Below are 288,358 nucleotides of genomic sequence, written 5' to 3'. Positions count from 1 at the left end.
GCTAGAAGGAGGAAACAACACAAGAGACAACAAAAGGCATATCAAAGAAAGAAAAAATTGACCTCTATCTTCTTCCTTCTTCTTCTGTCTAAATTAATTTTTCAAGTTCAGTAAATGATGCGCAATTGCTCTATTAGAAATTCACAATTGCTTAGTCAGAAATTCGCAATTGCTCAGTAGTTGATTCACAATTGCTGGGAAAAATCAAAATGTTTCTGCTATGCTTTCTCTGGTTTTTTTGTCAGTAATTAGTTATGTTTCTGTAAACAGAGAGGTCAAATATGTAACCAACTTAGTCCAACTTTGAAAAGTCATAAATTTTCACTCCAAACTCAAAACTGCAAACCGCTTACACCATTGGAAAGATCTCCAAAGTTCGAGGCTAAAAATGGTCTGAGGACCTTCAAAAATGTCGTTTACTAACATGTAGAAAATACTGAAAATTATACTTTTGATATTTTTAAAATTAGTTTCTGATCATTTAATATTTTTGTTTTTCTTCATTCTCTGTCATTAAAGTGTTTTGTATCCATAGGCAAAGAAGGCAAATCTATAACCGAAGCAAAGGATTAGGCTGGAGAGCTCACCATGTGCTAACAATTCTTGTGTTTTCTTGCAAGGATAGCTGGAGTTATTTTAGCTATTTTTTCTTTTGGTGCTCTTAAAAAGAAGAACACAAATCTCATCATTTCTATGATGATTAAAATAAATCCCATGTATTTTGGAGCAACATCTCCAATAGTTTAGAAAGCATTGCAATGAAGGTTTAAAAAGAACCCTTGTTCTTCATGTCTTCAAGGTGATAGGTATATGCTCTCCCCTTTTCTAGGTGATCGAAAATTTAAACCAACCTTTTCATTCTTTATTTCATTTTCTGCATTAGGATAACACCTTTAGAAGGTTTGCCTCCCAAGTAGCCCATAAGGCCAAGTGAGAGGGAATGACCTAAGTGGAAACGGCTAAAGCCAAGTAATCCAAGCCACTATAAACAAATGTGTATGTGATGAAAATCATATGCGACATGTGTTACATGTTGTCACAATGGTGTTATGTCTCCCTCAATGCCTATACGGTATGTTAAAATCTGTGGAGTGTAACCTCTACAAACTAGGAGACCTCCCTTAACGGAGTGTAAAACGTTGTTGATTGTGACCACTCGAACAAAACCCTTTCTAAATACCTTAGAAATTAGAAGCCCAACTGAGTCAATAACCAAACACTCATATTATGACAGTTACAAGGGTGGGGAAGAATCTGCCCCCAAGACATTCAGCGTATATCTCATAGGATAATGAGCCAATTGAGGAGTGATCCTTTTTGGTTTAATTTTTGTACAATGGAAAAAAATGGGCACACCTAGGGTGTGATAGGGCTGTTTTAGTTGACGGAGTATCAAGATGTGGGTTGTGGTAATATTTGTGACGTTTTGACCCTAGGAGAGTCTTCTTGATGTGCTATCGAATGACCAAAATTTTATCGAAAACAAAATGAGGTTTTGAAAAAGATCTCAACATCCACAAGGGTTTGAAAAAATCCTTTAAATAGTGCTCTCTTTTGGTTATGTCAAGTTGTTTTCCATTGCTTTGTTGATGTGTCTTTGCTACATGATCAAACATTACAAGGAGGAATATCAACCAAGTTTTGTTAAAAACATCAACAAGAATCTCAAAAACTCAAAGAAAACTCCAAGTATCAACACCAACATCAACATCAAAATCAAAATCAAAATTGCCACTTTAGAGAAATGGAGAAAACATCTTACATGTTGTGATCTTAGGTCCAAACCAATCAAGCAAACATCATGGAATGGCATTATGCATTTTGTAGGGAAGGTGAATAATTCATCCCTTCCATCCTATTCCATCATCATCCATAGAAATTTTGGCTCAACAAATTAAGACTTTACAACAACAAATTAGAGACATGACTAGTCCTAACAACCATTGCAATTGGTTAGAAAAAATGATGAGAGAAGTGATAATCAAAAGAGAATCATTATCATACCAACATTTCTTCTCTTGTGAGACCATTCAAACATGTCAACCTTCATTCTCCAAAAAAATTGCTCCTACTTCAATTCAACCAACATTAGAGTCATGTCAACCTTCTTTTTCTTTCAATCCAACATTCAAACCCCTTTCAACCAAAATCGAAACCCATTCAACCAAAGTCCGAATCAATCATATCTATCCACCATTTCATCATCCCCTGAAGTCACACAAGACCAATCCACGCCATCTCTATCCAATAACACAATCTCCAAAAGGCTATCCATCATACAAATCTAATCTAATACAAGTCATGATGCTACTCATTTCTATGCTTCAGAAATTCAAGATCCAGTGCCATCATATATTCTATTTCCAAGAAAACCCACTTCAGAGAGTTTGATTCAAAATTCTTTCTCATCAGGACAAAGTGTTGAAACCTTCCAAAAATCTTCCATGTGTATCCAAACTCCTTCCCCGTGTCAAGAGAATAATCCAAAATTAGAAGAAATCAATCATGAAACAACTCAAAATCAAGAGTAAACCCTTCCATCTCGTTGGATCTCAAATCAACAGATTGGATACGTTCTAAGGAAATGCCAACTCCTATGATCAAAACCTCCAATTGACTTGGCCAACTTATAGAGTGAACCTATTTGGTTACTAACTCCCTCACTTTAGGCTCTGCAAGACCTAGGCGGGTGTACCTATTCACTAGTCACTTTTGATGATTAATTCCTTTTATAGCAGATTGAGTATCTTGATCTAAATTTTTCCCTATCTCAGAATGGCATAGGTTCCTAGGATAGGTGGCTTTTTGATGAGTTCAAGATTGTTGTTGTGAAAGATATTTGATCTTTGTGCTTGAAATTTATATGTATACACTACTGCTAATTGATTCTATATATCCTACTCAACTATACCTATTACTTTAAAGTAAAAGTAATTGATATGGTAAAAATTTGTTGTTTATGAATGATCAGTGCCTTTCCTCTTTTTTGGGCCACAGAGTCCATTACTTCAACAGGACGTAATGTATGCTTCTATGAGATAATTTTTAAATCACCCCTAGGTAGATCTGTTAGTCACCTTTCCTCAAAAAGATTTGTTTTAATAGTCTTATGCTATAATTTGCTTGAATGAATTCAACCCTTACTTTAAGAGATCATTCAAGGAAGACTTACAAGGAACAGTTACAATCCACAAGTAGGCCTTTTATTCAAATTAATAGCAGCAGAAAAATAAACTTCACTAGGAAGATACAAGAAACCTTACCTTCTATGAGACAATATCACAGAACAACTACCAATTGAAATAAACAACTCACAACACATATGTAAAGGAAAAAACAACTGATTATATTGATAGAGTTTTGAAAGTTACAAAAAATTACCAAAGTATATTGTACATCTATTTCTTAATGTCTTTTGTTTTACAAGAAATGTCTCATATATATGAGAACAAAAAATATCTTTACGAAGAGTCGTGTCTCTTCCCAACATCAACAACCAAGTTGTATGTTCTTTTCAAATTTAAATAAAAATATATTAAGCATTCCCAAGTGGTTTATGTAATCATCCTCTTTGTAGCCTTTGACATCAACGTTTTGCTTCTTCATCTCTGCCTGCAATGAAATGTACTCAAATGTTATCTGGTTGACACAAGGGTGCAAATATTTATCCCAATCCAATCCTTTGCTCCTTGATGCTAGCAAGCTCATTCTACCATTATTACAATGATATCAACTCCCCTTCCTTGTATATTGTTGGCATTCATGAAGTGCTCCCATCTTCCATCGCTTGGAGGTCTTTGTGCAATGTATCTGCATATCTGTCATGTTTCTCCAAGTATGTTGTCCCTTCTTCTCTCTCTTTAGGTGTCATGGTATCAACATTGTTCATCACCTCTTGTAGTCGTTTCTTTAATCTTTCATGCTCCCTTAGAGCCTTGACGGTCCCAGTGTACACTTTCTAGTACTGATCTGCATGTGTTAGCATGGTCCTAAATCTATGTTCAATGATATCATTAACCAGTTTATCCATTTTCCATCGAGCACTTTCTACTTGTTTAATTAACTTCTCACTCTTAGTATTCTAGTAGATAGTATATGTCAAAGCATCTATAACCTTTCGGTCAGTTTCAAGTGCCATACCTAGATCATCAATGCTTGGAGCAGGGTTTTGCTGTAGTAATCTTTCATGTAGCCGTTGCACTTCCTCGCAGGCCTTTTCATACAAACCTTTGTAGGTGCAATTCTCCTTGACTAAGAATTCAACTTGATCTTGATTTAGTCTTGCCACATCCAAATTCAATTTGGCAGTGACCCTAGGGTCAGTTTTCCCAACTTGTTGAACCATTAAATGTCCAAAGGCCTCGTCAATGTTGATAAGTAATGGCCTTTTCTCCTTAGGGTACAGAGCCCAACACATAAGATATTTCTGATTAGGATCATATCTGATCCCATGAAAATCATATCTATTACATCTGGCATAATTTGTTTGTCGGGCCCTTGTTTCTTTAGAAAAATGTCAAACAACATAGTAGATCTCATATCCCATCCTGAGTATACTAATATCCCAGCATCTTTAAGTAATAGCCTTCCCCTTTTAGGCATCATTTCCTTCATGGCTTGGTCTATTTCCTCCTGCAATATTTTGAGCTTCTCTTCCTCAGTTTTCCCTTCTGTATTAGCTCTAACTAATGTCCCTTTGTACTAGCACAAAAACATGTTAAATTCTTTGGTATGAATAAAGTCATTGTCTGAAATGAATTTTTCATGCTCCAGTAACCTGACATCATTGATCTCTTGTACATCATATTGGCCAATTGTCAGATTCATCTGCATGTCACGTTCATATCTAGGTGGATAATCTTCTCTTGGTGAATCAACAAGCATAAACTCAGAAATAAACCGGGGAGACATGTGTGCCAAAGGCTCTGTATCCTTGACATCTTGTTTCGTGTCCCTGAAAACATACATAGGGACACCATCTAGAATCTCCAATTCATCTCCCATAAGTTTATTAGCTTTAGCTAAGGGGTCATCTATCCCCTGCATAATATCCTCATTAATTTTTCCTCTACTAAGCTTTCATTCGTAGGCTCTAGATATTCTGTCATATTTCGTTCTTCTCTCTATATCTTCTTGCCTTTCCACATTTCTAATGAAATCATCAGGCATCAATGGAACATGCTCTCCAGCCCTTAGCTTCTGTGATGCTTTTGCTTCTCTCATATAGCCTTTGGGGTCGAAGTTTGATCTAGGATCACCTTCGACCATCTTATAATAACCCAATTTATTCTGCAATAAACCATAGCTTTTTGAACTTTTAACAATAAAGACTGAAAAAATCAATAACCCAGGCACTATGGATTGCTTCCCATGATCTGTCAAGTGTTTAGCACTTGCAATCAATAATTGTTTGATAATCTCAAGGCAAGCTACTCTATTAGGCAATGTAATAGGCAGAAAATAAGGCTTTCCTTCAAACCCATACACCCTTATCCGAGTATAATCTAGAAAATAATACCAATCCCCCCAATTATGTGTAATTGGAGTGTCTTCACATGACTCTTTTGGCCTCAGAAATCTCTGAATTTTTGGAGATATAGAATGATCACACGGATAACCTAGCAATCTATACAGTGTTTTAACGAAGAATTCTTCAAAATGCCAATACTGACTATTGTTGTATCTCTGGTCCCATGAAGATAGCCATAACTACACATGCTTCCTCACTCCAGCTTTATCATAAGCCCTGACACATAACCCATCCGGCCATAATCCTTTATCTTGTCCACTACAGAGTAATATATGCATGAGAAAAGAATAATATTTGAAATGAACATTCACCATGTCTCCTTTCAACTTCTCCAAACCATGATTCATGGCTTCAGATAAATAAGCAGCAAAATCAAATGCTCTAGGGTCCTTTGATTGCAAATCCTCACACATTATCATAGCCCATCAAGGGGGAGGGGGGGGCTCTATTCCTAAGACCTGGGCTACACAATAATATGTGTACTTGAAATAGGGGTAGAAAAGGTTAACATCAAAGGGATCTTTATCTCCTTCACCGAATGGCATTGTCGATCCTGCAATTTTTGGTCTGTGAATAGGGATTCTCCACCTCTTATATATATGTTCCATATTCAAATACTCATGAGTAAGTTTGTTAGTATCTATCTTTTCTTCAAATCCCCAATCTAAGTCAAATACACTTTCAATAACCTCTTTAGTGATGGACACTATTGGTTTCCCCATATAATCATATATGGTTTTCATCCTGGGGTCATAATTGTTGGCTAAATATTTCAATAAGTTTTAACGTTTACAAAAATATTGGGTATTGCCAATTTCCCCAGGTTCAATCTCCACAAATTATTTACAGGCTCTAGAGCATTTCTTTGCACATATCCAAAGATGAACAATTCATGCCCTCTGATCTCTATCCAAATGTCTCCCAAATTTTTAAACCTATCCTCCAAGCCCTCGTCATCTGTTTTAATCTTTTTGGACCAATGGCTCAAGGCAAGGAACTGGTCTAGTAAGTCTTGGTCTAATGGGCGACCTTCCTTCTTCTGCCTTTTTGGTTTCTCCTCTACAGACTGGGTTTCCCTAGGTTTCCTAGCTCTGGTTTTCTTAGACGAAGAGACTTCCATTATAATGACAAAGTTCTGAAATAGGGAACTTACTTGGAGTTCTGGACCTTCTGATTTTGGACAACTCTCTATGAATTCTTCTAACCAACGCTGCCTGAATTGTCCTCTTCCTTGTCGTTTTTATTACAATTTTACAATAGTTTCATCAGTTATATCCACCTATTATGTAACGGTCATGAACTCACTTGTTTTGGATTTATGACGATGGGAATTCATTTAATTCGGGAATGATTTTGCGGCAGAAAGTAATTACTTCTTCTAATAGTTCCTTTTCTCTTTCTTCGATACTCATTTACGACATGATTTTACCATTTACTTCAATGAAACCGCATTCTTCGGCAATGTTCCTTTCTTTTTTATCAAAAGGTCTCCTTTCATTGAACTTACTTTTATTTCGATGAAAGTATCGTTATCGCTATTGTGCTTTAGGTCTTCATCGAATCATTATTTTTCATTGAAATGGATCCCATTCATTTTTATTTCAAGGGATCAACTTCGATGCAAACCTTTGTCGTTTCATCGAAACTTTGTTTTTCGATGAAATCCATCCCATCATTATACCTTGAAATAGTTTATCCGATGCCCGAGTTCTATCGATGACAAGTCATCGATGAGTGACCTCCATGTCTTACTTGATATTAGCGCGTCGATGAAACTTTTCATTTCGTCAATAGTCAAAAGCCCTCCTTTGATGATTGGCTTCCATCGATGACATTTTACTTTATTGATAAGACTTTAGATGTCAGCCTAATGCTTTATTGGTTCTTCGAAACTCACATCTCTTTGAAATAATATCGTCGATGGCACTTCAATACATTTTTCGATAGAAACAATGACTTCGGTGAGTCCCTTTTGAGTCTTATCGCGGCCAAAATCCCTTCGATGGTTCATATTATCGAGGAAACATTTATCAACCTCTTCGATACAAGAGATATATATTTTAGGTGAGACTGAGATTTTTGGTGAGAGTTTATTTTTCTCACTCGATGGTCGAATTTGGCTAATAAGAGTTGTGAACCTAATGTTGATGAAAATTCAAAGGTTTCTATAGAAATTCTTAAGGGTATACTTAGTCATCATTTTTTTTAAAGAAAACTTATGCAGCTTCAACATGAAATCAGGGATTATTATGATTATAAATATAATGCTCAACAATGGCTCTGACTGGGGATGGAGGTATGCTATAGGTGCCTTCAAGAATTCAGAATATCTGGTGTAAGGAAAACATACTAATGAAAGGCTATGGTATCTAGAATGGAAAAACGGGTCATAATCTACTGTACATGGAAGAATATCTTGTCATCAAGAAAATAAATTCTTCAGGAACTTTCCATGTACTAGCAATTCCTGAATTTCTCCTATAGCACTCTGTAAGAAATAGGAATCCTCTCTTGCTTTGTCCATAATTATATACGGTCCCAGCCACAAGGCTTCAAATTTTTTGTGCTTGCCCTTTTCTTGATTTCTCGCATCCCACATCAGGACCCAATCACTTATTTCAAATTTTCTGTTTGTTTCTCTTCTATCATATAATCTCTTCATCTAATTTTGTGCTTTGATATTTTGTCTCTGAGCTTCTATCCTGATTTCATCCAGTTCTATCAATTGAACAAGCCTTTCTTGCAGAGGATCCACAACATCAATTTCTTCTTGTACTATAAATTTATGAATAGGCAAGAGATTGTCAAGGGGGAGTCTAGTCTTTTTACCATAGACCAATTCAAATGGGGACATTCCTTTGGATTTCTTTACTATTATCCCGTTTGCCCAAAGTGCCAAATTCAGTTTTGAATCCCAAGCCTTTTTATTCTGGCCCAACACTCTTTTGATGATTTTGATAATATTCTTATTTCTAGATTTAGCCTGTCCATTACCTTGAGGATGGTAAGGGGATGAATGTGATATCTTAATGCCATATTCCTCACAGAAAATATCAAATTCTTTAGATCTGAAGCACATAACGTTGTCAATAATGATTCTTGCAGGGACACCAAACCTGGTAATAATATTCTCCATCATGAACTTGATCACCACTTTACTAGTAGCTTGTCTAGTAGGGATTTCTTCTACCCATTTAGTAAGGTAATCAGTAGCTACCAATATCCATCTATGTCCTCCACTTGACCTATCAGATATCTCCCCTATAAAATCCAATCCCCATTGTTGGAAGGGTTCTTCCACTTGCATGGGCCTCAATGGGAGTGCTCCTTGGTACTTTATTTTTCTTGAAAACTTTTGGCAGAATTCACACTTCCTGACATACTTATAAGAATCATTGAACACATGTGGCCAGTAATATCCAACCCTTAGTATTTTATGGGTTGTAGTCTTGGTAGAGAAATGACCACCACACACCCCACTATGCATTTCCTGCAAGATTTTTTATGCTTGATATTCATCTAAGCAAAGTAGCAATATTCCATCTCTATTCTTCCAATATAAATCACCATTAACTATCACATACTTTGAAGATTGCAATTTTAAAGTCCTCTTTTAATTTTCAGTCACGCCATTTGGGCACTTCATATGTTTGAGGTAATACATAACGTCTTTGTACCATGTTTTATGTTCAATACTGAAATTAGCTTCTTCCAACCTAATTTCATTTATTTGTGACTTCTCAATATCTGCTTCAGCCATGAGTTTGGCTAATCCCTGTCCTTTTATGACTTGTGAAATCTTAAGCTCAATGTCGAACTCTTGAATTTGGTCTATCCATTTGCATCGTTTCCCTGTGACCTCAGTTTGTCTAAATATATTTTTGACCGCTGCATTGGGGACATAAGCTATCACCTTTGCCCCCACCAGATATGGTCTGAAGTGTTTGACTTATTTTACAAGGGCATAGGCTTGCTTCTCATTTATCTCATACTTCATTTCAGTAGGGCTCAAAGATTTGTTGAAGTATGCAATTGGTTGTTCATAACCATCTTTATTCTTTTGTAATAGTACCATTGCTATTGTGTGACAAGAAGCACAAGAGAATATCAAGAATGGCTTACTGAAATCTGGTGACATCAACATAGGTGCTTCAGTTATTGCTCGCTTGATGGCTATAAATGCATCCAATGTTTCAGCAGTCTAGTCTATTTTAGCTTCCTTTCGTAACATCCACACTATAGGTTTTACAATATCTACAAAGTTCAAGATAAATCTTCTGACAAAGTTTATCTGTCCTAGGAATGACTGAATTTCCTTAACTGTTTTCAGGATAGGGACTCCATTAATTGCAGCCACCCTCTCTAGACACTATATGTCCTAAAAGCTTTCCTTCTTCAACCCCAAAATGATATTTCTTCAGGTTAAGTGATATCCCATATTCCAAACCCTTTTAAAGATTTTTTTCAAGTGGTTGCAATGGTCCTCTGCCTTCTTTGAGTAGGCCATCAAGTCATCCTGATATATCACCATGATCACATCTATCAGTTCTGTGAATGCTACATCCATTGCTCTCTGGAAAGTTGCTCCTGCATTAGTCAATCTGAATGGCATCCTAGCATACACGTAAGTGCCCAATGTTGTTGTGAAAGTTGTTTTATATTGTTCTGCTTCCTTGACTTTTACCTGATTATAACAGAAAAATCCATCCATCATGGATAGCAGCTCACATCCGGTTACCTTTTGCAACATGGTATCCATATTTGGTAGAGGGTAATTATCCTTCAATGATGATATGTTCAAATTTCTGAAGTCCACACATAGTCTTATGTCTCCATTCTTTTTTCTAACAGGTACTAAATTTGAAACCCAAGTAGAATACCTCCATGGTTTAATTATTCCTGCATCTTTCATTTTAATTATTTCTTCTCTCATTTTGGGTAACAATGTAGGATTTATAGGCCTTTGTTTCTATCTGAATGGTTTGGCATCTAGTTTGAGTGGTATCTCATGTTGTAATAAGTCCTCCTTGTAGGCTTTAAGATCATCATACGACCAAGAAAACACATGTCTGTATTTCCTGAGTAGAATCACCATTTCTTGCTTCATTTTAGGGGTTAACCTCCTCCCAATGTACACGTCTTGGGGATTCTTCATTGCCCAAATTAACCTGCTCAACATCACTTTCTTTGGCCGGAGTTACTTTTGTTTCCATCTTCTCTTGTGCATTAAAATTCATTTCTAAAGCCACTAAACCTTTTGGTAATTTATTAGATTTCAATTGTATGATTTCTTGACCAAACAAAGTTTCTTTCCCATCAATCTTTTCCACAAAGTCGTTAAAGTTAATGGTTTGCACACTTGGTAGTGATTCACACATTGCAGGAAGTTTAGTAAATCAACATCATCTTGGAAATTCTGCCAATTATATAGATTGTCAGGAATAGAGGGTCTGACTTTTATCTCCACTTCTAATACTCCATTCAGTGTCACATCATTTTCTTTTAATGCAATATTTGCTGGGAAATCAGCCATTATTTTTTTTGACCTATCAATCCAACTGATTTGGAAAGCATCGAATAACTCAATTGTATCCCATACCACATTTCTGTATTGTTTCAACCTGAGATGTTTGGAAGCATATTTTTCTTTGACCTGTGACACTATCAATTCTGAATCCCCTAACACACTAAGCATCTTGATCCCATGCTTAATTGATAAATTTAGTCTGGTGAGCAAGGCCTCATACTCAACAATATTGTTTGTACATTCAAATATTAATTTAAAAGAGTATTTGAATGTCTCTCCATTTGGTGCAATGAATAGAATTTTGACCCCACTTCCTTCCTTGCTACATGACCCATCAAAGTACATGCACCATAATTTATCTTCATTTTCTTGGACACGGGATTTAATTGGGGTCAACTCTTCCATTTTTGGCTTTATTAGTTGCACCTTAAAATTATCCATATCTGATTGGATGAAGCATATTTGCTCAACAAGTTCGATATCCTCAATAATATGAGAAGAACGAGGCTCTCTTTCATTTTTTACTTCGTTTTCATTTATTGGTATGATGGCATATGACAAATCTAATTGGACATGTCCACCTATCAGATTTGACCATTGTCTAGATAACAACATCCCATGATTTGGGGGAACATCTACTACTGTGATATCCATCTTGTAAGAGGTGTTAGGGCATGTTGCCAACTTGAATTCTACATCTCTCATGACACCCACTACTAGAATGGATCTGTTATCCATAGAATAGCAGTTACCAAATGTAGTATCTATACCCATTCCAAGTTCTCTCATAACTCCAATAGGCATAACATTTATTGTTGCCCCTAAATCTATCATGCAATTCTTAATCCTCTTGTTATTGATTTCCAAAGTTAAATAAAAAGGGTCCACTTGAGTAGGATTTTTTGTTATTGTAGATCCCAAATATATAATTGGGGTTGGATCTACCTCACTGCTTTTGTTCTTATCATCACATTTGTGCTCTTTTGTTTTCTCCTCTGGGATATCTGTAATCATCTTCAAAGTTTTTTCTCTATATTCAAAGAACTTCATCATTTCAAGTAGAGGAACATAAAACTTTATTTGTTTCTGAACATTAGCAATGTCAAATGATGTGGTGGTAGGTACCATTGGGACTTTAATCACTTCATCATTTTCACCCCCTCGAAATTTTGTATCTTTTGGGTCCTTCTCTTTAGTTTTTCCTAGATCTTCTTCTTGGATCTTGTTTGGCTTAGTTGTTTTCTTGGGTACTTTGTTGTTCTCTTTCATGAGCATGCCAGAGGGCTTTCCTTATTCAGGATTTATAGTTCTATTTCTTAGACTGTAAGTCCTCCTGGCTTGTTGAACTACACCTGTTGTAATTCTTTCTCTTTCCTCTTTAGTAGGGATCCCGAGCTTGACTTCATCTTCTTCATCTGAAAATATCTATTATACACAATACTGTTGAGTGATTCGTTTGGAATTTATATCATATTCCCCTTCCTCTTCTGATGAGTTGTATTCTTCAAATGATAACATATTTATAGTTTGATCATCTACATACCCTTCATAACTTTCTTCTTCTTGTAACTTCTTTGCTACTATACATTGAGAAGGAGAATGAGGCATGTCACAAGCAAAACACCATATTCTATCATCTATCATATGATTCATGGATCTCTTCAGAGGATTTGGGGGCTGCATAATGTTTGTCTGATGCTTTTCCACTGGTTTTCCATCCTTCCATGTAGTATTGTAAAGCATATCATGTAATCTGGATCTATCACGATGGAAGAACTGTTGCTTTTTTGTTTTGTTTACCTTCATAGATAAATCTTTTAAATCACTCAATACTTTATGCATCTTGTCTTCGTCCTTAGTCTGCTTGGGAGCTCTTGGATTAAATAATTTGGAATCATCTCTCTTCCCAACCCTTACAACAACTTTCCTGTTATTCTCTATGGTTATAGCGGCCTTCATTACCTCTTGAAGAGTTGTAGGGTTTTTTGTTCTGAGTTCATAATTTGTTTTGCTATCAAAAGCATTTATGTAATAAAGGATACTTACTTCAGGTACTGGTTTTATCCTATTAGGAATTCTGCTCATAACTTTGTTAAATTTTTTGTTTAATTCAACCACTATCTCATTTTGTTCCTTCTTGGTACTTATGATCTCGTGTAATGAAAACTCGGGGCTATTGTGATCCCCATACTGTTAAGAAAAAGCCTTTAAAATTATGCAAGGTTGCTTATCGAAGCATCAGGTAGTGTTCTAAACCAATCCCTTGCATCTTCTATCAGTGATTGCATGAACAACTTCATTTTGACGTCTTCATAAGAAAGGCAAAAATCCTCCATGATTGTATCAAAGGCTTTGCAGTGCGCTTCTCTAGTGATAGCATTGTTGCCTGTGAATTTTGGAATTGAATTTCTGACTTCATTTGGAATGGGGTGAGGATAGACCATCATTCTCAAGAAATCAAATTGTCTGATATGTTCAGTATTAACCAATCTAAAGCCTCCTTGGAAGTAATTCCCATGGTTTTGGTTTGCATTGTTATATGGATAAGTAAAAGAGGAAAATTGATTATGGGGTTAATATTGATTTTGATAGGTGAAGTTGTTAAAATGATTATACTATTGTTCATAAGGTATGATATTATTAACATGTGCAAAATTGTTCATCCTTTGGCTATGTGTATAATACAAGGGATTGTCATGTGTTTTGAAATTTTCACCCCTTGTATTTTCTTCACCTCTGGGATTTTTCTCTTGTTTCACCCCTTGGGTTGTATTAGTATTTGTAAATGTCCTTTGTGTTTATTTAAATCATTATCAATGTCGTCTTCATCAATTTTGATGCCTAATTTAGCACACAATTCCACAGCTTCTCGTGACCTCCCATTATTTTTCATTTCCTCAGCCACCTCATAAAGTTGTTTCAAAATTCCTATAAAAAGTTTTGGTGCATCTATTCCCCTTGAGCTAGATGAACTTGTTGAGTTTGTTCTTGAGTTTGAGTGATGGTTTTCAAAACCAGGAGGAACATTATTTTTTCCTTTTCGTACTTTGTTCACAACTTCTAGATCTTCACTTCCTTGGTACGTAGGGATTGTATTGTTTTGTTTATTCCCAGATGAATGTGGATTAGTTTTGGAGTAATATTGGTTATATCTCGTATACATGAAATCATCCATTGATCTGTTTAGTGATCCTTTCTTTTGATTGTTTTGGTTTCTTTTCTTGTTGAATTCCAACTGCACAATAGGATGGCCTTGTGTTAATGACCTCCTTCCGTACAAAAAATCTTATTTCAGAGTTGCCACCTTTCTTCTTGATAGGAAATTGTATTTGTTGTATGAGTTCTTTCCCACAGTAGAGTCTTTCTTTAAATGATTTTTTTTCCCCAGCAGAGTCACCAATCTGTTGGATCTCAAATCAACATATTGGATAGGTTCTAAGGAAATTCCAGATCCTATGATCAAAACCTCCAATTGACTTGGCCAACTTATAGAGTGAACCTATTTGGTTACTAACTCCCTCACTTTAGGCTCTGCAAGACCTAGGCGGGTGTACCTATTCACTAGTCACTTTTGATGACTAATGCCTTTTATAGAATATTGAGTATCTTGATCTAAATTTTTCCCTATCTCAGAATGGCATAGGTTCCTAGGATAGGTGGCTTTTAGATGAGTTCAAGATTGTTGTTGTGAAAGCTATTCAATCTTTGTGCTTGAAATTTATATGTATACACTACTGCTAATTGATTCTATATATCCTACTCAACTATCCCTATTGCTTTAAAGTAAAGGTAATTGATATGGTAAAAAGTTGTTCTTTATGAATGATCAGTGGCTTTCCTCTTGTTTGGGCCACAAAGTCTATTACTTCAACAAGACTTAATATATGCTTTTATGAGATAATTTTTAAATCACCCCCCAGGTAGATATGTCAGCCACCTTTCCTCAAAAACATTTATTTTAATAGTCTTATGCTATAATTTGCTTGAATGAATTCAACCCCTACTTTAAGAGACCATTCAAGGAAGACTTACAAGGAACAATTACAATCCACAAGTACGCCTTTTATTTAAATTAATAGCAGCATGAAAATAAACTTCACTGGGAAGATACAAGCAACCTTATCTTCTATGAGACAACATCATAGAACAACTGCCAATTGAATTAAACAACTCACAACACATATGTAAAGGAAAAAGCAGTTGATTATATTGATAGAGTTTTGAAAGTTACAAAAAATTGTCAGAGCATATTGTACATCTATTTCTTAATGTCTTTTGTTTTACAAGAAACCTCTCATATATATGAGAACAAAAACTATCTTTACGAAGAGTCATGTATCTTCCCAACATCAACAATCAGGTTGTATGTTCTTAACAAATTTAAATAAAAATATATTAAGCATGACCAAGTGGTGTATGTAATCATCCCCTCCGTAGCCTTTGACATCAATGTTTTGCTTTGCCTGCAATGAAATGTACTCAAAGATTATCCGGTTGACACAAGGGGCCAAATATTTATCCCGATCCAATACTATGGTGGTTCACTCCTTGATGCTAGAAAGCTCATTTTGCCATTGTTCCAGTGATATCAACTCCCCCTACTTGTAGATTGTTGGCATTCATGAATTGCTCCATCTTCCATCGCTTTGAGGTCTTTGTTCAATGTATCTGCATATCTGTCATGTTTCTCCAAGTACGTTGTCCCTTCTTCTCTCTCTTCAGGTCTCATGGTATCAATGTTGTTCATCACCTCTTGCAATCATTTCTTTAATCTTTCATGATCCCTCATAGACTTAACAGTCCCAGTGTACACTTTCCAATATTGATCTGCATGTGTTAGCATGGTTCTAAATATATGTTCAATGATATCATTAACCAGTTTATCCATTTTCCGTCGAGCACTTTCTACTTGTTTAATTAACTTCTCACTCTTAGTCTTCCAGTAGATAGTATATGTCAAAGCATCTATAACCTTTCTGTTAGTTTCAAGTGTCATACCTAGATCATCAATGTCTGGAGAAGGGTTTTGCAGTAGTAATCTTTCTTGTAACTGTTGCACTTCCTCATTGGCCTTTTCATACAACCTTTATAGGTGCAATTCTCCCTGACTAAGAATTCAACTTGATCTTGATTTAGTCTTGCCACATCCAAATTCAATTTGGCAATGACCCTGGGGTCAGTTTTCCCAACTTGTTGAACCATTAAATGTCCAAAGGCCTCATCAATGTCGACAAGTAATGGCATTTTCTCCTTAGGGTACAAAGCCCACAACATAAGAGCTTTCTGATCTAGATCATATCCTGATCCCATGAAAATCTTATCTATTACATCTGGCATAATTTTTTTGTCGGGTCCCTATTTCTTTAGAAAACTGTCAAACAACAAAGCAGATCTCATATCCCATCCTGAGTATACTAATATCCCAGCATCTATAAGTAATAGCCTTCCCCTTCTAGGCATCATTTCTTTCATGGCTTGGTCTATTTCCTCCTGCAATATTTTGAGCTTCTCTTCCTCGGTTTTCCCTTCTGTACTGGCTCTGACTAATGTCCCTTTGTATTGGTACAGAAATGTGTTAAATTCTTTGGTATGAATAAAGTCATTGTCTGAAATGAATTCTTCATGCTCCAGTAACCTGACATCATTGATCTCCTATACATCATATTGGCCAGTTGCCAGATTCATCTGCATGTCGCGTTCATATCTAGGGGGATACTCTTCTCTTGGTGAATCAATAGGCATAAACTCACAAATAGAAAGGGGAGACATGTGTGCCAAAGGCTCTGTATCCCTGACATCTAGTTTGTTGTCCCTGAAAACATACATAGGGACACCATCTAGAATCTACAATTCATGTTCCATAAGTTTATTAGCTTTAGCTAAGGGGTCATCTATCCCCTGCATAATATCCTCATTAATTTTTCCTCTACTAATCTTCCATTCGTGGGCTCTGGATATTCTGTCATATTTTGTTCTTCTCTCTATAGCTTCTTGCCTTTACACATTTCTGATGAAATCATCAAGCATCAATGGAACATGCTCTCCAACCCTTAGCTTTTGTGATGATTTTGCTTCTCTCATATAGCCTTCGGGGTCGAAGTTTGATCTAGGATCACCTTTGACCATCTTATAATAACCCAATTTATTCTACAATAAACCATATCTTTTTTAACTTTTAACAATAAAGTCTGAAAAAACCAGTAACCCAGGCACTATGGATTGCTTCCTGTAGATCAGGAAATTGAAAAGCATCAAAGCAATAGCAATTAGGACAACCACAAAACCTAAAGTTGCTATGAAAGCAATCGCAATCCAATCAATGAAGACATAAAGACAAGATATTCAAATCAAATGAAATCGAAGCAAACCGACGCAGATATCTCCTTCATGTGGCTCCTTTGTTCTTCTTTCACCTTCAAATTTGATGTGGATCTCACCTACAAGTGCAAAATGCAAGTGGAAAGCAAGTTGTTAATGAAATTCGCAGTATAAGGTTACTTGAAAATGTGATTGATCTCTTTTCATTGAAGAAAATCATCCAATTTATAGACAAATTGGAGAGAGGACAAGATTAGCATGAAGAGATTTGAAAGGAAATTCAAATCAAGAATGGCAAAATTATGACAAATGTATGACAATTTTTATGCAAGGTGTATGACAAATTATGCACAAATTATGGCAAGTTGCTATGCAAGATGTATGACAAATTATGACAAATTATGACAAGATTGAAATAGAAATTAGCAAATTAGAAAATTGAGGAAAAAGATGAAATAGAAATTAGGTGAATTAATTAATAGGTTTTCATCCATTAATTAATTCATGAAAGAGACCTAGGACTAAATAAATAGATTTATTTAACCCACAAAGAAGAAGAAAAGGATTAAATGAACAAATCATAAAACCCTAGAAATAAGAGGACAAGGAATTAGGTCAAGACAATAAGAAATTAATGTAGGTTCTTTCATGATTCTGATTGACAGAGGACCAATGTTGATAAATGATTGAGATTGGTTGACAAAAATCAATGACAAATTGACCAAGATTGACAAGGAGATCAAATTGATAGGCGCCAATTGACAAGGAACAATGACTAATCGATCCAAATTGACATGATTGAAAAGGACAGGGATCGATGACAAATTGATCACAAAATGACAAGATTGACAAGGACAAGGATCAATGACGAATCGATCGCAAAATGACAAGATTGACAAGTTGATAATTGCAAATGATTACTAACAAGCTAAAGATGATTGAAAGATTGACAAGAGGACAAAACCCTAATTCTATCATCGATTAGGATTGACGATGTCCAAAATGATGATAAATGAGCATGCACCATGATGCGACAGAATAAGATCGACCAAAATCATGACTGAAGATTGCTATCGACAAGACCTAATTCGAAAGCGATGAAAATGAGGAATGCAGAAGAAGGACTCGATGCTCGCAAATGATAAAGACCAAGTGTGCAACATAGAAGAACTGTTAATGCGATGCAAGAACCCTAAAATAAGGCAATGCGCAAATGTTAAAGTATGACTCCACAAGCGTTGACCATTTTTAGACGTCTACACTTCCCATGATTTGTCAAGTGTTTAGCACTGGCTATCGATAATTGTTTGATAATGTCAAGGTAAGCTACTCTATTAGGCACTGTAATAGGCAGCAAATAAGGCTTTCCTTCAAACCCATACACCCTTATCTAAGTATAATCCAGAAAATAATACCAATCCCCCCAGTTATGTGCAATTGGAGTGTCTTCACATAACTCTTTTGGCCTGAGAAATCTCTGAATTTCTGGAGATATAGAATGATCACACGGATAACCTAGCAATCTATACAGTGTCTTAACAAAGAATTCTTCAAAATGCCAATACTAACTATTGTTGTATCTCTGGTCCCATGATGATAACCATAATTGCATAGGCTTCCTCACTCCATCTTTATCATAAGCCCTGACACATAACCCATCCGGCCATAATCCTTTATCATGTCCACTACAGAGTAATATATGCATGAGAAAAGAATAATATTTAAAATGAACATTCACCATGCCTCCTTTCAACTTCTCCAAACTAGATTCACGGCTTCAGATAAATAAGCAGCAAATCAAATGCCCTAGGGTCCTTTGATTGCAAATCCGCACACATTATCATAGCCTTTATATCCATCATGGGGGGAGGCTCTATTCCTAAGACATGGGCTACATGATAATATGTGTACTTGAAGTAGGGGTAGAAAAGATTAACATCAAAGGGAGCTTTATCTCCTTCACCGAATGGCATTGTCGATCCTGCAATTTTTGGTCTGTGGATAGGGAGTCTCCACCTCTTATATATATTCCATATTAAAATACTCCTGAGTAAGTTTTCTACTATATATCTTTTCTTCAAATCCCCAATCTAAGTCAAATACACTTTCTATAACCTCTTTAGTGATGGACACTATTTGTTTCCCCATATAATCATATATGGTTTTCGTCATGGGGTCATAATTGTTGGATAAATATTTCATAAGTTCAACGTTTACAAAAACATTGGGTACTGCCAATTTCCCCAGGTTCAACCTCCACATATTATTTACAGGCTCTGGAGCATTTCTTTGCACATATCCAAAGATGAACAATCCATGCCCTCTTATCTATGTCCAAATGTCTCCCAAATTTTTAAATCTATCCTCCAAGCCCTCATCATCTGTTTTAATCTTTTTAGACCGATGGCTCGATGTAGGGAACTTTTCTAGTAAGTCTTGGTCTAATGGGTGACCTTCCTTCTTTTGCCTTTTTGGTTTCTACTCTACAGATTGGGTTTCCCTAGGTTTCCTTGCTCTGGTTTTCTTAGACGAAGAGACTTCCATTATAATGACAAAGTTCTGAAATAGGGAACTTACTTGGAGTTATGGACCTTCTGATTTTTGAAAACTCTATGTGAATTCTTCTAACCAACGTTGCCTGAATTATCCTCTTCCTTGTCGTTTTTATTACAATTTTAGAGTAGTTTCATCAGTTATATCCACCTGTTATGTAACGGTCATGAAATCACTTGTTTTAAATTTATGACGATGGGACTTCATTTAATTATAGAATGATTTCGTGGTAGAAAGTAATTACTTCTTCTAACAGTTCCTTTTCTCTTTCTTTGATACTCACTTACAGTATGATTTTACCGTTTACTTCAATGAAACCACGTTCTTCGGGAGTGTTCCTTTCTTTCTTATCGAAAGGTCTCCTTTCATCAAACTTACTTTTGTTTCGATGAAAGTATTGTTATCACTATTGTGCTTTAGGTCTTCATCGAATCGTTGTTTTTAATTGAAATGGATCCAATTCTTTTTTATTCCGAGCGATCAACTTCGATGTGAACCTTTGTCGTTTCATCAAAACTTTGTTTTTCAACGAAATCCATTCCATCGTTATACCTTAAAATAGTTTATCCAATGCCCGAGTTCTATTGATGACAAGTCATCGATGAGTGACCTTTGTGTCTTACTCGATATTACCGCGTCGATGAAACTTTTCATTTCGTCAAGAGCCAAAAACCCTCCTTTGATGACTAGCTTCCATTGATGACATTTCACTTTATCGATAAGACTTTAGATGTCGGCCTAATGATTTATTGGTTCTTCGAAACTCACATCTCTTTAAAATAGTATCGTCGATGGCACTTCAATACATTTTTTGATAGAAACAATGACTTCGATGAGTCCCTTTTGAGTCTTATCGCGGCCAGAATCCCTTTGATGGTTCATATTATCGAGGAAACATTTATAAACCTCTTCAATACAAGAGATATGTCTTTTCGGTTAGACTAAGATTTTCGGTGAGAGTTTATTCTGCTCACTCGATGGTTGAATTTGGCTGATAAGAGCTGTAAACTTAATGTCGATGAAAATTCAAAGGTTTCTATAGAAATTCTTAAGGGTATACTTAGTCATCATTTTTTTTAAGAAAACTTTTGTAGCTTCAACATGAAATCAAGGATTATTATGATTATAAATATAATGCTCAACACATCCTACCCAATTTTTTATCAAGATCTTGCCGACCAAGAATCCTATGATGATCCCCTCATTATTTTCTATTCCACTCATAATGATACCCTTTCATCTCAAGAACAAAGTATCCGTCCAAGTCCCATCCAACATCCTCCTCCTAAGAAAGATCGGAACATCTCGTCCATCCTTCTTAACAATCCCTTTCGAAGTCGAGATCAAAGCATCCCTTCACCTTCATGTCTTAAACAAGATCCCATTATTTATCAAGATCCTTATCAAGATCCCTCTTTCCCTTCATCCCCATGTCATAATCCTCCATGTTCCTCACAATATTCTCTCTCAAATGAACTTATCATTTCTTCTAGTCTCCCTCATGATCCCAATCCCTCTGCACAAGTTGTTCATGAACCCCTTATCAACGAAATCACCAATCCAGATCATACTACACAGGGCAACTTGTCAACAATTGTATGTGCGCCATCATCAAATGCCAATGTAGTGACAAAAACAAGCATAAAACCAACTAATAAGATCAGCACCTGGTTGGTTTCATCATCCTCTTCAAGTGCATCAATAAAAACAAACATAACACCCGCTCATGTCACAACTTCGGAACTAGAATCTATTTGCCTCATATACCTGCACTTGAAAGACTAGGGGCAAGAAGATCTATCACAGTTGAATTGGTTTAAAAATGATGAGGCTATAGCTCAATTCATGGCTACTAGAGCTAGATTTCCCTTTGATGACCCACAAAATCCAAAAACTGAGAAAATCAACATTGGAGATGTCGAACATGTACACCCAACTGAGTCCTTATGTCCTATTGGAAAAGATAGATTTATCCGACTATCTACATAAAATTCATATCAATCCCATTAACAACATGCACCTAAAAAAATATTACATCTAAGGGTTGGGTTAATTTAGCATTTACTTTTTGTATTTGCATATCATTTTCCTTAACGCACTGCATGTCATATAGTTTCTTTTCTAAATGCATCGCATTCAAAAATCTTCATAGCATATAATCTTTCCTTGTACATATAGTTGCATCAATAAAACAAGGAGATTGTCTAAGTCATTCACCTGTTTGCACTGAAGGGGGAGAAGGTGGTCTCATTTCCTAGACACTTGTTCATGAAGTTTTTAGGAGGTCTTTACTCATTCATCTTCAATGTCACCTTGTGATTGATCTTTATCCATGGTTGTGTATAGGTTTCACTATTGAGCCTTGTTACCCAAAATCTATCGATTGCTATATCTCACACATTAATCAATAGCTCTAAGTCATTGTATATACCTAGTTGGTCACGTGGCTAGTGAAAAATCCAATATTATGCTTTGGTGTCATTGTAATTGTCATACCCAAGTAGGTTTCATTACTTACAAGTCAAGGCAAGAAAAGAAAAAGAAAAAGTGTTATGCCAAAATCAATATCACAATATCATGGCAAAAAGAGAAAAGATATATAACTGAAATATCATGAAAAAATATGCAAACAAAGCTTGGCTAAGGGAACATGTAAATAACTCCATCGGGGCGTTATGCAAATAACTCCATCAGGGCTATGGACGCCCACTGGCAATGGAGCAATATTTGAGAGATTGCGGTGTATAACCTCATTAGAGCCCTAAAAGCTTGTTGGCAACGAGGCTCTATCCAGGATGCTTTTGAAGTCAGAATAACTCACATAGCTAGCCACATAGGATTCCAAGGGTCTATATATAATGGTTATAAAGGTAGGAATAAACTCAAGTGCACACACATGGGCAAAAGAAGATCAAAGTTTCAAGAATTGATGGAGAAGTTTTCCGCGCCTCCATTCATAAATCTTGGTTACATAATGTGTTAGGTTGGATGGTCTAAAGTTTTTTGAGAACGGATTGAACTCCTATCTCTGAAACGTTTTGCACCTTTAATCCACTTAGTGCATTTCAGAATAAAAGATGCACACAATCATCCTTGTTCAAATAAGAATTACATCTTCATCATGCATCTTGCATTAGCACAACTCATATCAAAAATTCATTGTCTCCATATGCATCACCTAGATCATCATGTCATAATAAGTCTACATACTGGGGGCATAGCTGCAAAAAATCTTTAAAATTAGATAATGTCCTAAAAAAATCATATAAACTTAAAAAAAAAATCCCTAAAAATATAAAAAATCACAAAAATTCAAAAACTTAAAATCAAATCAAATCAACAATAGATAAAATCTCAAAGTTTGCAATCAAACTGATTACATGTCTTGTTAATCAATCTATCGATCAAACTCTATCAAACATCAACATGTCTTATATAGGGAAGGGTACACTCGAAACCAGACAGATCGGTCTTACACGAGTCGGTATGGCTGCTAGATTTTGTCCTAGTTAGTCTTATCTTTATTAATTGATAGAAGGTCACGTTTCATCAAATTCAAAATATTAAAATACTAAAAACATTCAAAAAATGATCCTAAAAAAAGCACAAAAACATCATAAAACAACAAAATCAAACAAAAACATCAAAAAATCCAAAAATCAACCAAAAAAATTGAAATATCTGACAAAATCAAACAAAAACATTCAAATATGATACCAAAAACATCAAAAAACTCTAAAATAAACTAAAAATAAAAAAACAACATCAAAAACTTGCAATAAAATGTCTTGCAAGAATCAAACACCCTAGCAGATATCCAACAAACACTTCGCACGAATTTCGCAAGGGATTAAACTATCTAATCAAAATTTGCAACCAAGTTGATCAAACTGTCTTATCAATCGTCAATATCCATATCAAGTGATCATTATCTTGTCTTAAATAGAACAGGATATACTTGAAACCAGACATGTCAGTCTTAAATGGGGTCCGCAACTTTCTGAAACTAGACATTATCGGCCATCACATCAAGCAATGAAAATGAAGACATAGATCAGTATGGCTACTGGATTTTGTCCTAATTAATTTTTATCTTTTTATCAATTGGTGATCAATCATGTTACTATGCTACTCAAGGATGTCCACAAGTGACTAGAGGAGCCATGATGAGCATGATCTTTTTATTTGTTTGTTGTTTGTGGTGTGAACCAATGAAGTTATGGGCAATAGTTTCAGTGGGTGTCTGTGATTGGTACGTTCATTTGGCAAGTATCCTATGAAAAAATAAAAGTCAGTGATATCTATGCTTGTGACTACCACACATAAATTGACCCCTGGTGTTATTCCTAGAATGGAGGGTTCACTCCTTCTCTGCTACGTGTTTGTTTCTTGCAATGAGTTATCTATACATCCCGGTTCCTTATACCCTGGTGTACTAAGATTCATTGTTACGCAATAAGGCTCAATGATGTTAATGTATTGCACTATGAATAAAGGAAAAGAAGAGTATTCGTCACCATCATTCACTATCATCATCAATCATATCATTACAGTCTCTCATATCATCATGTTGATTCTATCTCAAAGATCATTTTCTCATTTAACATATTCTACTCTCAATGATTTCATTTCAATTTCTACTCATTTCCTCATATCAACTATTTGATCTATCAGTCAATTATTCCTCACCTTCATCATATTTCATTATTCATCCAATTTTGATCTATCATTTGTCTTATGTAGGATTAGTCCTTCTTGAAACTAGACACGATCATCTATCATTTGTCTTATACAAGATGTATCTTTCCTGAAACCAGACGTTTTGATCATTTTTGTCTTATACAAGATGTGTCCTTCCTGAAACCAGACTTTTTCTTTATCTTATAAATCCTATCAATCAAATAAATGTGATCAATTTTATCAATCCAATCGATCAATCAATCAATCTACAAATCATTCTAACCATTTCTTCTATCCAATCAAACTCATTCATGTCATCAAGTTAACCATTCTTCCATCTTTCATATAACATTCTTTTTCTTTTGAGAGATCATTCATGCCTTCAATGCACAAACAATCTCTCAAGGGGGCATCCTACCTCCATTACTGGGGCATACTAGGGCAAATGTAGACACCTAAAAATGTCTCATCAATTGCATACTAATTATTCGTCTAAATTAATTAAGTAATTCTTTAATTATTTAATTAAGCTAATTATTCTTCTAAACTGACACTATCATCACCCTTCAAAATTATTAATTATTCAATTTTTATTCTTTAATTAATTAATCAATTAACCCTCCTAAATATTAATTAAATATTATTTATTTAATTAATTACAATTAATTCCCTTAATTAAATAATCTTTATTATTTAAATTATTCTATTTCTAATGTTTAAATAACTTCATTTAAATCATTTAAATTTATTTATTTACTCCTCCAATTCCCCAAATTCGAATTTCAAATAATTCCATCTAATTTCGTTTCTCTCGAATTTACAATTCCCCAAATGTGAATTTCAATTAAATTCATCTAATTCCAAATCATCAAATTAACATTTCACCAAATCTGAAAATCAATGAATTTTAATAAATTTCATCATTTGAAAATCCAAATTCAAATCCAAATTGAAAATTAAAATCAAATTCAACTTCAAAATCCTATAGCACATGTTGAAATCATAATTGATTCATCAAATCAGTTGAATAATCAGTTAACTCAATTAACTCTCCAATCACCCCTTTTCACTCCAAATCACCTTTTCTGACTCATTAATCAATTCACTTATCTCTCCAATCCATTTAGTCATCTGGTCAATCAATCTAGTCAACTGAGCAATCTATTTAGTTCACTATTCAATATATTCAGTTGACTACTCAATCAAATGAGTTAACAAGTCAATCAATCTGAGTTAACAAATCAATCAAGTATGTTAACTGATCAATCTAAATTAGTTCACTCCCAATCAACACTTCAATTCAAAATCCCTCCCCATCTCTCATGAAAAGCTTAATAAACAACATTATTTTCTCAATTCAAGATAGATCACACTCTTCAAAGCAATTGCCAATCTATGCAGGAATTTCAGTGCAATACCTGAGAGCCACCCACGCAATTTCGAAGAAGAACAATGGAAGCACAAATCAGAAATAGGGAGTTTTACTTAGTTTAAAGCTTTCATTTCTTTCAATTTGATATTCTATTGTATTGTGTTTTATTATATTTGATTAGTTAAAGATTTCTGATCGTCTTTACGCTCTAATCAGATCTAATTTTATGATATTCAAGCATGAAACAAATCATACCTATAGTGTGAACAACATAATATTCAAGAGGTAAAATTCTATATGAATTGAAAGTAGAATTTCCAAATAATTCCTTGCTTGTGGGATATCTGATTCATAATGTCAAATGGAAATGTGAGTATATGGATGTGACCAAAATGGCAAAATTATAAAAAAGGCAAGTTGTTGGAAAGTATACTTGTTTTGTGCACAACATATTAATTAGTAGAAGGTGAGATTTTGAACATAGTGATTGTATAATTTCCAAGTAGTTCCTCACTTGTGTGCTACTTGATTTAAAATGTGAAAAGCATATTTAAGTATATGGATGTGACTACAATGCGTAAATCTATAACACAATCGTTTGTGAATGTAATTGATTAAGAAAGCAAAGAGTTTTAAGAGGAAATTAATATGAATGGAAAAGATTGTTGAGTTCCTTACCTAAAATATAGGTGATTGACTAATTTCCAAATAGCTATTTACATATGCCATACTTGGGCATGTATGTGAAAAGCATTTGTAACTATATGCATGTGACAACCAAGGCAAAATTTAATTTAAACACTTAGTTTGTGGATATAATTGATTTAAAAATAAACCATGCCTACACTGGCCTTTTCAAGAATCAAATCTTATTGGGGAAGAAAATATATAAAATTTTAAGCTATAGAGCTATAATTATTACCACTTGTGTGAACAACATACAAAAATAGCAGTCGATTGAGATTTTTGGCTCACAAATTGTATATGGATGTGATTAGAATGACTAAATCTAAAATAGAAAAGTGTGTAGATAGAATTGATTATGAAGGAAGGGTCATTTAAAGGCAAATTAGAACAAGTGGGAAAGTGTGGACAATTCATTACCTATGCTATTGTTGATTGTCAATGGTGGATGCATATGTGTGGGTGTGTATCTCACCATAATAGATAAGACTATAAGCTTGAACTTTTTGTATATGCACATAGTATATTAGGTTTCAAAACTCATTGGGAAAGAAAATATATTAAATTCTAAGTTGCAGTGCTAGAATTTGGAAATGTAAACAATTCAATTCTAGGGGATAGCAATAGAAAGCGTACATGTTGTGTGAACAACATAATAATCGACAGGAGACAAAATTCTATATCCATTGGCTGAATAATCTCCAAATAATTCCTTGCTTGTGGGATATCTGACTCAAAGTCTCAAGTGGACATGTGAGTACATGGATGTGATAAAAAAAGGCAAAATATCAAATAGGGAAGTTGGTAGGAAACATATTTGTTCTGTGCACAACATATTAAGAAGCACAAGGTGAGATTTTCAGCCTAGTGATTGTATAATTTGGAAGTAGTTGCTTACTTGTGTGATACTTGTTTCAGAATGTCAAAAACATATCTAAATATATAGATGTGCCCACAATGAGTAAATCTATAATAGACACGTCTATGAATACAATTAATTAAGTAAAGAGTTTTAAAAGCAAATTAATATGAATGGAAAAGAGTGTTGAGTTTCTTACCTAAAATATAGTGTTGAGTTTCTTACCTAAAATATAGTCGATTGTGAATCTTGAATGCATTTTTGGGTATTTGTATAATAACAAAAAGACCCATTAAAATATATGAAAACCCTTTAATTTGAAAATGAAAATTACCTGTCATTTGTTAAGAGTTGATAATGGTGTTTGTTTGGAGCAGGCTAAAGAGCCACAATACAAATAAAAATAGTAGTCAAGTTGTATAATGGATTCATTTAAGAAACATAAATCAAAATAGCATCTAGGTTTAGAAATCCATTTTCCAACTCACAACAACTCTCTTTTCATTATGTATAAATTTTAATGGAGACATGTAGTATATTTATTAGTTAGTTCGAGGTTGTTGGAGGTAGCAATCTCTTGGTACAATTTACCTACCTACCAATAAACATTGCGCCACAAATGCAAGTTGGTTGCAACATTAGAGTTATATACTTTTTCTTTAAAAAAAATCACTTGCAATCTTATACACTATTTTTGAGGCTAAAAAATTCCAAAGGTTGCTAATAAATGTTCTACTTGTTCTATGCACAATATAGTAATGAGCATTGAAATAAAAAACCGCAAGATGATGCCAAAAAAAAATACTAATGAGCGATGAAACTAAAGAAACAAAACAAAATAATGAGTGTTTATATCCAACTATTTGAATAATGTTTACCTTGTTGTAGATAGCAACTAGAGGAGATGATATCAATTGTAAATGTTAGGATATTGAAATGCAATGCAGTGGCAGAAAGCAAGAAATGTTGTAGGGATCTTGAATGTCTAGAAAATTTTCGTTGAAACAAAACAAAATAAATGCAAAAAAAACTGCATACCACATAATGTAGAGAACTGAGGGAGGGCACCTTTGAGTTGGAATTGTCATATCTAGTGCAGGCTCAATAAGGCTTGGTTAAACATTTCGTGGATGTACATTTTTGCTTGCATAGTGTGTTGGTTGGGTAGACAAGAGCTCTAAATGAGCTTCTTCTTTTTTCCTGATGGAAGTGTAAGCATTATTTTATATTTTGGAATATCTTTCAAAAGAGAATGGTGGGTCAATGAGTAGACCTTCAATTGTCCTAACTCGTGAAAGAGCTATAAATGTTAGCCCTTGTCTTTCATTTTTACCAATGTCAATTGTATCTCTATTTAATGTAAGCCCTTGAGATTTGTGTAATGTAATAGCCCATGCCATAGTTAATGGAAGTTGTGTTCGATTGTCCCGTGTTATGGGAGAAATTGGAGTGTTTTTTGGGTTTTTTGTATCCCATGTTGGTCCAATGTACTTGTAAAACTCAACCACAATATAGATTGGCAGATCTGGTGGTTTGGAATTGTTTTTATTGAAAGGAAAATAACATAAAGTACCAAGAAAGAACTAATCAATGAGAAATTGTTTGAAGGTAGAGTATAACCATAAAAATGAGAATCCAAAACCATGAGCAAGCACACCATAATCCAAGGAGACACAAGATCTATAAGGGGGAAAATAAAAGAAAAAACCCCTATGATTATGAAGATGGCATAAAGCCTACAAAAATACAATGAGAGAAAGAAAGAGTAAGCTTAGTATAGAAATGCTTCTATAAGAAGAAATGAGAGAAGCACCTCAAATATATAGAGGTGAGAGAGGAGTTGCAAATATAACTCCCGAGTCTAAGGATGTCATCTATCATCCTATGTGTGTGTAAAGTGTCACAATCCTCATAAGGAGCAAATCTAATATTCCATGTATTTGGAATAAATAAAATGAGTTGTGAGAACTCAAATAAGACAAATGACTTGTAGGGATTCCTTAAGAATATTCCTACAAGTAATAAGGAAAAGGTCATTAACTTTACCAGGTAAAGATTAATTACTAACACCCCGATCCCCCCCCTTTATTTGGGGAGTTTACATCAAACCCTTCAATGGGTTACAATCCAAGAATATTACAAAAAACGTTTATTGAGAATATCTGCAACTTGATATTCACCTTTACAATATAGAAAATAAATACGATTGTCTTAAATTTGATCTATAATGAAGTGATGTCAAAGAGCAATGAGGTCACCCCAAGTCTTCCAGGAATCCTCTTAGTTATAGGGCCTCTTTTGATGAATTTGTACATCTTTTATATTTAGCTTTGGTAGATCCAAGAGAAGTAGATTGACGTTACTTACTATTCCATGAGATTGCACCTGATCCAACAAAGAAACAATAGGCACAAGTAGATCTCCCATCATTGGGATCTCCCCCTAGATTTGAAGTAGTATATCTTTAAAAGAAAAAATCACAATTTACATCATAAAATAGACCATCATTATAATACCTTTAACAAAATTTAGAAATCTCTTTGTCACTTAAATTGAGATTCATGAGGTTTAGAGAGGACTCTATAAAGTAAACCAAAACAATATGCTTCATTTCTGCTACACCATTTTGTTGATATGTATAGAGAATGGATAACTCATGATTAACACCAAATGATTTTAAAGAACCATTGAAAGTAGTATTGGCATATGTCTTATCATAATCAGCTCTAAGAATTATGAGTTTAAAACCAAATTATCTTTCAATAGATATAAGAAATTTAGCAAAAAATTTCAATAGCTTGATCCTTACTATGAAGAAAAGAGATCCAAGTTCATAATCATCACCAAATGTAAGTGCATACCATGCTCTAGATGGAGGTATTCTCCATGGGTCCCAAAAAGGTTACAATGAATGAGGTGCAACTGAAGTGCCATCATGGTTAACCTTGAAAAAAGGGCTCCCTACACATCTTACCAAAAAAAAGCATCTATGTGCATACAATTAAATGGATAATACCATATTAGAAATTTTGCAACAAGGCAAAATTGTTAGCATTTCATGCTAATCATTGAAATCAATAATAATGCTCATCGAGGCAATATTGTGATAAAACTCATAAAACTTGAATAAATTATAATTTAGCACAAATGACACATATATAAAATTTAATTTAAAATTGACATTATTACAAAAATTTTGAACAATAGGGTAGATTTGGGGGAAAAAATTATCCCTTTTGGTTAATAAGTTTGAAAATTTTGTGAAAAGGTGAAAATTATACACCTAGTTGTTTTAAAAAAGCATTAATAATGTCAACAATTTGAACATTTTAAGCAATATAAAAAAATATTTTATTTGGAAAACTTTATTTTTATAGTTGAATAATAACTAACAAATTTTATTTAAATAACTTGGGAAAAACTTTAAATTAAAACTTGCTATTAAAAAAAATGAATAAACTTTATGTGAAACAAATTAACATTGTGTTTTTAAAACTTTGAAAGAATAATAACAAAATATTGTTGGGTTTATATATATATATATATATATATATATATATATATATATATATATATATATATATATATATATATATATATATATATATATATATATATATATATATATTGTAGTCACATAAATCTGTCCACTTAATTAAATGAATACTTAGTATTTATTTGATTATTTAACCATCAATTAATAATTAATTAAATTAATATTTAATTAATTCATCTTAACCCTCTTCTCCTATTAATTAAATAAATTATTCAATTTATTTGATTTAATTCACTTAACCAAATTCAGACCATTAATTAAATAAATAAATCATATTTGTTTAATTAAATCTTCTCTCACATTTAAATAAATTAATATTTATTTAAATCCCCCAAAATCCCACCTCTCACATTTAAATAAATTAACATTTATTTAAATCACCTTTATCCTCTACCCACTTGTATTTTCCTACAAAAGCAAGTTGCACAATTATTTTAAATAAATAATTTATTTAAATCACCTTTATCCTCCACCCACTTGTATTTTCCTACAAAAGCAAGTTGCACAACTATTTTAAATAAATTATTTATTTAAAATCCTATTTATCCTCACCCACTTGAAACCTTTAATGGTTTCCCTTAAAGTATTCAAACTTGATGGCTTTAAAGTCTTCAAACTTGATGGCTTCCTTCTATAGTCTTCTTAAGACTTTAATGGTTTTCCTTAAAGTCTTCAAGCCTTTAATGGTTTCCCTCAAAGTCTTCAAGCATTTTTATGCTTTATCTTCATTTTTTTCATTTAAATAAATTAATATTTATTTGAATATTTATCCAAATACAACTTGCACACATTTATTGAAATAAATGAATTTTTATTTTAATAAAATCCTATTTTCCCTCACCCACCAAATCCACTTGCAAAATCTAATCCCCTTCTAGATTCTTCTAACCCCTTCCTAAATAACCTAACCCCTTCTCTAAACTTTGTCACATTCCTAAGCAAAATGGAGTCACTTCTCAAAGCCTAAAAGTCTTTGATAACCATTAAAGGCTTCCAACCTTCAACCACTATATGTCTCAAAGTCTTGGATAACCTTTGAAAGCTTCCAACCTTCAACCACTTAATCCACAAAGTCTTCAAAAACCATTAATGGTTACCTCAAACCCTCCCACATGGTTAAAACATTTGTTTTGACTCAACCTCTACCCAACCCAAGGGTCTCATCAAGCCTTTAATGCTTTGACCATGATTATCTCTTAATCATTTGCACAAAGGTTTATCCTTGCATTAACTCCTAATCCAGTGGGTAATCCTAATTTAGGCTTGACCCTTACCTTCTAGATAACCATGAGGTCTCCTCGGGCATTTAATGCCTCCAACCTCTTCTCTCAACCCAATCTTATGTTGACACTTGTCACCATTTCATTGGTGCAAATTGTGCACATGGATCCCCAACTTTCAAGCTTGACCCTTGATTAAACCTTTCAATCCTGGCCATCCATTGCTCCATTTTTCCTATAAATAGAGCCCATTCCTTCATAATCCAGATCCTGAAAACTTGTATGCATTTAGGCTATAGACATTTTTAGAGAGCATTTAGCATAGCATAACTAAAATCTTGTCTTTTTGGTCAAAATCAATCATTTTAGCATCAATAGCATAGTATTTAGCTTTTCATTTCATATTTGAAGCTTAATATTAAATCTCAATCCTCCATAAGCATCCATAGTGCAAAAAGCTGCTGAGAGCTACACTCATTTGGGACTTGGAGAGGAGAGGAACAAGGGAGGAGCAACTATGAGCATCTTGATTAGCTATTTTATTCTATGTTTATATGCTTTCTATTTCATGCTTAATATCTCTCTTGATATGCCTGTTTAGGATAATCTTTTGTTGCTAACACTAACGTTTGTTTCTTGTGCTCTTGTGTGTGTTGCCATCAAACAGATTTTCTAATCCTTTTTGCAGAGCATCATATATATATAATGTTCTTAAATTTTTTTAAGAAATTTAAATACACAAAGACAAGGATCAAATACAAAGGAAAGCACAAAATGGGTGAATTAATGCGTAATTGCATAGTAGAGAGGCGACATGACTAACAAAGTTGCATATTTGACAACTAAAAATAGTTGCTGGAAACAATGTAGAGCTAAAAGACTTATTATTGAAAAAATTTAATAAAATGAAATTCTGTAGTATTAACTTCAATAAACAAACAAAGATATTGATTTAAGTTTCTTTTTTATTTAAAGATTGAAACGTTACAAAGCATCTCACTAATTTAAGCTTCTATCTCTCCTACCTTCATCCCATTTATGCATATCACTGCAATCTCTATTGACGGAGAAAGATAAAAGTGCAAGTGAGAAATGATTGAGTACAAGTGAAATAAATAAATCAAGTTGCAAAGGTTGTGAGTAGATTGGCACAACAAGAAAATGATTAAAATTGAGCTACAACAAAGGAATATAAGAGTACTCACTGCAATACGAACTCATAGAGTAGATACGTTATTATTGAAAATGCACAGAGAAAACTATTTTTGGCACTAAAAAATGCTAAACAAACAAGTAAAGCATATAAAGATAGTGAGCCACTGGAACAATAATGTGAAGTTTTACTTATTATGCAAGCTAAAATGATGAAATGAAACGACATGCAAGGTCAGGGAAGAAACACAACTATGAAATTGCATGTTTAAATGACAGGTCTAGAAGAATAATGAAAAGCGGGAAGGAAACTACAAGAGATAGGTAAAAGGCAACAAAAAATGCCAAAGGAAATTGCAATCAAGCATTGACACGTAGGGTAGAAAGAATAAAATTGAAGGTCTGCAAGCCAAGGTTTTGGAAATGAAATGTAGAAACCAAAGGCAGTTATATATGTCAGCATTTGGCATAACTGATGTGGAATGAGATGATGCAGTTGAAGATTGATGACTGCACCAGTAGAGGATAGAAGAATATTTGTGATGAAGAGATTAAGAATTTATGATTAGATGACTTGGTTAGTTATTTGTGTTGTCATTGATGGCAACTGATGTCAAATGATGATTATTGATGTTCCTGATGTTTTGTTTTTTCATCTAAGTGATTTGGTTTACCAGAAGACAGGGTTACTGGCAATGAACTGAAGTCTGTGAAATAGGACTTTAACCGGTAAAGCAGAGATGTTTTGGTTGAATTGGATGATCGATGATGCTTGGTGATTTGCAGTTTGGAATGTGAGCTTGTATCATGGAAAAGAGTATCTCACCGAAACTGGAACTTGTGGAGACTACCAGAAGGATTGTTTCAAATTTCTGATGAATTTTTGCCAAGATTTTAGTAGGGTTTAAGGACCGGTGAAGAAATCATCAAACCAGTAATAATTTTTTTTATGGCGGTGATCGACGACAAGTCTCCATGAAGTTGGTAACATGGCACAACCCGTGTGATATGTTTGATTGATGTTTTGGCATGATTCAAGGAAGAATTTCTTGGGAAACAGCGAAATGCTTAGTGGAGTGTTTTGAGGTTTTGACTTTGGTACAGATCGGATTTTCGTGATGGGTTTCAATCAACCAATGGTTGATATTGCATTTTAATTTGATGAATGATCTATATATTGATCTCTTATGATTTGTATTGTAATTTCATGATGTAATTAGGGTTTAGTGGCCAACCTAGTTGAAATGGCTATTTAGGATGACACTGTTGATGTTTATTGTGTCAGTGGTCTTAAGAGACTGTGTTGAGTCATCGAAGAGAAGTGTGAGATCTTCCTGAGAGTTGCAGAGTGTTGAGCATAACTGGATCTAATCTAGCAAGCAGAGAAGTGCAAGTAATAGATCACTTTTTCACTGTTGTTCCCTAAAAATTACAATAGGTTAAATCCTTAACCGGGTAGGTCCTAACAAGCCTTAAGCATTTAAGTCCCCTAACAGCGCAACTCTCACAAGGTTGATCCTAATAGATCATCAAGCTCCTAACCGGGCTGCTAGGCAAATCCCTTAACCGAGTGACTCCTAACATGGTCTGCTCCTAACAGGGCGTACTTCAAAAGAGTACAAATATTTGTGGGTGCCAACTCCCACTATCGTTTTTTTCCCTATTTGGGTTTCCACGTCAAAAAATTATGGTGTTCATGTGTGGAATGCTTTCCATGTGATGTTCTTGTTTATGTTACATTTCATGCACTATTTCTGAGTACACCGGTTATGATGTTTTATCAAGGGTTTATCAAACGTTACCGGTATTGATAAGAGTTGGTAGAGAAAGTGTTTGAACTAATAAATGAGGATAATGAGTTGGTAAATGATTGGATTTATATGACTTCTTAAGTGGTGAAAAAATTGATAGATGTGGTAAATGATTTGATTAATGTGTTAGCAAATTTGATAAAGAGGTTGTTAGATCTAATAAAAGAAATTGATATATTTGATAAATGATTTCAGATCTGATATAAGTTTGATTTTGGCTTAATCTTGTAAATTGGTATTAATACTGATTCACCCCCCCTCTTAGTATTAACCAGATCCTCATAGGATTAACAATATAGGTAGCGATCATCAAGCAACTAACCGGGCTGCTAGGCGAATCCCTTAACCAGGTGACTCCTAATAGGGTCTGCTCCTAACATGGCGTATTGTAAGCTCCTAACAGGATATACTTCAAAAGAGTACAAATATTTGTGGGTGCCAACTCCCATCGTGGGTTTTTTCCTTTTTCGGTTTCCCCGTCAAAAAATTATGGTGTTCATGTGTGGAATGATTTTCATGTGATGTTCTTGTTTATGTTACATTTCATGCACTATTTCTGAGTACACCAGTTGTGATGTTTTATCAGAGGTTTATCAAAGGTTACCGGTACTGATAAGAGTTGGTAGAGAAAGTGTTTGATCTGATAGATGAGGATAATGAGTTGTAAATGATCAAATTTATATGACTGCTTAAGTGGTGAAAAATTTGATAGATGTGGTAAATGATTTGATTAATGAGTTAGCAAATTTGATAAAGAGGTTGTTAGATCTGATAAAAGAAGTTGAGATATTTGATAAATGATTTTAGATCCGATATAAGTTTGATTTTGGCTTAATCTTGTAAATTGGTATTAATACTGATTTACCCCCCCTGTCAATATTAATCGGATCGTCATAGGATTAACAATTGGTATCAGAGCATTCATCCTCTGTGTGCATAAAGCCTAACCACTTGAGGGAGATATTCTGAGGAAGTCAAGATGATGAAGAAAGAGGGTCCTAAGTTCAACATGGATAACTACAAGATCTAGAAAGACAGAATGAAGATCTACATCAAAGGTCTCGGTGCACAATATTGGAAGCAAGTTGAAACAAAATATGTTGCTCCTACTACTACTCCCTTGACACCGGATGAACTCAAAGAGTAGCAAGATAACATGCAAGCCTTAGAAGCTATTGTAAGTACTTTATCTGATTCTGAATATATTGATGTTCAAGGATTGGAAATTGCAGGTGAGGTTTGGGAAAATTTAGATATAATCTATGGAGGAGATGAGCATGTTCAAAGAGCCAAAGAGGAAAGCTTGAGAGAAAGTTCGATGACATGAGAATGCTTGAAGGAGAAAATATTGCACAGTATGGTCGAAGAATCAAAGAAGTTGTTGGCAGCATAAAGAGTGTTGGAGGTAAAATGGATGATGACGCAGTAGTAAGTAAAATGCTTAGAACTCTTCAACCTCGGTATGCTATAAGAGTATCTGCAATCCAAGAACTTAGATCTATTTCAAAGGATAAGGTAACTATTGATTCGTTTATTGGTAAGTTTACAACTTTTGAGTTAAATAGTTTTGACAATAGTGTGACAAAATCTACTGAATTTGCCTTTAAAGCTATTGTTACCGGTTCTTTTGCTAAAAAAGGAAAAGATATATGTCAAAATCATGAGTGCGGGTCAAGTCATGGAAGTAACCGAGGAAATGAAGACAATGAAGATCAAGTGATGGAACTTGAGGCATTGTTAGCAAAAAGATTTCCAAGAGGCACCGGTAAGTATAAAGGAAAGCTACCTTTGAAGTGTTTCTCTTGTAGTAAAATTGGTCATATTTCTACTAATTGCCCTAACACTAATAAGAAAGAGAAGTTTAGGAGATTCAAAGGAAAGGGCAAGAAACATTGTTAATTTGCAGTAGATGAAGGTGTGACCGATGAGGAGTCTGAAGATGAAGATGACAATGAGGAAATTGTGTTTGTAGCCATGAAGGAGGAACTGACAGATGAAAAGGCTCTGGTATCTCAAATGGAGAACAGTGATGAATGGATTATAGACAGTGGCTACTCACACCACATGATCGGAGACAAAAGTAAGTTCATAACCCTTGATGAATTTGATGGAGGTGTTGTTAGATTTTGAAATAACTCTCCCTGCATGGTGAAAGGTAAAGGTTCAATTTCTCCATATGGGAAGAGTAATTTTGATGATGTGTTTTGGGTTGATGGTCTAAAGCACAATCTTTTAAGTGTTGGTCAACTCAATGATAAAGGTTATTTGCTTGAGTTTAAAAGTGGAGTCTATAGATTTATTGGAGGTAATGGTTGACTGATTGCTACCGGGAAGCAGACTAGAGGTAACTTATTCCATTTGAATAGTAATATTAATAATTGTCTGGTTGCGAGAATGGAAGACAGTTGGTTATGGCATAAAAGATGTTGTAATGTTAATTTTGATAATTTGGTTAAGATAAGCAAGTCAAGTGTTGTAAGAGGATTTCCACAAATTGTCAAACCGGATAGTGTGATATGCAAAGATTGTCAAATCGGTAAGATGAACTCTATTTCTTTCAAGAGAAAGAATTGTACTTATGAGAATATTTTAGATTTGGTACATACTGATCTCTATGGCCCTACGAGAACAAAGAGTTATTATGGTGATAAGTATTTCATGATTTTTACTGATGACTATTCTAAAATGATGTGGGTGACATTTTTTAAGGAGAAATCATAAGCATTTAGTAAATTTAAATCATTTAAAGCTCTGGTTGAGAATGAAACCAGTAAGAACTTGAAGTGTTTAAGATCAGACTGGGGAGGTGAATTCACATCTGATGAATTTGTTAAGTATTGTGATGAACAGGGTATCAAGAGACAGATGTCTACTCTGAGGACACCACAACAGAATGACATAGCAGAGAGGATGAACAAAACAATAGTTGAAGCTACTTTAACCATGCTATTACAGGGTGATGTATCCAAAATGTTTTGGAGACAAGCGGTCAGTACTGATGTATACACTTTAAACCGGGTAATAGTAAAGAGAAGTAACAATAAGACACCCTATGAGCTATGGTATGGAAAAACACCTTGTGTAAGTTATTTATAAAAAAAAATGGAAGTCAATGTTTTATTAAGAGAGATAACTACACTTAGAAATTTGATGCAAAATTTGATGAAGGAATTTTTCTTGGTTACTCTTCTAAGAGTAATGCATATAAATGTTACAATAAGAGAACTAAGAAAAATTTTGAAAGTGCTAATGTAAAAGTTGATGATCTATCTGATAAGTCTAAAGTTACAAGCATATCAGAACCTGAAAAGGATGATAATGAAGAAAAACTTGTGATCATTGAACTGGAGGCAAAGAATAATGAAGAACTGGCAATGCATAATTAGATGCTCAACCGGTAAGCGATGACAGTGAGGAAGAAAATGAAGAACCTAATGCAGAAGATGTAGAACCAGCACAAGTAATACCTAGATATGTCAAATTGAACCATTCATAAGAGAAGATAATTGGTGATAAGAATGCAAGTGTGCAAACCAGGAGAAAGATCTGAGAGAACTCATGTTTTATTTCTACAATATAACCCAAGACAGTTAAGGAAGCACTAAAAGATGATGACTAGGTGAATGCAATGAATGAAGAATTAGATCAAATTGAGAAGAATCAGACATGGTCACTTGTTCCTAGACCCGAGGATAAGAATGTAATTGAAACAAAATGGGTCTTTAGGAATAAATTGGATGAAGAAGGAAAAATTGTAAGAAACAAGTCGAGGTTAGTCTGCAAAGGGTATGCTCAAGAAGAAGGTGAGGCTTATGGTGAAATATTTGCACCGGTTGATAGATTAGGAGTAAGGATGTTGTTGGCATTTGGTGAAAGTAAGGGATTGAAATTCTATCAAATGGATGTCAAATCAGCCTTTCTGAATGGAATTCTACAAGAAGAAGTAAATATTGAACAACCAGATGGATTTTCCTTGACTGATGATAAGGACATGGTATGTAAATTACATAAATCTTTGTATGGTCTAAAGCAGGCACCGAGAGCATGGTATGAGAGATTACATGCACATTTGATCAAAATTGGATTGCAACGTACCGGTGAGGACAACAACATTTATTTCAAGACTCATGGAGACAAGATGCTGACAACATAAGTGTTTGTAGATGACATAACTTCTGGTGGAAATGATGATATGTGTATGGATTTTGCTGATATAAAGAAAAACGAATTTCAAATGTCTCTAATCGGTGAAATAAAGTTCTTTATTGGCTTACAAGTCCAACAACTGGATGGTAGTATTTTTATTGTTCAGACCAAGTATATCAAAGAGGTACTAAAGACTTTTGGTATGGAAGACTACAAACCGGTAGGAACGCCGATGGTAACAAGCTGCAAGTTATCAAAGCAAGACGATTTCCCTATTGTTAGTGAAAAAGAGTACAGATCTTGTTTGCATTTTGCATATAGATTGCATTAATGATATGTTGTCATTGATTTCAATTGAATCGGTGAATGATATTCATGATATTGTTGATGTTATTGTTGTTATTGTTATTTTCTTGTAATTGGTATGATAAATTTTGAGGAAGATGTAGTAAACTGGTATATGGTAGTTTGTAAATTGAACCGGTGTAAAGGGTTAAACCTTTCTATGTTATGTACCCGATAAACCCTACCATTCATTTTCTGTTAAACCCTAACCGATCAAGTTTGTTGGTTTAAGATCTAATGTTGAGCGGTAATGATGGAGACACATGTGATCATTGAATGAGGATGAGTTCAGATTGATTTAGCGTGTTTGTTATCTTGGAAAGGAGAAAGTGGATTGCATCTAATGCATAGTGCGTGATAAGTTCCAAAGTCCGATAAAGCAGTGATCATGGAGCGGTTGGAATTTTCTTGATTAATGTGAAGAGATTGTTATGATTTCTTACGGTTAAGATTGTACTGACTTGTTTGTAATATCGATGATGAGAATTAGGTTTTTGTTGTGTTACCGACCTAGTTGATTTGTATTTAAGGTCAATGATATTGTTTTGTTAAGTGATGGCAAAGATGACAAGATTAGCAGAAACCAGTTGAGTGTGTGGTTGCCTAACCGGTGGATGGATCTGCAGTTTTAGTAAAGGCAAATTGAAGCTTAAGAAGGATCTAATCAAGCAGATGTAGTGCTATTCAGACAAATCAAGAAAACCTATTGTTTTCTAACAATTACAGCAAAAATTGAAATCCCCTTACTGGGTAAGCTCTAACAAGCTTGGTTACTTTATAAATCCTCTAACAAGGTGGTCCATTAGTTTGGATTCTCAAATTCTCCAGCGAGGTTACTCCTAACAGGGTATTGTGCTTTTCATCAAGGCATATTTGTAAATCCCTTAACCGGGTGATTCCTAACCGGAATTAGTTCTTAACAAGACTTATTGTATAAGCTTTAATAGTCTTGGCTCCTAACAGGGCGAACTTGAGAAGAGTTCAGATAGTTATTCTTGTGAGTCTCATCTCACTGTGGTTTTTACCTATTTGGGTTTTCCACGTATAAATATTTGTGTCAAGTGGTGAATGCTTTTGTGGTTATGATCTTATTTGTTGATTTGATTAACTGCTTAAGTATTCTGATAAGGCATGATAATTGGAAGAATTGAGAGATGAATATGTTGACATATGATTAAGCATTTTTTATGTTTACAATATTGAAGTTGTTTACTGTTAAAGTTGTCATAACAGTTAAACTGGTTGATGTTGGTTGATGTTGGTAATCTTTGAGATATTATCTTGACTGAGTTACTTGTTGATAAGTTTATTTTTGAGTTTGGGAGTTTGTATCAATTTTTTAATATACTGATTCACCCCCTCCCTCTTAGTATTCTACCGGATACTTATTCTTTCATCATACCATCAGATCTATGATTGGAAAGCTACAATATGTTGTTCATAGCAGATCATGCATTGCTCATGTTGTTGGATTAGTGGCTAGATTTTTAAAATAGCCTAAGGAGAGTCACATGGTGGTTGTGAAGAGAATTTTCCGGTTTCTCAAAGGCACAATAGACTATGGTTTATGGTATCCCTATAAAGGAGATTTTACTTTGGATGTCTTTACTAATGTTGATTGGGCAAGTAATGTGGATGATCGAAGAAGCACAACAGGTGAAACTTTTCTACTTGGTGGAAGATTAGTGGCATGGATGAGCAAGAAACAAACATGTGTTTCTCAATCTATAGCTAAAGCTGAGTATGTAGCTACATCCATGAATTGCACGCAGGAAACATGGATGAGACATGTGCTATAAGGATTCAAGATAGATTTGTCTGAACCAATGACTATCTATTGTGATAATACAAGTGCAATAAATATTTCTAAGAATCTTGTACTTCATGCTAGAACCAAACACACTGAATTGAAGTATCATTTCCTAAGGGAAAGAGTTCAAGAAAAATAGGTGAAAATGGAATATGTGAAGAGTAAAGATCAGTTAGCTGATATCTTTACTAAGCCCTTACCGAAGGCTACCTTTGAGTTTCTTAGAGGTAAACTAGGGGTTAGACCCCTACACCAGAAGAACTAGAATGATGGAGATGCATCAATCCTATGGATTTCATATTTATCTTTCACTAAGGATTGATGAAGGTGCAGGCTACTCCTTTGGGGAGCAAGTCTGATGTAAATCTCTGATATAATTTTTCTTATTTGATTAACAGAGATGATGGAAGAGGCAGCAATAGAATTGAAGACAAGTGATGCATTTACACCTTTGGCATTGTTCTCAAAGGGGGAGAAGAAAATAAATCAGATATGGGAGAATTTGAAGATCAGATTGAGAGAAGCATTGGTTAAGGGGGAGAAGACAAAAGGAGGAGAATCATCAGATGATGTGATATCGGCAAGCAAGTTGCAAATGATGATGTTACTATGATTGTATATCTAATTGGTGTTGTCATCAATGCCAAATGGGGAGAATGTTGGCATTTGGCATAACTAATGCAGAATGAGATGATTCAGGTGATGCAGTTGAAGACTGATGACTGCATTGGTAGAGGATAGAAGACTATTTGTGATGAAGAGATTGAGATTTTATGATTAGATGACTTGATCAGTTATTTGTGTTGTCATTGATGGAAACTGATGTCAAATGATGATTACTGATTTTCCTGATGTTTTGTTTTGTCATCTAAGTGATTTGGTTTACTGGAAGATAGGGTTTACCGACAATGAACTAAAGTCTATGAAATAGGACTTTAACCGATAAAGCAGAGTGTTTTGGTTGAATTGGGCGATCGGTGATGATTGGTGATTTGCGGTTTGGAATGTGAGCTTATATCATGGAAAGGAGTATCTGACTGGAACTGGAACTTGTGGAGACTAACGGAAGGATTGTTTCAAAATTTTGATGAAGTTTTGCTAAGGTTTTAGTAGGGTTTAAGGACTGGTGAAGAAATCATCAAACCGGTAATGATTTTTGTTATGGCAGTGATCGACGACAAGTCTACATGAAGGTGGTATCACGACACAACTCACGTGATATGTTTGATTATTGTTTTGGCGTGATTCAAGGAAGAATTTCTTGAGAAATAGTGAAACGCTTAGTGGAGTGTTTTGAGGTTTTGACTTTGGTACAAATCAAATTTTTCGTGATGGGTTTCAATCAACCAACGGTTGATATTGCATTGCAATTTGATGAATGGTCTGTATATTGATCTGTGATGATCTCTTATGATTTGTATTATAATTTCATGATGTAATTAGGGTTTAGTGGCCGACCTAGTTGAGATGGCTATTTAGGATGGCACAGTTGATGTTTATTGTGTCGATGGTCTTAAGAGAATGTGTTGAGTCATCCAAGAGAAGTGTGAGATCTTCTTGAGAGTTGAAAAGTGTTGAGCATAACTGGATATGATCTAGCAAGCTGAGAAGGGCAAGTAACATATCACTTTTTCACTGTTGTTCCCTAATAGTTGCAACAAGTTAAATCCCTTAACCAGGTAGGTCCTAATAGGCCTTAAGCATTGAAGTCCCCTAACAGGGCAACTCTCAAAAAGAGTGGTAAATCCTATCACGAGGTTGATCCTAACAAATCATCAAGCTCCCAACCAGGCTATTATGCAAATCCCTAAACCGAGTGACTCCTAACAGGGTATGCTCCTAACGGGGCATACTTCAAAAGAGTACAAATATTTGTGGGTACCAACTCCCACCATGGTTTTTTCCCTATTTGGGTTTCCACGTCAAAAAATTATGGTGTTCATGTGTGGAATGCTTTTCATTTGATGTTCTTGTTTATGTTACATTTCATGCACTATTTCTAAGTACACCGGTTATGATGTTTTATCAGAGGTTTATCAAAGGTTACCTGTACTGATAAGAGTTGGTAGAGAAAGTGTTTGATCTAATAGATGAGGATAATGAGTTGGTAAATGATCAAATTTATTTGACTTCTTAAGTGGTGAAAAAATTGATAGATGTGGTAAATGATTTTATTAATGTGTTAGCAAATCTGATAAAGAGGTTGTTAGATCTGATAAAAGAAGTTGATATATTTGATAAATAATTTCAGATCTTATATAAGTTTGATTTTTGGCTTAATCTTGTAAATTGGTATTAATATTGATTCACCCCCCTCTCAGTATTAACCGGAACCTCATAGGATTAACAATATAGGTAGTGATAAGGAAGAAAAGTACAAGAGACACGTTAGAAATTGAAAGGTGCTCACTTGCTTATAGTGTAGGGTGAGAAGTTGAATAAAGCAACACAAGGAAAACTAATATTTTTTTTTAACAAGATTAGCATTACCCTCAAATATATTTTGAACAAGTATTATATTAAAATGAATGTTTTGAATTTTGTGAAGCATGAAGATGATCTATCTGAGGAAATATTTTGAAAGCTTCACTAAAAAGTGGAGGAAATCAATAATAAAGTGATTTATTACAAATACAATTTGATTTTGAAATTAGACTAAAAGAAATAGAATAGAATATAGTTAAAGAAGAAACCAACAAACTCAACTAATTTACGAGAAGAAAATTTAGCAAAAATGAGCCAAGGTTGGAGATATAGAACATAAATGAATGTAAATCATAACAGATATATAACTTGAAAAATAATTTATTTTTATTTTTTAAATTAGAGAGTATAAATAAATTTAGATTTGCATGCAAATAAGTAGCAGTAAAAGAAACTATAATAGCTTTCTTCAATCGATTATTTTCTAAAATATAAACCTTGTTGATCATTGAAAATAGGTTATCTTTAAAACTAAAAAAACTTGTTAGCAAGTTTTTCTATTATATAGTCTAGCCAAATCATTAGTTGCAAATAGATGGATTGAGTTGTCAAAAAAAATTCTTCAGTGGTTAAGTGCAAGTTTTTTGGTTCATAGGTATTTACCAATCACACTAAAAGGGTTGAGCATCTCTTATGTTTTGAGGAAAAGTTTGAAATCTTTGTTGAGTTTCAGTTTGTCCTTATTGATGAAAAATGGTGTCCAATGATATTATTGTTGTGAAATTTTGCCACAAGATCAATGATGTTGAGTATGATACATATATAGGTTTATCCAAGATTGGTGGTAGTTGGCCAAGGTCACCAACAAGAATAATAGAGACATTATTTGTTAGGGAATGCCTCACACAAATTCCTATCTATTTTAAGCAATAATTTTGGCCCCAAAAAGCTCATTTCATCTATTATAATGTATTTGGCATGTTTGGATTGTTCCTAGAATGTTCGCAAAGATTTTCCCTATAAAGGATGCATTTCTTTTATAGAAATTGGAAGGGATGTATAGATTGTTGTTGCCCGTATTTTATAGGTAGCAACACCTATGTGTTCAAGAACAACCAATGGGCTTTCCTTTGTAGAACTAGATGCATTTATACTTCTCCTAATACAATATATTAGAAATGATTTGCTAGTACCAATTGTTCCTTTAATAAGCATTCTTAGGGGTTTCATTTGAAAAGGGGTTGCATGATGTTGGGTGATAATATCCAACACAAGCTATTGCTTGGGCACCAACTGAAAATTTTCTATGCCCATAGTTGATTACTGGTAGCCAATTCCATCACTTTGTAATTTAGCAACAAATTTAAATTGTATAGCAATGCCATGCAGCTCCTCACAAACATTGATTTCATTCCATGTGTAGTTCACATCAGAGTCTCATCTCCCTAACATTTGTAACTCATCTATTGTAAAATTATTGGTTACACCCATTTGGGAGAGAAACTCCCATTCATATAGGTTTGTATGATTTTAATGTTGTAGATTGTTGTCATCACTATCATATCCACTTTTAGGTGTAGAATTGTTTGTTATATTTTATCAATGTGTCAAGGGAAGTAATTCGTTGCTCTGAGAAACGTCCGATTTCTTATTATTATCTCTTTTGTGACTCCTATGTCAATTAATATATTGTAGAAGGGGACTTTGTATAGGAGGAGTTCACTCCAACCAAATATTTCAAAGTTTTCATTGTCTTCATTTGGAGGTTCCGTAAAGCAAGGGTGCACATAAACAATTACTTATAATTAGAGGTCTCATGCATCCAAAAGTGTAACACAAAGAAATAGTAGAAACAATAAGCTTAAAATAATTTTTTTCTAGTTACAAAAGTAGAAAAGTATCAAAATTTACCAAAATTAAATTTATAATCCTAGGAAAGTTAGATTAGATTCTTCACTACATGATGATGATAAGTAGATAATAATTTCGTAAGAATGAAATGTTTAATGTATCAAGTTATTATTGAATTCCTTCTATAATAATAGTATATTTCTTTCAATTTCCAATAAGCTTAGTAAAATGATTGCACGTTACTAGGCAAATAGTTATTAGAGAACATGTTAAGCAAGTAAACAAGGTCGATACATTATTAATTACTATTACAAATTTGTAATAAAGTTAATAATATATATATATATATATATATCAATTACTTTGATGGATTTCTCCAATATTTACATTTCAAACTCAACTCTTTAAGTTAAACTTACTTCACATATGTGTGTGTGTGTGTGTGTGTGTGTGTGTGTGTGTGTGTGTGTGTGTGTGTGTGTGTGTGTAGATACATACATACATACATATATACACGCATACACACATATATACATATAAAATATTGCATACCTATCAAATGTGTCTATAGGTATCCAAAACAACAATCAAGTTGAGTCTTCCATTGTTGGTCAACCATATGAAATTAACAAGTTGTCATGTCATTTGAAATCAACTTGTACTAAAACCCATCAAGTCCAAACATGTTGTCATTATGGACGTCGCAAGCATATCTCTCGTGATTGTTTTGATCTTCATCCGTGTCTGATATGCGATCAACACACATTCCAAAAAAGCAATGTTATGGAAAAGATTTTTCTACAAAATCAATGAGATGTATGCATTTTGGATGGATAGATCATTCCAAATGCCAAATTGAGACTCACCTTTTGTCAAAATCCTATAAGAGAGTCCAATCCACCATTTCAAATGATGGGTCATCTACTCCTGATGTATATGTTGTCGATGCTCCTAATTTGGATAATGTTGTCAACCCAATTGATGATTAACTCAACATAGCAAATGTTGTTGAGCAAGGGTGCAAACCCTATTGAGCTTGTCTACACTTGATGCAAATGTTGTTATCAATCCAATTAAGCTAAGCATTTCAAATACAAATACTGATAGTTGTACTATTGAGTGCCAACCTACTAATAAAATTGTAGAGTTGCACTCGATTCCCACATAGGATAATTATGCTCTCGATCCCTTTGGTGTTGATAGGAGCAATGACTTTTTGTACCTATGATTTCCCATTGGAATATTGATAATTAGCACATTTAAATTGCCAGATATGCAACTCAATACAAATTGTGAATATTGCATCTTGTTGATCATACTTTTGCACTTAAGTTTTAAGTTGAAAACCTGAAAGGGCAACTTTTGAACTTTTCCCCTTAAGTTGAAGGGTGCTTAACAGAGACAGTAATGTCCCCTTGTTGAAATAGGATTTATTAATAAATAATAATATAAATTAAAATATCTAGCTACTATATTGTGGTTTGGAGAGAGTAAGCCAATTGCTAATTTAGTGTTTATTTGGAATTTGACCTTCATGCTTGAGCAAGAGTTTGGATTCTATTTCAACATGAATATTTCAAGCACAAAGAACCACAACCATAGTAACTACAATTATATAATTGTTACTTGTAGTGGACAACTGCATTGGCAAGTAAACTAACAAATTTTGTAATTAGAAAAGCGTAGAATTAAATTTCATAAAATCAATAAATAAAAGAAATATCTACCTAGATCTGATTACATGAGTCAAGTATTTAGTGTATATGCAAAACCTCTCAATCCTTGCAAAACTAACACTAATTCTACAACTCTATGCTCTCCTTTAGCATTAAGCTTAAGTTCAAAAAATCATATGAAATTTTGAAGTTTAATTTGAAAGATGTCATTACTTTTTAATATTAAATGAATTGTTGTTACTATGTTGCGAAGTGTTATTGCCAAATTATCTACGTTGTATCTGCATCTAATCAATACAAATTTATTAATTTTATTAATTGATGCACTAGCCAAAGAACATTGTTAAACATTCAACTAATAATATGTTAAATAAATGATATTTTTAAATACCATACATTTTTTATCTCTTACCATCGACCAAAAGAAAATAAATATTTCTTATTAATACAATATAACCAGAAATAATAATAACAACAAAGATAAATAATACACACACACACACACATATATATATATATATTCTAAAAACATTTAAATTCTAAGAATTTCAGAGGCTCTACCAATGTCACTCCCACAACTTGCCACCCTTCGAAGTCCTCCGGATTACACAAATACTTAGGTGTGTACCACTGCTCTTCCTCCTACCTTGCATTGCACAGCTCTCCTTCGTGGTCTGAGTGAAAATAAATTTTGGACACAAGTTTTTCCTGCGGTGACAAGAAGTTTCTTGTGCCCTAACCAAAAATTTGGTTTTGTTTTGCCTCTTGTTCTATGCCCTAAGTCAATGCCTGAGCACTGCTTCGCGGCTATGGTTTCTAGGAAGATGGGTTGCCTCCTTTGCATGGTGTTGCAACGTCTGCATACGAGGAAACAAAAACCCCTTTAAGATTGTGCTTAAGGATGAAGTCTTTGAAAGTGAAGCCTTTTTTGCTTCTCAAGGGTTGATTAACCAGTCTGTGGCCCGTGCTTCCCACCTTACACAAATGGGTCACCATGCTCGGAAGCCATTTATGAAAGGTAATTTATTAATCTATCCTAGTGCTTGAGGTTTATTTATAGCTATTTTGAGCAGATCACAACTTCATTCTCGATGAAAAAACATTGGATTTGACGCCAAAATGTGTTTATGCTCAAACCATGGCATCCCGATTTTAACCCTTCCACTCTGTCTTTCAACATAAAGCTTGTTTGGATCCATCTTGCAAACTCTCCACTATAGTTTTGATTCAATGTCTATTTTAAGGCAATTGGCAACACTCTTGCCAAATTCTTGGCTATGGATCATGACACTACAGATTTCAAAGTTACAACCTATGCTTGAATTCTTGTGGATCTCGATACTTCCAAGGCCTTGCGTGGTGACATTACTTTTAAAATTGTTGATTGGATCTTGTCTTAGAATTTAGACTATGGCTGCTCTTTCATTGCCAAAGTTGTTTTGGTACTAGTCACATTGACGCTAATTGCCACATCTTTAGGCCTCATCGAAGAAAACATGCTACTTGGTGGGAGGATGCTTGTCCCCAAAATTGCACTCTCTCCACTTTAGATCATGAGTTAAAAATGAAAAGAAAACATGCCTGTAGACTCAAGGGGTCTCCATAAATTCCACCTCTAGCTGATAGAATAGCAAAAGGTAAGAACTCATAACTAAAAGAATATATTTCGAATCATGTGGCAGATGGAGGGACGATAATGCAGGCTTCTCTTTTCTCCGTTAGGTCTCCTTTGTGAGAAAGCGAGGCAAGATTCTCTCTTTGGAGAATTTGCCTTGCTTTCTCACAAGAACTCTGATATTTCCACTTTGTCTCTCGCGACCACATGCAACATGGTTGGTGTGTACACCTCCATCTAAACCACAACACCAAACGGCATTGAGATCTTCAAGGGAGATAATGAACAACCTCTAATGTTGTTGCACACCCAATTGGCTTGATGCTAGATCTGAATTTTTTATTTGGCATAGATATGAGAGTGGACCCTAGCTGGTCCACAATTTGCTCACACACTAGTGCAGGAGCACCTAATAGGCCTCTGTATCTTAATGAGGCCATGATGCAATATCTTAAGGGTTTTGAGTTCACTTTATGAAATAAGGTCAATCATGACCACTCTTGGTGTAATAAGTGTCTTTGAGGTCCTTAGATAGGGTTCTAAGTCATAATGAGGTCATATTGACAAGATTGTCAAAAATTGTCAAGATATCACAAATGTGTGTCAATAAGTCATGTAAGGTATTTTATGATGTATAAGGGTATTTTTTATGTAATTGGACCTATTTGAATCACTATGGATTCATGGAAGTCATAGATTAGGTGTTCATTTTAAGCAAAAAATTGTCAAAGTTGACAAAAAAAAGTTGTCATGCACTTTTTTAGTTTGTTAGGGGTAATTAGACATGGTTTGTCCCAAATAAATTATGAGGGTGGTTGTAACCGTATGAAGGCTTGGAAGGCATTATAAAAGCCTTGTAAACGTTTGGAGGTGGTTGTTGTTCAATGTGTTGAAGAAGAATATCAATAAAATTTGTGATTTCCTACACTTTCCTATGTGTTTCAGATGTAACGATCTGATATTTACTGCTTTTCTTGTAAAAATTGATTTGTTTGCATTGGACACTCCTTGGGAATGAAAGAGGACTGAATCCTCTCTAGTTTGGTTCTTGTTTCATTTATTTTGGTTGATTTTTGTGAGAGATCTAATAAATTTTGTAAAACACTGTCAAAACCCTACTAGGGTAAACAGTGATAAAATAAAATGTATTACACCTCCATTCCACGTTGATCAAAGGCCTAATCTTGGTGGATTGGAGGGAACTTGTATGGATTTTGTTTTACTTTGCTTGCAGGAAATCATGAATGATTTTGGCACATGCTACAGGAGTTGGAAGGTCTGATTTTGGGTGTCTCAATCTACCTGGATAGAGGTTTGATGGAAAGTTGGATTAATAATTGCAAAGGTCATGGTTTGAAAGGTTGATGAAAGGTATAGAAGGGTGTGAGGAGGTGTTACCAACTTATCCCAAGTGGCTAATAACCATTAGAACCAATTAGGCCTTGACTGTCTCGAAGAATGGGCCTTGACTAACAAAATTTGACAATTAGTTGAATTAATGCAATTTAGCAAGGTTGGGATGAGTTTGGAATTGAAGCTTGGTGTTGGTAGGAGGTGTAAGGAGGTTCACTGTCATCTGCATTAATTTCTAAGAGTATTGAGGGGAAGGAGTGGCTTATGAAGAATGACTATCCAAAACAAGACATGATTGTCCCTACATGGAGTTAGGTTGTCCTAAAGACAGTAAATCTGCAATAAATGTTGTTGAATCCCTTAGGGTGGATCGGGGGGTTTAGAAAGGTGATTTGGTCAAGGAAGAAGAGACTTCAAGGGTTCCATGAAGTACTTGGTTTGGGGTGCTATTACAAGTTGTCAGTTGGCATTAGAGGAAGAGTGGAAGTCCTATTTGGGGGCAATCCTAGTTGAGTGATTAGTAAGGAGTTTGAAGGTGTTTGAGAGTTGTGAAGCATGGTTTGAGGTTCAAGATGGTTGAATATGTATGGAAGAATGTGTGTGAGAAGTTGGTTAGGGGATTGAGAGGCTTGGATGTGTTTGGGATATTGTAGCCTTGTGAGTGGATTTGTGAAGTCATTGAAAAGTTATACCTATTGGATAGGTGAGTTGGGAGAAAGAAATCTCCCCAAGATGGTTTTGGTGAGGATGCTTTAAATCACACGCACACACATCTCTCTCTATATACACACACACTAAAGAATTATCTTCCTTCTTAGATAGGAAAAATATTGTATTATACCCTATTGAATAGTTAAATATATTCTTAGTTATAACTTTTAGTTAAGAATATGAAAAGGGAATATTAACTCTAATGAACGTTTTCTTATTTTTGAAGTTAATAGAAAGGTTACCTAATTTTTTTATTGTAATAGTGAAAAATTAGGGTTTTACCATTACATGTGATAAAACCACCATTTTTTGCTTAATTACCATCACATTAGGGAAAGATGAGAATTTGATAGATCTAAGCCTAATAGACCTAGATTCTTATCTAATTCCAAGCCTCCTAAGTGGGTCTCTTATTTCCCATGGAGTTGAATTGAATTTTAATTAATTAAAGATTAGGGTACAATGGTGGATTATTGAAGCAATTATGCATAAATAGTGAGCTACAGTCATCAAACAAAGCCACAAACCTAGATCTAAGCAGTAGATGAAGGTTTGGATCTACTCCTCAAAATTTGGCTTGAATTGTCGAGACCGTGGTGGTGGTCGCCTTGGTCCTTTGAAATTTTCTTCATCCAAAGGAGAACTTATTCGTCTCTATGAATACTATCAATCCACCAAAACACAGCTTTGTACCTATTCTTGTACGTAGTGAAAAGGGGAAAATTATTGGGAATAGGGGTTTGCCTTAGGTCAAACCTTGGTTTTGGAATTAGCCATGAAATAGAATTGAGATGTAAATGAAGTACTGCAGTAAAAATGTTTTCCTTTTGAGGGAAAGGTTGAAAATATATGAAACACTAATGATATACCTTTAATGAAGTTTTGTTTGTCTCCACCAAGGAATTAAGGTTTCATGTAGATAGTCTTCATAAAACATACAACATGAATGTCATCTCCAATACTTGAATCTTGACTCCACCTCTACTTCAATGCTTGATAGAAGACCGATTGCTTGCTCACTTGATTTTGCTAGAGTGTAATTAAGAATCTTGAATTTCCAGATTAGGCTCTTGCTTCTTGGGTTTAAAATGAGAGGTGTAGACCTCCTTTTATACTTGTTGGGCAAAGACATTAAATTTTCAACATAGGTTGACATGGGATCTAGGTTCCCACTCAAACTAAGTGATCATATGAGGTCCCAAAATGGGCCCTTTTTTAGAGTACCATGGTGATGGGCACCCTAGTCCTTGAGTACCATGGTGTTGGGTGCCCTAGTCTTGGACATCAAGGTCCCAATATTAAGGGCAGATAATGAAAATTTGAGTTTGATGATTGGTGTGAGTAGAATCAAAGCTTCAATCAGGTTTTAGAGGATGAACAAGAAAGTGTGGCCTAAGCGAGGACAAAATTGTAGGTGAGTACAATTTAGGACACTACATTTATAAACTTGTGAGTTTATATAAGTGTGACTCCAAAATATCAATAAGAACTATTGTGTCAAGAATTTAAAAGATTGGCATGTCTAGTCATTAGCTATTTATAGCTATGTATGCTATCTCTTGAGTAGAGGTCTTAACAATATTTGAAATAGGGTTTTAATCAAAATATGTATGGTCTCCCATATTAGTATTTTCCTCGAGGCACTTATCAATTACTTTTGATGTTATGCGTTAGTAGATTTGGGGTAGCCTAGTTCATCGAGAAAGAATAGTACAAGAGTATAGATTCATGATAGAAAGGTTATATGGGTTAGGCATCAAACATAAAATTGAGCATGATTTATCCTGTTCTTTTTTAACATTAAGTTAGATTGATATCATATGCCCATACGTATGTATGATAAGTCATTTAAAGATTTTTTACCTTAATAGTCAATAGAGGGTTGGAATTAAAATGTCAAATTATTCGTCTACTTTGGTTGTGTTGAAGAAATGGCATATTGATAAGTGAATACAAGCACTGTGAAAACATCAATTGTGTTAAATTGTCAAACTATTAGATATTATTATTAATTTGGCATTTCTTGAGTGTTATAAGAACTTCTCTTCTTATATTATCTTATGTGGAAATCTTATGGAGTAGGGCAATAATTATTAAACTTCTTAGATATTCTTATAGGCTCATCTACTTAATTTTGTTGAGTAGCTATTTATTATCACTAGTTGATATTCACCACAAAGTCACATCTAGTAAAGTTTATTTAAAATGCTAGGATGGAATTCTCATTTTATCATAGATTATTTTTTTGTGGCAAGAGTGAATCATGAAATTTATCTTTCAAGACCTATAAAAATGGCCAATTAACATATTGATATAGTTTCTATATTCTTGGATGTATTGGGTAATGTGTAGTTGTCATTTGCTTCTCAAGTTGATGCAGGAGCATCCCTAGTTCTTGGCAATCTTGCATTAACCAAAAACATTTATTTTTAGTTTGTTTTCCTACTTTACAACTTCTGCATTTCTTTTTGCATTTTCTTGCATTTGCTCACTGAATCTTGTGGAGCTATATTGGTCAAGGACATAATCATCTACCTTATTCCTAAACCACGAAACGTTTGGATCTTTTTCTGGCAAGATATCGATTCTAGATTCCAAGACAATTTGCTTGCAAAGCCTCAGTTCGTTGTTCCAACATTCCTTTTGATCCGCACTTCTTTCTATGGATTTTTTAGAGGATTCTCATGGGTGGAGGCCGACTTGGTGGTTTTACACGTTTCATTATGTTCATCATTGTTTGATTTGTCTTAGGCCGACCTGGATCCCTCTAGACCATATAAATTAATGTAATTTACCTTGTAGTAAGGAGTTTTTGGAACCGGGAAGATATATCTTGAGGTTAAGTGGTCTGGTGTTGACCGAGACTGTAATGAGCATGTATGTATCGTTCTAGTGAGCCGAATCTTGTAGCCGCGTGTTGTTGGCAGATTGTAAACAGTTTTCATGATATAATCAATATGATCTGTATTGCCTCTATTATCTTGTCTTGCTTTCATTGTGTTTTACTCTTGCTGCATGGTGCAGATAGATCTCATTGAGGTCCATCTTCACCATGATTGCACCACATGGTATTAGAGCAATATTTCATTCTGGAGATTGTGTTGTCTTGAAGATTTTTATTGTGGGGTGGTGGATTGTGGATCTGACCTGCAGCTGTAGAGGACTGGCGAGAAGATGGTGCGAAGAGGAAATAGGAATGGTGGAGCACGTGGAAATGCAGACCCTATTGTGATGGAAATGTTGAGAGGGATTGTAGCCCATTGGAAGTTGTTGAAACGGCCCAGAGAAGAGGTCGACATATTGAAGATGTGAGCAAAGATGAGGAAGAAGAAGCATTGGCAGAACAAGTAGCAAATCCACCAGCGATCGATCCGGATGAAGAAAGGTTCTTGAGGGTTTTGAGTAGGGAGAAATATTTTACCCCACCGGAGTATGATGGAAGTTGGATTCAGATGAATTAATGGATTGGATCTCAAAGATGGAGAAGTATTTTGATTTTGAGAATATTGCGGGAGAAAGAAAAGTGAAATATACCTGTACTAGGTCGAAAGGTCATCCATCTCTTTGGTGGGAACACTTGCAGGTTGATAAACAGAGAAGAGGTAAAGAGAAGATCAAATCATGGGAGCAGATGGTTGCCAAGTTAAGATCAAAGTTTATGGTAGTTGATTACCAAATAAATTTGTTATGGAAGTTACAGAACTTGAAGCAGAAAGAATCAAGTGTGAAGGAGTACAGCGAAGCATTTTACAAGTTGAATATCAAATCCAGACATGTCGATGATGAGGTTGAACAATTTGCGAGATATTTGAATGGGTTGCGGATGTCTATACAAGACGAACTTAGTTTGATCAAGTTGCAGAGTGTTGAGGAAGCTTACCAATATGTGTTGAAAGCATAAGAGAACTTAAACAAAAGACATGAGCAAAGACAGAGAGGTAGAGGTGGAATCTTTTTTGGAGGAAGATTTCAAGGAGGAAGAGGATATTTTGGGGGAAGAGGAACCTGTATAGATCAGAACAAGGACAAGGAAGTAATCAAGGATGGTAGTTCATACCAGAAGGATGACAAAATTTCTACCAGAGAAGAGAACCTGATGGTTACCAAAATTAGGGTTTTGGAAAAGATGAGAGAAGACAAGAAAATGGAGTATTTAAAGGAACTTTATTTAAGTGCGGAGGAGAAGAACATCATGCATTTGAATGTAGAAAGATGGATAACACTAGGAGAACAACATTGGTAGAAGAAGACCCTATTGGATCAACTAACAAACCAAAAGATGGAGAATTGTTGATGATGAGGAGATCTTTGTATCATACTGGAGAGAATGAGGAGTCGTTGCAGAGGAGAAATTTGTTCAAGACCAAGGTATCTGATAAGTGTTGTAAAGTCATTATTGATAGTGGTAGTTTGAAGAATCTTGTTTCTAAGGAGATGGTGAATAAGTTGAAGTTGGAAAGATTGAAACACCCTAAGCCTTGTTGTGAATGAGATGAAGCAAACCTTGTTACCCTTGGAGGAACCCCTGAAGAGTGAAGTTTGTACGAATGCTAGAATCAGTTTGGTGGATGGAATGAGACATGAGAATGTGTGTTTTGCCTTAGTTCCTAAAAAGACTGAGAACCTGGAGGATGAAAAACAATCGGAGGAGATAAAGGAGTTGCTGACAGAGTATGAAGACATCATCTAACATAATGTACCTAATGGATTACCACCTGTAAAGAGTATCAGTCATTGCATGGACCTAATTCCTAGAGCTAGTTTGCCTAACATAGCTACATATTGAATGACATCGACAAAGAATGAAGAATTGAACAAGAAAGTGTAGGAGTTATTGAGGAAGGGTCTGATCCAAGAAAGTTTAAGTCCTTGTGCAGTTCCAGTAGTGTTAGCACCTAAGAAGAATGGATAATGGAGGATGTGTACCAATTCTAGAGAAATAAACAAGATCATAGTGAAGTACCAGTTTCCTTTGCCTAGGATGGATGACATAATGAATTGTTTGAGTGGAGCCAAATACTACACAAAGATACATTTAAAGAGTGGATATTATCAAATCGGAATCATAGAAGGAGATGAGTGGAAGATGACATTCAAGACAAATGAAGGTTTGTATGAATGGTTGGTAATGCCTTTTGGGTTGACTAATGCACCGAGTACTTTCATGAGATTGATGAATGAGGTATTGAATAAGTTATTGGGTAAGTTTGTTATTGTATATTTGGATGACATTCTGATTTTCAATAAGACAAAGGAGGAGCATTTGTTGCATTTGAGACAAGTTTTGTAGAGATTGAGAGAAGAAAAGTTGTTGATAAATTTGAAGAAATATAGTTTCATTAAGGAAGAATTAGTCTATTTGAGATTTGTGATATTTGCAGATGGATTGAAGATGGACTTTGATAATGTTAGAGCAATTATTGAATGGCCTACACCAGATAGCATTTGAGAGGTAAGATCATTTCATGGATTGGCTAGTTTTTACCAGAAGTTTATAAGAAATTTTACTTCAGTTTGTAGCCCTATGACTGAGACAATGAGAGGAGATAGGAAAGAATTCAAGTGGACAACCAGAGAAAATAAGAGTTTTGTATTGTTGAAGCATAAGGTGACTGAGTAGCCTATGTTAGCTTTACTGAATTTCAACAAAGTATTTCCAATAGACTGTGATGCAAGTGGGAATGTGATTGGAGCTATGTTAAGTCAGGAAGGGAGAGAAGTAGCTTATTTTAGTGAAAAGTTGAATGATTCCAGGAGGATATATTTAGTGTATGATCATGAACTTTATGCCATAGTTCAAGCCTTGAAGAAGTGGAGACACTACCTGTTGCCTAAGGAGTTTGTGTTGTATACCGATCATCAAGCCTTGTAGTATTTGAACAGTCGTGGTAAGTTGAATCGGAGACACATGAGATGGGTATAATTCCTGCAAAGTTACACCTTTGTGTTGAAGCATAGAAGTGGAAAGTCAAACAAATTTGTTGATGCATTGAGTATAAGGAGGAATTTGTTGATAGAGATGAGAGTGACAGTGTTAGGATTCGAGGAGTTGAAGACCTTGTACGCTAATGACCCGAATTTTGCAAAACCTTGGAAAGCATGTAGAGAACCTGTTATGGTGGATAGAAGTCAGTGGCTGGATTATTCTATTCAGGATGAGATGATATTCAAAGGAGTTCGGTTGTGTGTGCCTAAGAGTTCCATGAGGGAGAATTTGATAAAAGAAAAACATGATGGAGGTTTAGACTGACACTTTGGTGTTGACAAAATAGTTGCATTGGTGAGTGAACATTACTTTTGGCCTCAAATTCATAAGGATGTCAGAAAATTTGTGCAGAGTTGTAGAGTTTGTCAGGTTGTAAAAGGTAGTAGTTAGAATGTGGGATTGTATAAGCCTTTAATAGTACCAGAGAGACCTTGGGAGGACATAAGCATGGATTTCATACTTGGATTGCCTAAGACACAGAGAGGGAATGATTCTATAATTTTAGTGGTGGATATATTCTCAAAGATGGCTCATTTTACACCATGTAAGAAGACATTAGATGCAGTACATGTGGCTGACTTATTTTTCAAAGAGGTAGTGAGATTACATGGATCACCTAAAACCATAGTTTCAGACAAAGACACTAGGTTTGTTGGTTATTTTTGGAGGACACATCGGAAGAATATGAAGACATGTTTGAAATTCAGTTCTACTTTTCATCCTTAGACTGATGGACAGATAGAAGTAGTAAACCGGAGCTTGGGAAACTTGTTGAGATTCTTATTTGGAGAGAAGACCGAAAGTTGGGATTTGATTCTTGCACAAGCTGAGTTTTCCTACGATAATTTAGTGAATATGAGTACCATAAGGACACCTTTTGAGATTGTTACCGGAGTACACCCTAGAGGTATATAGGGATTGAGGGATATCAGTAATGAAGACAAGAGGAGTGCAAAAGCAGAAGAATTTGTAGATCATATGAAGGTCTTACATGTTCAGGTTAACCAACAATTGGAGGATATGAACAACAACTACAAGGAGCAAGCAGATGCGAAGAGAAAACATAAGGAATTTGAAGTTGTTGATGAAGTGCTGGTGTACCTAAAAAAGAAATATTTCCAATTGGAACCTATAAAAAGTTGCAGATGAGAAAGTTTGGACCTTGTCAGATTTTGAGGAAATATAGTTCCAGAAATGCATATGAAGTGGAGTTACCAAATAGTTTGGCTATTTCACCTATATTCAACATTGTAGACCTCCATTAGTATCATGAATGAGAATTCAATGAAGACAGTATTGTAGACTTGGAGAAGCAGATGCCCCAAAAGGAACTAGATCAGATTGAAGACATTTTGGATAGTAGGATTGGGTGCAACACCCGGAGCAACCATACAGAGAGTATCTTGTGAAGTGGAAGAACAAACCAGTGGAAGATTCATCTTGGATTTCTCAAGCAAAGGTAGACTAACTTGGTTTTCCTCTAACCCCAAAAAAATGAGGGACTCACTTTTTCATTAACCCCAGATGTCTGATGCAGGAGCATCCCTGGTTCTTGGCAATCTTGCATCAACCAAAAACATTTCTTTTTAGTTTGTTTTCTACTTTACAACTTCAACATTTCTTTCTACGTTTTCTTGCATTTTCTCACCAGATCCTGCGGAGCTATGTTTTGGTTAATAACATAATCATCTACCTTATTCTTGAACCGCGGAACATTTGGATATTTTTCCGACAAGATATCAATTCTGGATTTTGAGACAGTTTTCTGGCTTAGAACCCTGGAACCGCCTAGACCTATCTTGCTATTGGTGAGCCTTGTGGATCCTTTATGTTACTTGCAAAGCCTTAGTTCGTTGTTCCAACATTCCTTAGTGTGTGGATGACCTTCCTTTTGATCCACACTTCTTCCTATGGATTTTCCAAAGGATTCTCATGGGCGGAGGCCAACTTGGTGGTTTTACACGTTTCATTATGTTCATCATTGTTTGATTCTTCTTAGGCCGACCCGAATCCCTCTAGACCATATAAATCAATGTAATTTAGCTTGTAGTAAGGAGTTTTCAGAATCGGGAAGATCTATCTTGAGGTTAAGTGGTTCAGAGTTGACAGAGACTGTAATTGAGCATGTCTGTATCAGGCCAGTGAACTGAATCTTGTTTTTGCATGTTGTCAGTAGATTGTAAACAGTTTTCATGATATAATCAATCCAATATACATCACCTACATCATCTCTTCTTTCTTTCATTATGTTTTACTCTTGATGCACGGTCCGGATAGATCTCATTGAGATTCATCTTCACCGTGATTGCACCACAAGTTTACATGTACTAAATGATTTTGTTTTATGGATATCTTTTGATTAGTTATGTTTGATTTTGTTTTCAAATATTGAATGGTTAACCTATAGACATTATTTCATGGCTCACTTCCTTAGGGTTGTAATAGATCATGAACATTGTGAGTTTGACTTCAACTTGTCTTGAATTAAATATGCTAGATATATGCATGTGTATATGATCGTGTTGTTTCATGTTTCCACATGACTATTAAGTAGTTTTTTTTGTAGCTTCTATATTTTAATGCATGCATAGATGTATTCTTATGTTTTTAATGATTTTTTTATGTGATGGCGATCAAGTGTTGCATATGGAGAAAAGAGGAGGGTAAGTTCTAGAAATGGGAAGTCTCTACTTATCTACTGATATTTTTCCCAAAAAGGTACTTTGGCCAACGCTTATTTGATCTCTTAGTACAAGCTTTCTATTTGGTCATTATATCTAAAATTCTCTTCCATTTCATGATCTCATTACATTATCATTTAGAATGTAAATAGATTATGTTGCACAGACTCCATTACTCCATCCAATTTCATATTTTTAAGCATCCTTGTGTAGTTTTAGGTATTCTTCATGTATACTGAAGGTTTTTAGTGAAGTGCAAAGCTCATGATTGGTGGAAAAGCACTTCAATAGTGTTCTCTCCCATGGTGTGCTCAAGAGTGATCATTTTTTTAGAGTGCCTATCAAGGTTATCATCAAATTGTACTTATCTACTCATTATATTTGATCTTATCCTCTCTTGTAAAGGAAATAGTTTCCTTATGTTTTGTGTAATCTTTAGCTTATGTATTCAGAATTATGCCTTATTCTAACAATATGTCTCTATAATTCAATATCTTTGGGTATGTCTCTTTATTTCAAACTTAATTATGTGTAAATGTTGTATTATATTAATATAATAATATGGAGTTCCTCACATAAATTCTATGGCTAACTTATGACACATAAGATTTAATGTAAGAGCATGTTGTAAGAATTGAATGCCCAATACTAGCACGTGGACTTATTTTCTTGGGAGTTACATTCTATTGTGCGACATGCATTAGTGAGATGGAATTTGGGCTATGGACTTGGGCACCCAAATTGGGATCATAGCTTTGGTGTATGCTATTGGAAATGATTGGTGGTTTCTAGATTTGTCATTTTCTTATATATTGAATTATTAGGATGGAGACATTGTAAAATTTTATTTAAAAATGCTTATGCTAGTAAATTTTCTCCAAACATGGGTCAAAGGTTGCTATTGAATGTTTTTCTACTCATATAATTTTGTAATCTTGGCATTGAAGATAATGCATTGAGTGCTGCTTTGATGTTGGATTTTATTGAGAATGTTTTAATACGGTATATCTTGCCTTATGTGATCTTTTTTTATGTTATATATTTCTCACTTGTTATGAAAGTGTTAGATATGTTCCTATTAAGAAATGTTTATGTCGTTAGGGTAAGAGAGGAATTTCCATAGCTTTACCTTAGATATCCCTTTCATTTGGATCGAAAGTTATATTCCACTAGGAAGATATTTGTATGTGGTGTATCATTCTTATTTTACATTTATTAATATATATTTATCATTTATTAGTTCCAAAAATGTAGTTGTCCTCTTTTATCATCACAAAATGGATTTTGGAATATTGGCATTATGCATACTCTCATCTTCATCTAGCGTAACAACATATCCCTATGTCATGCATCGTGATGATTTTGAACTACGAAGACTTAGAATATCAATTGTGTGCCCTTATATCAATTCAATCTAAAGAAAAATAGGTTTTTCTATGAGAAATTTACCATTAAGTATCATATTCTTTGAAACATGTGATATGAGTTTGCTTAATGCAAGGATAAAAATTAATTTATTTACTTAGTTAGTGTATACGGTGAAATTGTGAATTCAAAATATTGTAAAATCAAATAAGATTCAACCACATAAAACCTTAGTTCTACAATGAAATACACCATACACCAATGAAGAACCTAAAAAACATGTAAAGAAATAAATATGAAAGATTATACCATCACATGCTCATTAGGGTTTGATCTCATTTGTTTCCTATCTCCATTGATCTTGCTTGATATTATGGATGCTCTCAGATTTTGTATTGTGCACAAGAACTCAACAAAGAACGAGTTGTGGTTGTGTAGTCACTTAAGTGATTGATCGCTTATTAGGGATGGATAGGAAAAATGATCCTCTTTTTTAGAGAACACCCCAAAACTGGAGGGCTAGGATTAAGAGGTGGAGGGCTAAATGGTCGGCTCAAATTAGAGGGTAGTTATAGAAAATGGGAAAATATTAGAGAGGTGGTTAAAGGTAAATTAAGAGATGAATGACAAGTATCATGGAGGGAAAGGATAATTTATTTAATTTAGGGAAAGGATAATTTAAATATATTAAAATATTTATTTAAATAGGGAAAGGCTAGAAAAGATTAGTAAATTAATTAAATAAATAGAAGGCTTAGGACAAAATAATTAAATAAATTTAAAAATATTTATTTAATTATTAGGCTATGACAATTTTAGGTGTCTACATTTTGCCCCTCTTTGAGACAATGCAACTTGCCTCGTCGTTCCAACGAAAAATAAAGCACCAATACAATAAGTTTCCCCTAGTTGGGAAGACGACATGCCCCCTCAAGAGATTGGGTGCAATGTTTATGAAAGAAAGGTTAGAAAAAGGCTAACCAGGATGAAAAAGAAGATGAAAAGGCTGAAGATGGGAAAAAATGGGGTCTTGTGGGGATCACAATGGCCACAGGGAGTCACCACAAGTAGCTAGGGTTAGCACTCCTATAAATGGGAGCTAGGAAGAGGAACCACCTCATTTGCATCCAACATGTTCATTATTCACGACGCAGAGGGAAGGAGAGCTAAAGAGCATGATAGAAAAGCTATGGTGGGGAGGTTTCATAGACTCGAGTGTTTTTTATAGCATGAGCAACCTAAGGAGTATGGTGAGTCAGTATGTACCCTATCGTACTTGTCATTTTGTGCATTTAATGCATCATAAATAGGGCTAAAATGCATTTTGCCAAAAATGCAACAATTAGGAATATGTTGAAATCACATATAGATCTCATATTAGTGCATCTAGGGTGCATCTTAAGAGCATGTCTAGGGTTTGAATGTATATGGTCAAGATAATTGTGTTTAGGGTATGCAAAAGTGCATTTATGAAAAAGCACGTTTAGGGTCAATGATAGCGTGTCTATGACAAATAGTAGCGCATATAGGTTAAAAGTGTGTTTATGGTGCAAATAAGTGCATCTATGGTTTCTTGGTGTATCATTGATAAACATAAGCGTGTTTAGGGCAGAAGTGCATTTTTGCACCGCAAATTGCGTATAGGGATTTTAGTGTGTCTGTGATAAATATAAGCACATTTCTTGTCCCAGTAAAGGAAAAATAGGCTATCATTGTGATAAACAACAATGACCAATTGGATAAGCCATCAGATTAATGAAATATAGTGAGTGCCCTAGCAGGATAGGTTGCAAAGCAACTATTGAAGCTGATAAAGTTGATGAAGTCACGAGATAGAGCTAATAAAGCTCATGCAAGACTAATAAGATTGTGATGTTGATGTAATTACACTTGTGGTTGTAGGTTGATTTGGCTCGTCTAGATTCTCGAGAGATGTTTTCGAGGACGCAACGATTGACACCGCAGTTGATGAAGGATGACCATCTAATACTGGGAGTGCTAGGACTATGGCACACATCCTTAATGCCTGAGATTCAGATAAATCTCAATTTTCTATCTATGTTGGCCAAGCGGTGGTACAATGAACACTGCACATTCCACTTGTTGACTAGAGAGATGTTTGTGACACTAGAGGAAGTCTATTGGATTCTATGAATCCCTGTCCACGAGAAGATGGTGATCTATGATTGGGAGGGAGGAGATGTGGAGGCTTTATGTCGAGAGTTCAACTATCAGGACCTGGAGATCTACTACAGTCATATAAATTGAGATGAGATGTACAAGATGGGCTTGTTGAGGTCATCTCAGGCAGTTGTTGTCGACAGGGTGATCAGTGGTTGCATCTACCCAGACCACATGACTCATGATATGTCTATTGGTTGGGATCAATCTATGGACATGATGTTATCACATGGGACTCGGTTCACTTTGGGTTCATGCATGTTGGCTCACCTGTATCATGATCTACATCAATTTGTCTACTTGGGTGGCTACGGGATATCATTTGAAGTGACACTTCTTCAAATATGGGCTTACGATCATATTGCTATGACTAGGTCAATTTTATAGAGGACGTGGGGCAAGACAACCCTATGTTCATATGTATAGCATGATTGTCTCCCAACCTCAATTCAAGAAGATGGAGTACTAAAGGTGTGTGGTCGATGACATTGATACTATGATCTAGCAACCTTATCTTGATTGCAAGCCTTGGGAGGAGGATGAGATAGAGCTCCTCTATTGTTATCAGACCAGGTGTATTGCATTGGGAGGATAGTGTATATCATTAAGAGACATCTACGAGATAGGGTGTCTAGATAGTTTGGCTGAGTACATGCCCAACCATTAGGTTCTGCAGAGTTTGCACAGATGAGGTGAGAGACTCCACAATGGAGACCATTTATGTCCTATGAGGTTGTTGTAGCAGAGTCCCAAGAATTGACTCTAATGGTTTGGGACCTGAGGTTAGATGTTGTAGATGAAGAATGACTCTAGAATATGAGGCATACTTCCAAGCACACCCCTTTTTGCGGTTGACATGACCCGAGGAGCCAATTCCTAGGCTTGAGGATGACATTGATGGAGAGAGACCATCCCACTAACGGAGGAGGAGAGGGAGATGCAATGGCTAAGAGGGGGATGATGAGGTAGATGGAGGGAGGGGTGGACAACCGCCTAGGCCACACTGAGGGAGAGGAGGTAGGTTACAAGTTCCCAGAGCATAGATGCCACCAGTGTAGGTGTAGAGACAATGATAGGGACAAGGACAACATGCCCCTCGCTAGGGAGAGGGAGAGGATATATAGGGAATTGGACAGGCAAGTGGACAGGGATGGGCGTGGAAGGGCATATATGAACAACCCAGGGGTGGAGATGGTCGAGACGATCTAGCCGATTTTGGGGCTATGAGAACCTGAGTATGGATATTGAAGGACTAGATATAGGTCAAAGTTGGACATATTGCATCACTCTAAGAGAAGGTCCAAACAATGAAAGTAGAGAGAGATGCAACTACAGAGTAGTATGGTTGAGTGGATGCTGCTATTGAGAGCGCCTAGGCAACAGGTTGAGGCAATGTTGCCTTTGGTATGGATTATGGGTATAGGGTTGCAACGCAGGAGATTTTTTAATGGAAAAACCTATATGAGTTCGTCATGCCAATGAGCCATAGTGCAAGCAGTTTTGAAATGATGTCTGAGGCTAGGACTCGAGGACGATGATAGAGGTTAGACAATGCAAGGGTAATGGGGCTACCAAGAGTAGGGATAGGTACAGGGTCAGCTAGGGTAGGTCCTTCTGGAGCTCAAAGGCCACATAGACCATCAGGGTCAGAGGGTAGAAGTTCATCATGTAACACCTTCCAGATCTATTTTGTATTAATATTGTCATTTTTGTATGATAATGTAGACACCTACGGGTGATTTTGTAGCCATTTTTTAGATGTTGACATCATTGTATCATGACACTGTTTATTTTATACACACACATATATACATATAGATATGTATGTATATACAAGTGTATATATATACATATAGATATGTATGTATATACAAGTGTGTATATATACATATACATATACATATACATGTATGTATATACATACACATATACATGTATATATATATATACATATACATATACATATACATATACATATACATATATACATATACATATATATATACGTATATGTATATACATATATATACATATACATATACAAATGTATATACATATGTATATGTATATGTATATACATATAGATATACATATACATATACATATACATATAGATGTTTTTAAGTGATGTCTGAGGCTAGGAGTTGAGGACGATGACAAAGTTTAGACAATGCAGGGCTGATGGGGCCACCAAGAGTAGGGACAGGTACAGGGTCAATTGGGATAGGTCCTTCTAGAGCTCAAAGGCCACATAGATCATCAGGGTCAGAGGGTAGCAGTTCATCATAGCACCTTCCAGATCTAGTTTATATGTGTGTGTGTGTGTGTGTGTGTGTGTGTGTGTGTGTGTGTGTGTGTGTGTGTGTGTGTGTGTGTGTATGTGTGTGTGTGTGTGTGTGTGTGTGTGTGTGTGTGTGTGTGTGTGTGTGTATGTCTGTATATATATGTATGTATATATATACATATATGTATATATATATGTATATGTATATATATGTATATGTATATATATGTATATGTATATCTGTATGTATATGTATATCTATATGTATATCTATATCTATATATGTATATGTATATGTATGTATATATGTATGTATATGTACATATATAATATGTATGCATATATGTATGTATATGTATATATATATACACACACACACATATATATATAGATGTCTATGTATATTTGTGTGTGTGTGTGTGTGAGAGAGAGAGAGAGAGAGACCTATTACTTACTGCTACATGCTTATGTGATGATGCATGATAATTATGATGTTTATTTATGATGGCGATGCTATACATGTTATGATTATATTATGTATGTGATGATGATGATGCTTTGCTTTTACACGATGCTATATATGTTTATATGATGCAGATATGATGTATGCTTATAAAAGCATGATTCAATTATGACCTATGTGATGATGTTTATATGATGCAGTTTACTTATGATGATTTACATGATCCTAACATGATTATGTATTTACGATGCTTATGTGCTAATGCAAGATGCATTCATGATAATGATATTATGATGATATGCAAGACTAACTATGTGGTGATGCAGGATGTGTACATGATTTTATTTTTGGCGTGGCTACATATGACAAAGGGATATGATAGGATTGAACAACGGAAGGTAGAAGATATAGAGGTAAAATGAGCTTCTCATGCATTTATCATCATTGAGCTTATTATGACAAATGTATTATGACCATATAGATATAGGCTCAACCTAGATAGTCATTGTATCATTTGCATGGAGATCAAATAGTTGCAAACAAGGAATACCCCTATTCACACTAGACCCATAGTGTCTTCATATCTTTGGACAAGTTATAATGTTACTAAGAGACTATTCACAAACAACAAAATAGGATATCATGCCCCATCCCGACCACTCTAGTCCATAAACATCCATGAGAAGCATAGGAAACATGACACCACAAAAGATCAATAAAAAAAAATCAAAGAATTGACACCAACATAAACTAGAATCCTCAAGTTATAATTATATCTTGCCACATATATTAACATGCTTAATCTAGTCACAATGTTGTCATCCCGATAAAGGACAGATAATGTTGAAAAGCCCTATTGTAGTCAAAGTCTTCCAAAAGATTGATTTGTTGAAAACTCATTGTTGCTTGTGTCTCATCTAAAACTAACTTACTCCATGAAACCGATACTACGAAAACTCTATTGCAGATTGGTGATGCAAGCGATTGTTTATTGTGAATTATGCATGGAAAGAAGGAAGGAATAAAAAGATGATCCACTTCCATCTTTAGGTTTAGGATATGCCCCTAGTTATAGATAGGACCTGATTTATAATGGGTGAAAGGTAAGGCTGGAAAGAGTTTATTATGGATGGAAAACTAATCTTAGGTAGATCAATAGCACGCCATAATGGGAATGGACAAGTTTAGTATGGAATGATAGGTTGTGAGTGTGTACAAAGTGAAAAGGTGAAATTGAATCATGAAGGAGGGAGGAGCAAAAGTCCCTACACATGGCACTGATAACCCAAGTTTCACCATGGTTCTTGCCCAGGGCGCCACTAAAGTGGTTTTCACCGTTGGACGATTTTTTTTCTCTTTACTTTTTTCAATTTTTTATTTTTATTTTTATTTTTTTGTCACAAGGCACTTGTTTGCCAGGTTTTCACCAAAGTAATGATTTTTTTAATTTATTTTTTAATTTTTTTAATATATATTTTTCAAAAGGATTCCCTGAAAAGCTATGTGTAGAACCTACAAATATGCATGTTTTTGATAGGGTCGTCCAATGATTCTCCTTCTGGTGTTGATAACTGATATGCACCTAAGCCAAAAATTATTGTGATGATGAAAGGCCCAAGCAAATTTAGTTCGAATTTGCCTCTTTTCTCTCTATCCTACTGATTTTTAGGGTTTTCTCTTAGGACCAAGTCACCCACCTCAAATGTGTGAGGTTTTACTCTATGATTATAAATATGACTCATGCATTATTGATATGCTTTCAAGTGATTGAATGCATTTTATCTGTGCTCATCTGGCAATTCCAAATCTTGCAAGCTGGAGACCCTATAGTCTTTGTCATTGATAAGATCACATAAAGAAACTTGTAAAGATGCTAACTCAACCTCAATAGGCAAGATGGCTTTAGCACCATAGATAAGTGAACACTGGGTAGCTCCAGTAGTTGCATGGACACTTGTGTGATGGGTGCATAATGTAGGATTAAGTTGGGTGTGCCAGTTGTGGCCAATGTCATTGATTTTCTTTTTAAGGATTTTGAGAATTGTTTTGTTCGACACCTCGGCTTGGTCGTTACCTTGGGGATAGTATGGAGTGGAAAAGTGATGGTTGATGTGGAATCGATCACAAAGCTCTGGAACATGATTTTTGAAGGGACGTCCATTGTCTATGATGATGGAAAAGGGAACACTGTATCTACAAATGATGTAATTAAGGATGAAAGTTGCAATCTTCTTACCGATGATTTGGATGAAAGAGAAGACCTCAATCCACTTTGTGAAATACTTAGTGGTTGTGATAATGAATTTATGGTTGTTGGATGATGGAGGGTGGATCTTTCCCACGAGATCAACTCCACACTGACAAAAGGGCCATGGAGTAGCAATTGGTTTAAGTTCTTGTGTTGATGTATGAATTAGGTTTCCATGAGCCTAGCATTGCTTACATTTCTTGACAAACTGGCTTTTCCATTGTAGGCCAGTAGTAACCAATGCTCATAAGATTCTTAGCTATGGTTGGACCACTAGAGTGAGTCCCACACATACCTTTGTGGACATCACACAATGCTATTTGAGCTTCCTCACTCTATAAAAATCTAAGAAGAGTACCATCAAGACCCCATCAGTAAAGTGTGTAAGCTATGATGACGTAGCAGGAGGTTTTGTGGATGAAGGTACATCATTGGTTATTAGAAAGGTCGGGTGGAAGGGCTTTATTGTGGAGGTAAGTGAAAATGTCACTGTTCCAAGGGGAATCAGGACCAATAACACATATTAATTTAGATGGAGTGATCTCATATGCAAGGACCAAAAGATTATCCATCAAGATCTCATAGTCGGTCATATTTTGTGGTATGTCAATCAAAGAGGCAATAATAGCCATGTCATCTGTAGCTCGATTGTTCTATCTTGGTATCTACTCAAAGATTATCTCTATGAAATATTTCTTGAAGTTTTCCACCATTTTCTTGTAAGACATTAGTTTCTCATATTTGGTTTTATGCTCATCATTTATCTAATGAATCACAAGTTGAGAGTCACCAAAAACATGTTGAAGTTCTTGGATTCTCCATGGTAGTACAATTCATAGACCTGTTGTCAATGCCTCGTATTCTGCAATATTGTTTATATAAGGGAAGCATAGTTTATATGATTTTGGAATACAATCCCCTTGAGGTGTGTTGAATAGTATGCATGATCTTACTCCATGTTGTGTAAAGGATCCATTGAAATATAGTTGTCATAATCTTGATTTGGTCACTATGAAGATGGATTCATTTGAAAATTCTGATACAAGAGGAGAATCGTCAATCATTGGTGCATTTGTGAGTTGGTTTGCAATGACTTGTCCTTTAATAGCTTTTTTGTCAACATACTCAATGTTGAATTCGCTTAACATCATTACCCACTTAGTCAGATTGCATGTGGGAGTTGCTTTATTGAGTAGATACTTTAGTGGATCAATTTTTGCCATGAGCTTTGTTTTGTGAGTTAGCATGTAATGACACAATTTCTACAAAGCAAAAACTGCGGCAAGACACTCACACTCAATTGGAGTATAATTAAGCTCATATCCTACCAATGTATAGTTGATATAGTAGATGGCTCATTCTTTTCCTTCATGATCCTCTTGTGCCAAAAGTGCCCCCAGTGATGTCCTTTGTTGGTGATATGTAGAGTAATAATGGTTTCCTTGAATTAGTGGCATAAGTACAAGTGGTTTCAAGAGATAGTCCTTAAGCAATTAAAAAGTTTATTGGAATTTGTCATCCCACTTAAACTTGATGTTCTTGTGAAGCAAATGTTGAAACGGATGACACTTATCTCAGAGTTGCACTATGAATCTGCGAATTGATTGGAGATTTCCTTGCAATGATTTGAGTTGACTGATATTCTTAAGAGGAGGATTCTCTAAAATTATTCTGACTTTTTCTATATCTATCTCAATACCTCGTTGTGAAACTATGTATCCTAGGAGCTTCTCAGAGGTTTATTCGAAAGACACATTTCTTGGGATTCAACCTAACTTTATACTTCTACAAGTGATCAAAAACCACCAATAAAACATCCAAATGTTCTTCCCTTGTTATTGAATTTTCTATAAGATCAACAACATAATCCTCCATTGTAAGATGCACGATGTCATGAAAGATTGTTGTCGTGGCTCTCTGATATGTGGCACCCGTGTTCTTCAATCCAAAGGGCATAACATTCTAAAAAATGGTACCCCGCGAACATGTGAATGTTGTCTTGTGTTGATCTTTAGGTGCTATCTTAATCTAATTGTATCCAAAGAATCTATCCATAAGGGATAACATTGCATGGCCTATTGTGAGATCGACGATCAAATCAATATTTGGTAATGGGAACTCATCTTTGAGAAAAGCCTTGTTTATGTCTTTGAAATTGGTACATATCCTTATGTTGCCATCTGGTTTGTTGACGGGTACAAGATTGGAAATCCATTTGGGATAATCGATTGGTCTAATGAAGTCAAAATCATGTTGTCCTCGTTTTTGGCTGTCATAAAAACATTATAACCCTTACAAATTTTATCCAATTTGTAGTCCATGTGCTCCAAGCACACTTTTTGAGGTAATATTTATTCTCCCTCATTGGTGATTTAGGACCCTTGATTCTTGATTCAAAGGTTCTATTCCTTTTTTGGGTCTTTTTAAGTTAGTTTTTCTGTTTTGGTATAAATCGGGTTCACTAGCCCGAATTACCCCTCTTCTATGCACACAAGTGTAAATTGGGGTTACAAACCCGAATTACACTTCCCTTCAAAATTTTATAGTTTGGTGCAAATCAGGTTTGTAACCTCGATTTACACCACTTCATAGCCATTTAAAACTCATGTTAGGTGTAGGTCGGGTTTATAAACCCAAACTACACCTAAGGCCTAAAAATCTAAGTCACACCTATTTTTGGTGTAAGGCAGGGTTACGACTGTGACTTACACCAAGTCCTTCCCTTTGGGTGTAAGTCTGGGTCATAACACCACCTTAAAACAATGTCAAAAAATAAGAAAAACAATGTATATCAGGGTTACAACCTCGATCTACACCAAGTATCCCCTTCACGGTGTATGTCAGGTTTATAACCCCGACCCACGACATTTTCTTTTGCAATTTTTCCAAAGTGATTTCACATGGTGTATGTCAGGGGTATAACCCTGTCATATATTATGGTTCCTGTATATGGTGAAAATGGATACAACAATATTGAAAGACTACATGAATTCAACCACAAAACCCTAGCCTAACAAGAACAAAGATCCACCATAACATATGAAGATTACCTAAGACAATGCAAATCAAATGAAATCACAAAGATTATACCATCACATGTCCAATAGGGTTTGAATCTCCATTCTTCCTATCTCCATTGATCTTGCTTGATATATTTGCTCTCAGATTTTATGTGTGCACAAGAGCTCAACAAAGAATGGAAATGTGGTTGCAAGTAGGATCGCATATGAAAAGCGTAGTGTAGTCAAGTAGTCAATTGATCAAGTAGTTAGTTAGGGTTTGATAATGAAGGAAGTATCTCCTTATATAGAATACACCATAAGAAATGGAGGGATAAGATTGAGAGGTGTAAAAAGAGGTCGGCTATGATTAGAGGGTAGGTAAAAGAAATAATAAAATAATGAAAGGGGTAGGTAGTGTAGGAATTAAGAGATGAATGACATGTGTCATGGGTAGAAAAGGTTAATGAATTAATTAAATAAATAAAGATTTATTTAATTAATAGAGGAAGTGAGATCAATTAAATAAATAAGATATTTATTTAATTTAGGAGAAGGATAATTTAAATAAATAAATGTATTTATTTAAATGAGAAATAAGGCTAGAAGAGGATAAATAAATTAATTAAATAAATAAAGATTTATTTAATTAATAGAAGAATTAGGCTTAGATAATTAAATAAATAAATAAATTATTTAATTAGACATGACAATTTTAGGTGTCTACATTTTGCCCCTCTATGAGACAATGCGGCTTGTCGCGTTGTTTCAAAGAAGATAATATGAACTGATACAAAGTTGCCCCAAGATGGGAATGATATGCCCCCTCGAGAGATTGGATGAAAAATGTCTAAAAAAGATTGCAGACAATCTCTCGATAAGAAAGAAAGGCTAGAATGGACTGACCAGATAGAGTGACAGAGTCACGGGATAAAGAAGACTGACTTGGGAGACGAGGGCTAGGGTAGTCTATAAGATAGACCATGAGGGGAAAACATCCTCATTGTCATCCACACATCCAAGAAATCAGAGTGCAGAGTGAGATAGAGTAGCAGCAGTCAGCAGCGATGACATTGGTTCACAAATTCGATCGCGTTCGCCGATTTCAAAGGCCAGCAGAGGCAGGAGAGCCGGTGAGTACCACAAAACCTCCTTGTACTTTGTTGTATTAATTGTTGTCATTAATGCATGTCAAGTAGAGCAATAAATGTGGTTTAGGATAATGTCAAAAAGTGTCAAAAACGTTGAGGCACGTCTGTGCTGGTGCCAGGCGCGTCTAGGTTGGCTAGGCATGTCTGCGTTTGTGCCAGGCGCGTCTATGCCGGCAAAGGCGTCTGTGCAGGATGCAATCGCGTCTGCGTTGTGCAGACACATTTGTGTCTTTCAGGCACGTCTATATCTTTCAGGCGCTTCTGTGTAGAGAAGACGCGTTTGTGCAGTCTTTAAGCGCGTTTATGCAATGAAAGTGCGTTCATGTCTTCAAGGTCAAATCGGCAGTTCTGTGATGAACATACGTTGTCGATTGGATAAGCTGCTGAGAGGATTCACTCAAGCAGGTCCTCTAGGGAAGATTTAGGATAGGTCGAGGCACTTTGTGATGAACAGTGAGTACCAAGACAGAGTACTTTGTGATGAACAGGGAGTACCAATATGAGCAGCACTTTGTGATGAACAGTGAGTGCAAATGTGAGCAGCACTTTGTGATGAACAGGGAGTACCACTAGGACAGAAGCAACACTTTGTGATGAATAGTGAGTGTCACTAGACATAGTACTTTGTGATGAACATGGAGTACCACTAGGATAGAAGCAACACTTTGTGATGAATAGTGAGTGTCACTAGACGTAGTACTTTGTGATGGATAGGGAGTACCACTAGGATAGAAGCAACACTTTGTGATGAACAGTGAGTGTCACTATAACTGACATGATCGATTTGCTTGACTACAGGAGGATCTACCTATGCTAGAGTCATGGGAGAGATTCCCATTGACTCAAAGGTTACGACCGGACCTGACATTTGGGGACCGAGTTGCCATTGAGGTTATGGGTCTGCGATTTATTATGTATGTACTTGAGTTTCGGGCAAACATGGGGTTTGCTGACTGCGCTAGCTGAGAGATGACACTCAGAGACTTGTACTTTCCATTTGTCGATGGGTGAGATGACAGTCACCTTAGAGGATGTATACAGGATTTTGAGGATATCGATCGATGGGGAGTTAGTTCCTTACGATCGAGATAGAGACAGGGATGCACTGAGATGAGTGTTCCAAGAGTCGGGACTGGAGATGAGGCCTGGACACATGGCATGGGACATGATGACACATACAAGATTGGTGCTAGTGGCGGTGCTGGTAGGAGTGATTAGTGGGTTCCTCTGTCCGGATAGGGTGACATCAGGATTGGTTGTGGCCATATGTATTTTGACATCATTGTATCATGACACTTATGATTATATATATGAGATGATACATCTTTGTAGCAACTATATGCATGTGTACCTATGTGATGCTTATGTTCCTTTGATGTATGTTTCGATGTGATGGTTATGATATGGATGCAAATATGTACATGATGGAATGCAATATTTTTTTTCTTTTATGTTTTATATGTTATGCGTATGCAAATGTGAATGTATGAAATGTCGATGAATATGATAATGCAAATAATTATTTACATGATGAAAATGTAAAATGTGCTAACATGTGTTGTGTGCAGGATGTGATGCAATTGTGATAGCTATATGTATGTATGAAATGCTTAATATGTGGTAATGCAGGTGCAACTACATGAAATGCAAATGTTTTTGGTGTGTCATTATATTCAGTCATGTGATAGCAGGCTACATGGACTCAAGAAGGACGATGGAAGTCAATCAAGAAATGGGGATGGAAGATAGAAGATATGGAAGTGAAAGAGATTCTTGTGCATTATCATCATTGAGCTTTATTATGGCAAGTAGGTTATGAAAATCGAGGCATATGTTTGACCCAGAAAGTCATTGTACCTGTTTGCATGGAGATAAGACAGTTACAAACAAGGAATGCCCCAGTTCACACTAGACACATAGTGTCCTCATATCCTTGGACAAGTCATAGCATTACTAAGAGACAATCCATAGACAGCAAAAGAAAAATAGGTGACGATACCCCATCCTCGCCTTTCTAGTCAAAGATATCCTGGAGATAAAATCTCTAGTCAGAGACATCCTGAAAAAGCTAAAAGACATGTCATCAAAAGATAAAATCAAAAGAAAACCAAGACTCGACACCAACATCCACTATAGTCCTCAAGTTTAGTGTCTCTTGTCACTTGTATACGTTTATTTGATTGTGGTCACAATGTTTACTTTCACAAAAAGGATAGATAGCACTGAACCATATGTTGTCTGAGTCTGTTGAAAGATTTGATTTTGTTGAAGCCCATTGTTGTTGTGTCTCATCTGAAACTAACTGAATCCATGAAACTGATACTTTATTGCAGAGAAGACAAAACTTTATTGCGGATTGGCGATGCAAATGTTGTTTTATTGCGGATTGTGCGCGGATAGACTAAATAAAATTGGAAGAAACTGTACTCCTCAAAACATGTGATGTTCTCAGTTCCACACCCATCACTAGACGTAGGATTTGCCTTAGCCACAGATAGGAGCTGATTTATTATGGATGGAAAAAGGGGTGAAAAGGAATGTTTATTATGAATGGCTAACCAATCTTAGGTAGATCAATAACAAGCCATGATGGGAATGGGTAAGTTTATTATGGATGAATAGGCTATGAGTGTGTGCAAAGTGAAGGATGAAATGGAATCTTGAAGAAGGGAGGAGTAATGTCTCTACGCATGGCGTTGGTGACCCAATTTTCACCATGGTACTTGCCTAGAGCGCCACCGAAGTGGTTTTCACCGTTGGACGAAATGTTTTTCTATTTTTCAACTTTTTTTTTGTGTTACAAGGCACCTGTTTGCCAGGTTTTCACCAAGTAACGATTTTTTATTTTTTATGATTTTTTTGTATTTTTGATTTTTTTTTTGATTTTTTTTGTCTTTTTGAATTAGGATACTCTGAAGAGCTATGTGTAAAACCTGCGAAGGTGCATGTTGTTGATATGATCCTCTAAAGGTTCACCCTCTGTAGTTGAGAGCTGATATGCACCAGATCCATATGCTGTTGTAATGATGTAAAGGCCAAGCCAATTTGGTTCGAACTTGCCTTTCTTCTCTCTGTCTTGCTGATTTTTAGGATTTTCTTTGAGAACCAAGTCACCTACCTCAAATGTGCGAGTCTTGACTTTATGATTGTAACTGCAACATTCCTTGACTGAATGATGTGTAGCTCGAGTGACAATCTTCCTTGATAAAGGAATTGAGATAGAATTACTAGTGTGTGGACTACACAGGCCCGTATGTGTGTCACCTAAAGAAGTTTGGGCATCCCTGATAACAAAGTCCCTTGAGGAAGCTCTGTTAAAGGTCCATGATGTATCGCCAGAAGGAAAAGGATATGTGGAACAAGTGGATGAGTTATGAAGGCTTATGATTGCGAAAAGAAGTGGAAGTAGGATAGCATGATGGAGTAGGATCAACAAATATGCTTTTTGTCTTGAAATTTTAGAAATTTTGCCTTTAGTTATTTTGATATTAGGGGAGATCAACTCTTGTTCTTTTTCTTTCATAGGATTTTTATCCTTGACTTTGATTTTTGCAGAGTCCAATAGCTTTTGATTTTGATTTGGACAAAAGTACTTCTCTTTATTTTTTACTTTTAGATTTTTCTTTTCAAAGCTTGATTTTTGATCCCCAATGAGTAAGGGCTTTTGTAATTCTTGTTGATCCAAGTATGGGAGAGGAGTGGAAATGGAACGAGTGGATGAAATGTTAAGGCTATGTGAGTTCTCAAGAGGGCTGGTGATATATTCAATAAATTCTTTGTTGAAACCACTCTTAGGACTATTGATATCAAGAGATGCTTGCACCACTAGAGGAGATTTGCATTCAGACTTAGTAGCCACAACACTAGGTGCTTCGTACCCAATTCCTTGCAAATTATTTATAGACTGCTCTTGTTGATTGAATACCTTAGGAGATAGTGGGAGTTGATCAACATGAAAAATATACTCACCACATCCCAGGTCTTTAATCTTGAAATTTTCTTTGATCTCTGCTTGTTTTGATGTAGAAGCTTGCAAGGATTCTGGATCCACATATGTTGATGAAGGAATAGCCTCTCGATTGGCTGGAATTGTTATTTCTGATCTAGGTCGCAAATTGTTGCAATATATGAATGGATTTGGATCCTCTTTGATGGTCACTTCAACTCCATTATGTGGAAACTTGATACATTGATGATATGTAGATGGTACTGCACTCATCTCATGAATCCAAGGACGTCCCAAGAGTATGTTGTATGTGAGGTCAAGGTCTAGGACTTGACAAATCACATCTTTTGTAACTGGTCCAACTCTGATAGGTAAGGTGACTGTGCCTTTGGATGAACTCTCTTCATCATCATATGCCTTGATGGTAATTTTGTTTGTAGAATTCACAACTTTATTTGAATATCCCAATTGTTTAATAGTGCTCAATGTACAAATGTTTAGACCTGCTCCTCCATCTATCAGGACTCGTTTTATTCAATGTTTGTGTATGAAGGCTTCAATGTGTAAAGGTGCATTATGTGGCTGACTTACGGAGGCGTCGTTAGCTTCTGTGAATGTAAGGGAGTATGGAATGGAAAGGTATCCACCATGGCTTGAAACTGGTCCATGTTCAGATCAGTGGGGATGGAAGTGTCTCTCAAAGTTTTGTCAAGAATGGCTTTATGTGAAGGGGATATGCGTAAAATATCAAGGATGGAAATAAGTGCGGGTGTCTTCCCTAACTGTTCCACAAGGTCATACTCAGGCTTGGTTGATGAGGAAGCAGTGTTTTTAGCTGGATCACCTTGCAAAGTGAATTTACCTCGGTGAGTTGTAACATTACATTCAAAGGTAGGTTCGGAAGAAGATCCAATGCCTTTTAGGACAATCTTGGGTCTTTGGGTAGAATTCTTAGGCGTTTTGTCCTTGATGATAATGGTAGAGACATAATTGTCCATTGAAATGTGATTGATAGTTGAATCATAGTTATAAGATGCTCTGGTATAGTTGGTTTGGTCATCTGTGGCTGCAACTTTTCCCTTGTCATGTTTTGGGAATGGTTCCTTAAACATCTCATGTTCTTGATTGGATGAATGCCCTTCAATCTCAATGTCACCTCTATCAATAAGATCTTGTATGATGTTCTTCAGCCAATGACAATTTCTTGTCTTATGACCCTTGCTTTTATGAAATTCACAATACTCATCATCATTCCACCAATTTGGTTTAACCTTTGGCTCATATGGAGGAAAATCAGGATTTGTGATTATCTTGTTTGCCACTAGCTTTTTGAAAGTGGACTCAAGTGGTTCTCCCAATGGAGTGTACTTCCTTCGTGACTTTGAAGTTGTTTGAGTATTCACTTTATTGTTTGTAGAGCTTGATCCAGAAAAAAATGATTTTGGGTCGTACTGTATTGGCATCAACAACACCATCATTGACTATGTTCTTGTTTTTATTCCAAAATCTTGGCTTATCTTTTCCTTTAAAGTCATCTTTGTTTTCCTTGAATATCTTAATGACTCCTTGTTCAATTAGGACCTTTTCTGTCACTAAGCCTGTTTCAATGACATCCTTGAAGGTGGACAAACAAGCTTTCCTTAGATCATAGCCAATGTCTTTGTTAACATTTTGGGTGAACATTTCTACCATTTGTTTTTGTGGAATTTCATAAGAGCATCTACTAGCTAGATTCCTCCATCTTTGTAAAAATGATGAAAAAGACTCTCCATCTTTTTGTTTGGTGTTGCACAAAGTAGTGACTGATATGTTTGTCTCTATGTTGTAGGAGAAATGTTGGATAAATGCCTCTGCTAAGTCACCCCCATGACTTAATTCCGGGTGGAAGTTGGGAGAACCATTCCATAGCTTGATCACCTAAGCTTTGTGGGAATAATCTCATCAAATATGTCTCTTCTGAAGCTACCTCAATGCAAGCTATGAAAAACTATCTTATGTGTGCCTTAGGATCTCCTTTTCCTCTATACTTATCAAACTTAGGTGTCACAAAGTGTGTAGGAAAAGGAGGCATTGGAATGCTCTTGTCAAATGGATAAGGACATATGTCTCTCATTGTGTATGTTGGCTTCGGTGTATTTATGTCCTCCATTTTCTTTTGTAAGTCCCTGATTTGTTGTTCCAAATTGCTCTTAGGTGGAGATCGACTTCTTGGACCATACCCCATGCCTAAACCACTGGGTGGAGGAGGAGCATGTTGCATATACAAATGATATTGATCATGCACATGTTCATATGGAGGAGGTCTATAGTGATACTGTGTATATGGACCACTTGGTATAGAGTCATGGTGGGGAATGGAATATCTGCTTTGTCCATGTATACCATACTCTATAGGAATGTCATGAGTTTGTTCTAGTGTGTTGCTCCCAAATTTGACACAGGGTTTCCTTGTGTCCAAAATTTGAGCATGCCTTTGAATATCCAATTGCTTTGGTGGTTGGTCCTTAGCATTGGTATGTGATTGAGCATATTTTTCTACATAAGACTTCCATAATGGTCTGCAAAGATGAGTATCATATGCTTGACCATGTGTGTATGGGACCTTTGGTTTTTGAAACAAAGATGATGGTGATTCAGGTACCATATGTGGTCCTCTATTGCCTCCACTATTAGGCCTCCTTTGATCCATGTTGGAGTGAGATTGTTGCAAAGGTCTATGTTCCATTATTTGAGACATGTCAAAATCATGAGGGATCTTGGCTCCACTTTGTGCCATCATTTGTAAGAAGTATTGTCTATCTCTCCTCATTATTTCCTCAACCAATCGATTGAAATGGGGATTCATAATGGTGTCTTCCACTTCTGCTGAATGTACTGAAATGTTGACCATATTGTCATTGTGTGTATCATTGTTGTTTGTAGTGTCCATGTGCTCAACATTTGGAATGTCTCTATAGGCATCCATGTCAGGTAATGTAGTATGATCAGAATTGAAAAAGATATCATTGTCATACTCATAGGAGCTCATGTTTGCAGACTCTTGAGTCTCTTTAGCTTCTCTCCTAGATTTTTGAAGATGGATTTCAACCATGAACTAGGTATTGACCAAGATGTGTGAGACTAAATGAAAATGGAAAGAGTATGGAAGACCAAGAGTTGGATGGAATGTAAATGAATCTGAGGTTTACTTGCAATGACCAAAGTATAAGACCAAGTATGGATGTAGTAGAGTAGGTGTGGCTTCCAAAGAGAGGATAGTTTCTCTTGATGAGGTATTTGACCTTGACTCTAAGTAAGACCAAATGAGACCCAAAGGTGATAGACCTTGATGAGGGACCACTTAGCAAAATGTTGTTGTATGTAGTGTGTTGACAAAGTATGATGAGGACAAGCAAGTGACCTTTTGACTCAAGTTTAGACAAATATGAATGTAATGTAAGGTGTAAAGCAATGATGGACTTTGTAAGATCCAAAGACAGGTTGAATGCTAGATGAAACCCTGGAGAAATAACCTAGGAAGCTTAAGAATTCTGAAACTGACTATGTTTGTTTGCTGGACTATAAAAGTTTTTCAATTCTGAACACAAACGTGCCTGTATATTGTACATACGTGATTTCCTGACACAGACGCGAGTCTGTGATTTTGTAAATGCAATGTTGATTCTGAGAACACAGACACATTTCTGCCCTTCACAGGCGCGGTTATACGACACAGACGCTATTATGTCAGACACAGACGCGTTTCTGCAAAATTTGTGCAATTTTTTCCAATCCGTGAAGTTGCTTAGTTGTGACCAAATCTAAATGTTTGATTGTTTTTTTGTGACAAGATAACACAGTGTTGATGAGGACTCAATGTTTACAAGTGTCTAGACAAAAATGACTCAAAGAAAAGTGCGTTGTTTGATGTAAAATTGTTTTGCATACACTTGAAGACACAAAAGACACAATATTTTGATGTTTGGTTTTGAATGTTTGAATGTTTAAAATAAGTCAAGCACAATTCTTATGGTTGGCCAAGACAATAGTTGTTGATCCCACATGGGGTTTTACCCCCGAGGATACGCTATTCAGAGCAAATACTTAGATGCTTGACCCCACTGGCTCTACCCTCGGCACTCACTTCTCGGGGCAGCCAAGCATTAGTCCCCACAAAAACTCCTTGTGACAAACTTTGTATCTCTACTAAGAACCGTATGTGTGTGGGCCGCTACCAGAGGTCTGACCTCCTGCCCCAACAACTAGAAGGATTTGGGCTTCTAAAATAAAAAGGTGCTAGTAAGGGCATCCGCTCGTGTGTCCATACATGTGACACTTTTAGCTTTGTAAATACAGAATGCTCCCAGCCGGTAGGGGTTATGCCCTACAAATGATCAAATAAATTTGATCAAATGGGTTTATGAGGAGACATAGTGTCGGTATGAACTAATCAGCACACGTTATTCATAGTTTTCACCATGAATATAGTTATTTATAGTGGTTTGGAAGAAGATGGCTTTTCTTTTGCTACCACTTGAGTCATTCTCTCCTCACTAGTAGTCCTAATGACCACACGAGGAGACAGACCCTCTAAAGATGAAACAAAAAGAGCCTATTGCTCAAGACACAAAGGACACTAGTTCAATTTTAGTGCACCAATTGAAGTGTTTGATAATCTATGAAAACAAGGCACACAATAAAAATAAAAAAAGAATCCTTGTCAAGGTCCTACAACAAATATTTTTTAGTAGTTTGGATTGTTTCAAATGATCACCCCTTCCTGCAAGCACACAAGTTAGGTAAATTTTAGATCCAAAAGACTTTGTGAAATAGGGGCCTTCAACAATGCATTTTGTTGACCAATTCAAAGATCTGATTCATCATAAAAAAAGACCACCTGTAAAATTTTAAGAGATTTCCAGAAATGTAAGAAAATCCAAAAAATTTGCTAATTTGCTCCAAAAATTAATTTTTTATGAAAAATCATAAAAAATTCTTATAAAATGCAAAATCAATCCAAAAAATTTGAAATTTTTAATGGATAGTCCCGATGGTCTTTCAAACCTGCATAAAAAAATTTATGCAACAAATCCAAGCAGTTTGTGAGATATGAGTAAAATAATGCAAAACCCTAATTTTCAAAGATCCGATTTTTGAGGAATGATTTTGCATTAAATTTAAAATCACAAAGAACAAATCCTATGTATAATTCTGATAGATTTCCAAAAATGTAATAAAATCCAAAAAATTCGCTAATTTTCTCTCAAAATTAATTTTTTATGAAAAATCATAAAAAATTCATAGAAAATGAAAATTTGATCCAAAAAATTTGAAATTTTTACTGAATCCTTCTGATACTTTTCCTGACTTGCACAAAAAAGTTGATGCCAAAATTCAAAGCCGTTCGTGAGATCTGATCAAAATAAGGAAAAACCCTAATTTTTAAAGATATGATTTTTAGGGAAATATTTTGCATCAAAATTAAAATGACAAAGAACAGATCCTGTGTATAATTATGAGATATTTCCAAAAATGTAAGAAAATTCAAAAAATTCTCTCATTTGCTTTCAAAATTATTTTTTTATGAAAAATCATAAAAAATTCATAGAAAATTAAAATATGCTCCAATAGATCTGAATTTTTTTTTAGAGCTCCTGATACTGTCTTAAACCTGCAAAAAAAATTTGGTGCAAAATTTCCAAGCCGTTTGTGAGATATGATCAAATCTCTCCAAGATCTTGATTTTGTGTCCAAAACCCTAGCTGCACAAGGTTATTCTCCAAATTGTTTTATAAAACAGCAATATAGGGTTAGAAAAACCTGCAAAAAACATAGATCTAACAAAAATCCATGTCCCACAGGGCATGCCAAAATGTATATGGTGAAAATGGATACAACAATATTGAAAGACTACATGAATTCAACCACGAAACCCTAGCCTAACAACAACAAAGATCCACCATAACATATGAAGATTACCTAAGATAATGCAAATCAAATGAAATCACAAAGATTATACCATCACATGTCCAATAGGGTTTGGATCTCCATTCTTCCTATCTCCATTGATCTTGTTTGATATATTTGCTCTCAGATTTTATGTGTGCACAAGAGCTCAACAAAGAACGGAAATGTGGTTGCAAGTAGGATCGCATATGAAAAGCGTAGTGTAGTCAAGTAGTCAATTAATCAAGTAGTTAGTTAGGGTTTGATAATGAAGGAAGCATCTCCTTATATAGAAGACACAATATGAAATGGAGGGATAAGATTGAGAGGTGTAAAAGGAGGTCGGCTATGATTAGAGGGTAGGTAAAAGAAATAATAAAATAGTGAAAGGGGTAGGTAGTGTAGGAATTAAGAGATGGATGACATGTGTCATGGGTAGAAAAGGTTAATGAATGAATGAATTAAATAAATAAAGATTTATTTAATTAATAGAGGAAGTGGGATCAATTAAATAAATAAGATATTTATTTAATTTAGGAAAAGGATAATTTAAATAAATAAATGTATTTATTTAAATGAGAAATAAGGCTAGAAGAGGATAAATGAATTAATTAAATAAATAAAGATTTATTTAATTAATAGAAGAATTAGGCTTAGATAATTAAATAAATAAAATATTTATTTAATTAGACATGACAATTTTAGGTGTCTACAGTTCCTGTCCATGGTGTATGTTGGGGGTATAACCTCGACATACACCAAATTACAACTTTTTCTTTGCTTTGAGCAAGGTGTAAATCAAGCTTATAAGCTCGATTGCCACCATTTAGTATTGTTTGATCTTCCCAAGGTGAAAACTGGACTTATAAGTTTGATTTACACCATTTTATATTTTTTGTGTCTCTCAAGTCCAAATTGGACTGATAAGTCCAAAATGCACTTCTTAAACCCCAATTGGCAATTTTGGGTATTTTTTGTCTAACTTCAGGAATTCTTCAAACCCATTCCTACAACTCCATTTTAGGCATCACAAGCCATACCAAACAAGGATATGAAGACTTCATTGGTGAATAATATCGGAAATAAGACAAGGCTCCAGACACTTAGTCATTCTCGTGATAAAATCTTGTAGTGATCAAATAAAAGCATTGTGTTGGGAAAATATTAAAGATTAGAATAAGTGTTGGTTTGTAAACTTTGTGTTACATTTCAGCTCTTGTTAAATAGAATCGGTAATTAGTGCAAGAGGTAACAATTTGAAGACTTTGAGCTTCATATTGTTATTTTGAAATAAAGTTAGTTGAATTGTAATAAGATGGCATTTCAAAGACTTTGTGTTTTGCTTTGTTATCTTGATAAGGACATGGCGATTTGAAGACTTTGAGATTCATTTTATTATTTTCAAGAAATGATTATCAAAATTGTAACAAGATATCAAGATAGAGACTTTGTGCTTTCCTTTGTTATCTTAGTGCATACCATGGGTTACAAAAGTATTTGTTGAAAGGTTGATAGGATTGTAGTGATTACAAGACTTTGAGCTTGAACACTACTTTCTTGTCCCAAAAAAGCAACGGAGGACTTTGAGCCTTCACGAAAACTTTGCTTCTTTATTTGTATTTTCCTTCACATACTTTAAGTTATTTCTTTGTAACTTTGAAGTTTTATTAATCATTGCTGATCTGCATTGTAGAGTCTTTCCTGAAAAAAGAGAGGAGAGAATAACATCTATTCTAAAGAGAGAATAGGATGATGTACCACCCAAGTTTAGAATATGATTCATGGTTAAATATGTGATTCAAATAGAGTAGTAAGAAAGGGGGAGCCTTCCCTTACAATTAGGAGAGATTCAATCTCACACACCGTGTCTACCACAATTTTGTGAACTTCCCCAGTTTACAAAATTTTCACCCAAGACATCCAACAACTTTTCAAGCTCATCTTTCACTAATAATGCCACCCGTGGATGCATCTTTCACAATTTATGTTTAACTAGTTTCGTGCCTAAAGTAATGGTCAAGTGATGAATAACCAAGTCAAGATCTAGCCCAGGAATATCTGCGTATGACCATGCAAAAATGATCTTGCTTTCTATGAAGAAATTTGTGAACCTTGGCTTTTCGAATTATGTCAATGATTGTGCAAGGAAGATGTAATGTGGTACCTCTTCTATCCCTTTTTTTTGTTTTTACAATCTCTTCAATCAACATGGATGACTCCTCTTGATATCATGTCACGGGGAGAGTGTCAAACCTTCCATCCTCTAGTGCCTCGGAGAGGTTTTCACCATCATATGAATCCTTTCTTTTTACTTTTTTGGGCTCAGAAAGCATCGCAGTGCATTTTTCACTAAAAGACCCGCTATTTGTTTTTATTTTGATATTTTTGCAATGGGAAGGTTTGGCACCCTCTCCAAAGAATGCCACATTGTTGAGTTCAATGGTGTATCCTACTATATGGTCCCAAAGAGGAAGATCATTTATTATTCCAAGGTAATTAATGAAGGCCTCGTCATTTTGGAATGTGTCTGGTTGTGAAGGTCCTTGTTGATCTCAATCAATGAGTTGGGGGTGAATGAGGGGAAGGCCATCGGTATGTTCAAAGTCGACATGTGTAAGGGTAAAGACACATGAATCTTTGGGTATGTCAATAAAGTCATCGGGATCATTGTTAGTACTCTCCTAATCAGTCTCGATCATAAGAGATTTTAAATTGACATCACTAGAAGGACACTCAGCAACAAGAGTTCTCACTTTTCATGGTCTTTGCCTAGAGCCTTGAGAAGTAGAGGGTTTGGGATCCCAAAAGGTCTTTATGCATGCTTAACCCCTATCTTTCTTATCTTGGGATGTAGAATTTGATGATGCTTGACCAACTTTGAATAGTTCTCTAATTTTTTCTTCCACTATAGGTTCACCCCTTTGAAAGTTTTTGCAAGCTCATAATCACTAGATGATTTGTCGGAACCCCATTCCCATTCATTAGAATATGTAGAATAACATCTTTATTTTTGTTGGTTATTTATAGAATCAAGATAAGTGATTTGCAATGTTGCTTGAGAATCAAGATCACACAACCTCAATGGTGCGAAACCAAGTCCCTTAGTTGTTTGTTCCTTTGGTACTAACGCAGATTGTAGTTGTTCCACAATACCTTTCTTGTGTAGGCCAAGAGGACCTTTTCCATCATATCCCATCTTTTGCAAAAACATGAAGCCTTTTCCATGGTTTTCAATTGGTATTGTGATGTGGTCTTGATTAGGTTGTTCTTTTGGTTCTTTATAAAACATCTTGTAGATATCTTCTTCTTCTTCCATGTCACCCCATCTTTTGAAAGTTGCGGGATCCCATTTGATAATGATTGTTGATATCTGATTTGAAGGATGCGGTCTACCATAAGTCTTGGGAGAGTCCATTAATTGCCTCAGATACATGGTTTGATTTAGATTGTATTCTCCCATGCCTTTGTATTTGAATTTCCCTTTGAGTTCTACTTGCTTTGAAGTGGAAGCTTTTAGTGATTCGGTATCAATAAATGTTGAAGATGGACTAGCTTCTCAATTAATTGGGACTATTGTTTCAAGTCTTGGTCGAAGATTGTTGCAATACACGTATGGATTTGGGTCACCTTTAATTGTGACTTCAATTTCAATGTGTGGGAACTTGATGCACTGATGGAAAGTTGAAGGCACTACTTTCATTGCATATATCCAAGCTCATCCCAAAAGTATATTGCATTGTGTGGTTATTGTGGAGACACATCATTTGATTTAGTGAAGTAAGGAAATGAGGGGTAGAAAGATGTCCCACCATAGCTTGAAACTAGTCCACATTTAGATCTGTAGGAATAGATGTCTCTTGCAAGATTTTGTCGAAAATGGTTTTGTGCGAAGGTGAAATATGCAAAATCTCAAGGATCGAAATAAGAGTGAGTGTCTTTCCCAATTGATCTACAAGGTCATATTAGCTATTGGACAATGAAGTCATTTAAGATGTAGTACCTAGTACGATAACTTTACCCCTTTGAGTAATGAGATTGCATATGGGGGCTTTGCCTTTTATGATTATGGTAGACACATGGTTGTTCAATTCGGTAATATGGTTGACGGTATAATCATAGGCCACATTAGTGTAATTGGCATTATTGTCTGTCTTAGGGGCTTTTCCCTTATCATTTTTTAGAAATGGTTCCTTAAACATCGTATGCTCTTCATTGGAAGTATGACCATCAACTTCTATTGCACCATTGTCAATAAGATCTTGAATGAGATTCTTCCATTTATGACAATTACTAGTCTTATGGTCATTTCTCTTGTGATATTCGCAAAATTTATTATCATTCCACCATGAAGGTTTTACCCTTGGCTCAAATGGTCGATTGTTTGATAATGTAATGAGCTCATTGGCAATCGATTTCTTCAATGCGCTTTCAATTGGTTCTCCCAAAGGTGTGTACTTCCTTGGAGGTCTTAATGCCCTTTGAGTATTTACTTGATTATTAGATGAACTAGCATCGAGAAAACGTATCATTGGTTTTACTAAATTAGAATACCCATCATTGACAGTATTCTTGTTCTTATTCCAAAATTGGAGTTTGACTTTTCCATTTCCTTTATCTTTGTTTTCTTTAAAAAAAATTATAGTGCCTTGCTCAATGAGGACCTTCTCAATAGATAAACCCTTTTCAATAACTTCTTTAAATGTAGACAAACATGCTTTATGAAGTTCATATCCAATGTCTTTGTTCACATTATGGGTAAACATGTCAACTATTTTCTTTTGTAAAATTTGACAAGGACATCGACTAGCCAAACTTCTCCATTGTTCTAAACATGACGCAAAAGGTTCTCCATTTTTCTACTTTGTGTTGCATAAAGTGGTCATTGATACTTTGCATTCAATGTTGCATGAGAAATGTTGTATAAAGGCTTCTACCAATTCACCCCATGACTTGATCCCAGACAGTAATTGCGAAAACCATTCTATGGCTTGTCCACCTAGATTTTGTGGAAATAATCTCATTAAGTAAGAGTCTTCTCTTGCCAACTCTATGCAAGTTGTAAAATATTCTCTAATGTGTGCCTTAGGATCTCCATTTCCTTTATACTTATCAAACTTGGGTACCATGAAATGCAGAGTAAAAGGAGGCATTGGTATGCTTCTATCAAACAGATAAGGACACATGTCATGAATCATGTAGTCCTTTGTTGGTATTTGCATGCTTTCTATTTGTTGTTGCAATTCCTTAATATGTTGTTGCAAATCACTACTAGGTGGTGCTTTATATCTTTGACATATTCCCATGCCTAAGCCAACAAGAGGAGGAGGAGGAGGGATGTATTGCATGTAAGGATGATATTGGTCATATATGTGTTTAGGTGGTGGAGGAATGTAGTTATTGTATAAGTCACTTGGTATGGTATTATGATGAGGTACACTAGGCCTAGGGCAAGTGTATGTGTCGTGATGATGTGCATAATTGGTATTCTAAGTATGATCTTGAGTATTCTCTTGTTGTTGAGTATAGCTTGTGTTGGTATTCCTTCGACCTTGGAAAGTATGTGCACAAGGTTGTTCATGAGTTTGTCTAGCATCATTAGTATAAGCATGAGTATTGGTCACTTCGGGTTTTTGAAATAAGGAGGGTGACTTAGGCATGATAGGCTCATGTCTATATTTGCCATCATTACCATTAGCTTGATTGGGATCATCTTCCAAAATTTGTGTCGCATCAAAGTCATGGGGTAATCTTGTACCATCTTGGATTAAAATGTGTAAAAATCTTTGGCGATCTCTTCTCAAAATAGTTTCAAAAAGTCTATTGAATCTTTCATCGGACATATGATCTTGAATCTTTGTAGTTGTGAAAGACTCATTGTCAAATTCTTGTGTGTTACTACAATTTTCAAATGTTTGTGTGTTGTAAAATTCTTCCTCATCAAACTCATATGTGCCCAAATTTAGAGATCTTTAAGCTTCTTCGGCTTGTCTTCTAGACCTTGCTAAAATGGAGTATGGGGAAATTTGAAGACTACGAAAGATAAGGTAGTTATGAACATGGATAATAAATCTAGGGTTGTCTTGCAATGTCCCAAATTTTATTCCTAGATAGATGTGATGATCTAAGCAAGGTGTCGATTCCTAGGAGACGAAAAATTCCTATAGGTAAGTTGACCTTAACTTGAGATGTCCATATGGTACCCAAGATGATAAATCTGATGCGGGAACCACATAAAGATGTATGTGATGTGTTTGCAAGATAAGATAAGGACTAACAAACAACCATTTGACTCTAGTTGAAAAGTGTGAATGAAAGTTTTGAAAATAATGTCAGAAAATATCTGAAAGTGAATGAAAAGCCATGAAAAGCCGATGGTTGGCTAAATGGAATTCTATTGAATCAATCATAGAAGCTCTTAGAATCTCATATCCATAGACGCAATATGAATCCACAAATGCATCAACATTTCTCAAATATGCAGTTTCAAAGTCCAAAAATGTAGTTTCATAGTTGTAGTATAAGTCCCAGTTTATCCGAATATACAATATAATGTTCCAGAAACATGCTAAAAAGTTGCACAAATGCAAGAAGAGAGTCAAAAATGTGTTTTCTTAGTTGATAATATTTTTCTCAATTCTATCTGTAAATGCAACAAAAAGTTGCACATATGTGACAAGATGAATCAAAACGTGCTGGAAATGAACACATATGCGACCAGAGTAATCACATACGTGCTCGAAGTGAACACAAACACATTTCTGGAAAAATCAAGCAATTTTGTCCAAATTTTGAAGTTGTTGAAAAGTGGCCAGATCTCAATGTTGATGTTTTGTGGCAAGAAAACACAACAAACAAGAAGATAAAATATTTGAATGTGTTGTTGTCAAAATATGAGTACAATGTGTATGTTCAATAGACCGAATATGTCAATTTCCATAGGTCTTATCACAATCGAATACACTTCAAACACTTCTTAGCCTAAGGTCAAGGTCTCATGGCAATAAATTTAGCCCGCATCTTGGAATCTCGTTGACTCAAATGTAGGGACACCTTAATGGGTGTATACATTATTTTGTCTTTGCATGAGAGGATGGGTAGGGGCCTCCAGGACTAGAAGGATGACTCAATCACCCTCTCCCAAGATCGCTACAAGTAGCTTATGCTAAGCCAAGGATTTTTGTCTCATCTCAAGGGAGTCTTATGGTGAGTATCTTGGGGATAAAACTAGCTATCCCCTTGCACTGAAGCTATCATGATGTTTAGACAAAAATAGGGTGGGCCACTACTTAAGGTTTTTAGTCACAATCTGGGGTATACTAGTGTCTATACATGGAACAATTTACTCAATTAAGTGGCTTCATAGTCCTTAGAACAAGAGCTTTTACGAATCACACAGATACTGAACGAAACTTTCATCGGTATAGAACAACGACACCAAGTGGATGATGAATTTCGTCACACCCACATTATTTGTATGTCAGACCAGAGGAAAGTACTGCTTGGGTCATGCCTCTCACAAACCGGGAGGCAAACCATTTATAAAAAAAGATGCTTAATGATTTATCTTACACCCAAGACCTGTGAAGGCGAGGGGAGAGGATACTTTCATTAAACACCTAGGGTTCTACAATAAATTGGGCAAGTGCCCCAAACACTTCAAACAATTGAACATTATTTTTAATGTACCAATGGAAGTGTTTTCTAATCTAGTAAAAAACAAGCACACTCCTAAATTACCCTTACAAGCACAAATGTATTAATAGTGTCAAAATTACCCCAACTTGCAACCACAAGGATTCAATCACAAAATGAAATCAAAAGGGGCCTTCTACAAACAATTTTGAAATCTTCAATCTTCAATCTTCAACCAACCTGTAGGACAAAAAGGTGACAAAACACACCAAAAATGCGCTAAGAGTTAGCAAAAATGCAACAATATCTAAACGCTAGATGCGACAGGACAAGCCACAGATATGATTGAAAATAACAAAAATGCAATAAGATCCTACAAAACAAAAAAAACTGTCAACAAAAAACACAACAAGATTAGCCACATACATAATATCAATAACCAAAAACAACATAGTATCAATAGTTACATATGTGACATAATCAAATAATGCATAAAGGCTTAGAAAGCATAAATGCGACAAGGTGGAACAAAACGTGGTAAGAATATCCAAAAACGCAATAAGGACAACTACAAACGTGTTAGGATCTAAACCTATAAAAACCCAAAATCTTGCAAAAACAAAAATGCCACAAAAAACCGAAAACACAAATGGATGAAACGTAGACGCAACAAGAATGAAAATCATCGCAAATATCATATCTGCAAATCTGAAAACACTAAAGAATACTAAAATATTAGAAAACTAGGGACTAGGTCCCATCGGGCGTGCCAAAGTGTATTTGATGGAATTGAGAATTCAAAGTTATTATAAAACAAAATAAGATTCAACCACATAAAACCCTAGTAGTTCTACAATGAAATCCACCATACACCAATGAAGAACCTAAAAACATGCAAAGAAACAAATATGAAAGATTATACTATCACATGCTCATTTGGGTTTGATCTCCATTATTTCCTATCTCCATTGATCTTGCTTGATATTATGGTTGCTCTCAAATTTCGTATTGTGCACAAGAGTTCAATAAAGAACGAATTGTGGTTATGTAGTCACTCATGTGATTGATCGCTTGTTAGGGATAGATAGGGACAAGGATCATCTTTTATAGGTAACACCCTAGAAATGGAGGGTTAGGATTATGAGGTGGAGAGATAAATGGTCGACTCAAATTAGAGGGTAGGTATAGAAAATGAGAAAATATTAGAGAGGTGGTTAAAAATAAATCAAGAGATGAATGACAAGTGTCATGGAGGGAAAAAAATAATGAATTAATTAGCTAAATAAAGATTTATTTAATTAATAGAAGAGGTGGGGCCAATTTAATAAATATAGTTATTTAATTTAGGGAAAGGATAATTTAAATAAATAAAAAATATTTATTTAATTAGGTTAGGACAATTTTAGGTAACGACATTTATTATCCCTATTCTCAACTTTCATTTTTTGTAGAGGGGTTTCCTTTACTAGTCCAAAAAAGGTGGGCTCACAAATATTCTTCATAAATCGTCTTGTTCAATTTGGTGCATTCTCTTGAACTAGATGAAAATTTCTTAAATGTATATGGTTTATTCACCTTAGTTTTTCTTGATGTCTTGTTCACCTCAATTTTTTTAATTTTGGTTTATTACCTTTGTAGATCAAAATAGTTTATGTTGTAGATAAGGACTTTTGTATGGAACAACAACAATACCTAAACATCTAGCTAGTTGAAGATAGATGATCCCTACTAATTCTCCTTAGTTTTAGGTGTTAGTAACACATTTTTTCTCATTTTAATCTTAAAACTTTTGCCCACTAGGTATTGTGCCTTAAATAAGATTATTTTATTAAAGTAACAATCTACACACTATTCACACATGTATGGTGAGTCATAAGAGTGTTAATCCTAGTCCTTTAAAACCACATATCACAACTCACACTCTAGTTCTGTGAGAAAATAGCTATGTTTCATAAGATTTTCATCTAGAATTTTCTTTTGACTACAACATTAAAGTGATCAGGTGTTTATTTTAAGTGGGTTAGTATGTTGCATATGTGATTTTGCACATTTTTTATAATTCCATGTTCTTAGAATGGTTTGAGTTTGACTAAGAATCGACATAATGAATATGCATTGATCTAATAAATTATAATAAATTTGACAATTTAACAAGTCAAATGCAATCAACAACTAATTGACATTTTGGTATTCTTTTTTATTTTTTACATGTATAAAATATCTTGCATATATCATACAAATTGTTATCCATGTTTGCATGTTTGATAGTTCTTCTTAGTGTGTCAACCATTATCATGATTAAGAAATAAGAAGGGAACAATGGATCCCTTGTCATAGATCTTGTGATATCTCAAAAAATCCTTCAAGGGGGTCATTGATGAGTACTCAGTATCTTAAGTTGTCTATACAACTAAAAATACGATCTATCCAAGTTTTGTGAAAGCCAAATGCCTCTAAGACTTTGAATAGAAATCTCCAATCCATATCATCATATGCATTTTTTTTTATATCTAGCTTCACTAATACATGCTACCTCCCTAATTTTTGGATTGAATGAATAGCCTCTTGAGCAATGATGGCTCCATCCAATATTGACCTTCCCAAGATGAAGCTGGTTTGCTCACCTAATATGATATGTAGGAGAATTCATTTCAATGTATTGGCCACTATTTTTGCTAATATCTTGTAGATTGTATTGCGTAAGGAGATAGGGCGATATCCATCTAATGAGAGAGCGTGCTATTTTATGGAATTAGTGCTATGAAGTTATTGTTTATTTATCTTAACAACTTTCCCTTCTTGCAGGAGTCGTCTAGGGTGTCAGCTACATCCTTCCCAATGTTATGCTAGTATTTGTGATCATGGCCTGCAGATTTGTCCAGGTAGAGTTGCCTCACAACCACTTTAATGTCATCCTCTGAAAACACCTCTACTAGTATCTTGTTTTTCTCTTTAGAGACCAGTCTAGGAATGTGCCCTACTATTTGATTATGTGATTCTGTGTTTGACCCCTCTTAATTTTTTAGGAGATTTTGGAAGTAGCTCACTATTTGCATTTTTATCGAGTTAGGGTCCTCAATAATTGATCCATTAGACACCCTAATCTCGTTGATTCTATTTTTGTCCTCTCAAGCAATGGTGATTCCATCTAATATTGACCTTCCCGATATGAAGATAACTCACTTGATATGAATCTAGGTGAATTCGTTTCAATGTATTGGCCACTATTTTTGCTAATATCTTGTAGATTATATTGATAGGAGATAGGTTGATACACATCCTATGAGAGGGCGTGCTATTTTTTAGAATTAGTGCTATGAAGTTATTTTTTATTTATCTTAACAACTTTCCCTTCTTGTGGGAGCCTTCTAGGCTAGCTGGGAAGCCATCAAGGCTTGTGGATTTGTCCGAGTAGAGTTGCCTCACAACCATTTTGATGTCTTCCTCTAAAAATGCCTCTACTAGCATCATGTTTTACTCGTTAGAGAGCAGTCTACGAATGTGCCCTAGTATTTGATTATGTGACTTTAAGTTTGATTCCTCTTAATTATTTAGGAGATTTTGGAAGTATCCCTCTATATTGCATTTTTATTGAGTTAGGGTCCTCAATAATTAATCCATTAGACACCTTAATCTCGATGATTCTATTTTGGTCCCTTCAAAATTTGGTGGAATTATATAAATATCTAGAGTTTATGCCTCCTTTACTTATCCATGTTTCTCTTGACTTTTGCCTCCATAACACTTCCTCCTTTACCAAGACATTTACATAATATTTCATAAGTTATTTTTTCATTAGAAATTTACCTTGGGCCATACCAAATAGAAAGATCTCATTATTTTCTTGCATTCTCTCTTCTATTTCTTTCTCTATGTTGAAAATAATTTTGAAATGGTTCCTATTCCAATTCTTTAACTATTGTTTCACATATTTTAATTTGGCCATGAAGTAGAACATTTTGATTCCAGGTTGGTAATCTTCCTCCTACCATTTCTTAATTAGATTAAGGAATCTTGAGTCTTTCTTCCATGTGTTCTCATATTTGAATTGACATCCAACCAAACTTTTTTCCTTGACAATGCTAAGTTGTATTGGGTAATTATTAGATCTTGAAAAGGGCATGATGTTACATTCAAAGAAGAAACAAAATGCACTTAGATCTCCTTTGCACACAAATATATCCAATTTATCAGCTATATTACTAAAATCAAGCCTTCAATTGGTCCATGTATGAGTTCCATTCTTCATTTTTATTTCCACTAGATGGTTCCTCTCAACAAAATCCATGAAATCCACTTGGGATTGATATATTTTTGGATACTTGCCTATTTGTCTTCGCTATGAAATATAGCATTAAAGTCCCCACCTAGGATATGGAAGATATCTGGATATGTGGCTAAGAATTGATATATCTTAGTCCACATGTCTATTTTTTCTTTATGCCCAAATTGTTGTCCAATCATAAACATTTGTCAAAATGAATAGGAGGTTTAGAGAAAGACTTCTTACCTTACAACTTAGCTAGTGTTTGTTTTCTACAATTTTTTCTATGATAATTGATTGGGGTATCTAAAATGTGGTGATTCCTCTAGAGGCCCCCTAAAATTGCACCATATCAACATTTTAAAAGTTTAGTTTTTTTTTTTGAATAGCTTAGCCTCTTTGTTCGCCAATTTAGTTTCATGGATCATGTATATATCTGCATTTGGTCCAGTTCCATCTAGCGCTTGACCAAGCACTTCTTGTTAGGGGAATTTAAGCCCCTAAAATTCCATTTGGAGATATTCATTGTTACTTAGGAAGGGGAAAACCCCACCTAGATTTCATCACTCTAGTTATTTTCACTTGTCCTGCCACATCCCCATCTTGGCTCCACTTCTCTTGAGCCATTTTCCTACCTTTCCTCTTCCCTTCTTTGTAGTTAGGGGAAGATTTAACCCACTCTATTTGGTTGATTCCTAGTTGTCAAAAGTAGACAATCACCTTTTCCTTATCTAATTTCCCCACCCTCTAAACATCAAGTTTTCTCTAGTGCAATATACTCCAATCATTTCCTTGTACCTAAATTAATTTTGGGTTCTAATTCAAGCCCATCCTTATTTGTTACTCCAAACAAATTACATGCGACTCTTAGTGATGCATTTTTCATCTATTATGTAGTCATCTATACCTTGCATAGTTGCATTGATTAATAATGCCTCCTTCTTCATAGGATCCACCCTTGCACTTTCAAACCTCCTTTGAAAGAAGCCCTTGGTTCCTTAGGCGATGACTCTTTCTGGTCACTTATCTGCGCTTCCTCCTTTGCTCTTGTGATGGCATGCATGACTTTGAAACAATTTGCCCTTAAATGACCTCTCACTGAGCATTTTTTTGCACATAATTTAGGAAATGCCCAATTCTACCCTTTTCTTCCATCTTCCCGTTTATTATTATTTCTAGTTCTTCCCAACGAGTTGAATTCAGATATATTTTGACTCATATTCTAACATAAAATTCCAAAATTTCCATTAAGAAAGTTTTCATCCACTTTGATAAAAGTCTGGAATGTGTCTATGATTAGTTTGAGGGATTCTCTATTGTAGTATTTACATGGTAAATTATAGAGCCTTACCCATACACGGGTTTTGTCATTTTAATGCATCAATGAGTTAAAGTTGGGAACCCACTCCTTTATGTAAAACCTTAAATTGTCCATCATTAATGGGCCTTTTTTAAAAATCCCTTCTCTCATCTTTACTGATTTTCATTCAATCATGTGAAGGAATTGTTAGGTAATGATTTGATCTTCACTTTTAATCCCCACTTTTTTGTTCACCACCTCAAAACTCTAGCCCTTACCAACCACTTTCTTTCCCATTTTTCAAAGAAGACAATCTCCTTCAAAAACTTTGTGGAACTTTGCAATGCCTTTGAATTTATGTTGATTACCTAATTGTTATCTTGAGTCTAACCGAATTTTTTCTCCTTTGGTTCCATTTTTAGGTATAGGGTTGTTCTTTTCCTTTTCCTAGGGACTTTTGCCATTGGATAGATTTTTTTTTCCTTTCTTAGTTGCATGATCCTTCTTTTCCCACGATCTCAACCTAATGGGATGTTGAACTAGCTTGTGGCTATTGCATCATTCTTCTTCTTGTTGGCAAAATGATTAATGCTCCCCTTAGGATTCGTGACAAGGGACTAATTGCCTCCCGTGCGATCCATATCTCCACAATTTGTATCGGGTGTTGATAGATCGATCTTTTGACGCATCAACAAACTGGGCCAACAAATTGTATTAGAGCATTGGGTCACAGGTTCGAATTCCTTCGGGTAACATTGAGGGATAGATTGTTGGCAAAATGGTCAACGCTCACCTCGAGATTCGTGACAAGGGACTAACCGCCTCTCGTGCGATCCATATCTCTACAGCTTGTATCGAGCGTTGATAGATCGGTCTTTTGATGCATCAACAAACTGGGCCAACACTTCCAACTACTCCAATCTTTAGATTCTCCTTCTTTTTGATGGCTCCTTTTAGATCCTTAGCCAAAGTCTTCCCTCCCCTCTTCTACTTTGCTCCTAAGGATAATGTTTTGGTTGTGAGCCATTTTTCCTACATATTAAATTAAATATTACATATTACATATTACATATTACACATTAGGTTATAATTTAAAAATTATTTACTTTATAATTAAAAAAACTAAAATAATATATCACTACAAAAACCATACTACAGTCTTATGCAAACTCCTTTCTAAATACAAATCAAATATTTAATATCGAGTAGCAATTACAAACTTTAGCTATTTCTTATTCTACTATTTTCCGCTAGATTTCCATGTAAGTTTTATTTAAATTACTAATTACAAATAACTAAACATTTAATTATGCTACTTCACTTCTAATACAATACAAAAAAGGCAAGTACTTGCCATTATGTGACACTTGTTTGATTTTGTGAATACGAAGTTTTAAACCCCATTGCTCTAAGTGGCAAATGCCTTTTGATGTAATAATTATATTTCTTTTACACTATTATAGAGGCCAAGATCTCTTGGAGGTCAAATATTCTCATTGACCTAAAGACTTATGTGGTTGAGAAGTTTTGCAAGGTAATGTGGACTAAGGCGGTTAGAGAAAGAAGAAGTATTGCCTTGAAGAATTTAACCCCAACATGGACCATCAACAAAAGGCCTTTATAGAGGCCAAGATCCCTCGAAGGTCAAAGATTGTCATTGTTTAGTTGAGGACTAACTCACATTGTATTCGATGTGAAACACGAAGGTGGAGAATGCTACAAGTTTGGGATTAGATGGTTTGTATCTTCTGTTGCAAGGACTGTGAAAACTAATAAACACTTGATTTTAGATTGAAAAGCTTATAGTGACATTAGAGACAACTACCTAAATGATTTAACAATAGCCTCTTTTCAAAATTTATTTAGCGAAGAATAGGTGGAGACATTAGAAGAGCTCATTATCAAGCTAAACTACAAAAGATCAACACTTCACAATGCAAATATAATAAGGTCTATTATCTGTATTCACATATTTTTTAATATGCTAAATTACACTTCTAAATAAATTTTCAGTTCACTTCCAAAATCAATTTATATTTTGTAAGCATGTTTGAAGTTAACAAAGATTGTAAAACATAATAGGGGAGAGGACCTAGTAGTTGTGCACCCTAACTTCACACTTCTCAAAATCTTGCATGGAAATTTCAAATCAATTCCAAATTTTTAGAACTTACTTGACAAGTCCCTTGCTTCTAACTAAGGTTTTAGGGCCACATCAGCAAATATGATGCCACATCAACATGCTTTTTGCCAAGGTGTTCAAAACAATCCAAACAAAAGTGAGACCAATAGTCGTGCAAAAGGGGCCCCCAAGGTGTCCAAAACAGTCCAAAAAAAAGTGAGACCAATAGTCGTGCAAAAGGGGCCCCCATACTTGTACAGTTGATGTAGCATCACATGATTGGTTGCTTTTTACAACTAGGGGAGAGGACCCAATAGTTGTGCACCCTAATTTCGCGTTTCTCAAAATCTTATGTGAAAATTTCAAATCACTCCCAATTTTTTTACAACAACTTACTTGGCAAGTCCCCTGCTTATAACTAAGGTTTTAGGACCACATCAACATGCTTTTTATCAAGCGTCCAAAACAACCCCCAAAAAAGTGAGACTAATAGGCGTGCAAAAGGGGCCCCAATACTTGTGCAACTAATGTGGCATCACAGGATTGGTTGCTTTTTACAACATATGATATATTACATTCAATTATTGGTACTCATCATCACAATAACAACTTTAAAGTCACAACTATTGGTGCAATGTTGTACACAAATTGGACATTAAATCAACAAGTATGGGGGTATTAAATCAATGACTTCTATCGCAAAAATTAGTACACGCTCAACTAATGGATCCTTTCCCTAAGGGTATATTTTATTCAATTATGAGTAATCATCACCAATCACAACTTTAAAGTCACAACTATTGATACAATATTATCAAAAAAATAAAATAAAAATTAGACATTAAATCAATAAATATGAATATTAAATCAACAACTGCTATCACAACAATATAACAATTGAAATATGTTCATCGAGTATATCTTCTCCCCCAAAGTATTTCTTTAATCCCGGCCCTCTTACAGGAAATGGAGGGTTCAACTTCGCTAATATAAGCAATATAACCGCCAAAATTCGAAATCTCGAGCAGCTCTGCTCCATATACTCTCGATATTTCTTTCTGTCGAAGAGCAGTCTTGAAGAATTTATTTTCCGTTAATTGGTGGATCCCATGGCAGAAGAGGAAGAAAAACCTCAAGTTCAGCCTTGGCAGTCTTTTCACACCGTCTACACTAACGCCAAAGCTGGTAATTATATATTTATATATCGACGATAGGGTTGTTTTTGGTTATATAGTTATTAATTAGCTAGCTTTCAGTAGGGAAATGTATGCTAGATCGAAGAAATCCGAGTCTCCTCAAAGTTCAATCGAAACAGAGAATTTCTTGAAATGACTTCCCATTTGAACGCCGTGTATGGTGAGGTTATGGGTTGATTTGGTGCAGTGTAGGCAAAACTTGAACCGTTATCATGCTTTTATTTGTGCCCTCAATTACCATTGCACCATAAACCCTGATTTCTTTTTGTAGTCGGTTCACTCCAGAAAAAAATATTAGTCACCTTCTTTGGGTGGTAAAAAGAAACACAAATTGATGAGATAGCAAATTTACATTATTTCTTCCTTATAAAAGTTTTCGTACTTGTAGAGTTCACGAGACTATAAGCCTTTAGATCTTTCCTATCGAGGTTGATTATTCGCATCGTCAGAGAGGGTTAGCATGGCACAAATATCAGTCCAAGTTTGCACAGATAAATTTCAACATACAATAAGGATTTACATCAATTAATTCATCTAATAGGTTACTTATTTGACAAAGACTTATAGTTGTTGGTATATATTTTTTCATGAATTGCGAAACAATATTCACTGTTGAGTAATTTGTTGTTAGCTCCCAAACAACACCAACAGATTTACCATAATTTATTGTTTGTATCTAATTAAAATTTTTTTTTGAATTGATGATAAGCACAATTGCAACAACAAGAGGCATCCGAATATATTCTGCAACTGTGCACACAATTAGAGGTGTTTGCAACAATGAGATGCACGCAAATAAGTTCTGCAACCACAGGTGTACAAGCTTTATGTTATTGCTTGGTAGGAAATAGTTAAGGTGAATGAATGAATATAAGATTGGAGGAAAGACATTACAATATAGCAAGCAAGGATAATATATTCATGGATCTGAAGATGAATATTGCAAGGGCTTAAGCTCTATAAATTTGGGAGAAACTTGTATTGTGGTGATGAATGACGATATGAGATAGCTAGCTTGGAGTCTCATGGACACCTTAAACCAACTTGTAGTGTGCAATGGCCTATTACAATGGAAAATGGAAGACTGAGTTTTTGAAATGTGAATGTGCTTATATTCAATCGAACACTGTTGAAATGTGAGAGTTGACTCTGACATTCAACATCAGAGAACAAAAATAACCAAGTATGGACTAACCACATCGTCTTTCGAGTACTCACTCCAAATTGTAGAATATAACTCTATTATGCTAGAACCACTAATCACTTGTCTGATATGTGTCGAAATTTTGAGAGATTTCACAATGTCCATGGCAGGCACCATTGTTTTATACGCTGCAATATAAACAACACTGGTTCTCTCCGTTGTTTTCTATCTAGTATTTCAATTTTTTTTATACAGATTCACATTTTGGCTCCTCTAGTTTGCAGAATACCCTTGACCTTCCACAGTTTTCCTAGCATCCAAACAACTTGTGGTGGGAAAAAAAGACAGTCAATGAAAGATTCAAACATTCTTGCACTCATGCGCATAGCCAAACCCATGCTGCCTGAATACATTCAGAATGATGTGCCATACCTCTGCCAATCTAGGAAACCACAACCTCCATATATGAGATCACAGCCTTGCCAAAAATCAGATTGCTGCACTTAAACCTAAACCTGGGTGGATGAATTAAGAGGGCAGCGATTCATTTTAGGAGGTCGATTAAGTTTGAAACTAAGAATATCATTAAACAGCGATTCTTTAAGGATTCAATTAAAGAATGCATTAAAGAATATCTAGGACAGCTGATTCCTAGAATAAAAGGATATTTAATTAAATTTGAATTAAGAATCCAGTGTTGTTTTTTAATCGCTTGTATTCTCCAATTCATTTAATTCACAAATGAAGGAGAATCGCCTTAATATGTAGACAAAACGTGGTGCCTTTCTAAGGATAGACGACCTCAAGAGAGACGTCTTTTCAACCACGAACCGAGGTGACTTTTCCCTCAAGTCGGCAATCAATCATTTAATTAACATAATTACATGGAGGCATCACACACACTTGTGGCGGCCTCATGCACAATGGGTATTATTTGAAAAGAGAGATATGCAAAGAATCTCCCGCCGCTACTGTAACATCAACACTACTTCTTAGCTAGGGAGATATATTTTCAGATATTCATGTCATGGAGTCACTCAACATGACTTCCATCATGATTACACTCATGTATGGAAAGAAACATGTGCACAAGTGCCCATCACGGAGTCACTCAACGTGATGTCATCATGGAGTCTCTCAACATGATGCCCACCATGGCTACTCCCATGTGTGGAAAAACACAAGTACAAAGAATTCATCATGAAGTCTCTCAACGTGATGTTGTCATGGAGTCTCTCAACATGACATCCACCATGGCTACTCCCAAAGGGTGGAAAGAACCACATCTCCGTCTTAGAGATGGACAAGGGCTTTCACCTCAAATTTCTCCGTCTTAGAGAAAAATGCATTAACAAGGGCTTTCACCTCAAATTTCTCCATCTCAAAGAAAAACTGTGTTAACAAGGGCTTTCACCTCAAATTTCTCCGTCTCAGAGAAAAAATGCATTAACAAATGATAATGTGACTCCCTCAGAAGCTCCAAGTTCTTGCATCAACCTCCTGACCTCCTTGTCCAAGGTTGCCTTTGTTGGTTTGTCAGACTCCCTCTGAATGTTAATTCCTCCTCTTTGAAGAAACTGATCACAATGACAATCTAAATAGGTTCTTCCTCTTTGAGAGATGTCTCCAGTTATGTGCCACCAACTCAGTCCCATGGCAGCAAGCTGTGTCTCCATTCTTCAGCCTGTGTGACTTCCTCACAGGATGCATCAAGCTCTTCCTCCCTTGAATGTGATCTCTCATCATCCTTTTGCTCCTCGATCCGTCCTGGAAGCATTTTAGAGAGATTACTAATAGTTTATAGAATTAAACTATCCGAAGAGAAGAAACAGACCAATGCTGGAAGCATACATGATTCACTATTACCAATGTTATTGCATGAATTTTATGACTCATAAAATTCATGATCATTAGTGAATGGTATAAACAAGAAATTTATCTCTTTATTGTTGGTACATTCTACAGATGCAGTCAAAGGCTTGTCTTGCAGTTTCTTCTCAGCTGTTAAGTGATTTCTCCTTATATGCTGCACTTAGCCCATGCTCTACCTCATTTCAGACTTGTAAACACTTCAAAAATACACTGATTTTATTAATCTGATTGTTCACTTGAATCAAATTGCCTCCTTTCGAATGGATATGCTTGTCCAATCAATTGCTGGTGTTGTCGGATATAAATTCAATGATCTTTTCCCAGAGTTCGCTTGATTCAATATGTTGAATACCCTTGGATCAATCTTAAGCCGAAATCGCATTCCCTTAAGAGCTGAATTCGCTGAAGTTCTCAATTGATGATAATGACCATGTCTGATCGAAGTTAAGATTTGCTAAGCTTGCTGTAAAAGATGATTGATTTGCTATAACAATTTCGCCTCACAAAATATCCCTGCTGTAATCTCAATCAAAGTCGAACTTATTCAAGCACAGGGTTTGCTGTAACTTCATAATCAGGATCGCTCTTCACTGTGTGAGAATTCGGTATGACCAGCAGTGGTAAATTTGAATCACTGAGTCTAGGATAGACTTTGCTGTATTCGATAATCAATTCGCCTCACACCATAGGCCTGCCACAACTCCAATCAAGGTCACACTCAGTCATTGACCAAGTTGTTTGTGCAACAAAATCGCTCTGAATTGTCTTTGCCTTTGTGACGGTGGAGATCGCTATCATTCACTTCAAACTATTATTAGACACTGAATGCTTTGACCTAATATCTGTTGTAGAAAACTTGAGGAGGATCTGACTTCAGCTCAGCTCCATGCTGGTTCTAATGCCATCTTTGGATGGTGTTTCAATGCTCCTACTGGTTCGCACGATAATGACGCCTTGAAGTGACGAAGCACCAATTGCTGCCAAATCTGAGTAACCATCAGCTTGATCCACAAGATGCTGCTACCAACAAGGTGAAGGGCAGATGAAATATAACACACAATCTGCTTGTGACAATGTTGACTCTAAGCCAAAATGAATAACAGTCGACCAGATCAGATGTGGCCGATCTGATGAAAAAATGACGACGATGCTATGAATACACTTGCCTGATCTGATGTAGGTGAAGCTATTTATGCAAATATCGACATCAATTTGATGCGACACAAGCTGTACAACAATGTCAATCTTGTCATTGATCATATAACAAAAGGACCGCATACATTCACTTTATGCATCGTGAGAGGGTTGTGGATTGTCTGCGCCATTGTTGGCAACCACGTGATGTATTGCGCCTTGAGTGAGGTGGCCGCTGAAGTAATGGCCTGGATAATATAGACATGTCTTCTACGCCGTGATAGAATGGACCAGATAAGCGCCAAGAAAGGATGTGAAGGTCAATTCTCAAGCCGAGCCACACACAAAAATGTGAGCGAATAAAAACAGCGTCAATAGCCAATATACAAATATACAAATGAAGATTCACCGCCAATCTTAGATTTAGCTCATTAACACTAAATTGTAGGCACAAAATCGAGTATGCTCTGATACCATGTTGTTTTTAATCACTGGTATTCTCCAATTCATTCAATTCACAAATGAAGGAGAATCGCCTAATATGTAGACAAAATGTGGTGCCTTTCCAAGGATAAACGGCCTCAAGAGAGACGTCTTTTTAACCATGAACTGAGTTGACTTTTCCCTCAAGTCGGCGATCAATCATTTAATTAACAGTTAATTACATGGAGGTGTCACACACACTTATGGTGGCCTCATGCACAATGCATATCAACATCCAGGCCACCCATTAAGATGAATGGTTGTCTCTTTTTCACAAGGCAGAGATGGTGAAAAGATGTGTCTCCCTCAAATGTTTGGGATTTGAAAAAATAAATCAGAAAAATAAGTTTAAAAACAGAAATAAATATATATTATTGTGATAAAATAGATTGGAAAATAAGCCTATGAATAGAATTAAACTTTGCAAAAATTGAATATTGGATCATTGTAGTAACTATTTGTTTCTTTATAAATATGTGATAATATATTCGTATAATAATCTATTTTGAATTTAAAGAGATGGATTGCAAATAGGAAGGATGGTGAGCCTTCTAGGTTCACGAGAGGTGAAGGAAGACCGGCCTTCCATGCTCTTGGTATGGAAGGGCGACCCACTTTCCATGCTTTTGCAATACAAGGGCGGCCAACCTTGAGACTGCGGTTTGCAAATGTTTCAATGAATTCGTGATGAGATTATTGTAGGAATTCACATTGGAATGGCTATTGCCTTACTTATATTTTAATATGAGTAATTCAATGATGCATAGTGATGATTAATCAAATTAGATGTTATCTTGGCTTATGATTTAATGTCAATTTCCAGTGAATAATATTGTGTGCAGGACTTAAACCGAGAATTCTCTTAAAAGGGCATTTTAATTGGTAAATTTATCTTCTAAATGTATTACACTTCTTATTTTTAATTGAAATTGTGGTCTTAGGACAAAATTTATGAATATCCCAAAAGGGTACATTACTTGATGCTAGATGGACTGGCCTAAACCTTTTCAACAAACCATCTGGTGTTCCCTGCCTGCTGCTTAAGGCACGTAACAACTATCCTTTCTTGAATTTACAACACAAAAGAATCTTTTAAAAATATACTTTTTGTGAGCTCTGATGGTAAAGAGCAAGAGAACTAGGCAATATTTCACCAAGGAAAGATATTACATTTTTAGTGCCCAGTAGAGCGAAGAAAGATGCAGGGGCAGCAAATTCCATATTGTACTCACAATTGTGAAATTGTGACTTTGAGATCTTTCACACAAAGCACCAATGGAATTTTCTTGGGCAGAGCTGATAAGAATGAGAGTAGTATTCTTATCTTGAGATTTAGATTTTGATCAAGCCCAAGGATCCATATGTATTAGAATCATGCAGATTTTTCCTTCATCTGAATTGCACTATTTGGAAGTGGTGAAGGCAAGGGCTTTCATATAGGTTGCATGGAACATCAAGGTTGACAGCACAAAATATTTCTTGAACAATTTTAGACCCAAATTTGACATTGAGTGACATTACTGATTGGCCAGACATCATTCTTTTTAAATCCAATACATGTTATAACTTTTTTTAGCACTTGCAATGGCATGGTGCTCAAGGCTGCTCACCCAGTTCACAATGAAGTGCTTAATTTTGTACGAGCTTATTTGTGCTTATACGTAAAGGAGAAAACTAGCTTGCTAAGCAAGTATCTTGTAATCTACCAGAATTCAAGGATGTATATTATATACTAAGAAATGAACCTTTGTGGGAAACTTGAGAGGTGTGGATAACTTCAAGTTGTCATTGGCATGGTCATCCTTGGCAAGACAAAGTTTGTTAAGAGTGAGAGCTCTTTAAGTAGTGCACAAGTACAATAGATCCCTGAGGGTGATTCTAGCATAGAGGGATGACAAATCCCTGACTTTGTAATAATGTTGGAGTGATGCATATGCTGCTATGTTCCATCAGAAATTAGCATGAATTTTGGGATATGTTGCTCTAATGGGTTGTCTAGGTTGAAGCAATCTTGTTCTACCGATATCTATAGTTGGGTCAATAACATGACTTGAGTGGGTCTTAGCATTATTGTAATATACTCCACATGGACTGAAAAAAAGAGCTTAACATTTCAAGAGTTTGACACTTCAGAAGAGTTGGTAAATATGAAAGAGGAAGAGAATTAAGAACATGATTATCTCTTCATTCTCTTTCCTTGCTTCTTTTTGTTCTTTTTAGAATTATTGCTATGCTTTTGCAAGTTCTTTTTAAACACGTCGAACTTGCAAGTTGAAAGTTCTGAAAAAAACAAACATCTTTGTTTTGTTTAGCCAGGCAATTTTGAGCTATGCACTTTGTGGTAGAGTCACACTACATGGGTCTAGTTGTAAATATTTTACAACTTGAAGTCTAGCTTATCTTGTAAATGTCCCCTTTTTGGGAATGCCCTAATGTTTGCCCTTATATCATATCTGCTCTTATTAGCTGCACTAATTTGCCTTAAAAATCAGAATGATATTGCATGAATTGATGATGAAATGATCCTCATTAATCTTCTATTTAGATACCTCCAAAAGGCCCCTTAATACAATGGACATATCTCTTCAACAAGGTCGGCCAAGCTTATTTTTTAATTAATTTTATTTTTCCTTGGTTTAGTCTGCCCTAACCATTATTATTATTATTTCTATTTCTGACCTTAGCAAAATGCATTTAAATTAAACACCAACAGGTTGGCTATCAGCATAGCATAATTTTAATTTGTTTTAAATGCCAAACAGGTCATCCTTGATATATATTTTATTGCCTAAATTTATTTATTAAAGTTACCCTAGGTTGGCCCTAATTTTCTTCTACCCTAGTCGCCCAGTTTTAGGTATTGATACTATTGCAATTGGTTTATTGAGGTCTTAATGGTGGGGGCATGACAGTCTGCCCTTCCCAAAATTGCTTGTCCTCGAGCAATATTTAAATTGGGATGATTAAGTTGATTTTGATCTTTGCAACTTTCTTTCAATGAAAATTGATCACATAAATCACTTCCCTTGCTCTTCTCTGATTATCACAAGTTGTTAATATGAATAGCTTAACCAAGGTGTTGAGGATTTGCAATTCTTGTAATTTTGAGACAAGTTTTCTCTCATCTTCCAGAGAGAAGGATTAAAGCCAACTCATATTTTAAAAAACTGATTAGGTTGGCCACATGTTTTCTCATTTGGATATCTTTGTGAGTCGAAGCGAGGGTGAGTCTTTCCGCATATCAAAATGAAAATTAGAAGCATGGTACACAACTATGACGCGAAATAAATTCATATCTTTTGGTTCTCTTGTTATTCTCATATTGTAGATCAACCAAAAATAGGAATCTTTACGATGATATGAATATGCTCATAGTAATCATAGATATTCAAGGAGTAGACATTCCAAACACGAAGCATACATATAAAATCACAAAGCATACACATGAAAACACAAAGCATAGACATGAATATATGTAGACATAGTGAATAGGTAGATTACAATAGTGATTCCTTTCCTTTGTATCTCTCAATGTGAGGGAGAGGTCACATCTTTTCATCATGTATGCCCTTTGGCAAGTGACACACCCTTTCACCATTAGCACCCTTCGAAAGAGTGCAACTCTTCATTATTTCTACCCTTTGAAAGGGACACAACCTTTCACAATCAGATCTGCACTTCTGATTCGCAAATTATCCCCTTGTCAAATGAGGTTCTCTTCTCCCTTTTATATCTCATGTTTGAGGGAGTCACGACTTTTCATTCCATGTCTTTTGACCATTCATTAACTTAATTAAATTTTAATTATATTTAATCATACTCTTTTATATTTTAATTTTAATTCTTTTGCATTTTAATTTTATTATTATTATTTACCACTAAATTCTATTTCAAAGTGGGGACATTATATTAGCCCACAAGAGGTAGGGACGTTCAACCAGGACTAGATTCATCTCTTGGGTTAATCAATTCATCACTTAGCCCACAAGAGGTAGGATCGTCCAACCTTGTAGATCCATCTGTTGGGGTAACCAGTTCATCACTTAGCCCACAAGAGGCAAGAACGTCAAACCAGGACTAGGTCCATCTCTTGGGTTAATCCATCACTTAGCACACAGGAGGTAGGAAAATCCAACTAGGACTAGATCCATCCCTTGGGGTTTTCAATTCATAACTTGGCCCACAAGAGGCAGGAACATCCAACTAGGACCATATCCATCTCTTGAGTTAGTCAATTCATCGCTTAGCCCACAAGAGGTAGGAATGTCCAACCAGGACCAGATCCATCCCTTGGGGTAATTAACTTGCTTCTTATCACTTGGACCAGGACTAGATCCATTCCTTGGGATAATCAATTCATCACTTGGCCCACAAGAGGCAGGAACGTCCAACCAGGACCAGATCTATCCCTTGGGGTAATCAACTTGCTTCTTATTTCAGCCATAAGACTCTCACTTCTCATTACCCTTTCATGTAGGGTTAATTCTCAAAAACCTTTGTCCCTCTTGTGTCCTCTTCTTGGTTTAGAAAGTCATAAATGTTTATTTTTGGACTGTCATACCTTCATCCATGCAACACAGGGTTGGCTTTTCTCTATCACATTCTATGGACTGTCATCTTATCTTTCAACTCTGCCTTTGATATAAGTCTGCAACTATGCTCTTGAAGTTTTCCATTTTGACGAAATCCTTGGATTGTTTCAACAATTTTAGATTGTGCTAATGATCTTTATTCCTTGTAATGACTGATACGTCTCCTGTATAATTGTCATTGCAGTATGAGCTCATGTTTAAAATTGTCATTCTATGCTTTTACTACTGTCACCGTCTTTGAGCATTAACCCCACCCTATGACCATCATATCTTTTTGACATATGTCACTTGTTAACTTTACCATTACCTTGCTACTTTGGAACATTGTGACTGTCCTATGCTTGTTCTTATTATGATAGTATGTTTTGCTTTTGCATGATTCAGTTTCCTTCTAATAGGCTGATCATGCTTTCATTTATTGATAAATCCCCCTTGTGGGGTAGCCTTTCACTTTGAGACACCATGATCTGAAAGGTACCTCTTGCAGTAAAGTTACCAGAAATTTTCATGTGGCCTTGTGCATTTTAGCCTATTTTCAGTTTTATTTCCTTCAAGTTTCTAATTATTTTCTCTTAATGTGGGTGGTTATGTACAATATGTACTCATTGCAACACTTGAGGGACAAGACTCAGACTCGGCAAGCTGATTTTTGACTCGGACTCGGACTCGGCGTGCAGACTCGGCAAAAACTTGGCAAAGACTCAACAAATAGAAAAACCCAAGAAATTCAAAATTTTTTAAAGATTTTAAACTTGTTTCATGTATTTTTTAAAAAATAAACCTCAAACACACAATAATCTCATCGAATAGAAGCTACTTTGAACACATACACAAGTTTACATTCATCACATAAGTATAAATGCAAATTTTAGGCTTGAGCTGAAGGAAATAAGCTAAACTAAATAACACATCAGAAATATAGATAGTGTCAAATGTCTACAAAATCCATGTCATCAAAAGTTCAAAATATATATCAACATAAAAGCTAGAGCCTAGAAGTCTAAGGCTCAGAGAAGCCAATATCAGTGATCGCTCAACTCCGCAATTCGAGGCCCAATGCTCACATTCACACTACCACAAACCACTACTTCCAGATCTAGGAAATGGAGGTCGAGGATTTGAAGAACCCTCTCCACCAATGGCTGCCATTTCTTCCATTTGCTTCCTTTTTAATTCGTTTTTCTTTTTTAAATTCCTATAATTGAGCTTGCACTTCACATATAACCTCAAGGGGTGCTTTTTTGCATGGGTTTGCATCATGGCATTCTATTTGTGCAATGTGATATTTTGACTGGTTAATGCCTCCCCTATTATATTTTGTTTTGCAATAAATACATGTTACTTCTCCTTTTTTTTGATCCGGGGATGCCATGTTTCCAAGCCTTATCCTGTCTGACTTGGGCACCACTTCCACTACCGGTAGGCTGAGACATTATGCTGCTTTCTTTGGAGATCTGGAATTCGAGACTTTTGACTCGCTCATAGAGAGAGTAGTTCCTTCGCTACTGGGGATTGAATGACCAAGGAAGGGCATTCGGTCAGCTTCCTCGCGCTGCGGCCCTACTATCTATAGGGCTGCGAAATAGAGATGTGTCCAGCGATGGAGCATGATGCTGCCTGCAAAAAACTCTGGAATGGACCAGTTTTCGGCTCTAGTTTCCAACTAAAAAGCTAGTGGATATTCCGCCGGGTCTGGGGCTGGCCATTTTATAAATGAAAAAAATCAGCATAATGTCTCTTATTCTAATTAAGTTAAATTTAAAAATAAATAATAGAAAGAAAAAACAAAACTAGGGTTTCAAGTTCAACTTTCATATTTTATCCATCAATATAAAATAAAACAAAAACAAAACAAATGTACAAAAAAATGGAAAATATGAAAGTTAGAAAATAACAAAAAATGGTACTTGCCTCTATAAATTTGCTAGAAACCTCTTCCAAATCCTTCTTTAACACCTTTAAATGCTTGAATGCAAGCTACAAACTTGCACAAACAATCAACAATCCTTATCCCCTCTTCAATCTATCTGTTGGTTTGCTCTTCAATGCCTTTATTTGTTTGCTCAAAACCCTCTTTTTCTCTCCTCCTCGTGTTTGCAAACAACAAAAATGACTTTTTAGGGTGGGAGACAAAACATATTAACCTTTTGTTTTATTTAAAACAAAGTTTTTTTTTTTTTCACTTTTTACATGCTGACTTGGGCGGCTGAGTCTAGCCCACCGGACTCGGCGAGTCTGCCAAAACTCGGCCAAACTCGGTCGAGTCCGAGTCTAGAGGCCATTGGCCTTGGCGAGGGCGACCTGCCTCCGGACTCGGTGAGTCTGGGTTACAGAGTCTTGTAACACTGGTTTTGGGTTTAAGCCCCATTTTGCCCATTTTGCCCATTTTGATCTCTTTGTATTGATAGATAAAATGTGGTTTTGATTAGCTGTGAATATCTTTGAAGGCTATTATTCCTCTGATAATTTGATTCAATTCAATCTTTTTCTGGAGATCAGATTCAATCTCCTGACTTTTATATATTAGGAACTATATTAGGTGCAACTTCACTTTTCAAATTTTCATCTATTTTTAATCATCTGCTGTTTCATTTTGATTTTGGCAATAACTTGTAATTTTTGGTAGCACTGATAGCTCTTAGTCTACAGCAGCTGGGCATATTTCCAATTCCAATCTCTGTTCTTTTCTAACAGATATCTTATTCCTTTCAGTATGTAGCATAAATATAATTACTTTCAACCCATTGGTCGTATTGTGAGGTTTTGGGTCTTGGCTCTACATTGCCAAATGAGTTTTCTTGAAGTTTCTAATGTCTGTTCAACAAATTCAATCTGCTCTAATCTGCCTTAAAAATCAGAATGATATTGCATGAATTGATGATGAAATGGTCCTCATTAATCTTCTATTTATACATCTTCAATAGGCCCCTTCATCCAATGGACATATCTCTTCAACAAGGCCGGCCAAGCTTATTTTTTAATTAATTTTACTTTTCCTTGGCTTAGTTGGTCCTAACCATTATTATTATTTCTATTTCTGACCTAAGCAAAATACATTTAAATTGAACACGAACAGGCCGGCTATCACCACAGCATAATTTTAGTTTGTTTTAAATGCCAAACAGGTTGGCTCTCATATATATTTTATTGCCTAAATTTATTTATTAAAGTTACCCTAGGTTGGTCCTAATTTTCTTCTGTCTGAGTCGCCCAGTTTTAGGTATTGATACTGTTGCAATTGGTTTATTGAGGTCTTATTGGTGGGGTTATGCTTGTGGGGTTTCTTCTTATCCTTCTTTCCCATAGGAGAGTTAGACAAATCATCACTAGTTGCGTTTTGATTGTGATAAAGTTGTCTAGACACATTTAAGAAGACCTATTTTGAACTGAAAGCAGCTTAAGATTATCTTGGATTCCAAATGCTTGTAACTTATGTTGGGCTTCTAAAACATCTCCATTATAGAAAGGTTCTTGCCTAAGGAATTTAAGGTGACCTTCACACCTCAAGACACAAGAAAACATATTAAAGAGTTGCGTGTTGTTGAATCTCTCTTACGAGTATAGAGAATGAGAGGCCAATGCTACATGTACTCAAAATTAAACTTAGTTTGACCTTGTTTCGTTGTTGTAGGTGATTGAATTTATAGATTGGTTCAGTTGAAAGGAAGTTCTTGGGATTCCTCTTGCAAGGATAAGGCGAATATCTTAAAAAAGAGCTTATTATCATGCTCCCAAACCATGTATGCCATCATGAAGGAATTAGTATGTTTGGACATATTTACATTTGTTCTAATGAATTTAGCAAGTTTAGGAAGTGGGGTAGGTGTAAGGTGAGTTCTTAGTTTAGGAGCTAAAGGGTTCCAATGGATATCCTCCTTGGATTAACCATGGCAAGGCGAGATCAATAATCAACATCAATGGTAGCGCTTGCCACTCACTTGGAACTAGTTGTCACCAAAAGGAGCCATTGAGGTGATCATCTATGCATTCAACAAGTTCATCTTTAGGATGGAGGTTCTCATTTGGTGGATGCCTAGATCTTTAGGTACCTAGATGATTCATTGATATAACTTCTATGTTTTGTAGGAAGGTGTTCTCTACAAACTCTAGGAAAAGGTATTCTTTTGAGCTTTGAAAGGTCCTTCAAAGGGTGATGGCCTTGGCGATAAGGGTCATTTTGGTGCCTATGATAATGATAGTGATTTTCATAGTTATTGATTAAAATTGAATGTAATATGGGGAGGACATAGATCCCTACAACAATAGTCATGACATGGAGAGGACCATACATAGATCCCTACAACAATAGTCATGACATGGAGAGGACCATCCTTTATAATCTTAAGCCTTGGATTGGTCTCTAGTTGACATAACCCTTCTGTGGTGTCTAGGAGAAGGAGAATGTCTTCAATACTTGCCTAATAGGTGGAGAAGGGTATGCATGTGGCAACTCATAATCTCAATGAGATGGGAAAGGGATACTTTGAATGGATTCGAGATTAGAATTTTATCTAACAAGAGAATCCCTACACTCTTTCCTATCACGATTTGATAATATATGGGCTAACTTCAATATAGCTTCCTATAAATGAGCCATGACCTCTTGATAGATCTCCATAATCAAGACTTTGACCTCTTTGTAGCTTTTAAGATAGGAGAAGAATGGCATGAGAGAGATGGTTCCCTTTCATTTTTGGGGTAGAGTGGAGCTTGTCTCTGTTTACCTTGAGGATGGTAGCTTCGAAAAGTGAAGCATGATCTTCAATTTCACCATGATCATAATTTTCTAAGTTCTTACACTTCTCAACTTCGGTTTGATCTAGGGAGGAAATCTCTTGTGTTAGTTACATTTTGAACTTCTTCATTACTAATCTTAGGTGCTTTTTTCATAAAAAGTTATAAGTTCTTATATATATTACAATACAAACAGAGTACATTGCTAATCATACAAAAATGGTTCACATAATTACACCCCCAAGAGGGCAAATGCCATATTAGACTTGTAGTTTGAGAAAGATCAACGATGATATAATTCATCATCATAAGTGATGGAAAATAAAGCATTTTTTCAACAATTAATATAACATTATGATACCTAAATTCTTAGAGGCCATGGGGTGTCATAAATTAAAAAATTGTGACATGACAAAACTTAGTAGGTCCAAATTTGACTCAAACTTGGCAACTTAGCAAATTCTTGCCAAGACTCAACAAAATTTCTAAACAAATTTTTTTTTGGAATCAACTCAATCACTAAAAATTTGTTCAAATCACTTGAAAGTGCAAGGAATGCTGTTAATGTGTCAATGAGTGTGAGCTAGAATAATGAAAGTGTGAATTAATTTTTTTTTTAACTTAATTGCTAGTGACTGATGTTTTGCACTGGTTGGGGAGTTTTTAGAGGTAGTGGTGTAGCTATCTAATAGTAGTGGGATTTGGTGTATTAGGTAATGGTTCCCACTTGGTTGAATTACATGTTTTTCTTTTCTCTTCCACTTCTTGGGCTAGTGAGATGGCTAGAGCCATGTCTAGGAGATTTATCTTGTTCTAGAATAATGTAATGTCCACACTTTGAAATAGGATTTAATAGTAAATAATAATAATAAATTTAAAATACAAAAGAATAAAAATAACAATTAAATTAAAATATAAAATTAAATATAAGTAAAATTTAATTAAGTTAATGAATGGTCAAAAGGCATGAAGTGAAAAGTTGTGACTCCCTCGAACATGAGATACAAAAGGGAGAAGAGAACCTCATTTGAGAGGGGAGAGGGAGGAGAAAAGAAAGAAGGAAGCATGTGAATGAAGAGTCAATGGAAGAAGGAAGGAATGGGAAGTAAATAAGGAAGTGTCTATTCCAAAGGAGGGCAGAAATTATGAAAGGTTGTGACTCTTTCGAAGGGCAGGAATGTTGAAGGGGTGTGACTTCTTCCTCACAATGGAAGATATAAAGGGAAGAAGGTCTCATTTGAGGAGGGGGGGGAGAGGAAGAAACATCAGAACTCGGGTATCCAACATGAAGGACATTAACCCTTGCAATTTGGTATGAATAGATGAAAACAATATAATAATACACACTTATAATATCCATGCACTTGTAATGTTTATGCATTTATAAACTACTTTCTTGGAATAATCTAATATCCATGCACTTCATATCTTTGCAAACATGCTCTATGTATATCGATAATAAAGATAATGCTGCATGATGTTTGTGTATTGTGATGTATAATTTGTATGTTATTGATGTCTCCAATTGTGGTGGAGGGATGAGGGACACAATAGGGGGAATGGTGAAAGATTCCTCACTAGGTATGGCACCTCGTAAAGATGGTCAAGGACCATTGGTTAAGGACCGCAAGACCACCTCATGATGATGGTTAAGGACCACATGAGGCCTATGAGGACAAGGTCCTAACCTTGGGCCTAGGGTTGAGTCAAGGGCACCCTATTGCAATCTTCTCTCCAAACCCTATAGGGGTTAGTTATCGATGTAGACAAGAAAGGGGATCCTCAATTATAAGGGGAGAGAAGGATAGCATGATGGAGGGGAATGTATGCCACTTCATGAGCATGGTTAAGGACCACATGGGGCCAAAACGAACATGGTTTTCTCTCTTGGGCCTAGGGCCAAAGATATTTAGGGCACCTCATCATGACCATCCTATCTCCATCCTCGTTATGGTTGAGCCTATGAGATCATTTGGATTTATGTGCAATAAGTGTGTTTCTACTTTAACTCTAGAGATGGATATATTATATGTATTATGTCTACATTATTTTCTAACTTGGTTGTAGGTTTCCAAGATAGACTTACCTCATTCTATTTTTAGGTAAGGATTTTCTCTCTAAGTAAGTTATGTTCCTTGTTTCATTTGGATTTTGTGAATTTAGGGCAAATTACAAGGTAATCCAAGAAAGGGACATATCAAACAATGCAACCATTATGTTTTGCACCATCCACACCACTAGCAACATGTTGGGAGGATTTATTGAATGTGGCGAAAAAGTAGGACTATGAGAGTGCCTTCTTTGCCTTTATTGGCCTTGGCCTTGGCCTTGGCCTTTACCACATGGAGGGGACCAATGATGAGGGGAATTAGGAGGCATATGGCTGATTGCACATGAGGCATTCTCCTAGTGCCCAATAAGAGTCTAGAGGTGCTCAACCTCCACACACACATTTTCTACCTACAATTATATTTGTAGCATAACATTATAAATAATCATAGGATCAATGTGCATTATCTTTGTCTTACCATAGCTGAAAAAAGTATTTGTATGAAAAATATGCCAACTATGTCTATGTATGCAAGTAACATAATTAAATACCCTAATAAAATCCATAAATGGTTTTTGCTTTGGAGAGAGAAGGTAGTAACTAATTTGGGGTTTGTATTGGTGAAGAGGTGCATCCATATGCCATCCCCTTTTTTTACACTAGGTCAAAGATGCTTGGACATCAATTTTGTGATTGAACTCATCAAGAACAACGATTTGAAGCTTAGTAATGAATTCACATTCCTCTTTGTTGAGGTGGAATTCAGACTAAGTTACCGATTAGGGTATGGGTACAGACACGAAAATGAATTCGGGTACATGGGTACGACAATTTTTTCCCCTTGGATATGGGTACGGGTACATCCGTATTATATACACACATACACACATACATACATACATAAACACACACACACACACACACACACACACATATATATATAGATAGATACACATACATACATAAATACATACACACATATTATATACATACATACATACATATATACATACATATTATACACACACACACACACACACACACATATATATGTGGCCAATTGCCATTATAAACTGTATAACTATAAGAAGAGTGATATTCATAAATCCATAATTGCCAATAAATATCTTAATATTCTAATATTTATTTATATATATGATATAATATAAAATATTTCTTAATATTTGAAAGTTAACATTTAAAAACACTATCATCATAAATTTGCTCAACAGACAAAGTCAACCGTCAAATATAGGCTTCAAAAGATAGTAAATATCACAATTCGGTAAGTATCAATTAAGTTTTCCTTTAGTGGTTAGGCGTTTTGAAAAGGACTAGATTTTCTCTTCTCCGTCACCCCCACTATTTCCGACATTGGCAGAACAATCTACGTGCCATGTAAAACTTGTCGCCAATGCACACACCAGCAAGAAAGTCATTCAACTCTATGAATATACCACTCCGAAGGAAATGAATGAAAGAGAGGGTGAGTTTATAGAGGCCGAACTTGGAATGTACTTGGGGGCGAACCCGGGCCATATCCGGACCCGTTTCACACGATTACAGTAACTGAGAATTTAGATTTCAAATCTGGCCATGAGAGCTAAGCCTTTGTCTTTTTGTCAAAGATGTTAGAGATAACACTTATGCCTATCCGAAAAAGCCTTAACTTTTAATCCAAGGCATCTTGGCAAGAGGAAAATGAATGTTCATAATGGGAGACTTCCAAAGGGAGTGATGATCATGTTGTGACCTTTTCACACATTGCCCCATTGCAAAAGGGGACCCTCTCTTTTCCTACTTTCTAGGGTTTTTGTTAGTGTCTTGTGGCCTTCCGCCTCAGTTTTGTCAAGCCTTGTTGAGTTTTGAACAGTTCGAGTCCTAGGGATTGAAAATTAGTTTTTGCAAACCAAGTGATTCTAGACTCAGGACACCGTCAAAGTGCCTAGAAAGGCCAAAGGATGAAGATCGCAATTGATTTGGACGAATTTGAACAACTTTCTATTTTTAGAAAGTCTGCTTTTTTGCTTTTTCCTATTTTTTAGGAAGTTTTGTTTTTGGCATTTTTAGCCCAATCCCCGGTATGGCTATTTTTAGAAAGTTTTCCCAATTTTTTAGGGATGTCTGCTTTTTGCTTTTTTCGGAATGGGGACCTAGGGTTTGCATTGGTGGCACTGACCCGCTTCAATTGTGATCGAAAATTTTCAAGTTTTGACCCAAAAAGCTAAGTTCCTATATTTTAGGGGGTCATGGCACATTCAAAGGATAATCAGCCCGAAAAATCATCTAAGTCTGGAATGTCATCTTGATCCTGAAATTTGGCTCTGTTTGGAATGTCATCTTGATCCTGAAATTTGACTAAGCCTGGAAAATTGGAGAATCCTTCAAAAACTAGATTTTGCATTATAAGTCCTAGAGATCTGAAACCACTCTCAAACATCCTGACAATATATATGAAATATAACTTAAAGTATAAGTGCCACTTATACTTAAATGTTATATTTCATATATAGTCCGCCCTCTTGAGGCCTTCCAAAAGTCCGCCTTGAAGAAAGAGCTCTAAACTCCGCCCTATGGAGAAATAGTCAAAGTCCGCCATGCTGATGGAGATGTCACAAAAGTCCGCCTTGGAGGTAGACTAAAACTCCACCATGCTTGAAGAGGGAGCATCGAAGTCTGCCCTCCAAGCAAGTAGCCAACCTTCCAAACTCCGCCCTCCTTGATGTCCTCCCAAAACTCTGCCCAAGATGATGAAGAGGTGGTCTTCCAAAAGTCCGCCCTCCATGAAGTTGAGAAGTCTTCAAAGTTCGCTCTCTTAAGGCCTTCCAAACTCCGCCCAAGGTGATGATGCTTGGTGATACTTCAAAAGTCCGCCTTGGTGATGGTCATAAACTCCGCCCAAGCAAGATGCCTAACTCCAAAGTTCTCTTCGAAATATATGCAAAATGGTTCCTAAGCTGGAGAAGTTTGCCTTGTCAAAGTTGGAGGTATTGGAGAAATGAAAAGTCTGCCCTCCAAGCTGCCTATGAGAAGAAAGAAAGTCCGCCTTCCATGACCTAAGAAAGTTCGCCCTACCTAGTAAACACTTCCAAGTGTGGTGTCAAAGAACCTAAAACCTCCGCCCTATGTAAGAGACATCAATGATGGCAACATGAAGATTGGAAGTCAGTAAATGGAGAGGTTAACATGATGCAATATGAAGGAGAATTGATGACAGAAATTTAGCTAAATATGAAGTGATACTTGGTGCCAAGTAGAAGTTCCAAAAGTCCGCCCTACACTTGGACATGCAAGATGATGATATCTCCAAAGTCTGCCTTGGTAGTGCTTGCAAGCCTCTCGAAAGTCCGCCTAAGGTGATGAAGGAAGATGCCTATCTCTCCAAACTTCGCCTAGAAGATGGTTTCAAAGCAACACTTAAACTCCGCCCTTGGTGATACTTCAAAAGTCCGCCTTGAGGGAAATGTAATAAAGTTAAGACGTGAAGTGCACATAAACATAAGGAAAGTTATAAAAGTCCGACTTTGCCTTGCAACACAATGAGAAATAAACTTCATGAAGTCCGCCTAAGTCAAAGATGAAATCAAAAATACTTGCCAAGTATTAAGGAAAGGATAATATTCCTTGGTGATGTCATCCAAATCTTCAGGAAATTCGAACTGAGTTCTGAAAATAGAAAGTTTCTTGAAGGAGAATTTTGGAGATTGAGTTGATTTTAATTGGAATTCAAAATAGAAAGTTGCATTCAAAGGAATTCGAACTCAAGGATGATGACTATGCAACTTAGAAACATTCTCTGCAGACTCAAAAGACTAGGGAAGGATTAGAAACAAGTTTTGAAGAAATTTTCCGAGTTTCTAATTATAAAATCAAACCCTCATACAAATATTTCATTCACTCTCACATTTTTTTGTACATGAGATTCGAATTTCTTGAGCAAGTTGAGAACATTTTGAGAGAAGTTTTAAGAGTTTTGCAAGTTGAAAGAAGATTTGAAGGGTGATTCCAAGTATAAGTTTGAGATTTTCAACCATTTTCAACAAGTTCACATGCAGATTGGAGGAGATTCTTGACTATTTTCAAAAGAAAATATACATATTTTCTGAAAATTTGAAGGTATAGGAAGTCAAATTTCACTCTTGAACCTTCAAATCGAAGTGTTCGCAACTTGTTGAAAGCTAAAAGTGTTGAGGAAGTGGAGAATCAGAGCATACTTTGCCATCAAACCTTCAAAATTTACGCTCAAAATGAGGATTGTAACTTAATTTCCTTTGGTTTTACAGGTCGCAAATGGTAGTAGAAGCGGGATCATCATAGAGATCGCAGCTGGAGCTCCAAGCCAAACGGAGGATTGAGGACAAGTTCACAGGCAAGGTTCATCCGAGCGTGAAGATAGCCAAAATTTGGCTAAGTATGCGAAATGTTTCACAATGAAAATTCCAATTTCCTCAATTATGATGGAGGCATGGAGAAATTCCTCTCCAAATTTCAGGGTATCAAGAAGGAGGGCATGATCACATCAAATGTCTGAACAACTTGATCCTATTATTTAATATTTGCAAGGGGTTATCTAGAGCTTTTACCCTCCTCCCGTGCAACATAAATTGGTAGCTGAAGGCAGGATCGTCATGGAAAACACAAATGGAGTTTCAAGCCAAATTCAGAATTGAAGACAAGACCACGAGCAAGGTTCGTCCGAGCATAGAGAGGGCCAAAGTTTGGCTAAGTATGAGAAATACTTCACGAAGGGATCTCTTCTCCAAATTCGAGGCACTTGAAAGAATCTCAAGGCATCAAGAAAGAAAAGTTCTCGGACTTGGTGAAAATATGAAAAAGTTAAATAAATTTCCAACTTCTTGAAGGATTTCATCTCCTGAAGAAATTAAAAAAGACAAGCTCCCAAGCAGAATCAAATGGTAACAAGAAGGAATCAAATTTCCATACTTAGACAATTTCTTGACACAAATTGGAGAATTCAAGGAAGACATCCAACACGTTGAGGTGGCGCCTCGTCATCTTCCAACCAATCAGATTGTTCCAAGTCAGCATGTCCAGGTTCAATGAACCTGACTTATCTAGAAGCTTCTAGAAGGGCACACTTTACAATGCAACAACCTTCTATTTTCATTGATGGTTCGTATTTAGCAAGAAGGACAAGTGTCCCAAATGTAATTTTCTCATTGGTCGAGGGTAGTTAGTTTTGGGAAACCCTAATTAGGGTTTGTAGCTTTCAATTTGGGCCCTTGATCATTGTTTGATCTCGGCCGTTCATTTATTTTTGAAAAACTATATAAGGCTACCTCCTCTCATTTGGAGAGTGTGAGGTTTTTGATGTGTTGTTGCGTAAGGTCATTTCCAGATAATATATTGCATGTGCGCTTTCTCTTAAGGCTTTGTAATCCCTATTGTTTGAATGATTTGCATGGTTTCAATTTCCTCAACACTTAGTTAAGGTTAATTTAGATTTGCTTTCATTGTTGTTAATTTGAATGAAGGATTTGATAAGTGTTAATTGATGGTGTATCTCCGCTCATACTTTTGGTGAATGGATGATTTCCATTCCACCATGCAAAGTTAGTCTGAGCCCATTCTCTGTGCATCCCAACATCTTAATCATAAGCACAATCCATTGAAGATTGCATCGACATTGTGTAGTTGTCCCTAGTGTGGCGAAGCAAAGTTTGGTTTTCCTGAGAGCATCCAATTGATACTGTCTATGGAGTTCGTAGGATTAGATTAGCTTTCTCGAACCCTATCTCTTTTTCCCTTTTTGAAAGTTTAAACCCGGAAAATCTAATAAAAGAGAGAGCCTAAAATTGCTAAATCCGTCTAAGTCCAGCAGTTCAGAAGACATTTGTTAACGTAAGCCCCCCTTGAGATTTTCAGCATACACTACCCAAGAAGCTATTTCACTAAAGTCACTTGTTTGCACATATAGACCTTGGAATCAATAGTGATTTTTCAGGAGAGGATAGAATGCCTTTGGGTATCCTATTTTAATGTTTGGTAGATGATAAAACAGACACCAACAGATCATAAGGTTGGATCAAAAGCTATCCTATACCATAACCAAGTCAACTAGGGTTTGAAAGATTTAGAAAAATTCTGAATGCCTTCAGCAATAAAACTCTTAAGGCCATACTAGGTTCTTTTTCAATAAAGAGTTCCTTAGGAGACACATTTTTTTAGAGGCACATTCTCAGCTTCGTTACATTCTATGCCTTGTCACCTTCTAGGAATTTAATCGACCATTTCTCAAAAATGCAATTCCTCGAAGATGAATTCCAATCAATCTTTGTTGGTCTATATCTTTGGATTACAAATCTATGATATCCTTGACGTTTTCAGAATTATCTAGAAAAAGTTTGTGAGTAATTTTTCAAACTTGAGATATGCAGGTTTTGTGGGAGCATGAGAGGAATCACGAACTTGAGTGGCATAGAGAATTTTAATTGCACACTAGAAACTTCTACATTGAGAAAAGAGGCTTGGTTACCCAATAGGCAATTTTCTTATTAACTCCCTAAATAACATAGTTCTGGAGCTTAGAGAATGTGGCTTGAAAAGAAAAATGGATACCTAGTAACTCGAACATTTTCTCATGGTGAATTCAATTCCTATTATATTGGGGTAACTATTGAGATGTTGAAGCAACAAACTACTTTGTAGCATTTAGTTTTTCTCCACTAAATATTAGATCTAAAATCTAGTTAGAAAATTAAAACTTTCCATAGGCTTATCCACTGGAGATTCTTCTTCCAAGAGAGTCAAGAAGGAATCATCAGTGAAATGCTCATTGACTAGTTGCCTAGTCAAATTGCTAGGCAAGGAGATACCTCTAACAAGACGCTTAGAAGGATAGTTTGCAAGGAGATAACTAAAACCTTTGGCAACAAGCATGTAGAGGGAAGGTGCAAGAAAATAACCATATCTGATAAGCCTAGAAAAGACAAACTGTTCATATTGCTTCCCATTGATTGTATTATAGGTGGTGGTATCTTGAAAAGGCATTTACATAAATTCGACAATGGATGGACCAATCCCAAGGGCTTGAAGCATAGCCAAAATTAAAGGCCATTCAATTGTATCATAGGATTTTAAAGTTAATCTTGACAAACAATGCTTTTTGTGAGTAGTTGTGAGCTCAATTTATACCCTCTCAGACCACAATGATTATTTCTAATATAAACTTACTAGAAATACAACGTGTTTGTTCAGGCTGCACAATACAAGGTTGCTAGTAACTTAGATGCAAGGTGAGAGCCTTGCCAATTGTCTTGTTGGAGACATTCAAAAGAGTTAGAACTTATGGCGTCCACTTGGTAATGAGTTTTGGACCCCCATACTTCCGAATGAAATAAAAGAATTGGTCTTCATAGCTTCAAGTCAAAGCTTACAAAAATCAGGAACAGCAACATCTCATAGAGTTTGATAGAACACATAAGGAAAAGAATCAATGCTAGGGGCTTTGCCGCAAGGCCTGTGCAGATCCAAGGAAAGGAGTCAATCATAAATCAATCTTGTGTTGTAAGCTTGCAAGGAACTACCCCTAGAGATTGTGCCATAGCTGCTTGATTAGCTGGGCTTGAAGTTTGGACTGTAAAGACAGCCTTCTAGTCAGTAATAGAGGCTTGCAGAAAGGTTGATGAGTAAAGTGAGACTTCACTTCCATAAAAGACTTAATATATGGCTCCTCTCATATCTGTCTCCCAATGGTGGTTGATTATCTAGCCATATACTGTACCTATTGTTACATGTTTCCAATCATGGTCTCTAGGCTTTCCACTACCTCTCCTACTTGTAAATGCCAATTTCTTTTTGGAAAAATGGAAATTAACCATAGCAAAACCAAAAAAAACAGAAAGGAAAACAATACAAAATTATAGCAGCAGTAAATGCCTTAAAAAAAAACACTTAGTAAAGCTAATTATTATAAAATCCCTAACAGTAAATAAAAAATAAATAAGAAACAAAACATAAAACCCTAGCAAATTTTTGAAATAACCTTGGAAATAAAATAAGCAAAAACAAAACATATTGCTAAAAATAGCTGAAAATCCTGCTACTGGGAGCTGAATAAGGGCTAAATAAAGATCTCAAATGCCTGCAAGCTTTTCTGCCATCACTGCTGAAAAATAGGAAAATTGTTGAAAAATGTGAACTTTTTGGGCTGGACATTAAAAAATAAATAAGAAACAAAACATAAAACCCTAGCAAATTTTTGAAATAACCTTGAAAATAAAATAAGCAAAAACAAATCATATTGCTAAAATTAGCTGAAAATCCTGCTACTGGGAGCTGAATAAGGGCTAAAATAAGAACTCAAATGCCTGCAAGCTCTTCTGCCATCACTGCTGAAAAATAGGCTCAATGTTGAAAAATGTGAACTTTTTGGGCTGGACATTATTATGCAAGTGCGGATGAATATTTTTTGACAAAATTGTGATTTTTTGCCAAGTAATTGCCGAGTTTTTCACAGGAATTTAGGGCAGAGTAATGCTGTGAGTAACTTATGAGCTGTTTTGACACATGTTTTTCATCTATGGTTCTAGCACCTAAGCACAGATATAAACTAGCTCTCCTCAGAATGCCAAGCCATTCCTACTAAAATTTGCTCAAGATAATCCTATAACCTTGATGCCCATTCTCACTAAATAACAATTCAAATTATCATTAGCATATCCCCAAAGTTATAACTAATAATTCATCCTTTGTTATGTCATTGGTCAACATAAGTGATACCCTGGCTGGTCTTCTCAAAATGGCTGATATTCCTTAACTACAGCAGTGCATATCTGTGCTTCTCGGTCATATTTAATGGCAAAAAGACAACCAAATTCTTTGTAAAAACTACATGAGAAAGCAGGAGGACTGCCTTAACTTGCTTATAATCAACTACCAAAATCTTCTCAATCCACAAGAAGCTACAGAGGAGATCCTTATGGGTGCAAAAAAATGATGTCTTGCTTAAGCAATTTAACAAAAAATGCAAAATGATACATGCAAAAAACAACAATCTGCATTTCAACAAGGAAGCCATACTGAAAGGCATCCCTCTTGACAACTATGTGCCCTGGAATCAACAGCTACAACATCTGGACAATGAGGCCAGGACTCTGCCTTTTTCTCGGAAAGGCTGCTAATCAACCCTAAATGTTTCTCCATACATGCTGATTTCTAATAGCTCTAAAATTGTAAATCTATTTATAATTTTGGTTCTCTAAGTTTATAGTTATTATTTTATATGAAACTCTTTATGTAAGGTTTGAGCTGCCTACTGTTTTAAAATTTATCTCACAGGCTTTCATGGTATGCCTGCTATAGCAGTTATTATGTAACTTCAAACCATTGTGTTATGGCTTTACAGGTCATGTTTTTGTCATGTCCCTGTCAATAAATGGAATCGCAGCCATATAAATAGGGTTGCAGCCATAAAACTCATGTAAGCAGGGCTGACCAAAAAAGATAATAGAATAAAAATAAAATATAATCACATTTCAATATAGGAGGCCGACCTGGATTTTTTCAAAGGGGCCGACTGAGATAGAAGGCGGGGGGGTAATGTTTATCAAATAACATATTAATTACATAAACCCAGTGGTGGTTAGGGAAGAGTAGCGGTTTGCATCAAGGAAGGGACATGTCACTTGAGGGAACTGTGTCGTTTGTGAAGAATGGTGACTCTTCATCCCTTCATGAGGAATATAAAGGTTGAGTCTATTCTTGGAGAAGGGCATTGAACGGGAAGTGGAATCAGATCTGATTGAATAGAAGCAGAAATAGCAGATCAACATATGAAATAAGTAAAATACACAAATTTAAGAGACCAATAGAACTGTTCCATCTTTGAATTAGAATAATTACTAAAATGTTTCTGGATTTGATTGTGTCAAAGATTTTTTTTGCATCAACGTTTCGGATCCATCATCAGGATTTTTCTCCTTTGCTCTCTTGTATCATCCTGATGATGGATCACAGAGTGTGATCCGAAATGTTGATGCAAAAAAATCTTTGACACAATCAAATACAGAAACATTTTAGCAATTATCAACATGGATTGTGGAAATCTGATATCATTAATTAGAATAATTAGTTACTGCAAGGAATAAAGAATTAAGATATGTAAGGAGATCAGATAATAAGTCCTGAAAACGGAGATGGAATGATTGGGAACAACATTTAATCTATAATCAGAAGTGCAGATCTGATTTGAATGATGAGGCATCAATGAAGAGATATGACCCTTAGAATAGATGTCTCTTTCCAAAGAGACGTGTCTTCTCAGTAAAATCTGAAACTATAAAAGGAATGGAATGATCAAGGAAAAAAGAAGGATTGTATATCCATAGAGAGCAGATCCAGATCGAAGGAGATCAGATCTGATATAAGTAATCTGCATTCAGAAAACAGCAGCCTTGTGATCTAGCAAGTGTTGAGGTTTGCAATGTGATGATATTGTTTAATATATAATCTCTTAATGTATTTTTGATATAGTTAATAATGAGAATTACAAATCTATCTAGATTCCTTAATTATTTATTTAATCTATTTATTCTCCTACAAACAATCATGTAGGGTTTAGTAAGAAAACACGATTGGGAGGGCAGAGAAGGGCTCCCCATCTATGTAGCCCACCCATGTTAGATGGACGAGTTCTTGCCACTTGTGGGCCAAGGGGTGTTATATCACACCCTTGGGATTAGTTGCAGGGAATGTTACGGGCACACTATCATGCTTTCCTCTCCAATCCCTACGATGGTTGGTTGTTGGAAGTGAAACTAAAGAATAGAAAGAATCATGTATGGGTTAGTAAGGAGACATGATTGGGAGGGCCGAGATGGGTTCACCATCTAAGTAGCCCACCCCATGTTGGATGGACAAGAGTTCCTACCACTTGTGGGCCAAGGAATGTTATATCACACCCTTGGGCTTAGTTGCAGTGAATGTTATGGGCACCCTAATGTGCTCTCCTCTCCAATCCCTACCATGGCTGATTATTGGAAATGAAGCTATAGATTAGATCCAAGTATGTGATGTTATTTAACTTAATTGCTTATTTAATTTAAAAAGTTCAATAGCTATTATATGATTTAATTATAGAATACTATTTGTAAACAAATGAAATTGTTACCTTGGGCAAAAATCAGGTATACCCAATTTGGGGACATTACAGTTCCCAATTCATTATATGGGATGCATAAAGAATTGTAATTTTTTTAATATTGATAATCATTTACAAATGTTCTGCTTATACGAGCATCAACATGAGACCAATATCAGCTCTCGCAAGCACAACAATGAGACATGCTCCTTTTGAGCAACCACACTAGAAACCATCTATGGAAGACAAAGAGTCACAACATAGAAATTTACTTATTTGGAAACCACCTCCACATTAGAAGCCAACTATGAAAGATCAAGAGACAGAATTTAGAATTCCACATTAAATGTCCCTTTGGGATTTGAACTTGGGTCTATACAATGAGAACTCAATGCTTCAACCAATTGTTTAACCCCTTCGACAGAAATGTAAGATTTTGGTATTTAAGTAATAATTTTAGCTATTTAATGAACACTTGGATAATTTTTTTCGCCTTGGCATCAAATGAGCTTCTTCGAAGAGTTTGATAAGGCATTCCCTGTTTTTGTTTCATTTACGAGCATCTATAATAAGTGGATACCTTATTTGAAGTCCAATGTCCGTTATTTGTCCAATATTTGATAACTCGTACCTTTCATACATTGTATGTTGGAGTAAGACTGCCTAATTCAATTTGCAAATTTAATTTGAGTTTGGGTAAAGAGTAAGATGTTGAGGTTTGGGAAAGGTTAAAGTGTTCTCATTTCTATACAAACTGAACTGATGTTTTCTTGTTTCAGGTATGGATGGGGTGGACAGGGAGAAGGTGCAAAAGGTAGTGTATGAGATGAGTAAAGGATCCAAATATTTTGAAAATGAAAAGCGAAGGGAAGCATATATTCAGCAAAGGATAGATAACCTATGTTGTCAGGCAGCTCTTCTCACTTCTTCTGATATTGCCAAGTTTGAGAGGGTATGGCACAAGCCATTTTTAGATTGTTTGTTTCTAATCACAACTTGAAGTCAAAGGTTGTTTTGGATGTAGTTGGGTTTGAATCAATGTTGTGCTCTTTAATAGTAATTATTTGTAGCTTATTGCACTCAGGATGTAGCCAGGCAAACACTTTGTTATTGGATTAGAGTTAGTACTTGTGGCTTTTTCCTTCCTGTGAAGCAAATTCTGGTCTGATTATATAATTGTGTCCTCTTGTTTAAATGTGTTCATGGGGAAAACTTGAAAACTTGTAGGTTGCAGATAGAAGGGTTTTGGGGCTTGAAGGTGCCAGAGATCTATCAAGAACCTGGATGCATGTTGATATGGATGCCTTCTATGCAGCTGTTGAGACATTAGAAAATCCTTCATTGGCAGGCAAACCCATGGCTGTAGGAAACATGTCTATGATTTGCACAGCTAATTATGAGGTGAAAAATGTGTTCTACATTTCTCTTTGTTGCTGCTGAGTGTGTGTTTCACCTTTGATTTCAAATTCAGATTCTCTATTTCATCAAGGTTGGTTTGATAGGTATCATAGGGATAAATCAAATGCAAACAATGATTGAGTATTGTTTCCTGATTCTCATGCTTTTGTTCATCCAAGTATATGATCATTTTAAGAAACACACTTCATTTTTGTATAAATCTAAATTTATTATCACCAGAACATATTTCAGTGACTTTGCAGAGTTTAAGGAAGTTGATTTATTTGTTTGCGATTTATCTAAATGTCTAAGAATAGTTTTGAATGAGTTTGCCTATCTGTGTACAGGCTCGAAAATTTGGTGTCCGTGCTGCAATGCCTGGATTCATTGCACGAAAGCTATGTCCGGATTTGGTTTTTGTGCCAACAAATTTCCAGAAGTATTCACATTACAGTGAGCTAACAAGGAAAGGTTTTATACACTCCACCGTTAATGCCTAACTAGCTTGCAGATATGTTTTAAATTGTCTAAATGAAAAAATTTCCTTGCTCTGTTAGGCTTCTTACCACTAAATGCTCTTTTATGTGTTTCTTCAGTATTTCATGAATATGATTCTCGATTCATTGCAAGAAGCCTGGATGAAGCATATCTAGATGTTACTGATGTGTGTAAGGAGCGCTGCATGAGTGGAGAAAAAGTAAGCTTTTGTGGTGTATACTACATGTTTTCTGCTAGTTACACATATTTATCGATTTTCACTTTTAATTGTCTTGTTAACACAGTTTCTGTAGCACCTTTACTTTTCTTTATTACCTTGATGTTTTCTTATAATGAAGGATGCCAAAGAAATTTAAGATTGCATGTTTTTCATTTTTCATCTGAGCTGCATGTAGCTTTTCTTTTGATATTGGCTTTATATTGTAGAATTTTTTGAGTAGAGATACTTGTAGCACATTTTGTTTACCTCTTATGCAAAGTTTTTTTTGGTAATGGAGGTTGCAGAAGAGATAAGAAGTGTCGTTTATGCTCAAACTGGTCTGACTTGCAGTGCAGGGATAGCGCCAAATCGGTTGCTTGCAAAGGTGCATATAATTTCCTTTTTGTCATTTCTTAGAACTGCAAACTGGTATTTAGGTTCAAGGCTGAATTATTGACAGCAGGAATCAGAGACTGGAAACTTCATTTTATAAGATTGGGAATCTCACATCTAAATGCATTAAATATTAAAGAATCTAAAGAATTGATATAAAATCTCTACACAGTTATTTTGAAAAGCATCCATCTCAATTTCATAGACTGTTAAAAATTTGTTCTGTTGGTGTTGGAAATAAGCCACACCCGTACTGATGATGGACTGGTCCAAGAGGGGCCAGTAGCTCAGTGGTAGAGCACTCCAGCAGCGTATGGAAGGTCCTAGGTTCGAGTCCTAGCTGGTCCATGTCTCAACATGGTATCAGAGCCAGGTCGAGGCTAGGAGCTCCAAGCACACGAGAGGTGTGGCTTAAGGGGGTTGTTGGTGTTGGAAATAAGCCACACCCAGACCGACGATGGACTGGTCCAAGAGGGGCCAGTAGCTCAGTGGTAGAGCACTCCAGTAGCGTATGGAAGGTCCAAGGTTCGAGTCTTAGCTGGTCCATGTCTCAACAGTTCTTTATAAATGTTAAAGAATCCAGAAGTTGTATTGATAGTAGTTAATCCTATGTATTTTTAAAACATTTCTTGCTTCTATTAAAGAAACTAAAGCATGTGTGGTAAAGGTTCTTTGCTTGTCCTATTTGTTATTTTTTCCTTTGTTTCTCATAAGTTATACTAGTTTCATATGGGTTTCTCTTTTGTTATTGGGATTGCTTCATCTTTCATGGGGATTGTTTTCTTTTTTCAATGCATGCTAGTAAGGGGTCAATGTCTAATTAACAGTACATCATAATTTTTTATTTCTTGTGAATTCTATCCCATTTGTAGTATTTTGTGCATTCAGATTCTGGTTGTTGTATCCATGCTCCTCTTTTTGGTTAATTGAATCCCAATTTCCTCAAGAGGAGTTTGCCTATTTCATCTAGTTATGGTAGAAAATGTGTTCAAAGACTGCTTTGGTATGCTTGACCTTGAAGTTTTTTCCATTGCAGAAGATGCTTTGTTCTGGCCTTATTTGTTTGTCTAATTATCACTAGCTTTCCAAATTGCTTCTGGCTCTAAATTGACATTCCTTAGCTGCCTTAAAGGGATAGCACTTGCTTCATTCTGCTGTGCATTTCCAATTCCCTTTTTTTGAAACTTTGAATTAGTGAAGAGCTCTCGTCAATATTGCCAATGCTCATTTGTATTCTTCAAGATCTAAATAAGGAAATGGGAGTGTCATCTATTTCTAGTGTTGAAGGAATGGTTATTATAAGGCTTTCAGACATAGATCCAGTGTCTTGAAAACTATTCTATTTATGGTCAATCTTACTTATTCAGGACTGAACTATGCCCTCAAAAAGCTTCTTGAAAGGCCAAAGTGTTGATGTTATAACAGCAGGAGTTCTCTTTCCTCCTGACTTCCGTAACAAATTATTATAAGCTTGTTAATTACCTTATTGTTTATCGCTGTATTATCTTACCGATCTCTTAGTCGTTAAATCTGTTGTTAGTTTCTATCTTCCCTAACAAATGGTTTAGGATGATTAACTATTGGGTTGATTGGCTCTTTCGCACCCCTTTGTCTAGACTTGAAACTCCAGATTAGGAGTCATGTCTCTTTGCTTGCTCTTGTTGGGTATTTAGTGCCATTCATCGAGGGCATTAGAGTTATGTTGTCCCTGAAATATATGTGGTAATATATATGAAAAAGATTCTGTCATACACGTCTAGATAATTCAAACAAGAAAATAAATATACAGCATAACAAGTGTGACTTCTGTGTAAAGAACTACTGTACATAATTGTGCATACTGCTGCTTACCTACAGTCTGATTTAAACTTAACACAAAGAAACAAGGTTATCATTTCTCCTTATTCTTACTACTTAAGGAAGATTATTTGTGAATTTTGAGGAATTGCCTGCAGAGCCCACTAGAGTTTTGTAGAAATGCTGCAGATAATATCTATTAGGCAGAACTCTGAATGTGGTATATTCACTGTGAAAACTTAAAAAAGTTTAATTATTCTGTAGAAATAATAAATTTACACATCTTAATTCTCCATTCTAAAAACACAGTGATGCTCAGAATATTAGAGATTCCCTGGTAATTTTATTTTTAGCAATCAATGTAGAATAATATCATCTAAACTGTTAGCATGTAGTTAAGTGCGCATCTGCATGGTTGGTGTCATACATTTAAGTATCTGAATGTTATCAAGCTCTCCTTTTATTGACTTGTGTGCAATTATGTGTGTATTGAGGGTATTGGTCCTGCACTGCCTTATAAATATGTTTGATTTATCAATTATCACAAATTGCTAGATCTTAAGTGCAAATCTTTATTTTAGATCTAAAGTTTTCTGTAGAAATAGTAATTGTATGCATTTTAATTCTTCATTTTAAATCAGACAACTATGTTCAGAAGATTAGAGATTCACTGGTAATTTTATTTGTAACAATCAATGTAGAATATCATCATCGAAACAGTTAGCATGCGGTTAATTGTGCCATCTGCATAGTTGGTGTCACACATTTAAGTATCTGATTGTTATCAAGCTTTTCTTTTAATGGCTTGTGTGCAAGTATGTGTATACTGAGGGCATTGGTCCTGCACCTCCCTTATAAATATGTTTGACTCGTCAACAAATTGCTAGATCTTAAGTGCAAATCTGCAATTTAGATTAAAATTTTTACTCTCCGTCTTTTTTCACATGAAAAAATGACCATGTAAGGCTTTACATTCATTTATTTGTTTAGTTCTCAAGGTATTAGTTTAAGAGATGCTCTGCTGAAGTTTTTTGTGTAATTATAATCTATTATGGCAACCAGGTACATGAATCAGTAAGATTGAATAGAGCTTTATCACATGTTCTTTCTAGTGGATATATAGAGTACTTTCTATGTTTGTGCCAAGGAAATGACTTACCTTTTTGATTCATTGTTCATTCCTACTACTTTATTTCTGCTTGTCTGATCTGCCTGTCTCTTCTTATAAATGTGCTTTTGGATTTTAGCCAATTGTTTGTTTAAAATTTTTAATGGTTATACTTGCAGGTTTGCTCAGATATCAATAAACCTAATGGACAGTTTGTCCTGCCAAATGAGCAGCCTGCTATCATGACTTTTGTGTCATCATTGCCAATACGAAAGGTTCTTCCAAAAACTATGTTGTGTGGTGTTTTCTAAGCTGAAATTGATCAAAGTTTCAAACTTCTTGATATCTATACTAGTGCATCCTTTGCCAAAGCATTTTTGTGGCAACATTTACTGTTATGGTAGTCTGATTATATTTATTATATGCTATAACTAATTCTCAAAGCTTTTCTAATAATATCCAATGTTTTGGAATATTAACAATGTATAAGTATCTTAACAATGTTTTGGTATTATTTTTAATTTCATAAAATTCTATATTGGTCATAAAGTAACTTGTTTTCAAGGAGAGAAGGGGGCTTGGTATGTTCAGAAAGACAAATAACTTTTCTTTATCTGTATGTATGTACTATTCTTTGATCTACTATTGAAGTAAAAGCCAATGGGCTCCTGTTCATGGATTAAATCTGAAAATATTAGAAACAGAAAAAATTCATCTTTTTGCTATATGAGTATATAAGAGGTACATGTCAATTTTCTCAGTACATGTCAAGATTAAAGCAGAAGATCCTAGCATGAAACCAAAAAGAAGGGATTTAAGAAAAGGATCTCGATCTGGGGCATCAAAGTATGAAACTGCTGGTAAAACTTTAAATTCTTTGCTGGCTTCAGGATTTTGTGAGTCAACAGTAGTGATACTAACATGAGTGTCAACATCAAATTTGTCATTTTTGAGCACTCAACTGGTAGGAAGAACAAACTGAGTACTGAATTCTGACAAAGCATCACCATGAAGGTGTGATGAATCTTTACTGGCACGTTCAGCAAGAGACACTACATGATTGTCAACACTATGCAAATCATCATCACCATTTAATTTAGCATGGTTTTCACAAATGATTTCATTATCAACAGGAACTACCAATATAGCTGATGAATTAAAACAAGAACTAGAATATAATTATGATAATGAAATTCCATGCGATATACAACCTTTTTGCATAGGAGATCAGATATATTGGGGAGATCAACTACATATATATCTGTCTAGCATCTAAGTTCTCAAGATTAAAATTTGACCATACATCATGATTGAAAGTAGATGTATTTGTTTCTCAACAATCTTATTCACAACAGAACTATTAACCTCTGTATTCAGAGGTAAAGCTCTTCCCTTCCTCCTGCTAGTGAGTCCTTGAATCCTTCCAAAGGGCCTTTCTACCTTTACTACCCTTCCTCTATCCTGATGCCAAATAATAAAGTCTGGAAGGATCTAATGGAACTTCCATAAACCTCAATGTGCAGTGATCACTCTGCTGAAACTGCAAGGAATGTAACTTCAATGATGAAGTCAGTGACGCCTGTCGCTTATTTAAAAAAAATTCTCTTCTGTTTTGCTTCATATCTGGTCATTTTCACAGAAAATTTCAAGTATAATTTATTCATGAGTAATGTATGCCTTAACGGTGAATGTCTCCCATCCATAATATCATTGTCCAAATATTAAACTCAGAATATGCCTTCTAGTGAATTCCTTCCATCTGCAAAGCATCCTCATCTATGTCATATCAATTGATAAAATTAATTTTATATTTCTCATCCCTTTTTGGAGCCATAAAATGATGCAGGAGCATCTGGGTTCATGGGTAGTCCTCTGTCACCAAAAACAGTAGTGGTTTATATTTTAAAGTTTTTTTCTTTATTTTCTCTGTGTTTGTTATTTGTTGTTCATATCAACTTGCTTTCTCAAGGAATTATATAGGAAGGATGTAGGCTGTTATTTGTTTCAAACCGTTTGCAGCAGTATTTAGAATTTTAGATCTAAATCCAGTTGCTATATGATTGTCCTTGTTGTATATGAGTTTCAACAGCTAAGGTGATAGGAGTTGTGTGTCAAATTTACAAGGCTGTGTATCATGCCATGAGAGCTGTGTCTCATGCTTTAGGCCAAATGTGTATGTTATTAAAGTGCTTTGTTTTGGTATTAGTTGTGACAGGAAGTGTTATATGTTAAGAGTTGCTTCCGATATTAAAGTTGAGTTACATTTTGCCTCCAAGATGACATGCTATTATTACCTATGTAAATACAAATAAAATCTAAAAGATATGTTGTGAGATTAAAAAATCACCACCTGTAACTTTCCAAATGGAAGGACTTTCATTTCTCTTTTTCTAACCTTGGCATTTTCATTGAGTTTTTATAATGATTATTATTATTTTCAGTAATGTAATTGAAATGTAGATTTGTTTCTCATTATGGTTTGGTGCAGGTGTTTACTTTTGGTAGTGGATTTTTGGTTCATGTTGTTTAGTGAGCACAAAACATGCCTCGCTCTGACCTTTCTAATCTTTTGTTTGCTAAATGTTTCTTGTTATTTTCCTTTAGCTGTATGGTTTTTTTTGCATTCTTTCTTGGCTGTTCAAGTACATGACCCCAAATCATAATATCAAAACATATAGCGCTGTCATACTTCCTACTTCATTGTGCGCTGCTGAAACACCCCATTATTGTATGGTAGCTCCATTATATTTTAAAGGAACTAGATGAAATCTTGTGGATAATAAATCATCACAAAGAATTGAGGATAAACCCTTCTTGTCTCTCATACCAACACCTTCATTGGCTGCCCAATCTGCAACTTGATTTCCTTTCCTACCAATATGAGAAAAATAAATCCCATCAAACAGGTTGGCCATCTATTTGCCTTCATCAATGATTACATACAATCTCTAGTTTTTCACAATATATCCTTTCATCACCCCTACAACCAATTTGGAATCTACTTCCACCCAAAGCTTCTTCCATCCTTTTTCTTTGGCAATCATCATTCCCCACAACATAACGTTGGCTTTTGCTATGTTATTGGTATCAATCCCAACATCTTGCACAATGTAACCTTGAGGTTGACCATCATGATTCCTAAAAACTCCACGACCTCCAATTTCTTTGAAGTACCTTTAGTAACGCAATCAAAATTGAATTTCACCTAGATAGCTGTTGGGCAATGTAGGCACTAAACCTAGGAGCACAGGGAGGAATTAGCCTAGCGTGATCAAGCCAATCAAATTCAGGTTAGGTATCAGCCCAATTTACTTCATTCCCACAAATATACCAACTATCCTCGTTTTGAATTTTCCCTAGTTTAGACATTGTAGTCGCCACCAGGTCCCAAATTCTATCCACTGATCTCTCAATGCCTTGAAAAATTCTTTTATAATGCTCTAACTAGATATTCCATACAATCAAAGATGGGAAACATATCCTAACAAATAGAAGGCTAGGGCTTTTCATCTTGAGGATCCTATTTTCAAGAAGGCTAGTAATGCTGAGGGGAATGACCCACACCGGTCCCCATCTACTAAGGAAGCTGTACCAAAGCCTCAATGCCACAACATAGTGTAAGAAAAGGTGATTGTTGTCCTCGTCACTACTTCCAAGCATAGCATATCGTGATCGGCCTAACTTACCCATTAGTTGCAAGCTATCCTAAGTCAAGGTTTGTCTTTTACAAGCAATCCAAAAGGAGGAGTTTGCTCTTGGAGGGTCCCTTAGAGCTTCAAATCTTTAGATATTGGTTCAAACTCAAATTGTTGCTATCAATGAAAGGGAACCGTAAATTTAGGCGAGTTCATTGTAATCAAACCACTTGCACAACCACCCTAGAACATCTCATCATCCTTCTCATCCGTAGGAATGGGCTAGTTTTCAAGCTTTGCTTGCAGCTCTAAGCAAGTGCCAATCAACTCTTGGACAGGGGGAGCAATAATCTTCCTTTTCTACAGGAAGAGCCTTCAACAATATAATCCTTAACCAAAGTACCCATTGACTCCTCAAAATGAGAGACAAGAGGGTGAAAGGAAGGAATATCTTTCAAGGCGAGGTCTTCATTTCAACAATTTTGCCAAAATCTGATTTTCCTCCCATTGCCTACTCTCCATCAAACATTAGGGCCTATCAAGTTGCAACAAGATCTATTAAAGTTTCAAATGCTAGAACCTTGAGGGAGGGAAGAAGGGCTCTTAAAGGGATCTTTAGAATCGTACTGCAAATACTTGGCTTGAATCACTCTATTGCAGTGGCTTTCTCTTACCTTGTATACTCTTCGAGCCATTGTAGCTCCCAAAGCAAGGTTCGTCTTCTTACAATTGACACAGACACACACGCGCGCGTGCGCACACACATACAAAGCAAGGTTCGTCTTCTTACAATTCACACACACACACAGACACAAACACACACAAACACACACACACACACAAACACACACAAACACACACACAAACATACAAATAGACAGACAGACAGACACACACACACACATACAAACAATATAATCCTTAACCAAAGTACCCATTGACTCCTCAAAATGAGAGACAAGAGGGTGAAAGGAAGGAATATCTTTCAAGGTGAGGTCTTCATTTCAACAATTTTGCCAAAATCTGATTTTCCTCCCATTGCCTACTCTCCATCAAACATTAGGGCTTGTCAAGTTTCAACAAGATCTTCTAAAGTTCCAAATGCTAGAACCTTGAGGGAGGGAAGAAGGGCTCTTAAAGGGATCTTTAGAATCGTACTCCAAATACTTGGCTTGAATCACTCTTTTCCAATGCCTTTCTCTGTCCTTGTATAGTCTCCGAGCCATTGTAGCTCCCAAAGCAAGGTTCGTCTTCTTACAATTCACACACACACACACATAGACACACAAACACACACACGCACGCGCGCGCACACACACACTCAAAGCAAGGTTCGTCTTCTTACAATTCACACATACACACACAGACATAGACACACACACACACACACAGACACACAGACACAGACACACACACACACAAACACACACAGACACACACACAAACACAAACACATAGACAAACAGACAGACAAACACATACAGACAATATAATCCTTAACCAAAGTACCCATTGACTCCTCGAAATGAGAGACAAGAGGGTGGAAGGAAGGAATGTCTTTCAAGGCGAGGTCTTTAGTTCAACAATTTTGCCAAAATTTGATTTTCCTCCCATTGCCTACTCTCCATCAAACATTAGGGCTTATCAAGTTGCAAGAAGATCTATTAAAGTTCCAAATGCTAGAACCTTGAGGGAGGGAAGAAGGGCTCTTAATGGGATCTTTAGAATCGTACTGCAAATACCTGGCTTGAATCACTCTACTCCGGTGTGTTGTGACGTTTTCACACATCGCCCCATTGCAAATGGAGACCCCTTACTTTTTAGGCTCTTCCGGTCTTTTGGCTTTGTTTTTGGGGTCTTTTTGCACAGTCTCGTTAGTTTCTCCACTTTGCAAGTGTTTGGGGGTCATATTGGTCAAGTTTGCCTTTCGTTTGAGCAAATTCCGCTAAGTCTAGGACTCGTTTTGTGAATTTTAGGGTTTTTGCCTTCTGTCCTAGATTTTAGGGGTTTCTATTAGGGTTTTGGGAAAACTGAACATACAACTAGAATCAGGACCCTTCAAGGAACCCCCCAGTAAAATTTGAGCCCAAACGGAGAAACTTTCTATTTTTAGAAAGTCCCTACTTTTTAGGGATTTTTTTAGGTCTCGGAATGTCGTCATTTTGCCAAAAATCAAACTTACTAGTTTTAGTAAGTTTCTATTTATAGTAAGTCATTCCTGCACCCTGTCTAGGGGTCTAACGTTGACATTTTGAAGGTTTCTATTTTTGGAAAGTCAGTACTAGCAGGTTCAGTCAGATAAGGCGACAAGGATCAAACGTTCGCAGACGTTTCTAATTCCGGAAAGTCAGACAGTAGACAGAGAAAGCTAGAAATTGATCAAGTGCCTGGAAGCCTATGCCTAAAATGGAAAGCTCAAAAATTCACCAAGGTACAGGAAGTCATTCGAAAATTGCAAAGGGGTCAAATTGTCCTAGGTCTGGAAAATCGAACTACAAATTTCATGAATCCTCAGCCCAAGTGAAAATCTGCCCAGATGTGGACTTGGGCGCCAAAATGGAGGAGGCAAGGATAGGCGGATAAATTTCATGAATCCTTAGCCCATGAGAAAATCCGCCCAGATGTGGACTTGGGTGCAAAAATGGTAGAGGCAAGGATCAACGGACAAATTTCATGAATCCTTGGCCCATGAGGAAATCCACCCAGATATGGACTTGGGCGCCAAAATGAAGGAGGCAAGGATAAACGGATAAATTTCATGAATCCTTGGCCCATGAGAAAATCCGCCCAGATGTGGACTTGGGCGCCAAAATGGAGGAGGCAAGGATAAGTAGACAAATTTCATGAATCCTTGGCCCATGAGGAAATACGCCCAGATATGGACTTGGGCGCCAAAATGAAGGAGGCAAGGATAAGTGGACAAATTTCATGAATCCTTGGCCCATGAGAAAATCCGCCCAGATGTGGACTTGGGTGCCAAAATGGAGAAGGCAAGGATGGATGGACAAATGAAAAAAAATCCTTGGCCAAGTATGATTTGCGCCCAGACATGAGGGAAGGCGCCAAAGTGGCATGCCCAAGGAGAGAAGGACAATTCCATGAATCCTTCCTCCAGTGAAAATTCTGCCCAAGGGAGTGATTGGGCACCAAAATGGGCATTCCATGGAAGGTGTAAAAAAGTGAAAATTCCAAGGCACAGTGAATTCAACGCCTAAGCTAAAAAGTTGAAATTTTGCCTAAGGCATGGAATCGAAGGGGTCAAGGAGGGATAGAAAATAAAATTCCCCTCGGGCATATTTTTGAATTTGCTATTTTTAGACACCGAATCTCGCCGGAATGAGGAAATTGTTATAGATTCGGAATCGTGGCAGAATTCTCCATCCAATGAACCTGGCTCCTAAATTTTAGGAGGATCCCTAAAAAATAGGGATGTTGAAAAGAAGACATGGACTATTCACAAAACATTGAATTCCTTCCTCAGGAGGAATTTCCACCCCAGCCTTGTGGAGGGCGCCAAAATGAAGAGTGGATGGAGAAACATGCAAATTGCAAGAGTCCTTGACCAAGGCATTTTAGCGCCCAAGTGAGAGAAGGAGCGCCAGATAGAGGGATGCAAGGAATCCATGGAATTGAAAGAATTCCCCACCAAGTGTAAAATGCCGCTTAGGAAAAAAGGAGTGCACTAAAATGATCTTCTCATGGACAGTGCACAAAGAGATGAATTCCTTCATCGAGGAAGAATTGCACCCAAGAAGAAGAAATTCCAGGAAAGGTGAAAAATTGACTAAGTGTTTGAAATTTCTTCCTTCAGGACATAGTTCTTGGAAATCATGAAAATTGGCTAAGGTATGAAGAATTTCCTTCCTCAGTGTAAGGAACAAATTTCTTTCCAAAGGAGAATTCCTCCACAACAAGAAATCACATCCAAGGATGAATTGAAGATACAATTTCTAAGGCAAGGAAGGAATCAGGGATGAACTAAACAAGAAATTTCCCCCCCAAGGGAAAAATTTGAAAAATCCATTCGTGGGCATCAAATCACATCCAAATTTCAAAAGTTTTACAGATTTGGATTCGTAGGAGAATTCTCTTCCTCCTGGACTTGAAACCCTAATTTCTGCAAAATTCCTAAAAAATAAGAGATGTTGAAAAATCATTGAAAATCTTTTCCAGAGCAAGGCAAGTTCAAAAACTTCAAGAAAATACTTCCAGAGTCAGAGATTCTCCCTCTTGAAGTTTTTCTCTCTCCAAAGTTTTTTCCACCAAGTGGCAACCGAGTCAACGCACGCTGAATTAATGAAGCATCTCTTTGCATGCAGCCATCACATTTATGGCATTATGACAGATTCCTTTTGCATGCAACCGACACGTTCAGGAGATGATGGTGCATTTATGGCATCATGGGCGATTTTTTCATGAGGGTACATTCATTGCATAGGTGGCACTTTTGAAATGTAATGGTTAATTAATGCTTTATGGGTGCCATTTTTGGTAGGATTGTAATTAATTGTATATGGGCTTTATGGGGTATTTATTGGAGATTCCCACCTTGTTGCATCATGAGTGGAGAATCTTTTAGGGAAAACCCCAATTAGGGTTTTGCATGTAGCCAGGGCTTGAAGCCTATATAAAGGGGTGACCCCCCTCATTTGTAAAGGAGGGAGCCTTGTATGAAATTGGTGCGATAAGTTTTGAGATAATAATAGTGAAACATTGTTCTTTGATGGTGTCCACTTAAATTATTTTTTCAAAGCTTGCATGGTTTCACCTTCCTCACTTAGAGTAGAAGTAGTATAGTGCTTTGATTTCAATGGAGAATGTAATGGTGTTTGATGAATTTCCATGGTTCATACTTTTTGCATCTTGCTGATTGTAAGTTGCAGTGCAAAGTTAGCATGAACCCCCTAAATTTGCGCTAAGTTCGATTGTGGATGGTCGTTTGGATTGCGCCATTTTTGGGTATTCAAATGTACTTTCTCGATTTGAAAATCCTCTAGCATCCCCAGAAGATTGCACCGGTTCTTGCAGAGTTGTGGTTGATCTTGGCGAAAAAGAGATTGGTTTATTTGAAATTTGTCCACCAGAGCACTATTCATTGTTATCACTGCTCTTAGGAGTAGATTTAGATCCTTCTGAACCCTTTCCCCTTTACTTTCAGTTCATTTTAGTCTGTTCGAAGCGGTAGCATCACAAAATTGCCATATCTGATGATGGAGTTTCAGCCACAACAAAGAGGTGAAGGAATGATGCAAACGTGCCCCTTGGATTACCAACAATCACATCAGCCAACTAAGTCACGTCCGTAGCATAAAGGAACTTTGGAGTCGATTGTTTGAACTTTCTGCAATCTTAGCATGCAATCATACTTTGATCAAGAGAGGGTGAAGTGACCATTAGGCAACTTTATTCTGTGTTCGATGCTGTCATAAAAACACGTCAACACAGTACCTTTCTCTTTCCTTGTATATTATCCGAGCCATTGTAGCTCCCAAAGCAAGGTTCTTCTTCTCACAATTCACACAGACACACATAGACACACAGACACACACATAGACACGCACGCGCGCGCACACACACAAAGCAAGGTTCGTCTTCTTACAATTCACACGCACACACACAGACACACACAGACACACGAACATAGACACACGCACAGACACACACAGACACACACAGACAGAGAGACAGACAAACACACACATACAAACAATATAATCCTTAACCAAAGTACCCATTGACTCCTCAAAATGAGAGACAAGAGGGTGAAAGGAAGGACTTTCTTTCAAGGCGAGGTCTTCATTTCAACAATTTTGCCAAAATATGATTTTCCTCCCATTGCCTACTCTCCATCAAACATTAGGGCTTATCAAGTTGCAAGAAGATCTATTAAAGTTCCAAATGCTAGAACCTTGAGGGAGGGAAGAAGGGCTCTTAAAGGGATCTTTAGAATCGTACTGCAAATACCTGGCTTGAATCAGTCTACTCCAATGCCTTTCTCTTTCCTTGTATATTCTCCGAGCCATTGTAGCTCCCAAATCAAGGTTCGTCTTCTTACAATTCACACACACAGACACATAGACACATAGATACACAAACACACAAACACATACACAGATACACAGACACACACAGACACACAGACACAGACACACACACACACAGACATAGACACACACACTGTAATTTCCCCTTCTCAGTGAGGAGTAATCAGTAATCCATTGGCCTATCCCGAAGACCCGTAGGTTGAGCCGAATGAAGAATTAGGGTTTCCTATTTTTGTGGAGCTTTGTATGATCTAATTGGAGAAGATAGAGGAGTGGTTGCTCAACTCCCGAGCATTCACAAAAATGAGTCCTTTAGAGTTCGGGGAGTGATAGGAGAACATCGTGTCATTGCTCTCATTGACACAGGGGTGACTCATAACTTCATTGATGAGAGAATTGTTGCAAAGAGGGGGCTAGTGGCTGAGGAAGTAGAAGGCTTTAAAGCATTGGTAGCTGATGGCTCCACTATATCATGCAACCGAATGGTTTCCAACATTCTCTGAAGTTGAGAAATCATGAAATTAGAGACGACTTCTTTGTGGTTAGCATTGGAGGGATTGATGATGCAGTCCTGGGGATTCAGTGGCTAAGATCTTTTGGTGAGATCACATTAAATCTGCAAACCATGGAGCTGAAATTCATGTTTGATGGGAAGAAGGTGGTATTGAGAGGAATGTCCAATGGTGGTCTTAGAGTTGTTTCATTGAAGAGGATGGAGAGGCTGATCTAACCAAGTGGAGTGGGCAGCAGAGTGTTTGATAATGCCGTCAAGTCCACTTGAAGACAAGGGAAGCTACTTTGCAGACATTCAAGCACTAATCACAAATAAGAGTAAGGTCTTTGGGAAACCATCTCTTGGTAGATCTCTTGAGTGTATGATCATGCCATCTAATTCACCTGAAGAGAAAAGAAGTTATCTTGATGACGTTCAAGCTTTGCTCACAAAAAGGAGTAAGGTGTTTGAGAATCCACCTTCTGGTCGACCGCCTGAGCGTGGTATTGAACACATCATTGAGTTAGAAGAAGGCACTAAGCCTGTCATGACTACTCCTTATCGATACCCCAAGATGCAGAAGGACGAGATTGAGAAAGCCATTAAGGAGCTGCTGGACATGGGTTACATTAGGCCAAGCAAGAGCCCTTTTGCTTTGGTTGTATTGGTGAAAAAGAAGGATGGGACCATGCATATGCACGTGGATTACCGAGCACTAAATCAGAAAACCATCAAGAATCGAGACCCTATTTCGAGGATTGATGAGCTACATGGTGCCGTGTACTTCTCAAAGATAGATCTTAGATCAGGCTACCATCAAATCAGAATGAGAGCATATGATATTGAGAAGATTGCTTTCAGATGCTACTTTGGGCATTTCAAATTTCTAGTCATGCCTTTTGGCTTGACTAACGCTCCTGGCACATTCCAGTTTTGCATGGACAAGATCTTCCAGAAGAAGTTGAGGAAGTTTGTGCTCATATTTTTTGATGACATCCTTATTTTCAGGAAGTCTTGGAAGGAGCACTTGCAACACTTGGATGAAGTGCTCAGTATACTGGAGTCCGAATCCCTATTTTCTAAGGAGTCTAAATGTGAATATGGAATGAGAGAGATGCTCTATCTTGGTCACATCATCAGTGCAGAAGGCGTGAAGGTGGATCCTGAAAAGATTAGAGCTGTCATTGATTGGCCACCACCTGAGAACATAACACACTTGAAGGGATTCTTGGGTCTGTGGTTTTTACAGAAGGTTTGTGAAGGGATATTCTCAGTTGGCTGCCCCCCTCATAGATCTCACTAGGAAAGGAGCTTTTGAGTGGTCAGAAAAGGCACAAACATTGTTCGATCGGTTCAAGGAGATTATGAGTTCATGCCCCGTTTTGGCCTTACTAGATTTCACCAAGCCTTTTGAACTACAGTGTGATGCATCACGAGAAGGTGTTGGTGCGGTCCTTATGCAAGACAAGCACCCTATTGCTTTGGAAAGTAGAAAGTTGAGAGGAGTTGAAAGATAATATTCCATATATGATAAAGAGATGCTTGCCATAATGCATGCTCTTGTGAAGTTTAGGCAGTACCTTGTGGGGAGTAAGTTTGTTGTTAAGACTTATCACAACATTCTCAAGCACTTCATGCATCATAGGGACTTGAATGAGAGACAACAAAAATGGGTGAGTAAGCTACAGGCTTACGACTTTGACATTGAGTATTTCAAAGGGAGGAATAACATTGTGATTGATGCTCTATCCAAAAGATCCCACTTGAGCTCTTTGTGAGAGCTTACTGCAGATTGGAGAGAGTTGTTGCTTGCCTATTATGCCAAAAATCAGTTTGCAACCAGCATTATTGAGGGTACTTTTCATGATGAAAAGTACAAATTAGTTGAAGGGCTGATCTTATACAAGGGAAGGATCTTCATTGTGGCTGAATCTAAGCTTAAGGAGAAGATTTATGGACCTTCCATGACATTCCCCTTTCTGGTCACCAAGGTTATTTCAAGACTTACAGGCAGATCCGAGAAAGATTTTCTTGGAAGGGATTGCAAAATGATGTCTTGAGGTACATAAGGAGTGTCATACATGTCAGAAGAACAAAGATTTGAACACTCTACCAGCTGGTTTGTTACAACCTTTGCCCATTCCTAGTTAGAAATGGGAAAGTATATCCATGGTCTTCATTGCTGGGTTGCCACGGGTTTAGGGGAAGGATCGTGTATATGTTGTGGTGGATAGATTGACTAAGTTTGCTCACTTTTTCGCCATCACCAACTCATTTACAGCAGCCCAAGTTGCTGATGTGTTCTTTCGAGAGGTGTTTAGGTTGTATGGATTGTCGAAGAACATAGTAAGTGATAGGGACAACAAGTTCTTAAGTACCTTTTGGCAGGTGGTCTTCAGATTATGTCGTATTGTGTTCACTCCAAGCACAAGTTATCACCCTCAGACTGATGGGCAGTCTGAGATAGTGAATAAGTGGTTGGAAGGCTATCTCAAAAACTATGTTTCAGAGCAGCAGAATGCATGGGTGAGATGGCTTCACCTAGAAGAGTATTGTTACAACTCTTCATATCACATGTCCATCAGAATGTCACCATTCATGGCATTATATGGTTATGAAGCTCCTAGCTTCGCTGATTTGATATTTGGTGACAACAGAACCCCTCAGACAAAGGATATGATGCAACAGAGTCAGAACATTTTGAGGTCTTTGATGGATAATCTTCAGCATGCACAAAATCAGCAGAAGTTGTATCCTGATAAGCAGCAGATTGAGCGCACCTTTGAGGTGGGCGACATGGTTTACTTGAGGCTCCAGCCTTACAAACAATCTACTCTCAAGAAGAATGGGGTTGAGAAATTGAAGCCACGTTTCTACGGGCCTTTCAGAATCATCCGAAGAGTTGGGGAAGTGGTGTATGAGTTGGAACTTCTGGCGATCAGCAAGATTCATAATGTATTTCATGTATCTCGCCTTAAGAAGGCTCTTGGGCATATTGTTGTAGCTTCAACAGAGTTGCTTCCACTTGATGAGGAGGGAGAGTTGGCTTTGATTCCTGAAGCTATCATTGACTTCAAGGAGCGTTCTTTGAGAAATTTGAGAAAAAAGGTGATCAAGGAGTACTTGATCAAATGGAAGAACCTACCTGTTGAGGATGCTACTTGGGAGAGTGACAAGATTTTGCAGCATTCAGCCTTACAATTGCTTGAGGACAAGCAATTTTGGGGAGGGCGGATTGTAATGTCCCCTTCTCAGTGAGGAGTAATCAGTGATCCATTGGCCTATCCCGGAGACCCGTAGGTTGAACAGAATGAAGAATTAGGGTTTCCTATTTTTGTGTAGCTTTTTATGATCTAATTGGTGCTTATCCGGTAGAGCTTCTGCAACTTCATTTGTGGATTCCTTCTGGGTTTTTCGAGAGCTTCGCAGTGTTATAACATGCATTCTGTTTTCAGAGGAATTTTGAACTTACTATTTTTAGTAAGTTGGTGGCAGCTGTTAGGGTTTTGAGATTATTTTGAGTTTTTTGAGCTTTTTCTCATGGTTTGAAAAGCAGGCTGTTTGGAGTTGTTTTCGGGACTTACTATTTTTAGTAAGTGCCATTTCAGGTAGTTCTATTTTTAGCAGTGCAGTTCAGAGCCCCGACCTAGTCCAGTTGTTGGTTTTTGGCATTTCAACCCATCAGTTCAATTTGGCACAATCAGTATTTGATTTTCAGTGATTTATTAAATATTATTACTTTATGTTAAAGTTAATATTGAATATGCTTTTGGACGACTAATGGAAAAATGCTCTGCACCTAAAAATATTATATTTTTCCTAAGTCAGTGGCGTGAGAAAAGGAGGCATATTTCATGAGTTTATTATGTTTTAAGTTGCAAGTTATACACCAAGGAAAAAGTTTGAACTTTTTGCCTAGGAGTTGGACGCGAAACACATGAGGGAATGGGAAATGAAATGCAAATGAAGAAGTTGTAATTTGGACGCCATTTGGAGGTGAATTTGGGGTCTCAAAATCTATAAATATGAGAGCTTGGTCTCTCATTTGGTATCTTGAACGAAGTGTTGCCAAATTTGTGCTAGACTATTGCTTCGAAGTTGAGTGCTTCCTAGCTTGTGCTAGTTTCGTGCTTGTGAGATAGTACCTAACTATGGGAGAGCCTATTTCTCATCCAGAGGAATAGAATGAGCTTCATTGTGATGGGTTTTGCTGTGGTATTTTCAGTTTTCTGAGTGAAGGTGTGTTTTGGTGTGTTGCTGGTAGTGAAGTGGCTGAAGCAGTGTTTCAAATATACCTCCCTGCTTGTTGATCATTTCATTCTGGGTATTGGCTCTGATGTTTTCTACCACTATGGCGATGAGGTCCACCAATTTGCAGCTGCAAGTTCGCTGATCTGAATTTTATGTTGCAAATCGAACTTTTCAGCTGGGGCGCCATTTTCCATAAATGCCTTGGGATGCATGCCGCTGGTTTTTGGACTTGAAGTTTCAGGTTTGAGGTTCTAAAATGTTCGCTTCAGTCATTTAGTTCATTTTCTTTTGATTTGGTGTGTTTCTGAGTAGATTTGAATTAGTTATGAGCATTTTGGTGTTTCTAGTAGTGGCTGGTTTGCGCATTATTAATTGTCAGAAATAAAGGACAGCAGTAGTAGTTTATGTTTGGGTTGGTTTTAGAAGTTGTTATCATTTGTGATCAGCATTGTTATTTTATTCTAATCATTTCCCTCTATATTGTAAGGTTGAATAGTAGTACTATCAACCACTTCTTGATTGTAAAAGCTATCCCTGCTGAAAAGTGGAAGAGGTTGGCTTGCCGCCTACATTTGATATTTTGTAATTTTGTCCTCTTGCTGCATAAGCGGTTGAGTTGAGTTTTGTTGAAGTGTTCAGTCCTCTCACTGGAATATTGTGGTAGAGTTATTCGTGCTTGAGTGTGTTTGTTTACTTGGCTGGTTTACCGACAAGTTTCCTTGTTTTACTTGTTGGAAAGTGGAAGGGGTTGGCTTGCCACCCATTATTGTAATAATCAGTACTTTCAGCAGTTTGTAACTAATGATCCCCTGCTACCGTATGCTGTCACCCTCTCAGTTTGGGCTCTCGGTGATCAAAAGGTGTAGGGTTCTTTCCAGTTGGTTTGGATATCATATGTCTAACCCTAATGGTTGTTGTTGTGCTTCTAATCTTGTTGAAAAAATAAAATAAAATGTTGGTGATACTACACACATAGAGACACAGACACAGACACACAGACATAGACAGACACACACACACACACACACACACAAAGACACACACAAACACAGACACAGACACAGACACAGACACAGACACACACAGATACAGACACAGACATAGACACAAACACACACACACACACACACACATAGACACACACACAAACACACACATAGACACACACACACACACACACACACAAACACACACATAGACACACACACAGACACACACACATAGACACAGATAGACACAAACATAGACACAAACACATGCACAAACACACACACACACACACACCTTGAGGGAGGGAAGAAGGGCTCTTAAAGGGATCTTTAGAATCGTACTGCAAATACTTGGCTTGAATCACTCTAGTCTAGTGCCTTTCTCTTTCCTTGTATATTCTCCGAGCCATTGGAGCTCCCAAAGCAAGGTTCGTCTTCTTACAATACACACACATACACACACACAAACACAAACACACACAAACAGGCACAGACACAGACACAGACACAGACACAGACACAGACACAAACATAGACACAGACACGGACACGGACACAGACACAAACACACACACACGCACACGCACACTCACACACATAGACACAGACATAGACACAGACACAGACACACACAGAGACACACACACAGAGACAAAGACATAGACATAGACACAAACACATACACACACACATGCACACACAAACACAGGCACACACACACACACACACAAGATACAATGTAATGAGTATGAGAGGAGAGAGGGAATAGGAAGAATCTGTGATAGGAAGATAAGGAGAAGAATGTACAAGAGAATATAGATAGTAGAAAGATAGATGACTAATATATGTACATGAATGACTAACAGTAATATAGATACATACATACATACATATATATATATATATATATAGAGAGAGAGAGAGAGAGAGAGAGAGAGAGAGAGAGAGAGAGAGAGAGAGAGAGAGAGCACTTAAGAACTACTTGGGGATCAGTACTTCGGTTGGTGTTCCCCCATTTTCTTGCTAACATTGGTTTCATTGCTGGGACCTTGGTTAGGTTGTTTAAAGGAAAGTACACAGAAATTTAAATTCAAAACTGAATCTGGACAGTAGAATTGGAAGGAGAGATAAATTTTTTCTCATAATTTGTGGCACTATTTTCATGGTGTTAGCCCTGTTAGATGGGGTTAGGCACCAAGGGGATGGGGAATGGAGAGGAGGGATTCTTGAAAGGATATGACCGATATGAAGAACATACCAAATAACTACCATGGGAGGAAGTAAAGGAGGAATGTAACACCGAATAAAAAATACCCATGTCAAAAGGAGATAAGAAGATATCAAGAGAGATTAAGAAGAAAAATGAATTGACAAAGAGAGTTAACATGGCAAGCCCAAATGGTGAGGAAAGAAGATTGAGACAAGACATTGAAAGAGTAGAGAGACATTATAGAAGAATGGAAAATGCTAAAGGAATGAGTGTGCCAATGAGGGTGTTGCTAAGCACGCCGAGGTGGGTGTTGTCGAGAAAGAGAGAAAGAAATTGAAAAGGAAGACTCCAAAAATAGTAAATTTACATTGGGAAAAAGTGGGACAAATCCTAACACATTTGGAGGAGCATAGAAGAACATAGAAAATCGAAAAGGTTATTGGTAGAAGACTGTCAAAGTATAGAGGCTCCAGCCCTACCACAACTCTCAAAAAATGCTATAATCAGGATGGATCTATCCAACATCACCATTAAGCTGGATGATGGGTTTTTGAAATTCTTGAAAACTTTAGAGAAAGGTCTGTCCATTAAAGAAGAAAATTTGGAAGAAATAGTTAACAAAAGTCTAATGAAATTAAGAGAAGAAATAGAAGAAGAAAATAATACCATGTTTAACCTAAGAAAATAATTATTGACAATAAATAGTGAAATGCCTTTAACAAATAAAAGGAGATCACCAAAAATGAAGAGATGTTATGAAGATTCACAACCCCCAGAGCAAGTTTCGTCCCCCATGTCGTATAAGACAAGAAGGATATCGGTAGAAGAGATACCACATAAAGAAAAGAAGATTAAGCAAGATGATAAGGCAGTAGATTGGGAAGACATCTTTGGAAAAGAGTATTTTGAGATAAAGTTAGCAAGAGAGAAGGGTAGAGAAGATAAGCATGCTACATGTGTGAAAAAGGAGGAGATAGATACTTCACCACTCCACAAGCTGAAACTAGAGAAGGAGAAGCCCAAATTGTAACGATCAATCAAGCTTTTGTTATTCGACAAGGATACTATAGAAGTTGTGGAGCATATGTGCCTCTTGGAGTCACTTTGGTAGAGAAAGGATATTGAATTTGATAAAATTAAATTGCTAGACTTACTGGCATCCTTGAGGAAGGATACCTTAGATTGGTACAAGAAAACATATCCAAAGCATGACAAATACTAGGAAGAAGTGAAGAAGTGTTTCCTAGCAAACTTTGGCATTCCAGAGGTACCAGCTGAGAGTGAAAATGAGGGATTAAGTACAAAAGAGAGGAGAATTAGTAAAAGATTACGATAAAAGACTCAAGGAGGTAATCCAAAAATTAGTGGATTTGCTAATAGAAAAGCAAAAGGTAGAATGCTTCATATCCGAATTGTAGAGAGATAAGAGAAGCCCTAGATGGGAGAATCTTTGACACATATTTAGATGTGGTCACCATGGCTTAGTGCATCAAAGCCCAACCATAGAGAAAGGAAGACAAAGAAGGCTCCAGGGAAGCCATAGCAAAATTACAATTGAGCAATTGACTTTGTGCCAGGATAGAATGGCTAGAGAATAAGATTAAACAAATAATTTCGTGCACACACTATTCAAGTGAAGGACATCTAAGAAATGACTACCCAAAAGCACATGGGGAGAAGAAGGCAACTACAATCAAAATAGGACTCTAAATAGTACTGCCAAATCTAAATTTAGTATATTGCGGAGTATGTAAGTGTGGGACAGCGATGAAACAAAACATTGTCCATCCCAAGCCTTCCAGATTAGAAATGTAGAAAATCATCCGGACCCTAGATGTTTGCTGCACTAAGGATGTGATATGGATGTAGATAGAACCATGGCCTATGGCAAGGGACTTGCAGAGTGACCCTTGTACACAAATGATGTAAGAAATCGACACCCCCCTTAGAGGAATAGTAGAAATGCCAATGCACTACATAAAACCCCTTCATAAAACTATGAGGAGGACAATAGACAATTTAAATACACATGATGTAGAGAATGCGGAAGGAGCAACTACATGAGAGATGACGCTACGTGCTAGTAATGTGGTAAGATTGGCCATTATGCCGTAGAGTGCTGGTCTGAAAAGAAAACGAGTTTGCATTCTATGGTAGTAAAAATCATGATCTATATAATTGTGAAAGGGCACAACATTATTTTCAAAATGTGTCACCACAGTCTAGGAGTGATGAACTTTAGGGGCCTAATAGGGGAGCAAGGGTGATTAGGAGAACCCCATAGCAAGGAGGTAGAAGATGTTTGTAAGCTGATATATGGTCATTAGATACATCTAATGAAGAATATTCCGAAGAAGAATACCAAGTGGAGATAAGACAACAAAACAAAGAAAAAAGAAAATAGTCAAAATGTTAAAGCTGTGGTACTCACTTGCCAAGGGACTGATATCAATAGGAATAAGAAGGAAACTAAGTGAGTGAAGAGTCATGACTTGAGTAAGGTGATTATGATTACTTCCAACCTACCAAGCAACAACATGATAAAATGGTTGAGAAGGCTAAGTAGACCATCATACAATAGTAGGATGAGGAGAACCTATTTCTCAGAAGGAGGTACCCATGCTAAAGAAACTAGCCTCCTTAGCATTACAAAAGGACTTGATAGTAAAATTGAAGCAATTAGGCAAGTATTGCAATAAGAAGACTCCCAAGCAAACACAATTTCATAGCATAACTCGAGACTGGGATTAGAAGAATCGGTCGCTCTTAATAACTACACACTTGAACAATCATAAGATTAAACATGTCATGCGAATTTAGGTGCAAACATAAACATCATACTAACAACTTCTTGGGAGTGAGTAGGAAGACCTAAATTGGTGAAAATCCCATTGAATATCAGTCTAGTAGATGGGCTTGGAATGCAGGCATTGGGAACATGGAAGAATGTGGAAGTTAATGTCCAAGGTTCGAAACAAATAGTAGACCTCGAAGTAGTATAAATGAAAAAAATCCTTTAATACATTCAAGGCACTGCTCGATCTGAAATGGTTTGTGAATGCTAATGGCATTGGTAGATTCAAGAAAAGAGGAGATTTCTTTTGTAGATGATAATAGAGTGATACTTATTCCTCTATGTGATGATGAGGATAACTTTTATATAGAAGAAATTGCTCAAGAAATAGAGGAAGAAGACAACTCGGGATTGATATACTCAATTTCTAAATTGCCTATTGCAGAAGAAAAAGAAGATCCAATTAATGTAGGAGAGATTGAGTTGGACAATGACAATACTAGTACAAACAATGATGAAGAACTAGACTCATGGATGTAGGAAGAACAAGAAATAACTTCTGGGAAGGTGTATGGGTTTCAAACAACATTCATGATACAAAAACAATCTAGGATCCCTTCGTAAATCACTAAAAAAGGGAGATAGGTATTGCAAAAAGCAAAGACTAGTAGAACATCTCCAATATTCTACAAGATCAGAACAAACACAACAATTTTGCACTAGATACCCCTATACTTAGGTAGTATGGCAATAAGGAAAAAACACTAAACTCACAAATTATCAAACAAATTTAAAGCAAAACGAAGGAAAGATACACAAGGGGTTACATAAAGCCACACTCCATCCAAAATTCAATGATTACTTCCAAAAGAAGTTGCTAGTAATAGTTAGGTACAAGTTTGAAGATTTATTTCCTCGGCCTAACCTAAACCCTAGTGACATCTAATGGGGAATCAGTACAGTACTTTATGATAAACCTATAAGTTAACACCCTTGATATATCAAAGATTTTTTTTATAGTTGTATCATTGTACACTAACCTCACTCACCAAAATAGAGGCATAGGAAAAGTTAACTGGAAAATCGACTTGGGAAGGTAGATAAAGGGCTACAACATTTAATGTACTTCCCTAGCTCAACATCTATAAATATAATATGCATTCATCACAATATGATACATTGCTCTCTTGCACTAACTTGCTATTCCCATGTTGCTATACCATAAAACTTTAGTGCTCCGTGTGGGAATCATTCTTAGCTATCACATAACAATGGTGGCTCCTATCCTTGTCGATATTTCTTAGAAGCCTTGGTCCAAATATAATAAATTTCCCCACAAAGCCATGGAGACAGATCTAAAGGGAGCACTTTCTAAAGTGTCTGCAGATGTCATTTACATAGAGGACATCCGAAGACACATGCACACATCTTTTTCATAAATAGACAACATTATGTTTGAAGTCATATGGCTCACTCTAGTACAACTCGGAACATAGAACTACCTCCCATAGTACAATCACATCATAGAGAATAGGTTAGATGTATGGAAGGAGTTCACATACTTCATAAGAGGAAGGGTGGGTATGAATTATCCTAAGCTGGATCCACAATGAGTATCTATATTTGGACTGTTCATATCAGATTACCAAGGAGGCCAGTTGAGTCGTTATTGGCCTATATGCACAAAGCGAGGTATTGTCGAAGAAAGCAATCAAGAATTCAAAGGTGACTAAGTTGATCGAGGCCACTTATGCTGGAGTTTGGATGTAACCAAGATTACGAACCTTACGGTGAAGTATGCCACCATGGGCATAGCCTACAAAGTCTACTACACAAACAAAGAAGACTCTGCAATTGCAACCTCAATCCATGCGACATATTGAATGTTGGTGGAAGGTAAAGATTTGACCTTTGTGAGGTTTGGGGACAAGAGTTGTATGAGAATTTAGAGCTCACCAAGCAATTACGCTATAAGTTTTGTTATGGCACCTTGATCATTTGTCTGGCATTTTATTTTATGAATGAGCTAGCAACGATTGTGGGGAAGATTTGGGATAGAACTCGATTGGTAGTAGCACAAATTCAAGATTGTCTGAATCACTTCTAAGATGCCACTTCTTACACAATCACATATTGGGGATTCTTCAAATACCTTCAACATAAGCTATAGAATAGAGAAAGGATCTTTTGTGACATGGTTCGGAAGTACATTGACAATATTGTCTTCCTAGTTGATAAAGACTTCACATTAATGGAGGCAATTGAACCTCGAACCTCCTAGATCCCTAAATTGTTGTTTGAGGTGACAAATGTAGAGATAGATTACTATGCAACAACACAACTTAACCTCCCTAAGGATCTCCAAGTAAAAAGTTTCACAACCTACCGGGAGTTAATGGACAATGTGGCAAGAAGTTTGAGGAGCAAATTGACCAAAACCGGGAAAAACTCAAGGAAGAATGGGGTATTCCAAAGAAGGATTTGGAGGAGCAAAGCATTGCCACTTCGAGGAGGTCCAACAAATTACATCTAGGGACATCACTTGTAGAATCTACTCAATCAAAAGGAAGCTCCAAACAAGATAAAAGAAAGCTACCCACCATACCATTACAAAGAGCCATTCATGGAAGAGGCCTAAGAGGCACATTTGCAAATGATTGCGGAGAAGAATAAAAGAAAGAAAGAAAAAAGAAAGCAAAGAAACCTCTCCCATAGAAGAAGGGAATAAGGAGGAAGAAACACCAGCAAAAGAACAAGTCGAGCCACTGGTGAATGAAGGTCAACTCTACAACAGGCTCTTCTAGAAGGAGGTTGTGGAGAAGACCTTTAAAATTTACAATGATATGGCAACATCCAATAGGATAACTCCCAAAAAAGCACTAGTCAAATACTTGGTGGCTTCTGACACTACGTTGGAATACCTGATGGATAGACTACTGACTCAACTAGCTGCTGCACTGAAGCAAAGAAGAGAGTAGGCTGCATAGGAAGAGGCAACCATTGCAGAGTTAGTTCCTTTTGCCACCTCAGCTTAGAAATAGAAGATACATAAATACAAACAAGGGAGTAGTAGATTAAGCAAACATTGGACAAATTGATGCTTGGCAAGCTGAAGATCACCAAGAAAGTTTAAAAAAAAATCAAAGAAGCCACCAACAAAGCCTACAAGGAGCTATATTAGGAAGAAGAAAAATATGAGAAGGTAACTTCGTTAGAATTAAAGCCCACAAACAATAGTATCCCCTCTCCTCCGCACACCTCTAACACACCTTCATCCTTTGCCACCTCACCTATGCAATCTATCAAAGACTACTTGGCCAAACAAAAGCAAATCCAACTAGTAGCCTCTGCATATGTACTACCATTATCACTGGTAGGTTCCCAAGTTGACCTCAACAATATCCCTCCCAGTCAAAAGTTTCAATTAGGGAATCTCTTATATCAAATAGCAAGGAAGGAAATCTTGAAGCAATATGTAGATAGTTCAGAGCATTTGGAAGACATGGTGAAGGACATCTAGAGAAATATCTTCATTTACAAGTGGATTCTTCCCAACCCCTTGCGATATAGATGAAGACATTGGTGCATGGGTTCCTACAAGAGATGCAACTATAGAAGACTACAATGTGGCAACAAAAACTTGTAGAGCCACAAAAACAAGAATGGATGAGGAGAGAAAAAAGTGTGCCACCGCCCACTCCACTTTGGAAACTCACATCAACACCTTGAAGAATACAAAAGGTGACAAACCCTATATCAATTTTGTCTATAGTGGCCCATTGCTACAAGTCCAATTAAAACTCAAATGGATTAGATTGAATTTCATATCCTCCAAGTGTCCAATTTGTATGATGCTTTGCAAGTTTTCGATGGGCAAACCCAGGTATAGATGAAAGCCTTTCATAAGCAGTTTCAATAGTTGTAGGATTAGAGGGAACAAACAAGGCACAAATTTCAACAATTGAGTAAAGTGGTTAGTCTATGATCGACTCACATCAGTGGTCTACTCAAAGAGGCACAAAAGTTGGCACAACAGATCCAAGTCCCCACCACTCTTCCAGAAGTTGAGCAGCTCTTGATGCAAATCAATGTCCAAAACCAATTGTTGCAGCAAACCAAGACACAATGGATAACACTTCTGCTAATCTCAAGGGGATCTACAAGGCTATCCGCTAGATGCAATAATAATAGATTTGTTTTGAGGACAAGACAACGTTTTGAAAGGGGGGATGATGTTGGTAGGGAAAAGGCGAAGCCAAGACAGGGACACAAATCTTATTGCAAGCCATCGCAAGGAGGTTGTGGAGCTCCTAGTTGAAGAGACATGATCTACATTAGTAGTCACATGTAAGGGACACGTCCCACCAACTAGATATTTTTATAGACAAAGATACAATGTAACGAAGTTTAAGAAAAGAGAGAGAAAAGGAAGAATCTATGTGTTAGGAAGATGAGGAGAAGAATGTATAGGAGAATATAGATAGTAGAAAGATAGATGACCAATATATGTACATGAATAACAAATAGTAATATATATTTCTGCAGTTATATCTCTTGTGCGTTATGGTTTGTGGCAATTTTTAATGCTTATTTAATTCTGTTAATCAGCTACTGTATAGTCTGGAGACTCAGGACTAACTCTTTACTCTTGCATGACTTAGTCTGGGGTATAAATGCAATACATAAGAATTAATTGGGGCTCAATTGTACGGTTTGTGTTCCCCCCATTTTGTTACTAACAATGTGCTAGGGAGTTGATCCTCCTCAAAATCTAGGATTCTTTACACTTTGAAAATTTCTAGGTAGGGGGCTTTAAGTAAGAAAATTCAATATTGAAAACATTTACCAGTTGACTTGAAGCTTTTAAATACCGTGACAATACTTTCTTGATGCAACTCACTTCTCTTGTCATGGCTTCCCCAAAAAGAAGTGTATCATCTACAAAGTGGAGATGAGTAATATTTCCAACACCGCTAGACACTTGAAGCCCTTTCAAATTCACATTTCTAACCTCCCTATTCAAGGATCTATCGAACACCTCCACCACAATGAGAAATAAGAAGGGAGAGAGGTGGTCCTTTTGTCTTAGACCTTGTTTAGATGAAAAGAATCTATAGCAATGCCATTAATAATTAGTGCATAAGAGACATAAATGATGCAATGGAAAACCCATTCACACCATTTCTCACAAAAACCAAACTTTCTCAACACCTTAATGAGGAACTCCCATGAAATTCTATCATAAACTTTATTCTCGTCCAACTTGATGACCATTCCTTCTTTCTTCGATGTTTTTATTGAGTGAATTTTCTCATGAGCTAGGACAATGCCATCCAAAATTTGTCTTCCCTTGAGGAAGTGATGGGGTTTACCTAGTCTGCTCAACACATCACCTAGCTAGTGTTGCTCAATTCCACCAACTCACCAGGCCTAGTTGCACTCTAGACCTCCAAGTCCTTCTCAATCTCTTCTAGGGCTTAATTCTTGACCCTTCTAAGGTGTATGCTTCAGGTGTTTTGGTTAGGAACCCTACCAATTCCGAGTGCTTCTCAGGTGCTCAATTATGGCTTCTTGGCTTCAACTTGTCAAACTGAGCTCCTGCTGTTGTGAGATGATGCAAAGGTGTGGAGGTGTCTACTAACATGTTTTGTATGCATTTGGGGTCCATTAGTGGCTTGCAATCATTAGGTTTCTTACCGACTTCAAAATCTTGCCTAGAAAAGGGCTACAAGGAATGAGCCCCAATTAGGCCTCCAAATCCGGTTTTCTAGGGCTTGAAGGAAAACAATTCAAAGGACCCCAAAATAAGTTTGGATTTTCTTCAAAGATACACCTATCCCTAAAGGATTTTTGTGGTTTTGGCCCGTGGTTTCACCGTACAATGTATGAACCCCGAAATGAGGGTTTTGAAGGGTTTACTAGGCCTTTAACCGGCAGTGAATGAACAAGTTGGGGTTTTGGTATCAAAAGGCTTTCTCAAAGCTTCTCCCTGCATAGATAACTCTGCCCCAACTCCATGGACGCCTCCAAACTCTGAAATGGTGATTTGGCACACACCCCTGCACTTAGCACTTCATTTTCACCTTATTTCCTCTAGCCGGGTTGCTCTTGGACTCACCTAGAATAAGGTGACAGTCATACTTAAACTCCTCTCCAACACTTGAACCTACATATGTACAATGTACAGGTGGTTGCCTACCATGTCCCAACTAGCCGTGATGGCAGCACGTGTGAAACTCATGGGGCAACCATATTTACAAGAAAACTACTATATACAAGCCAAAACTGTCTGTTTGCAAACTTGAACAAGAAAACACCAATGAATAGTATTTACAAGACTCTAAATTGAACCAATGAACAGTATGTAACTCAATCCATTGCTGGATCAATGGATTCAATCCATATTCAACTGCAAAATGAGTAAAATCAAGCCAAAATGCTGCCAACAAGACTGAAAATGAGTAGTTTCAGTTGTTGAACTTACATCACACACTTCTCCAACCTTGGTAAACGTGCAAGAGAGGGTATATATAGGTTTCCAACGTGTGGAGTCCTCCTAGGGCATTGGACAATCCCTAACTCCACCGCTAACCAATTCAGGACAAAAGTTGTCACGACAACTTTCAAAAGTTGTCATGACAACTTTTTGCAACTTTGTGATTTTTGCACTTTTGGTTTCTCCAACCTATAAGACCTATTCCAAGTCATCACATATGACTTTTCAAACATGTTGAAGACCTAATTAACCCTCCCTAATGCTTATACCAAGTTTTGACACTTTTGACTTTCAAGAAGGTCAACTACCTACTCAAATCCACTATTTACACAAAAATGCAAACCTAAGAAGAATGAACTCAACCTAGGCCTACATTGACACAAAATACTAACTCTTGGACCCTCCTGGAGTCCTTATTCACTACTGACTTGGCCAGGGTCAGTACAAGCCAAAATTGTGAAAGCTTTTTTTACTAAGTCCTAGGTGCTCCTGCACCATTACTCTACTCTTTTGATATTATGCCTTCTGAAAGCTTTTTCAATCGCTCTGCCATTACCTTTGAAACAATCTTATAGACAATGTTGCAAAGTCCAATAGGTGTAAATTCATCAAAGTATTTGGGAGAGTTAATTTTAGGAATAAGAGCAATATAAGTATAGTTCCATAACATCATATATAACTTTCTATGCCTACATTCCTCAGCCGCCTTCTAAACAATCTCCCCCCCAGTAACCCAAAACTTATGAAAAAACTTAGTTTGGAAGCCATATGACCTTGGAGATTTCCTACCACCAAGTCAAAATGCAGCCATATGGATCTATTCCAAGGAGAATGTCTGAAGTAGCACTGCATTTTGAGATGGATCGATAACCCCAACAATAATCGTTAACATTTCTTCCCGTGCCTCCAAATTTTCTTGAACAACACCATCCAATAACTCTTAAAAAGTCTTTACTCCGTTTATTCTAGCATAGAGTATGTGGGAGCTGAATACTCATAATCTTATTGTGATGTCAATGAATGTTGGTAGATAAGTGGAAAAACTTAGTATTACGATCCCCTTCCTTTAATCAATTTATTTTGGATTTTTGTTGTCAATATATCTCTTCCATCCTAAGAATTTTGCTGTGTTCATCTACCAACTTTTTTTGTGGAATCCTTGAACTCAAAAGAAAGCCCAAACAAGGAAATAGAAGTCTATCAATTAAAGTTCCGTTTCAACTTTTTTTTTTTTTGGTTAAACGAATTCTCCATTACCTCCTCATTTCGAATCTTGGCTTACCTTTTAGTCATTGCTAACTTTAGAGATAGAACAAACTCCTTATAGCCTTTGATTTCTGACTGCCACTGATTCCACAAACCCTCTTTTAAAATTTGGGTGTTCGAACCAAAAAGATTCCATTTTAAAAGTAATACTAGACATTTTTTTGATCATTTTCACACAGAATAATATACAAATAGTTATAACCCCTTAACTGAACCATGCCAAAATATGTTAGAAAGGGGGAAAGAATCCATTCAAAATTTACCAAAAATCTGTCTAGTCTACTTAGAATATTATCCTCCCCAATTTTCTTATTAGATCAAGTAAACCACCCCCTTTCAAGGTGTATATCTACCAAGGTCAACTCATTACAGAACTACCTAGAATCCATAGAGCCTAAAGAGAGAAGTGTCCTGCCACCTTTTTTCTCTTCAAGGTTTTATGTTGTGCTAAAGTCTCCTCCCATCACTCAATTCTCCCTAGGGTTTAATTGCCTAATATTTTTGAGATGCTCCCAAACCTTAATTCCATCTCTATATGAGTTGGGCTTTTATACATTTGACAAGAGAAAAGAACCTTCGCTAACCAAGCTATTAAATTTTACCAAAAGACTAAATTGGGATTCATCAATAATTTCTAGGCCACTTGCAATGCGTACAATGTCAACCATCACAATTTCGCCCTACTTCCATATCCTTGGAAACAACTCCTTAAATGTAACACCATCTATAATAGTTTCTTGAAGAAGCAAAATATTAGGACCAATAGTTTCAATAAATTGTTTAACCAAATGATGCTTCAGTTGACCATTGAGGCCTCGAAGATTCTGACTTAGCACCTTCATGATATTTTCGTGCCAGGGAGGTGCTTGCCTCTAGATTTGAAAAAATTATTCATTGATGCCTGTGTCACATTTCCAAATCCTCCAAATTTGCACCAATAAGATTTTATATTGTACGAGGTGGGGATTCATTCCCTTTTGAAGATGAAGCAAACTCTTGTAGAAGAGGATGCCTATAATTAACCACCTTCTCCAACCTCAATTATATGATTGAATGTCAAATTGTCTACTTAAATCCATTTTGACACATGTTCTAGCATATGTTGCCATCTATTTGCCTCTTCGTGGCATTGGAACAATACATGAATTCAACCAAGGAGTTCCAATTAGCTGAAAAATCTCTTCCAACCATATTTCTTGTGGCAACTTTTTTAGCTTGATGCAAATCAGTGCTTCTTGAATCAAGTCTAGATGAGGGTCAAAATTTGGAGTGTAGGGATGGATATATAAACCGACATTACCCAGAAACCAATGACCTCCTTGAAGCACATCATCCCATTAAGGCTTTAATTGAAAAACAAAATGGAGAAAACCCAACTCTAAGAAGCTAATTTTTGGGGAAAGCTTTAGTCATTTCTACCTTGTCCATGATTTGATTCTCTTCATTGCCAACCATAGAGCAATAAACTTTGCGATTATTGCATCCTTTTTTAGTTCCTACACCTTTGAATTAAGGAGATTATTTGAAATATGAATGTAGGGCATGTCTTCTTAAATCTCCAATTTTACATTGCCAACTGAGAGGGGACTAGTAGAATTTTTGCTCTCCTTAAACTCACCATTCAGATCCAATTCCTTAGCTTGAAATACAAACAATTCACCTAACTCTTGGATATTTCTCCTCGTGTTTGTCTTTGTCGAATCACCATCCACCTTTTTTCAAAACTCTACCTCTCCTTACTTGCCTTGCGAAAAGTGCCATAATTGCCTTCTTCGTTCATTTTCGTTCAATTATAACTAAATCTATAAACATATATAAACTTTTAATTAATTATATAAAACTGTATTTTTTCTTTTTGTTGAAGGCGACTTGGGTTTTTATCTTGGGTTTTTATCCTGGTCTGAGCTCAAAGAGACCACTTACCGAGGATCTCTTCGCACTTTAATTGTCAAGGCCACATTCCAAGGCCTCGATCCCTAATTCAACATTTCACTTGTTCAAACCCGTGAGCCCAACAACTCAGCAAAGGCCAACAACTTGTGAGCACAACGACCCAACAGAGACACATATCATGTGAGGACATTAGCTTAGTGAAGGCATGAGTGTTTCGAGCACATTAGGCCAACAGGGGTTTGAACGTTGGTGGCCGCCTCACCAACAAAATGACTTAACCATGGTACTATGCCTTAATCGGCAATATATATAAAAATATGATTAATATAATATAATAAAATAGAAAGCAATGATGTGTTTTAATATCATAATGAGAAAATTGTATTTTAAACCATAATAGAAAAGACAGAAGAAAGCCTATTGTTCCTAAGGAATGACAAACATAAATTATTATCATTGTCGCGTGCTCTACCATCCTAGTTTGTGATTCAGCTGTGGGTGTAGATGGGATAGAAGCACAGAGTAAAAAGTAGCTAAACAACAAGAAAAGGATGACTAGTAAAAAGTAGCTAAACAACAAGAAAAGAATGATCCTTGCAATTGTAGTAGCTATTGTTGGCATTGTTCATATTATTTTTGGTTGCCAAAGTCAATACTTTCAACAATGTAATAGACATCAAATTACCTTTACTAGGGAACAATAGGGAACAATGCAACAAATCTCTCCATTTTGATGGTTACCACTATTTTGTTTGTAGAAAACTATAGGGATCTAAATCATATTAGTTAATTGTCGGAAACTTGGAAGTTTTTGATAGTAACTTACAATTGCTAATTTTCAAGTAACATTTTTACTGCCATATACATGTGTCTCCAATGAGTTGGCCAACTACTACTTATAAAAGAAAGTTATGGATCATAGTTTCCTAGATAAAAATTATTATTACCATTCTTTCACATTGGGCATTGATTGGATTGACCCCTAAATTTCCGTTTTATCCGCTTTTAAAATTTTTTTTTCAATGTTTTTTCTTGGTTTTTCTGGGGGCATGGACTGGAGTTAGATGGACCCACAAGAACTCAAGGTGCCCAAGCCGGTTTATGGTCAAACTTAGGGCCGCCTTGATCTTATGTTAGAACTAGCAAATATGTTGGGTGAAATAGTTGAGCTTGATAACATAGGGTTCATTGGTTGAAGAGGTTGAAACAAGTGCCTATGCAATTAGATGAGCAACAAATAGATTGCATCAATAGTGATTCCTTGTAGAATAGCATTTGTGTTATGAGACTTTTTCCCCAAAGTGAAAAGAAAGTTATGAAAGCATTAAAGGGAGATAGAAAAATAAAGTATGGTATGATCCTTTGGTTAAAATAGAGATTAATGAAGAATATCTATGAAAACTCTTTTTTAAAAGGGACGAATAATTGTATTTATTAAATAATAATTAAAGGCAACCTTTGTGAAAGGGTGTGATGGATTAGAAATCACCCCTTGAAGGTTATAAAGCAGTTACGTGAGACTTAGAAAGGGGATGAACATCACCCAAGGAAGAAGGAGGTGGTTTGGTGAGCTATGGGCATATAGGAGAGGGGGGCACATAGAGTGTGTCTAACTCAGGGTACAAAGAGCACTTAGGGTTATTAAAAGATATTGAGAATATTATATACGATTTTGATGTTAATCTAATTAAATTATGTGGTTTTGTCATTTAATTTACTGTTTTAAATATCTACTTTAGAGTTCTTGCCAAATTATCACAGATTGTAGTTTAGACTGTTTATTTACATCTTTTTTGATAAAATTATATATTCTATATTATCTTAACTCTAATATTTACTGTATTAAATCCACTGCTAATATTTAAAACAATTCTTGGAGAAAAGTGGTATTACAGTTTGCCACTGCCAAAGCTGGTTCTTTGTTAACTGTGGGTTTCTGGGATAAATTTTTTCAGTTCTGTTTGTGAATTCCTTTTATTTCGAATATGCTATTTTCGTATTTTACAACACATCTCTCTCTTTTACAATGTCATTTGTTGGAGCAAATAGAAAAGTTGTTTAAAAAGCATTGTGATTCTAAATTCGATATTAATTAGAGAGTTTATGGATCATTGCTGTCCCTTGACTGCACGTATGTAATGAAAGGGCTGCTTTGTGCTCTTCAAGTTATTTGATATGTTTATTCATCATTTATTCTAAACATTGTCTTTTGAAATGAAAAACATAGAGGGTATTGTTCTAGTAGAGCTTATCCTGTTTGTGTGATACAAATTGGTTCAAATTCAATTGTTGATGGAAATTTTTGTACATTGTTGCAGGTGAATGGCATTGGAAAGGTGACAGAGCACATGTTAAAGGATGCTTTAGGCATTACGACATGTGGAGACTTGCTTCAAAAGCGTGCTTCTGTATTTGCACTATTTTCACGATGTTCAGCAGGTGTGTGCTGTAGTGAATAGCAACAATTCAATCATTATTGATGTACAGCTCGTGTAGGGTAGGTTTGAAAAGTTCTCAATCTGAAATTTTCTGTCATTATGGCAATGGCAATTATGATGTTCTCTTTAGAGTAAGTAAAAGGCAAAATTAATGCATATAAAGAGAAAAAGAAGATATGATTGATCACCATTCTCAAGTGACCATAGATGATCAATGAGATTATGGTTTATAACAAATATAAGTAGAGAAAGGGTTTGAATAAGACGTTTCCAATGCAGTTCTTGTTTATACTATATAGCATATATGAAAGAAGCAGCAAATGCATAAAATAGATGAATGTTCATAGTCAAAATGAATAAAGATGGGGACCAATAGGAGGTCTACTCATCATCATAAAACATTGATTTGTCATTGAATAACATTGAAGATATGAAGATATCTTGCTTACTCTTGGATGGTAACCTTATTGCATAGCATGAGAATGTTGAAGATGTACTTGAGGCAATTTTGAATGTCTCATGTCATTGGAGTAAAATCTATCTATAATATCACTAAAGCATGGAAATGAGATGTCATTTAGTTTGTGTTATCTCTGAATCAGCACCTAGTGCAAGCTAAACCTCAGGGTATTTGTGGAGATGTAAAACTTCCTTGCTTTTGATGAGTGGTTTTCACTTGAGGGGTACTCCTTTTTATCTATGAAGTGCTTTTGATTTTGAGAGGTAAAGTTATATTTTTTGGTTTTTAATTTTGAAAATATGTTTTGTAAGAGCTTTGAATGTACTAGGAACTTGGAGCTCGTAGCTTTATAGTTGCGTGACAAATACTCATTGGATTGTTTTTAGAAAATATTTGATTGAAGTGGAATTTTTTTAAAATAAATTACAGAACACTGAACGTTAATAATTTAATTCCACAGTAAAGTTTGATTGGACTTGTGAGAGTGCTATGAAGATTGCATTCCCACTGAAAAATTGTGGCAACAATGAAAACTAATTGATGAAAGCTTTTGTGAAAATATGTGACAATGGAGATTTGATTAAAACAGCAGGGCCTTCTGAATGAGAATTTTTAATACAATAAAGCCTTTGAAGGGCATCAAGTATTACAATATAAGCAGCTTTTTCCAAAACATTCAGAAATTACCAGCTTGAAGGGGGAAAAAATCTGCATTCCTCAGGATTAGACAGTGGGTTTTTCAAATCTTGTCTTCAAAATAAGGTATGGTGAAGGTTACTGGGAAACACAAAAACAAATAATCCAAAAACTTAAACCTAACTCTCTTTAGAAGTTCACAAAAACTTTTCTCATCTAAAACTCAAAAAAGATCACCCTTTCTCTTCTGCTTCTTTTATAATCTTTTGTGGGTGGCCATATTTGGCAACTGTGTTTAAGGTGAAAGTTTTGAAGACGAGATTACTTAAAATAAAATCTTTTTTCTTGTGTGTGTGTGCATATGTATACATTCTCACAAGTCAACACGAGTTTTCTTTTCTAAATAACTTTTCTTGGCTTTGGAACCAGAGCTCTTACAAACTCAGATTAATTTTAAGTTGTTCAATCTTATTTCCAATCAATGGCCGAAAGCTTTCTGGGAATAGCAAGGGGGGCAAGTATAAAAGAGGACTGTCTGTTGTGCTCATGATCTAATGGTAGAAAAGCTTTAGCAGGGTCAAATTCTTACAAATTGAATAGTTAGAGTTTTTGGGGCAGTGTAGAATGTCAGCTATTGATTTAAGCTTTAATCAAATGGCCAAAATTGAGTTAAATTTTTAAGTTTAATAAAGGGCAAGGTGCAATGGTGGCTGTTGGATTAATTCTTGATTAGAGGGCTTAGATTTAGTGCTAGGTTAATCAGGCAAGCTTTTAGCACTATCTTTTAAAAGGGCAGGATGTGTTATTGATTGTTGGATTAAACTTGGATTTATAGCGAGGTCCATTTGATGAGTTTTAAGCATATTCCTTGGGCCACTCAAAAAAGCTTTGTCTCATAATTAGAAACAGATAGACAGCTCAAATTTTCCTTAAGCCATTTAGTATTGGACATAAATCTTCTAAGTTTTCATTGCAGCATTTTGTTTGTTGGCTTGGGGCAAGTTTGGAGGCTGATAATCCAGCCCAGATTCTTGAGGAACTTGGAGCACATTGGAATAAAGGGACAAGCTTGCTTTTGGCTGTAAGCTCTAATACTTTTTTGTCCTCAAAAAGTCTTTTTGTGTTTTCCTCTCTCCAAATAATATTTTTAACTTAGCTTTTCAGGTTTTGGATTTTGGAAGATCTAGTTGTTTTCAACTTGGGATTGAAAAGTAAAGCTATGAGCATGTGCCTTATAAGAGGTGAGGAAAAATCAAGTTCTTCAAATATGATCAAAATGGAGAGCAGAGATTTCAACTTGGGCCTTTGTTTTTTGACAAAGCTTTTAGCACATGATAAAAATATGGTGAGAAGCAATGTGAATTGCTGGATTCAATTAGGATCAATAGATTGGATCAGTTCTTCTTGGATTTGAAGTTGAACATTGAGGTTTGGTGAAATAGCTTTGTAAACCAACTCAAGGTAGAAAAATTTAATTTTGATCGCATCCTTTATAAAAACACCTTTATTTATTAAGGTTTCCCCGTTTTCAAATACTGCCCTTTGACCCAGCAGTGGGTTGGCCAAGATGCTGTGCCTGCTAGGTCCAGTGAATTGAATTCATTTCCTGCAGGCGACCAAGTCTACAAGGCTGTCTGTTCTCTTCAAAAACCACGATGATATTACAAATCATTGCTGAATTTTCTCACTTATCTTTGCAAATACTGCACCTTGCTGTTAACCTGAAACATTTTGAGTACCTCATCATTGTTGAAAAAAGCTTTATCTCCAATTTTGTTTTGTCTGCCACCAATCGAATATACTCAAGATATGTTCTGGCTATTATCCTCAATTGCTGCAATATTGTGTAACATATTCAAAAGTTTGCATAAGATCTAAGAATAGGCCATGCCTTTTAATTGATACACCTTTCATCTCTATACGACATCACAATTTTCCCTCAAAGTATTGTTTCCACAAGTTTTGGAGACAGTGAATGACGTGATGGGTTTTGTGTATGGTATTTTTTTTTTGTAGATTTTGGGGATTGCTGGGAATGAGTATTAGAATTATATATAAAATTAATATTTGAATTTTAAAATAGAAATAGGTCAAAAATAACATGAACAAACCAAAAGAAGCTGAAATTGCAAAGATTATGTATGGTAACAATTCATTGCTTCTATTATCTATCTGGTAGACCCATAATCATGGACAAACATAGTTTCTATCTAAAGATTACACACAAATAAATGTTACATCATGGATTGGTACCTTTAGCAACAATTTAAAAAAATGGAGTCATCATTAGACTGATGTCTTGGAACCTGCTCCTCTTCCTCTTCTATTTTGGTGAATGTAAAACAACAATTGCATATGCTTTTAAGGATTTTTGGGTTGTGGGGCTCTGGTAGACTCCCTTTTTTGTGTTTCATTCATTTTAAAATGTTTTAATTTTTCTATGCCACTTTTTATGTATTTGCTGTTGGATCCTAAAGTCTTGGTGATGGCTGGGGGCAATGTTGGGACATTGAGGGAACAGCTAGGGGATGACATGAAGTGCTCAAAAGACCAAAAAAGGCAGACATACCTCTTTCTATGGTATGTCTCAGTGACATTTCAAAAACTTTTAAAAAAGGGGAATAGGGAGGGGACATCCCTTCCATGTTCTCAAGTCCCCAGATGTTTAGGACATCACTCAGATCAAGGGATGCATCCACATCGAACAAAGTCAAGTTTAAGATGCTTTATAATGAGAGAAAAACCTTTAAGGAACCGTTGACTAGTCATCAGAGATTCTACGTACTGAAGCATTTGAAAACGGAAAGCTTTTACACTCTAAAGTTTGTCAAAAGATTCAGAGATTCTACGTACCGAAGCATTTGAAAACGGAAAGCTTTTACACTCTAAAGTTTGTCAAAAGATTTTAACTCTTCTCTTTTTAATGTCTTGTGAAAATAGGGTTTGTTGTCTAGTAATCCTATAAAAGGAGTTAGAGGGTGGTATACATTTGTTACGAATAAAGGTAGACTGTTTTTAATCTTCTGGTCTAAATAGCATTCCGCATATGATATATAAATTCCCCTTATATGGATAAGGTGATATTTTTTAGGACTAGTTTTGTTGTACACCTTGCAAATCCTAGGAAGTTTTTTGGATATTATTGTAATATCAAGATGCTAGTTAGACATAGCAATGTTCTAGTTTTGTATGTTTTAATGTTTTTTTGAGAACCCATAAGATTCTTCCAACACTTGGCATAAAGTTTAAAAACATTTAAAATGAGAGTATAATTTGACCAAGCCATCTCAAAATTGGCACTCTAATTTTGGAAGTTGAGAAGTCACAATTCCTTTTTTTATGGGGGTCATGTTTGCTTTAACCGTTAAATCAAGTTTGTTTATAATGCAAGATATTCTTGGGAACTGGCTTTTTCTTTGATCCCACTTTATTTGCTTTAATTGGGCGCTTAAGCTTGGAGTGCTCACTTTTCTTAAGCAATTGGAGCTTTGTCTTGCTTTGTTCTGACTTTTGTAGGAGGATGGATGAATGACAAGACTGGTTCCTTTTTATCTGAATTCTAAGAGGATGGTGCTACATCAGATGGGTAGATGAGGCTATTATATTTGACATATTATTTTTTGAATAACACAATGGAGGATCACATTTCTTGATGGTTTTTTCCCATAATCGTTTTCCAAGATTTTTGCTGTGCCAACACTCGTTCTTATTATTCTGTGGCAGATCTCCATCTCATTTTCAGTCTGATATTAGTTTTATTTTAGCAGCACATACGATCAGATTTAAGACATACCTTTCACTCCCAATAAAAAATATTAACCCTCATAATCAGCAATATTTTCATTTTACCTACATTTTAAAGTTTTCAATTCCTAGCCTAAGATCAAACTGAGCCTTGCCAATCTGCCTACACCCTCAGAAGTAGGGCTAATTTAACTATTGTCCTTTATGAGGCAAGATTACAATGCTAAAAAAATTAGAACTGATGAAACTGTATTATGAAAACCACAAAATCATTAAATTATCTTCTATTCCCAAGCAGCGTTGAAAATATAAGGAACAACATAGTACACTTTGCTCCCTGTATATAAGAAATGTGGTGATGTAGATTGTAGTTAGTGTACAACACCTACTGTTATGTTTTGATAATATGATTTATTTGATTATGTATTAGTTGTTTGTTAGCTTCTATTGGTTATTAGAGTTAGTTGATGGTTGTGTTCCTCTTGACAACTGTTAGGTCCTTTAAATAGATTTTGTATCGTCAAGGAAAGCAGTATGGTCTAGTTGGATCAACTCTGATCCTTGGTTGACCTTTTAGGTCTACTTTTGTAATAAATTCATGTGCGAACAAAGATATACTTTCACTCATTTATTTGGTATGCATTATTACCTATGTTCATTATTTCAAGTACTCATTTTATCAAGTAGGATAGTAAACATTGGCATCATTGCCTGAAAGAAATTGGGTCAAATTCTAGAGATTCATGCCCCTAGACCCCAATAAAGGTGGGAAGAGACTACAAGGCAGTCAAGACCAAGAGATCAGGTGATCTATGTAATGTGCCCTTCTTAGCCAATGTTATCCGATCAAGGTAAGTCTATCACTAGTTCCTCGTAGACTAACAAGATGGACAAGGGAACTGTTACCCATTTTCATTCTCCAGCTCAATTAGGTGGAGCTGGTTAAGTTTTATAGTTTTAAGGAGACATGTCTGTTGTTTGTGTTATGCCAAGAGATACTATAGAATGCTAAAAAGAGTTCCAAGTAAATGCAAGTGTTCACAACCAATCAAGAACCATACAACATTGCATATTTGAAAAAGCATCTTTCTTTATTCATAAATGTTAAATGAGATGCTCCCACACAAGCCGTGGGAATGACTACCTATGATACATTATACAAGAAAATGATGCATGTAAAAACAAAATATAAACACAGATAAGGGATCTGTCATTGCCTCGTAATGACGAACCCCCCGCAGTTGAGTAGCTTCATATCCAACTCCTTTGCAGAGGTCCCCTGCTGCTCCAAGTGTCTGCAAGGAGATAAGAGAATTGTATTAGAGCTCGGGATACCATATCCTTGCATATACATCATCAATGCATGCACAATCCACTCCTACAATGCATTATACCAGTCCAATCATTGTACGTATCAGAAACAGCAAGAAGCGTATCTGAAAATTCATAGTTTTTGTCTAACAATTCGTCCAATGTGCAGATACAAGTAAAGTTTTATCGCTGATTGCTTCAACTAAATATCTGCATGTGGGAAAAATGGGCTCCCACAAGGGTTGAGCTCAACATGTATGACATTAGGGACAGATTATTATGACATCAGTGAAACAATCCTTACCCGTCTCCTACGGTGGTCACAATAAAGGAGTACATGTCGCTCATGGCGTTAGGCTGATAGGAGCATGAGGGTCCTAAATGTCATCACCAACATACTGTCATAAGCGAGGGGCACTCATTCACGGGGACCATTGCACAAGAGAATTAAGGAAGATTGCATGATCATCACGATAACTGTAGTTAAGAGGTAAAGCTTATTATTTAATGTGCCAATATTAGAGAAATGCCATTACAGTGTTCCAGAAGGCTACATTTCTAGAGGTCAAATTCAATAGCAACAAATAAGATCTTTGGTCAAAAGGTAGCTCAGAACAGCAGTGAATAAAGTTTTGAGGCTTTGTTGCCAAGGGGACAGCCCTCTTTCAAAGGACAGTTAATATCTTTTTAAGGGTCATGAAAGGATGTAAGGCATTAATGGTTGCCAAACAACAAAATGACAACTATCCTATATCAGTCCCCAATCATAAGTCAGCCACAGTAGCAGAAGGTAGCAGTCAATTTTACAGTCAAACAGCAGCAAGATAAAGAGGTTACAGTGCAGTCAAAGGGTAGCAGCATCAGTCTTTTAAAATAAAATACAGTCATACATGCTTTCAAGTACAGTCATGGTAAAGCTTTATATATCAGCCCAATGATAGAAGCGAGACATTTAAGGAGGCACAGTAAAATGATAGCAGTGATAGCATTCACTATAAATATTTTGAGGAAATGCATGCAGAAAAGAGTGGATGGAATACCTTTTCTTTTAGATATTCAATTGGCTAAAGGCCTAGAATCTGCTTTGAAAACAGTTTTGGGAACTCAAGATGTTAAAGTTCGTATTTTTGTATTGTCTTCTTTTAAGAAAAATAAAACCACTTCTTACCTTGGCAATTTTGAAAAGAGTCAAAATTTAGAAAGGAGCTATGCCTAGAAAATCGAAATATCTTTCAGTCATGAAGGAAATTTTTTTCTGAGAATCAACTTTCAGAGAATCAACCAATTTTCAGTTGCAAGCCTAGATTCAACGAGAAGGCTTTGCAGTGGTTCAGAAAGAGATCTGAGCTAAAATATCATATGTGAAAGAACAGATTAAGCACAAGCACAGGTGGTACTTAAATCCCCTCGAGGCATGTTGATATAAAAAAGTAATGACTTCCCACAAGTAATATTAATGGTGAGCACAATGATAGCCTAAGAAATGTTTGAGGAGGGAGAAACATTTGGAGCCAGGTTAGGGTCATCATTCAAAAGATGAAAGTGCAGTCTTCTTAACCATATGCAATGTAGTCTTAGAAGATCAAATCAGAGAAAGAGCAGTAAATGAGCAACTTGCTGTTATATACAATAAATGCAAAGATTGCAGCAGTTGAAGAGCCATCAACAGTGAATGAAGAGCTGGGAGCAACAATGAAGAATCTAAAATTACAGTCATGCAACAATGACAAAATGCATCCACAATGAGTCTAAGAGGTGGGGAACAGTCATATCGCAGCTGCAGCAGTAAAAGAGCAAAGTATATAACCAACAAATCACAAAAAATTCAGTCAATCAGAGCCTCTATTAGAAGATCAAAATCTGATGTAATGTTAGGACAGTGAATGGTGCTTGGTCTGCTGCAAATTATGGACGATTAAGACATGTGACAATTCTGGAGCTCAAACACGTTAAGACAGAGATACGTGTTAAGTTTTATCAAACGTGCAAAGTAAGCAACAGTTTGCATAAATACACAGAGGGAAATATTGTTAAGTTTCAGACTTTGTTACTTTTTGCAAAGATGAAAAAATGTGCACCTGAAGCAGCCATTAATGGCGGAAATCTGTAGAAAATGGTTCCCAGAAGTAGCAGCATGACAGCCAGAGAGGGCAGAGCCCAGTTCACAAGAAATCGCGCCCAACATACACAAAATCTATAAAATATGGGGAAAAACCAGTCATGGCAACATCTATGATCTTTTCCAGAAAATTCATCCAAAACCCTCAGGAACGTGAAATATAGCATGGCGGCCAGAAGAAATAAGCACAGAAGATCGCCTCAAATGGCCCTTCTTTTTTCCTCAAGCCCTAGCATGGCAGCAATCTCTAGCAGCGAAGTTTCCAAAAAGAAAGATATCGTGCATGATGAAGAGTAAAATGAGGTTTTTAGGGTTGGGAATTCCCTAAGTATCCATCGATGACTTAGGCATTTTTTTGCCTTTCATTTTCATCCTCTTTTCTCCTCATCTTGTTCCCCGTGAAATGCCTAAAGGGGTCGTAAAGTGTATGAAATATTTCTCCCTTCCCTATGTCATTCAAGTGATTTATCTTAAATCACTTATTGAATATCTTTTTTATAAATATTTAGGCTTGGCATATTAAATTGGTTAATGATCTTCATAAAGAATTTTAAATTTATTACTTAGTTAAATATTTGTTGTATTTCGTTTTTATATTTAAAGGCTATCAAATTAAATAAATATAGTAAGGAAATTATTTATTTAAAGTGATTATTTTAAAACACTTTAATAAATATATTTTCTTATTACATTTATTGATTTAATAAATAGAAATAATAATATTACTTATTAAAGTGATTTATTTATTTTAATCACTTTAAATAAATAACATTATTATCTTTATTTTTATTAAATCTTGACTTTAAATATCAAAAGGGAAATTAAACAAATATTCAACTAAGTAATAAATTTTAAAAATTACTTTATAAGATTATTTTTCAGTTTTATTTGATAAAGTCAAATGGGAGATATTTTTTGCATTAATGAAGGTTTGCAGGCCTGTCGGTGATATTTTGGGGCCATTTATGGTGCTTTTAAGAGCTTTTATGGTGGCAGTATGGGTTGGCTTCACTTTTGGCCCAAGTGTGTTCCCTTTCAGACCTGTTTCAGGTCTTTTAAAGTGGACTTTTTGGTTCCGCTCGCCCAAGAGGAGGTGGAATTTATTATTCATTATCTGCTTTTTGGAAAGCATATATTCTTCCTTCCTTCTTCTTTGTAAGGGTTCTGAATTATTCATCTCCTGGCAGACTGTAATTTTAGAGTTATTTCTGCAGAAGTGGATATTTTTGTAACAATTTTTCAGAAGCATACAGATTTGTAACACCTTTCAGCAGTACTAAGAGTTCATACCTTTCCTTTCTGGTAATTATTTGCAGGTCATGGGCTGTGTGTGAAATAGCAATCTTGGGTTGTGAAAAAGAGTGTTTTCTCCTCCTAGGGTTGTAATTTTTAGCCTTCTCACGAATCACTGATGCATGTGTTATGATTAATTGGATTGTGTAGGAGAGCTTTATTATTACTGTCATTTTGTGTGTAACTTTTCCTTGCTTTTAAGTTTTTCAACATATCATCTGGTGCATCACCTTAGGGTTAGATTTTAGTTTCATATGTCCTCCTCCTCACTCTTTTCCCTGAAGAAATTGTTAGTTTAGGTGAAGAATTTGAAAAGAACCAGCTTACTCTGGAAGTCCACTTCAGTCGTTAGGTTACCCACAGCCTTGAAGTGTTCCCATGTTTCAATAGGCAGTTGAAGTTCACAGCTTTAGCAAGGGTGCAGGCTTTATTGATAATAGGAACCATTTAGGATTAGTTTTCTCAGGTTTTAGACAACATATCTAAGTGGTTCAGGCGATATCAGGGTATTATTTTGTGATATTAGAAAAAGGTTGCTAAGTTAAATCAATATTTAGCTTATTTAAGACTATTCGGAGGTGCATATTATGATATGATTCTAGAGAGAATGGCATTGTAGGAGAGAGAAAGTGGAGCTCACTGCATTTTGTGGTTATTTGTAATATTACAAATGATATTAAAGGTGAATTTGAAAGTCAGAATTATTAAATTATGAAAATGACTTTATAATAAAGTCATTGGAAATAATAAAGGATGAATTTGACTCAATGTGGATGCCACCTTATTTGGGACTATAATGTCATAAAGTGAAATATTAGAGAAAATAAAAGTAAATAAAGTTATAAGTTGGGCACTAGAGGAAACCCTAATTAGGGTGCACCTTTTGGGAGACTATTTAAAAGCAACTTAGAGTTTATTTTGAACATGTCTTGGTTAAATATTTTCTTACTTTGGCCTCTTGAGAGGAGCTTGTCTGAATCCTATGGTTTAGAGCTGCTTGTGGGGATGAAAATCTCCACAGGTAAACACACTTGCAGCTGTGAGAGATCAACCCAGAGTGTGCAAGGAGATCCTATTTGCAGGGATTTCATTTGGGCCTTAAAGAAATCAGTTTTGAAGTGATTTTCTGGTTGTGGCTGAGTGAGTTGTCTTCTTGCTATGACGATCCCTTATTGGGCACATTCAGGGCAAGGCAAAGCCATTACCCTTGCTGTTTGGTATTAGTTGTTTAAATTTTTCACCACTGATAAAGATAGAGGCAGTTTTGTTGAGAGTTTCCAAGCATTTTGAGATTCGGAATCAGATTTCTGAGTGAGGTGCTTGCTTGTGAGGCCGAACCCTCTTGGACAGCTTTGGGGCTTAAGGAAAGCACTGCAACTGCTATTTAGTGTTGTTACTGGTCAGTTTCATCTTCTACGGTAAACCTTAATTTCTGACATTCACCAAATAATTTCCAGATTGAGTTCATCCTCTGATCGAGCCACCAAGGAGACAAGCATCAAGTGGGGAAGAGATAGGTTTACAAATCGCAGGGTAGTTCTACCTCTGCATGGTAAGCAATTTTCAGACTTTTCCTTTGCCTACAATAAGGCAAAGCCTGAATGTAGTGTGATAAAGGAGATCCCAAGTGTGATGTGTAGAGCGTAGCATTAGGAGGAAATTATTATATCAGGTCTGAGTTTCATTCACAGGAGGTGATACAAAAGCACCTAAATGCTGGTACATCCGGATAAGAAAGGCAATTTGTGGATAGAGATAGGAAGTCATTTAACAGTGTGGGAAAGGGAAAGCTCTAGTTTAATCGTGCTTGTGCTTGAGAATGCAAGACCTGAAGAATATCGTGCCATTACATGGGAGATAAGCCTGTAATAGATCTGCATGTGATGATTGCTTTCTATTCCTAATATATGTTATATGAGAGGCTTGAGGTTTTCATAGTTATGTTAATCTGCTCCTGTTCTGATAAATATAAAAGTTGTGATCTTGGTAATTGATACTATTTGAGTTTGCATTTAGCTCTTATCACTGCTATCCTGTAATGAATGTTCAGATTTATACCATGAAAGGTTTGTGTTGATATGAATAAAAATCTGTTTCAATCTCTTTTTGTATAAGTGAGTTTATTTTAGTGGTATCAGAGCCTTAGTCCTGCTAGCTTGTGGGGTTGTTGATGAGCGAAAGGGAACAAAGGTACCAACAGAGAGAGAAGGGTGTTAATGTATAGATAGCTTCGGTAAGATAAATGATTGAATGAGAGATAAATGAAGTCTCTCATTCAATCATTTATCATATCGATTATTCAATTGATAAACATTCCCTTTATATTAATCATAGTATCCAAATTTGTTAATCTATTCATATTCACCGATTGACAAATCGAGTTAATTCTTGCAAATAAGACTTAACGATTATAGGTTTAACTACCGTTTAGATTAGTCTATGTTCACACCGATTACATCAGATGTTAAGGATACACCGCTTGGCATACACCGATTATATCAGGTGTGAAAGATAATGCTAATATTACCATGGGCCACCGATAATTATATCGGGTGTTAATATAAACTATGCTCCACCGATAATTATATCGGGTGGTAAGATAACTATGCACCACCGATAATTATCGGGTGTTTCAATATATGCACTGGTTGGTAAACAATATGCCATGCATTATTATCGTGAGGGGGCACGATCAATTGATGTCTTGATCAGCCATGTCCAAAAGACATGGCCGGTCAAGGCATCGCTTGACCATACCCAGCCCACTACATATACCAAATGAAATGTGTGAGAATGGACATTGAAATTAATAAATGCTCCTCCTCTCCTGCCACATAGAAGAAGACAATCAGATTTATACAACAATTCAGTGATAGATAAAATAAATATTAAATAAGAATATAAACTTGCATATTGAATGTAAATTGAACATCATTTACATGGTATCAGAGCTATAGTTAAATCGAACCTGAGGCTGTTCAATTTAATGTAAAATTCAAATCAAGTATATATTCAACATCACAATTCTATCAATGGCTGGCGCTATCAGATTTGAAGACAGACTCGCAGGGGGTGACGACTTCTCCGCGTGGAAGTTCAGAATTCAAATGATTCTAAAAGATAACAAAGTTGAATCATTTGTAAAGACTGAAACTAAAGAACCTCAGACTAAACCTGACCAAGCAATTTGGAGAGAAGGAAATGATAAGGCTATCAAAATAATAGTTGATTGGGTAAGGAACAATATAATGCCCATTATAAAGAAACACGAAACAACCTTTAACATGTTCAAAGCACTTGAAGATGCTTTTGAGATATCCAACACCAGTAGAACCTTGGCTCTAAAAAGAGAGATAAATCATATAACCATGATAAAAGGAGAATCAGTCAATGCCTACTTCATGTGAATATCTACCTTAAGGGATGAACTGGCAACCCTTGGATATGAGATCCAAAGCAAAGAATTAACCCTCATTGCTCTAGATGGGTTGCCTAGCATCTGGGAAACATTCGTCCAAGGCATCAGTGCAAGGGACAACTTTCCTAAATTCGATAGACTAAAGGCTGACTGTCTCCAAGAGGAATCAAGGCAAAATAAGAAAGGGATCAAACAAAAGAATATAGATGAAGACCTACAAGTTCTAAATACGAACTCAAACAAGAAAGGCAAGCAGAGGCAATTCAGGAAGAGAAAAGGTCGTCACAACAAGAACTCCTTCAAGAAGGATCTCTCTCAAATCCAGTGTTACAGATGTGACAAATTTGGGCACTATGTTGCCAAATGTCCAGAAAGAGCTAAACAAGCCACATTTGCCAAAACAGGAAAATCGAAAAGGGAAGAGGACTCCGAGAAGTATGTACTCTCTTCAGCACTCACAAATCAAGCATCAAACAAAGTGAACTCCTGGGTGATCGACAGTGGCTCATCCAGACACATCACGACATTCAAAGAAGTACTAGATTCCATGAAAGAGGAGAATGATGAAGAGGTAACCATTGGAGATGACTCCACACACCCTGTCAAAGGAGTTGGAAATTGCACCATCAAACTAAAGTCTGGTGTATCATTACAACTTAGAGGAGTGCTATATGTTCCAGGCATTAAGAGGAATCTTGTTTCAATATCAGCACTGGAGGACAATGGATACAGAGTGACCTTCATGGACAACAAAGTGTTGGCTTGGCCAAAGAACTCATCTATCAAGAAAGCTAATACAATTGGTCAAAGACAAGGCTACTTATATGAGCTATGCACAAAGCCCAACTTAGCCCTCATTCATGAAACTACAGATGCCAATGAAATCTGGAATAGAAGACTAGGCCACCTAAATTTAAGAGCTTTATCATCAATGGGAGACCTTGTCACAGGTCTACCTAAGCTAAAGCAATATCATTCCGGGGCATGCACAAGATGTGCCCTAGGTAAAAATACTAAGGGTGCTTTTCAGAGTAGTACCAGGAAAACAAGTAAGATTTTAGAGTCAGTTCATTCTGATCTATGTGGACCTATGTTTGTAAATTCATTGGGGGGATTTTTGTATTATGTAATATTTGTTGATGACTACTCTAGGAAAACCGGGATCTACTTTCTGAAATGTAAAGATTTAGAAGAGATCCTTAATAGGTTTAAAGAATTCAAATCACTAATAGAGAACTACTCAGGAAACAAAATTAAAACCCTAAGAAATGATGATGGGGGGGAATACACATCAGAATTATTTAAAGAGTTTTGTAAAAATTCAGGGATTAAGAGGGAGTTAACAATACCTTACAACCCTCAACAAAATGGGATAGCAGAAAGGAAAAATAGGACAATCGTTGAAGCTGCCAAAGCTATGATCCTTGATCAGAATCTAAATATCAATCTTTGGGCAGAAGCAACTAGCACTGTTGTATATATTCAAAACAGATGTCCTCACTCATCTTGAAGACAAGACCCCTGAGGAAGTCTTTACTAAATCAAAACCAGATATAAGCCACCTTAGGATTTTTGGATGCCGTGTCTATATTCATGTACCTAAGGAGAAAAGATTAAAATTAGAGCCTTCTGGAAAAAGGGGAATCTTTGTAGGATACAGTGAAACCTCCAAAGCCTATAGGATATATATACCTGGTCAAAAGAATATTGAACTAAGTAGGGATGTGATCTTTGAAGAAAACTTAGCCTTCAAAAGAGCCCAAAGCTCTCTAGATCCTGAAGCCTATATTCCTAACGCTAGCTTAGATAGAGATCCTACTCCTGAGCTTCAAAGGGAGAATCCTGAGGAAACTATGAGTGAAACTCAAAGTCCACCTAGAGAAAACCTTAAGAAAAGACCACTATGGGCCACCAAAACTGTAGAAGAAGCTCAGAAGTTTGTTGCTCCCTTAGGAACCTTCAGAGAAAGCAAAAGGCCTCATAAATTCACTAGCTATGTTGCCCTTATGAATGATCTCTCTAAAGCTGAACCAAACAATGTATCAGATGCACTTGAACATCAAGTATGGAAGGATGCCATGTCTGAAGAGTATCAGTCCATTATGAAAAATGATGTTTGGGAGATTGTTCCTAGGCCAACCAAGAAATCTGTGGTTTCATCTAAATGGCTATTCAAAATCAAACATGCTGCACACGGCAGTATTGAAAAACACAAGGCCAGATTTGTAGCCAGAGGCTTCTCACAAAGGGAGGGAATAGATTATGAAGAAACCTTTGCACCTGTTGCTAGGTATACATTAGTAAGAGTTGTATTAGCCATTGCAAGGATGGAAGGTACTCCAAATGGACGTTAAGACAACTTTTCTAAATGGTGAGATCTCAGAAGAAGTCTACCTAGAGCAACCTGAAGGTTTTGAAATTCATGGTGCAGAGTCTCATGTGTGTAGACTCAAGAAAGCTCTCTATGGGCTCAAACAGGCTCCCAGGGCCTGGTATGAAAGAATTGACACCTATCTCTCAGGACTAGGCTTCTCCAAAAATGATGCAAATCCTAATCTCTACTACAAAAGAAATAAAGGTGATATGCTAATACTGATTCTATATGTTGATGACTTATTAATCACAGAAAATAATCACCTTATAGATCAATGCAAGAATGATCTATCCAAAGAATTTGATATGAAGGACTTAGGACTCCTTCATTACTTCCTAGGATTGGAAGTATGGCAGAATTCTGACAACATTATACTAAACCAAGGAAAGTACACCTTGGATATTTTGAAGAGATTCAGAATGCTAAATTGTAGACCCATGACCTCTCCTATGGAAACCAACTTACATAAACTTAAAGAAGCAACAACAGAGTCACAACCCACTGATCCTACTCAATATAGACAGATGATTGGGTCCCTGATTTACCTGGTAAATACAAGACTAGATATTTGTTATGCAGTTAATGCTCTAAGTCAGTTTATGTGTGAACCGAAGGAGATACACCTGGTTGCAGTAAAACACATTATGAGGTACGTACAAGGTACTCTAAGACTTGGTCTCAAATACGAGAAGGTTGATATAAATCTACATGGATTTATAGATTCAGATTGGGCTGGAAGTGTGACAGACCGGAAAAGCACTTCAGGGTGTTGCTTCAGTCTAGGTTCAACCATGATATCTTGGATCAGCAGGAAACAGTCTTCAGTAATTCAAAGCTCCATCGAGGTAGAATATATTGCAGCTTCTATGGTTGCCCGAGAGGCAGTATGGCTAAGGAAGTTGCTCGTGGGGTTGTTTGGAGAACCTATGAAACCCACTGTTATACACTATGACAACCAGAGCTGCATAAAACTTTCAGTAAACCTAGTGTTTCATGACAGATCCAAGCATATTGAGATCCCATACCACTATGTGCGAGATATGGTAGATAGGAATGCAATCCAATTGGAATATGTTTGTACAGGAGATCAAACTGTAGATATTCTGACTAAACCTCTTTCCAGAGTGAAGGTTGATCACTTCAGAAAAGGTTTAGGTATGATAGAAAGGTAATTTGCTTTGTAATCTATGTTTGCATACCTATAAGATGGTTAATGTGTAAACCTCTTTGTCATGATAGGATAATTTTTGAATTCTATCCCCTGAGTTCATATCTGAGAGGTGATGATCTCTCAAGATAGTGAACACTTGTATGTGGATGTTATAAGGTGACGGTATTATAATGTCCAAACCAGTTATCATGTTGGATCTCTGGTGGATCATGGATGAAGCCATGATTTTGTTATGGTAAAACATTCATATGAAGTGTTAGTGCACTTACGATAATTTGGATAAAGGTGAGAATTGAATATTTTCTCATATGATTATCCTTAAGTATTACGTGATTATGTAATACTGGTATCATGTGCTGAGGTGATATCCTGTCATCACAAGACTAATGTGCTGGACATCTTGTATCACGTGATTAGGTGATACTTCATATCTTGTGAGTAGATGATATGATCCCCTAGAAAATTAAAATATGTAAATGAATGCTAACCATCAGTTGAATTGTGATGCTTGACACACTACTCTTATTTATCTTACCTAGCTAAGAGGAAGTGTTAATGTATAGATAGCTTCGGTAAGATAAATGATTGAACGAGAGATAAATGAAGTCTCTCATTCAATCATTTATCATATCGATTATTCAATTGATAAACATTCCCTTTATATTAATCATAGTATCCAAATTTGTTAATCTATTCATATTCACCGATTGACAAATCGAGTTAATTCTTGCAAATAAGACTTAACGATTATCGGTTAAACTACCATTTAGATTTCTCTATGTTCACACTGATTATATCGGATGTTAAGGATACACCGCTTGGCATACACTGATTATATCGGGTGTGAAAGATAATGCTAATATTACCATGCGCCATTGATAATTATATCGGGTGTTAATATAAACCATGCTCCACCGATAATTATATCGGGTGGTAAGATAACTATGCACCATCGATAATTATTGGGTGTTTCAATATATGCACCGGTTGGTAAACAATATGCCATGCATTATTATCGTGAGGGGGCATGATCAAGTGATGTCTTGATCGGCCATGTCCAAAAGACATGGCCGGTCAAGGCATTGCTTGACCGTACCCAGCCCACTACATATACCAAATGAAATGTGTGAGAATGGACATTGAAATTAATAAATGCTCCTTCTCTCCTGCCACATAAAAGAAGACAATCAGATTTATACAACAATTCAGTGATAGATAAAATAAATATTAAATAAGAATATAAACTTGCGTATTGAATGTAAATTGAACATCATTTACAAGGGGTACTAGTATGGGTGACAAAGACAGAGGCGCTACTAAAACCTTCTTCAAGAGGTCTGAGGAGTTTCATATTAACATGTCTGAAACAATGAAGGAAATGGTCCAAATGTTGAGAGGTCTTAATCAGCATCAGAATATTGATAAGCTTGCATATGATAGGAGTGAAGGAAGCAACTCTAATGGGGAGAAGTCTACTGCTGAAGGTGAGAAAGCATCAGTAAATACCAGGTCATTCAAGGCCAAGTTATTGTCAAAAGAGGATCTGGGCGAAGGTCAACTTGACCAAACTAATGAAATGGACTGACTTCATGCTGGATACAATGCCTTGAGTGGAGTAGTCCGTAATGACATGAATTTCACTGAATATTGTGGACTGAAAGCAAAATGGGGCCATAGGAGGAAGGGGTATGATGAAAGAAAGGACATCCAACATTGTTTGGGGAAGATCACAATTCCCGATTTTGATCGGACAAGTGGTACATCAGCAAGGTCATGGCTACAAAAACTTGATACGTGTTTCTCCTTGAATCCCATGCTCAAAGAGGAAGCTACGAAATTCGCCACTTTGCATTTGGAGGGAGTAGCTCACAAATGGTGGCATGACGGTATGGTAACCCAAGGGCATGATTCTATCACCACTATAGAAGAATTCAGTCAAAGATTGATCAAACAATTTGATAGGACATACCCAAAGATTCATTTTAGGGATCTAGCACAGTTGACACAAGAGGGTAAGGTGGAGGATTTTGTAGCAGACTTATAAAAACTCTTTGTAATGGTGCCTGATGTGACAGAAAAAAGACTTAGTGTGCTCTTCATTGAAGGATTAGCTGAACCTCTTAAAGGGATACTTAAGGCTTTTGGTCCTATCACACTGCAAGAAGCCATCACAAGAGCTCTCAATTAGAATATTCAGTGGCTAAGGACAGTTTCAGCAGCAAGAGAGCAGGGCCTCCTGTGCTACCCAAAAGGCCTTTTTAAAGAAATGCAATTTTTCCTAAGACACCAACAGCCAAGTCCAAGCAAGTAGATGTTCTAAAAATGAACTATGAAGGAAGAAGTTATGTTTTTCTTGTCAGGAGTCATGGCAGGTAGGGCACTGATGTTTGGGAAAAGGGCACATACATTTTATTGAAGTGGTCTCTGATGAAGATACAGAAAGCAATGAACGTAAACCTGAAAGAGAAGCAGAAAATGTTGAGCCTATACATCAAGTAGAAGGACCTTTAGGAGCTACTCTTGCAGCACATACAATGAGCACCATGATATAATGCCTTTCGCCTTAGAGGAGTCTTGAAAGGGTAGAAGGTAAGCATTCTTATTGACAGTAGAGCCACTTATAATCATGTTGATGAGGAAGTCGTGAGGAGATTTGGATTGAACACGAAAGAGATTGAAGGGTTTGATGTGAAAGTTGCTAGTGGAACAATTCTTTCTTGCACTAGGAAGGTGCTTCAAATGGAGTTGACAATGGGGGAATACAAGTTTAAGGGTAATTTTTAAGTGGTGGGAGTTTAGTGGCTGCATGCAATCGATAAATATGAGACAAGCCATCGAACCTGTTAATTGGTGTTTTATGACCACACCAACACAGAATAAAATACCAAGGTATCTTATCCTCTCTTGAGCAAAATCCAGTGTATGCTAAGATTATGAAAGATCATATAGGTTACTCCAAGGTTCTTATTTGTTAGGTCCTGACGTGTGGATAAACTCAATGGTCGTTGTGATAAGCTAGTAACACAAAGGGACTTACATTTGAATTGTTGTTCACTTTTTCTACAATGCTGGCTGGAACTTCTTCATCCGATATTGCAATCTTGTGATGCTTCTCTCTTCGAATGAACTAGATATATCCTGAAAGTAAAAAGGGGAAATGGTTAGAGAATCTATTCTACTCCTAAGGACACTGATATCAATGAACAAATTCCACATTAACCAAGTTTTGCTTCGCCAAGCTTAACAACAATTGTAGAGGACTAGTGCAAAGAATTTTCATATCATAATGAACACCATCATAACGAACAATGTACATTCAATGATCAAAGTTAAGCATCCATATGTAAAGGCTCAGGCTAACTTTACACTACAAATAGAAATCATCTAACTGCCAAAAGTATGAACAATTGAAATTCATCAAACATTGTCACATTCTCCATTAACATCAATGTACGTCTAACAATTTGAGAAATCAAAGGAACACCATTCAACAATTCGAAATAGACAAGACTCCACCATAACTTCAACGTAATCAAGTTTTATTTCTCCAAGTCATATGCAACAATGTTTTCTCCTTCTACTCTACTTCTACTCTAAGGAGCAAGAGTTCTCTGCTTCTAATGAGCTAACTATCTAATGAATTACGAATGAGAAGGTAGGGCCTTTTATAAAGATCCTCCCACAAATGAACGACCAGGATTGATTTGAAATCAAGGGCCAAGATTACACCATGTAAGCCCTAATTAGGGTCTTGACCAAAATGAACCCTTTGTGGTGCCAAGTAGTGGGCCTATCAATTAACAAGGCATCACACCGATCATATATTTAGTGGCCCGTCACTCCAATGAGGCACCCACTATGCATTCAATATCCCACCACTCCATTATACATTTAATAGCTCATTGCCCAAAATAGGTTGCCCACTATCCCTTTCCTTGATGGCCAATGCAATGAATTTGGTCATGATGGTTGGGAGACATTTGATTGATCGAAGAAGGTGACAGGCTGACACCTTGGACACCATGTGAACCTGGTGACTCATCACAAAGAATATTCCATTTTGCATCATTTTGTGATCAAGGTTCTAACTTTGATTAACTTTTTTGAAATTGTCTTTCCTTGATCATTTTCCTCCTACCATGTACTTGCTTGGGAATTCACCTTATTGGAATATCTTTCCTTGTTGACGATTTTGTCTTTCTCGAAATCTTTCATACTTGAATTGGATCTCAAGAACTTTGAATGTATTCTTTGAATGTTTGGAACTGGAGTTCTTCCTCCTTTCTCTTCCCTGATAGTGATCTTGGACTTTGTTGGTGTCTGTTTTATCATCTGCCAAACATTAGAATAAAATATCCAAAGACACTCTATCCTCTCTTGAAAAATCACCGCTTATGCTAATATCATATGGCGATTCCAAGGTTTCTTTTGTTAGGCCTTGACATGCAGATAAGCTCAATGGGCATTGTGATATGCTGGTAATACACAAAGGGACTTATGCTTGGCATGTTCAATTCACAATGGAGGTTTAGACAATGAAGCTCTATCATTTGGGACTTGGATTATGGACTTCAAGAAAACTGAAAGGAGATAAGGGTTCAAAAATTCTTACGTATTCCTAAGAATTCAAGAGATGCAATTGACTAGGTGACTTCAATAACAACACTTTGCTTCGCCACGCTTAGGACAACTACACAAAGTGAGTGCGATCTTCAAGGGATGTGCTTATGATTTTCATACTTATGAATAATACCAACAGTTGAACAATATTACTCAAAGTAGAAGTTAAACCTCCACAAAATAAGCTCAAACTAACTTTACACAATGAACAAAAATCATCTGTTCATCAAAAGTATGAGCGGAAATTCACCATAAGTCAATACTTATCAAACCCTGCATTCTTCTAACATACATGAAATGAAATCTAAACTATGATGAGGGATAAGAACAATGCAAATTCCAAAATAAAAGAGGTAATCACCATCAATTCAAACAATGTATTACTTATTACTTTGGCAATCTGTTGATGTGTGTTTTATGCACATAACATTTAAGAATAAAATACCAAGGTAATTTACCCTCTCTTGAACAAAATCACCTCAGATGCTAAGGGTAAGATCAACTAAAATGATTCCAAGGTTTCTACATGTCAGGTCTTGACGAGTGGGTAACTCAATGGTCGATGTGAATTGTTGTGTTCACTTGGGGACTTACACAAATGTTCGAATTATCTTCTTTGATGATGAAATATACGAAATAGGTATGTTGACAACTTAGGATTTAGCAATGTAGCTCTGGACTTAATTCTTACTAAAAAAATGGGCAAAAGGAATAGGGTTCAGGAAATCTATTCTAAGCCTAGGAATGTAGGAAATGATGAACAAATTTAGTGGAATCAAACTAGGCAAGGTCTCACAAACAGGTATTGACACAAGCTTAGTGCAATCATCTAAGGTATACTTATGGATTTTCAAACTATTACCATCAAATGTTGACACCATCCAAGTTGACGCTTGTCAAGGGACGCATAATAATTGAAGTTAAGCTTACTCAAATTTCTAGCTGACCACACAAGGCACACTTACCAACGACAAGAGGCTAGTGGTATGGATTAAGGATTTGTTGTGACGTATTCATACATCGCCCCATTGCAAATGGGGACCCCTACTTTTTGCTTGCTAGGGTTTGTTTTCTTGGTCTTTTAGGTTCTGGGCTATTAGTCTTTTTATTGAAGGGTCGTCGGGGGGCTCATTAGGATAGTAGGCTCTGCTTGAGTCAGGTGGATCTGCTGAAGAGGTCAGGTCAATTGAGTGATTAGGGGTTATTTAGATCATTCCTAGGGTGTTTTTTGTGTACTATCCGATCGCACTTCAAGTTGCTAAATCAAACCTTGGTTGAATGCATAATGTCCTCCTAGGTCCCATCCCCTACATCAAGGATAGAGTGAATTCACCTTGAGAAGTCTGGAATGTCATCTTGATCCTCAAATGTCCTAAAATTTGGCTAAGTCTGGATTGTCATCCTGATCCTGAAATTTGACTAAGTTTGGAAAATTGAAGAATCCTCCAAAAACTAGATTTTGCATTATAACTCCTGGAGGTCCGAAACCACAATCAAACATCTTGACAATATATATGGAATATAACTTAAAGTATATGAATCTTGATGGAGAGACTAACATTTCAAATTTCTTCCTGCCCCTTCTAAAGGGTCCAGAGCGAATTTCCTAATATGTCCCTTCCTGGTTCTAATTTGCATCAAAAAACCTTGTCCTTATGACGTATGAAGAGAGAATTGATGTGTGAAACAAAGTGAAGTAATGAAAAGTTAAGGATTTGAACATAATTGCAAAATTCGCTCCTGACCCTTCAAAAGGGTCCAGAGTGAAATTCCCCAAAAGACCTATTTCTTCACTAAGGAAATAGTGGACATGCATGGCAAGGAAAGGATTCAAAAAGGCAAGTCTAAAGCAAGATGAGTGAAAATGAGGAAGAATTGAGCCTAAAAGAGCAATTTCGCTCTTGACCCTTCCAAAGGGTCTAGAGCGAATTTCTCAAAAAACATGGATTTTCCTCACAATTTTAAAGAAAATTGCCCTCAAGGTATTTTCCTAAGATGGTTTGAAGCTAAACAAGCAAGCTAGGAGAAAGCTTTCTCAAAGACAAGCCCTATTTTGCAAATTTCGCTCTTGACACTTCCAAAGGGTCCAGAGCGAAATTTTTTCAAGCTCCTTACCCTTCGAAAGGGTCTAGAGCGAAATCCTTGGGGTAGCCTAAATCCTTGCCAAAACGTTGAAATGGACACCACTTTGAGAGCAAGTTAGCTTAAATATGATAAGATAAAGGGGAATGGGCAAGTTCAAGGCAAGTTGGATGTGGATTAAGCCTAAAAATGCCAATTTCGCTCCTGACCCTTCCAAAGGGTCCAGAGCGAAATTCCTAGGACTCCCCAATTTTGCCTAATGCACTAAAAGAACCTTATTTTAAGCTAAATTGATGGCAAGTTGACTTGATTGTGGTAGAAGGAGGTTTGACAAGTTAAATACAAGGCAAAGAAAGGAGAAAAGAAGTGTGAATTGAGCCTAAGGAAGAATTTCGCTCCTGATCCTTCCAAAGGGTCCATAGCGAAATTTCTTAAATACCTATTTTCTCCTTGTTTGAGACCAAGATTTTTGTTCCTATGGCATGGTTGGGAAGGGATTAATGTGTTCTTGCCTTGAGAAGAGATTTGAGGCAAGGAGATGATGAAATTTGAGCTAAAATACCAATTTCGCTCTTGACCCTTCCAAAGGGTCCGGAGCGAAATTCCTTATAGGTCCTGTCCTTGGCCAAGGTCCAAAGTGAAATCCTTCTTTTTGGTCTTTTTGGGGGTCAAATCAATGATGTCTTCAGGAGAAAGGGATTCAAAGGTGAAGTGAAGTTCAAGGCTAAAGGAATGTGAATTAAGCCTAAAATGCAAAATTTCATTCTTGACCCTTCCAAAGGGTCCAAAGCGAAATTCCTAGGAGGTCTAATATTTTGCCTAGGTCCTTGAGCAAAACCTATTCCTAGGCAATTTTGGAGGTGAATGACTTGATCTTGGTAAGGTAATGTTGAAAATGAGGTCTAATTGAGCAACTTTGTCAAATTTCGCTCCTGTCCTTAGAGAGGGTCCTGAGCGAATTTTATTATAGGGCCTGTCCCTGGAGAGGGTCCAAAGCAAATTGATCTTAATGCCTTCTTGTTGATGATTTAAGGTGAGAAATATCATGTTAGAATGAATATATCATATATACTTAATCATCCTTTGTTTGTTTTGCAGATCAACAAATGCAAGATGGAGGAGGATCAGGCTAGGACAAGGAGGACCTATTCAAGTTTTGCCATCACTAAGGACGCCTCGGATGCATGAGAAGGTACTCAAGGTGCTACTAAATTGAAGGACTTCGAATGATCAACAATTGCAAACAATGTGTTAGAACTATCCTTGAAGAGATCGCAGGATGACAAAAAAGAAGGATCTTGTAAACATTTCAAGGCAAGATGAGCTACTAGAGAAGGAGTGACTTGACTGGAAGGAGGCCTCATCAAACACAGGAGGGTCAAGGAAAGGTGCGCCACTCATCAAGTGCATCAAGGACAAAGGAGGATTGACCAAGGTCATCATAGAGCAAGTACTAGACAAGGTGGCATCCCAGTCATTGTTCCTCCAGTCAGATAGCTCCACCTCAGCATGTCCAGATTCAATGTACCTGACTCACCAGTGATGGCACAAACTTCGAGGCACCTACCCCTACTTCGTATTGGTTCTCAAATTTTAAATGTAATTTTCTCATTGGCTAAGGAGGTTTTGTTGTAACAAACCCTAATTAGGCTTTTCATCTTGTAATCCTAGCCATTGATTGTAAATCAATCAGAGCCATCGAATTGTAAAGAGTTCTCTATATAAAGCTTTGGATCTTCATTTGTAAAGGTTAATAGTTGGTTAATAGAGGTTAAAATAACTAAGAGTTAGTAGCTAGAATAGTGAATAGAATAGCAATTAGAGTAGATTAGGAGGAGAAGGCAAGAAATTGTTGCCTAAATTGTAAATGAACTCCATTTTCATTGAAGTTAAGGTGAAATGTGTTCTTTCTTGCAATATGCATGGTTTCTTGTTGAATCTTCATTTTAGATGGTAAATAATTAGATTGAATGAAGGAAATTACTGAATGCACTCGCGTGGAATGCTGACTGTAAGTGTGCCCTGTGTGGTCAACTGGCATAAAATGAGCTTAATCTCAGGTCATTACACATCTATTGTTCATGCATTATCTTGAATGGTGATCAGTGTCTGATGGTGTACGACTTGAACATATTCGAAGCATCCCTTAGAAGATCGCATTGAGCTGGTGTTGAATTGTTCAGCTTGATGGTGAGACCCAACCTAGTAGGACTCCAATTAGTCAATCATCCATCTTCTCACATTCTAGATCTTAGAGTAGACTTTCTAAGCCCTGTATCTTTTGATGTTTCTTTATCTTCCAGCTAGTAGATAGGATTCAAGTTCCAACAGATTAAACACTCAAGCCATCAAATGTAAGTCCCCTTGTGATTCCAGCATAATCACATCAGACCAAATTGGGCTTATCCACACGTAGAGACCCTACATATAAGAACCTTGGAGTTATTTCGATTGATCCTTAGGTGAATCTTCATCATTCAAATAACTTTGTTCAAGAGAGGATAAGATACTTAAGGTATTTTATTCTGTGTTCGCATGTGCATGAAAAACACATCAACAGGATTCCACACAAATATATTCAACAATCTTCCACTCAATCTAACTAACATGAAAACAGATTCTAATCTAAAATTCTAATCTAACTTGGAGGAATTGAGAACCATGAATGCAAAGACAACATTTGAAGAGCAAAATCACCAATAAATTGAACAATGTTTTAGATTCAAATTGCTGCAGCATATACCAACAATTCTACAAAAACTTTCTTACAAATGAGAGACAATGAGGTGTATATAGAGTCTCATACAAAATGGATGGCCAAGATTAAAACTAAATCAGGGGCCAAGATCATGCCAACAAAACCCTAGAATTGCCCTAATTAGGGTTTACATGAAACATGGTGCCACCAACATATGACCCAATATAAACATACCTAGCCATCAAATAAGGAATCTTCTAGAAGATTCCTCCCCGCATCTCTCTCTCTCCTAACATACTCCAAGAATCTAGCCAATACAGAATCTAACTCCTCCATGGAAATGTTAGGTAAGGTATCTTGCTGTAAATCAATCACATCCAATGTATCTGAGCAAGCGTCCAAAGTGTTATCCCAATTTGATATGAGCTTCTGCGAGCTATGAAGATGAATCAACAAAGAGACCAAATCATCCATCTGACTCTTCTTCAAAGAGTCCAACTGACAAAAATACATAAGTTTCATCTTGTCTCTTAATTCGGCCAAGTGTAAACCACTAGCATCACTAACATCAACACCCAATAATTCCTTAATTGAGGCAAGTTACTTCAACTGAATATCTTGAATTGTTCCTTCCATCTCTGTACAACTCAGCTGGGAGTTCTCATAAGTTGATTCCTTCATGGCCAATGAACAGTACCAGCCATGGAAATCGTATCTTTCTCCACTGTGCACAATATTCTCCCTGATCAATGTGGACTTGGGAATCCTCTTCAAAGCTTTGAAGCATGGAATAGTCCTCTCTTGGATAGGCCAGAATTCTTCCCAAACTCATCCAAATACTGGATTCTAAACATGAGTCCTGTTAGGCGTTAAGTGTCAAAACCCGAAGTTTGTTCTAAACCAAAACTAAAGCCGAAATTCTAAGAGACAAAAGAGAAGTTGCGCAAAATGGCTCTTTGAGCCGAAACCATTTCAAAGGCAAAATTCGCACAAAATGGTCTCATAAGCCAAAAAGGGGGAAAGACATCAAGTTCGCATTTGAACTTAAGAGGCCGACAACTTAAAAGACTTTCAAATCGGCCTCAAAGACCGAAATACAACTTAAAAGTTTCAAAATCGGCCTCTAAGGCCGAAATGTAAGACAAGGCTCTCAAAATAGACTTAGGGGCCAAAAATGTGAGAAATGGAAGCCAAGTCGCGCAAAGTCCTTTAAATGCCGAAAATGAATTGAAGGATTCAAGTCGCGCAAAGTCATCATATGAGCTTCAACAGAGACATTCATACCAATCACTCATTCTGCCAAAAATGGCTTCAGTATCCCAACATTGCCTAAAAAGATTTTATTATTTGTTAAATTAATTTATTTAATTTTTCAAAGTGATTAATTCAGGTCGAAATTCATTGTTTGCAGGACGATGTCAGGAAGAGCTAAAGCGAAAACTTAAACGCAGATTGAAGACCTGATTGCGATTAAGGTTCCGATCGAGGAGCACGAGATCAAAACGACAAAGCCAGGCACTGCTAATTGTTGAGACATGGACCAGCTAGGACTCGAACCTAGGACCTTCCATACGTTGTTGGAGTGCTCTACCATTGAGCTACTTGCCCCTCTTGGACCAGTCCATCGTCAGTCCGGGTGTGGCTTATTTCCAACACCAACAGCCCCCCTTAAGCCACACCTCTCGTGTGCTTGGGGCTCCTAGCCTGGACCTGGCTTGGATACCATGTTGAGACATGGACCAGCTAGGACTCGAACCTAGGACCTTCCATACGTTGCTGGAGTGCTCTACCACTGAGCTACTAGCCCCTCTTGGACCAGTCCATCGTCGGTTCGGGTGTGGCTTATTTCCAACACCAACCCCCCCCTTAAGCCACACCTCTCGTGTGCTTGGGACTCCTAGCCTAGACTTGGCTTTGATACCATGTTGAGACATGGACCAGCTAGGACTCGAACCTAGGACCTTCGGAGTGCTCTACCATAGAGCTACTGGCCCCTCTTGGACCAGTCCATCGTCGGTCCGGGTGTGGCTTATTTCCAACACAACCACTAATGAAGAACGTATTCTGGAGCGCAGGATCAAAGCAATAAAGTACGGAGAAACGTGCCACCATTGGACAACAAGTTGAAATCCACAAACGGGATTGAAGACCAAGAACACAAAATGCTACAAAATATGTATTCTCAGAAAGATACATAGTTGGATTTAATTCCAAAAATTCAGTTTTTGAAAACTGAACTTGTTTAATGTAAACAACTGCCTGTGGGTCCTACCTTATGAATTCAAAATGAGGGGACACAGGTCAGTTATTTCCCAGCTACCGGATTGACCCGAATTCATGTTAAATAGTGGTCGGCGGTTGAGAAAGTGGTTGGGAGGATAACTAAGGATTGAATAGGGATGGGTTAAGCTACCAAGTTCTAGAAGGCAGATCAGGACTGTTGAATGCAATCAATCCTGGCCTCTGGTTCAATTTGTAAAATCTATAAAAGGCAGGATGCCTCTCATTGTAAAGGGTTGGATAGTCAGATTCTAGTTAGAGTTTTTGTTAGACAATTAGAACAGGTTAGAGTTTTTTTGGAGAAGGTTGGAATTTAGTAGTTAGGAATAGAGTAGAATTGTTGTAGAAATTGTTGTAATGACAACCAAAATCAATATATGAACATTGAAGTATGGTGTTTGTTGTCTTGGTTTTCTTTTGTTTGCATGGTTTCCTTCAACAGGTTTAGATAGATCCTTTCGGTGTACAGGTATCTGATGGATTCAGGTTCATACCATTGGGGATATACTGATTGTGTATCCCTGTGTATGGTTAGTTTGAGCCTTTAAAATCGTGCTTAGTTCAATTGCAGGTGTCTGTCTGAGTTGCGCGACAATTGGGTGTTTAGGCATGCACCTGCAGTCTGAAAATCTTCTAAGTCTCCCTTGAAGATTGCACCCGTTCTTGTGAGGTTGTGAGTCATTCTGGCCAAGCAGGGATTGGTTATGTCGAACCCGTCTACTCGCACACCAGTCTTGTTAATTTTAGGTCTCTTAACCCTATCCTTTTGCATTTATTTTCCCGTAGCATCTTAGGATGTTGACCAACTTGTTGTAAATGTAAGGCCCCTTGTGCTCCCAACAAAACACATGAACCGTTGAGTTATCCCGCAGTCATGACATGACATTTGGAACCTTGAGATTGTCCCCTTTGATCAATTAAAAACAGCATTAGGGCTTCCTTATTTCAAGAGAGGATAGGATACTCGGCGATAACAATCTATTCTATGTTGGCCGGATAGAGTTGTAGCAATACGATTTCAGCCACGTCAACATAATTGGCACTAGAAGGAGGGCCCAAGCTCAATAGGATTGGATCTTTCTCTCTGGAGAGGTTCGAAATGGTTTTAAGATCCACTCCTGAACAAGAAAGATTTGTTGGATTTCAGTTCTACAAGCATAAAAATTACCGCAGGGTGGCAGACCCAAGCAAACCCAGTTCGTCAAACCAACAATTTGCTGTCTTAGTGAGCACCGTTCACACAATCCCAGTTCTTACCGCTCAGATAGCCCCTCTAATTCCACCTGTTCAGCCACAAATGGCCCAACAACAACCTGCTCTAGATGGCGCGACTTGGTTTGTTGACAACCCATCCCCATTGGTCTTCACAGATTACCATGATATGCCTAAGATCTCGGATAAGTTCTGTTCTGTCTTTCATCCAAATGACTTAAATAGAACCGCGAAAGAACATATAAAGATATTTGAGGATGCTCTTCGCAACAAGCGGATTGAATATGCAGATGTTGCGTGTAGGCTTTTCCCTTACTCCTTAGGAGAAGGCGCTTTTTATTGGTTTATCCACCTACCAATATCTTCTATTGACTCTTGGGAAAAGCTAAAAACAACCTTCACTGGCAAATATGGGATCCCCATCACGCCCACGGAGCTGTATAGACAATTCGTAGAAGTAAAAAGGCAGGAGCATGAACCGATTAGTTTCTTTAACAACAGGTTTCACAAGGTGCTTACCTGGTTGCAAGATCCTTATGTGGTAAGTGACGTTTTAGCAAGGGAAATCTATTATTCAGCCCTTAATTGCAATGTTTGTCCGACAATTGCAGCCTACTCCAACAACATTGACAGAATCATATGCCGAGGCCATGGAGATCAGTAAGAACTTGGGCCAGAATGTTGCGAGACCCTTACTCCAATTAGGACTGCCTGCTTTTGCCAACCAGATTCAAGGAATCAACCAAGCTTTAGCTTGCCAAGTGCCCATCATGAATCAAATCCCGCAACTGGCATATCAACCCCCACAGCCTACAAACCAATTGGTGCTCCATCCTGGACCACCTATATCCCAAATACCTCCCAGCCAGCCTGTTTATCTGCAAATACCGCAATATCTACCAGGATACATATAGAGAAGGATGAAATGTGGGAGTTGATTGACCAAATGAGAAAGCTCTCTTCTGAGGTCACTTATTAGCGCAATCAGAATAATCAGCTGCAAAATGCACAAAGGAATCAGCACCAAGGCCAACACCAAAACCAATACCAAAATCAGAATTATCAAAGGCTGAAGAGGATATGGAATATCCGTCCTAATAATGGTAGAGTTCCTACGCCATTAGACAACCCGCCTGCATCTGAAAACAGACCAACGGACAAGGTATTCCTTGCTAAAGCCACTCTATCCAATTGGTGTAGGCTGCACAACACCAACCAGCACTCATAATTACAGTGCGATGAATTTCGAGTGGCAGCAAACATATTTCAGCGGGAAGTTGAAAATATAGCGTCTCAGTCAACACCTCCTCCTCCTGAATATGAAATAGTTTCGTCACCTAGGTATGATACAACCCTGGTTCTAGAAACCTATATCCCTCCCTTCTTCCCTAATCAGGAAGAAAATGAGGTGGCGGATGCAAGCCAACCCATAGATGTGAATGCATTCCAACAGTACCAACGCGGCAACCGGGGGTACTACAATAACAACAATCAGAACAATAACAATGGCTTGTATACCACATCCACACCTCCAAAGGACATTCAAGTCCCTCCAGACCAAAATGCAAATAATAACCTAGGCTAGCCACGGGCGCTACAACAATATGTGAACCAAGGCGCACCTCAGAAAGGACAAGCTCCCCTTAAAGAACGACTTCCCAAACCAGCAAACTGTTGCCCCAAACCAGAATACAACCACTCAACCATCTCAAGCAGAGCAACTCTCCGATAATTTAGAAATCAATAGGTTGGGCCAATTGGTGGCAGAAGAATTCAAGAAGGTCAAAATTAGTCAGTTGCTTGCTGAACTAATGAAGGTTGCTGAGGTAAGAGACACAGTATTGGGTAGCCTTAGGGAAGGTTCGCCAGTTTAGATAAAAAAGGGTGATGAGAACTTAGGACAGAGAGCTCCACCTGAGCAACCTGTGAAAATCAACAATGAAGTAAGAGAAAGAGGGCCAACAAATGCTAGAGGGGCGAAGGTGAATTATGTGGCACAAGTGGAGTCTCGGGTTGATCAGTCCATAGGGACTGGTTTTGAAGTTAGAGCCCAGGGAAGAGCTCAAGGTAACTCGACGACAGTTTAGGATATAATTCTTATAGAACCCACCATTAAATCTGTTCACAGAAAAGCTGGAACCTCCACCTTTCTTGCTGACGCTTAGGATTTTTGGTAAAAATCTGCATAACTATTTGATTATGGAGCTTTGGCTAATGTTATGCCTCTATCTATATGCACTGCTTTAGGCCTAACCCCCACTAAGACCAACAGGAAGGTAACACAGTTAGACAAATGTGAAGTAAGTGTGGTGGGTGAATTAAACAATATCCGTATGCAGTTGACAGCGGATCCACACATCCATATGTACATTGACATCCAAGTGGTGGACATTGTTTGCCCTCTCGGGTAAATAACTTAAAGCACACAGATAAAACATGTAATGCAGAATAATAATGCCATAGATATCAGATGCAATATATCAAATGTTATTCCATTCATAATTGTTGTTGTCCACAAGTTACATTCGGAAGTATATAAAGATGCCGAGGGGGTGCGAGCGCCAACCGTCGCACCGCAACTGCCACCCCTCGGTTGCCAATTAACCAACACAATTACAACTTAATTAACTAGTTTTATTTCCGTGTACAATATTGCCGCCAACAGACATTCCTGGGGCATATGGTATGTTGCTGAGCAGAGATTGGACCTGCGTCCTCAATGGATGGCTGCACTCAAGCTTTACTCACATATGGATGCCATGGAGAGGTGTGGCGAACCAAATCCGAATCGAGTCCGAACCCAGGCTTAAGCTGATGATCACAAAGTATAATCAGACCAATGAGACCCTTTTTGGAATTGGATATGGGGACCTATAGGCCTGATATGGGCCTGTTGTGACCATTTCACACATCGCCCCATCGCAAATGGGGACCCCCTCTTTTTGCTTGTCTTTCGTTCGTTTTCGCTTTCGTTTTTAGGATTTTGTTAGTCTGTTAGTCGTCTGGATTTAGGGTCAAGCCTTAGGGTTTTAAATTTTGTCTTTTCAGGCCAGAATCCAGTCGTTTTTGAGAGTTTTTGAGCTTCCTTTTCTAGGATGCAAATTTTGAATGCAATGAATTCGCCAAAATGGTCTAATTTTCGATTGGAATGTTGATGCAGAGCTTAAATTTGTCTAAGTATTGAAAGTGAAATGTGAATATTTTTTGTCCGATTGAATATTTTGACCAAATTTTGACCTTTTTTGATTTTGATCCTGGGCATTGGAATTGATTTGTTTTCGCCTTGTGAAGTGGTAAAATGTGAAAAATCATGTTATTTTGGCCTGTAGGAGCTAAATCGCTCCTGTCCCTCAGTGAAGGACGGGAGCTCATTTTCAAATATCTCACTACTCCTGCAGAGTCCGGATAAATTTCGAGTTGGAAGTGATGGAGAACGGCAATATCTTTCCATTGAATATAAATTGAAGATTTTCATGAGCACAGAAATGCCTCCAGGAGAAAAATCGCTCCTGTCCCTCAGTGAAGGACCGGAGCTACAAATCAAATTTCGCCTTGTCCTTGCGAGATTTCAATGACTTAACAATTTGAAAGGGTCCAAAGGAAGATGCTTTGCCAAATGAATATAATTTGAGATGCAAAAATGAAGGAGAATGACCTAGAATGCTAAAATCGCTCCTGTCCCTCTCCAAGGGACCAGGGCGAGGTACCTTGTAGCTCTCGTCCCTCTCCCAGGGACCAGAGCGATTTCCTTCATTAGGCAAGATCCGAGCTAAAATCAAGGCAAGTTTACGTACAAAGGCAAAGGAAAACATGAGGTGAACGCGTTGAATACAAATTGAAGATTTTTTAGACGTCCACAAGAGTGCTAAGACCCAGTTCGCTCCTGTCCCTCAGGAAGGGACCAGAGCGATTTTTGTTGTAATTGATTTTTTGGCCAAGTTGCAGACAATGTCAAGGCATGGACGAATGGAGTAGAGCATGACGAGTCCGTTGAATATAAACTTGGAACCTGGCAAAGTGAAATAAGAGCCACAAAAGGAAGTTCGCTCCTGTCCCTCTCCAAGGGACCAGGGCGATACAGTGGTGATGTTGCTTCTTATGCGAGTTCAAGGTCGTTCCTCCTTAAGTTCAAGATCGATCCAAGTCAAGACAAGGTGGCAAAGGACATTCCAGAGCGTCTTCATCATGCACAAGCACTCAAAGGTCGTTATAATGAAGAGATTTGCACCCTAGGACCTAGTTCGCTCCTGTCCCTCAGGAAGGGACCAGGGCGATGTTAGATATATTGGTCATTGTGTGCAAGATTTACGTAAGGTCAAGATTTTGCAACGTCTTAGAAGGTCCATGGAATGATAAAAAGATGATACACAAGGGTTGTGAACGTAAAATGATCATCATTTTGAGCATGGAGACCATATCGCTCCTGTCCCTCTCCAAGGGACCAGGGCGATTTGCTTTGGATCCTTCGTTTTGCTTTAAGTTCAAGCTAAGTCAAGACGTCATAAGGTAATGCATGGTCTAAGGCATCATTTGAGGATAACATACAAGAGTTTTGAACGTCCAAATATTGCTAATCAAGGTAAAAAGTTCACATCGCTCCTGTCCTTTGGATAAGGACCAGGGCGATCCTATCAAAAGCGCTCATATTCCTCCAAAATCGAAACAAGGCGAGGTTAAGCGAGGCAAGGGACGACGTTTGGAGGACATCACAACGAAGATCAAGGTTTAAAGTTGCCAAGGTCAAGGAGAAAACTTGGATCGCTCCTGTCCCTCTCCAAGGGACAAGGGCGATGATCCCTTTAATACGACCAAACACTTCATGCGAGCAAATGGAATAAGCGCAAAAGGCACGAGCAAAGGATGTTATTCGCTAACAATGAAAGATCGAGGAGCAAAGATGCAAATCAAACGTGGAAATTTGAAGATCGCTCCTGTCCTTTGGACAAGGACCAGGGCGATGAACATCCAAAAGGGACCCATGAACGCACACAAGGCAATCAAATTCGAAGGACCATCAAAATGATCAATGTTGAACGTGGAGATGAAGGAGTTGGACGTAAAAAAATGCAAAAATCAAGACAAAATCATGGATCGCTCCTGTCCCTCTCCAAGGGACCAGAGCGATGAGGTACGTCCCTTTGTTTTCATAGTTTTGGCGCCAAATAAACAAATTCAAATTTCCTTAAATGCTAAGTTCGATAAAAAATTGAAAATCTAATTTAATTAGCATTTAATATGGCGTTGATCTTTTATTAATTATTTTTGCCTTTATTAAAATCGAAATTTGCAAATAAAAAACGTAGGGCATTAATAATTAATTAATTAATTAATATAAAAATCGATTTCAAGCGCTCATTTAAGGAGGTCGGCCTTCTTATTTTATTGAAAATCATTGAAAATCATTTAAAAAATGGTTTTATTTACCAAGTCGGCCAAAGGGGGTGAATGGGTGAAAGCGATATATATGGAGGGTGAGAGATATCATTTTCACATAATCATTTTTATCCTTCATGCGAATTGAGGAAAGCAAAGAAGGTGCGAAGGGTGCTTGAAGTGTGGAGTGCGAATTACGTTGAAGACCAAAGGTGGCGCTTAATTATCTAGGGTGGTGCGAACTTGAAGATCCATTTGAGCGATTTGTCAAGGGCGAATTTGCCAAGGATTGAAGACCACGTCAAAGGTGCAATTGAAGATCACGTTGAAATCCAAAGGTGGCGAAGTTGATTTTTGAGGAGATAACATTGAAGGCTATTTTTACCTCAATTTTGCCTAGGCGATCTTTTCCTTTTTTGCATTCTAGAGTTAGCTCTCTATTGAGGTATGGCGATTTAATTTTTATTGCTTTATTCTTTCGTCGTCATATTTTAAATTTTGAAGTTTTGAATCTCTTAGCTCAATCGTTGTTTTTTTAGGAAATGATAACTCTAGAGACTTATCATGACGTTTCCTAAAAACTTCTCTCTCTTATTTACGTTATTCATTGCAAAATCGAGTTCTTATAATGAAATGGTGTGTAGGTATGGCGACCCCAAAGGCGGGAGCATCCACCAGCCGCTCAGCTCTCATGAAAGAAGATCAGAAGACCGAAGAAGTGGAGACCAAGATCGTGTCAAAGTGGAGCAACATTGGAGATACCAACTTGGGGAACTTTAGCACGAAGAAGTTCCGAGAGGTCCCTTACATCGGCAAGCCATCACCTGTCGCTCGGAGAATAATCGAGAGTGGCATCATCAAGGCGGCCGGTTTTCCTCTAGTTATTCAGTGCCACGAGTTGATGATCGAGTGTGCCCGTCACTACAATCCACAGTCCAGGACAATTGTGTCCAATGAGGGAAACACTTTGGCGTACCTTTCAGAGGAAGCTATAAGTGAAGCTTTCCATCTTCCAGAGCACAGGGACATGATATACAAGAGCATTGAAGGAGCTAGATCAGTGTACGATGATGATCCAGATGCTTGCCTAAGCATAATCAATAAGAACTGGCTACTTAAGAGTCGCCCCGTCTAAGCAAGGTACCGAACACACCGCACAGGATTGATTTCCAGGAGGAGTACAGAGATTTGATTACCATGCTCAACAGAGTTACAGGAGCACCTCATGCCTTCTATTTTGAGAAGTGGATGTTCTACTTCATCCAGGTGATTGTTCAAGGAAAGGGTACAATACATTGGGCTAGGATAATTAGCCATTGCTTAGACGTACAGTTGAGGAGACTCAGGGCTACTAAGTCCTTCCACATGAGTTCATACGTCATCTATGCCTTAATCAGGAGCGTTGAGTACGCAGGACTACCTCACAGAGGAGTGATTGGAAGAGGACCCGGCGAGGTCAGAGCTTGTGAATCCTATACTTACTTGCATCATCCGCCAGGGAAGAACTACAAGTTAGTCAATGATACTTTCACGATGAACATCACAAGGACGTTGCAAGGTGGAATTCACAACAGATTATCTCAGGATGCCCAGGAGTTCATCAAGAGGTACGGTGCTTGGTTCATTCAGTTTCCCAAGTTCACTTACATTAGCGTGCATGGATGTCCTTTACCTCCATACATGTTGCCGAGGTACCCGACAGACAGAATTGTGTTACTTGAAGTAACAAGGCAGTTGGCAGCATATGTGAAGGCATTCAGACACAGACATCAGAATGGAGTTCAGGTACCTATTATTTTGGGTAATTCAGTTGAGGTATGTCCTAATGTCTTAGCCATGGATGACGCAGAGAAGGAGTTAGCCTTGTATTCTTTTTCATCTTTTGCTTGGAGAGAGAGCTTTGATCCATATGGACATTTAGAGGAGACGGTCGGTAGAAGATTTAGACATGAGCACCAAATTGAAGATTTTATGATGAACCTCCTAGATGATCTTGAAGTGAAACGAAAGATACATTCTAGATTGCCTTTGGATTTCATCAGGAAATGCAGGATTTACAGAGTGGCCGACCAAGCTCAAGACAATGGCAGGCACATTCAGTCCTCCTATGATCGAGAAAGTAAAACAATAAGTTTGAATTGGAATGAGCCTGAGCTCGTGGATTTAGATGCTTTGATGGCACCAGTCTTGTCTTGTACTCGCAGATGGGTAGACGTTCAACATCAGAAGTTGAGAGAACAAGGCGTAGCTATGTCTTTTACTTTGGAAGAGAAACCAGCCGAAGGTGGAGCTAGCGTAAGTGAAGGCAATCCTAATCCTAGGAATTCAGGTGAAGGTAACCTTCGATGTGCCAGTGAGGGCAATCTCCATCCGAGAGGTTCGAAGAGAAAGGAAAGATCAGAAAAGAAAGAGCCTTCTAAGAAAAAGCAAGGGGCCAACAAAGATCAAGCACCAGGTACTTCTTCTAGACCAGAGAATAGAACAATTTGAGTGGAAGAGTCCATGGAGTCTATGGTACAGAATGACAGGCAGGAGGAAGGACAGACACAGCATGTTTCATCCGATGGATCTCTCCAAGACTATGATTTAGATGATGATAATGAAATGACATCTCCTCCCAGACAAGAAGAAATAGTACATAAAGAAATTCAAGTTCAAGAGACAAGATCGAATATCCCAGATTGGTTGAAGGAAAGATTGACTAGGGTGATCGTCGTAGAGGACGAAGACAGTACAATTGATTTAGAGAGCCTTGTTGGATGTTCACATGTGATAACAGAGAAGAAGAAGGCTACAAAGATGTCCAAGATGATTTGAGATGAGACTGGATCTAGAAAACTGCAGATAGCTACACCGGCAACAGATAAATATGAGGGTGAGATCCTAGCAGAGGACTATCATATACAGACTATTGAGTTAGGACCGTCCACAGCAGAGCAGACAATGGATGATGCTACCGACACATTTGAAGCATTGAAAGACAAGCTTAGAGAAGAAGTAGAAAAGAATAGAAAGCTTGAGAGAGAGGTCGGTGCATGGAGGACATATTTCAGTCACATCAATGAACCTTTAGGACGTCAGGATCCAGTTAGATCACCAGTGCAAGCATTGCCCCTTCAATCAATCAATGAAGCAGAGAGATTCAGGAACCTGGTCCAGCGTACATGTAGTTGGATGGATAGGTCTCATACAGTGGCCATAGAGTTTGTTACAAGGATGTCGAAGATCACTCATCAGGCTATCCAAATTCTTGAGATAATCCACAGATTGATGGTAACAGTAGCTGCATTTTCCCATACCAAGGACGTTACCATCCCTGTCTTGAAAGTTATAAGACATACATCCAGAAGAATTTTAGCGCAATAGAGGATCTTAGAAGGTGATTCTCACAGTTTGTTTCAGTGGTCAACCTTACTCCATATAAAGAGTGTTCTCTTCGGGGACATCAGTGTTAGATGTGGCCAAGTTGAGGAGGTGATCAATCCGATCCAGGACAGAGTATTTGAGGTACTTCGTACCATTCTTGGCAGAAGGATCGAGGTCGAGACAGATGTGGATATGCAAGAATTTGAGGATAGAATCAAGATCATCTTTCGCAAGGACGCAGATGTTACAGATGAACAGTATGATCAAATGTATGCCACCATGCTCCTGATTGATAGAACGAAGGAACTTGAACCTACTTGGGACGCAGCTCTTCTAGATGCATTCGATCAGATCATCCACTTAGAAGAGAGTATCAAGAATCTTCCCGAGATTCCAATCACAGAAATCGAAGGAATCGTGACAAAATTCATTGCATATGCTAAGAAAGAGAATTGGAAAGGGAATAAGATTCTAGATGAAAGGTTGTTACAGATGGCATGACATCTTATTTCTCATTGGTTGATACCTCCTAGGTTTTTGTGCCGAATTTAATATTTGGCTATGTATTTAATATTGTTCAGTAAAAAGGAGGTCATTTGTAACAAACCCTAATTAGGGTTTAGGTGTCATGATCTTGTCCATTGATTTGTTTTCAATCTGGACCTTTCATTGTAACTGGGGATGCTATTTATACCCCCATTTTTCATTTCATTTAGTAATAGTCAGATTATAGTCAATAGAGTAAGAGTCAATAGTTGATGTAAGAGAGATTAGAGTTAGAAGCAATTTTATTTTTGTAGCAAGATTGAGTCTTGAAGAGAGAAATTCAAGCAATTGTTGTACATGATGACTTGGAAATCAATAAAATATTGAAGTTATGGTGTTTTGTTGCAAATTTCTTGAGTTATCTTCATGGTTGTTTGGCATACTTGAATCATGCTCAATCGAAGTAGATTGTTAATTTGAAAGACTAAGTGTGAGATTTGATATTTGGTAGGATTCGCAATCCAAACCACTAGCTTCTTGCTGATTGTAGGAAAGCCTTGCGTGGTCGACTGGAGAACACTTTGAGTCCTTAATCTTCAATTATCATTGTGTCTTGGATATGTACCTTCATAGTAGTGTCCTTGGTTTTTGATGCATTGAATACCATCATATTACCTTAGAAGATCGCACTAATTTCAATTGAGTTGTTATCTTATGGCAAAATTGAAGTTGGTTGAATCTTGCCAAGTCTCATCCATGCTAAGTCATTCATAGGGTTAGGCTAGATTAGACCTCCTTAAACCCTATCCTTTTGCTATTTTTTAAAAAGTTCCTTTTAGTTTAGTAAAATCTTCGAGCTTTGAATACGTAAGACCCCTTGGAGGAAACAGCAAATCACATCATACCACTAAAAAAGCTTGTCCACACGTGGAGACCCCACTAAAAGAACCTTGGAGTCCACCTAACTGATCCTTTTTGCAGATCTTCAGCAGTTAGAGACTATTTTCTCAAGAGAGGATAAGATGCCTATTGGTATTTTATTCTGTGTATGATTGTGTATAAAATACATGTCAACAGGGCCCCACAAATGAAGTTTTGCTAGTGCAATGTTCAAGATTAGTTCCAAATCTGGAAAAAATCAAAGAAGCTGAAACACAAAATGAACATGATGATGTCTTATCATCAACATAAGAAAATGAGTTATTCGGCAGCTTCAGAGACTTTTTCTACAAATGTGCAGAGCAAGCACATCACTTGAATCATGAAATTTCTGTTGAGGACTTGCTCCTACCTAATTGGTGCAGAGTTCATAATGCTGCACATTTTGAAATTACATGCTTGTTGTGCAGAACAACATTGAATCAAGTGTGCAAGAAGCACCCGGATGTACTAAGATCTCACATGCCGTAACAAGAACAGGTTAGTCCACCTACAGGTCTCGAAGAAGAGGTCCCCAAACATAAAAGGGATGAAGCACAAAAGTTGGAAACCCAAACCTGCAATATGATGGATCTGAATCAGGCTTGGACATTAAGGTTTGATGGTTCAAAATCTAAGCAAGGAGCCGGGGCAGGTATAGAATTGATAAGTCCCAACGTCGAAACTTATCTGGCTGCCTACGGATTGCAATTTCATTGTACCAACAATGTAGCAGAGTATGAACCTGACTGCTGTTGGCCATTAAAAAAGGAGCATGGATATTGCACTGTTTCGGAGATTCGGAAGTGGTGATCAGGCAGGTTAGAAAGCAGTATACATGCCATGACAAAAGGCTAAATTGTTATCGCAACTGTGTCTGGGACATAATAGAAAGTCTTGATGCCTTCAACATCAAGATCATCCTTAGGTCACAGAATCAGGTTGCTGACTCCTTGGCACAAGTTGCAAGTTCGTTGGAACCATTGTCAATGCAGAGTTTAAAAAAGTTCACTGTTGAGTTGACATCAGTCCCGTTCGTTCTTGATAATGTCACCAATTTCTAGGTCTTTGATGATGATAGACACATTATAGACTTCTTCACAATTTCAAATGTGTTCACAACACAAATTATTGATGAAGAGCCTCAAGAAGCTGAAATCGGCATCGAAGGTGTCCTAAAGCTCAAGACAAACACAATTCCTCGAGGGATGGTGCTTTTGGAAAGGATCTTTGACTGTGATTAGCTGAAGTCTCGCAAGGAAGGTGATTCCAAAGGAGGCATATGTGACAAGATCAATGTTGGCATGAGAGATAATCACAAGAATGTGCTGATAGGAAAAGTATGCACAACCCAAGAAAGGGATGGAATTCTCTGAAACATGAGAGAATTTCCAGATATCATTGCTTGGGGGTATGAGGGCCTGAAAATTTATGATAGCTCAATCATTACACACACTATACCACTTAGGCCGGATTCATAACCATTTAGGTAGAGGCAGCGACCAGTAAATGCTCTTTTGGAGCCTCTGATTTATCAAGAAGTGAAGAAGCTGTTGGCTGCTCACATTATCTTTCCGGTAAGACATTCTACTTGGGTGGCCAACCTTGTCCCTCTAAGGAAAAAGAACGGTAAAATCCGATTGTGCTTAGACTTCCGCAATTTGAACAGGGCATCGGGAAAAGATAACTACCCGCTACCCTCGTTGGATGAGGTATTGCAGATGGTCAACGGATCCCAAACGATGTCATTTTTGGATGGTGTTGTGACGTTTTCACACATCGCCCCATTGCAAATGGGGACCCTTGCTTTTTTTGCTTTTTAGGGTTTTTTTTTTTTGGTCTTTTAGGGTTTTGTTAGTTAGCCTTTGCATTTTGAGTGCTGTCGAGGAGATCAATAGGGTAGCAAGTTCGGCTTGAGTGATGTCCTGATCCTGAAATTTGGCTAAGTCTGGAATGTCCTGATCCTGAATTTGACTAAGTCTGGAAACTGAAAAACCTCAAAAAACTAGATTTTGCAATATAACTCCTGGAGGTCTGAAACCACTCTCAAACATCCTGAAAGTATATATGGAATATAACTTAAAGTATAAGAATCTTATACTTAAATGTTATATTCCATTAAAATTGTCCTGATAGAGAGTTCGAAAAGTCAAATTTCGCTCCTGTCCTTCACCAAGGGTCCAGAGCGAAAAGCGCTCCTGTCCCTCTCCAAGGGTCCAAGGCGAATCGCTCGTGTCCCTCACCAAGGGTCCAGAGCGAAAAAGCTTAGTGGAGTCATTCCTGACCTTGTTTGGACAAATTGAGACATCAAAGGCATGGTGAAGGACAAAATGAGCATGATAGAGCATCCAGACTTGATCAAAAACAATGAAATGATGAAGTTTTTGCCTAGAAGGTCAAATTCGCTCCTGTCCCTCACTGAAGGACCAGAGCGATTTTCTTTATATGCACATTTTTAGACCTTTTTTGGACATTAACTTTTATTCATAGCATGAGGCAGGATGATATCTTCCCTAGCAAAGACATTTCATGGTGAAAAGTGAAGCATTTGGGCCTAGAGGGCAAAAATCGCTCCTGTCCCTCACTGAAGGACCGGAGCTTGAAATCCAAAATTTCCTTGTCCTTGAAAGATTTGAACGATTTGACGACTTGAGGAGGACCAAGGAAGTGCTTTTTACCAGTTGAATATAATTTGAAGGCACAAACATGAGGAAAAATAGACCAAAATGCAAAATCGCTCTTGTCCCTTAGTCAGGGACCAGGCCGAAATCCATTGTAGCTCCCGTCCCTCTCCCAGGGACCAGAGCGAAATTCTTCATAAGGTAAAATTCAGGCAAAAGCAAGCAAGTTTTAAGTTTGAAGGCAAGAAAGGAGGGTGAAACTAGACCGTTGAAGATAAATTTGGAAGTTGGCAAAGTGTAGTTGAGCTTGAAAGTACAAATTCGCTCCTGTCCCTCAGGCAGGGACCGGAGCGAAATCTTCATGAAAGCTTAGATTTTGAATGTTGATCACGTTTCAAGTGTCCAAAGGGGACCAAGGGACTTCATTTTACACGATGAAAGCAATGGCAAGTTGATGAAAGCAAGCATGAGCCCAGGACATTGAAGTTCGCTCCTGTCCCTCAGTCAGGGACCAGGGCGATATCCACCATATTTGCCAATTCATTCAAAATTCATGCCAAGTCAAGATTGTACATGGTTGCACAGGGTCTAAGGCGTCTTAAGATGATGATATGCAAAGGTTTCAAACGTCAAAAGACTATCAATTTGAACAAGGAAGCTATATCGCTCCTGTCCCTCATCAAGGGACCAGGGCGATTTTCATTAAATCATTCGTTTTCCTTCAAGATCACGTCAAAGTCAAGGTTCGCAAGATCAAGGACATCATTTAGGAAGCAATGAACAAAGAACAAAGGTTGGAAGATAGCAAATTTTGGCTAGAACTTCAGGATCGCTCCTGTCCCTCACCAAGGGACCAGGGCGATAATCCTCCAAACATCAAATATGCCTCGTAGAAGCCAAGTGAAGTAAAGTGGAATGAAGGGACAACGTCATTACTTGCCATATAATGCAGATTGGTGATTGAACAAGCAAGATTAAGGAGAAACACCAAGATCGCTCCTGTCCCTCACCAAGGGACCAGGGCGATATTAGCTAAATCATTCATTTTCCTTTGAAAATCATGTCAAAGCAAAGTTGCAAAAGGTTTAAAACGTCATTTGGAAGGCAACACAAAAGAAGTGAACGACAAAATGTTACCAATTTGAGCTAGATATGGAAGTTCGCTCCTGTCCCTCACCAAGGGACCAGGGCGATATCCACCTTAGAGGGCATTCATTCACCAAATCAAGTTAGTCAAGTTCGAAATTCCCAGCAAAAATGCCAAATTCAATGTGGAGATGGAGGTTTTAACGTCAAAAGCACAAGAATCAAGACCAAATTGAGATTTCGCTCCTGTCCCTCAGTCAGGGACTAGAGCGTTAGGTTTGCATCTTTCCACCTTTTTTAAAATTCTTGGTGTTAAATCATTTTTTGAATTTATTTTAAATGCTAAAATCGACAAAATCAAAAAAAAAAATTCAATTAAAATAGCATTTAAAATTAGCGCATGGGCCTTTATTAATTAATTTTTGCCTTTTTAAAATCGAGTTTATTTAAAATTATAGGCATTAAATTAATTAATTATAAATAAAAATGGGGCGCTTGATTTAAAATTTGTTTCATTTTACAAGGGTCGGCCTTTAAGTTTATTTTTAAATTTGCCTTATTCACCAAAGTCGGCCTAGGGTCAATATGAAGGTGAGCGCCTATAAAGGAGGAGTAGTTTATTTCATTTTCACATCATCATTTATCATTTTTTTTCATATGCGATTTGGAGTATACAAAGGAAGTGCGAAATTATCATTCAAGAGGAGGTGCGAATTGTGTTCAAGGTGCGAGTCTTATCAATAGGAAGGCACAAGCATTATCAAAGGAGTTCGAGTTTCAAGTTAGGCAAACTTGCCAAGGACATTGAAGAACACATCAAAGACTCCAAGGGTGGCGAATTGATAAAGAGGACGTTCCTTATCCTTGAAGATCACGTTGAAGGCTTCTAACGTTAATTTTGCCTAGGCAAATTCCTCATTTTGCATTCTAGTGTTAGCACTCAAGAGAGGTATGGCGATATGGATTTATTGTTTTGATTTTGAACGTTGATCGTCATAGCTTAAATTTTGAATTTTGAAATTTTGAATTCCAGTAGCCCAATCTTTTTTTAGGAAATAATAACTCAAGGATTTATTATGAGGTTTCCTAAAATTAATTTAATCTATGCTATTCATTGCAAAATCATGTTACTAATTTTGAAATGTTGTGTAGGCATCAAATGGAGATCTCATCAAGGAAAATCAAGTCGGATCAAGGACGGTCTTCGCCGGGACGATCAAGCAAGGACAGGGGTGACCTCTTTCAATCCAGCGTTCCAAGGCGAGGTACATCATCATCCTGCACATCAAGGACAAAAGGAGTTAGAACAAGAGTTAATTAAAGATAGCCTCTCAACGACATCAAATTGAATATTTACCAAGTTACAAGTGTCAGATGAGGTGGCATCCTAGTCATCACTTCTCCAGTTAGTGTGGTCCACCTCAGCATGTCCAGATTCAATGTACCTAACTCATGGAAGGTGGCACAAACTCCGATGTACCTACCCCGGCTATCCATTGGTCGATTTTTCTAGAGAGGACATGTGTCCAAGCAATACAATTTTATCATTGGTCAAGCATTAAATGTTATGTAATGGTTGTAACAAACTCTAATTAGGGTTTTCATTGTTGAATCTTGGCCATTGATCTTGAATTGATCTAAGCCATCGAATTGTATTGTGGGCACTATATAAGCCCTGGCATTTCATTTGTAAAGGCTAATTAGCAATGAATTAGAGAGAGTTGTAAATAATAGAAAGCAGTTAGTAGATAGAGAGTAGTTAGAAATTGATAGAATAGTAATTAGAGTAGAATAGGAGGACAAGGCAAGAAATTGTTGCCATTGATTGTAAACAAACTCCATTTTCATTGAAGTAATGGTGAAGTGTGTCGTTTCTTGCAATTTGCATGGTTTCTTGTTGAGTCTTCAATCCTAGATGGTAGATGATTAGATGAATGGAGGAAATGCGATTGATTAATGGTGGAATTCGTATATCCATACTACTAGCAGTTTGTTGATTGCAGACTTGCCTTGTGTAGTCAACTGGAATCATTCAGCTTAAGCTCAATTTTAATTTGTCGCTTCTTCATTGATATGCATCAACTTGATGGTGTCTATGCCTGCGGTGATGATTTGAACATCATAAAGCTTCCCTTAGAAGATCGCACTAGCCTTGTGGAGATGGTCCATTGATGTCAAAACAAGACCTAGTTAGAGTTTCATCAAAAATCAAATCATTGCTCCTACATTCTTAGTATTAGGATTAGATCTTCTCTTCGCCCTCATCCTTTTTCCATTTTTTTCAAATCTAAGCCAGTAAGAGCCTGTGTTCCAGCAAAGCAGATCGGAAGTTCAATCATCAGATGTAAGTCCCCTTGTGATTCCAGCAAATCACATCATACCACTGGAGTTTATCCACACGTAGAGACCCTACTAACCAGAACATTGGAGTCATCCTAACTGATCCTTCATGCGAATCTTCAGCAGTTAGAGATTTTATTCAAGAGAGGATAAGATGCCTTTGGGTATTTTATTCTGTGTATGATTGTGTACAAAATACACGTCAACAGATGGGTATTCTGGATACAACCAGGTAATGGTTGAGTACGAGGACAGATTGAAGAATTCACAACCAAGTGGGAAGTGTTTGCTTACAGACGAATGCCCTTTGGTTTGATGAACGTAGGTGCAACGTTTCAGCGCACCATGGATATCGCTTTCAAGGACCTAGTAGGCAAGTGTATAATCATTTACATGGAGGATTTGACGGTATTTTCCAACAAGATTGAAGACCAAGAACACAAAATGCTACAAAATATGCATTCTTAGAAAGATATACAGCTGGATTTAATCCCAGAAATTCAGTTTTTGAAAACTGAAGTTGTTTAATGTAAACAATTTCTTGTGGGTCCTACCTAATGAATTGAAAATTAGGGGACACAGGTCAGTCTCAGCTACCGGATTGACCCGAATTCATGTCAAATAGTGGTCGGCGGTTGAGAAAGTGGTTGGGAGGATAACTAAGGATTGAATAGGCATGGGTTAAAGCTGCCAAGTTCTAGAAGGCAGATTAGGACTATTGGATGCAGTCAATCCTGGCCTCTGGTTCAATTTATAAAATCTATAAAAGGCAGGATGCCTCTCATTGTAAAGGGTTGGATAGTCAGATTCTAGTTAGAGTTTTTGTTAGACAATTAGAACATGTTAGAGTTTTTTTGTAGAAGGTTGGAATTTAGTAGTTAGGAATAGGGTAGACCTGCTATAGAAATTGTTGTAATGACAACCAAAATCAATATATGAACATTGAAGTATGGTGTTTGTTGTCTTGGTTTTCTTTTGTTTGCATGGTTTCCTTTAGCAAGTTTAGATAGATCCTTTCTGGTGTGCAGGTATTTGATGGATTCAGGTTCATACCATTGGGGATATACTGATTGTGTATCCCTGTGTATGGTTAGTTTGAGCCTTTAAAATCATGCTTAGTTCAATTGCAGGTGTCCGTTTGAGCTGCGCTATAATTGGGTGTTTAGGCATGCACCTGCAGTTTGAAAATCTTCTAAGTCTCCCTTGAAGATTGCACTGTTCTTGTGAGGTTGTGAGTTATTCTGGCCAAGCATGGATTGGTTATGTCGAACCCGTCTACTCGCACACCAGTCTTGTTAATTTTAGGTCTCTTAACCCTATCCTTTTGCATTTATTTTCCTGCAGCATCTTAGGATGCAGACCAGCTTGTTGTAAATGTAAGGCCCCTTGTGCTCCTAGCAAAACACATCAACCGTTGAGTTATCTCGCAGTCATGACCTGACATTTGCAACCTTGAGGTTGTCCCCTTTGATCAATTAAAAACAGCATTAGGGCTTCCTTATTTCAAGAGAGGATAGGATACTCAGCAAGAACATTCTATTTTGCGTTGGTCGGATAGAGTTGTAGCATTACGATTTTAGCTATGTCAACATAGTTCATATGTGCTCATGCAATGTTTGGCGGACTTTACCATTCGTAATGCCAATTGAACCTTGTGTTGGGCGGAGTTTGCATGCTCTTGTGCAGGGTGGACTTGGAGTGTTGTCATGCCAACATGGGCATAGTTTACTTGCTGTTAGGACAATCCTTTGGGAGGGGGCAGACATCACCACGTCATGCAAGTCATGTTTACAAGCATGGGTAGAGTTTGTTGTATGCTATGCAATTGCACTTCCTAAAATATCTCCTCCTTTATATGCTGGTGGACTTTGGCAAAGTCATTTGCTTCATGCTGTATGGCGGACTTTGGGATGGCACAAGATATTGCCATCTCCGTTCATGGCGGACTTGAGCATGTGTTGTGCAATCTTTCTACATGCTTGGGCGAACTTGCATGCCCTCAAATATCTCCTCCCTTGGTTTTGCCATGAACACTTGGATGATTTTCTTTGATTTTCAACCTTGGAGGTACAAATTTTCATTCTGAAGATAGGAATTGACCAAACCCTAGGCACCCTTTCCAAAAATAGAAAAAGCAAGGCTCCCTAAAAAATAGAAAAATCTTTCTAAAAATAGCCATTTCGGGGATCGTGTCCAAATTGCCAAAAACAAAACTTCCTAAAAAATAGGAAAAAGAAAAAAGTAAACTTTCTAAAAAATAAAATGTTGTCCAATTTGACTCAAAGCAATTGCATTTTTCGTCCTTCGGGGCTTTTAAGCACTTTGACGATTTCCAAACATTGTTTTAACTTTTGATCATGATTTACCTAATAGACTTGATGACTACCTAAAAACTCTAACTCCTCATTGTAAAAAAAAGACTGGTGATTAGCACTTGCGACGCCAAGGCAAAACCCTAAAAAGCAAAAATATTGGGGTACCAATTTGGAATGGAGCGATGTGTGAAAAGGTCACAACAGGTCCCTTCCTTGGTTGGTCATAAGCATTATTCACATAGTGGTATATGTTAGTTAAACACTCTAAAGACTTTGTTGTGTGTTTTTAGTATGGAAGTGGTGTTTTTTTTGTGCTTGGGCTGTTTTTTGTGCAGGCCAAGTTTAATCCTGTGACTTGTCATGTATTCAGCTGCAATTCACACAAAAATTAGTTTGTACTTGCAGAAAACTCAGTGCGGTAGTGTTGAGAGTTAAAATAATGGAAACTTGGTGGTAGATGATCTAGAAGTAGTCCATCTATGATCTAGAAAATGTTCTTTTAATTCTATGTTACTGGATTCGTGGGTTTGGGTTTGGGTTTGGGTATGGGTTCAAATTCGGCCTTGGGTTTGGACCTAGTGCTTGAGGCGAACCTGGGCAAACCCATGTTAACTTGGGAGTTTTTCGGCTTTGTGGGCATCCAAAAAGGTCCCCACAAGTAAAAAAAAAACCATTTCAAAATTAAAAATGCCCCCCCAATTGTAATTTTGTGCTACCTTTTCTTCTTTTTGTCATTTCACCTCATTTTTTCAATACAAAACTTGCATTCTCACCATTTTTGTTCTCCAATCTGGTTTTGAAGGTTGCTGATTTAGATGCTATAGTTGCACAGCTTGCCCAAGTTTCTATAGATGAGGCAACTCTTGCGCTTGACATAGACGTAGCTAGTGGGAGTGGCTTTCTAATGGATTGTGGTTTAAATGAAGCTGAACCAAATGTTGACCTTGATGCTTCCGATGAAGATGAATATGGATATTAAATATGGATAGTAATTTGAATTGTCATTGTGTAATGACATTTGGAGATGTGAATATTATCATTTTTGCAAATTGTGAATATGATATTATGAGGTGTTTAAATTTTTTATTTATTGGCAATTATGGATTTATGATTATTGCTCTTCTTATAGTTATACAGTTTTAGTTACCCATACCCATGCCCAAGGAAAAACAAAATTTTGCGTACCCGCGTACTTGAACCAGTATCTCGTACCCGCACCCCCACCCGTACTTGTTCCCGAATTGGCAACTTAGTTTTAATATCATGATAGAGTAGATATTCATGGTCATAGTGCTCTCTTTGTCTTTAATGAGGGTAGTCCATATTTTTGTTGAGGTCACATGCTTTTGACACAGTTTATTTTAATGTCTAAATGTTTGGTATATTGAGTGGACATATGCTTCTAGTCTTGTTGTGACGTTTTCACACATTGCCCCATTGCAAATGGGGATCCCCACTTTTTTCTACTTCTAGGTTAGTTTTTTGAGTCTTTTAGCTATCTGCCTTTCATTTGAAGAAGTGTAGTTGGTCAAGAGCCAATCAAGTTAAGTCTCTCTAGTGAGGTCAGTCAGTTTTCAAGGTTTAGGAAGTGAATGGTTCACATCCTTGTTCATTCTAATGGAAATGAAATCCAAGATTTGACTAAGGCATGAAAACAAGTTTGTTGTTCTAGGCTAGAACACCAGTTGTTCCAAGATAGAACACCAATCGTTCTAGGCTAGAACATCAATCGTCCTAAGCTAGAAAGCTACCCGTTCTAGACTAGAACACCACTCGTTCTAGGCTAGAATGCCTTGTCCTTTGACCAAACACGTCTCGTCCTTTGACCACGATGATCTATGGGTGGAGCAATCTTTCCTGGCAAACCAAGTTTTGCCTTAGGGAGTCATTTAATGAATGCCAATTTTGAGATGATGCTGTCTTGAAGTTAAAACATGAAGCGATCCATTTGATGAACATTTAAATGATGTTGTCCTTGATTCAAATCATGTATAGGCTAAACATTTAATTCTGCAACCTTGTTTTGATCAATTCAATATCGGTGGCGCCTTTTCAAAAACCACGATGCAAGCTGGAAACCCACCTTAAAAATATGAATTTCAAAGGTCAAAGATCGACTTCAAGAATTGGTTGCAATGCATTTAATGAATATTGTTGCGTAGGTAGAGAGCATTTAAGTTAATGACCACGATTTGGCCTAATCAATACAAGATATTAAATTTGGTGCAGCTGGGCGTTTGCATTTGGAGTTGGAAAGTCAAAATTCAAAGTCGCCTATGTGTGTCTTGATCGAACCACATTTAGTATATGGTGTTTGCACACAGGAAGTAATTGCCAGACATTAAATTCAATTCACCAAGGTACTTGTGATGAGGTATCAAACCCTTTCAAGCAACTATAAGGCTTGTATTGATCATTTCGTTTGATCAATACAAAATCGATATTGTAATTGTCATTGTTAAGCCAGCGATATCAAGGCAGGGTGGAATCCTTATCAAACAGCAAGCTGTCTTCATTAATCGGTGAATTTGTCCTTTAAGATGGCGACTTTGTAATTGTTTAATATCATCAAATTTTATCTCCAGCAATACGGTTCAATCACACAGCTACAGCGAATACACTTTGGAGGCACGATTCTGATCCAGGTTGCGCCATGCTCACACAGCCACAACAAATCCAGCCAAAATTGTGATTTTGATTTGGAATAAGACGAGTATATACAAGGTGTTAAACTTGATCATTAGTCACAGCGAATCGGCTTCATTGAATCATTAAGTGATCAGCAAATAAGTTTCAGTGAACCATCTGTGACAAACAGTGAATTTGGGAAGTGATCAGCAGTCCTACATCGGCAATTCAACAATTTCCAATTATTGAACTTCAGCGATCCCATCAAGCAAGCAAATTTACAAAGAAATTACCCAGCATCGCTTTGATAGAGGATGATTTTGTCCAAATTTCCGATCCAATTAAAGTTCTCAGCTGCAATTAAAGTTGTTTGCAGGTCTGAATTGACTAACATTTGATCTACCTTATTGAAACCCGACCTCATCCAGCGCTGGTATACCTTACTTTTTAGGTGATCTTGATCGTTGGATGTCTTATCCATTGCGTTTTAATCATCTAAGAACGTTTTCAAGGCATAATTCATTAGCATAGATGCTTGTGTTCAATTGAAATCTACTTTTGCAAGATAGGGTTTTGACTTAGACGCCTAAGGTTTTTAAGCAACATTGAAGATTTTGAGGAAGTATCACTCTAGAGTTGAGATCCATATTTTAGGTTATTTATTTCACTTTGCAAGCATTCATTCACATCATATCACAAAACTAACTTGAACAACTCTCATAGGTAGAGCATGGTAGGAGCATGATTGACCCTCATCAAGCATTCAAGGATGGAAATTTTTACAATCTTGAATTTCCTTCGGAAATCCAAGAATCATTGCCTGTATAGTTAGATGAAAGCTCAAGTATGCAAGAGATCAAGACAAGATTTAATCAAAGTTAGAAGATCGACATGAGCAAAGTCATCATCACATCAGGAGCTTGATAATGTTGAGTATCAAGAGGTATGCCTCATTCATTTACAACAACAACTTGTGATGAGTTACAAAGAACAAGCTGAGGTGGTGCCCAATGATCACTTATCCAATCACATTATTTCATGAGAAGGCATCCAGATTCAATGTACCTAACTCATCCAACAAAGAGGATAACTACCACATTGGCACAAAGTTCGATGCACCTGCCGTCACTATCTATTGGTTGAATTTTCAAAGGATGTGTCCATTAATTGTAAATTTATCATTGGTCAAGCATTAAATGCTTTGCAATGAGTGTAACAAACCTTAATTAGGGTTTCTAGCTTTTGATCTTGGCCATTGATTGTAAATCAATATGAGCCACTCAATTGTAATGAGAGCACTATATAAGGCTCCACTTCTTCATTTGTAAAGGTGGATATAGAAACTTAATAGAAAGACAATAGCGAATAGTGAATAGTTAGTAGCTCAATAGTAGATAGCAAAGATTGTTGCCAAAACATTGTTGCAAAAGACGTGTAAACTTCATTGAAGATATGGTGAAATTGATATGTTGATTCAACAATTTGCATGGTCGCTACTTCTCAATTTGATTTTCATGTTGTTTAGATGAATGAAAGAACTTTGTGTATGATCAATGGTGAAATTTGTATATCCATACTACTAACACCTCGCCGATGGTAAAGTGCCTTGTGTAGTCAACTGGATCCATCTTAGCCAAAGCTTAACTTCAATTATCGCTTCTCCATTGATATGCATCAACTTGATGGTGTCTTTTCGTTGTGATGATTTGAAAATCATAAAGCTATCCTTAGGAGATTGCACTAACCTTGTGGAGATGTTCATAGCATGTCAAAGCAAGACTTAGTTGAATTTCATCAAAGATTGTCCATTGCTCTTACATTCTTAGGAGTAGACTAGATCTCTCTCAACTCTTATCATTTTTCCTTTTTTTTTTAAAAGTGAAATCCCATGTTCCAGCGATATTTCAAACATTTAAACATTCAACGTAAGTCCACCTTGTGATTCCAGCAATATCACATCGAACAACTGAGTCTATCCAAGAGCACGCCAAGACCTGACATTCAAGAACCTTGGAGTCATCCCACTTGATCACGCAGCTTAGCATTTGGGAGTCTTTGTTCTAGAGAGGATAGAATACTTAGTATTTTATTCTGTGTTGCATAGTGCGTAAAAACACTATCAACAAGTCTCAAATTTAATCTACAGATCTTACATACCAGCTTTCTGTGTTCCAAACAAACCTAAGACAGGAGATCCAGCAACAAATTGAAAAAATGATTACTCTTGTTTTATTTCCTTTAACAGACTGGAGAATTTCCATAGGATCAACTCTGGAAAAGTAGAAAAGCGTACCATTTTAATTCGTTTTTTAGTCTCTGACTGATGCTCAGTGCTGCAGACGTATAGCTATTTGTTGTTATTGTCTAGCTATGTCTGCACTAAGCTCTACAATCATTCTAGACATGCAAAGTGTGCATTTACATCAACTTTTAGTGTGGTAATGTAAGGCAAGTTGAGGTTTCAGCTAGCTTTAATGATTATTAGAAATATAATTTGGAACCTGATTGGCAGGATGCTTTGATGATTTAAGTTTGGAATATTAGCATAAATAAAATATTAGAGTTTTTGTTGCTAAAAGATGGATCGCATCATCTTATTTTGTTTGCATTTTTATTGCAGATTTCTTCCTCTCCGTTGGATTAGGTTTGGGTGGAGTAGATTCTCCACAAGAGGAACATCGGAAGAGTATAAGCACTGAGCGCACCTTTCGAGCTACTAATAATGAAATTGAGCTTTTTAAGAAACTGGGTCAGTATTTATTTATAATTTATTCTTCTGTTAATACTGGTGGTAAGCATCCTTTTTGGTTATGAACTATTGTATGAAACAAATATTTACTTTCTTCTGAAGTTTTGGTTGTTTATTTTGTATTATTTGCCTGAACTGCTCTTTATATTACAAGTTGCACTGGCCTTCTATGTTTTCATTTAGGCCAATATATTTGGTATAAATTTTAGTTATGCATTGCTTTTGTTACTTTTAGAATTCTAATGAACATAAATATGCTCTGCATTTTAAATAGTAGGGACTTTGAAGTGGAGATCTAATAGATGTTCATTAAGTAAGTTTATCCCTTTTCTTAATTGGTAAGACAGTTGTTGCTAAATACCAGATATTCCTCTAGAAGTAGTGACTGCTTTCTTTCTATAACATCAGAGTTTTCAAGTTTTCTGACAGCTATTATCTGTATTATTTTAGGAGTGGCATTGAAATCGACCAAAAAATTCTAGTAATATTATAGCACTATGTATGCAGCACTCATGTTTCGAATAATGATGTCACATTCTGGACACAGAACAAGTTGCTGCAAACTTTTAGTGTCTGATGAAACAGGATGAATTTGATGGTCCGTAGGTATACAGCCTCAACAGCATTGCGTATGACCTATTACATAAGATCTTTAGTTGCTTATAATTTGCATTGTTTTGGTCAGTCAATTCTCTTGCAAGATTGCTTGTACCTTGTTGATGTCGGGGTCTTTGTAAATATTCTATGTATTGTTTTACAGTTTTCTGAAACTGCCGATATCATTTTGGCTGGCTACTGAAAATGGGTAACTGTCATGGACGAACTTATGTAATCTTCTATTGGTTGTCATGGGTTAGGTTGTGATGAGCTGAAGTCTTTCAAACTTTTTCCTTTGCTAGATTGCAAAGACCACTTACCATCTAGGCATGTCTGTAATGCTGATGATTTGCAATATCCAGCTAACCTGTTTTTCACTGCGAGACAACTGATCATGTGCTTTGTAAATATCCTTTGATGTGCATATTCTTAGGATTCTAATGGAGCTTGGGAAATAATATTTATCTAGGGTTGATTCAGAAGTTAAATGCCTTTATTTCTCTCCAAAAGTGGAGATATAATGGAATAATTGAGTCACAGTATAACTGCAAAATATCTAGCAAAATATGCATGCTGCTACATTCAATGTGTAGTAAATGTTCTAGGTACATAATAAAAATGGAAGATATTGACATATTTAAACATAAAATACGATATATAATTTGATAGGTGAGTATGAATGAACAGGGTTACAGGTTATTTATAAATGAATAACAGCAATTTTGATAGGACATTCACCATCAAGCTGGTAGTTTGTGCCTCTTGGTAGTGTCCCGTTGTGCATTTCCTTTAAAAACGTATAAACCTTTCTATATTAATTTCTATGCCTGTCTCATATTTTCCAAGTGTTCTACAATTTGCGTGGAAACAATACTAAACAATTATAACAACAGAGAGAAATAGCACGACATAACAAGCACAACTAACTATCTATTTAGTTAACAGATTTGTGTTGCAATAGAGCAATGATGTGTCAGTGCCAAAAGAAGTGATCACATATGTGAGTATAAGGTGATCATCAAAGGTCACACTTTTGATGATACTTTTATATAACAATAGAACTTAATAACTTGATGTATTTTGACAGCTTGACTGCAATCATGTTATCGGGTGACAACAATTCTACCCAAGTACCTACTAAGATGCCTATAGACTCAAACTTAAATAGACTTTCCCATTGCATAATTATGTCTTTAAATTTAACTACAATGAATTCATCACTTGAACCAACCTTTCTGTTTTTGGCTCCACTACAACACAAGGGACACCTTGCTATTTTCTGTGCTGATTACGTTATTACCTATGTAAATGATGGAGTCTATGTTGCCCACCATAAACCTCATTACCAATATTTCCAAGAAAAAACTTATCTTATTTTCCGTGATAATAATAGTGCTCAAAATCTAATTTTCCAAATCTCTTATATGTAGAAATTTGCAAATTTAATGTCAATGGAATTTCTCTTACTTTGTTAATGGTTTGCTTCAAATTTCTCTAGCTGGCTCATCAAAATTTGGTAATCCAATAGTGGTGCAATGTTCTGTAGATGGAAAATGTCAATTGTAGCTTATAATGTACGATAGTTGGAGTTTATTGAACAACAAAAGTCATTAGAGTGAACAGATTCAAAGCTTGGGCTATGGACATCAATGTTCCTTTCATAAAATTGAAGGATTGCTAGAAGGAAGAAAATAAGACTATATGGAAATAGAGCTAACTGTGCCCCTTTTTCTCTGTGGTTTAGTTGGTTTACAATAATTAGATTATATTAAAAATATGTCAGTCTAGATAAGAACATATGACCGTTAAAATGCAGATCTTCATAAAAGGTCTGCTGATGCCAAGATGGCTTACATGATTGCCAAAATTCATGACTAGAAAAATGTAGAAATTACTGAAATGCAACCAAATTATATCAGATCACTATCTCTAATACTTGCAGAAGTGTTGGTGCTTATTGGAACAACAATATGTTTGTGCAAATATTGTCTAATTAGACTGCTGTTCAGCAAATGCAACTATTCACTCATTAAATTACTGGATTATAACAAATTGTCTAGAGCATCTCTATGTTTAATACAGAGTCAAGATGTCCGTGTTTATTGGCATGGACATAAGTTTTGGCAGATATCATCTAATTAGATTGCAGTTCAGCAAACAAATTCATTTATTAATGGTTGCAGCATCTAGATAACATTATAGAAAAAATATAAACCACTCTTGAACACTATTGTACAACAAAGAAACACGGGTAAAAATGGTAAGGAATAACATTTTCTAAAATTTTATGAAAAAAAATGTGGTGTTACTCTTGACATAGAACATGTAACTTGCCTGAACAACATTTGCAGTTGTAATGTCTGCTGTTGCGAAATAATTGGCTTCCATTTATTAACTGATTTCCATCAAATTTATAGGCATCTAAATCAGTCTGGGAGTTCCAACTCCTAGTACAACCCCCTTTACCAGGAAAGATGGCCCTTTCATGTACAACATTCAACCTCCCTGTCTGCTACCACAAAACTTATGTCAAATGGTTTAAATTCTCATCAAATTATTTACTGGGCCCTTGCTGTGATCTGAATTGCTGCTCACTAAGGTGCTCAAATTTATAAACATACTGCGTATTTGCTAAGTATTACTTAAAATTTGTATTAGTAATTATTATAATGATAAGTTATATAATAATTGTTGCCGGGAATAATCATTATGTTATGTTGTTATATTATGTTTATGTTGCCGTCGGTAATAATGAGTTACGGCGGTCAGTTAGTTAGCCGACGGGTAGGTAGTTGGAGTCGCGACGGATGTGTCGTATCCCTTCGGGTATTATATATTGTGTACCTTTTCTTCGAAGTATGATCATGATAGTCGTGTCAAATGTAATGTTATAAGCACTTGATGTACATGGACTGTTGAATTAACATAGAGACTGGTTATTTAATGTATTTCCATTATGTTCTGTGCATTTACTTTCTACATTTAACCGTTTACCCGAGAGGGCAAACATTTGGTGCCGTTGCCTAGACGAACTCGGGAACGGAAGACACGGATGGCAGACAGAACTTTACACAGGAGAAGACACGGCAACGCGAGAATTTTCAATTTTGCTCCAGGTAGCCATTCAGACATACGTTCGACGAGAAGTGGCGGAGGCAAAAATCCCACCAAGTGCCGTGTGGACAGCGCTGGAGGTTAGCCCGGTAGTAAACCGGTTGATGAACCACCTCCCCCGGTTGCTTGCACAGGCATCGCTGGCACAACAAGCCCGCCTGGAGGAGATTGCCCAGGAAGAGCGATGACAACAAATCCTGCAACGCTACAAAGAGAACAATGGACAGGTAACGGAACGAGATGGCGCCAGGCCAGGAGGAAATTGAACCTTGTAATAATCCCGACACACTGCTGATATAAATTGTGGCCGAAAGGCAAAATAAAAATAAAAATAATAAAAGTTTTTTTTGTGTACATGGCGTGTGTTTGCGGTGTATGGAAGTGACTTATGCCCAATAGACTAAATAAGGACAAAAATAAAAAGATACAGAGTGACGAATGGGAAGTGGCACAAACCGCGTTGAATCTCAGACAACAGATAGAACGAAGGCGTAGGCTAAGGCAGCTTGCCGAGGGACGACCGGCCGAGGGGTTGCCCGAAGGGAACCCAGGAGGTGTCACGGAGGTTGAGGAGGCAGAGATAGACGGAGAGAACTACACTGTCTACACTGTTGTAGGGCTGCCAGAAGGAGTCACGGAGGGTGCCGAAGGAGAACTCTACAGTTCGCCAGAATACCACCATAGGGTAAGAAGTCGGGAAGAGTTGGTGGAACAAACAAGGCGAAGTCTAAACCTGATCGATGCTACCAGAGACTTGCTAAAGAATTTGTCCATTTCAGAGGACAACTGGAGGGAGACACCGGAAGGTGACGGTACGACCGAAGGTGTCGAGGGAGCACAAGGGTATCGTACGGGAGGCAATTTGTTTGGTTCGGTGTCAGCAACTTTTTCCAGAGGACCCACGAGTGGAGGTTCAGTTGCAGGAGGCGGAGGATCGCCAGGTACAAGCACACAAGGAATTAGAGGAGCGAGACCCAGCGGTGGGATGGCGAGTGAACAAAAATTGCCAAAGTTCACAGGGGAGGGCAAGGAAGACCCCTTACGGCACTGCCGTACATGTGAAACCATTTGGTCCGCCAACAGAGTAATAGACTAGGATGACTGGGTACAGCAGTTCCCAGCCACGTTACGAGGAGTTGCCATAGATTGGTACTCTGATGTGGACAAGCAAAAAGTGGCCACGTGGGCCAATCTACAGAAGGAATTCATGGGGGAGTTTCGGTTGCTCCATGATGACAATGAAATTGTGACGGAGATATACAGTACCAAACAAGGTACCAGGGAGACAGTACGGGCATACAGTCGGAGGCTAAAAGAACTCTTGGGTAAAATGGAAAGCCAACCCGCAGATGGATTGAAGAAACGATGGTTCGTTGAAGGGTTGAAATCCTCCCTACGGAGGAAGATGAAAATTGTACCCCCGACGTCATATGACGACGCTTATAATAGGGCGATGGACCTGGAGAGCGAACACAAAACATCAAAGAAGAAGAAAAGTAATAAATCCTCATCCGAGGACAATGACTCTTCACAGGAAAGCAGCAGCGATGACGAGGTTGGCAAACGAGTGCAAGCGCTCCAGAAAGACATGGAGCGAATGAGAAAGGAATTTAAAATAATGAGAAGCACTAGTCGGAACAAAGGGGACATATGGTGCACTGAGTGCAAAGAGGAAGGGCACACAAAGGGTACTTGCCAAAAGAAGGCATTCTGTGAGATTTGCCAAGTGATGGGACACTCCACCAAGGAGTGCCCATACAACATGAAAACCCGAGGTACACAAATGAACCAGGTATTGTTCACGGAGCAGGCCACAACATCCACACCAGCGGGTACCGGCCAACATACTAACACAACGGCATCATCTGGAGGATACCGGGACAACAGACGCGGCGGCGGAAGGAATAGCAACAATAACAATAACGGAAGCCGTATCTAGTATGACGCCAAGGGCCGGCCAATTATCCAATGTAGGGCCTGTAATCAGTGGGGGCACTTCGCCCGTGATTGCACGAAGGAAGCCACCCCTCAGCACCTCTGTCGTTGGTGTGGGCCAGGCGACCATGAGGATGCAAATTGCCCACAGGCAGGGGTTAATCTCCTCAACATTGAGAAGGTTGAGAAGACTGGTGAGAAAGAAGTACTGGCGATCACTTGTGCCCAGATGAAAAAAGCCACTTATCTCGACCCCCGTACTGAGAAGGAGAGATTACGGGAGGCAAAGGCCAATATTGAACGTGAGATGACGACCGAACGACGGGGCAATGAGGTGGCGAGTACATCATTCCGTATGGAAGCGGAAAATAACATCATTGGGCAAATCTTGCAGATAGAGGTGCCGATAAAGGTAAAAGACCTTCTAGACTCTATGCCACAATTGAGGACTGCCATCCTCACCAATGTGCAAAGCACCGCATCGTCGAGTGCACCACAGGTACGGGTTCCCGCCACCGCATCGTCGAGTGCACCACAGGTAGGGGTTCCCGCCACCGCATTGTCGAGTGCACCACAGGTACGGGTTCCCGCCACCGCATCGTCGAGTGCACCACAGGTAGGGGTTCCCGCCACTGCTACGAAGAGTACACCACAGGTGGAGGTTCCCGCCAGCCCTTCGACTGACCCGATGTTACTAGCCGTGAGCAGTGGTAGACACCCAGCTGTGGTAGAAATGGGTATCCGTGGGACCATTCTAAAGGACACCATTGTGGACGGGGGATCTGGGGTGAATGTACTACCAGAAGAAACATGGAAGCGGCTTGGGAAGCCCACCCTGTGGCCACCCACATTCAACCTGGTGGGAGCAGACCAACACGGCATTAAGCCACTCGGCCTGTTGATGGCCCAGCAAGTGACAATTGGTACGCAACCATTCTTGTTAGATTTTGTGGTTATTCCCTCGAAGAAGAAAGGCTATGACGCCATCCTGGGGAGAGCGTGGTTGATCAACGCAAGGGTAAACCACAACTGGAAGAAAAATACACTTTCCATGGAGAAGGGAGGGCGGAAATATACCATTGACCTACACACCCAAGATGTCGGCGAAGAGCTCGCCTCTTCAAACTCGGACTCAGAGGACTCTAATAAAGGGGAAGGGGGTCCCGATGAAAGCAAGGGCAAGAACGCGATGGAGCTGAACAGTGAAGGGGTGCTCAAATTGGAGGGATGTTCTGGAGATGAGGTATGCTCACTTAACGGGCTCTTCCACTGGCAAATGGAGGATTATGAAATGTTCCAAAGCTACAGGCTCGAAGTAGAGGAACTAGAGCAACCAACAGAGGTGTACCTACTGGAATACAAAGAATATTGGAAGGGAGACGCCCCAAACCCTGGCGACGCAGATAATCCGAAGAGTGTTGGCAATGATTGGAACCCTGTATGGAAGACCACAGTCTTCAAAATCTTTATTATTCTTCTTCTTCTTATGTACGGGAAGGAGGTTGTGGTCCTTGTAGAATTTGTGGTTCCAGGTCGTCCGATGGCCATTGAAAATAGATTGGCCACCAATGGGTACAAATTGAAACCCTACCACGCGAAGCACGCAGGGGACCCGAGAGGCCAGACGGACACCCGAGAGCCCGAAGGGGGACCCGAGAGGATGGAAGGGGACCTAAGAGGCCGGGCAAGCGACTCGAGAGGCACGGGACAAAAGCAGGAGACTTTTGGGCGAGGAAAATTGAGAAGGATGAAGAGCGATCCCAGAGACAGGGGACTTGAGCTGAAGACTCTCTAGACAACTTTTAAAAAAAAAAAAACACCGTACGGTCATACGAGACGGTTAACTGCACGGTACGAAAAAAAAAATTGTGAAAAAAACACCACCGTACGGGGCCGTACGACAGATGACCGTATGGTTGGAAGAAAGAAAGAAAGAAACGTACGGTCGTATGACAAGCGACTGTACGATAAAAAATTTATTAAAAGAAAATTTGAAAAAAAATCGCACGGTTGTACGACAGCGACCTTACGGTCAAAAAAAAAGAAAAAAAGAAAAAGGGAAAATGGCCACCGTACGGTGGGACCAAGGTGACACCACCGTGCGGTGGACGGTGACACCACCGTGCAGTGGAACCACCGACGGTGGACGGTGTCCACCATTGTGCGGTGGAATCACCGACGGTGACACCACCGTGCGGTGGAACCACCGACGGTGACACCATCGTGCGGCGGTCACACCGTGCGGTGGGAGCCACCGAAGGTTGTTGCCGAGACATGAACCCACCACCGCACACCGCACAGCCCGACCACCGCACAACACCGAACACCGCCGCACAGCAAGGGATAAAGGAGGAGGAAGACACATCGCACGGCCCGATCAACATGCACAGCAAGGGTTACGCACACCAACGCGCAGCAGCAACAAAAGGAAAAAGAAAAAAAGAGACCAAGCCCGCACAATCCACACAGCCACGTAAGGGCAAAACGACCGCCACAGGTAGACCAAGCAGTCGCATGATTGGAGGTGCCTGTGCTGTTGTTGACCGGAGGTGTGTCCGTACAATAAGAATGGTGTCGACTGCACGGGAAGGTGGCCGCACGATTGGAGGTGCTACTGCTGTTGTTGACCGTACAGGGAGGTTGTATGGCCGGGGTGCCATTGGGGACATTTCAGTGCTAAAAAAAAAAAAAAACGACGATGACCAGATTTAAGATTCGCTGGAGTTTGAAGCCAGGACACTGGAAATTCAGAGTAGAAAAGAAGGGTTTTTGGCATCTTAAAATATCACAGAAATGATGCGCGCCATGGACTTTCGTGGGGTTTTGAAGGTTGTAAATTGGTGTTGGCGGCGGGGGCGCTACCCCTCAACCCCGCCCTGTACTGCGAGGCAGCACCCTGCGAGGGGCGCTGCCCCTCGACCCCGTTGGGGGCGTTGCCCCCAGACCCCCAGTTTATTTTGAGCTACAGAAGACCACGGGAAGTGTTGTGGTTGTTCGTATTGTGAGGAAGAAGCCTGCAGCTAAGCATTGGTGGGGAAGCCATAAGTCGTAGAGGGAGACGGATTTGGAGGTTGGGAACAAACAGAGTTTGAGGGAAGACATTGCAGGTCCACGCAGTTGTATGACACTAGGGAGTTATTCAGTTCAGTTTTTAGGCTTTGGGGAGTGTGATGGAGGATTTGAGGTGTCTCCTAGCCTTTGTGCCAGCGGGTTGTGGCCACCTCCAGGCATGACTGGTACGCTTTGAGGAACTCGGAGTATGTCTCGGCTGGACGTGAGGTTGCCTTGGTGGATGCACAGAGGGCTCGGGAGGAGCTGGCCACCAGGTTGGGGGCAATAGTCGCGTGAGACTTAGTTCAGCGTACCCAGGAGTTGGATGCCGGGAGAGCAGCACGGGTGGCTATCAAGGACAAATTGGCTAGGGAGACAGTATCAATTGAGTAGCAGTTGGTGGAAGCTAAGACTGAAAAACGTGTTTTGCAGACAAGTTTGGGTTAGGCATAGGAGGACTGTGATGGCAAAGGAAGCAATATTGGTGAAATCCGCACTTGAGCATCGGATGGTAGCAGAAAAGGGTTTTCAGGCGAGGACGCAGCAAGTGTATAAGATCCGGGCCCGACTGGCATCAGTAGTTTCTGCCGTTCATCTCTATTTTGTATTAAGTCGTCGGAGTCAACTTCTTTTCTTGGGGGGGATGATGTTGCCGGGAATAATCATTATGTTATGTTGTTATATTATGTTTATGTTGTCGTCGGTAATAATGAGTTACGGCGGTCAGTTAGTTAGCCGACGGGTAGGTAGTTGGAGTCGCGACGGATGTGTCGCATCCCTTCGGGTATTATATATTGTGTACCTTTTCTTCGAAGTATGATCATGATAGTCGTGTCAAATGTAATGTTATAAGCACTTGATGTACATGGACTGTTGAATTAACATAGAGACTGGTTATTTAATGTATTTCCATTATGTTCTGTGCATTTACTTTCTGCATTTAACCGTTTACCCAAGAGGGCAAACAATAATAGTTGCCAATGGCAGTGTATTAAGTATAATAAAGAGGTGCTTTTGGGAACTCAGCATTCATATTGACAAGGACTCCAGAATCTAACCATTTAGATGAACAAAATCATTAATAAGTATCACAATATACAAGGTACTTACTCACAATGATATTGGGCCATGACATTTACGCTCAATACATATATTGGATTGGATTGGCATTGGAACATTTTAAAAATATTCATCATCATCACAATATCACATGATAAATCATAAAGACATGGTTAGGAAATTTACACTTCAATCATGTTTACTTTGGAACTATGATTAAGACCTGCCTATAACTAGTTATGATTGTGTGCCTTTGGGGTATGTGACAATAATTTCCATAAATGTTTCCAAGTGGGGAAGCCAAGCAGAGTGATGTATGTGAATGGCAACTGCCACAAGTGTACAAAGAGACAAAAATGTACAAAAATAGGAAAATCATGACAAACAAGGCATAAGAAAAAGGCTAAGTAAATAATGTGAAAATATAAAAGATCAATGAAGAGGAACACAACGTTCATGGTTCAATAAAAAGGCCAAAGAAAGAACCAAGAAGTAAGGAAGTTTTTGGTAAGAATAAATGAAATTTTGTTGAAGATGCTGTGTAACTTTCATTTGTCCTAACTTCATAGGGGAGACATACAGCTAAATAGAAAACAAAGGAGAGGAGAAAGTAGGTCATGGAACAAAACAAATTTTGATGGCTGCATGGGTCAACATGCACCGTAAAAGATGGCTTTGCATCATCTGTATAGTTGCAATGGACATTCAAACAAAGAAACTCAAAGCAAACAAAATAAAGTATATATATCATTTGTAGGAAGTGAATGGCAATGTTTTCTTTACTTTGGTGGTTCTTTTGGTTTCCTGATAGATGGATCTATTTGGAAGTTCACACTATTTGAAAGAGAGTTGTTAGAAAATTTTGGATACATTTCCATATGAGCATAATCAACAATAGATACAAGAAGATTGAAAAAGAATCATTATTACAAGCATTGAGAATGCCTCTGGGATCATTAATGGGCATGCATTGAATAACATCCTTGACTTACAAAGAACCATGATGAGTAGCATTAGGAATTTTGTTGCAAGGTGTGTTGAGGAAGATGCAATAAATTGATCATCAATGATTTGGATACCATCCTCAACTGATCCAAATGGAGATTGATAGATATCACAATAATGTTCACTTATTTTTATGTTACGTATTTGCTCATATTTGATAATGAGATACATATATGGGATAGCATGATAATCATGTACACTATGGTCCTCAAAATATGCTGCATTATGAGAATCCATAAAATGTTCAATGATGGAAACATTGTGCATCTAAAATTATTTTATCTTTATAAAGCATGGATGGATGATGGATCCTTGAGGCTTTCAAAGGAATGGTCACAAGAGGTTTAAAGATTCGAAGCACTATACAAGCACAATTAATGGCAAGGGGTGAAGTACATAATGAATGCAGATGCAAGAGTAATGAATGACATATAAGAAGGATGAGACATCAAATCAATGTAAATCATCATCAACTGAAGTGTCTCTAACTGCATTCATTAGGAAAGTATCATGATGTATGTGCTCATAATATAAAAATAAAAATTATTTAACATGTTTTGCATATTTATTTCCACTAAGTCCGTCAATAATTGGGTCTTTAATAATACTTGCATAGAAAGTGCATGAACCAATCTGTCATTAGGCGTTGAAGCATCAATATCATCCATGTGTCTGTCGCGAGTTGCTTGAGAAAAATCGCTGTTAGTAGGCATAGCAAGATGATGTGAAAATAAAAGCAATGTACTTACTTGCACGAGCATCTTGGACTTGCTCATTACATATATTGTAAAACAAAGGAAAGGTATTCAAGTGTAAATTGCTATCAGTAGCCATAAAAGGAGTAAAATCATCATGAAGCTCATGAACAATTGAATTGACATCTTCTAAAATAGAAGGTAAAGCATTGAAATGATGCATGACCATCCTTGTAGTAAAATAATATGATAGCATCAAAGCTTGAAGTATTGGATGCAAACAATGAAATTTGAAGTAATGACATTCAAAACACCAAAATGAACACAAAAACCATTAGATAAGGTGCCTTGGTTGGCACCCTTGGAGGTTTAGATTTTTTTGGAGTTTTATTTGTTTCTTTTGTTTTTTCTTTTCTTTTCTTCTGTTTTGTTTTAAATTTTAATGTTGATGGCTGGTCAGGGATGTCCTAAGATTCCCCATTCTGCTTGTTTTAGAGGGATCATGTAAGTTTGTGGGGCTCTCTTGGAGATTTCCATCAAAAGCCTAAATCCCTAGGGGCAGGAATTGAATGCATTATTCTTGTCTGCCATTCCTTGGAGCATTTTGGAATTATACACTTGAAGTTGTAGTAGGGAGATTTAAGTGGCTAGTGATGGATGCTTGAATATGCAAGGAAAGTAGCTGTCTGGAAAATGTGGTGGGAAGTAGATCAGATTAAGATAATAAATGGTGACAATAGAAGTAAATGATAATTGACAAAATTAAGTAGAGATCAGGTTAATCAGAGAGGTAGGAAATACAAACTATGGAAGAAGGAAGAAAATATGAGGAGTGTAGTTCATGCATCAGGGAATACACAAGGAAATAGTAGAGAGGAAGTGGAAAGATAATAACATTCAAGATGTGAATGCAAACGAATATAGGTGCAGCGTAGAGAACAGATCTTGCACAGACTGGTACTTACAATTACAATGGCGTGAATTGCAGCAGACTCAAATGGCACTGGAAGTATGAGCGATTGATTAGCACGGAAATGGGGAAGTAATGTGGCATGGGATGCATACAGTCCTTTGGAAAAGAGCTGAAAAGAAGGGAGATGTCATGTTGAAAAATTTAAAGAGATGTATATTAGAAACACAAAACGAGGGATTTCTATTAAGGAAATAGGAAAGGGGAAATAATCTCAAGAAAAATTATCAGTGGATGTACACATGGAGTAGATGTAGGGAAGGAGCTGAAAATAGTTTGAGCAGAGTGGGATTTGGCATGGGTTATATTTTTTGAACCTTGTGTTTTATGAACAATTTCATTATTGCCATTTGTTCAAATAGATGTGGATTTTTTAAAATCAAATTAGAATCAAAGAATTATTTTCAACATTTAATGTCCCCTTGTTGAAATAGGATTTATTTAATAAATAATAATAATAAATAAAAATATAAAAGAATAAAAATAAAAATTAATATAATTAAATTTAGTTAAGTTTAATGGATGGTCAAAAGACATGAAATGAAAAGTTGTGACTCCCTCAAACATGAGAGATAAAAGGGAGAGAAGAGAACTTCATTCGGGGAGAAAAGGGATGAAGGAAGAAAGAAAGGAGCAAAGGAATTAAGGAAGCATTAATGAGAAGAAGATAAGGAAGTGACTCTTTCAAAGGGGCAGCAATGATGAAGGGTTGTGACTCTCCGAAAGGGTGGTAATTGTGAAAGGTTGTGACCATTATGAAGAGGTGTCACTCTCCCTCACATTGGAGGATATAAAGGGGAGAATTTTTCATTTGAGGAGATAAAAAAGGGGAGATCAATTTGGGGAATAATATATTATTCTCAAGGGCACCAATGAAAAGTGGTGACTCATTTCTTATGAAAGATGGTGACCCTTCCACCAATAAAGTATAAAGGAGAATTATTCCAAGCTTTGAAGGGTACTTATCAATCAATGGAGAAAATCAATACAATTAACATCAATTCTCCTCAGAAAGAAAAGAATCTTCAGCAATCAAATATAGATCGAACCATTCAGCAATAGTACTCATCCAAGAGGGCAGCGTTCAACTTTCAAAGAGGGAAACGGCATCAAATTGAATCTGTCCAAATTACAACAACAGACTGAAAATAATAACCTGCAATAATTTTGCAAGTATAGTGGGCAAGATTTAGTGTCCTTCCAAAAGGGGACATTACAGAACACTTATTTTTTTTTACTTAAATTTTTTTTATCTTTTTAAAAGAAAAAATAGTTTATCTGGCTACATGCCTAAAAAGATTAAAGCCACATATTAGGGATATTTTTCTTGATCAGAAATATTAAATTAAGCCAAACTTCAGGTTTGGGTTTCGAGGGTGGAAACAACAACAATCTTGCAGACCACAAGTTACAAGAAAGTTAGCTCTGATATCACTTTGAGTATATCATAGCAAATATATAATATATTTACATACTGAAAAGTGAAATACATAATCTGATAGGTGAATATGAATGAATAGGGTAATAGCTTATTAATATACAGATTCAGATGCATGCTTGATAGGACGTGCCCTGTGCAAGTGAGAACTCACATCCCTCAGTAGCATTGATTGATAACTAATCAAGTTTAACCAGGAAATAACAAGATGCATTTTACTTCATTTCATTAAAGCTCAATGATATTTTTCTACTTATTTATCTCTCAACTTGTAGATGATATTGCTGAGACATTATCGAGAGACATGGAGAAGGAAAGTCTCCGTGGCCGTACATTGACTCTTAAACTGAAGACTGAAGCATTTGAGGTATGTATAAACTATTATCATAATCCACCATTATTTGGATATTTGATCACTGATCATATAAAAGGGATGCCTGAATTAAAATTTATCCAGGGATGTCTTTTGACTAGTTAAATGTTAAGCACCCATTTATTTGAATGCTCTTTTTTTGTTTCTGATTATGTTAAAAAGCTATGCTTGGGATAGACTTTGCTGTTGTTTCACGTTAGTTTTATCATTGCTTTGTGCACATACATGTCTTACTAAGTAATGCATATGAGTCCAGAAATAAATTTAAGGATAAATATTTTTAAATAGTTCTCTCAGTAATATATGGGTAATGAGGCATATGGTTGCCTTTACATGGAACATAATGATCCACCAATTGGAAGTGCAGGTCCGAACTAGAGCAGTTTCCTTACAATCATATATTTACTTGAAGCCAGACATTTTGGTTCATGCTTCAAAACTCTTGAGAGCTGAGCTTCCTCTTTCCTTGAGATTGATGGGTAAAGTTTTTATTTTCTATCCTTTTCATGGTTTCTTTCTTCTCCAAAATTGTTTTCTTTGAAGCAAACACAATGCATAAATGTTTTTAAGCTTGTTATGTTTGTCAGGGTTTCCATGATTTGTTTACTCAAAGAATTGTGATTATGTGACTTAGCTATTACGTACTTCATTTGCTTATAATATAAGTGAAAGTAGTTTAAGATAGTTTAGGAGAGGTAGAGAAGAATTGTTTGGGAGGAGTATATTAATATGATCTTTTCTCAACTGTAGTTCCTTGAGAAATCTAGGATTTACTATGTGCACCTGTCAAAAGTTTTCATTTCATTGTAGTAGACAGGGATTTTTCATATGCCATAAGCAGCTCACAGGGAATGCAAAATATTTGATGCTAGAAGATCTTGGTTGATATGTCAAGTCCTGTCAGAGTTATGGTACCGGTGATGAGAACTATGGTGAGGACCTTGAGCTGCTTGTTTGCCTTTATTTGTTTTAGATTCTTTGGAACTTCATGGCTAATCAAGGCTTCTATTAACTCCTTGTTTATACTGTTATATCTTCCTTCTCCATTTTATCCTGGTGATGCAACCCATCCCTATATGCATTTTAGAAATTTCCTCCTTCTACGCATACACATAAAATAAGTATGCATACAATGCATTTCTACTTGTGATTTGCAATTGCTTGATTGTTAAATAATTGTTCTCCCCGAAGGAAAGGATGTGATATGATGAAAATTAAAATTTTGGTAGAGCTAAAACCTAGAGATTCAATTGTTGTTGACATTGTTGAAGCTGTAGAGACTCAGGTGGCTCCTTCTCTAGCTCCAAATTTATAGCCGTATTTCTGTGGTTTCAAAATGCCAATTCTTCTTATACCCTAAAAGGCTGAAAAGATAAGATGACAATGGATACCTCAAGATTGCAGCTTAGATAGACCTTTTGGGGGTTATTAAATCCAACGATTGCCATTTTGAGAGGCCTTTTGGAGAACATTAAATCTATTAACAAATTTGTCTTGATTTTATGAGCTGACCGCCTTCTAGAGCTCAACATATCTTTTGTTTGAATTAATGGATAATTCTTGCAATTTGAGGGAAAGTGAATCCATGCTTCCCTTTATATTCTTCAAGAAGAGTTATATTGTCTATTAAATGTCAGCAAGGCTGTCCCATTTGTAAGGAAGTTTAGAGTAATATGGGTCTTTTTATACCATTACAATATCTAGATTCCAGTGAACCACGGGGACGCGTCCCCCCCATTTTTGGGCGCGTCCCCCCGTCAGAGACGTCTCGGGGACGCGGGGACGGGGACGCGACGTCCCCCGCCGTCCCGCCACCGCCACCCAAACTCCGCCGGGACGGGGAGACGTCTGGGCGTCTCCTGGGGGACGTCTGGGCGTCTCCGTGGGAGACACCTGGGCGTCTCCCTGTCCCTCAAGAGACGTCCAGGCGTCTCTCGAGGGACGGGGAGACGCCCACGTCCAGGCGTCTCTCGAGGGACGGGGGGACGCCCAGGCGTCTCCCGCGTTCCCACGCGAATAAAGCGCATTTTTTATTTTTTTTTAAAGTTTTTTATGACATGTGCTTTTTGGGGGGGGTTAAGGGGTAACCCTAATTGGACGTGGGCCCCACCCTACCCCCCAAAACAACACAAAAACATATTTAGTTTGGATTTCACTCTCATTATGCAAAACTGATTTTTTTTCCAGCAGCTTGAAGAGGAGGAACAGCTTGAAGAAGATTGATTGAAGGGGTGAGAAAAGTGACTACAAGCGTGATAGGAGCTAGAAGAAGCAAGAAGAAGAGGAAGAAGAAGATTCTTCTACATTTTGGAGAGATTTTTCAAGCACAAGGTAGGGTTTTTCAACTTCTTGTTTTTTTTTTGTTTTACTTTCTGATTTTCATTGTTCTATGTCATTTTTGGTTTTTTAAATTTTTTTTCCCTATTCATCTTAAGACTCAAAATGAGATTTGATGTTGAATCTTGAGGGTTCATCATTTTGCCCTCAAGATTCAACATCAAATCTCATTTTGAGATGAATAGGAAAAAAATTTAAAAATATATTGTTAAACAAGGCTGATTTTATTTTTATTTTTATTTTTATTTTGTGAAATGCAGTGTCAATTTGAAAATTTCACAATGAGCTCCCAAGGCACGAGTGAAGATAACATGGAAATCCATTCTCATAGTGAGAATGATTCAGAATTTGAACCTGAAAATGAGGGGGGTGACCATGGGGCTGATCCTGAAGCCCAATCTAGTTCTATGGCAAGTGTAGCAGCTAGTACAGGTTGCCCTTCAGAGTTGTTGGCACCATATGCTAGGGGTCATTTTGATCCTAAGTCTCCTCTAAAACAGTTTGCTTCACAAATATCAGTACAAGGCACTGCATCACATTCAAGTGGGGGAACAAGGAAGTGGAAGTGCAATATTTGTGACAGAGAATGGTTCGGTAGCATTAGCAGGGTGAATGCACACTTTCTATTTTGGAGAGGAAAAGGCGTGAAACATTGTAAGTTTTTGGAGGAACCCAAAAATATACATTACAGAATTGAGTTTAACAGGCTTTGGGGGGTTCCAGATGACACAAATATTTCAATGCCTACTACTTTGTCTGCTAGGGCATCACTTCATGACAGCCAGAATGTGCCAGTGCCACATACTTATCATGCTTCGCAGGCGGGAGGAATGATGTTTGGATCTCCATCTACTTCCACTTCTACTGCTGCCAGGGCTGGGAAACGTAAGTTGCATACACCACAGAGCAACCCCATTGCTGATATGTTTAATGTGCAGCTGAGAGATGAGATAGATGAATCCATTGGCAATTTCTTCTTTGCCAATGGCATTCCATTTCATGTTTCACGGTCTCCTTATTATAGGAAGATGATAGATATGGTGGCCAAGGGAGGACCATCTTATGTGCCACCAAGGGAGACGAAAATGAGGACCTCGATCTTGGATAAAAGCTATTCCAAGATCAATATTTTGATGGAGAAGATGAAGGCATGTTGGGTGGCATCGGGGTGCAGCATAGTTATGGATGGGTGGACGAACATTAGCCATCGTCCACTCATCAACGTCATGGTCACATGTGCAGAGGGCCCATACTTCCTTAGAGCAGTTGATTGTACAGGGCATCGTAAAGATGCTGATTTCCAGTTTCAGGTCCTCAGGGAGGCTATTGAGGAGGTTGGGCCACAAAATGTGGTCCAAGTAGTGACAGATGCAGCCTATGTGTGTAGAGCAGTAGGGAGACTCGTTGAGGCAGCCTATAGACACATTTGGTGGACCCCATGTTGTGTGCATGCCATGAACAATGCACTCAAGGACATGGGGAAGATTGATTGGATTAGAGGAGTGGTCACCGATGCGAGAGATGTGCAGATGTTTATCTGCAACCACCACATTTCACATGCACTCTTCAGGACCTTCGCGAAGAAGGAGTTCTTGAAACCAGTTGAGACTAGATATGCATCCTATTTCATTCTCTTGGAGAGAATGATTGAGTTGCAAGAGGCATTGCAACTCATGGTTATGACTAATGAGTGGAATAGGTGGGCTGAGGCCAAGACAGAGCAGGGGAGAAGGGTGAAGGAGATAGTGAAGAGTGATGTATTTTGGACTAATGCGAAATACATTGTCTCCATCATTTCTCCAGTATTCCAGGTGATCAGATATGGGGATGGGGATGCACCTAACCTTGGAGAGGTGTATGAGTGCATTGACTCTATGCTTGGCCAGATGAGGGCTGCTGTGCGAGTGAAGGACCCCTCTCTAGCATTCTACAATGAGCAAATCCGGCCTATCATTCAGAGTAGATGGGACAAGTTGAACACTCCTTTGCATATGGCTGCCTTTGCCTTGAATCCTAAGTGGTACAAGGCTAGACCGGGTAGAACGACACCGATTGAGGATGATGAGGTGAAGGCAGGTTTCTTTAGGTGCATAGAGAAGATGTTTGATTCCAGAGATGCCGGCACAATGCGCACTGAGTGGGGAAGATTTGCCACTCTTAGAGGTTATTCAGATGCAGCAAAGATGGATATAGACATTATGGCACAGGAGGACCCACTTTTGTGGTGGAAATGTCATGGCCCGAAATCTTTGACGACCACTCTAGCCATCCGTCTGCTATCCCAGGTTTCCAGTTCTTCAGCTGCTGAGAGGAACTGGTCTACATATAGCTTCATCCACTCTCTTAAGAGGAACAGACTTACCTCTAAGAGAGCAGAGAAGCTTGTGGCTATACACAGTGCTTTGCGTCTCATTGACCGCAAGACACTTATGTACAAGGAGAGTCCAGCGGCACGATGGGATGTAGAGCCAGAGGAGCCTTCACAGATTGATGAGGATGATCCTACCACTTCAGATGCAGGGCTAGTTGGTGTGAGCTTGAGGGACCTTGATCCTCAGGAGTCCAGCAGTTCCAGTGAGGAGGAGTTTGCAGATGATTAGAGGCCTCCATTAGCTACAGTTTGAGTTTTCACTTTTCAGTTTTGTCATTTTGTATTTGACTCGTCTCTTTTGTAATGCTATTGCTACACGTATTTGTATTTGGCTACTCATTGTAATGATGAATCATGTAATCATCTTTATTATTATAGACTTTGCAATGGCATCAGATATTCATATTTTTCGTTTTCCTTTTTCGATATTCATATGATAGAAATGAGAAATCTCCAATTTGACAATTTCATTTGTCAAATTTTATTTACTTTTAGTTTTAGCAATTAGCAATTAGTTACGTATCACTAATCTAAGTAATCTTGGTATTTCCTATAGTTTCATTTGAAATCTAATTCTTATACTGTTATACTGTTATACATCTTTTCAAAACTAGTTTTTCAAGTACTATATGTATATATATGAGCACCACCACCCCGCCACCCCCCCCGCCGCCGTCCCCCCCGCCGTCCCCAAATTTAGGCCCTTGGTCCCCCCGTCCCCGAGACGCGTCCCCCTCGTCCCCCCGTCCCCCCGTCCCGAACGCCCGTGGAACACTGCTAGATTCTAAAATGTGTCCTAAGGTTCCCTTTAAACATTTATTAATGCAGATACAATTTTCTTCTCTCTTTTAAGCTTCAAACGACCTGGATTCATTTTGTTGGCTATCCAATAATCATTAATATCATTGACCAACACATGTTTACAAGTTGTAAAATTGGTAAATCCCTCAATTTTTATGAATGCAAGGATACAATAGGAAAGGTACTCTAGGTTTGGATTTTTTCTTCTTCAGAGGATTACCATGAAGGATGTTGGAAACCAAAAGGGTACTTGTGGAATTTGCAATTTTTTGGGAAAGCCTACAAATTGTTTGGTCGTGCCATGGGATATTTTGTGCACTCATCACGTCTTTTATGATGGTAACTACCATAGGAGTTGCATGGCATGCAAAGTAATGACAACTTGACATATGTGTGATTGTAGAAATAATGCATGCCCTTAAACGGTTTAATCTAAAGGGATACTCAATGGGGTCTCATATGCCTTGAATTCTCTAAGATTTGGTTCTTACAAACTTTAAGTTGTATGTTGTTTTCTTGTATTCTTCCTTGTATATTGTGAAGTTAATCAATATACTACCACGAGTGGTTCCCTACATGTTAAATATGATGGTTATATTCAAATCTACCATGAGATGGAGTAGGGGTAAGATTGCAGTCAACCATGCCAAATCTCTGAAACAAATCAAGAGCAATATAGTTTCAAATTCTGTTAAATTTAGTCAAATTCTGTGATCAATATAGTTTCAATCAAAATTCAGAGTTCTAACTCCAACAATCTAATTCTAATGATTATTGTTTCAGGTATTCCTTATGCTGATCAAGAGGATAGAAGAGATGAAGATATAATCTGAAATCAAATCCAAACTGCTGCAGTGTGAAGGGAAGGATGCACAACACTTATCAATTGCTGTATCGTTTTTCCTCCTCACCATATGAATGTTATATATGCGAATAAGAGGGTACGTAGTGAAGAGATGTGTCTTCCCTCCCTACGTACCACTCATGATAACACAGCACTTAACAAACACTAAGATCAGATCTCTTGCTTGACTGATCGCAAGGAATGCGATTTACCATGAATCGCTAATCACAGCCTTTGTTAACTCGTTAACATGAAATGGTGCAATCGGTGGCAAATACCATAACTCATATTTGATTTATCTATCATTTAATGTTAACGTATATAATAATAGTTTATCTATTATTATATATGTTAACATTCAGATTTCATGTAATCAATTATCATGCATCGGAATTATGGAATTGTACGACCAACGCTACAAGATTAACATATCGGACAAGACAAACAGACAATAGTTGGAGTCTATGGTAATATGAACAGCAATGTCAAATATGAATAGCAATATATGATCGACTTCACAGCAATAAAGATCATTATGAAGCGATCCAAGACAAAGACAGACAAAGCATTGACTAACAAGAAGATTACCAAAGTCAGTATGAAAGAGAGTTACAAACTAGTTCACTATTTACATGAGATCGATCATGTCAAGCAAGGTTTTAATTGGTAATGTATGTTTATCAAACAAACACTATCATATTGAAGGTTTGTTCTCTATGGCAGCAATTAGGAAAAGGAAAAGACATGTCTCTTCTAAAGATGTATCTTTTCCAAAGGGCATGACTTGTAGAAGAAGAAGATATAAAATGAGATAGAGAATAGGAGTAAGAGGGGTATGTAATAAGAGGAAAACAAAAAACAGATATATACCAGATGGAAAAGCAGAGAATATAAAGAGTATCAAATAAAGAATATTGACATATTTGCAGAGATATCAGCAAACTTGGTTAATTACCAAGTGCTGTGTATGATGCTACATAATCTTGATCAGATATAGTCATCTTATATTAATGCTTAGTAATTAATGTTATCATCCCTACTATTATATATATTTAAAATAATTAATTATGATAGATATTCATTTAAAACTTTCATCCAAACTGCCCTCCTGTTATGGAGGGGAGATATGTGCATATAAGGAATGCAAGTAGCATAATGGTCCATTTGAGTTGAGTAACCCTGGGTTGGGCTGGGAGGCTGAATGGCGGGTGTCATTCCGTTCTCTTGGGCTTGATGGACAGACTCGAGGTGCTTGTATGATTTCCCATGGTGCTTCATAGTGTAGATTGGTTAATGGGAAGAGCTTTAAGGGAATCCCAAATATATATTATTTAATTTACAATAATGATTAAGATAATGGCCCTAATGCTAGTAGGAATTATCGATTTTATATCTAACATGATTGAGGGGTCTCAATTAGGATCTAATTGGTAAATGATATCTCTATTTCATTCCTTATTTTACTTGGGATTGTGATCTTAGGGCAAAAACTAGGGCATTTACAAAAGGGGACATAAATAATATTTCGCCAAAAGAAGGCATCTTGTCGGGAGCAAACAACATATAATCTTTTCACATTCTCGTAATAGCCAACAAAGATCAAATGTTGACCCGTTTTCTCCATAGCCTTATATTGACCATCTAGAATGATTGCCCAAGTCTCACTACCGGATACTCAAAATTAAGACACATTAGGCTTGACGTGGGACCAAGCCTCCTTAGTAGTCACATTTTGTTCTACCTGGTGGGGCATTTGGTTTTGAATGTAGTTAGGATGGTTGACCACTTCAGCCTTTAGCGCCATTTTTCTACACTAAATCATACTATTTATCATCTTCTTTTAAGTGTTTTTCTTCCTGTTGACCATACCATTTGATTGAGGTGTGTAAGGAAATTTTTGTGGATGTTGAATCATTCACACTATGGAAATCTTGTAATGTCTAGCTCACATACTCCCACCATTTATTTGTGCATATCTATGGAATAGATGGACTAAATTACTTCATTACAAATGATTTGAAAGTCCTAAAAGTGGCAAAAACATCACTCTTGTTGAGAAAGTACATCCACGTTTGTTGTGAGAAGTTATCAATAAAGGTGAGCAAATACTTGGCCCTTGAAATTGGGGTCGAAAATGGCATAAAATCACCATGAAACAACTTGAGGGGTGCCTCAGCCTGAGAAGCCTTACACTTGGGAAGGGTTCTAGATGATGTTTGCCTAGTAAACAACCTCGACAAACTCCTTAAGCACATGAAAACTTGGGAAGACTAATTGCCATATCTCGTGTGATCAATTGCTAAAGTGCAATGTTCCCCTTCGGGATTTACCTTAATTTAGTCTTATCTTGATAGCTCTCCCTAATGTGTCCATGTAATTCATGTTTATAAGTTTCCTCTCAATTGCTTATAGTTGTTCCCGATAGCTAGCTTTGATCGCATGAAATGAATTTGGCCAGTAAGGCTGCTGCTCAAATGATCGATCCAATAAGAGATACAAGTTTTCCCCATCTTGTAATGTCCCTTATTATATCTGTGATTCTTACAAAGTGTTCAACGATGTATTTCAAACAAGATGTGGTATGTATAGATATGGAATTCTTATTTAGCATTTGATATTATTGTTTGAATTTCTAATTATAATATCCCTAGAGGGATTGGTGTTTAACTCAAGCGTAACTCCAATGTGCCCTAATATATGTGTGAATACCGAATTATATTATATTGGCCTTGTTTAATCTTTTATTGATTGGTATCCTCCATCAGTCACACCCCTTAATGTGAATCGGTTCTACCTTTATTCCTTAATCGCACCTTCTCTTTATCTGTTTGTATTAACAAAATATTTGTAAATCATTGATTTTATTTAGATCGCTGTCCCTGCTGGTGCTATACCTGATTTGTATCACGGTAAATGTGTGACCAAGGCTAATGGCTGTTTGATTAGGATGATCGAATTTACAGAGGATGAGTGGGGATAATAAGAGATGTTCGATGCCTCCTTATATTTGGCGATTAGGATGAGTAGTTGTCTTGCAACAGACGTGACACATGCCCGTTCATGAATTCTCCGTTGTTTGTGCTAATCATACCCTTTGATTGATTCATTCTTTGATTACTATGATTGTGTCATCAAATTGACTAATGCCACTTCCTCTTCTAAATCCGATAGTCTTGTAATTTGATTGCTATTTCCAGTGGCATCTTGTGTAAGTCTTATTGTATCCTCTTATAGCGATGGCACAACGAATCATAAACTTTGATTATTGCAAATGTTACGTATGTAACTACTTGTACAAACCAAATCTCTGAAGCTTGCCAATACCGTATATCTTCGACATACAACCATTCATCCTTCACTTAGTTTCTGATTTCATTTGTATGATTAAAGAATATTATTAAATATTAATTAAATAATAATTTAATAAATAAATAAATATTTTATAATTTTCAAATAATCATTCGTTAATAATTATCATATTAATTAATAATAATAAGTGTTTCATTATGCTATATATAATGATCAAGGAGGGGACATGACATAAAGATACTTGTAATTTAGATGAGCAAACTATTTATACCAAAGTTTGCTCAAAGAATTGACACATGCAGTTAGGGATGATCCTAAAGAAGTCTTAAAACCATCAAACTTGTACAAATAGGATCCATGATCAACACTCATTGTAGCAACAACAATCTTAGGATCCTAGAGTTCGTGAATGGCTACATCACATGGAGTGACCTCAATTGTCTTTCCCTCACTAGAATGACAAATTTGATAGACCCATTGATGCACATTATTGATGCACTCATCTCCCAATAGTATTGTACTTGGTCCAAAAACAAGAATCTTTGAAGATTTTCCCACTACAATCTAAGAAGTACTGCTATTTGAAAGTGAACATAATAGATCATGTGAATGTTTCATATGAAGAGAAGCACTTGAATCGAGTATCTAATCATGAGATAATGAACCTTGCAAGCCCTGTGCAAAAAGGGCTTTCCCTTGTGGAAGATAGCTTGTAGTGAGAAATCTTATGTTGTTGCATACCTTCTCCCAGAGCCTCTAACCTCTACCAACATCTAGATTCATCATGTCCAAGCTTGCCACAAAAAGTACAAGTATCACCCATCTTCTTCATCTGAGGAAAACTTACTTGACTTAGAAGAATTGGAGGGAGGTGTGGACTTTTGAGTGTTCTTTTGCTTTGGTTTGAAGGGAGACGTACCACCTAAAGTAGATTATGTTTTAGGCTTTCTAATATTCTTACCTTTGTCCCTTGATGATTGAGCCATCGATGCTTAACTTTTAGAAGTAGGAAGTGCATCCAACTAAGAAGTGGGCACCATAAAACAACTTAAAAGTGGGCACCATAAAATCAGTTCCTAAGGCATCCATGGTGGAGTGGAAGGTAGATGAGAACACCTGAAATGAGCCCTTCATCTTAGATAAAATGAAGATATATCTGTTATTTAGTTCATCTCATTAACAACCCCTCAATTATGAACATAACAACTTGAACTTCTCAAGGAAATCCTCAATAGAAAGAAATCATCTAGAGAGAGTGATGTCAGATCTATCTCTAATTGCAAAACACAAAACTCATTAATTGTGCCAAAACAAATTATCAAATTTATCACATTCTTGTTTAGGTGCAATGCACTTTGCAATTTGAAACACGAAATTATTTCTTACATTGAATCCTATTAACCCCATGGCTTTATTGAACTTGTTTCTATATGTAAACTTTTCAAACTTTTTAATGAATGTGGAAGTTTTTTAGGCAACATTTGCCATATTGTTTTAGATTGTAGTCTTCTTATTTTTAGTTTTAATACGTGGTAGTTGTGCAGAGTGGAGACCTCCATTGATTGCGTCAAAGAGTGAAAGGAGTTCAAAACTCACACTACATATTTCATATTAGATTTATCATTGCATATTGAAATTCAAAAATATTGATAATTTCAATTTGATACTGATACACATGCCAAAGGATATGAGATGCCTAGTTATGAGAAATTTTGTACTATCCTTTTGAGAATGGAGAAGGTTTGCATGGATGTGTTCCTATAAGATATTTGAGAAGGCCGGAGATACTCAGTGGCTTCCATTATTTCCATAGTTACCAGGAAATGGGGAAGACTCTTGAGACTGGTTCCGGTAATGGTATGACTAATTCTCAAAAATAGGAGATGGGTACTTGGAGATGCCATTTAAAAAAATAAAAAATTAATAGTTGCCAGAAAATATTATGACAGAACTTTGAAAACAAGAACAATGGTAAAGTTTAAATACACAAATGTCAAATATCATTGTGTCAAAGAGTTTAAAACTCTCACTACATATTTTATATTAGATTATCATTCATATTGATATTCAAAAATATTGATAGTATGATGCTGATATGCATGCCAAAAGATATGAGATGCCTAGTTATGAGAAATTTTGTACTACTCTTTTGAGAATGGAGAAGGTTTGCATGGATGTGTCCCTATAAGATATTTGAGAAGGCTGGAGATACTCAGTGGCTTCCATTACTTCCAACAGTTGAATTGATGTTGCACAAAGATCTCTTATTACCATTCTGGTGACCTCTTTAAAAAGAACAATGGTTAGTAAATCATGACACTACAAGAAAAGTCTATACTTGTACATCTTTGGTTAATCTTTCTAGAGGCAATTGAGCAGATTGCTCAGAAGACTATAGTGGCTATCATTATCATTACTAACAGATAAGCAATAATGATTTTGCAAGGGTGATTATAGAGGATAAGAATTGAAGTTGTTGGGAGACTTTGGAGATGGCAGTAGATGACATCAGAAGAACCCTGTGCTTCGGGATGTTTCTGGGGATGTCCACGGTACTAGAGATGTGTCCTGGTCCTCGAGACACGTCCCAGGGGGCTGGAGACACGTCTCTTGATAACCATGATCATTTCCAACAGTTGAATTGATGTTATACTAAGATCTCTTATTACCATTGTGGTGACCTTTCAAAAGGACAACAGTTAGTAAATCATGACGCTACAAGAAAAGTGAATAATTGAACATCATTGATGAACTTTTTTAGAGAGGCAATTGGGTAGATTGATCAGAAGACTATAGTGGCTATCATTATCATTACTAACAGATAAATAAATAATGATTTTGCAAGGGTGATGATAGAGGATAAGAATCGGAGTTTCTTAGAACACCTTATGGCCTAAGTTTTTTGGTGTGAGATGTCAATTTCTGGTCAGGAGATGGCAGCCAGAAGAACCTGTACATTGGGATGTTTCTGGGGATGTCTCTGATACTGGAGACGCATCCTGGTCCCCGAGACATGTCCCAGGGGGGCCATAGACACGTCTCCTAGTAACCATGATTAAAAGAAGGAATTGCAATTTTTTTTGCCTACCTAGCCTAGTGAGTGTTACTGAAGGGTAAGGCAGGGCAATTAACATGATAAGAGCTGGGTTCAAGTCCCATCAGGGAACCTCTGTGTCAAGAACCCAATAAATGCATTCATGACAAAACAAGCCAAAAATATTGGATGTGCTACACATCTGGGAATGGGGTTTCCATAGGATTCCTCGAAAACAGAACTGAGGCCTGTTAGTCTTCAGGTACCCTTTAGCCAAAAAGTAAACAAATTTCCTTCTCATCAGCTTCTTCTAAAGAAAATCATCTCTGAAAAGTAGCAACTTCTGCCACAGTGAAAGCATTGTGCAGAATCCACTTTTTAATATACCTTGCTCCAGGATTAAACAATGATGGTTTTGACAAAAAGAATTGAATTTTACTAGGTCCTGATGGCTTGCATGCATAGGAAACAGGTGGCTCAGTCTGTATGGTTGTCTAGATGAGTAGGATATTCTACCATCACAGGGTAATGACAACCTGATGGAGCATTGACGGTGTGCCTAGGTGACTAAGACAGGACTCTGTCGTTACATGATATGAAAATAATGGCAGCCTAGTTGATGCAATTTAATTGAGCTCCAAAAACTTATACCCTGTTCCAGATACACCAGGGAGGACCAAAGGTTTTGTAGACTTCTACAGTGTTGCAACGTAAAATGGTTCAAGTTTTTGCTACATGAAAATTTTGGTAGAAATGTTTTTCATGTTAAGGGTGGCTTGAGGAATTTATAAGTCCATGGTTCAACAGAGCTATATTAAATGTTAGCGGCTATGGTGGATATTGGATAACAAAGTTAAGTTGTGGCCTAAATATATAAACTGACCAAGAAAAATGTAAGTATTTGCTATCTTATTGATGAGAATTCTTTTTATTTCCCATATTCATTGATTTTTTAGATATAGAATTCTTTGATCAACTTGTTTGAACTTTGACTGTAATATATCTTTTCATTCTCTGTTATATTGTATTCTTTATTTCATTCCCTCAAACCTACATATGCACAGTTATGAAGAGAGTTTTGTGATGATGCCTTGGGTGGAGTTGGCAATGTCTCATACTAAATTGGGCCTCAAATTCATCCAGAACTGTGATGGGGTCCTTTGTCAGCATATAAATTACTTATCCAATCATATAGTGTATAGCACTTCGAAGTCCCTACGGTGGTCCTGACCCTTTTTGCACAGCTGCTTCTAATCAGGTGGCTTCATTTTAATTTCCAAGTGCAATTTGAGTAAAAATGATTACCAATTTTGTAGTTTATTGCCATTTATGTGGCTATGAGAATTTTATATCAATTGCAACTTGCTTGATCCTTTTAGCATATAGGCTAGATAATTTCTGAGTGGTCAGTCATAATAGATGGTACATATGTAATAAAAGCATACAGACTGGCTCTCCTAATTAGATGGGCATTCAGAACTTTGGCTATTTGCAGTAGTTTTTGAAGAAATTGAGTGATTTGGACATTAACATCATAGAATTGTTTGAAGCTATAGTGAAATGAACTAGTCATCTAGTTAGCATCTTGGCACCTGTATATTGTTTGGATTTATTTTCTTTGCTAAATGCATTAAATCTTCAAAGGACAGGTCTACGCATCTCTCAGTTCAAGGATGAGAGTCTTGGGCCTTCTGACCCCACACAGAAAACTCTTACCAGCTATTTGAGTTCAGGAAATACCAGACAGTTTGGAAGTCATAAAAATTATTCAGATGCTGAAGGGGATGCTTTTGACTCTAGAGATGCAGATACCAGATATTCCAGTGAAGGATTCATTGCCAATGAAATCCATGATCCTGATGCTATGGATATTTACTCAGCGAATAGTCTGTTCAGGTATTATCACCCACAAGACCATTTAGATGATCCGAGACACAAACCCACTATACTAAAGGGAGATACGTCTGGTGAGGAAACTGTGGTTTCGGAATGCTTAATCAGTGAAATCAAGGTATGTCATTTGGTTTAGCCACAATTTACATGTTGTTTAGCTGAGTTTTATATTTACTAAACAGATGAAAGTGATAAGATCTAGCCCTCCTACTTAGCAGGCTTCGGACAAAGTGGAAAACTACTCTTCTACTAGATTGGGTTCGAGCCCAAATTTCATTCAAGGTGCTCACGATTGGGATCTACACTATGCTAAAGATGAAGTTCTTCCTGCTGCCCCTGATCAGTCTGACTGTGAAAGTATATATACTGGCACAAACAAGAAATCTAAATGTTCCAGCACCTTGTATAATTTGGGGAAAAATGAACAGAGCATCCGGAGTTCAAGCTCAACGGTTGGACATGATATATATGCTGACAATGAACATTTGAAATGTGACAGTTTAAGTGGCAACAATGAGAATCAAGTTAAAGCAGATCTATTGTCTGGATTTTCCGACATAATGTTTTGGGTTGATGATTTTAAATGTTCATTATGTGGATCTGAGTTACCTAGCAGTTTTATTGAGGAGAGGCAGGAACACACTGACTATCATCTGGCTCAAATGCTTCAGGAGGAGGAATCACCATTGATGGCTGCACACCAAGTAAATAGGCAACAAAACAAAAGGTCTAGATTGTGAGTTCTTTAGTTGATCTATGTTGCAAGATGATATGCATACCATGTAACCCTGGGCATGTTATTTAGTCAAATTTTTCTTAAGGATTTTTTTTGTTTTTTAATTACAGGCCTGCTGATCTGGCATTGCATGGAAGCAAACATTTTGATAAGAACAGGAATACCAAGAACAAAACAAAGCATGTCCCAATTGATTCGTTCTTTAACAAAGCTATGCGTCCATTTTGATGGCATGCTTGCTGCATTTGTATATGAATGTTTCTATAGTAATTTGTTGAAGAGGTCTCCCATCCTCAATAAAGCACTGCTACAAATATAATGTGGGATTGACCATATTTGATTTCTCTCCAAAATATTTAACATGTACAAAAATAAAAATGTGTATTAAATGTGTATTTATTTGTGATCTTCCAATGTCAATGTTTATTGTTATGCACTTTGTATAGGGGTTTTGATGGAAATGGCTTTTAATCTTCAATGCAAACAACTTTCACAAATACATATAAGCTTCTAGATTCAGCTGTGTACAATTTTTTTAGCATCAATGTTTCGAATCACACTCCGTGATTCATCATCGGGATGAAAGAGCTGCAGGAGAAAAAATAGATGAAACTGCAGACCAATGCCAGATAAAAAGGATGTGAGGGTGGGAAAGAGTGGCACAAAGTCTAAAGGAGGTGGTACAAAAACCAAGAGAGGAGGAAAAAATCCATAGAAATATTAGACAAAAAAAAGAGCAACAATGACAAACCAAATAAATAAGCTGCAAAAACAAAACAACCAAGAAATACAAAAAAGGAGACTAACGTAAGAAAAGGAAGAGGGAAATACACTAGAAAAACTCAACAAAAAATTAAATAAATAAAACACATGCACGAGAATCTATTAATGTGATAGTTATGTTCGGATCCTTTAGGTCAACGTAGCAAATGGAAATGTGTGAATGGCCATCGGCCTCACACATTTATAAGTTCAATTTAATACTTATCCTTACCAATTTGTTTTGATTAAGTAAAAGCAGGTATTTGAAAGGTACCCGAACCTTGTACAAGCTGGGAGAACAGAACTACGAGAAAGAAAGTGCTTGGTCACTTCAAAAAGACAGAAAGATCCCACCGGAAAGGATCAACTTACATAACATAACCTAAAAAAAAACCAGTAACAAACAACGAAAAGAAAGCACAATGACAACAAAAAGACAGGACCAAGGAACCCTGCAGAAACAGAGACAGAGAGCTAAATGCTTTTCATGATTTCCTCAGCATGAACAACCATTTGTTTCATGTTGTTTGCCGAGGTTTTTAATTCCTCCACCTCACGACCTTTGATGTCGCCCTTGATCTTTGTGTTAGCTCTAGTCCTCATATCATGTCCCTTCTTGTCCGACTGCTCTTTATCACCATCCTTCTCAGCATTGTTCTCAAACCTGTTGATAAGGATGTTCATGTTATCCACCGAAGCTTTGAGGATCTGAAAATTTTGGTCAGCAATCTTCTTAACATTGAGTTCCAGCCTGTCAATTCTGCTACCCAAATTGTTCATTTTGTTTTCCATTTCCTTGGTGTCTCCCATCTTATTAACCTTGTTTTCCGTAACTATAATTTTATCCACCATACATTCAATAGCTTCCACATTGTGCAAAACAACAACCAGTTCTTTAACATGTTCTGCTAGGGGCTTATCACCAACTGTAACTCTTGCTATAGCCTTCGTATCAGTCTTCAAACTATTGATATCCTTCACCATGGTAGCAATGGTCTCACAGAAGGTTTTTATGGTATCATTGTCACCAATATCACTTTTATCCCTTTTATCCTCCTTCTGCAGACTTGTGGTATTCAAAACTTCAATGTTGCCCATTATCAGGTTAACCTCCCCTTCTTTATCCTTACCCTCAACCTTCTTGTTTTCATCAACATCCTCTTCAGAATCAACTAGATTATGGCCGATGTCTTTATTGTTACCCTTTTTAGTGTTCTTCTGAGTTTGCTTTCCAGTAGCTTTCCCTTTCTTTGTTTTAACAATTTTTTTCTCTAAAGATTTAGTTTCAGACTCCGACATGTTTGAGTCCACCACAATCCTTTTCCTCTTAGTTTTATTCCTCCCTTTTTTGCTAGTCCCTTCCGATTCTCCTTCAGTCTCTGATTCAAAGTTGAATCCCCTAGCTTCACTCTCTGTAGTCTCATATCTTGCATTTTTTCCTTTGATAGGCTTTTCAATGCACTTCCCCTTAAGCATTTTATAAACCAGGACCATAAGCCCCTGGTGGAGGGCATGGTCGCCTTTAGGATCCTTCTGAACCTCCTTGATAGTGTGGTCCATAGAGCATGCAAGGTAATAAGGCAAGCTCACCTTTTCCCCATGACAGAAATGGTTGAGCAAAACAAAGTGATGCCCGTAGGCTCTAGTAAACCTACCATCTAAAGTAATGTAGGCAATAGAAGCAAATAAAACAAACCTCCATGGCCTGCAAATCCTCTTTGGAGCATGGTAGGTGTTGTCATTTTTAATCATCTTCTCCTCTCTTCGTCCGTGACTGGAAACTTATCCGTTGCTTTATCTGATATCTTGTGATCCCTGTAAAATTTCATTCCCTCAGTAGTCATCCCCGTAGCCTCAACAATTACCTCCTCATCAACATTCATCATCTGGGACCCGACCAGGATTTTACCATTTTTCCAGTTCTTGATGAAATAGTTGGTAATTGTGGGATCTTTCCCACTTAGCCGCTCCATGAAAACATTCAAACCCCCTTGTTGAAGGATATCCCAGACATCGTTGTTCTTTTTCCAGTCAGAGCAAGAGGTGGGTTCAAATCTTTTTTTATTACCTCCCATTTTTTCAGTACTTTCCTTGAAGTTCCTTCTCTCGGCTTGATATCCTCTCCTCTGGTTTTTGTGGTTGCCTTGTAAGAACGCCCAGAATCCGTGCCAGATAATTATGATAAGACACCTATATAAATGCTCATTATCTTCGAAGTAACCCTGCATCGAAAAAGGCAGATGAGGCATTAGAAATAATGACTAAAAGTACCACGTTGCCTAGCCTGGCTCCGGTTCAGATTAAGCAGGGATTTCATTTCACTTGCAATCTCACTTTCACCATGACTAGTAATGATGTCTTCCGATTGGCAAGCTAGGTTGGCAGCCCAATCAGCGTAGGAATTGGCCTCCCTATACACGTGTGAAAAAACACATTTCAAATTCTTCGCTGATTTTCCTAGTTGCTTTAATAGCATTACTGATAGACCATGAAGGCGGGAATTTCATATTTAAACAATTGGTTATGTTCAATGAGTCTCTTTCACACCAAACTTTAGTGCATTTAGCTTCCAATTTGTTATTCGTATTTAATTAAAAGTGATTTAATCATAAACGGCTAATAATGATTATTATTAATCGGTTAGTTCAAACCGATTATTGTTTAATTCACCACCCTTGGAGAAAAACACATTAATTGAAGTAGAGTCGACTTTTGATAAGGAGATGGGATGCTTGGAAGGGGCGGATTGGTTGGAGACACCCACATATGGGTACATATAACTCGGTTCCCTCTCTCCAAGTGAATCAAATGGTTAATATAATAAGCAGATCAACATCATCTTCAACAATATATTCTCAGATCGTGTCAACCCAATTTGCAGTTCAAGTATATTGCTTATCATCAATTGTTCGTGGACTATTATTTAAACAGTTTGGATATGATTCATCCAATAGAATAGATCGATCATATCTCATATCTCCTTGTGCAGAGATTGATTATATATTACAAAAGAGTCATATAACAGTGCTGTGATTATTGGCTTCAGTTTTGAGCTTGATTGTAATTGAGATCATTCAATTGATAAGGAACTATATTTCTGGGTTTTTATTCACTTTCAAGTTGTAAGGTTTTCCCAGGATATACTTTGTGTATTTTGTGTGAATTTTCTATCTGAATAATCTGATCATTAAATTTAACATGGTATCAGAGCCACGGTGAAAGAAGATCGTGATCAGATTCTATACAACTTCTAAGTATTCTTCTCTCTCTCCGTTGAGTAGTATCTCTAAGTCTTGAAATTGGTGAACGGTCTTAAAATCGAAGATATGCTTGAAGGCGCATCTAACTTCACCTCATGGAAGTTTAGAGTGCTCATTGCACTTGAAGAAAATGGTGAATGATCTTCAATTGGTAGAGGAAAAGGATTTATCCGAACCTGAAGATCATGAGGAGAAACTTCAATTCAAGAAAAATGCTATAAAAGCAAAGAAGATATTAATTGACTCCGTGAGGGATCACTTGGTGCCACTCATCTCCAAGATGACAACTGCAAGAGATATGTTCAAAACCTTGGAAGATTTATATGAGATTGACAACGTAAGTAGGGTTCTTGCCTTGAGGTAGAACTCCACCAAATAAAGATGGCAAAAGGAGATTCAGTCATCACCTACTTCATGAAAATTTCAGAATTGAGAGATCAACTAAGCACAATTGGGGACCAAGTGAATGATAAAGACCTTGTCATGCTAGCCTTGAATGGTTTGCCTCATTCATGGGAGCCATTTATCCAAAGCATAAGTGGAAGATCCAAATTACCTAATTTTGATCGACTACGTGCAGATTGTATTCAAGAAGAATCAAGATTGACCGCTAGAGGAATTATCAAGAGTTCTCAAAATGAAGATACACATGTTCTTGCCACTCAATCTACCAAGAAACGTAAGTATTGGAAGAAGGCCAACTTCAAAAAGTATAGAGATTTCAAATTAGATTCTGCACCTGATTCTAGGAAGAGAAAGAAAGATCTCTCTCACATCCAATGTTTTAGGTGTGACAAGTTTGGACACTTTGCAAAGGATTGATTGACAAGACCTAATCATTAAGGAGCAAACATCAATGAAGTCTCATCTCAGAAGGAGGTTGAAGATAAATCCAATGGTTTTCTTTTCATATCATCATTATCAAGCAATGTTCCTACAAACAGTGATACATGGTTAATCGATAGTGAAGCCTCTTGACATATCACCGATCATCGGGAACACCTTTATGATCTAGTGGAGAAAGAGTCACATCTCCAAGTTATTATTCGGGATGATGCATGCTATGTTGTAAGAGGAGTTGGTGCTACATCTCTAAACCTTGAATCTGGAGTTTCTCTACACTTAAGTGATGTATTGTTCGTGCTAGGCATCAAGAGAAACCTTGTGTCTATTTCAGCCTTGGAGGATAAGCGCTATCAAATTGCATTTTTTGAAGGAAGAGTTCTTGCTTGCCTTAAGAACTCTAGCATCAATACTGCTCGAGTGATCGGAAATCGACATGAGAGTTTATACAAACTATCCACTCTCCCTGTTCAAGCTCTTATTCACGATTCTTCCAGTTCCAACGAACTCTGACACAAAAGACTTGGACATCTTCACTTCAGGGCTCTTCCATCATTGGAGAAGATGGTAAAAGGTATTCCTAAACTTATTCATGTAAATGATGGTACTTGTAAAGATTGTGCTATGGGCAAAAATATTAAAAGTCCTTTTCATAGGAGTGAAAGTAGGTCTAAAGAAATACTAAATCTTGTACATTCAGATTTATGTGGTCCGATGTCAATTCCATCCCTAAGTGGATGTTTGTATTATGTAACTTTTATAGATGACTACTCTAGGAAGACTTGGATTTATTTCTTAAAGTCTAAAGAGTCTGATGAAGTCCTAGGTAGGTTTAAAGAGTTTAAAGCTCTTGTAGAAAATTTATCTGGAAATAAAATTAAAATTTTAAGGTCTGATAATGGAGGTGAGTACACCTCGGGTAACTTTCATGATTTCTGTATTGAGGCAGGGATCAAGAGGGAGTTTTGTGTTCCTTACAACCCTCCACAAAATGGGGTTGCTGAAAGGAAGAACAAATCTATTGTTGAAGCTGCAAAAGCTATGATTCATGATCAAGACCTTCAAATTTTTCTATGGGCAGAAGCCTCTAGAACAACCATGTATGTTTCGAATAGATGTCCTCATCGGATATTACAAATTATGACTCATGAAGAAGCCTTTTCAGGTATCAAGCTTGCTATCAGCCACCTGAGAATATTTGGTTGTCTTGTGTATGTTCATATTCCCAAGGACAAGAGAACCAAGTTGGAGCCTTCTGACAGGAGAGGAATATTTGTGGGCTACAGTGAAACCTCCAAAGCCTACCGTATTTACATTCCTGGTCAGAAGCAAATAGAAGTTAGCAGGGATGTCACATTAGAGGAAGATGTTGCATTCAAGAAATCAAAGGGCTCATGCATGGAGATAGATGATGAGACCCCTCAAGACATGGATGTTGATCATGCTCCTGAGATTAAGAGGGAGACTACAAAACCTGATATGAGTAATGGCCCAATTAAACCTTTGGATCCCACTGATGGGCCTAGAGATATTGTTGTTGTCTCGAAAGAGACCTCTTTGGGCGCGAAACACTATGCAGGAAGCATAACAGTTTGCCGCTGCTAGAGGAACATTCAAAGAAAGCAAAAGACCACAAAGATTTTCTGGTTATGTTGCATTAATGTGTAATCTTATTGAGTATGAACCTTCTAGTGTAGAGGAAGCCGCAAAACAACAAGTTTGGAAAGATGCAATAGATGAGGAGTATCAATCCATTCTCAAGAACAATGTGTGGGATATTGTGCCTAGACCAAAAGGGAAGTTTGTTGTATCTTCCAAGTGGTTGTACAAGATAAAACATGCAGATGGTGGCAACATTGAAAAGTACAAGCTGAGATTTGTGGCTCGTGGCTTCTCTCAACAAGAGGGAATAGACTACGAAGATATATTTGCTCCTGTTGCTCGCTATCCTTCCATTAGAACCATCATTGCCATTGTAGCAACCAAGGGATGGAAGTTGCATCAGATGGATGTGAAGACTGCCTTTCTCAATGGTGTGATTGAAGAAGAAGTCTACATCGAGCAACCTGAGGGGTTTGTGATTCATGGGAAAGAGTCTCATGTGTGTAAATTGAAGAAAGCCCTATATGGTCTTAAACAGGCTCCTCGGGCTTGGTATGAAAGAATTGACATATACTTAGTGGGTTTGGGTTTCTGCAAGAATGATGATGATCCAAACCTTTACTTCAAGGTATTCAATGGTGATATGTTGATCTTGGTACTTATGTTGATGACCTATTTGTTATCAAAGAAGATCATCTCATTGATAGATGTAAAAAGGAGTTGACTTTCGAATTCGAGATGAAGGACTTAGGACTCATGCGCTTCTTTCTAGGGTTTGAAGTTTGGTAGAGGCCCAATGGGATTATCCTAAGTCAAGGAAAATACACCATTGATATCTTGAAGAGATTTGGAATGACAGATTGTAAATCTATGTCAACACCAATGAAAACTAACTTGAAGAAATTAAGGGAAGCTGCAGCTAGTTTAGATCTTGTGGACCCTACTATGTACAGGCAATTGATTGGGTCCTTGATGTATCTAGTTAACACTAGACCAGATATTTGTTATGCAGTGAGTGCACTTAGCCAGTTCACGAGTGAACCTAGATAGATACATCTAGTTGCAGTCAAACATATCTTGAGATACTTGCGTGGCACAGTTGGATATGGCTTGAAATAATCTTCCAGTGTGGACTTGATTCTTGAAGGATATTATGATTCTGATTGGGTAGGGAGTGTTACTGATCGGAATAGCACCTCTGGTTGTTTTAGCTTGGGATCTGCTATGATTTCCTGGTGTAGCAGGAAGCAATCTTCAGTAGCTCAAAGCACTTCAGAGGCAGAATACATTGCAACATGTGTGGCAACTCACGAAATAGTGTGGCTTCGTAAGCTTCTTGCAGGATTGTTTGGACAAACATTAGAGCCTACTACCATACATTGTGACAACCAAAGCTCTGTGAAGCTTTCAGTGAATCCAGTATTTCATGACATAGCGAAGCATGTAGAGATTCAGGTACAACTATATTAGAGATATGGTACAAAGGAATGTTGTTCAGTTGAGATGCATTTGTACTGAGGAACAAAAGGCTGGTATTTTCACCAAGCCTCTTGCGAAAGTAATATTTGTGCATTTTCGAGACAAGCTTGGAATTGTGGAAAATGAAGCCCTTGCTGAGAGGGAGTCTTAGCATCAGTGATTACTTGATGTGTATTATAATGCATTCTTCTCTGTGAGAGAAGTTTGAGGTGCAAGCCCTTGTCATGCATTCTTTTGTGTGAGAGAAGTTTGAGGTATCAACCCTTGTTGAGCATTCTTCTCTATGGGAGAAGTTTGAGGTATCAACCCTTGTTATGCATTCTTCTCTGTGAGAGAAGTTTGAGGTATCAACCCTTGTTGTGCATTCTTCTTTGTGAGAGAAGCTTGAGGTATTAGCCCTTGTTGTGCATTCTTCTATGTGAGAGGAGTTTGAGGTTCCAACCCTTGTTCCACCCTCTGGAAGTAGCCATGGTGGATGTCACTATATGACTCAGTTAACAAGAAGGATTCCTCCCTAGCTAAGAGGGAGTGTTAATGTGATAGCTATGGTCGGATCCTTCAGGCCGACATAGCAAATAGAAATGTGTGAATGAACTATCAGCCTCACACATTTATAAGTTCGATTTAATACTTATCCTTACCAATTTGTTATTCGTATTTAATTAAAAATGATTTAATCATAAACAACTAATAATGGTTATTATTAATCGGTTAGTTCAAACCGATTATTGTTTAATTTGCCACCCTTGGAGAAAGACAGATTAATTGAAGTAGAGCCGACTTTTGATAAAGAGATGGGTTGCTTGGAAGGGACGAATTGGTTGGAGACACCCACATATGGGTACATATAACTCGGTTCCCTCTCTCCAAGTGAATTGAATCGTTAATATAATAAGCAGATCGAATTATACCTTCAGCAGATTGTCTAAGCAAATCGACATCATCTTCAACAATATATTCTCAGATCGCGTCAAACCAATTTGCAGTTCAAGTATATTGCTTATCATCAATTGTTTGTGGGCTATTATTTAAATAGTTTGGATCTGACTCATCCATCAGAATAGATCGATCATATCTCATATCTCCTTGTGCAGAGATTGATTATATATTACAAAAGAATCATATTACAGTGCTATGATTATTGGCTTCAGTTTTGAGCCCGATTGTAACTGAGATCATTCAATTGATAAGGAACTATATTGCTGGGTTTTTTTTCACCTTCAAGTTGGAAGGTTTTCCCAGGGTATAATTTGTGTATTTTGTGTGAATTTTCTATCTGAATAACCTGATCATTAAATTTAACAGAATCAAACCAAAATTGTAACAGTAGATTAGGGAGTCATATGATCAAACAATTTAGAGACTAAGTTGAAAGCCGGATGCCAAGGCTTCAACATCAACAGATACTTGTCCTCTCAACTCCATTGATAGTCGCAAAGAATCTTATTTCTATCTTGCACATAATCAAAAGCCATCACAAAGATTCCTTGTGCTCGAAGAAATATTTGGACATCCCTAGTCAATAAAGGACCCCAAATATTTGGAATCCACTTATTTAAGTCACTAAGACTCGGCCAAAATCCTTTAAACCTCCCAATGAGGCCCTTGTCTGTAAAATGTCTCTCATTCCTAAGATGAAAAATATTCGAAATTAATATGCTAAATTGATGATCTTCTCAAATATTTTTTTCTCCCTTGTATATCTTTCAATGTGAGGGAGTCACAACTCTTCATATTGATGGCTCTTGCAAGAGTTAACAACCTTTCAGATTTAATTGTTGCTTTGAACCTCTTAGTTAATTTGCATTGTATGCTTATGAAAACCGCTACCCATTATATTCTTAATTTTAATCTTCATGAAGCTTGAGAGAATCCGTTGAATAATTTGTGGATATCGCCTCAAGATCTTGGGTGTGCATCATTCTCTAATCTAGTTGTCTACTAACCCTAGGCTTCTCGTCCCCTTGTCACCATAAAGAATCCTTTGGAGTCTCCACCCTCTCCTCCCTTTGTGCCAAATGCATCCTTTGTTGCCTAATTGTCTACAACTAAACCTTTGGGTTTTTTTATGCCTGATCTTCTTTCTCCAATTGCATTCCCTTTTGGTTTTGTTAGCAAGGTCAATGGTTGTCTTTCTCAAGTGGAGGCATGACTTAAAATAGTGATTGAATAGGAAATGGTTGAAGATTCATTCTTCTACAAGGTGAGTCATGATCTAATCTAAAATTTGGCTCGAATACACATGTCTATTCCTTTCCTCCACTCATGGATTTGAAGTAATTGGGAAGTCTTTAGTGAGTACTCCTTTTGGTTTATTGGAAATGGTTATTTCATTGTAAGCTTCTCCTCCTTAGTCGACCGTGCTAAGGCTTTTGAGTCTAAAAATGACATAATGGCCTAGTAGGACTTTTCATTCAACCATGGAAAGGTAGCTTTGGTCCACACATTTGAAATGGTAATTGCTTGATTTATTAGTGAAAACAAAGTGTACATATAGGCAATTACAAGATGATGTTTCTAAATGAAACAATCTTAGACAGAGATAGAAATTGAAACTATCTAAATTAACTAAATACACTAAATGATCATTAAACAGATAATTAATTATTCTAATACGCTTCCTAAATGGTCATCCTATCAGTTGCACCAAGTTGCCCCCTAAATTTTACAAACTTGTCCAGGCTCAGAGATTTGATGAGGATGTTTGCAGCCCGATCCTTAGTTGAGACAAATTGCAAATGAATAGATTCATCTTCTACAAGTTGTCTAATGAAGTGACAATGAAGCTCAACATGTTTGGTGCGCTCGTGGAAGACTGGATTCTTGGTATGTTTCAACACCCCTTGATTGTCATAGAACAAGGGAGAAGGACTTTCTTGAGACATTGGCATGTCAAAAAAATCCTTTGAAGCCAAATTGCCTCAAATGTTGCTTTGACAATTCATCGATATTCAGTTTCGGTCGAGCAAAGAGCTATCGCCTGTTGTTTTTTATGGGTCCATGTAACTACACCCGTACCTAGATTGAAGACATACCTAGATGTAGACTTCCTATCATCAACAAAACCTGCCCAATCTAAGTATGTAAAACCAATCAGCTAAGGATCTTTTTGTTTGTTATACAAAATTCCTAAGTTAGGTGTAACCTTCACATATTGCAATACATGCTTCGTTACAACCCAATGTTCCACCTTAGAGGCTATCATGAAGCGAGATATGTAGCTCACAACATAACAAAGATCAGGTCTAGTGGCTATTAGGTAGATGAGACTGGCAACTAGTTGCCTAAAAGTTGATTCATTCACCATAGGTGAATCTGATTTGGTTGATAGTTTTAGTCATTTCTCCATTGGTGTAGATGAAGGTTTGCAATCATTCATCTTGAAATTATCCAACAAACTCCTGGCTTACTTTGATTGAGAAATAAAGATAGGACCACTAGTGTGCCAAACCTCTACATCGAGACAATAATGCAAGTGTCCCAAATCTGTCATATCAAAATACTTGAACAAATTTTGTTTGAAATGCTCAATCAAATGTGTCACACTACTAGTAATGACTAGGTCATTGACATAGATGAAAAGAAGAATGATCTCACTACCAATATTGTTGACATACAAGTTGGGATTTGAAGTACTCCGTTGAAAGTCTTGTCCAACTTAATACTAATCAATTTTAATATACCATGCTCGAGGAGCCTCTTTGAGGCTATAGAGTACTGTCATAGTCTAGATACCTGGTGTTCTTTATTGAAAAACTTGAAACCTTAAGACTACATCATGTAGACTTCTTCCTCCAATTCGCCATTGAGGAAAGCATTCTTGAAATCCATTTGATGAACCTTCCAACCAAACTATGTTGCAAATGGCTAGAACAAGTCGGATGGTGCTCATCTTGGATGTGGGAGAAAATGTCTCCTCATAGTCAATGCCCTCTTTTTGTAAGAAAACTTTAGCCACCAATTGAGCGCCATGTACTTATCAAGAGTTCCATCAACCTTATACTTGACTTTATAGACCCATTTGCAGCCAATGGGTTTTTTCCCAGGCGGAAGATCAGATAGAACCCATGTGTTATTCTTGAGAAGACTATGATGTTCAAGTTCCATAGCCTTCTCCCACTTAGGCTTTCCTTGTGCTCCACAATAAGTCTAAGGCTCATAAATTCTCCGAAGATTTGCCATGAGAGAAAAATTCACTATTTTTTTCCACCATTTATGCCGATAAGTAGAAGCACTTGTATCTAACTCAAGATGCTTGAGATGGGTAGGAGTGTCTAGAATAAACTCATATAGATGCTGATCCAAGTTTTTCTAAGGAAAATCTGGTGGAACAAGATCCTGTCAAGGAGAATCAACAATCTTTGTGTTGAAATCAACAAAATCCCTCCCTTCAGGTGGAGCTAAGGGAAGTCTAGCACGCAAATCGTTAGCCTTCAAAGGCTGATCTTCATAATTAAAAACAAGAGAAGAGAGATGAAAAGGCCCTCCTTCAACAAACACAACATCTTGATTGAATATGAGACAATCAGTGTCTACATCAATCAACCAATAAGCCTTATAGTTATCACTATAACTTGTGAACATCAATTTCTGGCTCTTGGAATCCAATTTTGATCTATTTGCATCTGGAATCTAAACATAATTAGAGCCAAAAACTTTCAAGTGGTTGATTTTGGGCTTCCTCCCAAACCAAGCTTCTTCTGGGGTCATCTTCTTAACGACTCGTGTGAGAGACTGGTTCAAAAGATACACAGTATAGATTGCTTCAACCCAAAATTTCTTAGGAACATTCCTATGTTCCAACATAGATCGAACCATTTCAATGATTGTGTGGTTTCTTTGCTCAACAACACTATTTTGCTGAGGGGTGTATAGTGTGCTAAGATGGTTCTTAATGCCAGGGTATGCATAAAAGTAGGAGAAATCAATAGAATAAAATTTCCACCATTATCTAACCTAAGAGTTTTGATGGAACACCCTGACTCTTTTTAAACTAAGGCCTTAAACTTCTGAAATTCAGGAAACACTTTTGACTTGTTTTAAAGGAAATACACCCACATTTTTCTACTGAAGTCATCAACAAATAACAAAAAATAGTTGGCGCCAGTGGTTGATGTAGTGTTCATCGGTCCACAAACATCTGCATGGATGAGCTACAAGACCTTGGAGGCTCTCCAAGAATCACCATATGAGAAAGGAGTCTAATGTTTCTTTCCTGCTTGGCAAGCTCTATAAACACCATGACTTTGTGACTGAATCTCAAGTAACCCTATAACCAAACCCTTCCTAGCCAACTCAAGGAGAGTGAAGATTTAGGTACCCGTACCATTGATGCCTGAGAGTGTTGATGGAAGAGCTCATTGCTGCCATGACATGCTCTTAAGAATCACTAGTGTCAACAAGTCTATAAAGACTATGATCCTCAAGGCCAATACAAATTGTAGTGCGAGTCTCCTTGTTAACAATGTTGCACTTATGTGCACTAAAGACGACATATAGCTTTAGAGAATGACACATAATTTGACTGACAAAGAGAAGCTTTAGTTCTATGCTTGGAACATACTATACATTGAGAAATATCAAATTTCTCCCTCTAGATCTAGATATTGCCCTTGCAAACAATAGTATACTCTTCACCTCCTCCAAAGATCACATCATCACTGAATGTCATGTATTATGTGAACTAGTCTCGTCGATGAGTGAAATGTCGAGAAGCTCTAGAATCAATGTACTAGGCAGATGATTTGACATGGTTTGCTGGTCTTTCGGTCATAAAAGCATAAAAGGAAGACTCCTTCTGCTCAGTACGCTCTACAACATGGGCCTTCTGTTGAGGCCCTCCCTATTTAGATTGCTCAAACACTAATTGTTTCTTGCAATATTTCTTCATATGACCAAACTTGTGACAATAGTTGCATTGAATATTCTTCTTGGGGTTCTCCTGAGATTTACCTTGTCCTTTGTACTGGAAGGACTTGCCTTTACCTTTGTCCTTATCTGAGGCTTTGATGCTTGCTCAATGAAAGATGTGCTGCTACTACCATACTGTTGTTTCCATCTATCCTGCTACAAAAGCTTGTTGTAGAGAGTAGGAAACTTGAGATCAACATTGGTGGAAGTAATATTGAGTGTCTCAATAGAATGCTGGTAGGATCGAGACACGATTTTTAATGTAATCACCACCATGTCCTCTTCCTCAATTTTGTGACTAATAGCCTCTAACTAATTGCGTATATCCTTGATATTTGTAAGATGTTTTTGTAGAGACATCGTCCATCATTATGGAAAATAACACATTCTTCAAAAAGAACGTTCAACTTTTGTTGGACGTTTCATGAAGGTCCTTCAAATGTTGCCAAATTTTTGGAGCAGTCTTACCAGACAGGGTTCGAGGGAGTTGATCATTGGTGTCTGATAATCTGACGAGCATGACTGCTTCTTGATTGTGCTCATCATATATGTCTTGATTTTTTCTTGCTGCTAAAGGTCAAGTTGTAGTGTCCATATCGACCTCATCAAGACATTGATATTCAAATATGGTTAACATGCACTATTTTGATGTGTTATAATTTTGACCGTTGAATCTATGAATGCTCTCCAGCATAATATTTGTTAGAGATGCCATCGTGCGCGCTTTTTGATGCACAAAAAAATGAGGTATTAGAACTGCAACAACAAACATGTTATTTAGCTAGTAAAAAAATTGTCAGAATGTTGGCACGTAACTTGAGGCATAGATCCCAAGGCACAAATTTCGAGATGCATAATTGCAAAAATATTAAAAATCAATCCAAAAAAATGGCAAATGGTAAAAAACATTCTATAGATAATCCAATTCGAAACCCTAGGTTAAATTGCAAACTTTGAAGTACAATTAATGATGAAACCCTTGGGCCTATTTAGGAAAACTTGTGATTTTGCTAAAAAAATAGTAAACCCTCACACACAATGTAGAGAGAACTCAAAAGGCAACAAAGGTTGCAACAAAACCCTAGCCGAAGAGCAAAGAATAATGACCTCTCATTGCAGTCGCAAAAAAATAGAGAAAAAATCGTGTCAAAAATTCATCACGCGGAATGCAAGAGAAAACCAATCGTGGGAAAAAATAGGTTGTGTTGAACATAAACTCGTGTTGTTGAAAATATGTTTGCACAGGTAGAAAACACAAGAAAAAATGTTGCATAATAAAAAAGAAATTGTTCCCATCATAGTAGAAAAATGACACTTAGAAAAATGTATGGAGAAACAACACTTCAAATGCAAACGTGGGCTCTTTAGAAAAACATCGTGATTTCTTGAAGGGAAAAAATGTGAAAAAACACACAAATGAGCTTGCGATTTGCATAGAGGGTTCGTAGATGGGATTTTGAGGTTACAAGACCTCAAAAAAATGACAGAAAATTACTACGTCTAAGATAAAATGACACCTTTAGCTCAAAACAAACCCTCAAAATAAGCCTTCAAAAATTCCACAATTTAAAAAAAAAAAAAATCAGTTGAAAAAACTTCTAAAATAATTTCAAGATGAACATAACTTTTTAGTGATAAAAAGTTCACAAAAAACTTTGAGTGTACCATGACATGGTAATTGCTTGATTTATTAATGAAAACAAAGTGTACACATAGGCAATTGGAAGATGATGTTTCTAAATGAAACAATTATAAAGAGAAACATAAACTATCTAACTTTAAGCAAGTACACTAAATAGATAATAAATTATTCTAAGAACATTGAACCAACTTCAATGCCAATTTGGATTTAGATGTATAAGAGTATTTGTAGGAGGGTGGAGGAAGCTTTGCCAAGAACAGAGGACCAAGTTACCTGTCTCATGCAAGGTACGACTCTTTGCAGAACCACCAGTAAGCCCTTTCTCATCTATAATTGACAGATTTCCGTTCTTTAAGATGAGAAAATAATTTGTTCGCACCAAAGACATTGAATTTGCCATTCATGCCAGGGTCCACTGTGAATCATTTGCATACCACACAACAAAGGCATAACCATTCACTGTCAAGTTATAAAAACCAGCATAAAACACACCATTTGGAGAAAGCAAGTACTTGTGATCGCTGGTGTTGAGTCCAGAAGAATTTAGCTGATCAGAAGACAAACTAAGCACTGTACTACACTGTTCTTGTGCTTGACTACCATCTACCCACATAAACACCATGGAAACAAATAGTAAAACCAATGGAGAGCCCATGGCTTCTATGTTAGTTACAACATAAACCTTCTCATTTGTTTCAGTATTTGCCTGCATATGATCAAAAGGAATCACTTTATTTGATCCACAGAAAAGATGTGGCTTCAATTTGGGTCTATCAGACGGTGATGGTCTTCCTATAAACAATTGTCGTCAATGGTCTGGTCAAGGCCACCTCGTTTTCAATCTCGATCGGACCTAAATGTGTTCCTTGGGGCAAGGTTGATTTGATTTAATTGGTCGCAGAAGGATATTATTGCTGTGGAACAGAGATTTGTACATTTTACAGAGTGCATATAATTGGAGAGAGATTAAAGAGCTCTCCCACTTGTGAAGTCTCCGAAGAGTGCGGAGCCATTTCCGGATATCAGGTGCACCTTGCATTGTCTTTTGTGAGTGCAGAGCCATTTCCAAACATCAGTCCCATTGATCATTTTTATTGAAATATGTGACATATGGTTTCCTCATGATTTTTCGCTGCAAGCATGGAAGTAAGGAAGGAGAGATTTTCATTATGGATCGTCACCTCCCTCACATAGGAATTATTTTTTTTAGCCACATTTTCTTTATAAATGTATATAATATTAATTTATATATAATATTAAAGTTATTTATTTATAATTAAAAAATAATATTATATATTTTTTATTATATAATTTTTTTTATCAAATTAAAAAGTTACAATAAACCATCCTACCTTAAAAAAATAAACAGTTAGCTAGAACAAACATATATTGAAAGGAAAGAAAAGTAATTTTTTTCTTAAAGATGATTTAGGCTCTTCAAATAAGATGCATATAGAAAAATTATAAATTATTTTACGTAAATAAACAATTAATTGATATCAATAATTGGTAATAAAGGAATGTAAAAAAAAAGCTAGATTTCATTGAATTATAACCAATAAAAAATATTTTAATCTACTAGATTTCAAGATTAGAAATTCTTAATATCAAAGACAGACAAATTTATACAAATCGATGATTCTAATATTGTCTTATACCCACAAATTTGATCTATATAATCTATAGAGTTCTCCTCTTCACTTTATCCTCCCTTAATTACTCAATGCATCTTGATGTCTACAAGGGATATGTTAATAAATACCTTTGCTAGGTTTCTATACAATTGAGTCAAAAGGGCTTTTTCGTTTGATCAACTCTTTGATAGTAAACAAAATGAGAACAACATTCTCCAATCATGCAAATGCTCCCTAAATTATTAAACAATTACAGATTCCTTTTGAACCACCAATTTAAGGGTGTATATGCAATTTTAATATTTGATTATACAATAATCAAGGACGATTTGAATGAATGCATTGAGTGCATTTAAGTAGAATGATATAACAATATATTAGTCAAATATATGTTTTGTTGGCCGTAGGCAAGAAGGGTAAGGGTTGGAAGTTAATCCAAGTTGAATTAAAAAGATTAATTATAGTTCAAAAAAATGTATTTGACCTACATTTATTTAATAATAATTGAAATTTACTAATTTTATAATTATTTAAAAACAAGATAATAGATCATTTTTATTAATATTAAAGTTAATGGTCTAATCACTCTCTATCTCTCTATCTCTCTACATCTATATCTTCCTCTCTATCTCCTCACTTCTCCCTACATATCTCCTCTTACCCCTCTATCTTTCCCACTATATATATTTGCCTCTCCCTCTTTCTATATGTCTTTTTGTGTCCTCTATCCTCTCTCTATTTCTCTCTCCCTCTTCCTCCCTCTCTATCTATTTATATCTCTCCTCTATATCTATATACATAACTCTCATTCACTCACTCTCTCTCTCACACATGCATGTTCCTTATTTCTCTTTCTATATCTCTCTCTAAATCACTCATAGTCCTTGTTTCTCCTTCCTCATCTCTCTCTCTCTCTCTCTCTCCCCCATTTTCTATCTCTTTCTATCTCTATTTCTCTTTCCCACTTCCTCTCTTCTTCCATTTCTATCTCTCACACCCCCTTTATCTTTCCCAAGTTATTTATCTCCATATCACTCCCCTCTCTCTCTCTCTCTCTCTCTCTCTCTCTCTCTCTCTCTCTCTCTCTCTCTCTCTCTCTCTCTCTCTCTCTCTCTCTCTCTCTCTCTCTCTCTCTCTCTCTCTATATATATATATATATATATATATATATAAAATCTTTCCATATCTCACTCTCTCACTCATGTTTCAATAGCTCTCATTATTTTTTCGTTCCCATCTTTATCTTTTCTTCCATCTCTCTATCTGTCTCTTTGTCTCTCTACACTCTATTACTTGTCTCTGTTAGCTTCATTCTTTCTTACTTTTGCCCCCTCTATCTATCTCTCTCCCCCCTCTCTATCTATATCTCATTATCTCTACATCTCTCTCATTCACTCCATCTCTATTGCTCTATCTATCTATCTATCTATTTTTTTCTCTATCTACCTCTAACTCGTCTCTATCCCGTTCTATCCATATCTCTACCTCTATCTCCCTAGATCTCTTTATGCCTCTCCCTACCACTCACTAGTTTTTTATATCTCTCTATCTATATCAACCCCCCAATCCCCACTCTATCTCTCTCTCCCTCCGTCTCTCCTAGTTTATATCTAAATATCTCTATTTCTCTCTATCTCCCTCTCACTCCTCTATCTTTTTCTATCCATATCTTTCTCTAGCTATATCTCCATAACTCTCCATCTCTTTATGTATACCCCTTATCTCTCTCCCTCTATCCCCACTCTTCTCTCTAGCCCAAGCTCTCTCTCTTTCTCTCTCTCTCTCTGTGTGTGTATATATATATATATATATATATATATATATATATATATATATATATATATCCCTCCTTAAATACTTCACTATCCCCCTATCTCTCTATCCCTACTACTATCTCCCTTTCTTTTCCCATATATATCTATCCCTCCATCTTTCTCTTTCTCTCCTTCTCTCTATCTCCCCGTTTATATCTCTATGTCTACTTCTCTCTATTTGTCTCTTTGTTTGTTTGTCTTTCTATTTGCCTACCTCTCCCTGTCCCTCTCCATCTTCCCCCTCTCTATGTCTCCTTATATCTCTACCACTTTATCTCACCATCTCTCTCTCTAAACATGTCTCAGTCTCCCTCTTCCTAGACATTTATATTTATCTCTTTTCCTCTCTATTTCTATTTCACCCTATATCTCTAGCTCCTTATCCCTATCTCTCCCTACCAATTGACCTCATGTACACCACGTATACAAAAAAAAGACCAAAATTTTCCCTAATTGACCTTCCAAACCTCTTCGGCGTACCCATTGCACACTAAGGTGCAATTTCTAGTTTATTTTCTATTTGTTTGTGGTTTGAGTGAAAAGATTAAAAAAAATTTAATTTATGTTTAAAGTAAACTCAATAGAACCTAACTTATAGATGTACAATAGTCTTTGAGAATAAATAATGTATATTTATTTATCTTATAGGTGAGATTGAATTGTAGAAAGAGCCTTAAAAATAGGTAAGTGGAAGGAGTAAAGTGAAGACTACAAAAAGAGGAGCATGTCAAGAGGAGAATGAGAGGTGAATCAATTTCGATGAAAAGGTTAGCTTAATCAAATGTGTAGAATATGTCAAGATAATAAATAAGGATGAGTATACTATTAGGAATATGTTTTGTACACCTCATATGATATGCATTATTTTAATTATGTGAAATAAATATTTATTTATGGTGCATCATTAGGAGATGCTTAGCCACATTAAATATTTATGTGCATCCACTTGTAAATTTGTATGTAACATTAGGTTAGATATTTTATGTGTGAGAAAAATATTTAATATAGGCAAACTTAGTACCGAAATCTAAATGTGGGGTCAATGGTTTTATGTACTCGTGATTTTGAGGCACACGGTTTTATCTTACCACTTTGTTGTATTTATGTGAGATTGATTCTATAAAAGAGATCACATTTTTAGTGTTGAGGTTCCCTATTTAGAGTATTGGGTTTGATTGCCATTTTATTGATCTTTCTTTTCAAGAATAGATATGTGAAGCATAACATGAGATGTGTGGATACATACTTGGACACAAAGAATGCATTGGAGGAGCTTTATATTGTAGAAGTATTCATCGAGATTGTATAAGTATATTGTAATATTTTTATTGTTGAATAATGCATTGAGTGTGGATACTCTTGGAGGTTCATTTTTTACCTCTCCATATATTTTTAAGGATATATCTTATGTTTTATTTTGATATATATTTGATCTTTGCATATGGATATTTTGTAAGCTTATATTCATTATTTTCTCTCATTCGAATATGTAGTAAATGGTTTGACCAAACTATATGATTTTCTCAACAAGTGGTATTAGAGCCATGGTTGTGGTTGTGGCATGTAAGAGATCATGTTTTGGTATAAACCTTTTTTTAGTAAACTTGATGCAAAGTTGAACTATGACAATATAGGAGAGCTTTGAGATATTTTGAGGTTGTTACCCCATGATTCAAATCTTAGCTAACTCTCTCAATTGCACCATGTCAACTATCAAAAGTCAATTGTAATTGGATAATTGGAAGAATTGGACAAGGTGATCAATTACACAAAGATTTGATGAATTTATTACCCACATAATAAGGAGATATTATGTATGACTATAAATTAATTTTTATTAACACCTATATTTAATTATTCTAAGAATTAAATATCAAATTGTGTCAATTTAGGTAGGGTCAAATTAAGTTACATGGTTATAGGTGATGTTTCCTATCAAGTAAATTAATTTTTTAAAGAGTTAATTATTATCGTAATATGCAAAAACTATTGCACACAAATAAATGTCCATGAAAGTGAAAAGAAATATAAATGGGCAAATTAATAGTGGGAGAAAATTATTGAAAAAGAAAGTTGGGTAAAAGGAAGTTAACTATTTGGATGTGGGTAAGTTCTTTAAAAGGAGCTTTTTTTAATTGTAAGAGGATTCTCTCCTTTGCCTAAAAAATTGTAACCAAATTTCAAGATTTATATTCATAGTTGAGAGACATGAAATTAATACTTTGTTCATTAGAAATAAATAATTTATTTTCTCATGAATTGTTTTTGAGGTAGACTTTGTGCTACTAAAAATGAGAATAGGTTGTATAGCATCATTATATAGGGATATTGCAAATTGTGTGTTACCAATATTTAGAATTATTTATTCGAGGATTCGAAAGAATATTAAAATTTTGTGTGCTATTAATATTCAAATATATGTACTAGTTTCTTATCTAAAAGTATTTATTTCACTATTTTGTATTACCTATACCAAAAATATTAATAAAATTTGTGCTATTGATAATCATTTATATTCTAGAGTAATTGTCTATTCCTTGTGCCCTAATTAAAATTGTTCCAATTTTAGACCATTATCCAGTAGAACTGAACATTATGGAGGATGTGTAGCCTGGTAAATCATATTTGAAAGGATGTGGTTCCGATGGTTGGGGATGACTGAAATTTTAAAAGAATGGTGGCATGACTCACAATACATGAAAGAAATACAAATATTCACCTTTTGCAAATAATTACAAATGCTAAAAGAAAAAAATAAAGGTATGGAATAAATCTTTATATTTTTGAGGAAAAAAGAAGGATAAAAGAGGAAATGGAAGTGCTTAGTAAGCATGTCATCCTAAATGGGATGTCTCATTTGGAATTTGATAAAGAAAAATAGTTGGTTAGAGAATATGACGAGGTGTTAACAATAGATGAATATTATTGGAGATCAAAATCCAAAGAGTATTGGATGAAGGAGAGTGACCGCAACACACAAAAAAATCACAACTTAACAAAGATGAAGAGAAGCTAGAATATAATTGTTAGACTTGTGTGAATATTGCCATTGATGTCAAACCTGGTTATCCGGTTTGGACCGGATGGTGTGTTGTTGGTGTTGCAGTTTTGGTATTGCTGGAAGAAAGGAATGAGATATGATCTATTGGAGTCATTTCCGAAAGATCCTCATCTCTAGAATTTTGAGTTGTGCTTATTTTGGTTTATATTCTGTCTTGGTATCGATTGTGTGTTTCGACATATGTCATGTTAGTTATTTCAATTGTATATATCATATTCTGTGTTCTGACATTTGTGGTATGCATGGTATCTGTATCTTGGAGTTTGACATTGTTGTGCTTAAAGTTTTGTGCTTATGGGTCCGATTGACCCCTAATCCATTCCGATAATTAAGGTATATGCATCGGTAAATGAAATATGTGAAGGAAATGTGTGGAGATCTTGCGAAGGCTGAATTTGTTATCATGTTTTTGGTTAAGGCTTCATTGGATAACGTGTTGTTCCGAGTAGCATATTGCTTGTGCTTGATCGACATATTATCCAGGTGTTTAAGCTTTCCAATATATATGAAGAAGAGTAGTAGAGTATGAGGTATATGATAAGAAGTAGCAGATAAGGGTGCAGTGTGTGTAGTGTGAGTTGCAGACATTGAAGTAGTTGAGTAGAGTCAGAGTGCAAACAATAGTGCAGTAATCCTTTATCGGATCTGCTGCAAGTGATTGGTTTGGTAGAGTAGTGTAGTAATCCTTCATCAGATCTACTGCAGGTGTTTGTGGATAGAGGTATAGAGATCCTTTACTAGATCTACTATAAGATTTGTGAGTTGTGATCTGAGTTTAACCTAAAATTGATTTCATGCACTTAGAGATGCAACTTTCCCTAGTTCATGTATATTTATTGCAGTAAGCATTCCGATAGTGAGCCACTTTGTATTTTGGCAATGAGCCAACTCATTTTGTAAACACCATATAAATAGTTGTATTATCTTGAAAGCTAACACTCTCCATGGTTTTTCCCATTTGGGTTTTCCACATATAAAATCCAATGTTCCATTTGTGGTTGTGTTTCTTGTTTAGTGTGCATTTGTTATTGTTGGCATTAGATTGTCATTGATGTCAAAAATTGAGAAGATGTAGTGGACAGAGATGTAGAGATGATAAGTGCCATAGAGAACAAGTGTAGCCTGACAAAGGAAGTGCAAAGTGATAGCCTCACACCCATTGAACAGAGACATGGATAAGACAAAGATGAGTCTCAGGTTGGCAAAGGTGAGCATATTTTTGTATATGTGTGCAAATTGAACAAGCATGAAGTCAGCAAAGGTATTTTGTCAAAAGCAATAGAAAGACAAAGATGACAATTGGAAGTTTACTTGGTCTTGTTTTTGGACAAAGAAGATGGAGGATGGTGAATGTCCCTAGTTGGAGGAGGTAAGCACATTCGATTGTATGTGTGCAAGTTGGACTAGCTTGGAAGTTGCAATGGCATTTAGTCAAAGGCCACTAAGAAGATATAGAAGGCAAGCATGAAGTGTGTTATTAGGACTTGTATTTGGACAAAAAGACATAGGCCATTGAGTTAGTAAAACTTTGAGCACACTGGTTTGCCTCAAAAAAGTGCAGTTGCAATATTGTATCACTCTGTGTTATCACTCACATCGTGTTAGTTGCATGTGTTATTGTGTAGCATAATGCATAATGTCCATCATTGTCAGATCCAACATTCAACCTTCTTCTGTGGGGAGATTTTGTGTCAGAAAGGAGGCCACGGTGCAACGATAGTTGTTGATCATCAGTCTCCACATACCCGTGAGGGTGGATCCCACTTCGACTCTATCGACATCAGATCTAACGGTGGGCATGCATCGATGAGGAGATTATGTGCCAGAAAGGAGGAGACCGCAATGCAATGATAGCCGTTGATTTAATGGGTGGACCTTACTTCGTCCAAACTAGCTACAGTTGAAAAGAATAGGTGGACACTAGTACAACCAAGTTGGTGACAATTGATTTGTAAGAATGCCTTCTATGGGTGGACCCCACCTCGGTTGGGTTGGCAACGATTGTGCGGTGAGGAATAAGGACTCCGCAACTTCGTAGGCTAATTAATCGTGATTGCCAGGACATCTGCAAACTTGTGGAGAAAGGGTGAGAAGTGGCCACAACCCTACACAGTTGGACCCCACCTCGGCCACGTCACATGGAGTAGTGTGGTAATGTGAACTTCGCTACTTTGCGGTTCACTTAAAGTGACAACCAAATCATTTGGGGATCTTCGGGTGGAAGATAAGCAATCATCACAACTCTACAGTCAATATCAAAGAAGCATCATGACACTTGCAGAACTGCAGTGCACATAACTCGTAGAGACAAATGTGCATCACACCTCATGTTAGTTAGCCTACTGAAAAGGTAAGAAAAGTGTGCTTTAGCTAGTCATGACTATGATAATGTCGAATTGAAGTTGCTCACATGGACGTTGACCAAAGGTGACCAAAGGAGATGTGGAGAACGTGGCAGGTACGAGATGAATCATTTTCCATCTGTCAAAAGAAGAGGTATTGCTTGCAGAGATGAATTACTTGGACATACCAAACTTGGTAGTTCACAGTCCAATCAAAATTGATGGCAGGTAGATATAAAGGAAAATTGCATTTAATGGAGGACAATTTGTAGATCATTTGAGTGGCTCGAGGAAATCTGGAAGGATTCGATCGACAAGATATTGGATTGATGAGCAGAAAAAGATCACATGAGATTACAATCCAAACCTGAAGTGTTTCCAAGAAGAGAGAGGAGATGCATTTAATAATGACGGTAGATGCAGAAGATCATGTCAACTTTTACATCATAATGTGAATTCAAATTTTGTCTGGTGAGAAGATTGGAGTGGTTGTCATCCATCAAGACAGAGAATGAAGTGTCCATGAAGTGGAGTGTGAGGAATAATCGTAGTAGTAGTGTGTGCATGTGTTGAGAGATAGTGGTGTGCTAAAATGCAGAACTCAGAGAAGTGAAAAAGAGAGGCCACAAAGAAGCAATTTTGTAGGTGCACATAGTGCGACATTAGAGCAGTCAATAACATCACATAAAATGGTGTATCTGGAGTAATCAGAGGTTGAAAAGGAGATAAGTGGTTGTTGAAGGTTGAAGCAAAGAGCATAAATTAGAGGACTAAAAAGGCATAGTAGAGGAGATGAAAAGGTACAACAAGAAGGTGAAAAAGATAGAACACAAAAGTGAGAAGGTTGTATAGAGGGTGTAAAGAAATCAAAAGAAAATTCACACCAAGTGTAGCAGAGAACAAGGACAAAGTACAAAGTCTTCAGAGCAGTGAACTAAGATCTGAGAGAAGAAAGAAAAGAGAATAGAGGTGGATAGTAGAGAAGAGAGACTAGAGAGTTGAGAGTCAAGGCATATAACACAAAAGGTTATTCACATAAAGTGGGCCAAAGAAAGTGGATAGAACAAAACAAAGATCAGATAGCCATGATTGACTGCAGAGACTAGATAGGAGACACTAGCGAGCAGAGGATAGAGATTGTGAGTAGAGAAGAGTCTAGGTAATCTCAAGTGTAGAAATTACTATGAGTTACAAAGCATTATTTGTAACAAGGTGCTTAATTATTATTGAAATTTTATTCATTATATGTCATCTGAGTTGGTGCTAGGATTAGGGGTTGGTGACCATAAAAATAGGGGGTTTTTGCTCCTTTGAGTTGATGCCCATAAAGATAGGGGGTTGGTGCTCCTTTGGGTTGGTGCCCATAAAATTCAAGGGTTGGTGCTCATAAATGTTGTAGTTAAACTTTTACTTGTGAGGCTGGATTAGAGCAGTAGATTCTAGCAACATTTCTCATCGAGGTTTTTTTTCCCACCGTGGAGTTTACTCATAGATCTTGTGTTATGAGTTTGCCCTATGTTTGATTGTGCAATCATGGTTAATATATGTGCTCATATTTTCCTATTTTATGGTATTAAGGCTTAGATCATTTAGAAAGTTCAAGTTTTAGATTACCACTGATTCACCCCCCTCTCAGTGGTCCATTTGTGTTCCTTCAATTGGCATTAGAGCCCAATTTCCCTATTAGATAAGCTTTCTCCAGCTTGGGTAGACACAATAGCTATGTATGAGTCATCCTTTGCTAATGTACAAGATTTGATGGCACAAACTATGTCATTTGAAGCTCAAGAATGGAAGTCTTTTTGTCTGCCTTAGGTTAATGATGTTTGGATGTCCGTTAAGAATGATTATATTGTCCCTGCTACTTCTATTAATCATGATGCTAAAAGAAAATATGAGTGCAATGTTGAAGCCAAAAATGCTATTCCCAATGGGTTGTCTGATACAGAGTCTTTGAAGGTCAATAAATGTAATTCAACAAAGGACATATGGGACGGGCTGAAGGAAATTTATGAAGTGCCTTGTACTATTGAATCAAATTCTGGAAGGAAGATGAAGAAAGGATCTAGTAAATATACAGATGATGAAAGTGGATCAGATAGTCGCCGAAGTAAAGATGAAAAGGGAACTCATTTATACATGGCACAAGAGATGCAAAATGAGGAGAAGATTTCAAGGTGTGATAATGGGTCTCAATCCATCAATCAGAAGTTTTTTTTGCCGCAATGGAGAAGATGAAGATGATGTTGAAGTAGATCTTGAAGAAAAATTGACTTGTGCTCTTAAAGAATTTAGTAGATTAAAGAAATAATATAAAAAATTCAAGAAGTCTTCCCTGAAAGAACAAGATCAACTGAGAAAGAATCTTGAAGAGTCTCTTAAAAGCATCACTACATCGACAACTCAGTTAGAAGTAGATAAACGAATTATTGAAGTGCTGAAGATGAAGTTGTGTACAAAAGAAAAAGAATGTCGAAAGTAGGAAGAAGTGGCAAATCTCAGTAAAGAGATCGAGAGTTGCAAAGAAGATCTCAAGTTGAGGATGAAGTGTGAAAGCAACACCAATGCACTAAATGACATGCTAAGTAAGTAGAAGAAAAACAAGGATCCTACTGGTTTAGGATATGATATAGGGAAAAGCTCTTCTATTGGAAAGGTGTCAAAACATGAAATAGTGTTTGTATCAACAACTACAGATGGAAAAGGGCAATGCTTCAAGGTCAAAGATTCTCCAAGGAAGAAATAGACTTGAATACTACTGCTGAGATCATGAAGACACATCTTGTTGCTCCAAAGAAGGAAAATGTTGTTGTTGCTACAAGAGACAATCACGCAGATCTAAAAAGTAAGGCGAAGCTTAATGATGATGGTTTTATTAGAGTTAAGGATACAAGAAAAAGGTTTAGATGACCTCCTGCTCGAAGAAGACCAATGTGGAATAACCATCAGTGCAACAGTCGGTATGTACCTGAATTGTTTGGTTATTGCTATAAGTATAATTTCTATGGTCACAAATCTTCAAATTGTAAAATCTATAGTAGGCCAACTATTAATTTCATAAGTAGGAATCCTTTTTCTCTCTTGAGAAATATGCAAATAGTTTGTTATAATTGCAACAAACTAGGACAAAGGAGTGTTGAGTGTAAAAATAGAACAAATAAGTCAAGTCAATTGTCTCCCACTCCTCAATTTAATGAGGACACAGTATGTTACAAGTGTAATAATTCAAGCTATATAGAAAAATATTGTAGAACAAAGGTTCCTAAACAAGAAAAGAAAATAGATTCAAGATATCACATTGCTGCTCCCAAGTCCGAGAACAAGAGGAAATAAGAAGGAAAGACTGTTGTAGACGAACAACTCAAGATCAATAATAGAGGAAGAAGAAACAAAACAAATAAGTCGACAAGATATCCATCTTTTCGACAAAATCATTCAGTGAGAAGTGTCTCTGGATTGTCAAGGAATTCTTTTGTTCTTTCAGCTGGTCACAAAAATATGGATTGGAGAAGGAGACTCTATTAGCCAAACATAGACTACTCTATTACTCAACTGGATGCTAACACGATGTTTTATGCATGCCATAACTTTGGGCATAGACCACAGTATTGTAAGAGTAAGATTATAGAATCATCTAGGTACAACAAGAAGGCATGCACTTTGTTTGAGCAAAACAAAAAGTCTATGAAGGTTTGGAGAAGGAAACACAACTCAATTGATGAGAAAGACAAGAAGGATGGAACTTTGAGCAACCATTGTGCACTTCATGCACATGTGATATCCTCTGAATTTTAATGAGAAGTAAGACCTTAGGGGGAGTTAAACCTGATCATATCTTTCAGCCCCAATTTTTGAAAAGAACAAGTGTAAAGATATTTCAATGATAGGAATTAGTGATAGGGAAGCTAATAAAAATGATGGTTGTTTATGTTAGTTAAATTTTTTGTATATTTGTTGTATTTGTTTGAGTTGCAAAAGTTTATGCCTTGGCAACGATTATGGTTTGACATTGTTGGTATACAATTATAGTTACGGTTAAAAGGAATTTAATGGTTGTTGCATACTTGTATATTTAAGGCTATGAACAACTACACATTTTGAAGATAATTTGCAGACAATCCATATTGTAAAGATTGGTTTATGTTGGGCGGTTACAAAATAGTCATTATAAATAAAAGTGTTGCAACAAAGCTCATTTATAAAGGGACTGTTATTGGTCAATGTTTAGAGTTTATGGTTGAAAAGGATGAGCATGTATCTTGTGTTACACGGATCTTTTTGACAATATACAACAATTAAGGGGAAGGATACAATTCATTAGATCGGTGAATTGATAAGTTTGATGCAACATAACAATGAGATGACTGAAGTAACATCTTAAGGATAATGAGGAAGTTATATAACTACAACATAGGAGGAGTTGAATTAGTTAAGATGAATTTGATATTCAGTTAATGTTGATGCTAAAAGGACAGTGTCCATGGAAATAACAACTGTGTATATGGAACAATTGATGCTATGTTATGTGGTTGGAAGGACATAGACTACAAGAGGATTGAATGATGTAGCAGGCATGAATGACAAAGATGACAGTGTCAAATGAGTTGCAAAGATAGACATTGCATCAAATCTGAAAGAAAGCTATAATGAGTGGTATATCTTTAATAAGGAGCAGATTCATGATGATGAACAAATTATGTAAAATAATGTCATAAACAAATATAAGTTCTTCTATGGTAAAATGTGAGTATGAGACCTCATGTGTGCATGTGGTTATTTGTCATTTTTCAGTTATCAAACTTGAATACTTTGGCATGAGAGATTCAAATTTGTAGTCACAATTCAATGTTTTGGCATTTGGGACCTTATCCAAGGTCCATATTAGCTTATGAGGGTAACATGACAACCTTATCCATGAGAAGTAAATACAGTGATACCTTCTACTACTCAAAATAAGTGATTGCATTGGTTTAAAGAGGATAGCTTGAATGCCAGAGTCCTCCAAGATCCTCATAGTAAGGATAAGTACTTATGGTCCAAATTGACTTTACAATGTGGCTCTAGAAGACAAAAGGGGTGTGGACAACTTTATAATAGTCATAATTTTTCAAAGGTTAGTAAGATTCAAATCACAGTGGTCAAGGAGAGCTTCAAACATTGTATCAGCTCAAGTGTTGGTATCATAAGATAGGCCGACAAGAGTACAAATGGAAGAAAACAGATGAGTATATGAAGCATATTGGTTTTTATTTTTTCAGGAGGGGCATACAAAATCACTTTCTAATTCCTTGAACCCACGAATGTTCCTAGGGGGGGATAAGAAGTGCATATTAGTTTTGGGTTCTGAGAGAGATGAGAAAATTTGCACATTTTATATTGTAATAGTGGTTCATCTAGCATGTAGGCAACATAGGTGTATACAATACAGGTGCACTAGTTGCAGATACTAATTCTTGTTGCAGGTGCATTAGTAGCAGATGTGCATGGTTCATGGGGAGCTTGTGGATTCACTTTTTGCATCCTTGAATCTGATTTTGGTTCTCAGGGGGAGCCAATCATTGTCCACAAGGTTAATGTACATTCACAGGCACATCAGAAGAGATTAAGGGAGAAGAGTAGTATCTCAGTGCTATAGGTTGACAAAAATACATATGCTTAGGCACAGTCAATGGTTACAAAAAGACAAGCGATCTGAATCATAGAGGGCGAAGAGTGTTTCAGTTAAATATGTCTTGGTATCATAGGTTGAATGTTTTTTGCAACGTTGTGAGAGGCTATGTGTAGGTTGAACGTTTTTCCAGTTGAAATATATAGTCTAAGTGGGAGTTTATTAGTAGCATATTAGATGATTCATCAATTTGTATCCATGACTGACAGTCAATTTGCAACTCAAATGAAGTGTCATAGGTATGCAGACCCTTTGCCATTGTTGTCAAAGGGGGAGAAATTAGCGAGGTTGACATCAATGCCAAACGAGGAGATTATTGACATTAGATTGTCATTGATGCCAATAATTGAGAAGATGCAGTGGATAGAGATGTAAAGATGATAAGTGCCATAGGGAATGAGCGTAGCTTGACAGAGAAAGTGCAGAGTGATAGCCTCACACCCACTGGATGGAGATGCATAGAAGATAAAGACGAGTCTCGGGTTAGCAAAGGTGAGCATATTTTTGTGTATGTGTGTAGGTTGAACAAGCATGGAGTTAGCAAAGGCATTTTGTCAAAAGCCATAGAAAATACAGAGATGACAATTGGAAGTTTACTTGGTCTTGTTTTTTGACAAAGAAGATGTAGGATGGTGAATGTCCCTAGTTGGAGGAGGTAAGCACATTTGATCGTATGTATGCAAGTTGGACTAGCTTGGAAGTTGCAATGACATTTAGTCAAAGGTCACTAAGAAGATATAGAAGGCAAGCATGAAGTGTGTTATTGGGACTTGTATTTAGACAAAAAGACATAGGCCATTGAGTTAGGAAAGCTTTGAGCACATTGGTTTGATTCAAAAAAGTGCAGATACATTATTGCATAACACATTGTGTTATCGCTCACATCGTGTTAGTCGCATGCGTTACTGTGTAGCATTACACATTGTGTCCATCGCTATCAGATCCAACGATCAATGTTCTTCCATGGGGATATTCTGTGTCTAAAAGGAGGAGGCCACGATGCAATGATAGTCGTTGATCAACGATCTCCGCATATCCATGAGGGTGAATCCCACTTCGACTCCATCAACATCAAATCTAACGGTGGTTGTGCATCCATGAGGAGATTGTGTCAGAGAGGAGGAGGTCGTGGTGCAGCGATAGTCGTTGATTTAATGGGTGGACCCCATTTTGTCCAAACTGGCTATAGTTGAAAAGAACAGGTGGACCTCACTACAACCAAGTTGGCGATAGTTGATTGGTAAGGATGCCTTATGTGGGTGGACCCCATCTTGACTAGGTTGGAAACAATCTACAACTCCGCAGGCTAATTCATCATGACTACCAAGACATTTGCGGACTTGTGGAGAAAGGGGGAGACGTGGCCATAACCCTATAAAGTTGGACCCACCTTGACCATGTCACATGGAGTAGTGCAGTAATGTGAAATCCGCTACTTCGCGGTTCACTTAAAGTGGCAGCCAGATCATTTGTGGATCTATGGGTAGAAGGTAAGTGATCATCGCAACTCCACAATCAATATCAAAGGAGTGTCATGACACTTGCGGAACTACAGTGCACATAACTCGCATATACAAATGCTCATTACACCTCGTGTTAGTCAGGCTGCTGAAAAGGTAAGAAAAACACGCATTACACGAAGTGTTAGTCACAAGTATGATGATGCCGACTTGAAGTTTCTCACGTGGATTTTGACCAAAGGAGATGTGGAGAACGTGGTAGGTACGAGATGAATCATCTTCCATCTGTCGAAAGAAGAGGCATTGCTTGCAGAGATGAATTACTTGGACATACCAAACTTGGTAGTTTGCAATCCAATCATAATTGATCGCAGGTAGATATAAAGGAAAATTGCATATAATGGAAGACAAGTTGCAGATCGTTTGAGTGGCTTGAGGAAATTTGGAAGGCTTAAGTCAGCAAGATATTGGATTGATGAGCATAAAAAGATCACACAAGATTGCAATCTGAACCTGAAGAGTTTCCAAGAAGATATAGGAGATGCATTTAATAATGGCGGTAGATGCAGAAGATCATGTCAGCTTGTACATCATAATGTGAATTCAAATTTTATCTGGCATGAAGATTGGAGTGGTTTTCATCCATCAAGATAGAGAATGAAGTGTGCATGAAGTGGATGTGAGGAAGAATTGTAGTAGTAGTGTGTGCATGTGCTAAGAGATAATGTTGTGCAAAAATAAAGAACTTAGAGAAGTAAAAAAGAGAGGTCGCAAAGAAGCAATTTTCACAGGTGCACATAGCACAACGTCAGAGCAGTCAATAACATCACAAAAAATGTTGTATGCAAAGTAATCAAAGGTTGAAAATGACATATGTGGTTGTTGAAGGTCGAAGAAGAGAGCATAAATTAGAGGACTAAGAAGGCAGAGAAGAGGAGATAAAAATGTACAAAAAGAAGGTAAAAAAGATGGAACACAGAAGTGAAAAGGTTGTGTATAGAGGGTGTAAATAACTTGAAAGAAAATTCACACCAAGTGTAGCAGAGAACAAGGACAAAGGACAAAGTATTCAGAGCAGTGAACTAAGACATGAGAGCAGAAAGAAAAGAGAACAGAGGTGGATAACAGAGAAGAGAGACCAGAGAGTTGAGAGCCAAGACAAATAACATAGAAGGTTATTCACATAGAGTGGGGCAAAGAAAGTGGATAAAACAAAATAGAGAGCAAAGAGTGATGATTGACTGCAGAGAATAGATATCAGACGCCAATTAGCAGAGGATAAAGATTGTGAGTAGAGAAGAGTCTAGGCAATGTCAACTGTAGAAATTACTGTGATTTACAAAACATCATTTGTAACAAGGTGCTTAATTGTTATTGAACTTTTATTCATTGTATGTCATCTGAGTTGGTGCTTAGATTAGGGGTTGGTGTTCCTTTGGGTTGGTACCCATAAAAATAGGGGGTTTGTGCTCCTTTGGGTTGATGCCCATAAAGATAGGGGGTTGATGTAATCAAACTTTTACTTACGAGGCTGGATTAGAGCAATAGACTCTAACAACATTTCACATCGAGGTTTTTTTCCCCATCGTGGGTTTTCCTCGTAGATCTTGTGTTATGAGTTTTCCCTATGTGTGTGAAACCATGGTTAATATCTCTGCTCATAGTTTCTTATTTTATGGTATTAAAGCTTAGATCATTTAGAAAGTTCGTGTTTTAGATTACCACTGATTCACCCCCCCCTCTCAGTGGTCCTTTTGTGTTCCTTCTGTTATTTCATGTTGATGAGCTTAATTGATGAAATTGATATATTAGCAAAGGTTAAGAAGTTGTGAAAGTTTTAGTATCTATGGGAATACAGATTCACCCCCCCTCTCAATATTATGGTCCTTTCAACCAGTCCAACAAGAATCACCTAGATTGCACACAAAGATGGAAAAATTCTAACAAATGAAGTAGAATTCAAAATGAAGGAGTACATTTCTATAGCAATCTATTAGGAAGTGAAGGTCATGTCAAAGCCTTGAACTGAGATTTCATAAACAAGATACCTACATTGATCAATAATGAAGACAACCAGATGCTAGTTGCACCTGCATCTTTAGAAGAAGTTAAATAACCCACATTCCAAACGAGCCTCAACAAGACCTTGGGCCTTGAAGGTTTCACCACCCTAGTATTTCAAAAATGGCGGGAATTCATGGCGAAAGGTATTTGGCAGGTCGTGGAAGAATCAAGGAAGAAAGGTATTATGTTAAAAGAAATGAATAACACCAATATTGGTTTGATCCCTAAGAAACAAGGTGTACAATCTTTTTTCGATTTTAGACCTATCTCATTATGCAATATGATTTACAAAATTGTCACAAAAGTTATGGCAAATAGATTAAAGCTTGTTCTTCCAAGAATCATATAAGTGGAACAAAACAGTTTTGTACCTAACAGGAACATTGCTGATGGGATTGTTATTGATCAAAAAATCCTCCACTCAATTAAAAAGGAAAACTTGAGAGGAATGATTATGAAACTAGATATGAAGAAAGCATATGATCATGTACAATGGAGATCCTTGAAATTGATAATGAAGATATTTGGATTTTGTGATAAATGGATTGAATGGAGTTTGCATGCATATCAACTCCCGGATTTTCAGTCCTAATAAATTATTACCTCTATGGATTTTTTCAAGGCAAACATGGCTCAAATAGGGTGATCCTTTGTCACCTTTCCTATTTGTGATCATGGTGGATGTGTTAAGTAGGAAAGTCACTGCTATCACTAGAATTGGACTGCTATCACTAGAATTGGATTGTGGAATAGGATAAAAGTGGTCGCCTCGCTTCCCTCTTTCACTCACAGTTATTTGTGGACGATAAAATCTTGTATAGTCCAGTCTCCTTGGATGAAGTCATGAGCATTAGACGGGTATTGACAGATTATTGTGATGCCATTGGACAATAGATCAACAAGGAGGAATCTAGGTTATTCTTCTTCAATACATGCCAAACAATGCAGAGGATAATTGCTACGATTCTAGGTTTTGGGATTGAAAAATTACCATCGATTTACTTGGGGTTACCACTTTTTTGTGGCTCTATAAAGAATAATGTTTGGAAGGATGAGGTAGAAAAGTGTGGGAAGAAAACAAAATGTTGGAAGGTTAAATGGCTCATCATGGTTGGACACATAACAATGATCAAATAAGTGCTTGTAGCAATACCTATATATATGCTTTCAACAATGAAAATCAATCAACAAAGAAGATTCTTATGAGATGGAACTAGCAAAAAACACAAGACACCACTACTTGCATGGGATATGGTCAAACAACCCAAAGACATGGGAGGTGTGGGAATGAGAGATATATTGCTACAAAACAAGGTTTTGGGAGCAAAGCTAATATGACGAATGTATAAAGATCCAAGTGCTCCATGGTGCCAAATTTTGCAAAAGAAATATTTGGATGATGATAACCTAGAGCGAATCTTGACTATCACCAACCCACCTCATGGATCTGCCATATGGAACTTTACATGAATAAGTGTAAAGAAATTAATACAGAGCACATATCCTAAAGAATCAAAGATGGAAGCAAGGCAAATTTATGGTCCAATTCCTAGAATGGTTATAGACCATTGACACATATCCTCAGTATGATAAGGGCAAAAGAGATTACAAAACCAATATGTGGGGAGAAGGTTGAGATTACATGGTGATTGAGTAGAATAATGGAATTTCTTCTTTCAGATGGAGGGAGTTGGATATATTGGGCATGGATTGCAGGATAATTTTGAAGGAATATAATAATTGGCATTGAGGCACCTTGTTCCCCTCTGAGGGGAGGATGATAACTTTTGGTTTACGACAAATTTCGGTGAATATTTCCCAAAGCTAGACTATGAAGTGACACAAAGGATTTGGGAATAGTTTACATGGCAAACAAAGCTTTGTTAGGATCTCCACATTCTTCCAAAGGTTAGGGCTTTTACCTGGTTGGTTGTGCAAAACCGAATTCTTACTAGCAACCAATTAATGAAGCTCATTTTTTGGGTCTATATTGGTGTTCATTCTGCAATAACCACAAGGAATCTCTAGATCACCTATTGATGGAGTGTGTTGTGATCCAAGAATGTTGGCATTTTTTTCTGCGAAAGTTAAACTATCACGGTCCAATGCCATGAACCCTAAAAGAAATCGTTATATGCTAGCCTACTCTTCACAAGAAGGTGGTTTGGGATCTACCATCCCCACCACTCTGGAAGAAGGTAACGTGGTGTCTTTCTCCCTGCGAATGTCTAAAACTCAATTTTGATGGTGCCTCAAGAGGGAATCTTGGCTTGTTTGGTGTAGGATTCATCATCAAAACTGATGAGGAGAGATGGTCTAGAAAGGGTCAATCAAATTGCAGAAAGGAACAAACAATGATGTAGAGTTTGCAGGCTTGATGGAAGGTTTGAAACTATGCAAAGAGAAAGGAATATTAAGCCTCGATATCCAATGAGACTCTATAAATCTTGTTCATGCCATAATGACAGGGAATACATCAAGTTGAAAATCAAGCATGTGGCTTGAAAGAGTTTGAAAGATTCTATAAGATTTTGGCAAGTACACCATCAAAAATGTGTATAGGGAAGCCAACACGGATACATAGACTTTCTTGCAAATCACACAATCAAACAGTCTGAACCATCTATCATCTCAAACAACTTTCAAAAGTGGGAGGGGTTGTGTTTAGAAATGGGTATAGTTGAACAAAGATTCAAATCAATCCAAGGACAATCTTAAGTGATTTTCAAGATTTTTGAGAGATTCAGAAGATATGAAGAGACATATTGACGACAAAAGCCTTGGATCCAAATTGTAAATTAAGACTCAGTCTCTGTTTCAAATCATTGAATGTGTGATTGATGGTCAATTCTTCCAAGAAAGGGGAGTTGGAGTTCATCTTCATTCCCAAATGCAAATGCAGTTGCAAACAGGGTTCAGTAGAAGCCCAATTGAAGGAGTTGTTTGTCATTGACATTAATATGGAGGAGGATGTTGTCAGGAAAATCATCGGGGACAAACTCCTAGATGAAACACATTCACACAATGTTGTAATCCTAGAACGATTTGTCTACAATGTATCTAGGACCACATAGGACCACAAAATCACAGAGAAAGCTATTAACTGGATGGTGGTTCTTGGCCTAAGAGAGCATGTTGTGAAAGCTTTGAAGAGCTTAAGGACTAATTCCTTTGTTGATCTGGTAGTGGATTTTTTTAAGATCGAGGTGATAAAGAACTTGGATAAGGTTGATTCGATGGTTGTGATGAGGAATGGGCTAAAATCAAACAATATGGAAACAAATGAATAAATGATTGGTGAAAATGAGAATTTGTTTCTTGCAAAGAAATTTGGAAGAGCTTAGGAGGTCATAGAGACCATTAGGACCCTGTTGTTCTCCCTTTGCTAATCTATGTACTTTTTATTTTCTGTTTAAATGGAAAGGGTGCTACCCCCATGGTAGCAGTTTGCCAAAAATAAAATAAAATAAATAAATAATCATTTATATTTTATTTTGGTTACATATATTTATGTTTTGTGGAGAGGATAAATTATTATAAAATATAAAAAATCAACATTTGAGGGAGCTACCCCAGTTGGAAGGAGAGGAAGATCATCTTTTCAACAATATTCTATCCAACGTTGCAAGGTTTTGTTGTTATCCATTGGGCAAATTGACAAAGAAAACACAGTGACAAAATTATTTGCTAACAATTTTTGGCAACTCTATTGGTGATCGACATGCCTTGTGCCTTCAATTTTTAGAAATATGAAGGTACATCCCCTAGGATGGAGGTTGGCAACTTTATGAAAGATGAATATCAAATGAGATATCCAAAAGTATTAGAAGATTGGTTTCCTACAAAAAAAAATGATAAAATGGATATCTCCCTCATTATACCATCATTTAGAGAGAATCCAATCATTGAGGTTGTAGGAGATTTAATAAAAGAGGTACAATTCTTGAAAGATTTTTATGTTGTTGTGCCAATCCAAATCTGGAAAAAATCTCCCCATGATTTGAACAAAGAAGATAAAGCATGTAGAGAAGAAGAAATTGGTGACATCAAACATGAACAAGGAAAAGATCTTGAAGCAAAATCAAACAACAATCAACAAAAAGAAGAAAAAGATCCCAATAATTTTCAGCCGTTTGAAGTTCTCATCTCAGGTCCACCTTTGGAAGAAGCAATGCAACAATCTATAATTAAAGAGCAATAAGAGCAATCACATAATCAAGATATTAGAGATATGACCAAAATCATTAACATTTTGACTATGTTTCTGAATGATAATATGGGTGTAAACAAAGTCGATTTTCCAATCCTTCGTGAAGAAAATACATATCTCATGCATTTTTTAAGATGAAAATAACCTATATATGTCTGCTACTTATGAAAAACTTTTGAATCCATATTTATTTTCCCACACATGCCTCACACACGTCCCATAACTAAGATTATTATTATTATTATTATTATTATTTACTAAATCTCTTTATAAAATCTTCCTCCATTTTGTCAAAGTTGACTTAACAAGTCTCATACTTTGTTAAACCCATAAATGGTCACATTTATCCTTTTATTTTTTTTCCCTTCCCTTGTAAATAATCCATTTTTCTTTCCATTTTTTACTTGACTTTATTTTTGTTTTGTTTAGTGTGTAAGGTTGCAGCAAAATTGTAGTTTCCCTTTTAATATGAATCAACCCACATTCTAAAAAGTTACTTGAATTCAATGCCTGGGCTCTTTTATCATTATGCAAGTATGAGGATGTGATACAATTATGTGAAGAAGGCTTGGCTTCTTTCATATAGAATCATTATTGTGGAAAAAGTGCCAGTGAAAGCCAAATGAGAAATGTAGAAGCCTTTGGAGGGAAGTGTAAATTTCCCATAAAACTGTAGGCCTGTAGTTTTAAGCATTAAAAAAATTACTTTTTATGTCTTGTGTCAAGGTGCATATGATTCCTCTATTATTTAATTTTTATTTTGGTTTTTATATCACCCCTAAATGTCTAATCATGTATCAATTTGAAGTCATCAATCTATGTTATTGGAGAAGGCCTTGTTTCAAAAGTATACAAATCCTCTGCCTCTACTCCAGTCATTATGAGATACAACAAGACCCTCTTTTGTGTATAACCATGGATGAAATATCCTCAGCTATAGATATATCCCAAGGGGAGAATGTAAGTTGTATTTCTGAGAGCTCAACTGTACTATAACAGTCCCTTACAACTTTTGATGATGCCACTATATCAACATTTATTATGGCCTCCGAGAATCCCAAAACTAATATTGCTTCATTCAAGCCAAAACATGAAAACTCCAATAAAAGAAATTGGCATGTGGAAATGGATGAGGAAGAGGATGCTACACTAGCAGAGAATTGGGAATTTATAAAATATCAAGTGGTCTAAGGATGAGGTGCATAATAAATCAAATGATGATAGAAATTTAAACATTCTTGCGCACATGTTGTTAATAGAATGCATCAAAAAGATTTCATCACATGGGACACAATAATAACAAGGCATGCATAAATGCCAAACATCTATTCAAGATTTATGAGAGATTGTTTTGTGTCTCAACTACTGGAGGCACTCCTAGTTACAAGAGGTCTCATTGTACAAAGGACAAAGTTGATAAGTGATTGTAACTGTCTCCTAAGAGAGATTTTGGATTCCTTCCAAATGAGAGTGGTGAGAAAAAGCACCATTTCATGTGGGCATGCATATCTGGCCTGCAAATTCATGGTCAGGAGAGAAAGGGAAAGACAATTCTGTTCATTTTGGAGTAGCTATGCAATATAATTTGTCCATGAAAGCTTGAGCTGGTGTACTTGTTGATTTTGAGTTTACAAGCCTCATACACAAGACGAGTTTATTATGGGATCATTGACAAAAAAATCCCTATTCCAGTGCAAAAATTGGTTTACTAATGTGTGATGTTAAAAAAAAAACACTGCCATTAGTTGAAATTATTAGGTCTTAAATAGAAGATAACTACGGTATGGAATTATTTGTAACTGGAAACACCATCTCTCTTTATCTTAGTATTTCTCAAGTATATGAGCAGGTATGGAGAAAGACGCATAATCAAGCTACAAATAGTGTAGCTGGTGGTGGGGTTTTATTTGTTTTTGGAGGAACAGGAAGCAAAGATTGTCCACCAATGATAGTGACATACAAACTTCAAGGATTGGATGGGGAGGCTACAAAGCCCATGCTTAAAGAATTAGAGGAGGATAGGGAGATATCTCAGGATCCAAAGATTGAATTTTTAATCATTGGTACAGTGAGGGAACATGGTCCTCTAGATATTATTTTGAACATGGTTTAGCATTCGAGAGATGATGAGTTAAAATATAATCAAGAGGATCTATCCTTGGCACTCAAGCTTCTTACACATTGCTACAAGATACGGGATAATAGGCAAGCATTGCTACAGTTAGGTGCATTGTCATTGCTCTTGGAGACAGCCAAGAGGGCTTTTTCTGTTGACGGTGTGGAACCTACAAAAGGCAGTCTTCTAATTGTTGAAAGTATAGTTAAGGAGGCTAAAAATAGTGACATTGAAATCACAAAAACTGCATTGACAACATCTAATGATGCAAGTTGTGTTGTGAGCAAGCCGCTAAGCATGTTCTTAGAAAGGCTTTGCCACCCTTCAGGTCTTAAAAAGTCCAATAAATAGCATCATAATAATGAGATGGTGGCACACATTTTACCATATTTCACATATGGAGATTAAGAAGCTATGAAAATGCTCGTCAAGCACTTCAAATTATATATGAAGGATTGGATTTCTATTGATGAAGGATCAAGAAAATATTAAATGAAGGTTTGTCTCAATAAGAAGCTGAACACATTTTACCATATTTCACATATGGAGATTAAGAAGCTATGAAAATGCTCGTCAAGCACTTCAAATTATATATGAAGGATTGGATTTCTATTGATGAAGGATCAAGAAAATATTAAAATGAAGGTTTGTCTCAATAAGAAGCTGAACAAAGTTTTATGTTGAGAATTTTGTTAAAGTTTTATAATCTATCAAGATAAATTCATTTGGTGAGAAGTTAAAATATATTATTATTGAGAAGTGTATTGAAGGAGTGGTTCCTTAGCATTTAAAAGAAGCATTTGGTGTTTTTGAGAGGAGATTTAAAGTCTTTTTCAAAATGGATTTATGCCCTCAAATTTATCTTAGTACCTGTTGTCACATGAAATTGCACCCTAATGGATTAGATCCAGTGTTCCAATGACACAATGGAAATAACCTCAAGGTGCGGGACCCTTGAAATTGAAGTCAAATCTTCGAAGAAGGCCAACTTCCTCTCTGGTCTAGGTGTGAGTTTTGATCCAACCCAATACTTTAAACTCCTACTCTAATCCTATTCTATCCACTTTCAATAAAGAAAAGGGAGAAATATATTGTAGAGATGAAGGTGAGGTGATACACCAATATTAGAATTGTTTCTCCCTACTCTAAAATAACACAACACATCAACAAAAATAACCAGAGAACTTTCACAATTCACTACTTCGTTAATATCTATAGGCACAAATGGAAGTTAGAAGGAAAGAAATTTTAACAATCAACAACCACAATAAGGTTTAACACAAAATATGAATATAGAAAATAATAAAGATGAATCCAAACATGAAGGTAAGGTAGGTTTACACAACATATCTAAAAGAAGGAAGAGGAAAATGATAACTTTGATTAACATGAAGGCATGAGCTAAGTTACAATTGTAGAGGTGCAAGAATGCAAGACTCTTTTCAAATAACTAAAGGACGAGTAGAAAGAATGGGGATAACCCCTTGCAATCAGGCTTAATAGCCTATTTATAGATCTCTAGGCGAAGAGAGTAAAGAATGTGTGAAGAGAGAGAGAGAGAGAGAGAGAGAGAGAGAGAGAGAGAGAGAGAGAGAGAGAGAGAGAGAGAGAGAGACCCTAAGATCATGCCAACTTGTGAATGCTGAAGAATGTCAACCTAGAAAGGAATGGAGGTGGTCAAGGAGGCATAAAAAGACATGCTAGGAACCTCCACCATTTCCTAACAAGATAATCCTATTAAAATATGTAGATTTGGAAGAAGATCGCCCACAAAATCCATGATTTGAGCATGGGTTTTCTGACAAAGGACCATATGAGAGCATTAAATGAGCATGTCACCAACTTCTCACTTGGAACCTCATGCAAATGTATTAAAGGCACCTTTTGTAGCTCATTGGATCGAGGCTTGATGATTGGAGAATTCGGTGAAGAATTTATGTGTTATGTGTCAAACATGCCAAATCAAAATTTTCAAGGATGAGGATTAGACATTGGGTTTGCACTTTATATCATTTTAAAAGCAAAGTGGTAAAAGGGAGTGAGGAAAGATCGATGATAGGGGGTCAAGATTTCTCTTTAACTCTTTCCAAGTTGGATGGGTTAAAGAGAACCCCAAGCCTCGGAGACCTAAAAGAGGAAGGAAAAAGGGAGTGAGGAAATATCGGTGATAGGGGGTCAAGATTTCTCTTTAACTCTTTCCAAGTTGGATGGGTTAAAGAGAAGGTTTGAAGCTTGATCCTTGAAAGGCCTAAAGAAAGGTGGGGTTGGTGGGAGAAATCGACAATCAAACTTTGGGGGTTTACCTTAACTCTTTCCAAATGGAAAGGGTCAAGGTGAATCCTCAATCCCCAATGTTTGATAAAGAAGGGTGAGTGGGAAGTAAAGGGCATGGGATTGAAGCATCGAGGGTTAGCTTCAATTTTTTTTCAAATAGAAAAGGTTGAGGCTAACATTCAATCCTTGATGTCTAAAGATTGAGCCAAAAGAGGGGAGAGGGAGTCGGACTTTAGGCATCAAGGTTTCAAGTTAACCTTTTCCTTAAGGATAAGGAAAATGTTAAAATGAAACCCCGATCCCCAAAGTTTGAAAGACTTAGAGAGAAGGAAGGAGGAAGTGGAGCGTGGGCATCAAGGAATTGAAGAGTGAAAGTGATAAGAAGGAAAGGGGAATTTTGATGTTGA

General features: G+C 37.0%; 2 protein-coding genes across 3 annotated transcripts; both read left to right on the top strand.

Moving 5' to 3' along the window:
* Positions 1–98,661: 98,661 nt before the first annotated feature.
* On the top strand, positions 98,662–246,218 carry LOC131080008 (DNA polymerase kappa). 2 transcript variants are annotated; one of them, XM_058018062.2, is made up of 14 exons: positions 98,662–98,925; positions 126,826–126,998; positions 127,274–127,447; positions 127,792–127,915; positions 128,041–128,141; positions 128,440–128,526; positions 131,619–131,714; positions 162,829–162,949; positions 216,120–216,248; positions 230,388–230,479; positions 230,853–230,964; positions 244,831–245,192; positions 245,293–245,801; positions 245,921–246,218. In XM_058018062.2, the coding sequence occupies exons 1-14, from the start codon at positions 98,850–98,852 to the stop codon at positions 246,036–246,038; spliced, it is 2,274 nt and encodes a 757-aa protein (XP_057874045.2). In that variant the 5' UTR covers positions 98,662–98,849; the 3' UTR covers positions 246,039–246,218. The 2 variants fall into 2 exon arrangements, with proteins under 2 accessions (XP_057874045.2, XP_057874044.2); XM_058018061.2 differs by having other exon boundaries at positions 245,293–245,810.
* Positions 232,503–235,827, top strand: LOC131874631 (uncharacterized). The gene is made up of 2 exons (XM_059218315.1): positions 232,503–232,816; positions 233,083–235,827. The coding sequence occupies exon 2, from the start codon at positions 233,104–233,106 to the stop codon at positions 235,420–235,422; it is 2,319 nt and encodes a 772-aa protein (XP_059074298.1). The 5' UTR covers positions 232,503–232,816; positions 233,083–233,103; the 3' UTR covers positions 235,423–235,827.
* Positions 246,219–288,358: the final 42,140 nt, after the last annotated feature.

The sequence above is a fragment of the Cryptomeria japonica genome, chromosome 3 (genome assembly GCF_030272615.1).
Source record: "Cryptomeria japonica chromosome 3, Sugi_1.0, whole genome shotgun sequence".
Classification (NCBI taxonomy): domain Eukaryota; kingdom Viridiplantae; phylum Streptophyta; class Pinopsida; order Cupressales; family Cupressaceae; genus Cryptomeria; species Cryptomeria japonica.
Note: the sequence above shows the minus strand (reverse complement) of the source record. Positions and strands in the feature narration are given on the sequence as shown.

Bases quoted from the DNA above. Each gene is read 5' to 3' on its own strand.
- LOC131080008 (XM_058018061.2), top strand. From the start codon at position 98,850: ATGGCAGAAGAGGAAGAAAAACCTCAAGTTCAGCCTTGGCAGTCTTTT. The intron at 127,916-128,040 runs GTTTTATACACT...GTGTTTCTTCAG, and splicing joins CAGTGAGCTAACAAGGAAAG to TATTTCATGAATATGATTCT. The intron at 230,965-244,830 runs GTAAAGTTTTTA...TTCAAAGGACAG, and splicing joins TCTTTCCTTGAGATTGATGG to GTCTACGCATCTCTCAGTTC.
- LOC131874631 (XM_059218315.1), top strand. From the start codon at position 233,104: ATGAGCTCCCAAGGCACGAGTGAAGATAACATGGAAATCCATTCTCAT.